Source organism: Hemiscyllium ocellatum, chromosome 1 (genome assembly GCF_020745735.1).
Source record: "Hemiscyllium ocellatum isolate sHemOce1 chromosome 1, sHemOce1.pat.X.cur, whole genome shotgun sequence".
Taxonomy (NCBI): domain Eukaryota; kingdom Metazoa; phylum Chordata; class Chondrichthyes; order Orectolobiformes; family Hemiscylliidae; genus Hemiscyllium; species Hemiscyllium ocellatum.
This window is the reverse complement of record NC_083401.1, coordinates 59,113,097-59,370,635: the sequence shown is the minus strand read 5'-3', so window position 1 is coordinate 59,370,635 and position 257,539 is coordinate 59,113,097. Positions and strand designations below refer to the sequence as shown.

The 257,539-nt window shown below is 41.7% G+C and overlaps 3 protein-coding genes across 10 annotated transcripts in view; 2 read left to right on the top strand and 1 right to left on the bottom strand.

Moving 5' to 3' along the window:
* The window catches only part of ubap2a (ubiquitin associated protein 2a), a 122,274-nt gene extending 115,155 nt beyond the window's left edge, over positions 1-7,119 (top strand). For all 8 annotated transcript variants that reach the window (XM_060855828.1, XM_060855875.1, XM_060855501.1 and 5 more), the window contains 2 exons: positions 1,832-2,020; positions 6,244-7,119. In XM_060855828.1, coding sequence (XP_060711811.1) covers positions 1,832-2,020; positions 6,244-6,339 — 285 coding nt within the window. In that variant the 3' untranslated portion in view covers positions 6,340-7,119. The remainder of the gene's footprint in view (positions 1-1,831; positions 2,021-6,243) is intronic.
* An 8,234-nt stretch (positions 7,120-15,353) lies between these two features.
* Positions 15,354-173,388, bottom strand: ube2r2 (ubiquitin-conjugating enzyme E2R 2). The gene is made up of 5 exons (XM_060829589.1): positions 172,722-173,388; positions 74,504-74,590; positions 61,357-61,454; positions 26,549-26,683; positions 15,354-16,549 (listed from the first exon to the last, which is right to left on the bottom strand). Exons 1-5 carry the CDS (start codon positions 172,896-172,898, stop codon positions 16,330-16,332), a joined length of 717 nt encoding a protein of 238 aa, XP_060685572.1. The 5' UTR covers positions 172,899-173,388; the 3' UTR covers positions 15,354-16,329.
* A 76,923-nt stretch (positions 173,389-250,311) lies between these two features.
* Positions 250,312-257,539, top strand: part of nol6 (nucleolar protein 6 (RNA-associated)) — a 124,750-nt gene continuing 117,522 nt past the window's right edge. The window contains exons 1-2 of the mRNA XM_060855379.1: positions 250,312-250,408; positions 257,467-257,539. The exon at positions 257,467-257,539 is cut by the window's right edge and continues 167 nt beyond it. Coding sequence (XP_060711362.1) covers positions 250,376-250,408; positions 257,467-257,539 — 106 coding nt within the window. The 5' untranslated portion in view covers positions 250,312-250,375. The remainder of the gene's footprint in view (positions 250,409-257,466) is intronic.

Genomic DNA, 257,539 nt, shown 5'->3' with positions numbered 1-257,539 from the left:
CACTGCCCCCCCTCACTCCCCTCTCTCTCTCTCACTCCCCTCTCTCTCTCTCTCTCTCACTCCCCTCTCTCTCTCTCTCTCTCTCTCTCTCTCTCTCTCTCTCTCTCTCTCTCTCTCCCCTCTGACTGCCCCCTCTCACCCCCCCCCCTCACTGCCCCCCCTCACTCCCCTCCCTCACTCCCCTCTCTCTCTCTCACTCCCCTCTCTCTCTCTCTCACTCACCACCTTCCCTTGCCACTGCAGGAAGTGCAAAACCTTCATTCACAGCGCCCGCCCCCCCCCCCCCCCCCCCCCCCCCAAGACGCCAAAGGATCTTTCCACATCTGACTGAAATTTACCTGTTCCTCCATTAATGTCCATTAGTATCCATTGCACCAGATGTGGCCCCCTCTACATTTTGGGAGACAGGGCGCCAACTTGCAGTTTGTTTCAGAGGACATCTCTGGGACCTGCACCAACCACTGACCCCGTGCATTGCCAACCCCTAACCACCTGACACCTGAAGGAATAACACCTTATCTTCCACCTTGGGACCCTCTAACCACACTGGATTAATGCGGATTTCACCATTACCTCATTTTGTCTCCCCCCCCCCGACTTCCAAAAACTCTAGTCCCAAGCCTCCAACTTGGTGCTGCCCTCTTGACCTGTCCATTGTATTACCCATCTGTCCACTCCACCGTCTTGTCCGACTTTTGCCTTTCCACCAACCTTCATCTACCAATTGCATTCTAAGCTCTCTTTCCCCCCAAGTCTCCCCCTCCCCTTACACTTATCTCCCAGCTCCCCCACCCCAGCCAAAAAGACTCATTGCTGATGAAGGGCTTATGTGTGAAATGTCGATTCTCCTGCTCCTTGGATGCTGCCTGACCTGTGCTTTTCCAGCACCACACTCCTGACAGCTATCACAACTAGCAACATTACAAATCAACAGACTTGTAAGCAAGACCATTTTGTTCTCTGGTGAGCAATTGCCACCCCATTTTAATTCAAGCTTTAAATGAATTGGGTCGGAGAGTGAAGTGTGAGGAGGATGCAGTGAAGCTTTGCTATGATTTGGACAAGTGAGTGAGGAAATGAATGGCAGAATAAGCATAATATGAAATTATTCCTTATCCACTTGCGAGCAAAACAGGATGTCCTACTGGTCACTGCATGTGAGGATGCATGTGCACTAGGTGATAAAGAAGGCAAAAAACGGTATGTTGGTCTTCATAATGAGCAGATTATAAAGTGAGATATCTCGTGCAATTGTACAGCACCTTGGTAAGGCCTTGCCTTAAATTGTGTGCAGTTTTGATCTCATTTTGAGGAATGATGTTCTAGCTATGGAGGGAATGCAATAAAGGTTTACCAAACTGATTCCTGTTGATCAGGACTATATTCACAAAAGTTAGAATGGGTGGGGTGGGGCTTGAAATGGCCCAGTGACTATTTTATATTATTCTAAGCATGTGCTGTATTGGAACCAAGATGTCTAGGAGTTCATGACTAGCATTTGCTTTCAATTTCTCACTCAACTTCAACTTCAACTGAAACACTGAGCAATCAGAAACTTGAGTCAGAATTTCTAGATGGTTTTTAACTGCATGAAAACTTCAAGAAGTGAGGCTTAAGGAGCCATGTAGCAAGCGTTTGGATATTGAGAAGGAGCCCTGCATGCATCAGCAAGATTTTTTTCTTCTTTTGCCTGTGGCTGATCAGTTGTGTGCAATGTATATTTGCATTTTGCAACATTATTATTTCATGTAATTAACCCTTCAAAGTTGCTGATATTCTGAACTGCCAAAAACCATAGTTTTAGTTTGACAGTTTCTTTCATTTTCTGTAGTCTTTTGACAAACAGGGATTTCATGCTGGTACGCCACCTCCATTCAATCTGCCATCAGCACTTGGAGCAACAGGTACCTTAAACCCTGGTGCAGCTGCAGGGTATGCTCCACCGTTTTTGCACATTGTGTCAGCTCACCAGCAGCCTCACTCTCAAATGCTACATCATCACCTGCAACAGGATAATCAGGTAAAAATGCAAAACATTCTGACAAAAATGTACACTATTTCAAAATGAGATAGATAAGAGCTCAGTCTCTCAACCTGGTATTTCCCTTCAACTACATCAAACCTTTCTCAATGAAGAGTGCAGGAGGACAACTTGGGTACAGCTTAAAATGTCATATCATTGCAATTACATTACTGAATTGCTTGCATAGCAGCCACAAGCAAGCTGTCAATGAAGCTGAGTGATCCTACAAATAACAGCAGTCCAGTCAAAACTCTGCAGTCTTGCCATATGCACTTTTGAATGGTGAATGATAAACATGTGACAGGAGAAGGAGACTTGACAAATGTCCTCATTGGTTGAGGAGCCTGCACGTCGGCACAAACTATCAGGCCAAAAGCTTTCCAGCTATCTTCAGCCAGAAGTGTGAAGTGAATTATCCATTTTGGTGTCCTTCTGCAGTTGCAAGCGTTGCAAATGCCATTCTTTAGTAAATAGGGTTCATCGCAATTGAGATGAAAAATATCCTCACGACTCATTTCCTGGAAGCAGTTTCAGTATGGAGTTTTGCTTTTGCATGTGACAGCATTGGAATTCTGCATGCTCAACTATAAGCATATCTGTACAGTTGTGAGGCGCGGTGTCTACTGCTGGCAGTTGGCAGAGTGAAGAGACCTATCACGTGGCACTTGCTACTCATTGCCCAGTTTAAGTTCCAAGGTTACTTGGTTTCTGTGCTTGTTATAGCCTTGTTCCAAATGTGGATGAAAGAGCTGAGCTCAGGTTGGGGTTTGTGAGACTGCCATTGATGTTAAAGTATCACCAAATCTAAGCAATCCAGTCAGTCCCATTCTCTTGCTCTATCCCTCTTGCATTACACCCCTCTCAATGTCCATCCAATCTTTGAAACTATTGTTAATATCCACTTGCAATACCTTTGCAGGCGAAGACTTTCAGGTCATTACGACCTGCATTGTTTATGAAAGCATTCTTCCTTGCTCCCTTCTGTTTTAAGTGCAAATTCTTAATCCTTTCACAAGCTTTTCCATGTCCAAACTTGTTAATCTAGTACATCTGTTTGAGTGCATCTGTTTCAGATTCCACCTCCTTTACCCCTAGGTAAACATCTCCAATTATTCCAACCTAATCAATAGCTCAAGTTTTTCATTGTTAGAACCATTGCGTTAAATCTCCTCTATGCATTTGAGGGCTTTCCATCTTTCATAAATTGTGGAGACCAGAGCTGGCTACAAATTGGCTAATTGGTTTTACAAATGTTTGGCATTGTTTCCCTACTTTTATACTCATTTTTTCCTATGAAAGCCAAGATCCCATGTGATTTGCTGACTATATGTCCTGTTAGCTTTAAAGTGCTGTACACATTAACTCACTGACCTTGCTGTCTTTAAATTTCTGCCATTTTGTATGTCTTTTTCTGCCAGAATGTACTCTTCTAAACCTGCTTTGGTCAACCCATTCTTCTGTGCTCTAGTGCAGTTAGTCAGAGTCATACATGTGGAAAACAAATCCTTTAGTCCAAGTAATCCATGCCAAACTAAACCAATCCCAACTGCCTGCATTTGGCTCGTATCAATCTAAACCTTTCCTATTTGTGGACTTATCCAAATGTCTTTTAAATGTTGAAACACTTCCCTCCACTTCCTCTGGTGGTTCATTCCACATACAAACCACTCTCTTTTAAGAAAACAAAGTTGCCCTTCATGTCCTCCTCAAAACTTTGTCACCTTTTAGAATCCTAGTTTTGAATTCCATTCAGTGCATCTGTCATATCTAAGTTTGGCATTGTTGACACTTAAATTTTGCTGTCAATATCCAAGTTTTTGCTTTTTTAACAAAAGATCCTAATAATCCTTAAGGGTTCCTGTTTTCTACCTTCCTGCGGTCTTTAAAACAAATTATCACAGCTTATCACTTTAACTTAAAAATATTTTATATCTAACTTGACATGGACATGACCTTTTCATGCGCCTCAATTTTTTTAAGCTTTGACAAACCACTCTGAAAATGCAAATAGGCAGTGTCCACTGGGACCAGATGTTATTGCATGGTATGGTCTAGTTTAGTTCTAAATAGCCTATTTGTGTTTGACTCTTTTTAGTTGATGCCTTTTAAAATTATTCTCGATTGTCTGAACTGCTTGTCATATAATTTCATATAAAAGATTGGGTGTAGCTGTACTTTCTTTGAACATTTCAATGCATTGCAGAGGCCTGCTTTCAAGACTTGACATTGTTTCCCTACATCCATTCATCAAGATACAGATGTATGAAATTAGGAGCAGGTGTAAACCATTTAGTCCCCTAGTCTGCTCTGCCATTCAGTAAGATCTGATTATAACCTCCAATCCATGTTCTGTTATTTCATTGGTAGAAACTGTGGATTGATCATCCTGCAAAATGAAATAACTTTGGGTGAGGGAAAATTGTGACAATTAAGATAATTTTACTTGGATGATTAAAGTGACTCAAATTATGACTGAACATATTAAGGGCAGTGTGGCAGTTCAGTGGTAGCACTGCTGCCTCACAGTGCCAGGGACCCAGGTTTGATTCCAGACTTGGGCAACTGTCTGTCTGCACAATCTTCATGCATCTGGGTGCTCTGGTTTTCTCCCACAATCCAAAGATGTGCAGATGAAGTGAATTGACCATAGTGTTGTGGGATGTGTAGGCTAGGTCCACTAATTAGGGGAAATGTAGAGTAATAGGGTAGGGGAATGGGTCGGGGTGAGATATTCTTCAGAGGATCAGTGTGGGTTAGTTGGGCCAAATGGAGTCATAGAGGCTTACAGCATGGAAACAGAACCTTCGGTCCAACTTGTCCATACTGATCAAATATCCCAACCTAATCTAGTCTCATTGGCCAGCAGTTCGCCCATATCCCTCTAAACCCTTTCTATTCATAGACCCATCCAGATACCTTTTTGAAATGTTACAATTGTACTAGCTCCAACACTTCCTCTGGCAGCTCATTCCATACACGTACCACCCTCTGTGAAAAGGTTGCCCCTTACGTCTCTTTCATATCTTCCCTCTCGCCCTAAACCTGTGCCCTCTAGTTCTGGACTCTGATCCTTTGTAATTTGGGGGAACCTTCATTGTCCATTACAATTCCAATTTTGGTGTCATCTGCACACTTACTTACTATACCTCCTATGTTCATATCCAAATCATGTATATAAATGATGAAATGTAGTGTACCCAGTACCGATACTTGATACTCCACTGGTCACAGGCCTCCAGTCTGAGGAAAAAAACCCTCCTCCATCCTCTATCTACTACCTGTTGAGCCAGTTCTGTATCCAAATGGCTAGTTCTCCCTGTGTTCCATGAGATCTAACCTTGCTAACCAGTCTCTCATGGGGAAGCCTTACTGAAGTCCATATAGATCCTGTCCACTGCTGTGCCCTCATCAATCCTTTGTTACTTTTTCAAAAAACTCAATCAAGTTTGTGAGACACTATTCCCCACGCACAAAGCCACGTTGACTATCCCTAATTGTCCTTGCCTTTCCACATGTAAATCCTGTCCCTCAGGATTTCCTCCAGCAACTTACCCACCACTGATGTCAGGCTCACCAGTCTATAGTTCCCGCTTGTTCTTAGCACCGTCTTTAAATAATTGTAACCATGTTAGTCAACCTCTAGTCTTCCTGCACCTCACCTGTGACTATCGATGATGCAAATACCTCAGCATAGGGCCCAGCAATTACTTCCCGAGCTTCTCAGAGTTCTAAGGTACACCTGATGAGTTCTGGGGATACATCTATCTAATATGTTTCAAGACATCCAGCACTTTCTCCTCCATAATATGGACATTTTTCTTTCAAGGTGTCACCATCTATTTCCCCACATTCTGTATCTTCCATAACCTGTTTCCACGCTGTAGAGGCTCTGCACTGTGCCCTTCCCAACTAAACAAACACGAGTAAGTCATTCAGCCCGTTCTACCACTTAATGAGATTGTGATCTGTTGCCAAACTTGATGTTCCTGTCTTTGGCCCATATCCCTTAAATGCTTTGCTTAAATTACAACTGAAATAACACCCACTCCAAACACCTGAACAGTCTGCACTTCATTTTTTTAAAAAGACTGTCCCCCCAGTTCTAGAATTCCTAATCAGTATAAATAGTTTATTTTGCTTCCCTATCTTTTCCTGTTAATATCTTGAAGACTTTGACCAGATCACTCCTTAAACTTTTTAAATTCTATTTTGACTTGCAGGGTGGATCTGGACAACGCAATCAGCAGAACAGCATACCACAGAAGTCTCAGGTTAACAAACCCAACTATGGCAACTCCCCGTACTGGGGTAACTAAACTGCAAGTTATTGCCCCCTTCTAAAAAGAGGGAAGAAAACTAGTTGGCCAAATGTCTGTGTTGTGGGGGGAGCTGAAATCTTAACGTACCTTAAATGTGACAGTTGCCTGCTTTTGATTTGCTGTTGTATGTAATATATTTATGTATGTATTTGTATATGTAATAGAGCCTAGATGTGGTTTCTGCACTTGAAGCCTTTCTTCATGGGGGAAGATTAATAAACATTCAATAACAATGTATATTTGTTTGAGCTCTGTGGGCTTTCTAAATGGACAGTGTTTTCCAGTATTGAAAATGGGTTTTCCTTGTTTTAATTAAGTTTATGAAGAATTCCATGAAGGGGTGGGGGAATAGCAGTTTAGAAATCCAGATTCTGTGCATAATGTTTTTTAGACCTATCCTTTAAATTTGTATTGATCAAACTTGGACTACCTTAATTTTAAGTTTGCCACCAGATTCTGTGGATGATTTTCAAACATCTGTTTGGAAACAGTTGTTTTTTTAAAAGAAATCATTGTCCTTCTAAGAACTGTATTTATCTTTGGTATTTATTTAATATTTCAATGCACAGGCTCCAATATGTCAAATTATGTACATTTATTTGGTATGTTTCCCTTCTTACCTACGTTAAGAGCTAGTAGTTTTGAAAATCTTTGCTTCCACTATAAATGTCCCATCCAGCAATTCTCCTCTTAATATCAGGAGCCAAAGTGGTAAATATTTCAGTTGAATTTCCTTTAAACCCAAAGAAAATCTAATAAAAGCTCTGAGCAATTAAACCATGTCTGAATATTTTTTGTTGTTTTTTACTTGAGATTCTAGGAATTCTTTTGCAATTAACCATTGGTCAATGGAGCTAAATACAAAATATATGCAAGCAAAATCAGCATCAAATGGAACTAGTAAACTTAAAAATAAAACCCACTGGATTTAGATAATGCTGTGATCACTCAAATGGCTATTGTACAAAGAATAAAAGAGGGGATTCTAAGAGAACTTGATGCTGAAGGATGTAAGACTGCTTAGATTAAGGGTGGAATATTTTATGAATAGGGAGTGGAATATGAAAGTAAAGATTTTGCTATGCTTGTACAGGGCATCAGTGAGACCACATCTGTGTGCAGTTTTGATTTTCATTTCAGAAAGGATATTTTTCTTTCTGGGAAAGTCTAAAACAAGGGGAGGAAAATTTAAAAAAAAAATGCGTCTTCCATTTTAGGGAAATTATATTTGACAGTCATGTGAGCCTAGATTATTGAAAATTGAGGTGGTGGTAATGAAATTCTTAATTAGGAATGTAAGTTGGGGGGGTGGTGTCGGCAAGCAGGTGAGGCTGCAGTCCATCATTTTATAGGGGAGGGGGGAAGCAGGGGGAGAGAAGGTGGCTTGAGGGCTCAAATTAGCTAATCTGAATAATTTCCATGTTCATAATTATGGAGGGTGAAGATGTGGAAATCTTGGTATGCCATACTTTGTTTTGAGAGATGTTACAGGCATACTAAATAGAGTCATAGAGATGTACAGTATGGAAACAGACCCTTCGGTCCAACCCATCCATGCTGACCAGATATCCCAACCCAATCTAGTTCCACCTGCCAGCACTTGACCCATATCCCTCCAAACCCTTCCTATTCATATACACATCCAAATGCCTCTTCAATGTTGCAATTGTACCAGCCTCCACCACTTTCTCTGGCAGCTTATTCCCCACACGGAGCACCCTCTATCTAGAAAAAGTTGCCCCTTGGATCTCTTTTATATCTTTCCCCTCTCACCCTAAACTTATGCCCTCTAGTTCTGGACTTCCCAACCCCAGGGAAAAGACTTTGCCTATTTACCCTATCCATGCCACTCAATTTTGTAAACCCCAAAGGTCACCCCTCAGCCTCAGCCTGTTCAGCCTCTCCCTATAGCTCTGGCAACATCCTTCTAAATCTTTTCTGAACCCTTTCAAGTTTCACAACATCTTTCCGATAGGAAGGAGACCAGAATTGCATACAATATTCCAACAGTGGACTAACCACTTCATAAGGGAATTATGTAAATGATGAAACCTACCACTAAGCCAGCAGTGCTTGCTTCGCAACTTAGACTCTTGCTGTCTCTGTTCATATCCCTCGATTGTCAATTTATCCTATGTTTCAACTTGTTCATCACTCTGGTGTCTATTTTTGCAATTTGTCATCTTTTAACTATAATTGATATCTGGAAGCATAGCAGGATTAATGGCATTGACATTCCAAATCACCTTACTCTACTGGTCATAGCAGACATAATTTATTGTAGGTGAAGAGGTAATTGTGTTTAGTAACTGTAATACCTATGCTTCAGATTTGCTTAGATCCAATCTGTCAGGTTCTACTATGGTGACTTTAGGAACTAATGTATAATTGTTTCAAGATTCATTTTAATACTCTGACCAGATCATATTTACCTATTCTAATTGATTAGTAGATGCATTCTAGGCTTGTCTTGTTCTATGCATAGTATAGAACAAAGTTGAGTGGTTGCCTATCTTCAGCTGCTTCAGTGACCAGGTCAGAGGCTATGAATACTGTGACTACCCACTGACCACCAGACATGAGTCAGGAGTGTGATGGAATACTCCCTATTCCCCTCGATCAGTGCTTGATACCATCCAGGACAGTGCATTGGCACTCCATCCATTCATTCCACCTTGATGTTTAGAAGCAGTGTGTATTATCTGCAAGATACACTGGAAATTTACCAAAGATCCTCAAACAGCACCTGCCAAGTGCACAACCACTTCCATCTAGAAGGGCAGCAGATAGATGGGAACACTACCACTTGCAAGTTTTCCGTTCAAGCCACTCACCATCCTGACTTGGAAATATAGCACCATTCCTTCACTGTCACTGGGTCAAAATGCTGAAATCCCATCCCATGTGACACTGTAGGTTAACCCACAGCAGGTGGACTGCAGTGGCTCAAGACAGTTCACCACTGCCTTTTGAAGGATAGCTTGCAACACCCTACAAAATCATCTCCTGTTGTGGGAATTGATACAAGAGGTCTTGAATGTTACCTCAGTTTCTGAGTCCCTCAACTGGAGACAATGCAGCCATGTCAGTGCCTTCCTCTTCCTTTCAAATACTGAAGCAGTCCATATCCAAATGCAGAAAGTCCTGGACAAAATCCAGGTCTGAGATGGCACATAGTGTTCATGCCACAGCTGTTCTCAGCATTGACTATCAACAACAGGAGGCAGTGAGAATATACCCATTAATCCATGACCTTCAATGGCCTTACCATTGTGCTTTTGACATCCTTGGTGTTATTACCTAACAACTGAACTGGACAAATTCTATAAACACTGTTTACAAAAGCATTTCAGAGGTTAGGAAATAGCTTCCTAATTCCAAGCCTGACTACAATGTACAGGGCAGGAGTTTGAAGGAACATTCCCATCGTGCCTGTACAAGTGCAGCCCTGACACTCTATGCTTGACACCATTCAACTTAGATCAACCCACTTGGTTGGCAGATAATCTTCAAACTCCACCATCAACACTCAATCAACAGTGTGTACATCTACAAGATACAATGCAAAAGCCCTCAAGACTCTTTTCACAGCACCGCACCAAACCAAATCTATTGCAGATAAGGGAAGCAGATATAAGCACTACCTGCACATTTGCCTCCAAGCCACTCAACATTTTGGTCTTGGAAATATGTTGCCATTCTTTCGTTGTCATTGGATTAAAATACTGAAACACTTCTTTCTCTTTGGCAAAGTAGGGATATCTACAGAACATCAACTGCAGCAATTCAAGAAAGCAGCGTTGACATTGTGAAGACCAACTAAGAACGGATCAATACAACCATGGTCACGTTCCTTAAAATGGATAATTAGCTGCTTCTACCAGGTTTCTGACAACACCAAATTTAAGCCCTGATTCAAAGTTTGTATGGCCATATCAAAGGTCAACCATCCTTACTTGATCGGTGAAGTAAATCTTCCAATGTGCATCTTGCAGCATTCCAACAATACTGAATGATCAGACAGTCAAATCAAATCAGCCTCACTATTGTATTTGCAAAACAGGAAACTTGCAACATTCATTAACCCTCAAAATGCCCCAATCTGTAACAAGCAGATATAATACATTTAAGTTTTCAAAAGGTGTTTGATAAGAACATGTTAGGCTAGTTACACTAGCTCATTGTTGGAGGTTGTATGTAAAGAGGATTGGCTATCTAAAACTAAAAAAAACAGCAGGCAATGGCCTAGAGTTATTATTGCCAGACTTAATTCAGAGACCTGGGTTCGAATCCAGCCATAGCAGATGGTGTAATTTGAATTCAATAAAAATCTTGAGTGGAGTCTCATAATGACTACGAATCCAGTGTTGTTTGTTGGAAAAATCCAGCTGGTTCACTAATGCCCTTTAGGGAAAGAAACTGCTATCCTTACCCAATCTAGCCTACACGTGACCGTAGGCCTAAAGCAACACGGTTGATTGACTCAATTACCCATTGGACAGTAAACGCTGGCTTGGCTAGTGACATCCTTGTCCTGTGAATGAATTTCAAAAATTAATAATTGATGTAAGACACCAGGTTTATAGCTTAATCAAAGAAGTAGCTTTAGCTGAATAAAAGTTAAGCATCAAGGTAATCCAATTGATGTCTATGGCTTTAAAATCAATTTTTTTGTCTATGTATGGTTGGAAGCTACAATCAAAGGAATAAATTAAATGAATAAGAGGAGGAATGTAACTGGCCAGCACACTTAGGCTGGTTTCAGAATCTAATATCCCAGGCACCAGAGAATTATATTTTGCTTGGTGTCTAATGATACTGGTCAATGTAAATAGCTTCTAGTAGGCTCCAAAGAATATTCATTTAATTGTGAAAATTGAAATTCTATTCTCCAAAGTTCCAACAATTTGATAATGGAGAACAAGACAGAAATCAGAGCTCCTTCCAGTGTGGTAAAAGCTCTGGCAATCAGAATACTTTGAGGAAAAAAAATTGTTCAAAACCAGTGAAAACTTTGGTTTCTCTTTTTTTCCCCCTCCAACATTCTCTTGACACTGACCTGAGAGGTCCTTGTTTACGTTCAAACAACTGCCTCTTTGGAGTCAAAACATCCATGAGTACTTTGAACAAGATAATCAGAGTCCATATATTCCTGTTGGGGTGAATGGAAAGGCTGGTAAGTGTAGGGAATGCTGGACGACTAAAGAAATTGAGGATTTGGTTAAGAAATAGATGGTCACAGGTGAGGTGCTAGAAGACTGGAGGTTAGCTAACATGATGCCACTGTTTAAAGGGTGGTAAGGACAAGCCAGGGAACTATAGACTAATGAGCCAGAGGTCAGTGGTGGGCAAGTTGTTGGAGGCAATCCTGAGGGACAGGATGTACATGTATTTGGAAAGGCAAGGACTGATTAGGGATAGTCAACATGGCTTTGTGCGTGGGAAATCATGTCTCACAAACTTGATGGAAGTTTTTGAAAAAGTAACAGAGGATTGATGAGGGCAGAGCAGTGGACGTGATTGATATGGACTTCAATAAGGTGTTTGCAGCTGCAAATGTGTTGCTGGTCAAAGCACAGCAGGCCAGGCAGCATCTCAGGAATGGAGAATTCGACGTTTCGAGCATAAGCCCTTCATCAGGAATCTGATGAAGGGCTTATGCTCGAAACGTCGAATTCTCCATTCCTGAGATGCTGCCTGGCCTGCTGTGCTTTGACCAGCAACACATTTGCAGCTGTGATCTCCAGCATCTGCAGACCTCATTTTTTACTCAATAAGGTGTTTGACAAGGTTCCCCATGAGAGACTGGTTAGCAAGGTTGGATTTCATGGAGCTCATTCCTGAAGGGCTTATGCCCGAAACATTGATTCCCCTGCTCCTCAGATGCTGCCTGGCCTGCTGTGTTTTTCCAGCACCACACTTTTCAACTCTAGATCTCATGGTATACAGGGAAAACTAGCCATTTGGATACAGAGGGTGGTGGTGGAGGGTTGTTTTTCAGACAGGAGGCCTGCGACAGTGGAGTGCCACAAGGATTAGTGCTGGGTCCGCTACTTTTCGTCATTTATATAAATGATTTGGATGTGAGCATAAGAGGTATAGTTAGTAAGTTTGCAGATGACACCAAAATTGGAGGTGTAGTGGACAGAGAAGAAGGTTACATCAGATTACAATGGGATCTTGATCAGATGGGCCAATGGGCTGAGAAGTGGCAGATGGAGTTTAGATAAATGTGAGGTGCTGCATTTTGGGAAAGCAAATCTTAGCAGGACTTACACACTTAATGGTGAGGTCCTAGGGAGTATTGCTGAACAAAGAGACCTTGGAGCGCATGTTCATAGTTCCTTGAAAGTAGAGTCGCAGATAGATGGGATAGTAAAGGAGGGGTTTGGTATGCTTTCCTTTATTGGTCAGAGTATTGAGTACAGGAGTTGGGAGGTCATGTTGTGGCTGTACATTGGTTAGGCCACTTTTGGAATATTGCGTGCAATTCTGGTCTTCCTATCACAAGGTTGTTGTGAAACTTGAATGGGTTCAGAAAAGATTTAAAAAGATGTTGCCAGGGTTGAAGGATTTGAGCTATTGGCAGAGGTTGAATAGTTTGGGACTGTTTTCCTTGGAGCATCGGAGGTTGAGGTGTGACCTTATAGAAGTTTATGAAATCATGAGGGGCGTGGATAGGATAAATAGACAAAGACAAAGACCCTGGAGTGGGGGAGTAGGTTTGGCATGTGAGGGGAAAATATAAGAGACCCAAGGGACAACATTTTCACGCAGAGGGTGGTACATGTATGGAATGAGCTGCCAGAGGACATGGTGGAGACTAGTACAATTGCAACATTTAAACAGGATCTGGATGGTTATATGAATAGGAAGAGTTTGGCAGGATATGGGCTGGGTGTTGTCAAGGGATAAGATTGGGTTGGGATATCTGGTTGGCATGGATGAGTTGGGCCGACGGGTCTGTTTCCATGCTGTACATCTCTATGACTCTAAGAATCAGCTAGTAATTAGCCTCCAGGCCTAGCCTTAAAAAAAAAACTGATAATTTTAAAACAAGCTGCTGCTCTTGGTTCAAAGATCACTTTCAGCTCTCGGTTCACATGTCCAAAACATATGTAATATAACCTAGAATATTAAAAGATGGTGGATGCACAGGTAGAAATCTTGTAACAATCTTTATATCATGGAAAAATGCCAATGTTACATCGTTATTTTTTTTAAAAAAGCAAGTTTCATGAAGGGGAAATAATGCCTGACACTTAATTCTTGTGAGGCAGTGATAAGTAGTTTTCAAAATGTGTTTGATTAAATACCACATGTTAGGCTAGTTATGATAGCCTAGGATCAGTGTTACAGCCATGATTATTTATATTTCATGACAATGGATGAGAAATGTTAATGCACCATAACTGCTTGTGAATCACTGAGGACCTGAATATTATTTAAGATGAAGACTGCAAAAACACTAGCACAACACTAAATCAAGCAGCAAGTACCAGGGAAGGCAACTGCAAGGTTAGCCTTTATTTCAAAGGCAATGGAGTAAAGAATTAGACAAGTCTTGCTAAAATACATAAGTTCAAGGGTCATCCCTTGAGTTCCCCCAAGGGTTGAGAGAAAAGGCAGGAAAGTGAAGTTGAGGATGATCAGACACCATCTCATCAACAAAGTGAACCTGATAGGCTGAATGGGCAACGTCAAAAAAATTGTTGGTGTTTTAAAAAATAAAAATTCAGCACCTCAGATGCAATCATATCAGATATAGAATTTACTTTATAATAGGCAGTATTGCTCTATTTTAAAACATTTAGGTTATAGTAATAGAAAGCATTTAGTTACAGAATACCAGGAAGTAGACATGAATTTGTGGAAAATGGCACTCCCAGTTTCTATAGTTCTAAATGCATTGACAATCATACAGTAATGGAAGCAGATTTCTTAAACAGCTAAAACCAACAGAAGAAATGTGTTTATTGAAGAAAAAGAATTAAGTCTGAGTGTCTCCCCCCCACCCCAGTTAGAATTACAAACATTTATAGCATTCTTCAAGGGATAGATACAAGCCTGCGGTCTAGAGCTGAACACAGCTACATGTTGGATGTCGCTCACCTATGTGTTGGATTTAGGAAAGTTAGGGATGAGAAGCTAATTATACAACATTTATTGTAGCTTTTAACTGTACCAAAACACAGGAAAGCTGTGAATATTGCAAAGCCAACTTCATAAAATACAAGGGCTGCTCTAGTAATAGACCAATTACCTTCACAGTGGATAAACGTTAGAAATAAGTAATAGAAATAATCCCCTACTTTTCAGTTCTATCCATCTACAAATAAAACCTAATTGCGTTTTTTAATGGCTTTGCCAACTTGAGGCACCAGCTTCAGTGGTGGTCGATTTGTACACCTAGATCCTTTTACTTCTATATAGCTGTTGAACTTGCATCATCAAAATAAAGGACTTCCTGTTCTTCCAACCTTTGTTATTTACCTACGTTGAACATTAGTTTTCAACATTTTCTCATTCTGCAAGTTTATTAATATATATTGCTGAAAAGAGACAGATATTGTAATGTTTCCTCTTGCACTCATCAGGCTAAACACAAGAACATCAACCTCAAATAATCACAACCATTTATATTACTGGAGAAAAGAGAGCTGATTAGTCCAAGACAGAGCTTCTGTATCCCTTTTTGCAAATGTTATTTTCTACCAAGCAGTTATTTTTAAAAAAATTGATTTACTGCTGTGTCTATGTTCAGAAATGTGCATTTTCCCTGCCCTATCCCACAAACAGTAATCCGTTCCACCATTCACTTAGATAATAGAGAATTTGACTTAATTTGCCTGCCTTCATTTTGTGGCCCTTAATATCATCCATGTCTAACGAAAATCTATCAATTTTAGTTGTCAAGTTCTTATATTTTTAACATTTCTGAATGGGAGACTATAATGTTACATTAAATGGCTAACTTAAGATATCTTGAAAAGTAATGAAAACCCTGCATATTTCATAACAAAACAAAATTTTATTCACATTTTATTAGTAGATGCAAAGACAAAGTAATTTATAGATCAGGAGACAACACAAAATACTTTTGATTCCTACAAGAAAAGAAAAATCGCAGAAAAAAGAAAAATCCAAGGAGCTGCTGCTGTAAATACAGCTATTGTCTTACTTAGTGCACTGTATTGTTTTCCAATTCTCTATTTAATATCGTTCTCAGATCTATTACTGTTGCTTTATATATCATGTAAACTTGGTTGTTAGGTGAAAAATCCAGCGACTGCAAAGAAAATAAATAAGCTAAGATCTAGCAAACATCAGCTATTAGGTGTGAACAATTTAAAATCAAATTAAGGGACTGCTTGACCAGAATTTATAAAATAAAAAGAGAAATCTCGATTGAGCTCAGCTACTTCTACAATAAAAAAACTCAAATGGGAATTGCTGGAGAATGCAGTGTACTCGTGGGTTGTAAAAACTGCCAAAGGTAATTCTAGATAATAACATATTTACGAATCAAAAAGCAGTAGGCTACACACTCCCCAATATCCCCATCCCCCAAAAAGAATATTTCACCACATAGTTAAGAAAAAATATCAAGAGGTGCACACTATGTGACAGGAGCAGCTTAACCTTGGCAGTCCATTTTACTACTGAGTGCTACAGGTCTCCATATTTCCCCACTGAACACCCCCACCTCCCCCAACAAATTCAGGTGACTGGGCTTACACAGGCCTTCCATGGCAGGAAGAGTAAGAATCGGGTGTGAACGATTTTTTTTTGAAGAGAATGAGCAGATCCAGTTACATTATATAGTGGGGTTATAGTCTAGTATAGAGGTTTCATAGACAGTCTGTGGAGTTAAGAGGTCCATTAAAAAGGAGCATTTCAAGACCTAAACAACAGGTTTCAGCAAGCGGCAAGTTCTGGGCTGGGCTGTTGCTAGGTTAGTGCTGCTCCCTTTCTGGCCTGTGTACGTCACGACTCCTCATTTCCAGAGTCCTCATCATCGTAGCAGTCAGCGTCTTCTCCTTCCTCCTCCTCTTCGTCTATATCGTCATCATATAAATCATCATAAAGCAAGTCTGAACTGTTGTCACTGGAAGGCACTTTGGTCTTAATACAATATTCAGCCAGTGTGGTCGGTACCTTCACACCATCCTTTTCAGCTTCAGCCTTGGTTGAAAGCACTTGTTTCCTAATGAGAAAAAAAGTAGTGGTAACAATAAATAATTGACCAATACAACTGCCCTGTGCACAAATTTCCATTTTGATCTGGAGAACAGAAATGACCTCACCAATTAGGAATCACAATTCATGATCACCATACGTCCAATTCACATCCAATTCATTTCTTAACAGTTGCTTAAAACTAACAGTATCCCACCGTGGCATATTACTAAGACAATATAAAGAAGCATAAAATGAAAGCAAAGTATTGTCGATGATGGAGATCAAGCTTAAAAGTTCTCCCAAATTAACATAAAATTGGGAGTTTTACCAGAAAGAAATAGCTGCTTGAGAAGTGGAAACATTGAAAATGACTCCAGAGATATGGGCCATTCCTTACCAACTCATACTGACAAAAGGTTAAAAAAATTCTCCAATGCTAACAATCTCACATCAGTAGGTACTTCTCACTATCTCAGTATGCATGACCATCAAATCAAATCAAATTTCAGGTTTGAGATGGAAAGTGGCAAGTAACATTGACACCACACAAATGCCAGGGAATGACCTTCTCCAGTAAGAGTCTAACCACTGCTCCTTTACATTCACTGAGGTTACTGTCACTGAATCCCCACTATCAACATCCTGGGGTTACCACTGATCAGAAATGGAACTGGATTAACAATATACATAATGCAACAAGAACAGGTTAGAATTTTTTTTCTTTATTCATTCACAGGATGAGGGCTCACTGGCTAGGCAGCATTTTTTAACCTATCCCTAATTGCCCAGAGGGTAGTTAAGAATCAACCACATTGCTGTGTGTCTGGAATCGCATGTAAACCAGACAGGGTAAAGACAGGAGTTTTCTTCCGTAAAGGACATGACTGAACGTCATGAGTTAACATTAGCTGGCTCTCTGGATCAACAGTCCAGCGATAATACCTGTAGGCTATCGCCTCCCCACTTGCATAAATACTTCACCTCCTGACTCCCAAAGCCTGTCCATCATCTACAAGACATAAGTCAGGAGTGTGATAGAATACTCCCACTTGCCTGGATGAGTTCAGTTCTAACAACCCTCAAGAACCACCATCCAGGAGAAACCAGCCTGCTTGACTAGCACCACATCCATTATCCCACCATCAATGGGGAAGCAATGGCCTGGCGGTATCACTGGACTGTTAATACAGGCACCTTTGCAATGTTCTGGGGACCAAAGTTTGAATGCCAATATGGCAGTTGGTGGAATTTGAATTCAATAGAAAAATCTGGAATTAATAGTTTAATGACCATGAATCCATTGCCAATTGTTGAAAAAACTCATCTGGTTCACTAATATTCTTTATGAAGGAGTGTGACTCCAGACCCATAGCAATGTGGTTGACTCTTAACTGCATCTGAGCAGTTAGGGATGGGCAATAAGTGCTGGTCTTGCCAGCGATGTCCTTGTCCCAGGAATGTATTTAAAAAATGTGCATTAACAGTAGTGGGATCTGATGCAGAGGTTTTCCTTAGATAGAATTTTCCAAGGTCATAACTACACTATTTAAAAAGATGATGGCAGCAGATGAATGCAACCTACAGATTCTCTCCAAGGTACACACCATTTTGAATTGCAAATATATTACCGTTTCTTCTTGAAAGCTCTCACTAGTTGTAGCTTTGCAGGCACACCTAAACTAAATAAAGTGTAGCAGTTCAATATCACTTTCTCTGACGGAATTTATAAAGAACATACACTGCCCACAATACTTGTTGCCTTCATTGGTGAGACCAAACTGGATGGTTGCTTTGTCTAACACTTGTCCTTTAAAAGCTCCAACATTTCAGTTCTTGCCATTTCAATATTGCAGTTTGCTCTCACATCAATATTTCTGTCCTAGACATATGGCAGTACTGCAGTGAAATCAACACAAGTTGGAGGAACAATATCTAATTCCCAACTTAGACACTTCATAGTTTGAACTCAAAATTAAAGGCTGTGAACTCTGCCCTCTATTTAGACAGCATCTTGTTTCCATGAATTCGCAGTAAACCTGACCTATTTTCTGTTATCAATATTTACCATTAAAAATTATCGACATCTCTTTAGTACCAAGAGTATCCCCTTTACCCTTTACTCTATAGTGTCTTAATCACCTCTTCCATTTGCTACTTCTCTCCCTTTTCTCGACAGCATAAAACACACTTTTCCACGCCCCTTTAGAACTGAAGAGGAGTCATTTTGGACTCAAACATTAATGCAGTTTCTCTTTCCACAGATGATGCTACACCTACTGAAATTCTCCAGCAATTTGTTTTTATTTCAGATCTCCAACATACATAGCATTTTGCTTTTACTTTAGGAAGGATATCAGGTCTGTCATGAAAAGGCTGGAGAAAGATTATTTTAATGCAACAAGACACATTGGAAGTGATAGCATCTTGTTCATGCTGGTCCTGTACAAAATGGGCCAAGCCATCTCCATTTATAGATAAGTGAGTAATCCAATCAAAAAACATACTTTTCCAACTGACTGCACTTTCTGAAAGTTCATAGAATCCCTACTCTGCAAGCAGGCCTGAGTCCATACCAACCCAGACCTACCTCTACCCCTGCAACCCTGCTTTTCCCATGGTTAATCCACCTAGCCTGCACATCCTTAGATACTACGGCACAATTTAGCACGGCTAATCCACCTAACCTGCACATCTCTAGACTGTGGGAGGAAACCGGAGCACCGGGGAGGCGGGGGGGGGGACACCCACACAGACAGGGAGAATGTGCAAACTCCCCATAGACAGTTGCTTGAGGCTGGAATTGAACGTGGGTCCTTGCAGCTGTCAGGCAGCGCTGAGCCACCATGCTTGCACAATTTGTTCTTGAAATTCAGAAATAACCATCAATTTGTTTCTTGTTTACTGGTATTTAGGGTTTTCAATTTTTGCCAGCTTTAAACTGGGAATTGCAGAACAGTGACACTGAATTACACTTGTACCATGGGGTAATGTGTAGCTCTGGTTTATGATGCCTACTTGACATTTTCAGCTCGTTTAAGCAAAAAGCTGTCTCTACCTTTTGGTCACTAAATTGATCCTGGAGGAGCAGCAGCACCGTTGGTAGGAAGTGTCATAAATTTTTAATAACATTTAATCTGCAAATCTTTAAAAAGTACCCTAATAGTTAACAGAACACTGTACAGGCTTACAAGATCATCTTTATTTTTCAAGTAATGCCCGTACTTATACAGCAAGGCTAACAGAAAAGTCTAAAACCTAACACAGTCAGAAGCTATGCCAAGGTGGGTAAAGCAGGCAGCACAGTGACACACATACCCTTTCAGCAACTTTTGCAGAGGCTTCTCTCCTCTACTGGGACATGACTTCTTGTCTCCTATTCCCACCTCCTCCAAAAAGTGTGTCATAATCTCGTGTACTTTATTGTTGCATTGTCACTAAGATTGAAACAATCCAAACTAGCTGCCTCTGTTGCCTCCCTGCCTGAATCACCCAATCACGATTCCCTAGGCTCTCTTGCTGCCTGAGCCTAAACGCACATCTTTCGCTGATTTATCCTTTATCTCTGCTTAAAATTCTTATCCTTGCATTCAAATCTTTCCAGGGCCTTGCCTCTCTGATTTGCTATCACCGCTGCCAGCAGAAAATATATTTTCACACGTCTAATTCAATCCTTCATTATCCCAATCTGGCCAGACAGTAATATTCATGGCCCAGAAGTGAATAAAAATTTTTGAAATTTTTCTGCAGTTACATCCATCCTGCAGGGAGGAGAGGTCCTTGCAGAATGGAGGTGAGTTTTGAAGCCAGGCATCATCTGGAGACTTGGGCCAGTGCAGTATAGAGGCTAGGTGCTGGCACAGACTTTGAATTCTTATGCTGAACTTTATTATTTACTATTTTTTCAATTTTGTACCAAATACTTAAGTACCAGTACAGAGTTATCTTGAACCTAAGATGGCACCAGAAGCAGCAACTTTTCACTGCACTCATTCGAGTGCCCATGACAATAAAGGGAATTCTAATTTGCTGCATTTTTATTCTTCTTGCCAAAATGGACAGTTTGACATTTTCCCACATTATGTATTTGTCACATCTTTGTCTACTCGCTTAATCAATATCTTTATGAAACTGTCACAACTTACTTTGCTCCCTGTATTTGTGGTTGCCAGCAAATTTAGCTACCATACCATGTCCTTTCATCTAAATCATTTATATAAACTGTAAATACCTGAGCTCCTAGCACCACCTGGCACACCAATCAATACATCTTGCCAACTGAAAACGACGACTCTTCCCTACTCTCTGCATCCCATTAACCAGTTAATCCTCTATCCGTGTCAATATACTACTGAACATGGTGAGCTTTTATTTTCAATAACCTTTGATGTGGCACCTTATCATGTGTCTTACTGAAACCAACCCACCTTAGAAACAGCATGTGTTATGTCCGCAAGGAACTCAAATAGATTGGTCAAATATGATTTTCCTTTCACAAATCACACTGACTTGGTTGACAAGCCATATTGGCTGTCACCTCTGCCTGATTTCCTTAGACTTATTCAGTGTCCTGCTATGACTTTTTTAATAATTGTTTCTTACATTTTCCCTATGACAGATGCTAAGCCAACTAGTCTGTATTTCCTTGCCTTCTCTCTTTGAAGAAATTTTAATAATTTGAAAACCAACAATGAAGTCCATCAGAACCTGGTCACTTGTCAGCCCACAGCTCAACAATTTACTCAGTAAAGTTACTCTCTAATGATTGTGATCGTTCAGAGTACCTTGGAGTTCCATTTCCTGCCTTATCATTGCTACTGAGAGGTTACTTGTATCCTCTACAGTGAAGATTGAAGCAAGATACATGTTCAATGTAGAGTGTATAAGTAACATGCATGTCTAATATAACCTGCTGCATGGTCAGATACAGAGCATGCTACGCTAAGAAGCTAAACTGAGCTTTTATAAACACAAAATTACCTTAGCCCATCTAATTTTACCTGCTGATCTGCAGAGTAAAATCTCCCATAATTATTTGTGCGCCTTTCTGATAAAGTCTCTAGTTCTTCCTTTGTGTCCCACTCTATGAGTTGCCATTAGGAAGTCAGTACACCATTCCCACAAGTGACTTCTACCCTTTATCATTTCTACCTAAACTGGCTTTCTGATTCCAGGTCACTCATCACTAGTACCATCATTAATTGATAAAGCCTGGTTTATTCCCCTGTTTCCACTTATTCCAAAATGTTCTGTATCCTTCAAGATTCATATTATTCTGCAGTCAAGTTTCTGCAATGACTACCAGATCAAAATAATTCAAGTTCACATGCATATTCTGTTCACTTCTGTTTTTAATGCTATGTGTATTCAGATACAGAGCCTTTACTTTGATCCTTTCACTTTTGGTAGATCCTAGTCTTATCTGCTAGTTGATTCTTCGATTCATACTCACTTTCTTTCTTGGACATATTGATTTATCATTTCCTCCGTCAATAACTTTGACCTTTGACTATATTTATTTATCTCATTGCCCAGTTATTATGGACCAGCCCAAACCCCCTCAAAATATATTAAGATGAGCTAGATCCCAACTTTTTGTTATTTTTAGTGGCAAGTGTAAGGCATTACTTTTCAGATGCAATTCTTTTGGTCAAATTATCAGGCTTGAAACAAAACACCCTTTATTCTTACCCTATAGTTAAATACAAATAAAAGAATGATTTGGAATAACCTAACTAGATTGGAAAACTTAACAGAATAATAGATTATTTCACTATTAAACAGTGACTGTTCCAACATGGTAACATCCCACAAAAACATCCTTTGCAAAAGGAAATTCAGTAAAATAGATTGTCGCACATGCAACGTTAGTACAAGGAGGGAAAGAACAAGCAAAAACTGAGAGAAAGAGAGAGATCAAGCGTTTGCTGTCGCAGGGAGAGATGTACAGCAGCTTCCAAACCTCAATAGCTACTGAAAGTTAAACTAAAATCCTAGTTCCGTGGGACCTTGACTCCAATCCTTCATGCTGCTGCTATTTTAGAATTAAGGTTATTGTCACATGTACTCATAAGTAAAGTGAAAAGTTCACAAGTTACCACTTACGGTACCATCTTAGGTACAAAGGTACCTCGGTACAGAAACTACTATCGCTCCAACTTTTAAAAACTAGCTACATTAATGGGCTCAGAGCAGACAACCCTTCTCCAAGTTTATAACACTTGTGTTGAAAAAGAGACATGGCAGAACATATCCTTCTTAACAGCACATCTCGTAACACAATATTTAATCCCTTGTCCCTCTATTCAGTTGAAATCCTCTCTATTTCCCTAGTTATATCATTGGCTAGAACTACACCCAACAATGCTCAAGTGGAGCCTGGGCCATCAGTACAAATCCTACTTAGTTCAGGACTGGTACCAGTGTCCCAGAAACTAATTAAATCAAAGCAATATACTGCTGATGTTGGAGGTCTGAAGAGTCATACCTGTCCCGAATCTTAACTCGGTTTCTCTCTCTCCACAGATGCTGCCAGGCCTGCTGAGTTTCTCTTGTACTCTGTTTTTACTTTATGAACTAATTCCTTTCTTATCTATATAGTCGGAGCTTGCTGGATATCCCCGAATGGCAAGAAGTTTTCCCCATCACGTGTGCTGAGAAACAAAGGCACTGTTTCCGCACCCAACATGCTGCATTCCCCAGTCACCAGTTCCACCCCTCCCCATGGCAACCACCTGAGGCTGAACCAGTGTGTTCGTAACCTTGCTAAATTATTTGACCAGAGATGAGCTTATGATTTCAAATCTGCATCACCGTAACATCACTGGCTCTGTTCTTGGCTCAGTTAATTTGCTGCTAAAACACACTCCACCATCTCTGGATTTGGCAATTCTTATGCACTCAGTTGGCCACCCCAACAATTTACTCTTCACTTTGATTTGACGTTCAATGGAGTGGAACACTCATTTGCAGGGGATATTCTTATAATGATAAGAGACATATCAGGAAATGAGACTTGTGGCTGATGTTTATGTTAGCAGCATGACAGGCTAATGTAGTGTGAGAGAAATGATCTACCCTGCATTTAATATCCTGCAAGGCTTCTACTAGAGTGATCGTATGGGTATACAAATTGAATATATTTCTATCATTAAACTTACAAAGTACTACCATAAAATTGGCATAATTTAAAGAAAAGATTTAACGTAAAATGTAAAAAAAATCCCCCCCAAAATAAAGCAAAGAAAGCACATGTGCTCATTGACTCGCACTGGTCCTGGCTAAACAATGCCTTCTTATACCTTGTCATCCCCTATTTGACCTCTAGTAGTTAGAGCTAACCACATTACTATGAGCCTGGACAAAACAAGGTATGGAGGGCAAGTCTCTTTTCTTAAAGGGCACTAGCGACCAGATGCGATTCTACGATAATGAAAACATTATGGTCTCATTAGTGAGACTTGTTTTTAATTCCATATTTTTTAAAAAACATTTCAGGTCCAACGGCTACCATGATGGGAAAACACCAGAGCACAAAGTTTGCATTACTGATACAGTAACATAACCATTATGTCCCCATCACTCTCAATCTTTAAACTCCCATTTTATATTGCTCTCCAGAAAGCTTTTGATAAAGTCCCACATTGGAGGTTAGTGAGCAAAATTAGGGCGCATGGTACTGGGGGCAAAGTACTAACTTGGATTGAAAGTTGGTTAGCTGATAGGAAGCAAAGTAGTGATAAACGGCTCCATTTCGGATTGGCAGGCAGTGACCAGTGGGGTACCGCAGGGATCAGTGCTGGAACCGCAGCATTTCACAATATATGTTAATGATATAGAAGATGGTATTAGTAATAACATTAGCAAATTTGCTGATGATACTAAGCTGGGTGGCAGGGTGAAATGTGATGAGGATGTTAGGAGACTACAGGGTGACTTGGACAGATAGGTGAGTGGTCAGATGCAGTTTAATGTGGATAACTGGATGGTTATCCACTTTGGTGGCAAGAACAGGAAGGCAGATTACTACCTAAATGGAATCAATTTAGATAAAGGGGCAGTAATGAGAGATCTGGGTGTTCTTGTACACCAGCCAATGAAGGTAAGCATTCAGGTACAGCAAGTAGTGAAGAAGGCTAATAGCATGCTGACCTTCATAACAAGAGGCATTGAGTATAGAAGCAAAGAGGTTCTCCTGCAGCTGTACAGGGCCCTGGTGAGACCACACCTGGAGTACTGTGTGCAGTTCTGGTCTCCAAATTTGAGGAAAGACATTCTGGCTATTGAGGGAGTGCAGCGTAGGTTCACGAGGTCAATTCCTGGAATGGCGGGATTACCTTATGCTGAAAGACTGGAGCGACTGGGCTTGTATACCCTGGAGTTTAGAAGACTGAGGGGGGATATGATTGAGACATGAAATTATTAAAGGATTGGACACTCTGGAGGCAGGAAACATGTTTCCGCTGATGGGTGAGTGCCGAACCAGAGGACACAGCTTAAAAATACGAGCTAGACCATTTAGGACAGACTTGAGGAGAAACTTCTTCACCCAGAGAGTGGTGGCTGTGTGGAATGCTCTGCCCCAGAGAGCAGTGGAGGCCCAGTCTCTGGATTCATTTAAGAAAGAGTTGGATAGAGCACTCAAGGATTGTGGAATTAAGGGTTATGGAGATAAGGCAGGAACAGGATACTGATTAAGGATGATCAGCCATGATCATATTGAATGGTGGTGCAGGCTCGAAGGGCAGAATGGCCTACTCCTGCACCTACTGTCTATTATCCATATGAGTGCTTCTTCAATTCTGGCTATTTCAGTACCCCTGATTTTAATCATTCATCATTCGGAGCAGTCATGCCATTGGCTACCAAGGCCTTAAGGTCAGAACTTCTCTATTTAAACTTTCTGCCACTTTACGTTCCCTTTAAGATTGTCCTCAAAATCTACCAAATGCTGGATATTAGCTCCTTACATGATTCAGTGTCACACTGTGTTTGATAATGCCCCCGTGAAGCTCTTTAGTATATTTTACCATGTTCAAGGCAGTATGAAATTACAGATTATTGCTGCTGCTATTAAGGGACAGCCAGAGAGACAGGGTCAGGTACTATCAAAAAACAGAGCAGTTGGTATTTTCTGTGGTCAAATACAATTGGAATAGGTATTTTCCAAACCACAAAAAAAAAGCAATATCTGAACACATTCATAAAGGCGGCTTCTTTAATTGCACTCCCCTGGACAATGTTTAAAATGCAAATCTTGTTTTACAAAAAAGTGAAATCAATGTTACTGAATATAGTGTTACAGGTCAGCTGGGAAGGAGAGCGGTGTATAGAATTCCTCCCAAAGTGGTATGAATCAGAAAAGTAATATGAACAATACTCTGCAACTACATCCATAAATGGAGTGGATGCAGAGCAAAAAGGATCCAGTTAATTTAAAGCTATATGGATGCAATTCTGCTTTGTATTTTACATTTGTTTACAACCATGTTTTAGAGGGACCAATATTGATTGATTTGTACAAGATGCAATACATGATATTAATAATAATTAAGCAAATGTGAATTTTTCCAGAGAATACATTTAGCAGGGAAGCTTTTAGTACAATGTGGTGATCTGACTGAAATATTAAGCACGCATTTTATTTCCAAGCTGTTTCGAAGCAGGCCCATATAAAAGCTATGGGACAATATTAAGTGTGGAGAAAGTAAGGACTGCAGTTGCTGGAGATCAGAGTTTGATCAAGCAATAAAAGTTTCGTACTGATAGACTCAAAAATAACCATACAACTAGATTCCTACTTATGCCCAATTTTAGGGGGCTGAATATTCAATTCTGAACAGCAAAACTTTCCAAAAACTGCTTTATGAATAAATGGTCATTAGGATGATAGATGATTCAATTATGCATTGACCAGCCATTTGTGTGTGTTGGAGAAGAGTTCCAGTTCACAAGGTGATGGTGGTGCAAGGAGGGAGGCAGCGGAGAGAACCACTTTAAATTCACTTTTAAAATCTAAGTTACTTACCTGATGATTTCAGCATATTCTTTATCTTTCCCTTTGCTATCTCTCCATTTTCTGAACATGACTGAGGCATCCACATTGGCTGGTGAAAATGTGTTTGGTTCATTCAGTAAGGAGATGACACTTAAAAGTATAGTCCTGGATGAATGAGGTTAGAACAAAACAATTTTAATTACTTCCTTAGTAAATGTTGCAGTTCAAAAATATTTTAAGAGTTAAAGGACTACACTTTAATTTTTAATTCAAGCAATTATAGAATATTATCTCAATTTTAAGACCTTGAAATTGGACATCTGAAAGTAGCAGAAGTAGTTACATTTCAGCATTGAGTGTAGATGTTTTCAAATGCAGCACAGAGCATGAGCTATAAATTAATTCATTTTCAACCTGTTTTCATTTTAAATAGAATCACAGATGTACAGCATGGAAACAGACCTTTCAGTCCAACCTGTCCATGCCGACCATATATCCCAACTCAATCTAGTTCCACCTACTAGCACCCGGCCCATATCCCTCCAAACCCTTCCTATTCATATAACCATCCAAATGCCACTTAAATGTTGCATTGTACCAGCCTCCACCACATCCTCTGGCAGCTCATTCCATACACGTACCACCCTCTGCGTGAAAAGGTTGCCCTGTAGGTTTCTTTTATATCTTTACCTCTCACCCTAAACCTATGCCCTCTAGTTCCGGACTCCCACACTCCAGGGAAAAGACTTTGCCTATTTACCCAATCCATGCAAACCTCTATAAGGTCACCCCTCAGCCTCTGACGGTCCAGGGAAAACAGCCCCAGCCTGTTCAGCCTCTCCCTATAGCTCAGATCTTCCAACCCTGGCAACATCCTTGTAAATCTTTTCTGAACCCTTTCAAGTTTCACAACATCTTTCCGATAGGAAGGAGACCAGAATTGCATGCAATATTCCAACAGTGGCCTAACCAATGTCCTGTACAGCCGCAACATGACCTCCCAACTCCTGTACTCGATACTCTGACCAACAAAAGAAAACATACCGAACACCTCCTTCACTATCCTATCTACCTGTGACTCCACTTCAAGGAGCTATGAACCTGCACTCCAAGGTCTCTTTGTTCAGCAACATTCTCTGGGACCTCACCATTACGTGTATAAGTCCTGCTAAGATTTGCTTTCCCAAAATGCAGCACCTCGCATTTATCAGAATTAAACTCCATCTGCCACTTCTCAGCCCACTGGTCCATCTGGCCAAGATCCTGTTGTGATTTGAAGTAACCTTCTTTGCTGTCCACTACACCTGCAATTTTGGTGTCATCTGCAAACTTACTAACTGTACCTCTTATCCTCACATCCAAATCATTTATGTAAATGACAAAAAGTAGAGGACCCGGCACCGATCCTTGTGGCATTCCACTGGTCACAGGCCTCCAGTTTGAAAAACAACCCTCCATACCACCCTCTGTCTTCTACCTTTGAGACAGTTCTGTATCCAAAATGGCTAGTTCTCCCTGTATTCTGCGGGAGCTAACCTTGTTAAACATGGGGAACCTTGTCGAAAGCCTTATTGAAGTCCATATAGATCACATCTACCGCGCTGCCCTCAATCTTACTTCTTCAAAAATCTCAATCAAGTTTGTTGAGATATAATTTCCAACACACAAAACCATGTCGACTATCCCTAATCAGTCCTTGCCTTTCCAAATACATGTACATCCAGTCCCTCAGGATTCCCTCCAATAACTTGCCCATCACCAACGTGAGGCTCACTGGTCTATAGTTCCCTGGCTTGTCCTCAGAACCCTTCTTAAACAGTGGCACCACGTTAGCAAACCTCCAGTCTTCCAGCACCTCATCTGTGACTATTGATGATACAAATATCTCAGTAAGAAGTCCAGAGTTCTTGGGTACACCTGATCAGGTCCTCGGGATTTATCCACCTTTATGCATTTCAAGACATCCATCACTTCCTCTTCTGTAATATGGACATTTTGCAAGGTTTCACCATCTATTTCCCTACTTTCTATAACTTCCATATCCTTTTCCACAGCAAATACTGATGCAAAGTACTCATTTAGTATCTCTCCCGTTTTCTGTGGCTCCACACAAAGGCCGCCTTGCTGATCTTTGAGGGGCCTCTATTCTCTCCCTTGTTATCCTTAATGTATTTGTAACAACCCTTTGGATTCTCCTTAACTCTGTTTGCCAAAGCTATTTCATGTTCCCTTTTGCCTCCTGATTTCCCTCTGAAGTATATTCCTACTTCCTTTGTACTCTTCTAAGGATTCACTCGATCTATCCTGTCTATACCTGACATATGCTTCCTTCTTTTTCTTAACCAAACCCTCAATTTCTTTAGTCATCTAACATTCCCTATAGTTACCAGCCTTCCCTTTCACCCTGACAGGAATATACTTTCTCTGGATTCTTGTTATCTCATTTCTGAAGGTTTTGCATTTTCCAGCTGTCCCTTTATCTATGAACATCTGCCCCCAATCAGCTTTTGAAAGGCCTAATACCATCAAAATTGGTCTTTCTCCAAATTAGAACTTCAATTTTTAGATCTGGTCTATCCTTTTCCATCACTATTTTAAATCTAATAGAATTATGGTCACTGGCCCCAAAGTGCTCCCCCACTGACACCTCAGTCACCTGCCCTGCCTTATTTCACAAGAGTAGGTCAAGTTTTGCACCTTCTCTCGTAGGTACATCCACATACTGAATCAGAAAATTTTCTTGCACACACTTAACCTCCTCTCCATCTAAATCTTTAACACTATGGCAGTCCCAGTCTATGTTTGGAAAGTTAACATCCCCTACCATAACCACCCTATTATTCTTACAGATAACTGAGATCTCCTTAAAAGTTTGTTTCTCAATTTCCCTCTGACTACTAGGGGGTCTATAATACAATCCCAATAAGGTGATCACCCCTTTCTTATTTCTCAGTTCCACCCAAATAACTTCCCTGGATGTATTTCCAGGAATATCCTCCCTCAGCACAGCTGTAATGCTATCCCTTATCAAAAATGCCTCTCCCCTTCCTCTCTTGCCTCCCTTTCTACCCTTCCTGTAGCATTTGTATCCTGGAACATTCAGCTGCCAGTCCTGTCCATCAGATTGAACTCTTTCCTCACTATATCCCTGGGTCCCACCCCCAACCTTACTAGTTTAAATGTTCCCGAGCAGCTCTAGCATCTCCCTGCCAGTATATTAATCCCCTTCCAATTTAGGTGCAATCCGTACTTCTTGTACAGGTCACTTCTACCCCAAAAGAGATTCCAATGGTGCAAATATGTGAATCCTTCTCCCATACACCAGCTCCTCAGCCATGCATTCATCTGCTCTATCCTCCTATTCCTGCCCTCACTAGCTCGTAGCACCAGAGTAATCCGGATATTACTATTCGAGGACCTCCTTTTTAAATTCCTGCCTAACACTCAGTAATCTCCCTTCAGAATTTAACCTTTTCCCTTCCTATGTCATTGATTCCAATGTGTACAATGACCTCTTGCTGGCCCCTCTCCCCTGTGAGAACATTCTGCACCCTTTCAGACATCCTTGATCCTGGCACCAGGGAAGCAACACACCATTTTGATTTTTAGCTGCTGGCTACAGAAAAGTCTGTCTGTACCTCGGACTAGGGAGTCACCTAACATAATTGATCTCTTGGAACCCAACGTACCCCTCGTTGCATTAGAGCCAGTATCAATACCAGAAACGTGGCTGCTCGTGCTATGTTCCCCTGAGAATCCATCACCCCCAACATTTTCCAAAACTGCATACTTTTTTGAAATGAGTAGAGCCACAGAAGGCTCCTGCACTAGCTGCCTACCTCTCACCTTTCCTGGCGTTAACCCATCTATGTGACTGTATCTGAGACTTTCCCCGCTTCCTATAACTACCATCCATCACATACTGTTGCTGTTGTAAATTCCTCATCGCTTCTAATTGTCTTTCCAAACGATTCGCAACCAACAGCATTTATGGCAGATATAATCCACAGTAACCCGTAAACTCTCCTTAAACTCCCACATCTGACAATTAGCGCATATCACTCTACTAAAAGCTATTTTTGCTCCTTCACAATCCAGAGACCCAGAAAATAACACTGTCTTATTCCTCTACGAAACACTGCTCCAGGTTAAATTAATACTTATGGCTTATATTTTAAGTTTAATCAAGACATATCTCAAAAAACATAATCAAGAACGAACCCACTCTACTCACTACTGTAGACTCTCTGTAAGCCACACTTAAAACTATTCACTTATCTGTTTCTGTACTGTGACCTCCTCCAAGATCAGTTGTGAATTTCACTTTGTTCATTTTCCCAGATGCACTCCAATGTCCAGCGATATATGAATTCAAACAGCAAAGGCAGTAACTGTGCAGGTTCACTGTGGTGTCAGTTTCTTTCTCTCTCCTGCACAGACCTCACCATGTGCTTCCTTTGTCTGTACCTCTTCCTTTTAAAACTTCTGTTGTTTTGACTTTTTTTCCCTCCCAAGTTCCAAAATAATGCAATTGGAATTCAAGGAAGTCATGTCCAACATCTAAAATACTCCAAAGGAGCAGCTGTTATAGCCAGAAATTTTTCTTGTCCTCCATCTTGAATTACCCAGTGAAGAATGTAAGACACAAAACTTATTAGCAAAAGTTTATAGTGTAATGTAACTGAAATTATATACTGAAAAAGACCTGGATTGTTTGTTAAGTCTCATCTTTTAGAATGACCATGTTGGTTTCAGTTTGTCCATATCCCAGAACTTTGTTTTTTTTTAAATAAGTTATGTTCTCAAGTGAACTGTAACAATTGGTGCCACTTAGGTCCAGATAATGCACTGAAGGTGGGAGGTGCCCTGTGTGAGGCTGTCTGTGCCCCAATGTTCAGACTGATTCTAATCCAAAAAAGGATTTACAGAATCTTCCATGGATTCATGCAGTTTTTGAGCAAAATAAAATGTAATTCTTCAAGTACAAATTCACCCCAGAAATTTATATATGGGTGATTGTGTACAGGGATATGAGTCTGAGTGTGTGCGTATATGTGAGGGTGTGTTTGTGTCTGAGTGTATGCATGTTTGTAGGGTGCAGTGGTCACCTGTAGTGTGACATGAACCCAAGGTTCTGCTTAAGGCCATCTCCATGGGTATTGAACTTGGCTATCAGCCTCTGCTCGGCCACTTTGCGTTGTTGGAGAAAGTGAGGTCTGCAGATGCTGGAGATCAGAGCTGAAAATGTGTTGCTGGAAAAGCGCAGCAGGTCAGGCAGCATCAAAGGAGCAGGAGAGTCAACGTTTCGGGCATTTCCTGAAGAAGGGCTCATGCCCGAAATGTCGACTTTCCTGCTCCTTAGATGCTGCCTGACCTGCTGCGCTTTTCCAGCAACACATTTCCACTTTGCATTGTAGCCTGTTCCAAAGTCCACCTAGGAGGATGGTCACCTGAGGTCAGAGGTTGATTGTCCCGGATCACTGAAGTGTTCTCCGACTGGAAGGGAACATTCCTGTCAGTTTACTGTTGTGTAGTGTCCATTCATTTGTTGCTGTAGTCTTTGCTTGGTCTCGCCAATGTACCATGCCTCAGGGCATCCTTGCCTGCAGCAAATGACAATGTTGGCAGAGTCACATGAGTACCTGCCACGTACATAGTGGAAGTTGTCCCCACATGTAATGGTGGTATCTTTGTCGACACTGACACACCTTGCAGCATCTACTGTGACAAGGTTGTATGGTATTGTCCTGGAAGCCGGGCAGTTTGCTATGAACAATGATCTGTTTGAGGTTTGGTGGTGGTTAAAGGAGAGAGGTGGAGGCTAAAGGAGAGAGGTGGAGGCATGGGGAAGGTCATGGTGAGGTGCTCATCCTCATTGATAATGTGTTGAAGGCCGCAAAGAACATAGCATAGTTTTTCAGCTCCTGGAAAGTTCTGGGATAACTAAGGGTACCGTCAATTGCAGCTTGTGTGTCTGTCTCCTGAGGAGGTCATTACAGTTTCTCACTGTGCCATGTCGGAACTAGCGGTCAATGAGTTGAGCATAAGAAAGAATTGAAACCAACACGCCCATTCTAAAAGATGAGACTTAAACAATCCAGGTTTTTTTCAATATATAACCTCAGTTACATGGCACTGTAAACTTCTGTTATAAATTCTGTGTCCTACAATCTTATACTCCACAACCACGTGAAGGAGCTGCACTCCGAAAGCTCATGCTTTCAAATAAACCTGTTGGACTATAACCTGGTATGTGATTTTTAACTTTGTACACCCCAGTCCAACACCGGCATCTCCAAATCAGTACATACTAAAATTAACTAAGTACTTTGAAGGGCAGACACTGTTGCAAGATAGGGAATGTGGCAATTCATATACATACAGCAAAGTCACACAAATAGCAACATGACAGTGACCAAATCATCTTGATTTTAGGTTTTGGCTCGGGATAAATATGTCATAGCCCTGCTTGCTTTTAATAATTCTTTCAGATCCTGTACATCTAACCAAACAGGCAGACTAGATTTTGGTTGAGCATCCTATCCAAGTGATAGCACTTCCTCGGGACAACACTGGCCAAATTGTAATGTTAAAAGATTAAATTGTACTATCTGTCTGGGGAGCCAGGAAATTATTTGCATCACAGTTCCCCAAGATTAGGGCATTTACATCATCTCCGAGGATGACCTCATCCTACCATTGTAGCTGTGCTAGCTTGGGTATTTGGTGAGGGTGAGAGCGTAAAGGGCATTACTAACTGAGCTGTATAAATACCATGTGTTTCCTTTGTTCGTGGCCTCTGACTCGACTGCGCATGTCTACGAAGAGTGTCAAAGGGGTCACATAGCATGTACAGGCTTTAATGAATTTTAACTGGTTGCAGAATTAGTGTCAGCAAACTGCCTCGTGTGTCAAACCTCAGGAGAAGAACCTAACAAAATAACCATGGTTGTGCATTCAGGTCACCAGGTCAGAGGTTGAGAGTTCAAATCCAACTTCAAAGGCAAGAGTTAGCACCAGCAGGCTTGGGACACCAAATTGCATTGTAATAGATTTGATGATTAATATCACAGATGGATGTTAATACGTTTGGTAAGACAAATTAAACTGAGTCAACTTCCACCGCATCTATTAACTCTTAACCGTCAGCAAAATGAGAGAGATATTACTGGTGGTGCTATTAAGAAGATTGGTTACTGACGCTCTTGACCTCATTAAAAGTTTTGGTCTAAAAGCAGACAAAAGGACAGAATTTTAAGAATGGGGTAAAAACAATGACTGCAGATGCTGGAAACCAGATTCTGGATCAGTGGTGCTGGAAGAGCACAGCAGTTCAGGCAGCATCCAATGAGCAGCGAAATCGACATTTCGGGCAAAAGCCTTCATCAGGAATAAAGGCAGCGAGCCAGAAGCATGGAGAGAGTAGCATAGAGTACAATGGGTGAGTGGGGGAGGAGATGAAGGTGATAGGTCAGGGAGGAGAGGGTGGAGTGGATAGGTGGAAAAGGAGATAGGCAGGTCGGACAAGTCCGGACAGGTCATGGGGACAGTGCTGAGCTGGAAGTTTGAGACTAGGATGAGGTGGGGGAAGGGGAAATGAGGAAACTGTTGAAGTCCACATTGATGCCCTGGGGTTGAAGTGTTCCGAGGCGGAAGCTGAGGCGTTCTTCCTCCAGGCGTCTGGTGGTGAGGGAGCGGCGGTGAAGGAGGCCCAGGACTCCCATGTCCTCGGCAGAGTGGGAGGGGGAGTTGAAATGTTGGGCCATGGGGCGGTGTGGTTGATTGTTGCGGGTGTCCCGGAGATGTTCCCTAAAGCGCTCTGCTAGGAGGCGCCCAGTCTCCCCAATGTAGAGGAGACCGCATCAGGAGCAATGGATACAGTAAATGATATGAGTGGATGTGCAGATAAAACTTTGATGGATGTGGAAGGCTCCTTTAGGGCCTTGGACAGTGGTGACGGAGGTGGTGTGGGCACAGGTTTTACAGTTCCTGCGGGGGCAGGGGAAAGTGCTCACACCGGCACCACTCCCCACCTCTTCCTCCGCTACATTGATGACTGCATTGGCGCCACCTCGTGCTCCCGCGAGGAGGTTGAGCAATTCATCAACTTCACCAACACATTCCACCCTGACCTTAAATTTACCTGGATCATCTCTGACAGCTCCCTCCCCTTCCTGGACCTCTCCATCTCCATGAATGACGACCGACTTGACACTGATATTTTTTACAAACCCACCAACTCCCACAGCTACCTGGATTACACCTCTTCCCACCCTATCTCTTGCAAAAATGCCATCCCGTAATTTCCCTTCCCACGTGGTTAAAGATGCCCTGCAACGCGTCTCGTCCACATTCCGCACCTCTGCCCTCAGGCCACACCCCTCCATCCGTAACAAGGACAGAACACCCCTGGTGCTCACCTTCCACTCTACAAACCTTCGCGTAAACCAAATAATCCGCTGACATTTCCGCCACCTCCAAAAAGACCCCACCACCAGGGATATATTTCCCTCCCCATCCTTTTCCACCTTCTGCAAAGACCGTTCCCTCCGTGACTACCTGGTCAGGTCCACGCCCTCCTACGACCCACCTTCCCATCTTGGCACTTTCCCCTGCCACCGCAGGAACTATAAAACCTGCACCCACACCTCCTCCCTCACCTCTATCCAAGGCTCTAAAGGAGCCTTCCACATCCAAAGTTTTACCTGCACATCCACTAATATCATTTTATTGTATCCGTTGCTCTCGATGCGGTCTCCTCTACATTGGGGAGACTGGGCGCCTCCTAGCTGAGCGCTTTAGGGAACATCTCCGAGACAACCACACCAATCAACCACACCGCCCCGTGGCCCAACATTTCAACTCCCCCTCCCATTCTGCCGAGGACATGGAGGTCCTGGGCCTCCTTCACCGCCGCCCCCTCACCACCAGATGCCTGGAGGAAGAACGCCTCATCTTCCGCCTCGGAACACTTCAACCCCAAGGCATCAATGTGGACTTCAACAGCTTCCTCATTTCCCCTTCCCCCACCTCATCCTAGTTTCAAACTTCCAGCTCAGCACTGTCCCTGACTTGTCCGACCTGCCTATCTCCTTTTCCACCTATCCACTCCACCCTCTCCTCCCTGACCTATCACCCTCATCTCCTCCCCCACTCACCCATTGTACTCTATGCTACTCTCTCCCCACCCCCCACCCTCCTCTAGCTTATCTCTCCATGCTTCCGGCTCACTGACTTTATTCCTGATGAAGGGCTTTTGCCCGAAACGTCACTTTCGCTGCTCATTGGATGCTGCCTGAACTGCTGTGCTCTTCCAGCACCACTGATCCAGAATTTCAAGAATGACTACCCTTGACATTAAACAGTATGGCATCAAGGAACTGCAGCAAACCTGAAATAATTAGCAATCTGGGAAAACTCCCACAGTCCAGGTTTATATTTGGTAAAAGGAAGATGGATGTGGTTGCCAGAGATCAACCATTTCAGCACTTTGATTTTACTACAGAACTCCTCAGGTTAATGTCCTAGGTCAACCGTTTTCAGTTACTTCATCAGTGGTGGCCTCCAAGAATGTCTTCTCAGCCCTCTACTGTACTCTCTGTACATCCATGACTGCACAGCCAAATTCCATATGAATGCCATCTACGATTCTGCTGACATCACCACCATTGTAGGCTGGATACCATATAATGATGAGGCAGAATATAGGAAGGAGGTAGAGCGCTTGGTATCATAGAACATGGTGTAACGATAACAATCTCCCTCTTAATGTCAGCAAAACAAAACAATTGATCATTCACTTCAGGGAGAGGAGGAGGACATGCCCCTATCTTCATCAATGGAGCTGAGGTGGAGAGGTTCGAGAGCATCAAGTTCCTAGCAATGACAATAACCAACAATCTGTCCTGGGCACAACAATGCTTCTCCTTCCTCAGAAGGTTTAGGAAATTCTGCATGTCCACAAAGACCGTGACCAACATGTACTGATGCACCAAAGAAAGCATTCTATCAGGGTGCAAAACTGCTTGGCACAGCAACTACTCTGTTGAAAATGTGTTGCTGGTTAAAGCACAGCAGGTCAGGCAGCATCCAAGGAATAGGAAATTCAACGTTTCGGGCATAAGCCCTTCATCAGGAGGACTTATGCCCGAAACCTCGAATTTCCTATTCCTTGGATGCTGCCTGACCTGCTGTGCTTTAACCAGCAACACATTTTCAACTGTGATCTCCAGCATCTGCAGACCTCATTTTTTACAGCAACTACTCTGCCCAGGACTGTAAGAAACTACAGAAAGTTGTGAGCACAGCCCCGACCATCACGGAAGCCAATCTTGCATCCGTGGATTCCATTTATACTTCTCGTTGCTGCGGAAAGTCTCCGCATTCCTCCCACCCATGACACACAGTCTTCTAATCTCTTATGTCAGGTAGAAGTTACACAAGCTTGAACACATGCACCAACAGCTTCCTCCCTGCTGTTCAACTGCTGAATGAACCTCTCTAATTTCAAACTAGCGTTGATTTTGCTTTGTGCACCTTCTGTATAGCCACTGGCTTGTATGCCTCGCTCCAAGCATCCTATGATCTGTCTGCCCTTGCTGGGATCTGTCTATACTACTTACAAAACAAATACTTTTCATTGTACTTAGGTATATGTGACAATAATGAATCAAATCAAATCAATTACTTTCTCCCCTTCATAAGGGGAGAGAACAAGATAGGACACCTTTAAAACTGACCCCAATGGTTCCTAAGCAGTCTTTTTGAATAAGCAATCCCAGACTCTGCAAATAATTAATCCTCACCACTGGCTTGTAGTTTAAACAAAAGGCTCAGCAATTTATTCACACTAAAATAACTTAAGTACAGCAAAACTAAACAAGTTATCTAATTGGTTTAAGTTTTAAATCCAAAAACCTTTGTTTGCAGCTCCATTCACGCAGGAGACCAGACAGTCAACAAACACAGTTAAGGGATAAATAAAATAACAAAACTGGTCAGATTGCTTAATAGTTTTCATGATGTATTGTTCTACAGACATAGATGATTTTCTGAAGATCCTGGTCAGGGTCACCTTTTCAGTTCTTAGATAAAGGCAATAACACTTATAACTTAGTTTTCTATTCTCTGAACTCTGAGATAAGGGTGGTGAGAGAGGGAGTCCATAAATCTTCTTGCTGCAGGATCAACAGCTGGAATCCTTATCACAGAAAACAGTCCAAAACCCAATTGAAACTCTGACCACTCTGGCAGGCGGACCATCTCCTCCATGAGCTCCCACCTACATTAAATATCAGCCATCTGCTTGAACATCAGATCTTTTCCAACAGGCCAGCACCAAATTCCAGGTACTGACTTCATTAATAAAGAACTTTTGCTATGTGTTTAAGCATTATGCTCTTCCTCTGTAATGAACCATCTGCATTACTTTTTGATCAGGAACCAACCTACAAGTAACTTCCAGACCTGGCATCACCAAGAAACATAAGCTTCTTTGGTCCGTTTTCTTTTTAACACAAGCTGTTACACAATACAGGAGTTATCTTCAGCTCACAACTTTCAGTTCATAGATCTAAACCAAAATTGATAAAAGAACAAAAAAAAATAAGGACACTAACAGTATCCAATTCACTGAAGGCTATTGTGTAGGTGCAGCTAGCTGTCAGGAGAAAGTGAGGACCGCAGATGCTGGAGATCAGAGCTGAAAATGTGTTGCTGGAAAAACTCAGGTCAGGTAGCATCCAAGGAGCAGGAGAATCGATGTTTCGGGCATAAGCCATTCCTGAAGAAGGGCTTATGCCCGAAATGTCGATTCTCCTGTTCCTTGGATGCTACCTGACCTGCTGCGCTTTTCCAGCAACACATTTTCAGCAGCTAGCTGTCAGTAAAGTTTATGGAATGTTCGCCTCAACTGTAAGAGGATTTGAGCCAAGGAGTAGTGAACGTTTGCTTCAGTTGTATAGGAGCTTGGTTTGACCACACCTGGTGTATTTTTTGCAGTTTTGGTCTCTATCCTAAGAAAGGTATTACTGTAGTAGATGGAGTGGAATGAAGGTTCACCAGACTGTTACCTGGAATGGTGGGACCATACTATTGAGAGATTGCACCACTGGGCCTGCATTCTCTAGAATTTCTAAGAGAAAGAAGAATTCTCATTGAAACTTATCAAGTACACGAAGGATAGACACGGTAGATTGCACACAAGATGTTTTCCCTGTTAGGGAGTCCATAACCATGGGGAACAATTTAAATATAAGGGGGATGCAAATGTAACTTACTAATCAAGAACCTACCTATCTCTTAAATATACTCAATGACTTCTGCAGCCTTCTGTGGCAATGAGTTCCACAGGTTCACCATCCTCTGGCTGAAGAAATTTCTCCTCATTCCAGTTCCTAAAGGATGGTCCCTTCACTCTGAGGCTGTGCCCTTGGCTTCCATTCTCTCCTTGGAGTGGACACATCTTCTCCACTTGCATTCTATCTAGGCCTCTCAGTATTCTGTCAATTTCTGAAAAAAAAAACTAGCTTGATTGAATTTTCTATGAGGTGATGAAGGTGATTGATAACGGTACAGTAGTGGACGTCGTGTACATGGATTTTAGTAAGGTTTTCGAAAAGATCCGTCACGGTAGGCTCAACAGAAAATCAAGATGCATGGAATACACTGTGACTTGGCTGCTTGGATTCAGAATTGGCTTGCCCATAAAAGACAGAGGGTATTGGTGGAAGGGTGTTTTTTTCTGGCTGGAGGTGTGACTAGAGGTTTCGCAGGGATCTATACTGGGACCTCTGCTAAATGACTTGGATGAAAATGTAGATGGGTGGGTTAGTAAGTTTGCAGATAATATAAAGAGTAGTGGACTTGTGGATAGTGTAAAAGGTCATCAAAGGATGCAGTGGGATATAGATCAGTTGCAGATGTGGGCAGAGAAATGGCAGATCGAGTTTAATCCAATTAAATGTAGGGTGCTACACTTTGGAAGATCAAATGTTAAGGAAAGTATACAGTTAATGTCAGGACCCTGAACAGCATTAATCTAGAGGTTTTGGAGAGGGTGCAGAAGAGATTTATCAGGATTAGAGGGTATGAGCTATAAAGAGAGGTGAGAAAGAGCAAAGTCCCCCTCATCCTATTTCACGTACATGAACTTTAGTGTCAACCTATTCCCTAACACTACCACTTTAAAAGCCCCCATAGCCTGACCAGACTCCAAGATTGCTCTCTCATTAAAGACTGATCACGATCACCACATCTTAGGCAAGGGGAAAGGTTGAGGAGAAGAGTCCTTCATGATAACCTTAGCTGGTTGGCATCATTCTGCATTGCAAATCAGCCATCCAGCCAAGCTAAATGACTCCAACTATTCAAAATACAGAGAAACTATCCTTTAGCATTAAATCTTTTAAGCGGCCAGGTCGATGGACCCAATATACCGGCCACTGCAGCGGACAGCTAGAACTGACAACCGGAAGCGGCAGATGGAAACCACTATACATGCTGGAGGAAAAATCACAGAAGCGCTTCACAGGAGGCTCCCAAGCACTGAGGATGTCACCTAGACAGGGGACGAAACGTCTGCAACACAAATTCCCAGCTCAGCAAATAGAATCACAACAACGAGCACCCGAGCTACAAATCTTCTCACAAACTTTGAATACACTCCTGGTCTAGCAGCTGCAGAAACTAAAATTTTCCTGAGGTAACTCTTTCCCTCAAATGTTCTATACTTTTTAAGGAGAGAATCTATATTTGCTTCTAACTCCAGTCAGATCTCTTCTAAACTGCCCAAAGACTTTGCTCTGCTAAAATCAATCCTCGATTATCCCCAAAAGCTTTCAAAGCTATACTTCTGTCATAAATCAGCACAGTACAAATAATCTTTCATTAACGCTCCAGAGGGTTCTGTTCTGACACAGACTGGTTGAGGTATTTGTTCCAGACATATTGTCTTACCTGGTTATATTTCAAACCTTTCAGTAAACCAGCTAACCCTAACTGGCACTGTGCAAAAATCCTAAGTTGCAAAATGATATTAATTTGTACATAAAAACAAATAAATCAGATGCATACTGTGTACTGATAAATCACTAACTTAATATACAGGTTTTAGCAATTAGGTTTACTAATTGCTATACAGGTTTTGGAAGGCAATTAGAATATTTGCTGTTTAGTGCAAGCAAAACAGAACATAAGAGTTGGGATATTTTGTTACAATTGTAAAATGCAATGGTGAACCCACATCTGGAGTACTGTGTATAGATAGTCTCCTTATTTAAGAAAGGATTAAAAGATGTTATGAGGAATTCAGAGATGGTTGACTCAACTGATGTTATGGGGTGGAGGGGGGGCATACAGTTTAAAAATAAGGGACATAAGATCGATAGGGGGGAAAAATATTCTTCAGAAGGTTGAGTGTTAGGAACTCTTGTCCCCAGAAAGCAGTGCAGACTGGCTCATGGAAAACTTTTAAGGCAGATTTGGACAGATTCTTGACTAACCATGAATCGCAGGACACTAGTCAATTATGACCACACCAGCTCCCCAGTGAGCAATTTGACTTTGTGACTCTTACGACTGATACTGTCATACAGCACAGAAACAGGCTCTTTGACCCAATCCATCCAAGCCAACCAGTTTCCTAAATTGAAGTGGTCCCATTTGGCTAAGTTTGGTCCATATCCCTCCAAACCTTTCCTTTCCATGGACTTGTCCAACTGGTTTTTTTTTAAGTGTTGCAACTGTACTCACCTCTACCACTTCCTGAGGCAGTACCATCCTGGGTGAAAAAGTTGCCTCTCAGGCCCCTTTTAAATCTTTTCCCTCTTACCTTAAACTTATCCCCTTGAGTTTTGGACTCCCTACCCTGGAGTAAAGACCTTGACAATTCAACCTGTCAATGCTAGTCATGATTTCATCAATCTTTATAAAGTTTCCCCCATTCCAGGGTATGAAGTCCCAGCCTATTCAGCCTCTCCTTATAACTCAAACCTTCCAGTCAGTAACATTCTTGTAAATCTTTGCTGCTCCCTTTCCAGTTTAATAACATCTTTCCTATAACATGGCGACCACAGTTGTTTGCGGTATTTCAAATGTGGCCTTACCACTGTCTTGTAAAGACGCAACAGGTCATCTCAACTCTGGTCCTCAACATTTTGATCAATTAACGAAACTGTGCCAAATGCCTTTATCAAACATGTCGGGTAGTGATCGCCACTTCCAAGGCACTATGCATGTGCATCCCTAGGTCACTGTTTAACAACACTCCCCAGGTCTTTGTCATTAACTCTGTCATCATCTGCCTTACCAAAATGCAACACCTCACATTTATCTAAATTGGTGGCACAGTGGTTAGCACTGCTGCCTCACAGCACCAGAGACCTGGGTTCGATTCCCGCCCCAGGCAACTGACTGTGTGGAGTTTGCACGTTCTCCCCGCGTCTGCGTGGGTTTCCTCCGGGTGCTCCGGTTTCTTCCCACATTCCAAAGATGTGCGGGTCAGGTGAATTGGCCATGCTAAACTTCTCCGTAATGTTAGGTAGGGGGTAAATGTAGGGGTATGGGTGGTTGCGCTTCGGCGGGTTGGTGTGGGCTTGTTGGGCCGAAGGGCCTGTTTCCACACTAAGTAATCTAATCTAAATTAAATATCTGAATTCAACTCCATCTGCCATTTCTCAGCCCACTGGCCTAGTTGATCAAGATCCTGTGTACATTGTGATAACCTTCTTCACTGTTCATTCTATCATCAATTTTGGTGCAATCTGCAAACTTACTACCCATGTCTCATCTACTCTCATCCATGGGATATCTGGTCAGCATGGATGAGTTTGACTGATGGGTCTGTTTCTGTGCTGCATGACTCTATATAAAGAAAATCGTTGACATAAAAAAAAAAGTGGACACAGCACTGATCCTTGCAGCACACCACTGGTCACAAGCCTCCAGTCTGAACAGCCCACCTTTTGTTCACCACCATCAAGTCAACTTTATATCCAATTCGCGAGCTCTCCCTGGATCTCATGTGATCTAACCCTACTAACCAGTCTGCCATGTGGAACCTTGTTGAAGGTATTGCCGAAGTCCATGTAGACAATGTCTACTGCTCTGCCTTCATCAGTCTTCTTTGTCATCTCTTGAAAAAGCTAAATCAAATTTGAGAGACAACTTCTCAAGCAAAAAGCCAGGCTAATTATCCTTAATCAGTCTTTGCCTTTCCAATGCATGTAGATCCTGACCCTTCGAATCCCCTCCAACAACCTACCCATGAATTAAGTGAGGCTCACCAGTCTGTTGGTCTCTGACTTTCCCTTGAAGCCTTCCTTAAATAATGGCACAATATTTGCCACCTTCCAGTCTTCCTGCATCTCACCATGGCTGTCGATAAAGATCTCTGCTAGAAGCCCCACAATTTCTTTCCAAGCTTCGCACAAAGACTTGGATACACTTGATGAGGTCCAGGGAATTTACCCATCTTTGTGTGTTTTAAGACCTGGATATTGAATTAGATTACTTAGATTACTTACAGTGTGGAAACAGGCCCTTCGGCCCAACAAGTCCACACCGACCCGCCGAAGCGAAACCCACCCATTCCCCTACATTAACCCCTTACCTAACACTACAGGCAATTTAGCATGGCCAATTCACCTGACCCGCACATCTTTGGACTGTGGGAGGAAACCGGAGCACCCGGAGGAAACCCACGCAGACACGGGGAGAATGTGCAAACTCCACACAGTCGCCTGAGTCAGGAATTGAACCCGGGTCTTCTATAATGTGGATTCTTTTCAAGATATCACTATTTATTTTCCCCTAACTTTCATATCTTTCTCTACGGTAAATAGTGATGTGAAATATTCATTTAGGATCTCACCGCTCTCCTGTGGTCCCACATGTAAATGGCCTTGTTGATCTTTAAGGGGCCTTATTCTCTCTCTCTCTCGCTATTTTTTTGCCCTTATTATACTCCTTGGATTCTCCATAGCTCTGGCAAATAAGGTTCTCATGTCCCATTTAATGCCCTAATTTCCCTCTTACCTGTACTCCTATATTCCCTCAGCTGAAGAGATTCATTTGATCCCAACTGTCAACACCTGCTACATGTCTTCTTTTTCTTAAGCAGAGCCTCAATACCTTAAATCTTTCAGTGTTTCCTACTGCAGCCAGCTTTGCCCTTCACACTAGGAGGAACATGCCATCCCAGAACTCGTTATCTTGCTTTGAAAGCCTCCTACATCCCAGATGTTCCTTTACCTGCAAATAGCCTCCCCCAATTGACTTTTGAAAGTTCCCGTCTAATACCAACAAAATTGCCCTTGCCCCAATTAATTTGTGGACCAGGCCTATCCTTTTCCATAGCTATGTTAAAACTAATAGAATTATGGACACTGGACCCAAAAGTGCTCTTAGTAACATCTCAGTCACTTCCCCTGTCTTATTTCCCAATAGAAGGTCAAGTTTTGCCTCTTCTCTAGTAGGGCTATCTATATGTGGATTGAGAAAGTTTTCTTGAACACATTTCACAGATTTTTTTCTACAACCAAGCCCTTAATACTATAGCAGTAAAAAAATGAGATCTGCAGATGCTGGAGATCACAGCTGAAAATGTGTTGCTGGTTAAAGCACAGCAGGTTAGGCAGCATCTCAGGAATAGGGAATTCGACGTTTTGAGCATAAGCCCTTCATCAGGAATGAGAGAGAGTAGCCAAGCAGGCTAAGATAAAAGGTGACTTGGGGGAGGGGGCGATGGAGGTGGGATAGGTGGAAGGAGGTCAAGGTGAGGGTGATAGGCCGGAGTGGGGTGGGGGCGGAGAGGTCAGTAGGGAGATTGCAGGTTAGGAGGGCAGTGCTGAGTTGAGGGAACCGACTGAGACAAGGTGGGGGGAGGGGAAATGAGGAAACTGGAGAAATCTGAATTCATACCTTGTGGTTGGAGGGTTCCCAGGCGGAAGATGAGGCGCTCCTCCTCCAGCCGTCGTGTTGTTATGTTCTGCCGGTGGAGGAGTCCAAGGACCTGCATGTCCTCGGTGGAGTGGGAGGGAGAGTTAAAGTGTTGAGCCACGGGGTGGTTGGGTTGGTTGGTCCGGGCGGCCCAGAGGTGTTCTCTGAAGCGTTCTGCAAGTAAGCGGCCTGTCTCCCCAATATAGAGGAGGCCACATCGGGTGCAGCGGATGCAATAGATGATGTGTGTGGAGGTACAGGTACCGCAGGAAATGTAAAACTTGCGCCCACACCTCCACACTCACTTCCCTCCAAGGCCCCAAGGGATCCTTCCAAATCCGCCACAAGTTCACCTGTACCTCCACACACACCATCTATTGCATCCGCTGCACCCGATGTGGCCTCCTCTATATTGGGGAGACAGGCCGCTTACTTGCAGAACGCTTCAGAGAACACCTCTGGGCCGCCCGGACCAACCAACCCAACCACCCCGTGGCTCAACACTTTAACTCTCCCTCCCACTCCACCGAGGACATGCAGGTCCTTGGACTCCTCCACCGGCAGAACATAACAACACGACGGCTGGAGGAGGAGCGCCTCATCTTCCGCCTGGGAACCCTCCAACCACAAGGTATGAATTCAGATTTCTCCAGTTTCCTCATTTCCCCTCCCCCCACCTTGTCTCAGTCGGTTCCCTCAACTCAGCACTGCCCTCCTAACCTGCAATCTCCCTACTGACCTCTCCGCCCCCACCCCACTCCGGCCTATCACCCTCACCTTGACCTCCTTCCACCTATCCCACCTCCATCGCCCCCTCCCCCAAGTCACCTTTTATCTTAGCCTGCCTGGCTACTCTCTCTCATTCCTGATGAAGGGCTTATGCTCAAAACGTCGAATTCCCTATTCCTGAGATGCTGCCTAACCTGCTGTGCTTTAACCAGCAACACATTTTCAGCTTAATACTATAGCAGTCCCAGTCTGTTTGGTCTATATTCACCTGACTTTTCCCTACACTTTTGCACATTGTTTCAATGTTTATAATAAGCCAATATCCTCTTAAATATCTCAATTGACTCTGCTTCCGCCACCATTCCACTCAGTACATTCAAGACCCCGAGTGTTTCTTCTCCTATCGTACTTGTTACATTTGCAAATCTCTAATTCTGTACACTCTCAATCACGAGTCTTTTACAATTAAGAGCAGCTTCTCTCTATCTATCTCGTGTTTTGACAACTTCGAGCAAATCGTCATGTAGCGTCCTTCTCTCTGAGGAGTCCCACGCTATCCATCTTCACAAATGAAGTTCCACATCCCTGAACCACTCTTGTAAACCTAATCGCAATCTTTCCAACGTGTTCACATCCTTCCTAAAATGAGGCACCTAAAACCATACGCGATACCATAGTGCAACCAGGGGTTGAGTGGGACTAAATAAAACTATAAGAGTGAAGGATGCTGTGAATCAAATGAAAACAAATTTCTGGAAAAGCTCAGCAAGTCTGGCAGCATCTGTGGAGATAAATCAGAGTTAATATTTCTCGTTGAATGACCCTTCCTCAGAACAGTTCCCTGAATTGCTCTCAACTGCAGAAATGAGAGCTCTGAATTTCAAAGCTTAAGCAGTACCTGGTGTTAGTGCGGAACAATTGAGAGGCTGTGAATTACATGGAAAGCATGTTTCAAGAGGTGGTAACACTGCAGCTCAAGGAACCAGAGGAACAGAACAGAATGGATGACCACCAGCCAGTCAAGGATCAGGGTTCCCACTCTCAAATCGGTTTTGCATTTTGGAAGCTAAGGAGAGTGCAGATACATTCAGCAAGTGCAGACAGTCCCAAGCTTTTGTCATTACAAGCAGCCGTCCTGTACAGGAGGGGGAAGAAGAAAAGAGGACTGATAGTGAGGACATTGAATGATTGGAGTAGTTTGCTTGCAGGCAAAGGGACATCTGGCAAGATGGCGAGAGTTCAAGGTCTATATGTTCCTGTGAGGTGAAGGAAAAGGCTGGCAGGAATAGGGAACCCTGGATGACAACAGATATTGAGGCTTTGAGCAGAACAGGAGGCGGTGGCATGGTTCAGGTACAGGCAGCTGGGATCAAGGGAGTACCTGGGAGATAACCAGGGAATACATGAGTTTACTGAAAGAGGAAATCAGGAGGGTGAAAAGGGGGCACTAAATAGCCTTGGCTGAGGGATTAGGGTGAATCCAAAGAGGCACTTTAAGTATATTAAAGGAAAATGAATAACGAGCGAGAATAGGACCTCTCAAAAGACCATTCTCCACTGTACTTCTCCTTTGTGTTAGTGGAGAAAGACATGAAGACTTTGGAACTTGGCAAAGTTAGTGGTGCTGTCTTGGGAACAGTCCATATCACAGTAAAGGTGGTGTTGCATATATTAGAATGTATGAAGGTGGATAATCTCCTGGCCCTGACAAGATATGTACAAGAACACTGCAAGAAGCTAGTGAAGAAATTGCTGAGGCCCTGGCTGATACTTTTGCATCATCATTAGCCACAGGTGAGGTCCTGGAAGACTGGAGGGCAGCAAATATTGTGCCATAATTCAAGAGGACCGTTAAGAAAAGTCTGTGAACTATTGACCAGTAAGCCAAACATCTGTGGTGGGTAAATTAGATAAAAGATTCTGAGATAAAGATATAAATGCATTTGGAAAGACAGGTGTGAGTAGGAGTAGTCAGCATGGCTTTGTTAGTGGGAGATCATGCCTGAAAAATTTGTTATAGTTCTCTGAAGAAGTGACCAGGAAGGTTGACAAGGGCAGGGTGGTAGACATAGTCAAGATGGATGTCAGTAAGGTCCCACATAGGAGGTTGCTCTGGAAGGTTAGATGGCATGGAATCCAAAGTGAGCTGGCAAATTGGATATAAAATTGGCTTGACAGTAGGAAGCAGAGGGAAGGACTAGAGGATTGTGACTAGTGGAGTGCATCAAAAGGTCTATGCTGGGCCCATTACTGTTTGTTTTCTATATCAATGACTTGGATGAGAATGTACAAGGCATGATTAGTACGTTTGCTGATGACACTAAAATAGATGGTATCGTGGACAGTGAGCAAGATTATCAGAAATTGTAGGGGGACTTTGATCAGCTGAATAAGTGGGCAGAGAAATGGCAAATGGAGTTTAATACAGCTAAGTGCGAGGTCTTGCATTTTGGAAAGTCAAATCAAGGTAGGAGTTTCATGTAGCGTGAAATGGCCTTAAGGAGTGAAGAAGAAGAGAGGGACCTTGGAGTTCAGGTTCATAGTTTTCTGAAAGTGGAGTCACAGGTGGACAGGGCAGTGAAGAAGGCTTTTGACACACTGGCCTTCATCAGTCAGGGCACTGAGCTAAGAAGTTGGGAAGTTATGCTGCAGTTATACATGACGTTGGTGAGGCCGCACTTGGAGTTTTGGTCACCTTGTTATAGGAAGAATGTTATTAAACTGGAAAGTGTGCAGGAGGAATTTGCAAGGATGCTGCCTGGACTGAATGGTCTCAATTATAGGGAGGGGTTGGACAAATTAGGACTTTTTTTCCCTTAGAGTATAGGAAACTGAACGGGGGATCTTATAGAGGTATAGAAAATCATGAGTGACATGGATAGGGTGAATGCACTCTTTTTTTTCCCCAGGGTTGGGGAATGGAGGACTAGAGGGGATCAGTTTAAGGTTAGAGGGGAAAACATAAAAAGGGCAACTTTTTTTTTTACAGAGGGTGGTACACATATGGAATGAGCTGCCAGAAGTGGTTGAGGTGGGTACATTAACAATATTTACAAGGCATTTGGACAAATACATGGATAACAAAGGATTAGAAGGACATGGGCCAAGTGCAGGGAAATGGGGTTAAAGTGGACGGACATTTTGGTTGGCACAGATGAGTTCGGGCCAAAGGGCCTGTCTCTGTACTGTAGGATTCTGTGACTCTTTGACCTGTAAGAGGAACAGAGAGAGGTTTCTGTAGCCACTAAGAGTCTGTTCCCTGCCAGGGTCAGAAATGCCACTGATCAGCTGCAGTCCATCTGAAGGGGGGAAACTAAGAGTGCGTGGCGCGAGACAGCATGGTCATGATACACATTGGCACCAACAATAGAATTTGAACATGGGAGAAGGTAATGCAGCAAGAATTTAGGAAGCTAGGAATGAGACTAAAGAACAGGACCCCAAAGGCTGTAATCTCTGGATTACTCCAGGTGCCACATGTTCATGAGTACAGAAATAAGAAAATAGGGGAGATGAATGCGTGGCTCAAGACTTGGTGCAGGAAGGAGGGATTTAGATTCATGCATCACTGTCAAAATTTTCTCGGGAAAATTTTGACAGTCTACATCTAAACCAGAATGAGATCTACATCCTTGCTGGTCATACACATAGCATGGAAACAGACCTGGTCCAACTAGTCTATGCCAACCATGTTCCCAAACTAAACTAGTCCCACTTGCCTGGGGTTGGTCCATAACACTCCAAAAATTTCCTATTCATGAACTTATCCAAAGGTCTTTTAAAAGTTATACCTGTATGTGCATCCACCACTTTCTCTGACAATTTATCCTACACATGAACCACCATGTTAAAAGAAAAGTTGCCCCTCATGTCCTTTTTCAAACTTTTTCCTCTCACCTTAAAAATACGCCCTCTAGTTTTGAACATCCTCACCCCAGGGAAAAAACCTCTTTCATTCACCTTATCTATGTCCCTCACGATTTTATAAACCACACTAAGATCACCTCACAACCTCGCGTCAGTATTTACTGTGGTGGAGATGCAAGCTACAGAACTTGGAGAAATAAATAGTGATATTTTGAGAAGTGTCCATGTTACAGAGGTGCTGGTGCTAGACAACTTAAAATGCATAAAAGGTGATTAAGCCCAAGGGACCTCATCAGGCATATCCCAGAACATTGTGGGAATTTAGAGAAGTGATTTATGGGTCCCTTGTTGAGATTCTTGTATCATCAGTAGCTACTGGTGCCAAAAGATTGGAGGGTGGCTAACATGGCGCCCTTATTTAAGGAAAAGCCAGGGAACAACTAAGCCTGATATCAGCGGTGGCTAAGTTATTGGAGGGGATTCTGAGGGAAAGGATTTACATGTATTTTTGGAAAGATAAAGACTGATTAGGGATGGCTGTGTTAATCATGAATTTGATTACGTTTTTTTGAAGTGACAAAGATGACCAAAGGTAGCAGAGGGGTGGAAAGTTGTCTACATGGACTTCAGTAAGGCATTCAACAAGATTCCACATGGTAGACTGGTTAAAAAAGGTTCACACGGCATCCAGGGAGAGCTAGCCAATTGGATACAAAAGTGACTTGAAGGTGGGAGACTGAGGGTAATGGTGAATGGTTGTTTTCAGACTGGAGGCCTGTGGCCAGCGGTGTGCCACAAGAATCGGCGCTGGGTCCACTGTTTTTTGTCATTTGTATAAATAACTTCAATGTGAACATCGAAGAAATGGTTAATAACTTTGCAGAGGATACCTAAATTGGTGGCATAGTGGACAGTGAAGATGGTTACCTCAGAATACAACGGTACCTTGATTAGATAGGCCAAAAAGTGGCAGATGGTGCTTAATTTAGATAAATGCGGGGTGTTGCATTTTGGTAAGGCAAATCAGGGCAGGACATTTACAATTAACGAAAAGGTCATAGAGAGTGTTGCCGAACAAAGACGTTAGGGTGCAGGTTTGTGGTTCCTAGAAGGTGGAGTCACAGGTATTCAGAGTAGTGAAGAGTTCATTAGGCACACTGGCCTTTGTTGGCCAGTGCTTTGGGTATAGGAGTTGGGATGTAATGTTGTGGCTGCACAGGACACTGATTTGGCTATAGGGAGAGACTGAATAGGCAGGGGCTATTTTCCCTGCAGCTTTGGAGGCTGAGAGGTGACCTTATAGAGGTTTATAAAATCATGACAGACATGAATAGCCAAGGTCTTTTCCTCAGGGTAAGGGAGTCCAAGACTAATAGGCATAGGTTTAAGGTGAAAAGAAAGAAATAAAAAGGACCTGAGGGGCAACTTTTTCACACAGAGGCTGGTGCAGGTATGGAATGAGCTGCCAGAGGAAGTGGTGGAGATTGGTACAATAGCAGCATTTAAAAGGCATCTGCATGGGCATATGAATAAGAAGGGTTTAGAATGATATGGGTCAAATGCTAGCAAATGCAACCAGATTAATTTAGGATATCTGGTCAGCATGGACAACTGGACCGAAGTGTCAGTTTCTGCACTGTACGTCTCTATGACTCTTAGTCGAGAACTCGGTTAGAACAGTAGTTCAGTGTTTGGTGCAGCTGCCTCAGTGTAAGGGATCTAGTTCAACTCCAGCACTGTGTGGGGTTTTCACATTCTCTGTCTGGGTGAGTTTCTGCCAAGTGCTTCCATTTCCTCCCACAGTCCAAAGATGTGCAGGATAGTTGCATTGACCATGCTAAATTACCCCATAGTGTCTAGGATTGTGCAAATTGGGTGGATTAGCCATGGTAAAGGCAGGGTTACAGGGATTTGGGGTGGGCAAGGTGCTATTTAGACAGTTGGTGCAGATTCAATGGGCCAAATGGTCTCTCTCCATACTGTGAAATTCTATGATTTTATTAAAAAAACGGGACAGTCATACTGCTGGCGATGTACCATAGACTCTCAAACAGTCAGCAAGCAACAGGACAGATATATAGACAATTCATGGAGATGTGGAAAAACAATAACTGGGTAAATTATATTAGGGGGATTTCAACTTTCCCAACATTATCTGCGATAGTTAGTGCAAATGGTTTGGAAAGCGAATATTTCTTGAAATAGATTCATAGAACACCACAGTGCTGTACAGGCCCTTCAGCCCTCGATGTTACGCTGACCTGTGGAACCACCCTGAAGCCCATCTAACCCGCACAATTCCATTCTTGTCCATATGCCTATCCAATAATCATTTAAATACCCTTAAATTTGGCAAGTCTACTACTGCTGCAGGCAGAGCGTTCCACGCCGCTTCTACTCTGAGTAAAGAAACTATCTCTGACATCTGTCCTATATCTATCACACGTCAATTTCAACTTATGCCCTCGTGCTAGCCATCGCCATCGCCATCCAAGGAAAAAGGCTCTCACTGTCCAACCTATCCATCCCTCTGATTATTTTATATGTCTCAATTAAGTCACCTATCAACCTTCTTCTCTCTAACAAAAACAGCCTCAAGTCCCTCAGCCTTTCCTTGTAAGACCTTCCCTCCATACCAGGCAACATTATAGTTAATTGCGCGCCAAAAGTCGTTAATTTCAAAAACCACTAATCGTGAATGGACCCGGACCATAGAACAGGCTATCACTATAGGACAGAACAGGACAACACTCCGCAAAAAAACAGCACTAAGAGAAAAAATGGACAAACTAACACACAAAAAGGAGGACACTACAACACACAACTGGGTTAAAAACCTCTCCCACAGACAGCTCACAGACATGGAAAGAACAATACTGGCCAAGGGACTCAAATACAACCACAGGGATGCCAACACAGCAGACTTCCTAGCAGCACTAGAAAGCACACTCAGGAACAATGGACTGACAGAAGAGACACAACAAACAGTGAGACAAACGGTAGTACCCATGATGATAAGAAAACGACAAACACATGACCTCAACACCAAGGAGAGGGAAGCACTGAAAGCACTGAAAAATGACAAAAACATAATCATACTACCGGCAGATAAAGGCAGAATGACGGTCATCCTAGATAAATCTGACTACATCAGTAAAGCACAACTACTCGCAGACACCAACACCTACCAAATGAAGGATTCCGACCCCACACCACAACTCACCAATAGAATAATCAACACACTAAGGAATCTACAAAAAAACGGACAGATAACCAAAGCGGGCCAGCAAAGAATGAAACCTGAAAGCAACAACACCCCCAGATTCTATGGACTACCCAAAGTACACAAACCAGACATCCCACTCAGACCCATAGTATCACTACCAGGGACACCAGCATACAAACTGGCCAAAGAACTACAACAAAAACTGAAACACCTAGTCAGCGGATCCAAACACTCCATACAATCAACACAGGAATTCTTGGACGTCATCAGGAAGACACACATAGACAAAGAAGAAACCATGGTATCATTCGACGTGACGGCACTGTTCACTTCAATTGACAAAACCCTAGCCAAAGAAACAATAGCCAACCTACTGGACATACATAACAGAACACAGGAGGCCGAACCTATCAACAAGGACGGCATACTTAAACTACTGGACCTGTGCCTCACCACACACTTTACATTCAACAGTCAGATATACGAACAAATCAACGGAACACCCATGGGATCACCAATCTCGGGACTCATAGCAGAGGCAGTTATGCAAAGATTAGAACATACAGCCATACCACAAATCCAACCCAAACTCTGGATCAGATATGTTGATGACACCTTTGTAATCATCAAAAACACAGATATAGAAAAAACACACAGAATCACCAACGCCACACTCACAGGAATCCGATTCACACGAGAAGAAGAAAAGGATAGCCAACTCCCATTCCTAGACGTGTTAGTAGAGAACACCCAACGGAGAATTCACCACAAGGATACACAGGAAACCAACACACACAGACCAAGTCTTAAACTATGAAAGTAACCACCCCAACACACACAAACGAAGCTGCATCAGGACACTATTCAAAAGGGCCACAACACACTGCAGTACACCAGAACTGCGAAAAGAGGAAGAGGAACATCTATACAAGGTATTCGCCAAAAACGGATACCCACGCAACTTTATCACCAGATGCCTAAGAGATAGACCACGGAACGAGGACATGCCACAACCAAAAGGATTAGCCACTCTACCATACGTCAGGAGTGTCTCAGAACTGACAGCCAGACTACTGCGACCCTTAGGACTCATAACAGCACACAAGCCAACATCCACGCTCAGACAACAACTCACTAGAACAAAGGACCCAATACCCAGCATGAGCCAAACTAACGTAGTTTACAAAATACCATGCAAGGACTGCACAAAACACTATATAGGACAAACAGGAAGACAGCTAACAATCCGCATCCACGAACATCAGCTAGCCACAAAACGACACGACCAGCTATCTCTAGTAGCCATACACTCAGACAACCAGCAACATGAATTTGACTGGGAAAACACCACTATCATAGGACAAGCCAGACAGAGAACAGCCAGAGAATTCCTAGAAGCATGGCATTCATCCCCAAACTCCATCAATAGACACATTGACCTGGACACCATATACAAACCACTACAGCTGAAACTGACACCCGGAAACGGCAAGAACATCCATCAACAGACACATCGACCTGGACCCCAGATACAAATCACTGCAGCTGAAACTGACACCCGGAAGCGGCAAGAACAAACCAATATAAATACCGGAAGAAACATCAAAGCAGCGCTTCACACGAGGCTCCCACCGCACTGATGATGTTCCCTAGCCAGGGAACGAAACGTTTGCAGCAAAAACTTCCAGCTCGGCGAGCAGAACCACAACAATTATAGTGAATCTCCTCTGAACCCTTTCCTAAGCTTCCACATCCTTTCTATAATGCGGTGACTAGAACTGTACGCAATACTCCAAATGGGCCACATCAGAGTTTTGTACAGCTGCAACATGATGTCATGGTTCCGAGACTCAATCCCTATGCCAATAAAAGCTAACACACCGTATGTCTTAACAACCTGGGTAGCAACTTTCAAGGATGTACCTGGACACCAAGATCTCTCTGTTCATCTACACTACCAAGAATCTTACCAATTGCCCAGTACTCTCCACTTGTTACTCCTTCCAAAGTGAATCACCTCACACTTTTCCACATTAAACTCCATTTGCCACTTCTCAGCCAGGCTTATCAGCTTATGTATGTCTCTCTGTAACCTACAACATCCTTCATCATATCCACAACTCCACCAAACTTTAGTGTCATCCACAAATTTACTAACCCATCTTTCTATGCCCTCATCCAGGTCATTTATATAAATGACAAACAACAGTGGACCCAAAACAGGTCCTTGCAGTATCCCACTAGTAACTGAACTCCAGAATGAATATTTCTCATCAACCATCACCTAGCCAATTTCTTTCAGCTAGCCGATTTCTGATCCAAGAGAACTTTTCACGTCAATATGAAGAAGGTCCAATAAAAGGGCAGTGCATTGCTGGACCTAATTCTGAACAATGACGCCAGAGATATGTGTTCAAGAGAATCCCTAGTGTGGAAACAGGCCATTCGGCCCACACCAACCCTCCGAAGGGTAACTCAGCCAGCCCCATTGCCCTATCCTATTACTCTACATTTACTCCTGACTAATGCACCTAACACACACATCCCTGAGCACTATGAACAATTTAGCATGGCCAATTCACCTAACCTGCACATCTTTGGACTGTGGGATGAAACGAGAGCACCCGGAGGAAACCCACGCAGACACGGGCAGAATGTGCAAACTCCACACAGATAGTCACCTGAGGTTGGAATCAAACCCAGGTCCCTGGCGCTGTGAGGCAGCAGTGCTAACCACTGAGCCACTGTGCCATCCAAGGTGATAGATGAGCAGCACTTTAGTGACAGTCAGGACGAGACTATATGTAACATTTATGCAATCAGCATACATTTACAATTAGAATCTGCTGATGGAAGATCGATCAATGAAACAGCTGAGATGTTTGGGCCAAGAACACTGCCTGGAGAAATTCCTACAGAGATATCTTCAGCCAAGATGACCGACTTGCAACAAGCATCTTCTTTTGCACTAGGTGTGACCCCAAGAGGGGTGAGTTATTGCCCCTCCTAATTTGAACATGTCTGGGAACTCAAAACTATGCATCTATGAGGCCATCAGCAGCAGAACTGTATTCCAACACTAACTGCTACTTCACTGCTTAGCATATCTGCTATTCTACCATTACTAACAAGCTAGGGTTTCAATCCTGGTTCAGTGAAGATTGCAGGATCTCATGATCACCAGTTATTCCTAAAAAGAGGTGTTGACCTGGTGAAGTACAAAACAGCACTATTTGCAATACAAACAGCATAAGTAGCAAATGATAGACAGGGCTAAGCAATCCCACAACCAACCCAATCAGATTTAAGCTCTGCAATCCTTCCATATCCAGTTTTGACTAAGGGTAGACAGTTAAACAATTTGATGGAGGCAGCAAGTTCCACATGGCACGGACATAGGAATTTGAACAGGAGTAGACAATTCAGCCTTTTGAGCCCACTCTGCCATTTAACACGATCACGACTGATCTTCAGATCTCAACTTCACCTTCCTGCCAGTCTCCATTGCCCTTTATCCCATTTTTCATGAGAAATTTATCTATTTCTTTCTTAAGACTCCATGATGTTGGGAACAGTTTAAAAAGTCTACATAGAGGATTGACTAAGTAACAGAAGACAATTAGGATAAAGGGGGCACTTGCAGGATGACAATCTGCAAGCAGTCGATTGCCACAAGGATCAGTGCTGTGGCTGTAATTCTTTACATGTTAACGATCTGGATGAGGCAAATGAATGTACTCTCTCCAACTTTGTAGATGATACAAAAATAGATGGGAAGGGAAGTAGTGAGGAATGACAAGAGTCTATAAAAACGTTGAGAGCTGGAAAACTTGAGAGATAGGATATAATGTTCAAAAATTACATTACAGTTTTACAGAAAGAGGTGAATATTAAATAGGAAAGACAGCAGAATGCTGCAGCAAGGAGGGATTTGGGGGAAGCTAGCATCCAGGTTCAGGTAGCAGGGAAACAAATGGACTGTTGGGCTTCATTTCTCAAAGAACAAGTATTAAAACTACACAAAGCACTAGTCAGACCACACCTTGAATCCTGTGAACAGATTTAGTCCCCTTAAGGGGAGAGATACCGGCATTGGAAATAGTCTTGCGAATGTTTAATAGGTTGATTCAGATATGAAGGGACTGTCGTGAGGAGACATTTAATAGGTTGGGCCAGCAGTCATTGGAGTCTAGGAGAATGAAAGACCTTACTGACACATGAAGGATTCTTAATTGGCTTGACAGGATAGACATACAATCGTAGAATCCCTACATTGTGGAAGCAGGCCATTCAGCCCATCGAGTCCATGCCCACCCTACTAAGAACATCTCACTTAGAATCATCACTTCCTTGTAACCCTGCACTTTGCATGGGTAATCCTTCTAACACTCTTCTCTAAATCAGAATTGATACTGTGGCACAACCCTGAACACTACGGACAACTTAGCACGGCCAATCCACCAAACCTGCACATCTCTGGACCTTGGGAGGAACCTGCAGCATCCTGGAGGAAACAGAAATAGAAAAAGGGGAGAATGTGCAATACGGAGAGGTTGTTTCCGCTTGTGGGAGAGTCTAGTCCAAGAGGTTGCCCATATTAGACAGATAAGGAGACTTTGTTTTTTGAGGGTAGTCAATACTGCGAATTCTTGACCTCAGAAGGCAGTTGAGGCTGGGTTGATCAGTACGTTTAAGACAGAGATTTTTGATCAGTCAGGATATCCAGGGGTATAGGGGATAAAGCAGGCAAGTAGAGCTGTGGATTGTCAGATGAACAACAATCTCACTGAATGATGAAACAGACTCGAATGGGCCTAATTCTGCTTCTACATCGTCTCCATATGGTCAGAGCAGTTGAATTTTAATGGTGTAAAAGGTCATAATTGCAATTGAATGAACACTGCTGCCCTGAAAAAGTGATTTTCAAAGTGTTAGACTTCAGTATCTCAGAAGGGGGAGGTGATGGTCTACTGCTATTACTACTCGACTATTGACCCAGAAACTCAACTAATGTTCTGGGGACCTGGGTTCAAGTCCCACCACAGCAGATAATTAAATTTGAATTTAATTTTAAAAAATCTGGAGTGAATAATCTACATAATGTCCATGAAATCATTCTCAATTTTCAGAAAAAAAAAAATCACCTGGCTCGATAATTACCTTCAGGGAAGGAAATTTGCCATCCACACCAGACCCACAGCAATATGATTGACTCTCAACTGTGTTCAAATGGGGGTTAGCAAGACACTCAGTTGTATCAACAGACGATCACCTAGTATCAACTGAGGCACCAAAAAAGGCAATAGCAGAAACAATCCTGTTGACCCTGCAAAGTTCTCCTTAAGACCATTTGGAGGTTAGTGTCAAAATTGGAAGAGCTGATGCACAGTCAGGAAGGAGTTGCTCTGAGTCCTCAGCATCTATTCTGGACTTCATGAAGTCTCACAGCCTCAGGTTAAACACAAATAAGGAAATCTCCTGCTCAGATTGAGTGGCTTAGCAGCAACACTGATTGAGCTGTAGGGTCCTAAAAGACAAAGCTGTTAGACTGGGTTTGCAGCAGATGGCGACGGAATCAACAAGGGAAAAAAAAAACACACACCTTGATTTAATCTTTACTGATCTGCCAGCTGTAGATGTTTCTGTCCATGACCGTATCATTAAGAGTGAGCACTACACAGTCTTGTGGAGGCAAAGTCCCACTTTCACACTGAGAATACCCTCCAATGTGCTGTGTAGCACTATCACCATGATAAATGGAGCACAATTTGAACAGGTCGAACAACTGGAGACTGGTCATCCATGAGATGCTGTGAGCCATCTACAGCAGAACTGCACTCCAGCCAAATCTGCAATCTCATGGCCTAGCATATTCCCCACTCAACCAATACCACCAAACCAGGGGATTAACTCTGGTTCAATGGAGAGTGCTGGAGGGCATGCCAGGGCCAGCAGCAGGCATACCTGAAAATGAGGTGTCAACCTGGTGGAGCTACTAAACAAGACTACTTGCATGCCAAAGAGCATAAGAACTGATCCCACACACAACAAATCATATCTAAGTTCTGGAATCCTGTCACATCCAGTCATGAATGTGATGGACAATTAAACAACTCACTGGAAGAGAAGGCTTCACGAATATCCCCATCTTCAATAATGGAAGAGACCGATATAATTAGATTAGATTAGACTTACAGTGTGGAAACAGGCCCTTTGGCCCAACAAGCCCACACCGACCCGCCGAAGCGCAACCCACCCATACTCCTACATTTACCCCTTACCTAACACTACGGGCAAATCAGCTTGACCAATTCACCTGACCCGCACATCTTTGTGACTGTGGGAGGAAACCGGAGCACCCGGAGGAAACCCACGCAGACACGGGGAGAACGTGCAAACTCCACACAGTCAGTCGCCTGAGTCGGGAATTGAACCCGGGTCTACAGGCGCTGTGAGGCAGCAGTGCTAACCACTGTGCCACCGTGCTGCCCATAATTGCAAAATATAAAGCTGGAGCATTTGTAGCAACCGTTAACTAGAACTAACACATGGATAGTCCATCTTGCCTCCTTCAGTGGATCCCAGCATTACATATACTAGTCTTCAGCCAATTAGATTTATTCCACATGACATCAAAAGACCGTTGGAAGCACTGGATAAGACAAAGGCTCTGGCCCCTGACAACATTCCGGCAATCAGACTGAAATTTGTGCTCCAGAACTTGCCGCTCCCCGAGCCAAACTGTTCCACTACAGGTCGTTCTGCTATAATGCGACAGTTGTGCTCTTCTGTAACCTCACGCCTTAGAAAATTGTGTCATGGAAAACCGCTAAACACTGTAGAAGACCGCAAATGGAAAATTGCTCTACCCATTCAGCAAAAAGTTCACGTTATCCAAACAATGTCCACAATTCATCAATCATGTTATAGCCAATTTGTGCATTATAGCAGAATGACCTGTAAAGTTACAACACTGGCATCTACCTGATGAATTGGGAAGCTATCCAGGTATATTCTGTATACAAGGAGAACAAATCCAACCTGGCCAATTACCATCCATTAGCATGCTCTCAATCAGTAAAGTGACATAAGGTAACATTAACACTGCTATCAAGCAGCACCTGCTCAGCAATAACCTGTACAGTGATGCCCAGTTTGGGTTCTGCCGGGGCTGTTCAGCTCCTGACCTCATTACAGCCTTGGTTTAAACATGGATAAATAAATACAAAAAAAAAGAGAGTTGAATACCAGAAGTTAGGTGAGAGTAACAGCCATTGACTTCAAGGCTGCATTAAGGAGCCCAAAAAGTTCTGGAATCAATGGGCATCAAGAGGCAAACCCTCTGCTAGTTGGGGTCATACCTGGTACATTGGAAGATGGTTGCAGTTGTTGGAGGTCAGTCACTTATTTCTTCCAGAACGTCTCTATGAGAGTTCCTCAAAGTACTCTCCTATTCCCAACCATCTTCAGCTGCTTCATAAGGTAAGAAGTGGGGGTGTTTACCGATGACTCCACAGTGTTCAGCACCATTTGCAACGACTCATACAGTTGCAGCCTTTGTTCAAATGCATCAAGATCAGGACAATATTGCTGACAAGTAATATGTGTGCGACACAAATGTCAGGCAACAACCATCTCCAATAAGATAATCTAATCACTACCCCTCAACATTCAAATGGTGTTACAATCACTGAATTCCCTACCATCATAATCCTCGGTATTACCATTGACCAGAAACTCAACTGAACTCAAAATGGCTATAAGAGGTCAGAGGGTAGGAGTGCTGTGGTGACTGGGAATACCAACTACCAAAGCCTGTCCATCATCAAGGCGGATCAGCAGTATGATGTAATACTTCCCACTTACATGGATGTGTTCACCTCCAACAAATCTATCACCATTCCTTCATTGTCACTGAGTCAATATCCTGAAATTGCCTCCCTTACAGCATTGTGGGTCATTCTACAGCATGTGAACTGCAGCAGTTTAAAAAGGCAGCTCACCACCATCTTCTTAAGACTAGCTAGGGACTGGCAATACAAATTGGCCAGCCAGCTTTGCCCACATTCCATTAGTAAATATAAAGAAAATGCTAGTTTTCTTCAATTCTTTCAGCTCATTTCCCTTATTCTCTTCCATAATGCCATACATACAATCCTGTTTTTTAATCCAATACACTTAATTGTAATTTTAATTTATCATTGCAATCTCAATGACAATTCCTAATTGTGAATGTGCTCCTACTGCTTCACCCTCTCATAGATGCCAGCAAAATCATATAGAGTGGGCTACAATGAATCAAAGTTTAGAGTGGTGCTGGAAGGGCACAGCAGGTCAGGCAGCATCCGAGGAGCAGGAATGATGAAGGGCTTTTGCCCGAAACGTTGACTTTCCTGCATCTCGGATGCTGCCTGACCTGCCGTGCTTTTTCATCACCACTCTAATCTAAACTCTGGTTTCCAGCATTTGCAGTCCTCACTTTTGCCTACAATGAATAAAATGTAATTACAGGTTGCTTTGCTATAATGCACATTGCGCCAGAGCAAATTGGCTATAACGCGTTGCTTGGATAACACAACATTCTGCTGAATGGGTATAACCAATTTCTATTAATGATCTTCTCCAGTGGTTTTCCATAATGTGATTTCTATAGTGCGAGATTGCAGAGAAACATAACTGTTGCATTGTAGCAGAATGACCTATATTTAAAATTTGTGAATAAGTCTTTAAAAAGTCTCGAGGTAACTATATGCAAGGTGATGAGTGAAAGCTGTTTTTTTTTGCTGCTCACAGGAAAATCCAGACTACACAAATTATGTAACAATGTACTTTAGCTTCAACGGAAAATTTAAGCTTCCTATTTCTGCAGCTCTTCAGTCAAAATAGGATCCCGCAAATTATAATATCTGAGTTGCAAGGCTTGCTTCAGAAATATATCGCAATCACCACCAAACCAGAAAATGCATTTAGAGAATTTAACTTATTATGTTAAAGGAAAACCTTGTAAACTGGCCATACAAATTACAGAAGAACAAATCCTAATAAATTGTTTTTTTAAAATCAATAGCGAATACCCTACCTGACGTTTTGAGTTGGATTCCACCTTTCAGAAGGTAGTTCACCACTCTGAGGATCATCTACTGGAGGATGAAGGATCGAAATGCAAACATCTCCATTCTAAAAGCAAAATATTCCAAGTCGGTCAAATAAATCCTTCGAGTAATGTCATAGACTGATTACTTTATAAGTTATTATGATTGTCAGTTAACATTACTATTAGCAGTGGCTCACCATTGCACTTCAGGTGAACACCTGCTTTGTCACTTACCATGACAAGGCTATATCTCAATAACTTTCCCTAATTTTGACGCCCACATCTTAGTATTTATCGTGTTATTTTACGACACTCAGTTCGGATATGATGCGACACTTTCGTTCTCGTGTGTTTCTGTATGATAAGAAAATTGCATAATAGCAGCACCATTTAAACTAATGGGACCGGGATCACATTGTAGCCAATATAGGTAAGGAAGGTTCATGTTCTACAAGTAATAGTTGAAATTCTTCAATTGGGTTATAGCCAGTTCACTTGGAAGAATTGCTTGTTATAACAGAACATACTGTATTTAAATTTAACAGGAAATGTTTAATTCACTGTTTCTACTACATGGAAAATGGCACTTTTTTGAATTCATTTTGATTTCCTCCCCCGCTCCCACATTATGCATTTTGGGAAGTGGCGTCACAAAACAAAAACAGAAGAACTGTCGATGCTGAAAATCAGAAACAAAAACTGATGGAAAAACTCAGCAGGTAGGCAGCACTTGTGGAAAGAAAGCAGAATGAATCTTTTGGGTCCAATGACCCTTTTTTAGAACTGATTGTAACTAGGAAAAAGTTGGTATGTATGCTTAGGAAGGGGTGGGGGCAGGGAGTGGTTGAAGAGGGAGTAAGGAGAAATAGTAAACAGTAGGTGGAGAAGGAGATGCTAATTTGAGCCTTATATGGTCACTATATGCACACATGCATGCTTTCCCTCTCACGCACATACAAGTCTGGGATGAATCTGCATTTGCAGATACATTCTATTTTGTTCAGAAAGCACACAATCAGTAAGTAGTCAGTTAAAGTGAAATTTTATAAATTCCTACTTTGGAAACAGAACCAAGCTGACTCAAGGTTGGGATACACACAGACTAACTTCACACCTTTAATGTATTGTCTGAGCTGAGATGTCACTTTTTCTTTATGCACTGATAACACCTTTATCTCAGGGCTGTGACTTAAAAGTAGTTCTGGGATTTACATGTTAATAGATTGAAACCAGCATCCAAGGGTGGTAAGGACAAGCCAGGGAACTATAGACCAGTGAGCCCGACTTCGGTGGTGGGCAAGTTGTTGGAGGAAATCCTGAGGGACAGGATGTACATGTATTTGGAAAGGCAAGGACTGATTTGGGATAGTTAACATGGCTTTGTGTGAGGTTTTTGAGGAAGTAACAAAACGAATTGATGAGGGCAGAGCGGTAGATGTGATCTATATGGACTTCAGTAAGGTGTTCAGTAAGATTCTCCATGGGAGACTGATTAGCAAGGTTAGGTCTCATGGAATACAGGGAGAACTAGCCATTTAGATACAGAACTGGTTCAAAGGTACAAGATGATAGTGGTGGAGGGTTGTTTTTCAGACTGGAAGCCTGTGACCAATGGACTGCCTCAAGGATCAGTGCTGGGTCCTCTACTTTTTGTCATTTACATAAGAGGCACAGTTGGTAAGTTTGCAGATGACATCAAAATTGGAGGTGTAGTGGACAGCAAAGAGGGGTACCTCAGATTACAACAGGATCTTGATCAGATGGGCCAGTGGGCTGAGGAGTGGCAGATAGAGTTTAATTCAGATAAATGGGAGGTGCATGTTGGGAAAGCAAATCTTAGCAGGACTTATACACTTCATGGTAAGGTCCTCAGGAAGTGTTGCTGAACAAAGAGACCTTGGAGTGCAGATTCACAGCTCCTTGAAAGTGGAGTTGCAGGTAGATAGGATAGTGAAGGTGGCGTTTGGTATGCTTTCCTTATTGGTCAGGGCATTGAATACAGGAGTTGGGAGATCATGTTGCGGCTGTATTGGACATTGGTTAGGCCACTGTTGGAATAGTGTGTGCAGTTCAGGTCTCCTTCCTATCAGAAAGATGTTGTGAAACTTGAAAGGGCTCAGAAAAGATTTACAAAGATCTTGCCAGGGTTGGAGGATTTGAGCTACAGGGAGAGGCTGAACAGGCTGGGGCTGTTTTCCCTGGAGCTTCGGAGGCTGAGGAGTGAACTTATAGAGATTTACAAAATTATGAGGGGTACAGGTAGGATAAATAGGCAAAGTCTTTTCCCTGGGATCGGGGAGTCCAGAGCTAGAGGGCATAGGTTGAGGGTGAGGGGGAAAAGATATAAAAGAAACCTACAGGGCAACCCAAAGGACTAGCCACACTACCATACATCAAGAGCATTTCTGAACTGACAGCCAGACTACTGTGACCACTAGGACTCATAACAGCACACAAACCAACAGCCACACTCAGACAACAACTCACCAGGACGAAGGACCGGATACCCAGCATGAGCAAAACCAACGTAGTGTACAAAATTCCATGCAAGGACTGCACAAAACACTATATAGGACAAACAGGAAGACAGCTAATGATCTGCATCCATGAACACCAACTAGCCACGAAACGACACGACCAGCTATCCTTAGTAGCCACACAGTCAGATGACACGCAACATGAGTTCGACTGGGACAACACTACTATTATAGACAAGCCAAACTGAGAACAGCCAGGGAATTCCTACAGGCATGGCATTCATCCACAGATTCAATCAATAAGCACATCGACCTGGACCCAATTTACCAACCACTACAGCGGACAGCTGGAACTGACAACCACAGAAGCGGCAGATACAAATCACTATAAATGCCAGAGGAAACATCACAAAAGCGCTTCACAGGAGGCTCCCAAGCACTGAGGATTCACCTAGACAGGGGACCAAACGTCTGCAACACAAATTCCCAGCTCGGCAAACAGAACCACAACAACGAGCACCCGAGCCACAAATTTTCTCACAAACTTTGAAAACCTACAGGGCAACTTTTTCCACACAGAGGGTGGTACGTATATGGAATGTGCTGCCAGAGGAAGTGGTGAAGACTGGTACAATTGCAACATTTAAGAGTCATTTGGACGGGTATATGAATAGGAAGGGTTTGGAGGGATATGGGCTGCGTGCTGGCAGGTGGGACTAGATCGAGTTGAGATATCTGGTCGGCATAGACGGGTTGGACTGAAGGGTCTGTTTCCATCTTGTACATCTCTATGACTAAGTGATTAAAGGCTCAACAGCAATCTAGGTTTGTTCAATACATCGCATTAGTTGTTTGACACTTTGACTATAAATTCTGTGTCCTATGATCCTGTCCCACTAGCTACTTGACAAATGAGAAGCACTCCGAAAGTTCATACTTTCGAATAAGGCTTGTTGGACTATCACTTGCTGTTGTGAGATTTTTAACTTAATTAAGTTGAAGTAATTGTTTCAGTATTTGATCGTCAGTGCAGTTTCTTAAGTAGTTGATTTAAAGGTAGCTTGTGGTAATTTACACACAATACACATTTTAGAATAAAATATTTAGGCATGTCCATAGTTTTTTGGGGGTTCCAATCTATTGTTGTCAGTTGTATGTCGTGAAGAAACTATAAAATGATGACGGACATGAATAGTGAGGTTGTGACAGAAAATCTGGCATAAGGAGTATAAGGTGGAAAAAATGAACTGGAGTCACATGTTGGCCAGAACAGGTAAGGACAGCAGTTTCCTTCCCGAAAAGGCATTAGTGAACCAGATGGGTTTTTTTCCTGACAATCGACAGATTTCATTGTCTTCGTTGACTTCCAGATTTTTTAAAAAAATTCAAATTCCACCATATGCCATCACGGGATTCAAACCCATGTTCCCAGAACATTTGGGTCTCCAGGTGAACAACTTAGTGATAACATTAGGCCATCACCTCCCCATAATAAATTATTATTTATTCTATGGAGAATTGAATACAAAAGAAAGGAGGTTTTGTTTCAGGTGCAGGACACTGGTTAGACCACATCTGGATTACTATGGACAGTATTGTCATTCTTCCTTAAATAAGGCCAATGTGTTGGAAACAGTTCAGGGAAGTTTTACCAAACTGGTAGTTGGAATTGGTGGGGTGCCTTCTAAACAAAGATTAGAGAGGCTAGCCTCGTACCTGCTCAAGTTAAAAAGAGTAAGAGGTAACTTGATTGAAACTTAAGAACCTGAAGGGTCTTGACAAGGTAATAATGGAAAGGATTCTTCCTCTTTATGGGAGAATGAAGAACTAAGAATCACTGTTTTAAAAAGGGCCTCCCCATTTAAGACAGAGGTACTGAGATGTTTTCTCTGAGATTTTGGAACCGTTCTTCAAAAGATGGTGGAACTAAGCTTTTGTTTAAAGCAAAGTAATAGTTTCCTAATCAGCAAAGGGTAAAAGGCTCATCAGGAATAGTTGAAAATATGGAATAATCAGGTAAGCTGTGTGCTTACTGAGTAGCAGAGCAGGTTACAGGAGCCAAGTTGTCTATTCCTGCTACTAATACAAAAATGGGTATTAGCATATGTATTTCTATGTAACCAAAGACACAAGTAAAATCAGAATTGGTATTCTGCTGACAGCACTCAAACATGTAGTCAAGCTGGGTGAATATACCTCAATCACCTCTGGAAAAATTCAGAACACAAAAAAAAAATCAAAAAGTGACCCCATTAGCTTGAATTTGAGGAATGGCTTTTCCGAGTAGAGTTTCAGGCTTCTCCAGGTCATCTAATCTCTCTCTTACTACCCCCTCAAGAAACAGAATCTGTGATTGCAGGAGCAGCAGGGTACAAACCTGCAACTGGATAATTTAGCGGAGTTGTACTTGCTAGTTCCAGACTCACCATGCATCAGAGAAACTGTAGGTTTGAGTCGTAACTTTTTGGAGAGGTCAGTGTTGAATATCCAATGGGCCAAAGCATTAGATGGATAGGGAGTAAAGTACCAAGGAAGCAAACAGTGGGTGAAAGCCCAAAGATGTCCACGGGAGATAAAAACTATTTTCATGTGGTCATGCACTCAGCTCCTGTCTAAGGATGTATATTGGTGTTATTCTTTGCCTGCCCTCAAGGATCAAATAATTACATTTGAAATGTTGCACTGGAATGAATGATGTATTGCCAAGATATCTTGTTACATTTTTCATTTTAAAATAGTTAATGTGGTGTCTGTCACAGGAGGAAATGGCCCAATGACTCGCTGAAGAGAAGAGGGATGATTTAAAATTGGTGCTGCATTGTTCTTTATAAAGGATCCATAAAGTACCCTAAAAAAAATAGGAGAACCACAAAAATGCCTCTGATATTTATCTTCATGTAAAGAATCAAGCCTTCCAGGCCTCACGTTTAAGAATGCTTGGGTGAAATGTAATTTTGACAGACAACTTCAAATGCACTCCAGAAGGTGGCTTTATGGCAAGAGACGGAGCTATTGATGGTCATGCTGTAAATTTACAACACACTGATACTGCACAGGGACACAAACTTGAATCTATCAAATGCTTCAAAAGTACTAATTATGGAACTATCAAGGGAACTGGCTGAACAAAGCCTCAATAACGTCAAGCTGCTGAAGAAAAATATTGCCGATCCCAAACGAAGCAATGCTCCAAGAGGTCAACTGATCGCCATGGAACGAAGAGTAGAAATTGTGTGGGAGGGCAAGAAGGGCTGCTGGAAGGCATGATTCCAATACTTGTCATAAGTTAATGAGAACATTTCATTTAGATTAAAGTTAAATGATTTAATATCATATCTGTATACAATTTGTGTTATTTGTGCTATTTTGTTTTAAGAAAACCCCAAAACTCCGCACAACAATCTATAGACAGGAGTGTTCCCCCTCCCCGTTGGAGAGCACTTCAGCAGTCCAGGGCATTCGACCGTGGACCTTCGGGTGACCGTCCTCCAAGGTGGACTTCGGGACAGGCAGCAATGAAAAGTGGCCCAGCAGAGGCTGATAGTTAAGTTCCATACCCATAGGGAGGGCCTCAACCGGGACCTTGGGTTCATGTCACATTACAGGTGATCACCTGTACACTATACACACACAGGCACTCCTACACACACATCCTCTCAGACTTAGGTCCCTTTATATACGTACACACACAGACACACACACTCTCTCGCTCTCTCTCTCTCTCTCTCTCTCTCACACACACACACACACACACAGACACTCAATCCCCCACCCCACACAGGCACTCCTATACACACACACTTACACACAGTCCTATACAGAGACACTCAAACCAAACACTCCTACAGAGAGACACACTCCCACACTCACCCTCTCACAGAATTAGACCCCTTCTTACACACACACACACACACAGATATAAACTCTCTCAGACACTCAAAACCCCCCCATCCCAGACACACAAACCCACATGCACATATACGTTTTGGGGTGAATTTGTATTTGCAGAATTACATTTGTTCAAAAACTGCACAGATCCATGCAAGACTCTGTTAATTCACTTTTTAGATTAAAATCAGTCTCAACATTATGGCACAGACAACAGCACACAGGGGGCTAACACCTTCAACATATTATCTGGGCTGGACTGTTAAAGTTAACCTGAGAATGCAACTTTTAAAGAAAATTGTGATTTACATATGAAAGAAGTGAAACTAAAATGGTCATTCTAACAGATGAGAGACTTAACAAACAATCAAGGTATTTTTCAAAGTATAATTTCAGTTACATCACACTGTAAACTTTTGCTATAACTCCTGTGTCTTACAATTGTGTACTCCACAACCACCTGATGAATAAGCAGCATTCCGAAGGCTAGTACTTCCAATTAAACCTGTTGGACTATAACCTGGTGTTGTGTGATTTTTAAACTCTGTACACCCCGGTCCAACACCGGCATCTCCAAATTAGGACTCTCAGTCTTCTTAACTGCCGTGAGTAGAGTCCTAATCAGTTTAACCTTTGCTCATAAGAGAATCCCTCCTTATATGGATCATCCTAGTGAACCTTCTCTGAATTGCTTCCAACAAAACATCTTTCCAAAACTACTGACCATATTCCAGCTGTGGTTTCACCAGCACCTTCTACAGTTGCATTAAGACTTCCCTATTTTTATACCTCAACCTCCTTGAAATAACGGAGTGCTTTGAACAGGTAACACAAGACTGATGATGTGCTGCATATGATCATCCAAAAGGAATTTAATACAATGCTGCTCAACAGACTTGACCAAAGTTACATGCACAGGCTTAAAAGGACAGGAGCTTCGTTGAAGGTACAGTTTGCTGACTTAAATGAAACAGTAATGTTAAAATAGCCATTAAGGATTGTAGGAAAGTTTGAAGTGGAGTTTCCCGGAAGTCAATAGGGGGATCCTTGTTTTTTCCTGTCATGACCACGAATGACCAAGTCCTTAGTACACAGGGAACAGTCAGTAAGTTTGCAAATAATACCAAAAATGTGGAAGCATTATAAACAGTGAGGAGGTCAGTGTAGAACTTAAAAAGGATATTAACAAATTGATGGAGTGGGTGAATAGAGGGTAGATGAATTTCAATATGGAGAAGTGAGTAGTAGATGGAGCAGATAGATTTGGGCATACATGTGTACGAGTCATTAAAAATAAGAGGAGGGGTGCAGGGAGCAGTTAATAAAGCATAATCTCCTAGGCCTGATGAATAAGGCATGGAATACAAGAGCAAGGAGATTATTTCTGAACTTGTAAAAGAGTAGTTAAACCTTTTAGGCTATGAAGACATTGGAGAGTGTAGAAGACATGAAAAAGAATGGCGCCAGAGCTAAAACACTTCAGTTATCAGGGTAGATTGGAGAAGGTGGGAATGTTTTCCTTTGAGCAAATAAGGCTGAGAAGAGATTTGATGGTTTTCAAACTCATGAGGGATATGAACAGAACTGACAGGGGGAAACTGTTCCCACTCAAAGGATTGAAAACTAGGATCACAGATTTCAAATAATTTGCACAAAAAGTGAATGCAATGTCAGAAGAAGCTTGTTTAATATCTAGAGTACATTGCCTGAAAATATGGTGGAGGCAGGTTTAATTGAAGCATTCAAGAGGGCATGAGTTAACATTTGAATTGAAACAATATGCAAGGTTATGGGGAAATGCAAGAACATGGCCCAAAGTCTACGTCTTTTGGAGAGCTGGTACAGATGTGATGGACTAAATAGCCTCTTTCTCCATCATAATTCTATAATTTTGTGAACTTTGGATTTGGCGCCTTTTCAAGATTTCCAAAAAGGCATTTGGCAAGTTACTTCCTCAAAAGAACTAAGTTTGTCAAATATATTTTCACTCTAACAAGACAAGTTGATGCTATCTGATTGCATTCAGATTTTTTTTGTTAAGTGTTTTATTTTCTTCTCAAGAATAGCTCCTAGCATTTCACTCGTGTAGATTGTAAGCAAACTTCCCTTTCTCTTTTCTGAAGTGTATTCAGAAATGAACATTTATTGCCCACCCCTAATTACTCAGTTGAAAGTGGTGATGAGCTGTGACCTTGAACTATTGCAGTCCTCGATTTGCACACTGTGCCACACAGTGTACCAGGATTCCGACTCAGTGGCAATGAAAGACTTGGAGGGGAGGTCATGTCCAGTAGTATTGCTTTACATCTGCTACCCTCGTCTTTCAAAGTGGTGGAGGTCACAGATTGGAAGGTGCTATCAAAGGAGCATCACTGAGTTACTGCAGTACATCGTATAGATGCTAACACTGTTGCAATTATCTATGAGTGATGTAGGGACTGAAACAAAAAGAAATTTCTGTTGAAGCTCCGGTCTGGCAGCATTTGTGCAAAGTAAGAGATAACATTGAATCTGACGCCTCTTGATCAGAACTAACAGCAGCTCCAGACAAAATGTGGGAGGGAAAAGAGGGGGGAGAGGGAGAGAGCCAACCTCTTCCACCTAGTTAAGCTCATCCTTTCCGTGAACAACAATTTTGTTCAGTCTTCTCCATTTCTTCTGCTCAAAGGGATCCAATGGGGCCCGAGTTATGCTTATTTCTTTGTGGGGTACATGAAACATTTCTTCTTCCAATCTTACTCGGGCCCTACACAAAAACTTCCTCCGGTACATCAATGACATACCTGGTGTTACTTCCTACTCTCATTCCACATTGAAAAATATGTAACAATTTCACTTCCAATTTCCACGCTGCCCTTACCTTCACCTGGTCCATCTTAGACACTTCCCTTTCTTTTTCAACATCTGCTTCTATTTCTGGGGAAAGGGTGGTAGCCGATATCCACTGTAAACCCAACTCCCACAGTTATGTTGATTTGACATTTCATACCCTATTTTCTGTACTAACTTCATCCCATTCTCCTAATTTCTTTCTCACCATTGCATCTGTTCTGATGATGCTGTCTTCCACAGGAATCCTCAGAAATAGCCACCTTTCTCCTCAACCGAGCATTCCCCACTGCTGTGATCAACAAGGCCTTATAGCCTTGTCCGGCCCACTTCCTGCACTTCTGCCCTCATACCTTTTCCTCTTTCCCATAATAATGATAGGGTCCCCTGATCCTGCCTCACCATCCCACCAGCTGCTGCATCCAAAGGATTAAAAGTCATCGTTTTCATCATTTCACAACCAGACTCGCATACCCGTCGCCTCCCTTGCTAGCATTCCACAGGGATTGCTGCCTCTGGGACATCCTCATCCACTCCTCTTCCATTTCTAACATTTGCCCACACCCGCATGACGCGTGCCCTAGCAATCACAGATGTGGTAATTCCTGTTGGTCTACCTCCTCCTTTCTCAACTTCCATGGCCTCTGAAAAAAGCTTTCAGATGTAGCAGTGATTTATCTGTACTTCATTCACTCTAGTCGACAATATTCGCTGATCAGTGTGGTTTCATCTACACTGGGAAGAGGAAACACAGACTGGGTGACAGTTTTGAAGAACACTTGCATTCTGAGCCAGAGCTTCCAGTTGCCTGCCACTTCAACATAACAGTGTTCCCACGCCAGCGTTTCTGTTTCAGGCCTGTTGCAACGTTCCAGCAAGCCTCAGTGCAAGTTCAAACGAACTGCATCTCAATTTCCACTTAGGGACCCAGCAGACTTCAAGACTCAATAACTTTAGAGACTCATTCCGTCCTTCCATGTTTTTTATCCAGTCCTGTTGTGACATGGGTTGCTTTTACAACAGCCAAAACATTTTGACCTACTCGGACAAGTATTGCATTACATGGTTTGCTTTCAGCATAGACCTTAATCTCTGGTACCCTCAGCTCGCATTACAGTTAGTCAGCTTCTCTTCTGTCCTGGCCTGCCATCCATAATTACTTTGTTTAGCGACCCCTTTCTCATCTCTCTCTGGGTTCCATGACCACTGACCTGCTCACCTTCCCCACCCATTCAACCTTGTCTTCAGCATAAAGACCAGTTTTTCCCAGCTGCCATCAATTTTGATCAAGAGTCACTGAATTCAAAACATGAATTCTGCTTTCATCCTGGATGCTTCCAGACCTGCTCAGTTTTGTGAGCATTTTTGGTTTTGGTTTCAAATATCCACCACTTGTATTTTGGAAAGACAAGGACTGATTCAGGATAGTCAACATGGCTTTGTGCATGAGAAATCATGTGTCACAAACTTGATTGAGTTTTTTGGAGAAGTAACAAAGAAGATTGATGAGGGCAGAGCGGTAGATGTGACCTATATGGACTTCAGTAAGGCTTTTGATAAAGTTCCCCATGGGAGACTGATTAGCAAGGTTAGATCTCATGGAATACAGGGAGAACTAACCATTTGGATACAGAATTGGCTCAAAGGTAGAAGACAGAGGGTGGTGGTGGAGGGTTGTTTTTCAGACTGGAGGCCTGTGACCATTGGACTGTCATAAGGATCGGTGCTAGGTCTGCTACTTTGTCATTTACATAAATGATTTGGATGCGTGCATAAGAGGTACAGTTAGTAAGTTTGCAGATGACACCAAAATTGGAGGTGTAGTGGACAGCAAAGAGGGTTACCTCAGATTACAACAGGATCTGGGCCAATGGGCTGAGAAGTGGTAGGTAGTGTTTAATTCAGGTAAATGCGAGGTGCTGCATTTTGGGAAAGCGAATCTTAGCAGGACTTATACACTTAATGGTTAGGGAATAGGGAGTGTTGCTGAACAAAGAGACCTTGGAGTGCAGGTTCGTAACTCCTTGAAAGTGAAGTCGCAGGTAGATAGGATAGTGAAGGTGGTGTTTGGTATGCTTTCCTTTATTCATCAGAGTATGGAGTACAGGAGTTGGGAGGTCATGTTGCGGCTGTACAGGACATTGTTGGAATATTGCATGCAATTCTGGTCTCCTTCCTATCGGAAAGATATTGTGAAACTTGAAAGGGTTCAGAAACGATTTACAAGGATGTTGCCAGGGTTGGAGGATCTGAGCTAGAAGGAGAGGCTAAACAGGCTGGGGAGGTTTTCCCCGGAGCATCGGAGGCGGAGGGTTGACCTTAGAGAGGTTTACAAAATTATGAGGTGCATGGATAGGGTAAATAGACAAAGTCTTTTCCCTGGGGTCGGAGAGTCCAGAACTAGAGGTCATAGGTTTAGGGTGAGGGGGAAAGATATAAGAGAGACCTAAGGGGCAACTTTATCACGCAGAGGGTGGTACATGTATGGAATGAGCTGCCAGAGAATGTGGTGGAGGCTGGTACAATTGCAACATTTAAGAGGCATTTGGATGGGTATATGAATAGGAAGGGTTTGGAGGGATATGGGCCAGGAGCTGGCAGGTGGGACTAGATTGGGTTGGGATGTCTGGTCGGCATGGACGGGTTGGACCGAAGGGTCTGTTTCCATGTTGTATATCTCTATGACTCTATGATGACATGCAATTCTTCATTTTATTTTGTTGAAAGGAGTGAATATTGAAAGTTATGTTAGATGTATCATTCAAGTGGCGTGCCCAAGATGGTGTCAAGCTTGTGTCATTGGAACTGTATTCATCCAGAGAATTCCCATCTTATGACTTGTAGATAATACACTAATTGGGCAGACTGGAGAAGAATACTGTAGATTTGCGAGCTTTTCTCCTTTTTTTCCGATTTTTGTAGCCACAGTGTTCATGTGGATCATCCAATTTAGTAACTGGTCAATGGCAACCACCAGATGTTGATAGATGGGATTCAGCGATAATGATTCCATTGAATGTCAAGAGGCAATGGTTAGATTTCTGCCTAGAGATATATGGTGCAAATGGATAGCGACTGTTTAAGTATCTGAGGAGTGGTGGATTGTGTGCAATCACCAATAGAACTGTGAACATCCCCACTTCTGACTACATGATGAATGGAAGCAGTTGAAGATGCGTGGGCACAGGACATTATATTGAGGAACTTCGATGATTTATTCTTCCCAATTCCCTTTGACTGCAGCTGTTGGGGCTCCTTGTAAAGTCACCATAGTTCTAGGGGACCACAGGGCTGCTCTCCAATTAGAGAGGGGTGACTGGCAGTTCAAACTAGGGGGTCACCACACCTCACGCAAGGGAAGAGGTTGAGGGCAAGGGATCTTCATGGTAACCTCAGCAACATGGTCTCATACATTTAACAATTTCAACCATTGTATCACACTGGTCAATGTGTTGCACTCCCTTCTAGGGCTGATCTATTCTACCAGAGGTACAGTGCCCAGAATTTCAGATGGGATCTAAACAGAGTTCTGCACAGCAGTTAACAAACTTCCAGTGTTTTGGATTCCAGCCATCAGCCCTTTTAATTATTTCTATCCTTTAATACTTTTTGTAATTTCTGTAATTAAACCTCTAGATCTCTGCCTATGAATAGCAGGTTCTCAAGTTAATGATCTGAAACATTAATTCTGTTTCTCTTTGCACAGATACTGCCAGACTCGAAGTATTTCGATCAAGTTCTTTCTTTTTATTCAAGTTTAAGCATAGGCAGCATTTTGCTGAGAGAAACAGCAGCCCTGGAGATAATTGGACGAAACAATGAGATACATTTTCTTTTAAAAATGGCAAATTTTAAACAAAGCCATCAGGCTTCTGGTCATTTCAAATACTACTTTAAAAATTCAAGAAACATCAATTTATAACTTTATAAAAACTTACCTCATAAATATTTGGGTGCCACATTTTTGTCAGAAATCTGAAGGTAGGTGGAGAATATGGATAATCTATTGGGAATTTCAGATGAGCCTAAGAAAAAAGAAAAGACAAGGTCAAAATATGCTCCTTTTAAACTAGCTAGAGTACATTAACTCAGCAGAGAACCAAGGTTTGAGATAAAATTAAATCACAACTTGATAGACACAAGCAATATGATAAAAATAAAGAAAATTATGTCACTGAAGAGTGACAAATCTCTAAGTATCAGATGGTTTCCATTTCAAGGAAGGAGGTGAGAAAACTGCCAATGGTCTAACAATACTCCTCTGAAGCTCTCAAATCAGGAACCATTTCTTTTGATGTTACTCGGCCTTTTAAGTAGATGAGATAGGGGTAAACAGAGAATTAGAACTCTGGAGGGAGTGCAGCATAATTAATACCTGATTAATACCTGAGCTCCAAACATTAAATTACAAGGAGATATTGCACAAAATGATTTGCATTCTCAGGCACTTGGTAATAAAGGAGTGGTTTGATTAAAATTTTCAACGTATCAGGGGAAACATAGTAGGTAAACAGAAACTATTCCCATATGTTTCTTACTTAAAATTTAGGTACTTGATCTTGAGAGCCCAGTTTCATTAGTGATTTAGTTTGCAAACCGGTCAAAATGGTCAGGAAAATTGGAAACGGTCATAAAATAACAAATTGTGTGTGTACAGTTAGACGAAACTATCGCAAAGCCTTGTGGTAATTGCGCTGATATTTAATTACATTTGAACTTAAACAGTATTCTATTTTTCTTTTAAACGATTTGATAGTTATAGGGGATGACATGTAATCTCAGCCAATTAGTCCTTCTTTTGATTTCATTGACCAGACGACATATCTGGTCTCTTGGACTTCAAATAGATAGAAGAAACATTTCAGATAGAAGAAATAGATACATATTGCTAACTGATGGGTTTACAAAATGGTCTACATTTTACCATTGTAGCTTCTAGCAAAGGTTTCCAAACAGTGAAAACCATTACTGGGTTTGCAGTTCAAATATTTCAGGGCCCCCAAGATCGAGGACAGTGAGGTAATGGTCAAGTGGAAACTCTGGTCAGGATGCAAATTACTTCCCCTGAACAGTTTAAACACAGGACTGATAGTCAGTACTCTAAATTGGCCAATCACCTCAACATTATGATTAGCTAAATGGGGAAGTCATGCTTGGAATGAAGCAGCAACTATTAACACATTGTTGGAGGTATTCTGAATATCTACTGTGATGATAGCAGGTTATGGGATCAGCATCAAAATGTAATTACACACAGTTGCGATTCTCAGCACTGAGACCTCACAGTCTTCAAAACACATTGAGAAAGTGTGAAGAGAAACTAGATGAAGATTGTTGGAGTTTGTGATTTTTTTTGCCAAAAAGCGTGATTAAGGCAGTGAACATTCGATTTTTGTTCAAAGGCAAATTGTCATATTTGAAGTTGTGAGAAAGTATCCAGGATTAGCAATTAGAAGTTGAGCTTTGCTAACTTATTTGAGTACCATTAATTCTGAACTCAAGGATATTCACATACAGCAATTCCAGCATGAAGTCAAACCTGAAAACTTACAGGTCTGCGAGACATTTTACATAAGCCTACAGAAGGGCATAAAAGATACAATATTAAATGGTCAAGCTTTTTAAACAGCATCTTAAGTGAGCAAAGAAAAGTAGAGAAGCGGAGAGGAAATGCCAAAGCTTAAAACCAACAACACACTCAATAATGATGGGCCAATTAAATCAATGATGCTCAAAAGGCCAGAATTAGGGTAGCACAGATGTCCAGAGGCTTATGTAAATGGAGAAAATTACAGAACTTTGGAGGAACTTAAAACAAGACAAAAAATTTAAAGTCGAAACATTGTTTATTTAGGAGCAAATGTACGTGGCAGAGCACAGTTGAATAGGTCACGGGGAGGTAAGTATATGGATGATTCTGGAGTAGTGATGCTGGAAGAGTACAGCAGTTCAGGCAGCATCCGAGGATCAATAAAATCGACGTTTCGGGCAAAAGTCCTTCATCAGGAATAAAGCTGACCCTAAGTTGATAGAGAATGGACAATGAGAAACTCGTCCAGGGTACAATGGAATAGCCAGGTCGAGAGGTAACATCGGCATAAAGGTTACACTGAACGAACTGAGAAAAGGGCAGAATTAGGTGGTGTTATGGAAATGAAAGTAGGTGGTTGCAATAATTGTCAAAAATCCATTCCAAAGTCAAAAAAGATACAGAGTGCGACCAGTCTGTTTCAGCACAAGTCAGTTGTCCCAAATATGGAATCTGTGGTTGGAGAAAACAGAGGAACACAGAGAGGGGAGCCGGAAGGTAAGCGGAGACCAGTTTAAATTAATATTTTTCTTTTCGCAGTCTGTTTTTTTTCCAACTAGGAGCAGGAACCTGGAAGTCATCAACAGAGGCTTCTGGGAAGGTAAGAGGTTTGAGTGGAGAAGGAAGCCGAGACACTACACGTGTAGTGTCTCCCACCCTCCCTCCTCCTCTAATCTAAAACAAAGGACTCAGTCGGCTGAACAGGTAAGCTACTTCGTGTTCTTGTTTTGGAGACTAAGTGTAGAGTTATGGCAGCGCAGGCAGTTGAATGTTCCTCCTGCAGGATGTTTGAGGTGGGGGTGACCACCGATACTCCTGCTGACTTCACCTGCAGGAAGTGCAGCCAGCTCCAGCTCCTCACAGACCATGTTAGGGAACTGGAGCTGGAGTTGGATGAACTGAGGATTATTCGAGAGGCTGACAGATAGAAGCTACAGGGACATAGTTGCGCCAGAGAACAGAGGTAGCTGGGTAACAGTTAGAGGTGGGAAGGGGAGAAAGCAGGCAGTGTAGGGATCCCCTGTGGTCGTTTCCCTCAACAATAAGTATACCGCTTTGGATACTGTTGGGGAGGACATCCCAGCAGGGGTAAGCTGCAGTGACTGGGTCTCTGATACGAGGTCCGGCTCTGAGGCCCAGAAGGGAAAGGGGGAGAGGAGGAGCGCGCTAATTATAGGAGACCCTATAGTTAGAGGGACAGGCAGGCGGTTCTGTGGACATGGGCGAGACTCTCGGATGGTTTTTTGCCTCCCTGGTGCCAGGGTCCGAGATGTCTCGGACCGTGTCTTCAGAATCCTTAAGGGGGAGGGGGTGCAGCCAGAAGTCGTGGTGCACATTGGCACCAACGACATACGTAGTAAGAGGGGTGGGGAGGTCATTCAGGAGCTCAGGGAGTTAGGCTGGAAGCTAAAAGCTAGGATGGACAGAGTCATCATCTCTGGGTTGTTGCTGGTGCCACGTGACAGTGAGGCAAGGAGTAGGGAGAGAGTGCAGTTGTACATGTGGCTGCAAGGATGGTGTTGGAGGGAGGGCTTCAGGTATTTGGACAATTGGACTGCATTCTGGGGAAGGTGGGACCTGTACAAGCAGGACGGGTTGCACCTGAACCAGAAGGGCACCAATATCCTGGGAGGTAGGTTTGCTAACACTCTTCGGCGGGGGTGGGGGTGGGGTTTAAAACTGATTTGGCAGGGGGATGGGATCCGGACTTGTAGTCCAGCAAGTAGGTTAGCTGTTTTTCAGGATATCCAAGAATGTAGGGAGGCTGTGGAGAAGGTAGCAATGACAGGGAAAAAAAAGGAGGGGGCAGGGGGAGGAGGTGGCGTTGCTAATTCGAAATTTTTAACGTCTGCAGAAGGGCAGTTTGAGGGGGATCTGCCTTTGGAGAGAGTTTGGGCTGAAGTCAGAAATAGGAAAGGAGCAGTCACCTTGTTGGGTGTTTACTATAGGTCCCCCAATCACAGCAGAGATGTGGAGAAACAGATTGGGAAACAGATTTTGGAAAGGTGCAGAAGCCACAGAGTAGTAGTCATGGGCGATTTCAACTTCCCAAATATTGATTGGAAGCTACTTTAGATCAAATAGATTGGACGGGGCGGTGTTTGTGCAGTGTGTCCAGGAAGCTTTTCTAACTCAGTATGTAGATTGTCCAACCAGCGGAGAGGGGAGGCCATATTGGATTTGGTACTTGGTAACGAACCAGGACAAGTGATGGGCTTGTTAGTGGGTTAGCATTTTGGTAATGGTGACCACAATTCTGTGACTTTCACCTTGGTTATGGAGAGAGATAGGTGCGTGCAACAGGGCAGGTTTTACAATTGGGGGAAGGGTAAATACGATGCTGCAAGACAGCATCTGAGGAGCATAAATTGGGAGCATAGGCTGTCAGGGAAGGATGTCGTTGAAATGTGGAACTTTTTCAAGATACAGATACGACGTGTCCTTGATATGTATGTACCTGTCAGGCAGGAAAGAGATGGTCGTGTGAGGGAACCTTGGTTGATGAGGGATGTTGAATGTCTTGTAAGGAGGAAGGAGACGGCTTACATAAGGTTGACGAAACAAGGTTCAGAAAGAGCGTTGGAGGGATACAGGATAGCCAGGAGGGAGCTGAAGAAAGGGATTAGGAGAGCTAAGAGAGGGCATGAAAAATCTTTGGCAGGTAGGATCAAGGATAACCCCTTGTATGCGAGAAACAGGAGAATGACGAGAACGAGGGTAGGTCTGATTAAGGACAGTAGTGGGAGACTGTGTATTGAGTCGGAAGGGATAGGAGAGGTCTTGACTGAGTACTTTTCTTCAGTATTTACAAATGAGGGGGACTGTATTGTTGAAGAGGAGAATATGAAATGGACTGGTAAGCTAGAGGAGATACTTGTTAGGAAGGAAGATGTGTTGAGCATTTTGAAAAACTTGAGGATAGACAAGTCCTCCAGGCCTGACGGGATATATCCTAGGATTAGGTGGGAAGCAAGAGAGGAAATTGCAGAACCGTTGGCAATGATCTTTTCGTCTTCACTGTCAACGGGGGTGGTCCCAGAGGACTGGAGAGTGGCGAATGTTGTGCCCCTGTTCAATAAAAGGGAATAGGGATAACCCCGGGAATTACAGGCCAGTTAGTCTTACTTCGGTGGTAGGCAAAGTAATGGAAAGGGTACTGAGGGATAGGATTTATGAGTATCTGTATAGACACTGCTTGATTAGGGACAGCCAGCACGGATTTGTGAGGGGTAGGTCTTGCCTTACAAGTCTTATTGAATTATTTGCAGAGGTGACCAAGCATGTGGATGAGGGTAGAGCAGTGGATGTAGTGTACGTGGATATTAGTAAGGCATTTAATAAGGTTCCCCATGATAGGCTTATGCGGAAAGTCAGGAGGCATGGGCTAGTGGGAAATTTGGCCAGTTGGATAGAGAACTGGCTGACTGGTCGAAGTCAGAGAGTGGTGTTAGATGGTAAATATTCCGCCTGGAGCCCAGTTAGAAGTGGAGTTCTGCAGGGATCAGTTCTGGGTCCTCTGCTGTTTGTAATTTTTATTAATGACTTGGAAGAGGGAGTCGAAGGGTGGGTCAGTAAATTTGCAGACGATATGAAGATTGGTGGAGTTGTGGATAGTGAGGAGGGCTGTTGTCAGCTGCAAAGGGACTTAGATATGATGCAGAGCTGGGCTGAGGAGTGGCAGATGGAGTTCAACCCTGTCAAGTGTCAGGTTGTCCATTTTGGAAGGACAAATAAGAATGCGGAATATAGGGTTAACGGTAGGGTTCTTAGTAAGGTGGAGGAGCAGAGGGATCTTGCGGTCTATGTTCATAGATTTTTGAAAGTTGCCACTCAGGTGGATAGAGCTTGGAAGAAGGCCTATGGTGTATTCGCGTTCATTAGCAGAGGGATTGAATTCAAGAGTCGTGAGGTGATGTTGCAGCTGTATATGACCTTGGTAAGACCACATTTGGAGTACTGTGTGCAGTTCTGGTCACCTCATTTTCGGAAAGATGTGGAAGCTTTGGAGAGGGTGCAGAGGAGATTTACCAGGATGTTGCCTGGAATAGAGAATAGGTCGTATGAGGATAGGTTGAGTGTACTAGATCTTTTCTCATTGGAACGGCGAAGGATGAGGGGTGACTTGATAGAGGTTTATAAGATGATCAGGGGAATAGATAGGGTAGACAGTCAGAGACTTTTTCCCCGGGGACAACAGAGTGTTACAAGGGGACATAAATTTAAGGTGAAGGGTGGAAGGTATAGGGGGGATGTCAGGGGCATGTTCTTTACCCAGAGAGTGGTGGGGGCATAGAATGCGCTGCCTGTGGGAGTGGCAAAGTCAGAATCATTGGTGACCTTTAAGCGGCAATTGGATAGGTACATGGATAGGTGCTTAAGCTAGGACTAATGTTCGGCACAACATCGTGGGCCAAAGGGCCTGTTCTGTGCTGTGTTGTTCTCTGTTCTAAAACAGTTTGTAATGTGAATCAATGACCGTGGATTTTCTGGACACAATTGATTGGACAGATAAAATCAGGCGAGTACAAATCATCCACTTATAGAATTCCCTTTCTCAAAACTTTACAATTCTGACTAGATTCGATAAACAATTCAAGAACTTGTAGAAAGAAGTTTTGAATAAAGATATTGCATCAAATCAATTCTTAAACTTCTGTGGTCATTAAAGGATAAATTATAGTTGGAAAAATCTTCTACAATTCCTGTGCCTTCACAAGTTTATTTACAACACAAGGCGTTCTTACAGTACAGAGATGTTGCACAGAAAGACTTAAATGGTCCTACAGCACTGGAAAATACTTCTATGCTGATAGATTAGTTTCAGCAAGTGCCACTGCCTGACAGAGATAGCTTGTCCACATGAAGATCAGACTTTTCCAGTACAGCTGAGAGAAACGTCAGCTGACCTATTCTAAATGGGCACACTAACAAATTGGCCTTTTCACAGCTTCAGCTCAGTCTGTCACAAGAGTACTCAAAATGTGCCACTGAATTATGTCCTTGTGTACTTTACTGATTTTATATTGCAAGTATTTAGAAATATATTCTATTAGTTTTATCCTCAAATGCCTCCCCTCAGTCGAGAGTGATGACTCATACTCAGGTATGCTTCCTTAAGTGCTCGTGTTGCTCTTGTATGTCAGCCACCAGCCAAATACTTCCATGGATGAATGTGGGTCCAACAATACTCAAGCAGCTCAAAAAGCAACCAAGACAAAAGGAGCCCAATCAACTAGCGTCCCATCCACTGTCTCTCAGTTGCTGAAGAATGCTCCACATCGAAGATAAACTGCAGCAACTTCCCTCAGGCACACTCTACTGTAACTTTCACACTGGCTACCTCTTAGCACCTTGTAGAACAGCAGAATCATAGCAATGTGACCTGTAAAGTTCCATTCCAAATCTCTCATTACCTTGACTTGGAACAATACTGCCATTCACCTACTGTCACTGAGAACTCCCTCCCTGACAGTGCTGCGTGTGTTTTGAGGTAGCGTCTTACTAAAAAGCTCTCGAAGACAACTTGGGACAAGCAATAAATGCTGGTGTTGCTTATTCACATCCACAGAAGAACAAAAACATGCTCCTTTAAGGATATCAGAAACCAAAGTAATATTTGTTCACAGCAGCTATCATGACTGCCAGGGGCAGGGGATGGAAACTCATTCAGCTCCCATCACATATATGAGGATTACTCGTTTCATTTTCAACATATGGGTCATGCTAATACGGCTTCACTTACTACCATCTGAGCTGTGATGTTGGGACTAAGTGTCGAAATTGCTTTGAACAAACTCAAAGGTTTCATGAGCCATTCCAGAAAGCATCAAGGGTGCATATAATGTTACACTGTCGGCCACATCATGTGAAAGTATAATATTAAAGTGTTAATTTGCTCTGCTGACTGCAGGAAATTGGATGTCCTGATGATAGGGCAAGAAGCCTCTGTTCTACAGGTAGAATACAAGTGAACTTACATTCCCATCCTTTGCCATTCAGAGCCATCTCCTATTATTCAGAGATAATTTTAATTGCATCAACATCCTATTCAAAATCAATAAGAACATTACAGTTCGAATTTTGACTAGTCCCTGTAGTTAAAAAATGATTTGCAACAGATTTGACCATTGAGGAATGACTTACATTATATTGTTTCTGGAGATGATTAGGTCACTGCATTGTCTTGAGTGGCATGTGACTGTGAGGGAGTCACTGGGGGTTGTCGTGGAAGCATTACTGACAGTGATGTAAAAATTTTGAGTAAAGGAAGAGCTGTTTCCTTTGTTCAGAGAAACCCTTTGACGCGCTTCTCAAGCATGGCGAAGAATGTTAAGACTTTCTCCACAACTTGTACTTGCTTAATAAAATTTTGGTTGTTCACATAAGTCAGCATCTTCAGTTGAATCAAGTGTGTAACATGCTCAAGAAAAAGAACCTAACAAAAGTGGCAGACCCAAATTTGCTGAGTCTGGCAGATTTTACAATCATTTTCTGCTGGCTAATAGCTCACATTACTATAAATATTAAAATCAATATGACAGCAAGGTTAAAGTGAGTTTTTAAAAAAACACTGTTCTACCAAGAGCTCAGTAAACAGCGATTTAGAAAAATTCTTTACTAATCTCCTTACCTTAAAAAATAAAAAATATGACAACTGTCCAAAGATCATTGTGCAAGTTAGGTGAATTGGCCATGGTAAAATTGCCCCATATTGCCCAGAGATGTGCAGGCTAGGTAGCTTAGTTATGAGCTACAGAGTACAGATCAGATTTCTAACCATTTTGGTCCTTTTGACTCAGTCACATCATGCAGTGCACTCAAAAGGGAATAATGATCTTCATTGTAATTTCTACATTCTGAATATTGTGGGATATTACACAATATACCTGAAAAAGCAATTTAATAAATAATTTGTTGAAGAAAACCTATTCAATTCTGAAAAGATGGCTAGAAAGCAAACTTATTACTAAAGAATAACAAAGAGGGATCAATTTTTATATTGGACATAGAACATAGAAGGATACAGCGCAGTACAGGCCCTTCGGCCCTCGATGTTGCGCCGACCGAATCCTACCTAACCTATACTAGCCCAATAACTTCCAAATGCCTATCCAATGCCCGCTTAAATGACCATAAAGAAGGAGAGTTCACCACTGATACGGGCAGGGCATTCCATGAACTCTCAACCCGCTGTGTGAAGAATCTACCCCTAACATCTGTCCTATACCTACCACCCCTTAATTTAAAGCTATGTCCCCTAGTAACACCTGACTCCATTAGCGGTAAAAGGTTCTTAGTATCTACCCTATCTAAACCCCTAATCATCTTATACACTTCTATCAGATCTCCCCTAAACCTTCTCTTCTCCAATGAGAACAGCCCCAAGTGCCTCAGCCTTTCCTCATAAGATTTTCCTACCATTCCAGGCAACATCCTGGTAAACCTCCTCTGCACTCGTTCTAAAGCTTCCACATCCTTCCTATAGTATGGCGACCAAAACTGCACACAATACTCCAGATGAGGCCGCACCAGAGTCTTATACAACTGCAACATGACCTCAGGACTCCGGAACTCAATTCCTCTGCCAATAAAGCCCAGTACACCATATGCCTTCCTCACAGCACTATTTACCTGGGTGGCAACTTTCAGAGATCTGTGTACATGGACACCATGATCCCTCTGCTCATCCACACTACCAAGTAGCCTACCATTAGCCCAGTAATCCATCATCTTGTTATTCCTACCAAAGTGAACGACTTCGCACTTAGCTACATTGAATTCCATTTGCCACATTTCCGCCCAGCTCTGCAACTTATCTATATCCCGCTGTAACTTACCACTTCCTTCCTCACTATCCACAACTCCACCGACTTTTGTGTCATCCGCAAACTTGCTTACCCAGCTTTCAAGTCCTTCCTCTAGATCATTTATAAAGATAACAAAAAGCAATGGTCCCAAAACAGATCCTTGTGGTACACCGCTAGTAACTGCGCTCCAAGATGAACATAATCCATCAACTACTACCCTCTGTCTCCTTCCAGCCAGCCAATTCCTAATCCAAACCTCTAATGTATCCTCAATGCCATACCTCCGAAGTTTTAGCATTAGCCTACCATGGGGAACCTTATCGAACGCCTTACTAAAATCCATATACACAACATCTACTGCTTTACCCTCATCCACTTCCTTGGTCACCTTCTCAAAGAACTCAATAAGGTTTGTGAGGCACGACCTGCCCTTCACAAAACCATGCTGGCTATCCCTGATCACGTTATTCCTACCCAGATGTTCATAAATCTTATCCCTTACCATTCTCTCTAAGACTTTGCCCACCACTGAAGTCAGACTCACTGGCCTATAGTTGCTAGGGCTATCCCTACTCCCTTTCTTGAACAATGGGACCACATTCGCTATCCTCCAGTCCTCTGGTACTATTCCTGTTGACAACGACGACATAAAAATCCAGGCCAATGGCTCTGCTATCTCCTCCCTAGCTTCCCATAGGATCCTGGGGTAAATGCCATCAGGCCCAGGAGACTTATCTATATTCATCCTTTCCAATATTCCCAAAACCTCTTCCCTGCATATTTCCAGGGCATCCATTCTAATTATTTGTGATTCCATATTCACATCAGCAACAGTGTCCTGTTCCTGAGTGAATACTGATGAAAAGTACTGATTTAATGTCTCTCCAATCTCCTCCGCCTCCACACACAACTTCCCACTACTATCCTTGACTGGACCGATACCTACCCTAGTCATCCTTTTATTCTTGACATACCTATAGAAAGCCTTTGGGTTTTCCCTAATCCTACCAGCTAAAGACTTTTCATGTCCCCTTCTCGCTTCTCTTAGCTCCCTCTTTAGCTCCTTCCTGGCTACCTTATAACTCTCAATCGCCCCTACTGAACCTTCACGCCTCATCTTTACATATGCCGCCTTCTTCCCTTTCACAAGGGACTCCAATTCCTTACTAAACCACGGCTGCCTCACAAGGCCCTTTACACCATGCCTGACTGGTACATACCTATCGAGGACACACAGTAGCTGCTCCTTGAACACTCCCCACATCTCATTAGTGTTCTTCTCTTGAAGCCTGTTTTTCCAATCCACACATCCTAAGTCATGCCTCACTGCATCATAATTTCCCTGCCCCCAGCTATAGCTCTTGCCCTGCGGCACACGATTATCCCTCTCCATCACTAAAGTAAAAGTCACCGAGTTGTGGTCACTGTCCCCGAAGTGCTCACCTACCTCCAAGTCTAACACCTGGCCTGGTTCATTACCTAGAACCAAATCCAATATAGCCTCCCCTCTTGTTGGCCTGTCGACATATTGTGTCAGGAAACCCTCCTGCACACATTGTACAAACACCGACCCATCTAATGAACTCGAGCTATAGCTCTCCCAGTCAATATCTGGGAAGTTAAAGTCCCCCATAACAACCACCCTGCTACCTTCACTCTTTTCCTGAATCATCCTCGCAATATTATCCTCTACTTCTCTAGGACTATTAGGAGGCCTGTAGAAAACACCTAACAGGGTGACCTCACCTTTCCTATTTCTAACCTCAGCCCAAACTACCTCAGATGGCAAGTCCTCTTCCATCGTCCATTCCACTGCTGTGATACTGTCTTTGACAAGTAATGCCACGCCTCCCCCTTTTTTACCCCCATGTCTGATCCTACTAAAACATTTGAACCCTGGAATGTGCAACAGCCATTCTTGTCCCTGTTCTACCCACGTCTCTGTAATGGCCACAACATCGAAGTCCCAGGTACCAACCTACGCTGCAAGTTCACCTACCTTATTCCTTATACTTCTGGCATTGAAGTATACACACTTCAATCCACCTTTCTGGTTACAGGCACCCTCCTTAGAGATCACTGCATTATTCCTAACCTCCCTACATTCAAGGTCCTGTACCCTAAAGCTACAGTCCTGGTTCCCATGCCCCCGCGGAGTTAGTTTAAACCCTCCCAAAGAGCACTAGCAAACCTCCCCCCAAGGATACTGGTGCCCCTCAGGTTCATCCAGTTCTCTGTCAAAGTGATATGAACATACCAATTATGCTCAAAAGATCCTGTTTATCCCATTTAGTGCTATCCAATTAAAACAACTTTCCAATAAAACTTGTAAAATTTATTATTTCAACCACTTGGGGACTCACCACCTTTATTGTGAGCCATCTCTACTCGAGGGCAACTTTCACCAATCAAGGACAGTGCTAAATATGACCTGACAACTAATTGTTAGTACTGCCTAGCAACAGAAACTGCATTTTCATACAGCAAAGCAAGCTGGCAGGCTATTAAAATCACAGCCAGCATTAAGACAAACTGCACAAGGACAACCTTGGATCCTGGATAAATGCTGACGTGAACAGCTGGGTGAAGGTTTGTTGATAAACTTGAGGCAGATTGGTCATGAATTCACACGCAAGGCAGCCATTAGTTCCTTTTTTTTCCCTGACCTTCATACTTACATACTAAAACAAAACTGAGTAACAGTCGGACACAAGAGCGAATTCTGATAGCGAACATGAGAGCATTGCCAGCTAACACGATGCTGTCCACATGCACCTCCCCAATTGTGATTAGCAAACAGGAAGGGCAATCTGATAGATAGTCAATTTTCTAACCCAGAGCCAAAAAGCCACAACCTAAAATACACTGCTTGTCCAGTGGTGATCAGCTACCTAAAGAAATTGGAAGTGAAACTTTAAGCTTTCATGCTTGCATGGCTCATCTACTGAGTCAGTAAGCAAGTCTACAATCATTCATATTTCATCCTCTTCCAAGTTATAATGGAAGCATTAAACTTTTGTTTGAGCAAAATTGTAAAAGTAAAACTTTTGAAATACACTCACTGACCAACAACAGCCATTGAATGACCTTCTGCAACAGAGGATCTAACCATTACCCCTAGACATTCAATTACTTTACCATCAACAAAATCCCGATCATGATCATTCTGGGGTTTACTATTGACCAGTAACTAAACTTGACTAGCGATAAAAATATCACAGTTATAAGATAGGACAGTGGCTTGGAACACTGCATGGAGTAACTCATCATGTGACTCTTGAAAACCTGCCCAGCATCTAAAAGGCACATGTGCTGGAAAAGCACTACAGGTCAGGCAGCATCTGAGGAACAGGAAAATCGATGTTTCGTGCATAAGCCCTTCATCAGGAATGATGAAGGGCTTATGCCTGAAACTTTGATTCTCCTGCTCTTCAGATGCTGCCTGACCGGCTGTGCTTTTCCAGCACCACACTCTTGACTCTGATCTCCAGCATTTGATTTTCAAACTAAAATTTTGGAACCATAAACAGCTACTCTGACAGTAAGAGGTTCACATCATATTCAGAAAAAAAAATGGAAAAGTACAGTCAGGTGATTCAAGCTCGGGTTTGTCTATTTTTGTCCACGGAAAAGGAAACGTACAGAGAAAAAGACAAAAGTGAGAGAATGAAAAAGAGAATTAAAGACCTCGGGGCGGGGGGGGGGGTGGAATCAACGTTTCAGGCCTGAGCCCTTCATCAGGTGTATGATGAATCCCTGAATATAGTCCTAACCAATCTCGACTGGTAAACATTCGTCATGCTCCTTCTGTAGGCAGAACATCTGTCCTCAGTTGAGGAGACAAACTGCATTCAATATTCCAGCTGTTTTCACCAAGGCTCGAGACAATGCAGCAAGACATCCCAACCCCTGTACTCAAAACCTATGATCAAGGGCAACATAGCATTTGCCGCCTTCTCTGCCTGCTGCACCCTTGTAGCGATTGGTGTACAAGGATACCCAGGCATCATTGCACCTCCCCCTTTCCCATTCAATCACCATTCCTTTTTTTGCCACAAGTGAAAAACCTCACATTCATCCACATGACACTTCAGTTGCCATGCATTTGTTCACTGACTTATCCAAATTGAAGAATCTCTACATCCTCCCCACAGTTCACATCTCAATCAGCTTTCTCACATCTGCATTCTTGGAGATACTACATTTAGCTCCCCATTCTAATTTACAAATATAAAATTATGAACTGCTGTGGTCCAAACACTGAACCCTCTAGTACACCACTGATTGCTGGATACCACTCAAAATGACCCATTTATTCCTACTGTTTCCTGTCTGCCAGCAGTTCTCTACCCACACTACCTACTCAATACACTATCCCTTAATACCCATGCACTTCAAATTTTACATGTTAATTTCACATGTTGGTCCTCATCAAAAACCTTCTGAAAATCAAAATAAAGCACACTCAAGTTCCCTTTTCTATGACTTATATCCCTCAAAATTTCAACAGATTTGTTGAGCAAAGTCAGACAACCCGGACCTACACAGAAAATATGACCTCTGCAAAGCCATCAGGGATACCAAGAAGCAGTACCAGACCAAGTCAGTGGCCCAAACCAACCATACAGACTCCCAATGCCTGTGGCAATACCTGAACAACATTATGGGATATAAACTAAAGCAAAGCAAGACAGCAGACAAAGACCCATCCCTCCCTACTGCTTTCCATGCTTTGTTCAAAGAGAATGTCAGCAGCAAGTCATCACCTGCCTCAACAGCCCCACTGCAGATGTCAGATTGGTCTTCCTAGGAGTCAGGAAAGCGATGGGCCCAGACAGAATCCTCAGCCGAGCACTTAGATCCTGTGCGGACCAACTGGCAGAGGTGTTCACCGACATCTTCATCTTCTCTCTCCTATAAGCCAAAGTCTTCACCTGCTTCGAGAAGACCATCATCATCCCAATACCAAAGAAAGCTCATGTAACATGCTTTAATGACTACCGTCCAGTGGTTCTGACCTCCATAATCATGAAGAGCTTAGACAGGCTGGTCATGGTCCACACCAACTCTAATCTCCAGGCCTGCCTCAATCCCCTGCAATTTGCATACTTTTGTAACAGGTCCACAGCTGATACAATATCCCTAGCCCTGCACTAATCCCTGGAACATCTGGACAACAAAGACACCTTTGTCAAACTCCTAATCATTGAGATCAGTCTGGACGGGGTAACGGTGTTGATGGCAGAGCTGTAGTCAAACTTCCGTGACGTAGGTCTCAGCTCTATCCTCTACTAATGGATCCTCAGCATTCTGACCAACAGACGACAATCAGTGAAGACAGGGAACAGCAATTCTTCCACAATAACAAAAGACTGGAGGACCCACAGGGATGCTTTCTCAGCCCATTACTGTACTCCCTGTACACCCAATTCCGAATGAACGCCATCTGCAAGTTTGCTGACAACACTATCGTGGCAGATGGATATCAAATAACGATGAGTCAGAATACGGAAGGAGATAGAGAGCTTTGTGATGTGGCGCAATGAGGCCAACCTCTCTCTCAATGTTGGTAAAATTTAAGAACTGATCATTGACTTCAGAAGGAAGAGGATAATATGCCGTTGTCATCCTGTTTCCCCATCTAAATCGAAGCAAAACGCTCAGAGACACAGTATAGTTTTACCTCCATCTTTATTCTGGGCCCTGGAGGGAGAGAGAACGATCGCCCATGTGCACAGAGACATGAGTTCACGGTCTTCTCTGAAATAGCAGTTTCTCAATCAACTATATAGTCGATTTTACAGGGACGAGCTTCCAGATAAGGCAACATACTTATTAACTGGGTGACTGTTACAATCAGCGAGCTTCAACAGTAAAGATTAAGCCATCTGCTGTTACACAAATGAATGTTCTTAGCCTTGCTAACTGGCTTCACATGATGAATACTTTTGACATTACATAATGGATGCTACCTCATCTTATTAAATGGCTCTACATACTGAATACGCTTCCACCTTGTTAACCCATTACCCTTGCCTCCAGGACCCCATTGTTAACTCTAAGTTCTTCTCTGATCTTAGTCATGCTCAGCTGAACCTCTTGTTTCACAAAACTCAGAACTTAACTCTTTCCCGACCTGCTTATATCCCATACACACTCATTCCCTTTTTTTGATCATTTCATGATAACCATTAAGATGGCACTACCAGCTTTCACAAGACAAGACTGACAGTCAGTGTTTAAACAAGTTACTGACACACAGCATTCAATGATTATAACAACAAAAATTACTCGCCCATTTCGGTAATTAGAATCTGAAGAATCCTCCCAAGTGGAAAAAAGATTCACCAGTAAATGTTTTAAATCCACAGTCCTTAGTGACCACTCCCTCCAAGTCCTGTGGGAACGAACCAGTTTTCAAAAACCAAACTTCAGTCTGTCCTTCTGCATCACTCCACTGAGAAATCGGATTTCTTAGATAAGGGCAGTCAAACACTTCACAAAACCGACAAGACTTCCATCCTTCTGGAAATGCTTTGGATGGAGGATATCAGCGCATCCAACTGCAGCTGGATAGGTGAATGCAGCATTCTTTGCTGCATCTGCTCCTGCTCTGCTGTTAAATATAACAAAGCCAACTGGCTGCAGTGATGTTGGCTTGATCAGTGAACTTTCACATCCCTTAAATGATTTAAAGGCAAGGTAAAGCTTACGTAGTTTAAGGTCCATAGGAAGGCCACTGACAAAAAGCGTATTGACCTCCTCTGCACTTTTCATGCTTATGACTGGGGAGCTGATTGGATCAGTTGTTGAACGGTGGGCGGTAGCCCAAAGGCATGCTTTACCTGTGAATGGAGAAACTCTGGAGAAGATGTTAACTGCTTAAAGTTTCTTTGCATTTCCTCTCTCATCTCTTCCTTGCCCAAGCACTTATCAGTATGAAGACAGTCACACATTTAACTACCTTAAACTGTGTCTGCCTATTTCAGTATTCTCAGTTGCCTTGAAGTCTGTTATTCTGTTCATTATTTACGACATCAAGTTTTAAACAATCCATAAATTCTAAATTGCACTGCCTAAACAATTCAGTCATTTATAAACAAGAATGAATGGTCCTAAAATCAAACCCTGGGGTGCCTCCATTCAGGTTATTCAAAAATTATTTTCATTTAACAAATTGATAATTGGTTAATGTGAAAGACGTCAGGAAAAGTACTTCAAAAGTCTGGAACAACAAGAAAACACCTAAACGTTTCATGTGCTTTAACAATTAGTTTCAGTTCAGATTTAAATCTCCAACATACTTGGGAAACAAATGCTGAATATTTTAAAATGTTCTCCAAATGAAACTTCTCAAATCAAACAGATGGAATTACAGTAGCAACTTTGGTAGAGATCAACATTGCTTGAGTTTGCAATATGAAGGGGGCCGATGAAGTCTTAATAATTAACAGAATTCAAGCAGCTCAGTCTCAAGTTCTAGTATTCTCTAGAAAATCTTAAAACATCAAACTAAAAACGCACTCTTCTTTTTATGAACATTCTGCATTAAAAACACAGCAAAGACATTGTAATACAAAATTCTCATCTGGCTAAAGCAGAACCACTGACCCAACTGTTGTTTTTTCAATAGGGGGTATTGTTGAATTTCAAACAAATCAGGGCTAAGGCACTCAGTTTGCTTTAAGGTAACAAGTTTGGTAATTTTAAAAAGGACATAATGTACAATTTCCATGAAAAACAAAATCTGCCCTCCAACACAGTCCATAAAACACATTGAATTGATATGCTGATTCAAACAAGGCAAAACAGTTATTAAAGGATTTTCTGAACCTTATTTTAACAAACCAAAATTTTTAAACATCAAACTCTCAGCATGGCACAATTTACATTGAAACTTTCCTTTTTCAAACTAAGTATTAATACAACTTTAATTTCAGTGCTTTTTCTTTTTTGCATCTTCTCACTGAAATTACACTTAAGAAAAGAGAAAGACCTCACAGCAGACCACATGGCTCCACAATCTAAGCCACTCTCTTCTCCCAGTACAAAGACTCGCAGAGCCTCAAATTTCGCCACTAGGGGATTTAAACACCTTTCTCACTTTACTCCTCACAGGGGCTTGAATCCCACAAACACACAAAGCTTGAACCCTAATTAAACACACAAAGCTCGAACCTCGCTGAAACACACAGAGCTCAGCACAGTGCGGAGGACTTGAACCTCAAATCAACCCACCCAGAACCACAGTACTGTACAGATGAATCCCCCACCCCCAATGCAGCGCTGAGGACTTGAACCTCTGCCTGCCCACACTCTCGTGAAACTGTGTCTCTCAAGTGACCTAATTAACGTTCAAGGAATCTGTGGAATAGACAGCAATCAAGCAAGGGACCATCTCCAGCACACAGGAATATCAAGAGGGACCAAAGTTCAAACTCTTGTGAGCCCATCTGTCTCGAGATCCTGGGCTGTTGCTGACACCGTCTGATCGTAACTATCCATTTGGATCCTGTAGACTGTGCCAATATTGTTGTCCCATTCCGCACCCCCCCCCACCCCCCAGACGAAGCAAAATGCTCAGAGATACAGTATACTTTTACTTTCTTCAACTTTACTGTGCGCACTGGAGGGAGACAGAACAATCACCAATTTGCACACTGACAGGAGTTCACGGTCTTCTCTGGAACAGCAGCTTCTCAATGAACTATATAGTCATTTTACAGGAGGGGTATCCAGATAAGGCAACATATATATTGATTTGGTGACCGTTACAATCAGCTAGTGTCAACAGTAAAAGATTAAGCCATCTGCTGTTACACAATTAATGTTCTTAACCTTGCTAACTGGCTTCATACAATGAATACTTTTCACCTTGTTAATGGACGTTACATACTGAATGCTACCTCATCCTCTTAAATGGCTCTATATAATGACTACTTTTCCACCTTGTTAACCCATTACCCTTGCTTCCAGCACCCCATTGTTAACTGTACATTCTTATCTGATCTGAGTCATGCTCAGCTGAATCTTGTTTCACAAAACTCAGAACTTAACTTAGGGGCGGCATGGTGGCACAGTGGTTAGCACTGCTGCCTCACAGCGCCAGGGACCTGGGTTCAATTCCCGCCTCAGGTGACTGACTGTGTGGAGTTTGCACATTCTCCCCGTGTCTGCGTGGGTTTCCTCCGGGTGCTCCGGTTTCCTCCCACAGTCCAAAGATGTGCGGGTCAGGTGAATTGGCCGTGCTAAATTGCCCGTAGTGTTAGGTAAGGGGTATATGTAGGGGTATGGTGGGTTGCGCTTCGGCGGGTCGGTGTGGACTTGTTGGGCCGAAGGGCCTGTTTCCACACTGTAAGTAATCTAATCTTAACTCTTCCCCTGCCTGTTTATACCCTATACACATTCTCACTGCCATCTACATCAATGGTGCGGAGATTGAGATGGTGGACAGTGACAAGTTCCTAGGAGTGATGATAACCTACAACCTGTCCTGGATGTCCCACGTAGATGTGATGGTCAAGGCAGCACAACAATGCCTCTTCTTCTTCAGGCAACTTAGGAAACTTGGCATGTCCATAAGGACCCTCACAAACTTTTACAGATGCACCACTGAAAGCAGACTGTCTAGGTGCATAACAGCTTGGAATGGCAATTATTCTGCCCAGAACCATAAGAAACTACAGAAGGTTGAGAACACAGCCCAGACCATCACAGAAGCCAACCTTCCATCCATGGTCTCCATTTATACAGCCCATTACCATGGAAAGGCTGCCAACAACAAAGATCCATCACACCCCAACAATATTTTCCTATGTTATGAAGATGTGGGTGTATTGTACCTATGAGGGAGTTAAAAGCAAGCAGAACTACCTGACACAGCACCAAGTGTTCTGAACAAGATATAATGTAATTTTTGGCTGAACAACTCTATTAGCTGGTTGCCTGGAGACAACAAAACAAATTTGCATTAGATGAATCAGTTTAAATTATACCCTGAAAAATACCAAACTCCAATCAAGTTTGAATTTAGTACATTGACAATATTAAAAGCCAATGACATAATTCGATGCTTTGGGAGGATAAGACCAGGGAAAATTGAACAGTTGGGAGAACTGCCAAGTCACCAGTGTCTGCAGATTGCTCAGAGAATAGCTCTCTTAAAGGTACCTTTATCGATCAGTAACCTGTGTAACAGAAATCCCTAAGAAGACTAAGACAGATGAGATGTAAGAGAAAATTCGACATCTGGCTGGTTTTGAAAATTTGAACTTTTGGTATATCTTAATCAGGGGTTTTATTGGACTAGTATTATAAAACAGGTAAGTAAAAGATCAGTTAGAGGAAGGAGTTATAAACAGTTGTTAGTTAATTATTCTCTGTTATACTATAAGAAATGAAGTTGTTCATTTTTACTTTAAATGCTTCTTGGCCTCTTGAATTTTCAGAGCATCCTGTACTCGATAAATCTTTTGTGTTGCTGATTTAAATTAAGCAGGAGTGTTTACCCAGTGTTGTAACACCTACAACCTCTTCTGTCATGCAGAAGATACAGAAGCTTCAACACACATATCAACAGGGTCAGGAAGAGCTTCTTCCCAGCCATTATTAGACTGATGAATGGATTCTCTACCTTTAAAATAATGTTGATCTTGCCTAGTGCACACCCTGTACGATGTAACTTGTATGCATCTGCCTCGTTTTTTCACCCTATGGTCTGTATGTTCTCGCTTACTATGATCTGCCTGTACTGTTTTTAAACATAGCATTTCACTGTAATTGGGTACATGTGACAGAAAATAAGATCAAATAAATTAATCAAACCAAATCCATGCTGACACTGTCCAATCCTGTCACTGTTTTCCAAGTGGTCTGCTATTAAATCTTTGAGAATTGCGTCTTCATTTTCCACACTATCTTTGTTAGGATAACCTGTCTATAATTCCCTGCTTTCTTTCTAACTTTTTTAAATAGTGTGGTTACATTAGCTGCCCTCCAATCCACAAGAACTGTTTCAGAGTCTGTAGAAGTTTGAAAGATGATCACCAATGCACCGACTATTGCTAGGAATACTTCCTTTAGTACTCTGGTGTGATATTAAAAAGAGTTAGCTTGCTCAGCTGATCGGCAGGAAATTGGATATCCTGAAGCTAGGATGGGATGCTTCTGATTTACAGATAAATTGTAAGAAATTACATGATCATCTCCTATTGTTCAGAAGCATTTACATGGCCATTTTCTTGCAATTAAAAAGCCTACTTACATTTTCATCCCCTACTCAGAAATCAATTGGAGCATTATACTTGGAATTCTGACGACTCCCTGTAGTTTAAAAATATACAATTCACACCAGATCTGAACATTAAGGGATGATTTGCACTATATTGTTTCTGGAGGTGAGATGGTCACTGCATTGTGTTTTGAGGTGACTGTGAGGGAGTGGCTGGGGGTTGTCTTGTGAGCATTATTGACTGTGATTTAAAAGATTTTGTATAAAGAAAGGACTGTTCCCTTTATACAAAAGGATATGCTTCACAACCACAGTGCACAGTGTTTGGGGTTTCTCCACAGCTTGTATTATAACGTGCTTAATAACATTTGGTTGTTGTTGACATAAGTTGGCAAATTGCAGTTACATCAAGTATGAGAGAATGTCAGGAAAAAGAACTTAATACTGGGATGTAAATTCTCAAGCCTTGGGGATCTATAGGATTGAAGGCCAATCAATTTCCCCAATAAAAGTTTCTGATTAATATTGGTTCCCTTCAGTTCCTCTCTCTCACTTGACCATACAGTTGGTGTATGGGAGTAGGATTCACATTTTTGCATCACTGGACTCTCTTCTGGGCTAGAAGTAACCTGTACAAGAAGGACAGGTTGCACCTGAACTTGAAGGAGACTAATATACTGGCAGGGAGATTTGCTAGAGCTGCTCAGGAGGATTTAAACTAGTAAGGTGAGACAGTGATAGATCAATCTGAGACTGGTATAGTTGAGAAAAGTTAGTCAGTCAGTCAGGGCAGACATGAACAAAGAACAAGGTAGGACTGATGTATTAAACTGCACTTAATTCAATACAAGAGGCCTAACAAGGCAGGCAGATGGACTCAGGACATGGTTAGGAACATGGGATTGGGATATCATAGCAATTACAGAAACATTAGCTCAGGGATGGACAGGACTGGCAGCTTAATGTTCCAGGATACAAATGCAACAGGAAGAACAGAAAGGAAGGCGAGAGAGAGGGGGGGGGAGGCGTTTTGATAAGATATAGCATTATAGCTATACTCAGGGAGGATATTCCTAGAAATACATTCAGGGAAGTTATTTGGGTGGAACTGAGAAATAAGGGATGATCACCTTATTGTATTATATAGACCCCCCTAACAATCAGTGGGAAATTGAGAAACAGATTTGTAAGGAGATTTCATTTATCTCTAAGAATAATATCGTAGGGGATTTTAACTCCAAACATAGACTGGGACTGCCTTAGTGTTAAGGGTTTAGACGGTGAGGAATTTGTTAAGTGCGTACAAGAAAATTTTCTGATTCAGTATGTGGATGCACCTGCGAGAAGGTGCAAAATCTGACCTACTCTTAGGAAATAAGGCAGGGCAGGTGACTGAGGTGTCAGTGGGGGAGCACTTTGGGGCCAGCGACCATAATTCTATTAGATTTAAGATAATGATGGAAAAGGATAGACCAGATCTAAAAGATGAAGTTCTAAGTTGGAGAAAGGCCAATTTTGATGGTATTTGATGGCAAGAACTTTCAAAAGCTGATTGGGGACAGATGTTCACAGGTAAAGGGACAGTTGGAAAATGGAAAGCCTTCAGAAATGAGGTAACGAGTCCAAAGACAGTATATTCCTGTCAGGGTGAAAGTGAACGCTGGTAGGTGTAGGGAATGCTGGATGACTAAAGAAATTGCATTCTCCCCGTGTCTGTGTGGGTTTCCTCTGGGTGCTCCGGTTTCCTCCCACAGTCCAAAGATGTGCAGGTCAGGTGAATTGGCCAAGTTAAATTGCCCGTAGTGTTTTCTACCATAGTGGTATGGGTGGGTTGTGCTTCGGCGGATCGGCGTGGACTCGTTGGGCTGAAGGGCCTGTTTCCACACTGTAAGTAATCTAATCTAAAAAAAATTGAGGGTTAGGTTAGGAAAAAGGAGAACACATGCCAGGTATAGACAGGAGAGATTGAATGAATCCTAAGAGGAGATTAAAGGCAGTAGGAGTATACTTAAGAGGGAAATTTGGAGGGCAAATAGAATTAAGGAGAATCCAAAGGGTTTTTACAAATGCATTAAGGACAAAAGGGTAACTAGGAAAGAATAGGGCCCCTCACAGATCAGCAAGGTGGACTTTGGCGCTGCAGGAGATGGGGACATACTAAACAAGTATTTTGCATTGGTGTTTAATACAAGTGTTTATTGTGGAGGAGGACATGGAAGGTGTAGAATGTAGGGAAATAGATGGTGACATCTTGAAAAATGTCCACATTACAGAAGAGGAAGTGCTGGATGTCTCAAAATGCATAAATATGGATAAGTCCCCAGGACTTGATCAGGTATACCTAGAACTAGGTGGGAGGCTAGGGAAGTGATTGTTAAGCCCCTCGCTAAGATGTTTGTATTATCGATAGTCACAGGTGAGGTGCTGGAAGACTCAAGTTTGGCTAACATGGTACCACTATGTTTTGAAGTACCAAAGAGGACTGATGAGGGCAGAGCGGTGAATGCGACCTACATGGGCTTCAGAAGGGCGTTTGACAAGGTTCCCCATGGGAGACTGGTTAGCAAGGTTAGATCTCATGGAACATAGGAAAAATAGATATTTCGATACAGAACTGGCTCAAAAGGTAGAAGACGGGGATGGTGGTGGTGGTGAAGGGTTGTTTGTCAGACTTTTCATCATTTAGATAAATGATTTGGGTGTGAACATAGGAAGTATAGTTAGTAAGTTTGCAAAAGGTATCAAAATTGGAGGAGTAGTGGACAGCAAAGGTTTCCTCAGATGACAACATTGGTCAGATGGGCCAATGAGCTGAGGAGTGGCAGATGGATAAATATAAGGTGTTGCATTTTGGGAAAGCAAATCTTAGCAGGACTGACACACTTAATTGTAAGGTCTTAGTGAGTGCTGCTGAACAAAGAGACCTTGGAGTGCAGGTTCATTGCTCCTTGAAAGTAGATAGGATAGTGAAGAAGGCGTTTGGTATGCTTTCCTTTATTAGTCAGAGTATTGAGTACAGGAGTTGGGAGGTCATGCTGCGGCTGTACAGGACATTGGTTCGGCCACTGTTTGGAATATTGCGTGCAATTCTGGTCTCTCTCCTATTGGGAGGATGTTGTAAAACTTGAAAGGGTTCAGCAAAGATTTACAAGGATGTTGCCAGGGTTGGAGGATTTGAGCTATAGGGAGAGGTTGAATAAGCTGAGGCTGTTTTCCCTGGAGCATTGGAGACTGAGGGGTGACCTTATAAAAGTTTATAAAAACATGAAGGGCATGGATCGGATAAATAGACAAAGTCTTTTCCCTGGGGTCGGGGAGTTCAGAACTAGAGGGCATAGGTTTAGGGTGAGAGGGGAAAAGATATAAAAGAGATCTAAGAGACAAGGTTTTCACACAGAGGGTGGTACATGTATGGAATGAGCTGCTAGAGGAAGTGTTGGAGACTGGCACAATTGCAACAATTAAGAGGCATCTGGATGGGTATATGAATAGGAAGGGTTTGGAGGGATACAGGTCGGGTGCTGGCAAGTGGGACTAGATTAGGTTGGGATATTTGGTTGGCATGGACGGGTTGGACCGAAGGGTCTGTTTCCATGCTGTACATCTCTATGACTATGACATGCTCAGGCGACTTTTACTTTTTGCATCATGCCAGACAGAAACAAACAATGGTTGCAGTTGCCCCATGCACTCTTTAAACATTTGCCATTGCCTATTCACTGTCATCTCTAAGTAATGCTCCCCAATTTCTCATATCATTGTTGTTTCATCTATTCAGATTCAGCACTCCAGTCTCAGACCCAACTGTCACTCTCTACCTTAATGAAGAATCCCATCACATTATAGAAATCTGGAACAACTGCACCATCTTACTCAAAACGCTCGACAGTGCAAAGCTTCCAAACTACATTAATACATACTTCTATGCAGGAAAACATAAGAGAAATAGGTCATTCTACCCCTCAAGCCTGTTCCACCTTTCCAATCGATTGTTACAAATCTATATTCCTAATATGAGTTCAGGGTCTCTTAGATTCTTATTTTTGGGCTCTTGATGAAAGTATGTCATCCTGTGGCCAATGACCTCACTGGTTATTTATATATTTGCATTACTTTGTTCAAAATAGTACAAGGTAGCTCACTCCCAAACCAGAAAAGCACATTAAGTTTGAGATAAAAACATTGAATTTTAACTTGATTCTGGAGGATTTAAGTTTCACATTTGAAGAATATGACGTATCGCAATTCTGCATTAATGTTTTATGACAGCAGCATGAGCTAGTTCTGTGTTCGAGAATAGTATGCAATTCATAACAGCAAACATCCCAATCTTTGTTTTCACATTGTCATAATAATAGAAACATTTTGAATGACAACTGAGTAGGACGTTCTACATAACCCTATGTCATTTCTCGCATGTGAAAAATGGCTACATGTGGGCAACGAAACTGGATTCAGCAGGAATTGGCAGAAGGTATGCCATAGTGGAGTTACGACCAGGCTAACTGCACCACAGAGATTTGGGAAGTCACAGTACAGTAAACACTCTTTGCCAGGAGAGTGTTAATGTCTTCAGGGAGGGTGGAGGCATAAGAACAACTAAAATGCTCTTGAGCAGGATTATTCATATACAGGAATTCCATTATTTATTCATTTCCAAGATGTGGTCGCCGCTGGCTGGGCCAATATTTATTGCTCATCCCCAGTCACCCTTAAGAAAGTAGTGGTGACTGGCTTTCTTAAACCACTGCAGCCATCTTGCATATGCATAAATACAGAAAATGGAGAAACTCAAGAGGACTACTAGATTGGGTTGGGATATCTGGTCGACATGGACGGGTTGGACCGAAGGGTCTGTTTCCATGCTGTACATCTCTATGACTCTATGACTGGCAACATATGTAGAGAGAGAAAAACAAGAGTTGACAGTTTGTTTCTGGTATGACGCTCGTACACCTACAGTGCTATTTGGAAGGAAGTTCCAGGATTCTGACCATTTAGGACAGAGATGAGGAGAAACTTCTTCACCCGGAGAGTGGTGGCAGTGGAGGCCCAGTCTCTGGATTCATTTAAGAAAGAGTTGGATAGAGCTCTCATGGATAGTGGAATCAAGGGTTATGGAGATAAGGCAGGAAGAGGATACTAATTAGGAATGATCAGCCATGATCATATTGAATGTCGGTGCAGGCTCGAAGGCTGAATGGCCTAATCCTGCACCTATTGTATATTGTCTATTGATTTGGACCCTGTGACACTAAAGAAATGATGATATAATTCCAAGTCAGGATGGTTCGTAGGTTGGATGGGAACTTGCAGGTTATGGTATTCCCATGTGTCTGCCGCACTTATCCTTCTGGATGATAGTGCGTAGTTTTCAAAAGCTGCTGCCCTGTGCTGAGATGGCTGACCTCCAACTAATACAACCATCGTCCTTTGTAATAATTAGGTTTCCATTCAGTGGATAGTTTTTCCCCAATTGCTATCGACTCCCAGTTCCACAAGAGGCCTTGAAGCCATATTGTCAAATGCAGCTTTGACATCAAGGGCAGTCACTCTCATCCCCTCAGGAATTCAGCTCTTTTGTGCCAAGGTTCTAGTGAGATTAGGAGTTGAATGGCAGAAACTAGGAGATAGTGAGGAACGCAGATGCTGGAGAAGTCAGATTCAATAAAGTGTGGTGCTGGTAAAAGCACAGGAGGTCAAACAGCATTGGAACACCAAGAAAGTCGATGTTTCGAGTTTAAGCAGGGGGTTAAGCCCAAAACATCGATTCTCTTGCTGCTCAGATGAGATCTTGCAGATCTCAGGGCTCAATATCAAGTTCAATAATTTTAGAGACTTAACACGTTCTTCCATGCTTTTCACACATGCCACACCCTCTGTCCTGTCACAACATGGGTTGCTTTCAGCACAGCCAATCTATTTTCACCCACTCAAAGTCTCAATTATCACTGACGATCAAGATTCTATTCGTTACAGTAACTAGCCGGGTTGGATGTGCCCCTATGTACAAGAAATAGCTGGGTAATTTTCCACATTGCCGATCTGATGTCAGTGTTATACCTGTACTGCAAACAGGAGACAGTGAGGTCAGCAGATGCTGGAGATCAGAGTGGAGAGTGCGTTGCGGGAAAAGCACAGCAGGTCAGGCAGCATCCGAGGATCAGGAAAATTGATGTTTTGGGCCGGAGCCCTTCATCAGGAATCATCATATTCCTGAAAAAGGGCTCTGGCCCAAAACATCGAGTTTCCTGCTCCGTGGATGCTGCCTGAGCTGCTGCGTTTTTCCACGAACACACTCTCAACTCTGTACTGTAAACAGTATGGCTAGAGATGCGGCTCATTCTGGAGTACAAGTGTTCAGTAATATTGCTAGAATGTAGTCAGGGTCCATAATATTTGCATTATCCTGTCTCAAACTATTTCTTGATATTACTTGGAGTGAATCTAGTTGGCTGAAGACTGGCATCGTTGGTGCTATCTGGAGGAGGCAGAGATGGAGCATCCACTTAGCACTTCTGGCTCAAAGTTGTTGCAAATCTTTGAAGCTCAACATCAAGTTCAATAATTTTAGAGTCTGAACATCTCCGATGTTTTTTACACATCACCACACCCTAGGTCCTATCATGATATGGGTTGCTGTCAGCACACCCAACCCATTTTACCCATTTCAAGTCCCAATTATCACATATCTAGCTTCTCTTCGTCGTTGATTTATTATTAACAATCCCTAGTCTTCCTAACTTTCTATCGCCCTTTTTCTCTCTCTGTGCTTTTATCTCCAACTATCTGCTCACTCCTCCACCTGCTACCCCCACCCCACCAACTCCCCTTCATTCGAAGAAAATACTTTTCCAAGACACTGTCAGTTCTGAAGAAGAGTTTCCCCGACTTGAAATGTTAACCATTTCTCTCCACAGATGCCATCAGTCTTGAGATTTTCCAAAAATGTGTTTCTGTTTCAGATCAGATCATTGACTGTGGTATTGCTTAGGTCTGTGTATCACTTGCTGCTTATGTTGTTTGCTATCCTGTTTTGCAGTTTGACCAGATTGACACATTCCTTGGATGCTGCCTAACCTGCTGTGCTTTAACCAGCAACACATTTTCAGCTGTGATCTCCAGCATCTGCAGACCTCATTGTTTACCTGAACATTTTTAGGTACACCTGGTGCTGCTCCTGGCACGATACCGTCATTGAACCATAGTTAATCTTGGCACAGTTAATGGCTTGACAGTAATGGCAGTGTAGAGAATATCCCAAGCCATGTGGTTGCAAATTGTGGAGAACGATTCTGCTGCTCATGGCCCACAGCACTTCTGTTTTATCTGTTTGAAGTTTAACCCATTTAAATGATAGCGCCACACAACAGTGAAGGCAGTACTACACTGCCATAAGGACTGAGATGATCAGGATACTGTCACAGTCAGATGTATCTTCTGAGGGCAGGTTGGTGAGGTGGAGGTCAAGTCCTGCACTTGATTTTTTAGAACTTTATCTTTTTTGTATTACTCTTCTCATTCTTCCTAAAGTGAACTCCTTGTCTATCTGCATTGAATTTCATTGACCACTCTTCTGCCCATTCCAAACCATGTTGACAAATTTTTAAAGTGGGCTCTAGTCAACACAATAAAAATAGATGTCTTATCACTGATCCCCAAAGCTGCTTACAAGGTACGTTCCTCCAGTCAAAAAAACTCATCACAACTTTGACTTCTGTCAGTCAATTTGATATTCATGCTGTTACTGTCTGATTCAATGGGTTGTCACTCAGTTGTTAAGCCTGTAACATTCCATTTTTAACCAATGCATTTTGGAAATCCATTTGCATTACATCAACCACATTATCCATACCCATCCTGTTACTTCATCAATAAATTCAAGCAAGTTAGTTCAAAACAATTATTTTTTAAAAATCTGTGCTAGATTGCATTAATTAACACACATTTGAATAAGTGACTGCTAATTTTATCCTGACTTATTTCCAAAAGCTTCTTTACCAAAGTTAAACTAACATGTTGGTTCTCACCAGCCAATTCTTGTACTTGTTTGTGGAAAACAAGCAACATGTGCAAACAATTGTTTTAATTTAGTAAAAACAATTCAAAAAGGGAAACCTCAGCACACCAATTAGTAGTTGATGTGGGGAGATTGTGACATAGTGAAAATGTCACTGGATGTGTAATACAAAGACCCAGACTAATCTTTTAGAAGTATAAGCTCAAATTCCACCATGGCAACTGTTTGAATTTAAATGTAATCAATTAAAAAAACTGGAATCCAAAACTGTACTCAGTAAGATTACCATGAATCTCTTATCAAGACCTATGTGGCTTACTAAGATCTTTACCGAGAAAGAAATATGTCCTGACCTGGTCTAGGCCACATTTCATTCCAGGTCATCTCTGCAATTTTCAAGGCAATGAGGCATTGAGCAAGAATAGGGTGAGTGGGAAAAAGTTAAACGTGACCTAAGGGCCAACTTTTGCACACAGAAGGTACTGCGTGTATAGAACAAGCTGCCAGAGGAAAGTGGTGAAGGCTGGTACAAATAAACATTTAGAAAGGCATCTGGGTGGGTAGATGAATAGGAAGGGGTTTGAGGGATAGGAGCCAAATACTGGCAAACGGAACTAGATTAATTTAGGATATCTGGTCGGCATGGTTGAGTTGGACTGAAGGGTCTGTTTCAGTGCTGTACATCTATGACTCGAAATGCTAGCCTTGTAAGGACACCCATATCTCATGAAAGAAAGAAAAAATAAAGTCCTGACAACCAATCACTGCATGCATGAAATCTGATGTCTGAGTAACTTGTTACTAAAGTGAAGTAAAAATGCAATTGTGTACATTCACTATCACCCAGTTTTGCTGCCAGAGTATCTGCAACTTTAAAGAAATGCAAAAGTGGATGAATCTGTTGTTGATTACTTGAATAATATGTGTTTCTTGGAGTATTAAATCTAATTATCATTATTTGATCAGTTAGAACAATTTGTTGGGCTAAGGCGTCATCACTGACTGCCTTTTCAGCTATCTAAATATAGAATTGCATGTCAACACTTATTCCACATGATGCAAGCACTCAAAAAAACATTTCCCTGCATCGGAGTACATGCATGAACCTTTTGCCAATAGGTCAAATAAAAACATTCTCTGTAACAGGCAAAACATTGACTGAATGTCAGGAATAGCTAACTTGACATTTAAGCAAAGTAAAAAATTAAACTACAAGTAAAGATTGGCTTCAAAAAATGTAAATGGCCTTTATTGGAGTTTTGGAGGCTGAAAGGTGATCTTATAGAGGTTTATAAAATTATAAGGGGTATGGATAGGGTGAGTAGTTAAGCATTTTTTCTTAGGGTAGTGGAGTCATCGGTTTAAGCTGAGAGGGGAAGGATTTCAAAAGGGGCCTGAAGGGCAATTTTTTCATGCAGAGGGTTGTGTATTATGGAATAAGCTGCCAGAGGAAGTGGTGGATGCTGGTATAATGACAACATTTAAAAGGCATCTGGAAGGGCGTATTAACAGGAAAGGTTGAGAGAGAGATATGGGCTAAATGCTGTTAAATAGGACGAGGTCAGATCGGGATGTCTGGTTGGCATGGATGAGTTTGACTGAAGGATCTATTTTTGTGCTGTATGACTACGACTCTGACTCTAATTACTATCCTGGTCATATTAAAACTATATTCACATCACAGCAAAAACGATTGGTCATAGACAGTAAGAGTTTGGCAACCTCACATCAAGGAGATCATAGAATCATCAAAACCCTACAATGTGGAAGCAGGCCATTTGGCCCAACAAGTCCATACCAACCCTCTCAAAAGTAGCTCAGAACCATTCTATTACTCTACATTTACCCCTAACTAATGCACCTAATCTACACATCCCTGAGTACTATGTGCAATTTAGCATGGCCAGTTCACCCAACCTACACATTTTGAATTGTGGGAGGGAACCTAAGCACCTGGAGGGAACCCACGCAGACACAGGGAGAATATGCAAACTTCACACAGACAGTCGGCCGAGGCAGGAATTGCATACCTGATGCTGTGAGGCAGCAGTGCAAACCACTGAGCCACTGTGCCATCCACTTGGATTAAGAATTTATTTGATTACAATGTTAGGTCAATGCTAATAAGCAGCAGAGTTAATTGGTTTGCTCCTTCTCCAAAGTCAGCATGTACATTAAGTAGTACCTTTACATTTCTGCTAGAAATCAGACAGAGGACTTTTTCAGAATTTTTATGATTAATTTCAGATAAACTCCAGAGGAATTCTGAATTTAAATAAGCATTACTCAACTTAAAATGAACATTTTAAATATACAGGTAGATCTCCTGTTCAACTGCTCCTTATGCCAGAATTTTGTATGTCAAGGATAGTTTGACAACTAATATTACCGCAGGTATATCTACTTATAAGCACTGGATGCATTCCTGTGATTTAAAACCATTGGGAAGGAGGTTCCAGGACTATTTTAGAACATTTAGGTAGCTCTTGAAATCATTGGATGGCTGAGTATGGTACGCCCCTTCTAAATGAAGTGGTCAACTCAGGAACTGAGGGAGTCCTGGAATAATCAAGCACTAGCAGGATAAGCCACGGATCTATGCAGCCTTGGAGCAGAAGCTTGGAGTGGTGATATTTCAGGCTGCAGCTGGCTAGAATGAGGATTCCGGAGCAATTATTGGGGAGCAAATTCAATTTTACTCATTGTGGTCAGAGATGTTGACATAGATTTACCTTTCAGCACACTATTAGTGTGTATGACCATGAATAGTGCTTGTCACCATTAACAAATTTCCATTAAAAAGGAAGTACCTCAAAAGGCGGAAAACATTTGCAGTTTATATATTTCCAAGTTTACAAAATAAAACAACCAGGAACTATTTTTTTTTTTAAAAATGTAACATTCCACCAAAAGGGACAGGTAATTTACAAGATATCTGTTGATAAATGGCCTTATTTAATTCCTTAATCAACAAAAGAACCGATAAGTCAAAAGATGTACAGGTTAGATGGGTTAGCCATGCTAAATTGCCCATCATGTCCACACGTTTGTAGGTCATAGCATTAGCCACGGGAAATGCAGGGTTACAGGAATAATGTGGGGTGGTGGGTCCGAGTAGAATGCTCTTCAGAAGGTTGGCATGGACTCAGTGGGCTGTATGGTCCACTAATCCACACTGTAAGGATTCTATGATTCTATAATCAAAGGTGCTGCTGTGAAGCATAACCATTAACATAATCTACCAACAGATTTTCTGTACATCAAAACTTTTGATTGAAATATCAATATTCAAACTGCTGATATGAACATTTTGAACACATGTATGAAGTATGGGAGAAATTAACAAGGAAATAATAGGAAAAAGTAAAGACTACAGATGCTCAAGATTAGAATCACAAGTGTGGCGCTGAAAAACCACATCCTGAAGAAGAGCTAACGCTCAAAACTTAAACTCTCCCGTTCCTTGGATGCTGGCTGACTGACTGTGCGTTTCCAGCGCCACACATTTTGAAGGAAATAATAGACCAAGTGATCGGTCATGTATTGTGGGAAAGTTAAAAGACGATGTTATTGCAAGGTTTGTGAAGATTTGTAGCTCAGGTTGAGGTTTAGGGTGTAGGCTTGCTCACTGAGCTGTAGGTTTGATATCCAGACGTTTCATTACCTGGCTAGGTAACATCATCAGTGGCGACCTCCGAGTGAAGAAGCTGTTGTCTCCTGCTTTCTATTTACATGTTGGTCCTGGATGGGGTTCCTGGGGTTTGTGGTGATGTCATTTCCTGTTCGTTTTCTGAGGGGTTGATAGATGGGATCTAGATCTGTGTGTTTGTTTATGGCGTTGTGGTTGGAGTGCCAGACCTCTAGGAATTCTCTGGCATGTCTTTGCTTAGCCTGTCCCAGGATAGATGTGTTGTCCCAGTCGAAATGGTGGCTTTTTTTCATCCGTGAGTAGGGCTACGAGGGAGAGAGGGTCGTGTCTTTTTGAGGCTAGCTGGTGTTCGTGTATCCTGGTGGCTAATTTTCTTCCTGTTTGTCCTACGTAGTGTTTGTGGCAGTCTTTGCATGGAATTTTGGAGATGACATTGGTTTTGTCCATGGGTTTTACTGGGTCTTTTAGGTTGGTTAGTTTTTGTTTGAGTGTTGGTGGGTTTGTGTGCTACTAGGATTCCGAGGGGTCTTAGTAGTCCGGCTGTCATTTCTGAAACTACGTTAATGTAAAGTGGTTAGGGTTTCTGGCTGTGTTTGGTCTGCTTGTCATGGTTTGTTCTTGAGGAATCTGCGGACTGTATTTTTTGAGTATCCGTTCTTCTTGAATACGATATTACTCGTAACAAAATGACAGAGCGCTTTGACAAATCTGAATGGTTTACAGAAAGATAGTTATTCCAGCTGGGTTCCTTTTTAAGACCCCAAAGGTGGTAGATAAGTTTCCACACATTACTTTAATACATTTCCACAAAGGAATTCAACAAGGCTTCATCAGAGACTATTAGGAAAATGGAGGAACATGGCATTGGAAGCAACCTTAAGGTAGGGAAACTATTTTGGAGTTTGTGTACAAGATTTGAGTAATAGGTCTATATATCAATTGTTGAGATATGACTAATATCCCACACACATCTCCATTATTCTTTCTCCACTCTTCTCAACTGCACCCCCTAAACTCTAACCTGCAGTACCCAGCAACCAGATACCAAATTGCAATATTTCACCACCTCAGCAACGATTTTCAGTTAGAATGCAAATCAACCATCATCAACAAAGCAGGGTCAAGAGACTTAATGACTACGCAAAAGTGAAGACTACAGATATTGGAATCCAGAGTTTCGATGATAGTGGTGCTGAAAAAGGACAGCAGGTCAGGCAGCATCTGAGCAGCAGGAAAATTGACATTTCGGGCAAAAGTCCTTCATCAGAGACTTAATGACTACATCTATTTCGATGTTCTTGCAATAGAAATTCTGTATTAATGTAGTTATGAGTTCTGAGATTAAGTGAGGCTTTAATTTGGATTTCCGTTCAACACAGGAGCAGAAGTAGGCCTTTCCGTCCTTTGACCCTGTTTCACCATTCAATTAAATCATGGCTCATCAACTCTACTCTCTGACCTTTTCTCCACAACCCTGGATTTCCTTGCTGATTCAAAATCCACCTCCCAGATTTGCATATACTTTGCAACCCAGCCTCTACAGCAGAGAATCCCACAGCTTCACTACCCTTGGAAAAGGAATTCTTTATTGGTCTTAAATGGATGACTTTTTATTCTGAGATTGTGCCCTCTAGTCCTAGGCTTTTCCACAAGGTGAAACAATCTCTCCACATCTAACCTGTCAAACCCTCAAAATATTGGACACTATAAGGTCACTTGTATACAAGACTATTTCTCATTCTTCTAAACTGCAGTGAGTACAGGATCAAGCTACTCAATCACTCCTCATATTAAAATCCCTCTTTACCTGGGATACCTCAGGAACCTTCTCTGAACTGCCTCTTATGCCAACATATCTTTCCCCAGATAGGAGGACCAAAATATTAATTGTAATCCAGGTGCGGTCTTCTTTCCTTTGAAATAAAGGTCTACTTTCTAATTCCTTTCCCTGCTAAACCTGAAGACCACTGAATCCCATTGTGCTGTAGTTTACTGCATTTTTTCCATTTAAATAACATTCATCTCCTCCATCCTTCCTACGAAAGTGCATAACTTCATATTTCCCATATTATATTTCGTATGTTAAGTTTTTACCTACTTGATTAACTTGTCAACATCGTGATGCTGCTGCTGCTGCTCCTTTAACAATGTAAGGTTGCCCTTGGTTTTTTTCCAGAGAGGGTCTTAAATGCATTGATTCTGATGTGCCTGGTTTGAATGGGTTTTAGGGCCAATTTGATTATAGCTAACAGATACCGCGTCAGGCAAAATACATTCAAAATATGCTCCAAGCTCAACTTTGGTTTGTTTTGGTTTCAGTAAGTAGTCAATGTTTTGAGGCTGCTGGTCGAAGAAACAGCTATATAGGTGTTCCAAGCTGAATCTCCCTGGCATCTCTCTCTCTCCTGTAAGACCCTGTGTTTGATTTTACATTTTTTGCCAAGGGATGTTTATAGAGATGTTGCAAGTATTTGGAACAGAATCATTCGGTTGTAGTAGAGTCGACTGGGTTTTTAAATAGTTGTTATTCTGAATTCGGTTTTCCTTTGTTCATGGAAAAATAAATACTGTTTTGTTTGAAACTGAGTGGTCAAGCTAGCTGCATCACTTCGAGAATATCCAGTTCACACCTGCTTAAAACAATTAGAAAGGTTAGGGTCAGGGCTACCTTCCTGAGATCTTTTGAGGGAGTCTGACCTGGTCCATAATAGACCGGGGACTCATTGAGGGGTTTCATTCCGTGGTTCCAATTTGGAATTAGTGTTGATGGACTCAAAGGCATCAAATCGTAGATGTTTGCTTTTTGATCTGGGTGTCAAATTCGGTTGATTTAAATAGTGATTTATATGGCTCTTTTAGTCACGAAGAGTTTCTGGAGGATGGAAGAAGTGACTTTGTGGGCTTTACAAAAGGTGAACAAGGAAAAGCTGTTGGAATTGGCAGTCAAGCTGGAGTTGAAGTTACCTTCGTCCGTAAGAAAAGGAGAGATAATTACAGCAATAGCTCAGCATTTAAAGCTTGCTGAAAACGCCATCAGAACCTATAGAAATGGATAAAATTCAGTTGAAAATGAAGCAGCTTGAGTTAGAGATAAAGTAAAGGAAAGGGAAAAAGAATCTGTTTTAATCACAATTAAGAGCAGAAGAAAGCAAAAAAGGATAAATCACTTTAATAGAGCAAAATGAAAAGGAGAGAGAGAAAAGGGAGAAAGAAAGTGTTTGAATTTCAGAAATCGACATTTAGACAGGAAAGTCAGCTTTAAAAGGATGAAGATGAAAACTGAAGGTAAGCTTCATGAGGAAGAGAGTGAAAATTAGCAAACCTATGGTAGCCAAATGCCTGGGGAGAATCTCTTTAAAAATATTTAAGCATTGCCCAAATTTGAGAAGGACGTGGAAGCCTTTTTCATCTCGTTTAAGAACGTAGCTAAACAAATGCAGTGGCCAGTCGCTATGTGGGTTTTGCTTTTCCAAGCACAACTTGTTGGTAGAGCTAGTGAGGTACTTGCATCACTGTCGCAGGAGGTATCTGGGGCATATGAGATGGTGAAGAAAGCCATTTAAGTGCATACGGTTTATGCTAGAAGCCTACAGACAACGTTTCAGGAATCTAAGGAGGGACCGTGGTCAAATCTACACTGCGTTTGTAAGGATCAAAGTATTTTTGATACGTGAATAAGGGCATTAAAAACAGAACAAACCTATGACGCTCTCAGAGAGACCATTATTTTAGAAGAGTTCAAAAATTCACTTTGAGGTAATGAGAACTCATGTGGAAGAGCAAAGAGATAAAAACAGCAAGATAAGCGGTTGATGATTGAGTTAGTTCATAAATCAAAGATTGGCTTTCAACATCAGTTTCAATCCATATGGAATAGAAACTGAGGAAAAATAAATTCTCACATGGTAAGGAAAAGGATAACTTACCCAGGGTAAAAAGGAAACCCTTGATGTTTGAAAGATGAGGAGATACCTACCTCTGAAGGACTATAGCCAAACAAAGTGCTCGCAAGAGGAATTCACAGTGAGATAAGTAGTACTCAATTATGTAGACTAAGGTTAGAGTGTCCTGTGAAGATTGGAGAAATCATGATAGCAGTACTGGATAAACTCAGCTCCAAGAATACAATTTGTCCTTGCTAACGATATAGATGGTTCACAGGTAGGCATACTGCTTACTCTGGTCGAAAAGCCAGTGTAAACTCAGGCAACGGAACTATTTTTCCTGACTGGGTAGTTACGAGGTCACAAAGTCACCAGTTGATACAGGAGAGATCAAAGAGTAAAAATATGAAAGTGAAGTGGAATGAGCAGAGACCCTTTTTGATCAAATGGTTGAGAGAAATCAGATGCAAACAAATGACAAAATAGACTTCTTCCGTTCAGAGAAACTAACTGAGTTACAGCAGAAAGATGAGAAACAAAACAAATTGTATCAAAAAGCATTCACGGAAGAAGAATCAAGATGTATCTCTGAATGCTACTATCTTATGAATGATGTCTTAATCATATATTCAGACAGATATGAAAATGGGCAAAAGTTCATCTAGTCACTCTGCAGGTGACTTATAGAAAGGTGGCATTGCGGGTAGCACATGAACTACCAGTAGGGGGTCATTTAGGGGTAAGAAAAACCCAAGTTAAAATACAAAAACATTTTTTCTGGCCTGGACCACAAGGATGTAGTTGAATTTTGCCAGACATGTCATACATCTCAGGTAATTGGAAAACAACAGGCAGTAATAAAACCCACGCCTTCAATATATATTCCTGCATATCAGGAACCGTTTACAAGAGCCTTAATTGATTGCATAGGTCTTGTACCTAAAACAAAAGAAGTGGGAATTGGTATTTGTTAACAATAATGGATATATCCACTAGATTTCCAGAGGCCATTCCATTATGCAATATCACAGCTAAAGCTAAAAAGATTGTAGAGAAGTTACTCAAATTTTTCATTAGATATGGACTACCCACAGAGATCAAGGGTCAAAGTTCACATCAAAAGTATACTAAGTAGTTATTAGATTACTTGCAGTGTGGAAACAGGCCCTTTGGCCCAACAAGTCCACACCGGCCCGCCGAAGCGCAACCCACCCATACCCCTACATATACCCCTTACCTAACACTACGGGCAATTTAGCATGGCCAATTCACCTGACCCGCACATCTTTGTGACTGTGGGAGGAAACCGGAGCACCCGGAGGAAACCCACACAGACACGGGGAGAATGTGCAAACTCCACACAGTCGCCTGAGGCGGGAATTGAACCCAGGTCCCTGGTGCTGTGAGGCAGCAGTGCTAACCACTGTGCCACCGTACTGCCCCCTTATGGACAGCTTAGGAATAAAACAATTCAAATCTACTGCATACCATCCAGAATCATAGGGAGCACTAGAAAGATGGCATCAGGCATTAAAGACTATGCTGTGGGCTTATGGTCAAGACTATCCAAATGATTGGGATAAAGGAATTTAGTTTACACTTTTTTGCCATCAGAGATGCACCAATTGAATCCACTGAATTCAGTCCATTTGAATTAGTTTTTGGGCATGAAGTGAGAGGACTGCTGGAATTAAGGAGAAATTGCTCAGTCATAATTCAAAGACCACATATTTGAATTGTGTCAGATTTTAGGGAATGATTCAATAGAACGTGGATGTTGGCTAGACAGCATTTAAAAGTATCACAACATACAATGAAACATAAAGCAGACAAGAAATCAAAAACTTGCAATTTTGCTATAGGAGCTAAGGTGGTAATGTTACTTGCAGTGATGTGAACCTTTAAAAGCAAGGTTTTGTGGACCTTATCAAGTCGAAAGAAAATTGTGTGAGATGAATTATTTGATAAGGACTCCAGACACAAAGAAACCTCTCAGAATGTGTTTCATGAATATGCTCAAAAGGTATTTCGGCATGCAAGGAAAGCAAGAAGATAATGTGTTAATGGTTACAACATAGAGGGAAGAATCATGTTCAGAGGATTCCGAATTCAACATTCGAGTTGAATTGGACAATGAGGAAATTGTCAAAAATTGAGATAAATGATTTTCCTCTCTAAGGTAACTCAAAAGTGTTATTGTTAACACTTGATGAGATATGTGGAAATAAGTTGAAAAGTACTAACCTAATTATGCATGATGTAAGTATTGGAGAAATTGTTCCGATTAAGCAACATCCTTATAAGCATTATCCTGTAAAGTTGGCACAGGTTCAAAGGGAAATTGAATGCATGCTCCAAGACGACATAATCAAAGTGAGTTACAGTGAGTGCAGCTCACCCATAGTAAGGACGCCAAAACCAGATGGTACCCAATGGTTGTGTGTGGACCATCGCAAAGTTACTGCAGTTATAAATGATGCAAATCCAATTCCACATTTGGAAATGGTGTTGAAAAAGTGGGACAAGCAACTTGTATATCCAAGTTGGAATTGCTCAGAGGAACCTGGCAGTTAACTTTGTCTGAAATAGCGATGATAATTTCAGTTTTCATAATGCTGAATGGATTATATCAATTTAAAGTCATGCCATTTGGTATGAAAAATGCACCAGTCACATTTCAAAGACTAGCCAATAAATTAATTTCCAGATTACGTAATTGTGTTGCTATTATATAGATGACCTGATGATTTTTAGTCACATATGGAAGGAACATTTATCAGAATTGTTCGACTGATTTCGGAAAGCAGGCTTCGTCATAAACCTGGCTATAAGTGAATTTGCCAAAGCCCAAGTCACCTTCCTGGGCCATGTTACTGGACATAGACAAATGGCCCCATGGAATTCAAAAACAAAGGTAACCGGGGAGTTTCCCATACCATTGGCAAAAAGAGCAATACTATGATTCCTGGGATTGAGTGGACTTTATTGAAATTCGCACCAATTTTTAGCTATGTGACTGCTCCACTCACTGAATTGCTAAAGTAAGGCAAGAAGTTTCAGTGGACAGCAGACTGTCAGAAGGCATTTGACAGATTGAAAGTTGTGTTAACCACTGCCCCAGTGTCAGCCACACCTAATTATGCAAAGTCATTCAAGGTGGCTACCAATGCAAGTGATGTGGGGTCAGTGCTATGCTCATATAGGAAGTCAACGAGAAAATAGAAAGATCGGCTGGGTATTTTTCCAAAAAAATTGAACAGTCATCAGCAGGATTTGACAGTTGAGAAAGAGACTTTCAGCTTGGTGCTGCGTTACAACATTTTAATGTTTATGTTACCAGTAACAGAAACAAATCCACAAACTTCAGTGGATTACAAAGGACAAAAATTCCAGATTGCTTAGTTGGAACTTGTTACAGCCATTCAATTTGAAAATTGTGCACATGGCAAGATGAGAAAACATGATTGCCGATGCATTGTCAAGACTTGGATGAGAAACGGAGGCGTTTGGTGGCGGAAATAAAACACAAATAGAATGTAGTAGTACTTGTTTACAGTCAATGTAACGTACACGGATGTTGTCGTGTACTAATAGTGTGAGATTCAGGAGTTGTAAAATGAAGTCATCTTTGAATATGGATGGCTAATTTTTTTTTTTAAGTGGAGAGGTGTGATGATACTGCTCCTTTAACAAGGTGAGGTTGTCCTTGTTTTTTTCAGAGGGGCCGTAAACACAGATTCCAATGTATCTGATTTTAATGGGTTTTAGGGTCAATTTGATTATAGCTAACAGATACTACCTCAGGCAAAAACTTCCAAGTTTGAAAAAACTTGTACAATGAAAGGGGAGTGGCCAGTTCTCCCAGCCCAGCTTTTCCCTGGTTTGTTCAGGTTTTAGCTGCTGGTCAAACAAACAGCTGCATAGAAGGTGCCCATGCTGAATCTCTCTCCTTTAAGACGGTGTGTTTGAATTTACTTTTTTTTTGCCAAGTATTTGTAACAGCATGATTAAGCTGCAATAGATTTGATCGGGTATTTAAATAGTTAATTTAGTTTCCTTTTGTTCGTGTGAAAATAAGGTCTGTTTTGTTTAAAAACTGAAGTGGTTGAGCCTGACATCACCACTCCTGGAATATCCCACTTTATACCTGCTGAAAACAGCTAGAAAAGTAAGGTCAGGGCTACCTTTTTGAGATATTTGGTGGGGGGGGGGGGGGGGGGGGGGGGGGGGGGGTCTAGTCCATAACAACATCTCTTTGCAGATTTTTAATGTCATTTTCACCACTTGACTTCCCACCTACTTGTGTCATGGAATCAAACAGCATGGAAACACACCCTTCGGTCCATCCAGCCTATGCTGACTATAATCCCAAACTAAACTAATCCCACCTGCCTGCGCTTGGCCCATATCTCTCCAAACATTTCTTATTCATGTACTTATCCAAATGTCTCTTAAACATTGTAACTATACCCGCATCCACCACTTCCTCTGGAAATTCATTTCACACATGAACAATCATCTTTAAAAAAAATTGCCTTATGCCTTTTTTAAAATGTCTCCTCTCACCTTAAAAATATGCCTCCTCCTGTTGAAATCCCCACCCGTAGGAAAAGACAGTCATTCACCTCATCTATGCTTCTCATTATTTTATAAACCTTTATAACGTCACCACTCAACCTGCTACACGCCACTGAAAGACATCCCAGCCTCTCTATAATTCAAACCCTTCATTTTCAGCATCATCCTGGTAAATCTCTTTGGAACTGAAAATGTGTTGCTGGAAAAGCGCAGTAGGTCAGGCAGCATCCAAAGAGCAGGAGATTCGACGTTTCGGGCATAAGCCCTTCAAGGGCTTATGCCCGAAACGTCGATCTCCTGCTCCTTGGATGCTGCCTGACCCGCTGCACTTTTCCAGCAACACATTTTCAGCTCTGATCTCCAGCATCTGCAGACCTCACTTTCTCCTCGAAAATCTCTTTTGAACCCTGTCTTCCTATATCAGGGCGACCAGAACTGGACACAGTCCTCCAAAAGATGTCTCACCAAACATCTCAACTCCTCAACATAATGTCCCAACTCTTATATTCAAAAGGTCTGAGCAATGAAGGCAAGAATGCTAAATATGCCTTCCTAACTGCTTTACGTACATGTGATGCAAACTTCAAAGAATTATGTACCTGATTTCCTAGGTCTCTCAGAGTGTGTCATCTGCAAGCTAGTTGCACTCACTTTCTTCATCCAAGTCTTAATATATATTATAAATAACTGTGGCCCCAGCATTGATTCAGGTGGCAATCCAAAAGTTACAGGCTACCATCCTAAAAACGTCTTCATTATCCCAATGCTCTATTTTCTATTAGTTGCACAATGGTCTATCCATGTTCATACACTATACCCAAAAACATGGGCTGTGATCTTATTGGGTACCCTTACGTGCATTATCTTATTCAACAGTTTGGAACTCCAAACACATGACATCCACTGTTTTTCCTTTATCTATCCTGCATCTTAATCTTTCCTTGAACAGTCGGGTCTTGTGGCACAATGGTACTTGGTGTTCCAACCTCTGTGTTGAAAATTATTTGAGGAAATATTTTTCGTCCAGGTGTTGGAAATCTGGAATACATTGCCTGGAAGAGGAGTGGAGGCAGGAAATCTCACAACCTTTAAAAAGATTTTTAAGGATGAGTACTTGAACTATCATAAACATTTAAGCTATGGGCCTAGTACAAGAAGTGGATCTAGAGTAGTTTTTGTGGGTGTTGACTAGGTTGGTTGAAGGGCATCTTTTATACTACATAATTCTATGACTCCATATTGCCTCCTTAGAAAATTCAAGTTGGGCATGAAACCATTCTGATTCTCCTTGATTCTATAATGCACTTCTAAATACTGCCATTACATCCTTTACAGCAGACTCTAACATTTTCCAGCTGACAGATATTAAGTTAACTGTCTCAGAGTTATGAGTATTCTGTCTTTCCTTTTGGATTTGGATTTGGAATGGGAGTGGAGGGATTCAATTGTCACTCACTTTAGTAGCAATGACATTGTTAGGACCAAAAAGGAGGTTCTGATAATGGCATTTGAGCAATCAACAGCTAAATTAAAAATCCAAGACAAGAATTTTGAAATTACTATCAGAGCAATAGACAAACTTGCATCAGATGACACGCAGGCATTTTGAATTTCTCAAATCCTGCAGGACTTTTCCAGATTCTGTGGATTCTTGGAGATTAATACCAGTGCATTCACTCTGCCTGTACGTCCTTTAATATCCTAGGATGAAACCCTCCCTAGTGGCATTAGTATGGTCTACCAACAGCAAATGGACTGCAGCAGGCGGATGCGTACGACCACCTTAAGGACAACTGGAGTGGCACAGTAAGATATTGGCCCAGCTGCAATGCCCACATCATGAATAAATAAAAATCTGGTTCACTACTGTCCTTTGGCGAAGGCAATCCGACCTGACCTACATGTGATTCTAGACCCATCGCAATGCAATGGACTCTTAACTGTCCCTCTAGACAACGAGGGATGGGCAATAAAACTAGCTTAGCCAGTGACACCCACATCTCTTGAATTAATGGGGGAAAAAGAAGGTTTGGAAGTGGCTATCAGAGCAGCTTACTTTCATTGATCACTGAGCAATTTTCTACTTTGATTGTGTTTGCCTATGTTTTGGTGGCACTGGAATAACTTTATTGATTGCAGGGCAGGTTCTGGAATACAATCTACAAGAATACGAAGTCAGGGAGCTGAAGATCACATGGTGAATTGGGCCTGCTCTGTCATTCGATGCAATCATGGCTGAGCTTTCGCTTCAACTCCACTTGATTGTACCATGTGCCTCAATTTCCTGATAAACAAAAGATCTGCCTGTCCCAGCCTTAAATATAGTTAATAATGGAGCATCCACATCTTCTGGGCAAAGAACCCTGCAAGTGAAGAAATTCCTTATTGCAACCCAAAATTATCAACCTCTTATCCTGTGATTTTACCCAGATGTTGTGGACTTCCTTACCTTCAGAAACAGCCCCTCAGTGACAACCCTGTCAAGCCTGGAGAGTCTTGTCTGTATCAATGCAAGCACATTTCATTCTTCTAAATGCCACAAAACACAAGCCCAATTCACTCAGCTTTCCATCATAGGACAACCCTCTCATCTCAGGGTTCTGCCTCAAATGCAACTACATCCTTCCTCAAGGTGTCTCTACCTCTGGGCTAGAAGTCCCACTTGCTCCAGGGATGTTATAACATGTCTGAACAGGTTAATTTAAAAATCTACATTCTTCCCCCATTATGGAGATAATGCAGTACTGCATGCAAAGTTAACATTTCAGGTCCAGTAACCCTTTTTCAGAACTGGAAAGTGCTCTCAGGACATGGATTCAAATTCTACTTGGGCAAACAGTGAAATGAAAATTTCATAAAAACCTTAAAGATTTGGTGACCAAAGCCTTTTACAAGTATACAAAGTGTTACTTGTAAGACAACCAATACACCATTTCAGTTCCCAATTGCTTTGCAGTACATATATGCCAACGTTAAGTTTCTTATTCAAACAATTTTTTGAAATTGAACATTTGCAAATTACAGCCCTTCTAAGAAATACTTTCTAATCATATGATCCAAGTATTTAAACTCTCACTTCCCCACATGACACTTTGTCTTCTTGTTGCTTATTAAATTAATTAGGTGGAGAAAGAGGCATTTTCAGTGTTATTCCCACCATAAGGGCTCAAATTCCACTGTAACTTGTGGAATTTGAATTAACCTCACCATCAGTGATCATGAATGTATCAATTTCTGTTAAAATCTTCATCTGACTCACTAATATCTTTTTAAGGAAGGAAATCTGCCATCCTTATTGGTGTAGGTCTAAATTGAGACTTGAGACCCACAGCAACGTGACTGACACTTAATTGTCCTCTAAATTAGCCTAAAAAGCCATTTCAAGGCCAATTAGAGATGTGCAACAAAGGCTGGCCTTGCAAAGGACACCCACAACTTATGAAGAGGGGGGGGGAAAATCTACTGGTTTCTGTTATCATCCTGCCTGTGTTGCATCCTCAAAGACTGAATAAACTCACGGTCTACTCCTTCTTTTCATGTTTTTGCATTTAAATTAGGAAAGTGGCGGTGGCGGCATTATATAATGTCACAGGATTAGTAATCTAGAAACAGACTTATGTTCTGAGAACAAAAACAGAAATTGCTGGAGAAACTCAGCAGGTCTGGCAACACTTGAGAAGAGAGAGCAGAGTTAATGTTTCAGGTCCAATAACCCTTTATCAGAACTGGAAAGTGCTCTTGGGACATGGATTCAAATTCTAATATGGCAAACAGTGAAATGAAAATTTCATAAAAATCTTGAATAAAAGATTTGGTGACCATGCAACTGCTTCAATAATGTCTAATGGAAAACTACCAACCGCACCTTGTCTTACGCACAGGCTAGGTGAGCAATTGGGTCAGTTCTGGATTTCCCTAGGGGCATATAGGATAGAAAATAAATACTGGCTTAGCCAAGCATGTCCACATTCCATGAACAAACTTTTAATAAAATTTTTCAAAAATAATCAACACTGCCTGATTGCATTATACTTTTTAAGTGCCCAACTATTAATTGGGCATGCTCCTGTCAAAATGAATGATAGGACTGGCAGGATTGGGGAACCCTGGATTACAGGGGAAATTGTCAGTTTAGTTCAAAAAATGAGGCATACCAAGGTAAAAACAACAATAAACAAAAGTCCTTAGAAAACAGAGAAAGTAGGAAGGAACTCAAACAGGGAGTTAGAAGGGCTCATAAAAGGATTATGAAATATCTTTAGTCAGTAGGGTTAAGGAGATTCCCAGAGACTTTTGTACATATATTAGGAGCAAGTGGGTAGCTAGGGAAAGAGTAGTCCATTCAACGATAAGAGGGAGGGTTGTGCATCGAGCCAGAGGAAAATGGTTGAGATCGTTAATGAGTACTTTACATCAGTATTTACGAAAGAGAGGGATGTGAGAAATTTTGAGGTTAAGGGAAGATGGCGAATACTCTCAGGAAGGTTCATATAATGAAAGAGGAAATGTTGGGTGTCTTGAGATACATTAGAGGTAGACAAGTCCCCAGGGTCAGAAAGGATCCCAGGATACTATGGGAAGCAAGGGAGGAAATAGCTGGGGCCTTAACAGATATCTTTGCATCCTTTTTGGCCTCAGGCAAGGCTCCAAAGCACTGGAGAATACTAATGTTGTCCCTTTAAGGGAAACAGATAATCCAGGTCATCTAAATAATACAGGAGGAGAAAGTGAGGACTGCAGATGCTGGAGATCAAAGCTGAAAATGTGTTGCTGGAAAAGTGCAGCAGGTCAGGCAGCATCCAAAAAGCAGGAGAATCGATGTTTTGGGCATGAGCCCTTCTTCAGCCTACATCTAAATAATACAGGCTGGTGACCCTGACGTGGGTGGTGGGGAAGCTGTTGGAGAAGATACTGAGAGACAGGATTTATTCATACTTGGAAGCAAATGGACTTATTAGTGATAGGCAACCTGAGTTTTGTGCAGGAAAGGTCATGTCTCACGAAGAGACAACAAGAACGACTGATGAGGTAAGGGCAGTGGATGTTGTCGACATGGACTTTAGTAAGGCATTTGATAAGGTATCTCATCGAAGGCTGGTACAGTAGGTAGAATCTCACTGGAGTTGATGAGATGGTTACAAAACTGGCTTGGTCAGAGAAGACAGTAATGGTGGAAGGGTGCTTTTTAGAATGAAGATAGTAATCAGTGGTGTCCAACAGGGCTCAGTATTGGGACTTCTGTTGTTTGTAATATATGCAAATGATCTGGGAAAAATGTAGGTGGTCTGATTATTAAATCTGTGGATGACACCAAAACTGACAGTGAGGAGGATTGTCAAAGGATACAGTGGAATATAGATTGATTGCAGATTTGGGCACAGAAATGGGCAAATGCAAGGGGACACATTTTAGAAGATCAAATTCAGATGCAAATTATACAATTAATGGGGAGAACTCATAGGAGCATTGACGTAAGGGATCTAGTGTTTAGGTCCACAGAACCCCGAATGTGGTAACACATGTGGATAAGGTAATCAAGAGGCATACTGTACCCTTCCCTTCATCTGCCAGGGCATCAAATAAAAATGTTACAACTGTACAAAACTTTACTTCACATGTGGATGCTTTGGAAATGGGTTTACCAGGATGTTGCCAGGTCTGGAGGGTTTTAATTATGAGGACAGGTTGGATAAACTTAGATTATTTTCACTGGAAAGACAGAGGCTGAGGGGTGACCTGATAGTGGTCTACCAAATTTTGATAGGCATAGATAGAGTGGAAAGTCAGAGCTTCACCCCGAGGTGGAAATGTCAACCACCAGTGGGGAAAGTTTAGCCTGGAATGTACTGCCAGATGAGGTGAAAGGAGGCATGCCAGCCATGTTTAGGATATATCTTGATAGACACATGAATGGGAGGCAAACAGAGGAATAGAAACCATGCATGGTCAAAAAGTAGTAGGTCTAAAGGGTAACCAAGACTGAGAACTTAATATTCAAAAGCATTTGACTTTTACAAATAACCTTAGTGGCCATCTTCAAAATTTTATGGATTCTCCAAGTCAGATGGCAACAAATGTAGCACAATGTAGTAAAGGTGGGAAGAGAAAAAGTTGAACTACAAGTGTGTTTACTTGACATGTATTTGGGAAAATGCTGAACTTTATATCTGGATACTTAGAAATTAATGGTAGGATTAGGCAGAGTAAAAATGAATTTATAAAAGGGAAATTTTGTTTGACAAACCTATTAGGAGTTATTTAAGGACGCAATTAGAATTGATGCAAGGCAACGAGTGCAATGTATTTGAGCTTTCAGAAGACTTTTGCTAAGATCCCACACTAACATAGTAATAAACAAAATTACATCACACGGTATGGGAATGGATCAAAATCTAGTTAAAACAAAAAGCAGAATTAGGATGAACAATTTGTGCATACTTATTGCATGGATCAGTGTTTAAGATAGAGTAACAAAGCGGTGTGATGAGGACACAGCAGTGAATGTGATCTATATGGACTTCAGTAAGACTTTCAACAAGGTGGACTGGTTAGCAAGGTTACATTACACTGAATACAAGGAGAACTAATTATTTGGATGCAGAACTGGCTCGAAGGTAGAAGACAGAGGGTGTTGGTGGAAGGTTATTTTTCAAACAGAAAGCCTGTGACCAGTGGTGTGCCACAAGGATCTGTGCTTGGTCCGCTGCTTTTCATCATTTATGTAAATGATTTGGATATGAACATAGGAGGTATGGGGCAAGTAAGCTTGCAGATGATGCCAAAATTGGAGGTGTCGTGGACAGCGAAGGAGGTTATCTCAGAGGACAACGGGATCTTAATCAGATGGGCCAACGGGCCAAGGAGTGGCAGATAAGGTTAACTTAGATAAATGGGAGGTGCTGCATTTTGGAAAGACAAATCAGAGCAGGACTTATACATTTAATGGTAAGTTCCTGGGGAGTGTTCCTGAACAAAGAGACCTTGGAGTGCAGATTCATAGTTCCTCAAAAGTAGAGTCCCAGATAGATAGAATAGTGAAGACGGCATTTGGTAAGCTTGCCCTTATTGGTCAGTGCATTAAGTATAGGAGTTGGGAGGTCATGTTGCAGCTGTACAGGACACTGGCTCAGCCACTTTTGGAATACTGTGTTCAATTCTGGTCTTCTTCCTATCAGAAGGATGCTGTGAAATTTCAAAGGGTTCAGATAAAATTTACAAGGATGTTGCCAGGGTTAGAGGATTTGAGCTATAAGGAGGGGCTGAAAAGGTGAGGGCTATTTTCCCTGGAGTGTCAGAGGGTGACCTTATAGAGGTTTATAAAGTCACGACAGGCATGGATAGGGTAAACAGGCAAAGTTTTTCCCCGTGATGGGAGAGTCCAAAACTAGAAGGCGTAGGTTTAGGATGAGAAGGGAAAGATTTACAACAGACCTAATGGGCAACTTTTTCACTCAGAGGATGGTATGTTATGGAATGAGCTGCCAGAGGAATTGGTGAAGACTGGCACAATAACATTTAAAAGGCATCTGGATGGGTGTATATATAGCAAGGTTTAAAGGAATGTGGGCCACGTGCTGGCAAATTTATGTAGGATATCTGGTCAGCATTGACAAGTTGGACCAAAGGTTCTGTTTCCATGCTGTAAATCTCTGACTCTAAACTTAGATGCAAGAACCAAATGTAATATTTCCAAAGTTTGCAGACGTCTCAGTTGTGTATCTGAATTGTGAGGAGAATGCAGAGTGGCTTTAATAGAATGAAGATAGTTCGAGTGGGAAAAAACATGGCAGATAGAATATACGTTGGAAAATTGTGAAGAGTCCATTTTGGTAGAAAAATAGAAATGCAGAGTATATTTTGCAGAGGTAAGAGATTAGGAAGTTTTGATTTCCAAAGGAACATGGATCCCCATATTCATGAATCAGTGGAAGCTAAAATGCAGGCACAGCAAGTAATTAGGAAGACCATAAGAAATCAGAACATGTGTAGACTATTCAGTCCCTCAAGCCTGCTCTACAATTTAATTAGATCGTGCCTGGTCTGACATCCCTCACACCCACTTTTCTGTTGTTTCTCTGTAACCCTTGAATCTCCTACTACTGATCAAGAATCTATACACAAGGAATCTGCTCCCACAACTCTGTGACAAGGGGTTCCAAAGTCTCAAAACCCTCAAAGCTCTTCCTAATTTCAGTTGTAAACTTAAAAGTGACTCTTTTACTGAGCATATTACGTCTGGTCCTAAAATCTCCCATGATGGAAAATATCCTCCTAGAATTTGCAGTCAAGCCGCTTAAAAATGTTATATGTTTCAATGAGATCATCTTCCTTACATCTAAATTTCAGTGAGCAGAGTCCCAATCTGTTCAGCCTTTGCTGACAAGACAATCCTTTCATCTTGGGGATCATCGCATGAAGCTTCTCTGAATTGCCTGCAATGAAATGATCATCTTTCCTTAAAGGAGCACAAAACTGCTCATTGTACTCCAGATGCAGTCTCACCAGCACTTTGTACAATCGCCCTAAGACTCTTATACTCCAATCCCCTTGAATTAAGGGTCAACATCCCATTAGCCTTCCTAATTAACTACTGTACTTGTGTGCTAGCTTTCTGCACTATGTGCACAACTACTTAAGTTGCAGTTTTCTGCAGTTTCTCTGCATTAAATATTCTATTCTTTGGTTCTCACTTCCGAAATGGATAATTTCACATTTTCCTAAATTATACTCCATTTGCCAACTTCTTCCCGACTTACTTATCGAATCATTGGTTGTCTGAACTGTTTGAATCCTTCTCATAGCCTGTGCTTCCATCTATTTTAGTATCATCTGCAAATCTGGCTATAGAACATTCACTTCCTTCCTCCAATTAATGAACATATATTGTAAACAATCGCAGTCCCAGTACTAATTCCCTGTGGAGCCCCGTTGGTCATGAATCAATATTAAGAACCCCCCCCTCGTCCCCACTTGCTCTTTCCTGCCCATTAGCCTATTCTCTATTCATGCCAAGATACTACCTTCAACACTGTGGGTTCTTATTTTCTGACAACCTTTTGTTAAGTACCTTGTTGATTGCCTTCTCAAAGTCCAAATTCAACCCATCTACTGGTTCCCTCCCATCCATGCTATTTGAGAGTTCCTCAAAAAATTCTAACACATTCGTCAGACATGATTTTTCTTCCATGAAGGCATGCTGGCTCTGTTTGATTATGATCTTCCAAATGTCCTGTTACTTCTTTAACAACTGATGCCAATACTTTTGCAACATTAGATGTGAGGCTGATTGGTTAATAGGTACCTGCTTTTTGCTTCCCTCCCTTTCTGAATAGGGGTGTCACATTAGAAGTTTTCTAAACCTCTTGTCCTTTTCCAGAATCCACTGATTTTTGGAAAATTACAACCAATGCATCCACTATCTCTGTAGCTACCTCTTTTAGAATCATTTAGTCACATTAGTTTGTCTAATACCACTTCATTAGTGATGGTACTGAATTCCTCCCAAGAATTCTTTAGTATTAATGGAATGTTTGAAGGATCTTTTCCCGTAAACACTGATGCAAAATGTGTTGACCTCCTCTGTTATTTCCAAGTTCCCTAAAACCATCTCCTCAGGTTCATTTTCTAAGAGGCCAATGTTCACTGAGTTCTCTCCTCCCCCAAATTAAAGAATCTTTTATTGTCAGTTTTCATATTCCTCTCTAGTTTGTACTGAAACTTTATTTTCTCCATTCTATTTTTAGTCCTCCTTTATTGGATTCTGAATTCTTCCCAGTCTTCAGGACTGTGTAAACGTTGTACGCTATGCACAAACCTTTTTTTGTTTAATTATACATACCTCACGATATTCAGGTACAAGCGTTGATTTAGGGTGGACAAAGTCAGAAGTCACACAAGAGGTTTTGTCCAAAAGGTTTATTTAAAAATCACAAGCTTTCAAAACACTGCTTCTTCAACAGCTAAAATGGAGGGAAGCGCACAGGCACAGATTATAACGACGGCCTATATATTCTCTGCCTGTGAAATTCCTTCCACTTCATCTGACGAAAGAGCAGCTCTCCAAGCGGTTGGGATTCCAAATAAATATCTCCGATTAAATTATCAATAGTAGCAGAATAAATCTATTTCTCCAATGAGTACTTACAAGGTTCTCTTCTTAGCTTATCCTCAACACTTTAGTCATTTAATCTGCCCGATCAAAATCAGTTCTTTGTCCATTCTCCTTTACATGACCTTGAAGTAACTTTTATTTACATTTCTAACTTTTGATGAAAGGCCTCAAACTTGAAATATTAACTGCATTTCTCTCTCTCCACAGATGCTAACAGACAGACGTGCTTCAAAAGTTCTGTTTGCATTCGATATTGTCAACATGCTCACTAGTATCTTGCTTTTCAGACATGAAAGTGGTTTATATTTTTCTTCTGATTTAGCTGTGCATTTGATTGTGCATTCTTGCAGATTTGAATACAAAAGGATGTTTAATTGGAAAGGAAATCAATTTTTTTTAAAAAAAACAATTGGTCAAAACAGCTCATCACAATATGCACTATACCAAGTGAAATGCCTTTTGAAACTGGCCCACTGTGAACCTATTCCAAACATATTTTAAACACATGCTTTTAATTGTGCAAGCTGAATGCTGGTTGCACTGGACAAGTTGTACATTTTGCAATTCATCATCTCTATTAAAGAATGTATCCTACTTCTTTAAACTCAATCATAAACAGAGCAAATTGAGGGCTCTTAAAGTGCAGTGGGAGTGTCCCTACCTCTGAGCCAGGAGACCAAGATTCAAGTGCCATCTGCTCCAAAGCAGCGTAGTAACATCTCTGAACAGTGATTAACAAATTGAAGGACTCTTGTGGACCATTATATTGCCCCTCAGCCAGAAGACCTGAGTTCAAGTCTCACCTGCTCTGGAGGTGTTTCATAATATCTCTCAACAGGTTAGTTAGAAAATATCTACTGGAAGATCAAATTGTATTGCAATGATAACATTTCCATTTAACTCCTGCCATTCTTGCAGTCTTCTTTAGTGAGCTTCTATGTATATATAGTGCTTTTTGAACTTGTATCCCTAACAAATTGATTGGAAAATTAATTAGCTTCAGTTAGAAGCTTAGCAGTGTTTGCCAATTTAATTGATTTGGCCTTGTTTACAAAGGGACTCCAGGTCAGACATGATTTTGGCATAAAATGCATTTCCAGTTAGCAACTAGCACTTGCACAGAAATAGCACAAAACTTAATGCACTACAACTGAAATAAAATAATGCCAGAAGAGTCATTTAAATAATCTTTAAAAAAAAATCACAAGATTGAAATTTGTTCAAATGAGATTCACAGAACTTGCCAATTTGTAAAAACAAATTTGCAGAATAGAGGTAGCATGTCAACTTGGTTTCAAGTAGTTTTAGAGTTAGAGGAGCATAAGTTTTAGTATGTGACTCAACAAATATGACAATATACATGCAAGTATTAAAAGTAAAAACAGCCAAGAAAAACATGCTGCGCATTTGGAGATTGAACTGAAATAAATTTTCTTGTCAATTTTAATTACTCTGACTTTTTTAATGTTTCTAATTTAGGTACACGATAACCTTCAGTATACAATCCCACTAATGCCAGTTCAACATTAGTCATATTTTGGATTCGAACTGATCAGACTTGTTGCCCAAACACTAATTGTTACCACTTTATAAACAAATAAAGGAAATACCCTGGAATTTGTTGTCCAACATTTGTCATTAGTTTACACTTCCTTGTCTACATTAGAGTTGGTAAATTCAATATCAAATCAGATACAGAAAGAAAAATAAAGAGGAAATATTGAACTCAAAGAAAAGTTGAAAGGAAAAGTGAAAGTTTTGAATTTCAGATGACATTTTTTCAAAAAATCTAACGACTCTCAAAGAAATTAAATTCTATACTTATTCAGTGGCAAAAAGATTGCCTAGCTGTAGTTAACAATAATCATTGTTAAATGGTTACACATGCTTGAAATGACACTTTCTGCATCATGTTCAGTCCACACCTACCTGGAAATTCAGCAATTACACATCATTCAATTAATGATAGGTAGGTAACAAGTTGCTGATATACCAATCTAATTGCAAAACTACCCAACATTAACATCAACTTTTGGCTACTCTATTATTATTAATCTGCCCTCACCTGAAATTGCACTACCACTTGCATTTCATAATGGAATCTGGTCTCATTGTCTGGTGGTGTAGTAAACTGATACATTTTCAGTACATGAATTGGGTCAAGCAAGAAGTGAATGTAATTGCTGCGGTACTGATTTCAACTCACTCCCACTTGACCCACTGTCAATTAATATCTAGTTCAAACCAGGATTGAAGCTCAAACAATTTATATATTTTGATCTTTTGTAATAATAAACTAGAAAATAGCAAATCGGTTATTTAATTTTAGCTCTCCTGGCTTGTATTTACAAGAGAGATAAAGTAGGCTAGAAAAAAAAACAGAAGTTAGCATATTATTTTAACATTCCTACAGGCCAAACAAGATGTGCCTTGAGACTGTCAAATGTACTAATTGAATACAATTTATCTTGTTCCATTCTGCTTCCTTAACTTCCTATTCCCTTTAAACTTGAAACTTTTGCTTTTACACCTTCTCATCCTTCCTTCCGAACAAACCTTTAAATTTTCCAACAAATTTTAATGTTCAATACATAAATTCATATATTCTTGTCGTTAAATGCACAGTTTACTTTTAACTCCCTGTTGTCTCAAATTGATATTATGCTTCCAGTTCCATATTCAAATCAGATTTTATTTTTCAAATTATATTTCAAACACATTTGAAACAAAACACAATAGTCCAAATTGGAGCATCTGGACATGCACTGTTTTGCTTTTAGCCCACAAGATGCTGATTTTGACTGCTTCTATCCTTCACCTATTTCAAATTTGCGTGGTCATGTCATTTTCAATATTATAGGTCTTTATTTCCCAGTAAGGCTCCCATGAAACATTGTATAAAAATCCTTTGAAAATTCATACCAACTTTATCTGCATTGTCTATACATTTAGTCATATCCTTAAACATATTAAAGTTTCCAGATATAACATGTAAAAACTGTCCTTGATTAGCTCTTTTCAATGCTAGCAGGTTGCACAAAATTACACAGATACTCAACTAACACTTCCATCCATGAAGAAAAGTTCTATCTTTTTATTTTTCTGTGTTTGAATGTGAAACAAATTGGGAAAAGTACTGTTTGGAAGGGGGCATACACTTTAAAAATTAGCTCACAGCACTTATTGTAATTGTGTTTACCCTATTGTTTGTTCAACCAAGAAGTTTTGTTTTGTTACAGACAAACTGACACCAAGGAGTGCGAACAGAAATAAATTGCCTGGCAACAAGTAGCTGATTGACAACTGGTCATTACTCTGCAGACCAAAAGCCTTCTGCCTGCTAACAAATATATTTGGCTCCCAAGTAGCTAAACAACTTGTGGGTGTGCATGATATGGCTAAAAACTTTCTGACTTCTGGAAAGGAAGCAGCAGTTAAAAAAAACAGCCTCAAGTCAGAAGAAAGCCAATCTATTTTTCCTTACCAATTGCTCTAAAAGTTGTTGCCTTTAACCAATAAGTCAGAGACCCTTTAGGTTGTGAATCACTGCTTCCTGCAAGCTCAGTGAAAATACCCGAAGAGAAAGATTGCCAAACAGCAAATCCTGGCAAGCAAAAAGATCAGTTCACTGAACTGCCAGTTTTTACCTCTGCCCATAACATCTTTTTTGTTTGTATATATCAGCATGTACATAAGGACAGTTTTATAAGGGGTTAGAGTTTTAGCCATATTTTGTGTCGCCCTGGATTGAAAAGGCAGGTAAACGGAGTAATTTTACTACTTTTATAAAATCCTTAATATTTATGAAAACTCTGGAAATAATTGTGCTTAATTTCCAGCATTACCCAGCGATGTGTGACAACTGGTGTAGTCATTTATTTAAAGAGAAGATTTAGAACAACCCTAGATGCAACTCTGATTTCCACAGATGTTTGGCAAACTATTGAAAGCTTCTGCAATAATTTTGAAAAATTATTTCATGGGTTTTAAAAGCAAAGCCAACAGTTTCATTCTCAAAAGGTGATGGTGCACCTGTAAATTAACATTCTCATGTGCCAGAACACACAAATCGCTCAATTTAAATTCTACCTTATGGAACAAAATTGAGCAGGTTTATCCATTGAAACATAGAAAAATGAGAGGTTATTTTATTGAAACATAATATTTTGAGAGAACTTGAAGGGTGGATACCAGGGATGTTTTTTCCCCCTGCGGTAGAGGCAAAAACTCAGGGAATAGCTGAAGTATAGGTACTCTGCCTTTTAAGAGATATTAAGAGGAGGATTTTTTTCTAAGGTTTTTTAAGAATTATTTTCCCAGATGGCAGAAGGGCTGGGTCTTGCAATTTATTAAAGATTAAGTTAGGTAGATATTTGATATTTCAGGGGAGTCCAAGGTTAACGGAACAGGCAGAAAAATGGAGCTGAGATGACAGCTATGAGGTCAGCCATAATTTTACTGAATGGTGGAGAAAGCTCAAGGGAACTATATTTCTCCACTTTGTTTCAAATATTTACACTGGTGTTCATGCACGTGCTACACTTTAGCACTGAAAGAGTGTTCACAGCACCATGTGATGTAATGCTGGCATATCACGTTTTATGCATAACATGCTGATTTTAGTGCCCGTGGCTGAATTGCAGAACCAAAATTAAACTACATCAGCACGGAATTTTGCATCTCCTTTTTTGAAATTCACAAGTAAAAACTTCTGACTCTAAACGAGAATATTATCGTGATTCAATTCATTAGTGACTTTGATCAAACTTCAAATTACATAAAACAAAGAGCTGAAGATATTGGGAATCGGAGTCAAAAACAGAAATTACTGGAGAAACTCAACAGGTGCAGCAACAAAAGGGTACCTGGATTCTATCTTAAACTCTACTTACTCTCCCCAGAAGCTGCTAGATTTGCCTAGGTTTTGCAGTAATTTCTGCTTTTGTGTCAAATTTCATTACAGCATGGCAGTATTGATGCTTTAAAAAAAAGCCAAGCAACATCAGTTCAATGCTACTGCATATTTAACTTTCCCCCTTGTAACATGACCACATATCCACGATTTGTTTTGAAAGGAAATAAAATCTTTTCAAAACTGGCCAGTGACTTTTACTAATAACTTCATTTCTTCCAAGTCAGCTAAAGTTTTAATATCCTTTTGAAAGTACACAACATTAAAGGTAGCTTGGTTGGAGTACTGCAAACAAAAATAATTCTGAAGTAACTAAGAAACTGTTGTTCATAAAGCAACTCTACTGTCACAAGGTGAATTCAAACAGCATTTCAAGAATTGTACATCATGAGGCAAGAAATAGATTAGAAATAGCCAATGAAGAAAGATCTTGCAAGCAGTAAACTATTGTTTATTGGTTTCACACTTAAATCAATGTTCAGCTTCAATTACAGACTGTGCTGATACATTTCACAGGTAATGAAACCTGATTGATGCTGAGTCAAAGCAAAAGTGGGTTCTAAGCAGGGCAGTTATCAGCAAGCTGACCAAGTCTTTCAACTTAGGAAATGTAGTTGTTTTGCATATTGTTGTCAGACAAAATCTGCATTGCTTCCTAGAGATGCCAAAACATTTGCAATTATAGTATAATAGATTACTCCTGTTGTTTCACTTGGTTTCATTGAACCCAATGGCTGTTTCATTCTGCATTTTTCATTGTGAGTTGAGCAATTTATAATGGAATTTGACCAATAGAAGAGGGGTACGTATGAAGTTGGTTGCTCAATGATGCAAAAGTACTTCTGCTACATATTCAAATTAACATCTTCAATTGTCAAGATCCTGTTCTCAAAATATCAACCTTTCACTAAACATTATGCTCTCCCACAGTACTGTATTCATAGGGTAGGAATAGGGAACTGTACACACACCTAGAACTATAAACTTATCCAACATGTAAATAGAAACGCACATAGTAAAACATGCATGCCCCTCACTTTGGCTGTTATTCTACAAAACTGAGAATGGTTGCTCTCTTTTCCCAATGATGATTGAGCAGTGAGTAATGCGTTTGCAGTATAGAGCAGTAAACAGAGAAACCTGAATGTGAATAATTATGGCTTGGTAATATTCATCTTATGATATAATTTTTTTTAAATGTCAACCTGTTCAGAAATGTTATGATACATCTCCAAGGCAATGGCATACTTCAGTACAGAACCCAGTGCTTCTGGTCCAGAGGCAGGGACATTGTCAATGCATCACTACACTTATATTGAAGACTCTAAAGTAATTTTGGCACCAATTGACAAGCAGTTTCAAAATTGGACTCTTACAGCAGTTCAAAATACATTGTGTTATTCCAAGCCACCATTACACTATTTATTCAATAGGTCTCTGGTTTACCACTTATCCTAAAGATACACTCTCTACTCTGCAGAAATTCAGTGAGAATAAGGAAAGAAAAAGCTTAAAAAATAATTTTGAAAAATAATTTAGGGTTGATTTGACATGCATTTTGAACCAGAGTATCTGAAGCAAAACAACTTGCATGCTTTTAGCATTTGAGTAAAACATCATTGAGCTCTAGATTCATTTCAGCCCAAAGAAAAATGGTCATAAAGGGTTCAGAAAATTAAGATGCTAATGTCATAGTAATTTTTGAGAAGATTTGTACATCAGGTCGATGAATAAGTATGTAAGTTAGCTCGCTGAATTGGAAGGTTTGTTTTCAGACATTTCATCACCATGACTAGGTAACATCATCAGTGAGAGTCTTCTAACTGACTAATGCTACTGTCATGTGCTTGACACACTTGAGATGGCTCAGTTTTACACTGAGACTGCATCAACACATCTGAATGTGAATACTCAAATTCTACTTACAACTGTTAAGACAGACTAACTTTATTACTTGAAGCCACTATGATGGTTTGATTATGCAACAAGAAACAAGTGACAGATTTAATTGCTACCACCATAAAACAAAGTTCTCATTAACAACCACTTCACTCAGACAATATATAAGACAGTGTATTTCATTTTGTGCCAAGACCTTGATATCAACATGAAACATGTAGCCCAATTTCTTATCGTCCAGGACAAAGTCACCCAGAGTGATTTTGCCTAAGTTGGCAATGGCCAGAAGGTGTGTTCGCTTACCAATTAATGCCAAGTGGAGTCCTGAGGTCAGAGGGTTAATAGGAGACTCTCCAGCATGAAAAGAGGTACAGTCTTTTGAACTAGATTAATGAGACAGAGGGGTCACCTACATCTTAAGCTGTGCTCTCTGAAATGTTTACAAATTTTAATAACAAACAGCCAGTTGCAGGAGCACCATTTTGGAGGAGAAACCCATTGAGGGAGTGGCCTATGCTCACAGCTGTAATCAGCTAAGGGAGGTAGCCTCAAAACATCTTTCAACTTTTGGTCCTGAGCTCACCAATCAGTAGTTGTCATACTCAGCAAGTGAGGAGAGGCCTTTGCTGATTGTTTAATTTAGCCTTTATCCTCAGCTACCTGCACTTGTGAGAGGATATCTGCAAACCAGCTGGCAGCCCAAAATGACATGCTCACCCGCTTCCGTTCTCACCTTGCGTCTTGGCAAAACTCCTGCTGGAACAGTCAAAAACCAATGCTGCATTAGTATTCAAATTCATGCCCAATTTTGATCAGGTATATATACTATATACAATAAAGTGGATTAAGAAATGTGCAAAGAAAGCAGGAAACAATCGGCTTGCCCTCATGTTCTCATCGATAAGTGATCTTGTGAAAAGGTGACCAGCATTAATTAAATATTCAGAACAAACTTTCTTTTAATACTAATTTATAAACTGAGTTTTAAGATATTTGGTTGGATGGTATACCAATGGCCAGTTACAGTATGTACAGTACAAAATCGCACCTGGACTCAACACCAGCTCCATAGCCAAGAAAGCCCAGTAGCATCTCTATTTTCTGCGCAGGTTAAGGACTTCCCCTATCCTCACCCCCATTACAGACATTTACACTACATGCTGCATCCAAAAGGCTAAGAACATTGTGGAAGACTCCACACACCCCTCACTCAAACTCTTCTCCCTCCTGCCAGCTGTCCAAAAATACCGGAGCATTCAGTATCTCACGGCCAGACTGTGCAACAGATTCTTCCCCCAAGTTATCAGACTCCTTAACACTGCATGATCGGACTCTTTTCCATCTGATATTCTTTGCACAACTTTGAATTGCTGCTCGAAAAATGTTGATTAATTATCATTTTTTTATTACACTGTAATTTCCGTGTTTTGCATTTCTTATGCACTTTATGCTGCTCTGTCTATGATAGTGTAGTTTGTGCTGAGAATGTACCACCCTTGCTCGCGGAAGAATTCTGTTGCGTTTTTACTGTATCAGTTGCAAATGGTATAAATGACAAATAAAAGCTACTGTTTTCAGAAGGATGTAAATCTTTATTTTTTCTTAATTCCCTTCTTCAAAACACAGCAGATGCAGAATATGTAAATACTTTAAGATAGATGGATTCTCAATTACCAAAGGGATAAGCAAAAATGTAGAACTGAGGTAAAAATCAGATCAGCAATGATCTTATTGAATGGCAGATCGGCTTGAAGGGCTGGGTAGTCTGCTCTTGTTCCTTGTTCGAATGACCTGGTGCTGAGGCCTTGGCGCTCACTGCATTCCCTTGAGAAACCATGTCACAAAATGGTGTCCAAGCGGAAAATCTAGTCAAGGGGGAGATGGTCTCAGGAACTCTTAAATTATCTGTCTGATGATTACCCTTTCTGCCTGTGGATTCTTTACCTGCCGTGTAATCATCTCACTATGTTTATTGCATTCCTGATGACTTAAACACAAGTAATCTCAGAATCATAGAGATGTACAGCATGGAAACAGACCCATCGGTCCAACCTGTCCATGCCAACCAGATATCCCAACCCAGTCTAGTCCCACCAGCCAGCACCTGGCCCACATCCCTCCAAACCCTTCCTATTCATATACCCATCCAAATGCCTCTTAAATGTTGCAATTGTACCAACCTCCACCACTTCCTCTGGCTGCTCATTCCATACATGTACCACCCTCTGCGTGAAAAAGTTGCCCCTTAGGTCTCTTTTATATCTTTCCCCTCTCACCCTAAACCTATGCCCTCTAGTTCTGGACTCCCCCCACCCCAGAGAAAAGACTTTGCCTATTTACCCTATCCATGCCCCTCATAATTTTGTAAACCTCTATAAGGTCACCCCTCAGCCTCCGATGCTCCAGGGAAAACAGCCCCAGCCTGTTCAGCCTCTCCCTATAGCTCAAATCCTCCAACCCTGGCAACATCCTTCTAAATCTTTTCTGAATTCTTTCAAGTTTCACAACATCTTTCCGAAAGGAAGGAGACCCAAACTGCACGCTATATTCAAACAGTGGCCTAACCAAATGTCCTGTACAGCCGCAACATGAGCTCCAAACTCCTGTACTCAATACTCTGACCAATAAAGGAAAGCATACCAAATGCCTTCTTCACTATCCTATCTACCTGCGACTCCACTTTCAAGGAGCTATGAACCTGCACTCCAAAGTCTCTTTGATCAGCAACACTCCAGAGAACCTCATCATTAAGTGTATAAGTTCTGCTAAGATTTGCTTTCCCAAAATGCAGCACCTCGCATTTATCAGAGTTAAAATCCATCTGCCACTTCTCAGCCCACTGGCCCATCTGATCAAGATTCTGTTGTAATCTGAGGTAACCTGCTTCACTGTTCATTACACCTCAAATTTTGGTGTCATCTACAAACTTAATAACTGTACCTCTTATGCTCACATCCAAATCATTTATATAAATGACAAAAAGTTGTAGATCCAGCACCGATCCTTGTGGCACTCCACTGGTCACAGACCTCCAGTCTGAAAAACAACTCTCCACCACCACCCTCTGTCTTCTACTTTGAGTCAGTTCTGTATCCAATGGCTCATTCTCCCTGTATTCCATGAGATCTAACCTTGCTAACCAGCCTCCCATGGGGAACCTTGTCTAACGCCTTACTGAAATCCATATAGATCACATCTACCGCTCTGCCCTCATCAATTCTCTTAATTACTTCTTCAAAAAACTCAATCAAGTTTGTGAGACATGATTTCCCATGCACAAAGCCATGTTGACTATCCCTAATCAGTCCTTGCCTTTCCAAATACATGTACATCCTGTCCCTCAGGATTCCCTCCAAAAACTTGCCTACCACCAACATCAAGTCATTGGTCTATAGTTCCCTAGCTTGTCCTTACCACCCTTCTTAGACAGTGGCACCACGTTAGCCAATCTCCAGTCTTCGGGCATCTCACCTGTGACTATTGATGATACAAATATCTCAGCAAGAGGCCCAGCAATCACTTATCTAGCTTCCCACAGTTTTAGGGTACACCTAATCAGGTTCTGGGGATTTATCCACTTTTAAGCATTTCAAGACATCCAGCACTTCCTCCTCTGTAATCTGGACATTTTGCAAGATGTCAGCATCTATTTCCCTACAGTCTATATCTTCAATATCCTTTTCCATAGTAAATACTGATGCAAAATATTCATTTAGTATCTCCTCCATGTTTTGTGGCTCCACAAAAAGGCCGCCTTGCTGATCTTTGAGGGGCTCTATTCTCTCCCTAGCTACCCCTTTGTCGTTAATGTATTTGTAAAAACTCTTTGGATTTTCCTTAATTCTATTTGCCAAATCTATCTCATGTCCCCTTTTTGCCTGCCCAATTTCACACTTAAGCATACTCGTACTTCCTTTATACTCTAAGGTAATCTAAACCAGTGGTTTTCAGCCAATGTGCTGTGGCACACTGTTGTGCCCTGAGAGCTGCTGAAGTGTGCCATGAAAATTTCTACAAAAGGTAAGGAAATTCTATGTTTCATCTTAAACAATTTATGCCAAAATTAAAACAAAACTCATGAAAATTATTGAAATTATAAGTGAAGTATCAGTCTCTTGATTTCTTAGTACACATTTCACTGTATTCCTATACTTGAGTACGTGACAATAAAATCAAATTCTAATTCTAAAACGTGCAAATATTCTAAACACAGAGGACCACAGACAAAAGAGAGATTTCTGATAGTTTAAACTAGTGACTGATGTTAATGGAACAAGATTGCACTCTTGCCCTGATATAAATGTTCCCAACCTTGTGCTGGTTCTTATTATAAAATTCATTGCCTCGTTATCTTTGTTATATTTTATTAACTTTACCATCAATTTGTATACTCTAAGGTATACAGAAGACCTTAAGCACTCACCAGAAACTCAATAAACATCTAACTAGATTCTCTGGAATAAAGGAAGAAACTTCTCAACAGTTTGCATGAATCTAGCTCTGTGTCTGCATGTCTGCCTCTGAGTCCTCATCCCAACCATTCCTCTTCTTTACAATCACTGGAAAATTAAATTTCTCTTTTGAAAGTTATTATCTCGACGGGGATTATAACAAAGTTTAGCTTATACACAAGGATGGAACTGACAATCATAATTTGATCACATAAGAAATACTGACAAAAAGAGTTGAGTCAGGTTATTTATGCAATATTTCATTGAGTAAATCTATCATATGGAAAGACTGGGTATCAGGAATATGATGTTACTGTATTGTGGCAATGAAAAATCAATCAAGGGTCCAGACCTCTCTGCAACACAGCCTTGTTTGAAACTGCACCTGCATAGATATCAAATGAGGACTGGGCTCAGCCATGTTACTAGGAGAAAGTGAGGAGTGCAGATGCTGGAGATCAGAGTTGAGAGTGTGTTGCTGGAAAAGCTCAGCAGGTCAGGCAGCATCCGAGGAGGAGAATTGACGTTTTGGTCATAAGCACTTCAACAGAAAATTCCTGATGATGGCCTATGCCCAAAACGTCAATTCTCCTGCTCCTTGCTTTTCCAGCAACACACTCTCGATTCCATCATATTACCTCAATGGTTTAATATCATGGTGATGTTCATTATTGGATGATGGAATTTACACATTACAGTCACTGAAGACAGGTACTCTAAAACTTCAAGGTTCCAACAAACCACACATCGTCAATCTCTGCCAGCAAAAGAAAACCTGGGAGAAAAACTGACAAGATTCTGTTAGGGCACTTGGTGTAATAATTATTCAGTTATTATATCAGTAATCAATACAATTATTTGTAAATGATGAATATTTCATACTAGTGTATTGAAACATTATTCTGTAAAGCCAATATCAACTTTTGCCGTTGTAAAGAAAAGTCGGTGGGTGAGTGCACATTTCCCATTCACTTATCTGTTAACATTTATTGTAACTTTCTGCTTCCAATTACACAAACAATTCTATTTTTATGTTACCAGGAAATGATATATGGTTTCGCATCCTATCTTCTAAAGTTATTCATAAATAGTCAATAGTTGAAGTCCCAGCTTAAATCCTTGCAAGTCAAGTCATATTCTGCCAATTGGACAACTGTTGAAAAATGTGTTGTTGGAAAAGCGCAGGTCAGGCAGCATCCAAGGAGCAGGAGGACCGACATTTTGGGCATAAGCCCTTCTTCCTGAAGAAGGGCTTATGCCCGAAGCGTCAATTCTCCTGCTCCTTGGATGCTGCCTGACCTGCTGCGCTTTTCCAGCAACACATTTTTCAGCTCTGATCCCCAGCATCTGCAGTCCTCACTTTCTCCCAATTAGAAAACTGTCACCTACCAAAATAGCCAATTTTGTAACCAAATTAATCTGTCAATTTCAATTAACAATCACTTATAGGGGACTCTCTTAAATGCCCTCTGGAAGCTCTCATAAAACATACAGACATTGCCCGTCAATGTACTTTTGGCGCTTCAGTTGTCAAACTGTTAGCATGGCATGGGTTATAGATATTATTCGCCATGAATTCCCATACAGAAGATTTTAATTTAGTTCCTTGGCAGAAAATTCTACTTCAAGTGTTAATTCCAACTTCCCTTGAACATTAATGAAGGGTCCAAAAGCCAACATGAAATCAAATTGGGTTATAAGTAATATCAAGGAAGTAAATGTTCAAACATCATGCAAAGTTAAAAATCATACAACATCAAGTTATGGTGCAACTAGTTTATTTGGAAGCACAAGCTTTCAGAGCGCTGCTCCATCATCAGGTGCTTGTGGTGTTTAAGATCGTAAGACACAGAATTTATAGCAAAGATTTACAGTGTGATGCAACTGAAATTATATATTGAAAAGGACCTGGATTGTTTGTTAAATCTCTCATCTTTTAGAATGACCATGTTGGTTTCAGTTCTTTCATATGTAAATTGCACATTTTTTTTTAAGTTACATCCTCAAGTGAACTTTAACAATAGAACATAGAACATAGAAAAATACAGCGCAGTACAGGCCCTTCGGCCCTCAATGTTGCGCTGATCCAAGCCCACCTAACCTACACTAGCCCACTTTCCTCCATATGCCTATCCAATGCCCGTTTAAATGCCCATAAAGAGGGAGAGTCCATCACTGTTACTGGCAGGGCATTCCATGAACTCACGACTCGCTGAGTAAAGAATCTACCCCTAACATCTGTCCTATACCTACCTTCCCTTAATTTAAAGCTATGCCCCCTTGTAATAGCTGACTCCATACGTGGAAAAAGATTCTCATGGTCAACCCTATCTAAACCCCTAATCATCTTGTAAACCTTTTCTCCAATGAAAACAGCCCCAAGTGCCTCAGCCTTTCCTCATATGATCTTCCTACCATACCAGGCAACATCCTGGTAAACCTCCTCTGCATCCGTTCCAGTGCCTCCACATCCTTCCTATAATATGGCGACCAAAACTGCACACAATACTCCAGATGCGGCCGCACCAGAGTCTTATACAACTGCGACATGACCTCAGGACTCCGGAACTCAATTCCTCTCCCAATAAAAGCCAGTACACCGTATGCCTTATTCACAGCACTATTTACCTGGGTGACAACTTTCAGAGATCTGTGTACATGGACACCAAGATCTCTCAGCTCATCCACACTACCAAGTGTCCGACCATTAGCCCAGTACTCCATCTTCTTGTTACTCTATCGTCTCAGATTATGCATTGAAGGAGTGAGGTGCCCTGTGTGAAGTTGTCTGTGCCCCAATATTCAGACTGATTCTATTTCCAAAAAAAATTTATAACATCTTACATGGATTCATGCAGTTTTTGAGTAAATTAAATTACAATTTTTCAAGTACAAACACACCCCACAAACTTATGTGGATGTGTGCATGGGGGGGTATGAGTTTCTGAGAGAGAGAGAGTGTGTGTGTGTATAAAGGGGTATAAGTCTGTGAGAAGGTGCATGAGAGAGATTGTGGGTGTGCATGTGTGAGCATATATGAGGGTCTGAGTGAGTGTGCGAGGGAGACAGAGGGAGAAGTGCAGTGGGGTCACCTGTAGTGTGACATGAAACCAAGTTCCCAGTTGAAGTCATCCCCATAGTACCGAACTTGGCTATCAGCCTCGACCAAGACCTTGCCAAGACCTTCCCCATGCCTCTCTCAAACAGATCATTGTTCGCAGCAAACTGCCCAGCTTTCAGGACAACACCATACAACCCTGTCATGGCAGACACTACAAAATGTGTGTCAGTGTCGACACAGATACCACCATTACACGGGAGGAGGGGGGGAATATCTCCCACCGTGTACTCATGACTCGGCCAACATGGTCTCTCTCATACGCTGCAGGCAAGGATGCCCTGAAGCATTGTACATTGGAGAGACAGCAGAGGCTACGGCAATGTATGAATGGACACCGCACAACAATTAACAGTCAGGTCTATTCCCTCCTAGTTGGAGAACACTTCAGCGGTCTGGGCCATTCAACCGTGGAACTTCGGGTGACCGTCCTCCAAGGCTGACATTGAGACAGGCAACATTGCAAAGTAGCTGAGCAGAGACTGATAGCCAAGTTCGGTACCCAACTGGATGGCCTCAACCAGGAACCTGGGTTCATGTCACACGACAGGTGACCTCACTGCACTACATAGATTCTCTCTCACATGCATGCGTGCAAGAGAGATATATAATTTCAGTTGCATCACACTAAACTTTTGCTATAAATTCTGTGTCTTACGATCTTATACTCCACAACCACCTGAAGGAGCAGCACTCCAAAAGCTCGTGCTTCCAAATAAACCAGTTGGACTAAAACCTGGTTTTGAGATTTTTAACTTTGTACAGCCCAGTCCAACAGCGGCACCTCCAAATCAAAAAAGTCATGCAAGTTGCTATCTTCTGATACTACACCTGGAAAGCAAGAATATTTATGCCTATTTCATAAACAACCTTTCTTATGGTGAAGCAATTAAGCTATGCTGCAGGATTCAACATTGTAAAATGGACTTTGACCAAGTCATTGGAAGCAAATCAAAAATTCAGCGTTGCTCTTTATTCAGGATGAGCACTCACATCACAATGAACGAGATGAATTTCCTTCAGTTCCTCTCTCTCAAAAGAATGCGCAGACAAATGTTTGCCTTTGCCTATCCCTTTAAACAACGTTCCCCAATTTATCACAACCAGCTTCTGCCTCACACCATTGTAATTTCCTTCATTAGATTTGGGATCCAAGTCTCAGACTCAAATACATCACCCTCCTCCTTATTGAAAGATTCTATCATATTATGGTCACTCTGCTGAATGGAGCCTCACAGAGCGAGACTACCCATTATTCCTTTCTCATTACACAATATCCAGTCTCAAATGGCTTCTTCTCTTGTTGGTTCCTCAACATATTGATCCAGAGGACTATCTCATTCACACTGCAAGAATTTCTCCAGAACTGTGTGTTGCTACTGATCTCTTTTGCCTCTCATAACTACAACTATACCTTCATTTTGTCAATCTCCAATTTCCTGTTTATGGCCTTTCCCAACGTTACATTATAGTTTAGGAGTCTACAAAACCCCAATAGAGTCAGTTCTGCTATAACACATGCTTCTTTGACTTGAATTGGGCTTAACGTGATCAAAGAATTTAGACTTATTTGCAGAATGTGAACTTTCCTTACATGTATTAGCTTTAATGCGATTTGGGCCCCATTAATTTAAATAGCATGACTAATGCGCAATTTTTTTTTAAAGAGAATGTGAAATTGCACGAGAACCAAACTTGAGCATTATATCAGAACCAACTGTATTCCTTTTTGCCCCTTTGGTGTTTCTAAGCTTCATGCATACATATGGCAACAATTCAGTCTTATAATGTATTCAAAATCCGAGGCAGTCAGCATTTGAACTTAATGCTTGACATAATGGTAACTTAATCATTCTACCTATTTCAACCATTTAATTTATAATATAGCTAACATGTTGGTTCGTGAACATAGCACACATTTCAATCATACAAATATATTTACAGACAAATTGTTACATATCCTAATTTACGTTTAATTGGGAGGGATTAATTGTTCGAGAAACACATAATTCACAATAAAAGAGGACAACTTAAGTGATAGACACAAAGTTTATCTCTTAAATTAGTTAGTGTCTCATTCCAGTCTGATAGCAGGTTACTGCTCACATATGCTTGCATGAAATTAGCCAGCAAATACCTTGCAAAATTACAGCTCACTGCTGTAAAACTGTTCCTCTACTTCAATTAAATGTGAAAGCTGGCACACTGCCATATATTTAAAATTTCACATCAGCCATTAAAGCAGACTGTTCATGAAAAAAAATCAAGTGTTACCACAAAAATACATTCAAGTAAGACTTTAGCTGTGGAGAAGACAAGTAGTCCTATCAACCATGTATGTTAATAATGTCAAGACATCCAGGATTGAAGGGCCATATTTGGAGACATTAAATATTACGGGTTGCATGCTTACTGGACATTTTTGCCAGAAAATGAAATATTTACACTTTCTGCTCAGTTAGCTAAACTCAGCTGTGCCAGTAAGCCAGAGCGATTTAACTATAAGATCTGAGGAAGAGTCTGACTGTATTGAGAGACTGGTGAAACACTTTTCGTACCCTATGTTTCTCAAACCAAGTTAATCAAAATGCATCAACTTTTAAAAATAGATCACAAAAGCAATAATTGGCTTTAGCTGAAAATTACCTAGAATCAACTGGAGGTTTGTTCACAATTATCTTGCTAAAACTCAAAACAGTGCAGCACCATGAAACCTTGGGAGGTAAGAGAGCTGTTTCGAAGCTAAGCTACAGGTTATGAAAGTCAAGCTTACTATTGTTACAGTTGAGGGGGTGAGAAAAGTATGTTTTAGGTTTTTTTTAAGGTTATTTAATGATTTTAGTTTTAATTTGGATGGATAATAGTGTAATTTGACCTATGTTGGAGTCTGCCTTGTAATAACCCAGAGTGGTTTCACAGTTCAAGATCTGAAGATGACTAACAAGATCTAATTGTATTGTTGTGGGGCTGGTGAAAAGTTTTTCAAGTTTGGACACAAATGTCAGTGGCAAGTGAGTATACAGGTAGTTCTTCTATAACTCGATGGCTGCGTTCTTGTGCAACCTCATGTTATAAAAAAATCACACTTTAAAAAAAGTGTCCCCAGTTCATCAATAGTATTCCAGTGAATTCGCATAAATAAAACACGCATTATAGCAGAATGACCTGTACCATACATAGATCCAAAGTCCTAGAACAATGTTATATTAACGTGTAACATCACTTCTGTGAACTATGCCAAAACCAGCCAGTCCTGCATCTTAGACAGAGAAATTTATGACTTTTCATAAATTCACAACACAGCATAAGGATGGCAGCTTTCACTCAGACTGAAGATTAAGCTCATGAAGAGTTAAAGGGAATTGGAAGACTGCATGAGGTTGAAGCTAGAGTTAAATCTATAGTAGAACTATGACAAAAGTTCTAGGATTCAGTTATTTGGCTAGGGGAAAAAAAGGGAAGCAACTCAAATGGAAAGCTGTGAACTGACTGCTGACAGAAATCCATTTCTGTGGAGGGTCAACCATTTATTTCTAGAGTTTAAAATTATAAATTACTGACAAGTGTAAATTGATGCTAGTCAAATGTTTTAATTATTTGATACAGTCAAGATTTAAAACATGAAATTTTTCAGTGAACAGGTGTAAATTTCAATGTCTCTATGAAAAGTTATTGTTCTCTACAAATATGGGAACACTATTTGACCAATAATTATGGCATGTATTAACTCCTTGCCCTAAAAAAATTGCTGGAAAAAAATTATTGAAGCTTTTCATCTTGCACTCTTCAGAACAATGCACAAAAGTGCATAGACTATAAAGCAGGAGGTCATGTCAGAACTGCACAGAGCTTTAGTTAGGCCACAGTTGGAGTACTGCTTGTAATTCTAGTCATCACATTATTGGAAGGATGTAATTGCACTAGAGGGGCTGCAGAGGAGATTTATCAGAATGCTCCCTGTGCTGGTGTGTTTTACTTCTGAACAGAAACTAGATAAGCTTGGGTTGTTTTCTTTACAGCAGAGAAGGTTCAGGGGTGGACCTGATTGAAGTATGCGAGATGATAAGGGGATGCATATGGTGTTCCTCGTAGTCAAAAGGGTCATGTACAAGGAACAGGGGGGACACTTAAAATAAAAAGGCACGAGGTTTAGAGGGGATCAGAGGAAAAACGTTTTCATCAAGGGAGTAATGAGTGTCTGAAATGTTATTCTAAGAGGGAGTTACACATTGTTCTTAAGGCAAAAGGGATTTAATAGCTTGGGGAGAAATGAAAAGCAGCAGAATGGTGGAGCAGGCCCAAAAACATGCATGACCTCCTGCACTTATTTGCTGTTTGTATGTTTTCTATGTTTCTACAAAACTCAATTATACGATCAAGTGTGGCACTGGAAAAAGCACTGCAAGTAGCAGCATCTGAGGAGCAAGACAGTCAATTTTTCAGGCATAACCTTCATCAGGGTCGGGGAGAGGAAGGGGGGCTGAAAAATAAATAGGGGGAAGAAGGGTGGGGCTAAGGAAAAGGTAGGTTATTGCGATTGGTGGGCAAAGGTAGGAGATGATTGTGATAGGTCAGTAGAAAGTGCGGAGTGGACATGTCAGGAGGAAGATGGATAGATGGCCAACAGGGCAGAGCCAAGTCAGAGGGGTGGATCTGGGATGGGGTGGGGGAGTAGTGGCCCAGAATGTACATGTCAGCCAGGAGGCGGGGGGTTGGATTGGAGAAGACGACTTGAAATGGATGGTCACAGGAACATGAAGTTGGTTGATGCCCATGGACCAAAAACGTTCCGTGGGTTTACGTTTGGTATCTCATCTGCAGGGGAGACCACATCAAGAGCAACAGATGCAGCAAATGACTCTGCTCTGCCCTACATTTCCACCTTCCCTCCCACTGACCTATTGACATCCCACCTACATTTCCCTAGCCCCACCTGCCCAATTTATTTCGCAGGTCCATTCCACTCCCAAGTCCTGGTGAAGGCTAATACCCGAAACGTTGACTCTCCTGCTCAGATGCTGCCTGATCTGCTGCTTTTTCCAGTTCCACACATAACTGACTGACTTCTCCAGCACCTGCAGTCCTCACTATCTCCCAGTTAGAGCCATACCTACCATCTGTCAATTGCACTAACCCACATGGATCACTAGTTACAATATCCAAAGTTGTGTTATCACAAAACAAATGATTAATGAGTAGGGGGAGCCATTTAGCCCCTGGAGCCTGCTCCATTATTTAATAAGGTCATTGCTGATCAGATTATAAATTCCATTCTACAAATACAAAAATCAAATGATATAGTTCAAATCACTTCCAAACTTTTTCTGGTTTCAGCAATACTTATTCATCCAAACTGTCACCCAAAATGTAACTGAAGCTAAAATAAAGGTCTTAACATTGAGATTGAGAGGTTGTTATGACATAAGGGTATTAAGAATTTCAAGTTCCTTAGGAACATGGATGGAACGGTGATACAGATGAATTATAAATGGGAGATTAAGTTCATGGGCTGATTGGAATATCAGAACAGCAGCAGGCCAAAGTTTCCCATTTGCCCAATGTTCAACAAAGTAACTACATTCCCTTTTTCCTATATCTCGCTTTGGAGAAACCAGCTGTGTAGATATATAATTATCAATATATTAATTCTGTATATTAAGTTAATACTATAAAATTGACATACACTACTAGATTTCCTTAAATAAAAGAAATCAGCCACTTCTGTAAAAGAGTCAACATAAAATTTCAAACACTCACCTTGCCTTGAACAACCTGTATTAGCTAATCCTGACACAGATTTCTTACGAAGTAATTTAAGCCATCCATAGGACCTGTAATTTTTTGAAACGAACTATGATCTAATTGTTATGTGATTGTATATCCTGGGGTACCTGGCACTGCACTAATTTAGTTGGCTGGATGGCTGATCGGTGATGCCAACAGCGTCAGTTTATTTCCCACATTGAGGTTACCATGAACCTTCTCAACCTTTCCTCTCACTTGAGGTTAATTCACTAGTTATTGCTCCCTCTCGAATGACAGCGCAGCCCTACAGTCCAGTAGGACTGTAGCAACTGTACATTTATACTCATGTATCGAGTAACAATGCATCAGTTTAGTAGCCACATGGAGAACACTAAGAAATAAACGATGGAAGCTCAAGTATTTTGAAATATCCAAGCACAGAAAATTGGAGCCAGCCATTCAGCCCACCAAGCCTGCTCTGCCATTCAATATGCTCACTATTGATGTCCTATCTTAACGCACACTCCCATTCTCTTCCCATACCCATGAAGCCCAAAGAAACCTATTTCTTCTCACATTATATTTAGTTACTGGCCTCTACAGCCTTACGTGGAAAATGCCACAGGTTCACCAGTTTTAGTGAAGAAATGTGCCATCTTCTTCCAAAATGGCATTACAATATCCTGAGATCATGAGCCTTTGGTCTGGACAAGCCTGCCGAGTGGAAACATTATCCCGGTGTCCACTTCATCCAGCTCTTTCAAAATTTTACATATTTCAATTATGTTGTAACTCCTTTTTCTACCGTTATTGTTGTTTTTATTCGTACAGGCCAAGTTGACACAATACCTCCTCACAATAATCCTGCCATCCCAAGAATCAGGCCAGTGAACTTTTGCTACACGCCCTCAGTGGCAAGAATATACTTTCATAGCTAAGGAGGAAAAAAAACGCACAAATACTACCAATGTGGTCTGACCAAAGTCCTGTACAGTTGCACTAAGACTTCATTGTTCGTCTTGATTGAAAGAGGAGAAGCTGCAAGTCTAATGAGAACTTACAGGGAACATAACCTAACTACACATTACTTAGTTTAATCATCCTTTTGAAAAGGATGGTACATCCAACACTCTCTGATCTCATGGCACAATTTGAAGGTGTGTGTCATTCAAACTCTCACCTATTCTTTTTTATTAATTTTAACACCAAATTTTAAATGCTCCAATGATTTATATTGCTATATTACTAGCTCAAATCAATACATGCAATGGATTTTTATTTCTTTTCTGTGAATGAATTTTTTATGCCTGTTTCATAACTGGACTGTGTACATGCAAGAGGTCATCAACTTTGCAATATCTTCAAACATTTTAGGGATGTATGAATCCTAATTTTATACTACAAACAGACATTATTTTTAATATACCTATGTAAAAATATTATTAGATCAGGCTAACTGATGTGATCATCTTCAATCAATGTAACTGAGCAGCTTGTTATGACTACTAAAATGTTTTCACCTTATTGTTTGCATAAGAAGTGCTGAGCTTCTCCAAATGTAGTAATTGACCAGTGCTTTTCGTTTTTTCCCTTTCAAGTGAATAGTTTCAACAAGCTGTTTGGGAACTACTGAGACAAAAACAAAACAGCTGCTCGAAAAGCTCACTGGACCTGAAGCATTAATTGATTCCTCTTCGCAGATGCTGCCAGACCTTGTCCAGCAATCTCTGTTTTTGTTTCCGATTTACAGCATCTGCAGTTCTTTTGATTCTTAAGTGGAGTTCTATTTGTTGAAAATAAATTACTTCAAACAGTGACAATACACGAGTAATCAACTTGTACTACATAAATATGAACCAGAAAATAAATCAGTAATTTCAGAAAAATTTAAATTCTCTAAATAAAACCAACTTAAAAAACTTAAAGCTCAAATTTGCAACAAATATCTAATTTTTCTTGAGATCTTTATGTCTGTACCTAGTCCAACTCTACTTTCGTCTCATCTTGATCTCCTCTCCAACTCTGTAGTCACTCTCTTCTCCGTAGTCTGAAGCAAGGTCTAGAGTTCATAAATTGGGAGTGTGGGGCAAACTCATTGTAGACATATTGTTTTGCAGTAGTCATGCACACACAAAATCACATGGAGCCAACCTGGTCAGATAGAAAAAGCACAGAATGTACTCTGCCTTTCTAATAAAGCACTGCTGCAAAAAAGGAAAATTTCAACACATTAATGAAGTGAGTTAAGGGATGATTTTACCTCAATCCCTCAATATAAAAAGCAAATAAAGAATTTATGACTCTAAATGCTCAGTCAAACTGTTATGAAACACTGACTCATTGAAGGAAATATCTATAAATGGTCATACTAATTCATAACACTTCTTTAAAAATAGAAAAAGGTGGCTTGATTTATAAAAGCAAACCACAACACCTTAGCTTTGCTATACTATGTTCAACAAAGTCAAAAGCTTAGAGGTTCAATCCAGTGAATTGCACATGACTGAGGAAGCATTACATCATCCAAGGCACATTCTTTTCTGAGGGTTAAACCATTGCTATGTCTACCCTTTCGAGTGGATGGAAAAGATCTCTATAATATCCAAAAGCAGAAGTCAAATCTCCCTAGTCTACTAACCAATATTTCTTCATCAGTCATCAAAGATAAAAGTATATTTTATTTCACTATTGTTTGAGGAATGTTTCTGTGCATAAATGGGCTGCCATGATCATAATTAAACAAGTGTTGCACTTTAGAAATCATTTGGAACTTCTGGCCACACAGATACAATGTTATTTCTTTATATCAATACAATACTATTGCTCTTTATCCCAAGATGGTGTGTATCTTCTATTGTGATTTAAATTTTTTAAAAACGTGAAAAGAAAAACACTCAAAGCAAATTCAGGTCCTACTTTTAGCCTACTAGCAGCTAGCTAGACTAGCACATGCCACCATTTAGGACCATCCAAGAAAAAAAACATTCCCAGTTCAACATCTTGTACCAAATCAAACTTGCCAGAATTGTCTAAAACCATCAGAACTGATATCCACAATAATTTATTAGATTCCCCACAGTGTGGAAACCGGCTCTTCGGCCCAACCAGTCCACAGTGACCCTCCAAAGAGTAACCCACCTAGACGCATTTCCCTCTAACGAATGCACCTAACACTAGGCAATTTAGCATGGCCAATTCACCTGACCTACACACCTTTGGACTGTGGGAGGAAACCGAAGGCCCGGAGGAAACCCACGCAGACACGGGGAGAATGTGCAAACTCCATACACAGTTGCCAGAGGCTGGAATTAAACCTGGGACCCTGGTGTTGTGAGGCAGCAGTGCTAACCACTGAGCCACCATGCCACCCCAAATAATGAATCTGCAAAATTAAGAAATAGTACCCATGTGTAGAAAGAGAAAATTAGTACTATGGAAAAAAAAAGTGGAAAGGAGCAAACTGGAAAAAATGTTGGTCAAATCATGGAACATGGACTGATTGACCTACTTCTGTGTACAGTGTGATTCTATCCAAAGCAAGCTAGATATAAAGAAAGACATCGGTATAGGATAGAGAAATTTACATACCATGGTTAGAATTAAGGATTGTTAATGCCTTTTGTCTTTTCTTTCAGTCTCTCAAAGCTTTTCCATTATTCTTTTATGTTAGTATTACTGGCTAAATCATTACCACAGGAAGTAGTTGATGTTAAAACATGGAATGTATTCAAAAGGCGGCTCGATATAGTACTTGGGGCAAATGGGCTCAAAGATTATGGGGAAAAAGCAGCATTAGGCTATTGAGTTGATGATCAGCCATGATTGTGATTAATAGCAGAGCGGGGGAGGCAATGGTGTTATAGAAGAGTATTAATTCACAAACTCAACTAAAATTGAGGACGTGGGATAGAATCTCATTTCAGCAGATGGCGCAATTCTGCAGATTTAAGAAAACAAATCTGGAATTAACAATCTACTTATGACTGTGAAACCATTACCAATTGTCAGGAAAAATCCATCTGGCTCACTGATGTGCTCACCTGGTCTGGCCTCCAGTTGATTCCAGATCCACTGCAATGTGGTTGACTCTCAACTGCCCTCTGAAGTGGCCGAGCAAGCCAATCAGTTCAAGGGCAGCTCGGTTCAGGCAAAAAACACTGGCCAGTTAGTGATGCCCACATTCCACAAGTGAATTAAAACGAGGGTTACAGGATTGAGAAACATATCAGCCACAAACCAAAGGCAGAGCAGCCTTGATGGGCCAATTGTCCTAATTTTGCTGCAATGTAGTATGGTCTTTTGACTTCCAAATTCCTCAGGATTGTGTCTATTTCAAGAAGATTAACTCTCATTTTTCTAATGAATCCATCTCCAATTAATACAGACTATATCTGCCCAACCTTTCCTCATAAGACAGCCCCCTCATCCTAAGAATCAGTTGACTAAACCCTCACCAAACTGCCTTAAAGCTACAGCTACTTCCTCCAACAGAAGAAAATAAATTTTAATGCCAAGGATCTTACATATAAAAAATCTCTTAAAGTAGTATGAAAGCTTTTTGAAATAAAAGTAATTTTTTTCATGTTCAATTCTCACAAGGTTGTCAATACTTCAGGGTCAGAGTCCCACAACTGAGAAAAGGCCCTTTGGCCCAAGAAGTGCTTGTCAGCACTAATCTCTATTCCACGAACCCCACTTTCCAGCACTTGATCCATAGTCCTGATTGTTTTGACATTGCAAGTGCTGATCCACGTAATTTTTAAAATTTGAGAGGTTTCCCTCCTCTGCTACCCTTCCAGGCAGTGCAATCGAGATTCCTACAATCAGAGGGTTGAGAAAAATTTCACTGTGGGTGAAAAAATGTTTCATCAAATCTCTCTAAATCTCCTGCCCTTTACCTCAAGGGTATACATACCCTCATCACTGATCCTTTAAACATGGAAAAAGCTGATTCCTATCTACCCTGTCCATGCCACTCCATGAGGTCTCCCCATAACCTTCGCTGCTCGAAATAAAACCTCAGCCTATTCAGCCTCTCTTCATAACTCAATCTTCCACATTTTTTAGATTAGATTTCCTACAGTATGGAAGCAGGCCATTTGGCCCGCCAAGTCCACGCCAACCCTCTGAAGAGTAACCCACCCAGACCCATTTCCCTACTCTATATTTACCCGACTAATGCACCTAACACTACGGGCAATTAAGCATGGTCAATTCACCTTAACCTGCAAACCTTTGGATTGTCGGAGGAAACCGGAGCAGACACTGGGAGAATGTGCAAACTCCACACAGACAGTCATCCGAAGCAGTAAGTGAGCCCAGGGCCCTGATGTTGAGAGGCAGCACTGCTAACCATTGAGCCATAATTTGTCCCTACTGGATTAATTAAACTGAAAATAGAGTCATCGGAAGTAGATGACCCGCAGCATATGCTCTGTCCACATCAAGGAAGTTTATTGCTTTGTTGCATTAAAGGAGTATTGTTTCCTTTGCTGCATCCATCCAACACAGCTATTTTGTGTGGTAAGAAAAGGATGGATGCAGATTAACATTATTCTTAGTATGTGGACACCAACCCACATGCTATCTTTGCTGGTTTGACCTGTGAATCAAAACAATTACTGGAAATTGACTGTTGCAGTGTGCATGTGGAACTACAGGTAAGAGCTGAGAGAATGTCAAGTGCTATGTGTAGTTATCCATTTAGTGAAGAAGAAGAGAGGCAATTCTTCAGTCGAAGGTACTACTTCTGACACACCCATACTGGTGGTATATAGAGTTCTTATACAAAATCAGAATTCAACAAGGTGCAGTAACTTGGATGAAAACAGACAACTTTTGATGGACCTTTGTGGGAACCCTTGGTTTTGTGCTATCATATGCCACGGGAGATACAATGCTTTCTCAAACCTGGTCAGAAGTCTCACCCACAACTCCCTATTTTAATTTATCATTCTACAGGATTAAAATGGCCCTAAATTAAGGAATAATATAATTTATGATAAAGGTCAGTGAAGTCAGTCAAGAATGCATTAAAAAAACCCAAGGAATTGGACAAACAATTGATCTGATGATTTAAAAATAAAGCCAGACTTAAGAAGTGCCAAACTGTTCAAAATTAATTCAAGTTATCAGAATTAACCACACAGGTGGACTAATTGCTATAGGTATTAAAGTAGAATGTAGAAAGAGCAATGAAAGTTGATAGAGGTGCAAAGGAAGACAGTGCTTTAAAAATTAAATGACTCAACTGTAATTAATGCTGACATCTTGGAGCTACAGGCAGCACTGAAATGCAAATTAAAACTTCAAAAATGAAGCTGCTGCTCATGAGAGAAGAATTGAGCAAATTTTAATGCCGAGTGGGAAAAGAATTTGCAAACCCGCAAGAAGAGTACAAGAAGAGCAAACCCTCTTCTTGGGTATCACATTCTACATGTTCTTAGCGATATCAGTTGAAGTACACAAATTTTCTAGTAGCTTATCAAGTCATTTTTACATTTGTCTAACTTACCTGATTTCTCTTTCAAGGAGACTGGGGCAGGATCTTCTGCATTGGTAACGACAGATACAAATGTTCACTCCATATTTTAACCACAGACAAGCTCTCACTGTTTAAATTTTAAACTTGCCAGCTTTAAGCAAAATCTCAAGATGATCTCCAGTGGAAGAGCACGGTGGCACAGTGGTTAGCACTGCTGCCTCACAGCACCAGAGACCCGGGTTCAATTCCCGACTCAGGCGACTGACTGTGTGGAGTTTGCACTTTCTCCCGTGTCTGCGTGGGTTTCCTCCGGGTGCTCCGGTTTCCTCCCACAGTCACAAAGATGTGCGGGTCAGGTGAATTGGCCATGCTAAATTGCCCGTAGTGTTAGGTAAGGGGTAAATGTAAGGGTATGGGTGGATTGCGCTTCGGCGGGTCGGGTGGACTTGTTGGGCCGAAGGGCCTGTTTCCACACTGTAAGTCTAAGTCTAAGTCTAAGTCTAAGCAGCTGGATTTAACTAACGAAAACAGCAACTGAAACTGGTACCTCTAAAGAATCAGCTAGACTGTGTGTTAGAAACAAAACTAGCTGACTTCATGTGACTTAGCATCTTAGTGCAACTTACAAGAGAATGATGCAAAGTGGATGATTAAGGGGTTAGAAGGAAGGGAACAAGGTGCTCATTTGCTTTTTGATATGACTTTTCTAACTTCTTCAGCATCACTGAAATGCCTCTTAATCTTCCAGATGTGTACTTGCTAAGTAACAGCTTTACTCTGTACTATTTTGGACCTTAGGAATAACAGCTGCATGTATGGTTAACAAAATATCCAAAAACATTTATTGTAATTAAAAGTTTAAATAGTAACTTTGAACACATTAAAGATGGAACGACAGGTCATGTATCAGAGTTGCAACATTTGATAGCTCCTCGATGCCAGTGAGATCCAGGGCTAACACATCTCTGTTGTGTTTGAAATTTGAGCAGTTTCAACTCAAGGCTTATGAACTAAAGGACTGAACAACAGCAATGCATCAAGGAGGGACAATTTTATCATGATTTCTTTTACCAGGAGGTAGTCACCTCAGCTTCATACCTGGGTGAGACAGATAAAGGGACCCACAGGGCAGGAGCTTAGGCTTTGTAACTATCCACCAGATGTGCAGTTCTTCTAGCTTTTCAGAGTGTGAATGGAAACTGCAGGAAAGATGAGACAATAGACCATTATACCATGCTAAAGGAAGCCATTCTTAAGGATGGGGTAGCAAAAATGAACAATGGTGGTAGTTGAGATCAATATGATTTGGAGATGCCGGTGTTGGACTGGGGTGTACAAAGTTAAAAGTCACACAACACCAGGTTATAGTCCAACAGGTTTAATTGGAAGTACTAGCTTTTGGAGCGTCACTCCTTCATCAGGTGGTTGTCAGTTTTCTACTGCATAAGAGCCTGAGTCAAGCTGGCAGTATTACCTACCTGGTACCAAGGTTCATAACACCTTTCGAATTGTACTCCAACACAATTTACAACTTCATAATTCGCCATATTCTCCACTCAAACATTCCAGTAAGCCAGGACATCAAATTTGATTCAATGGAGTGCATGAGGGCATGCCAGGAACAAGCCAGTCTTACCTAAAAATGAGGTGGTGACGCTAAAACAGGACCACTTGCATGCCAACAGCATAAGCGTCAAACGATAAATGATCCCAAAACTATTGGCTCAGATCTAAACTGTGTAGTCCTACCAAATTCAGCTTGAATGGCAGTGAACAATCAATTCACTGGAGGCAGTGGCTACACAAACGTCCCCATTCTCCATGAAAGAGGAACCCTACTCACCAATGCAACAAGATGAGGCCAAAGCATTCACAGCAATCTTCAGCGAGAAGTGCCAAGTGGATGATTTATCTTTGCCTCCACCAGTGGTTCCTGCACCACAGATGCTAGTTTTCAACCAATTTGATTCACTCCAGTGATGTCAAGAAATGGTTGGAGTCACTGGACACTGCAAAGGCTATGGGCCCTGACAACATTTCAGCAAGAGTACTCAAGACTTGTACTAGAGAACTTGCCCCAATACAGTTACAACACTGGCACCTACCTGACAGTGTGGAAAATTGCCCAGATATGACCTATACAAGAACAGCAAGACAAATCCAACTCAGCCAGTTACCAACCCATCAACCTACTCTCAATCAAGTGATGGAAGAGGTCATCAAGCAGGTATCAAACTGTACGTGCTCAGAAATAACCTGTTCAGTGACACATAGTTTGGGGATTCCATAAGGGCACTCAATTCCTGACTACATCACAGACTTGGTTCAAACATGGTCACATGAATTCCAGAGGAAAGGTGAAATGACAGCCTTGGCGTCAAGAATGTATTCAACAGACTGTGGCATCAAGAACCCTTAGCAAAACTGAAATAAACAGGAATCAGGCAGCAAACTCTGTTGGTTGCAGTCATACCTGGCACATCGGAAGGTGATCATTTTCGTTGTCAAAGGTCAGTCGTCTTAGCTCCAGGACATCTATGCAGAAGGTGCTCAGGATAGTGTCCTGGGCCCAACCATCTTCAGCTGCATCATCATCCCTCCATCATAAGATCAGAAGTGGGCACATTCACCAATGATTGCACAATGTTGAGCAGCATTCGTGACTCCTCAGATATTGAAGCAGTCCATGTTCAAATGCAACAAGATCGGGACAATATCCAGGTCTGGACTGAAATCTCAACTCAACACACCATATAAATAGAGTGGCCACGAGAGCAGGTCACAGGCTCAGAATACTTCAGCGAGTAACTTACTTCCTGACCACAATCTACAAGGCACAAGTTGGGTGCGTGACAATACTCCCCGGTTGCCTGGATTGGGGTAGCTTCAACAACATGAGAAGTTGATACCATCCAAGACAAAGCAGCCCACCTGATTAACAGCACATCTACAAGTACCCGCTCCCTCCATCACTAACATTTGGTTATTGCAGTGTGAGAGATCTACATGGTGCATTGCAGAAATTCATCAAATATCCTTTGACACACCTATAAAACCCATTGCAAGGTCAAATGCAGCAGATACATGGGAACACTCCAAGTTCCCCTCCAAGCCACTCACCTGTTTCATTGTCACTGGGTCAAAATCCTGGAATTCTCTTTACCCAGGGGTATCTGCGTCAACATACAACACACGGACTGCAACAGTTCAAAGCAGCAGCTCACCACTACCTTTGAACAGCAACTAGGGATGGACAATAAATGCTGACCAGCCAGCAATGTTCACATTCCACGGCTGATAAAAAAAATCTAATCAGGGTTAATAAGATATTTGGTGGGGAGGGCGGATCCAATTTCACGATCCATATAGGTACCAATAACACAGGCAAGACAAAGGAGGTAGTTCTGCATAGTCAGTATAAGGAGCCTGATACCAAATTAAGCCATACACTAAAGATCATAATCTCTATCATCTCTGGCTTATGAGGAAATGAAAGGAAGGAATGCGCTCAGGAATATAACAAATCAGGAGAGAAATGATACTGAGTAATTTGTTGGAGAAGTGACATGACAAGCGCACAGGTCATCATGAACTTCACCCTTGGGTCTAAAAAGAAGTGGTTCCTAAAATAGTTGATTCGTTTGTCATTTCAACAGGTTCCCTTCATCAGGTTGTAAGTTTGCTTACTGAGCTGGTAGATTTGTTTTGACATGTTTTGACATCGTGCTAGGTAACATCACTAAGCCTCCGATGAAGCGTTGGTGTTGTGTCTCACTTGCTATGTGTGCGCCGTGGTCTGTTGTGGTAGGTGATATCACTTCTGACATCACCCACAACAGACAAAGACACAGAAATACCAAGTGGGACAGAGCACCAATATTTATTTGGAAGCTCACTGACAATGTTATCTAGCATGGTGGCAAAACATCTTAAGCTTATTGAACTGAAACAGAATATGCAGCTGCAGTCGTTTATGCACAAGACATAGTTACAACAGTTAATTAGTGAATCTCTCGAATTATTTAATCAATCAGTTTCAATACTAATAGCAGGTTTTAGTTAAGGTTCTTCAGATAATCATTGATATAGATTCTTAAGTAATTATAGATCCACCTATATGGAAAACAAAAACATTAGGAGGAAGATGCAAACCAGTGCCAGTGAAAGCAGACCCCATGTCATTACAAGGAGAGGAGTGCTTTTGAGAAACATCATGAAGGACTGGGGTTGGTCACAAGCTGGTCCATCTCTTTTTTCAGTGATACAATTAGCTTAATTGGAAATACATTGAAATCGCTGAATGCGGGAGTATTTCCCTTGGGTTAAAGACTAACACCAGTTAAACTGTGTACATGACAGCAAGTGATTGAGGCAAGCTTGAACTGTATAAGATGCTATACCAGGACAAAAGGATAACTCAACATCACTGACCTATAGACACGGGGTGGGGTGTTGCGGGCTTTACTTATAAGTTAAGATCTTTCAAAGCTTTTTGTGATCCTTTTTGCTCTGAAGATCTGAAGCTGTAAACCGCAATTAAAAGATCACCTGAATCTACCACTGGACTCAGACCCTCACTGAAAACTGATTTAACAACATTTCATGAAATGTCACAAAGATTATTGTGGAAAATAAAAGTATAGGGCGAAAATATAGTAAATGGGGTATGCTTCCTGATCAACCCTTCCTGGTATTTGCAAGGTACCGATCCTGGCAAGCCATTGCTCCCCAGATTTACTGGCACTTTCAGTAAAATGTTACCGCAACGATCTACCATGATCTCTGCCATCCTGACTAGTCTACATACCATCCCAAGCAGATGCGAAGAATGCCCGAAAAGTGATTTACACTGCCACAGGCACTCAAGACAAAATTCCTGAGGGTCCTATTCATTGTGACTGACAACTTCAATCAAGTCAACCTCAATGTGGTACTGCCAAAGTACAACCAACACATCTCCTGCCCCACCGGAGGACCGAACATTCTGGACCACTGCTACACAACCAAAGACGCCAACCGATCCATCCCTCGCCCACACTTGGGAAAATCGAATCACAGTGCTGTGTTCCTCCTCCCAGCTTATAAGCAGAAGCTAAAATGCGAGGACCCTTCACAAAAGGAAGCACAATGCCAGGCTGAACCAGCAGAAAACTATCTTCAGAACTGCTTGGAATTGGTGGACTGGACCATGGTTCAAGTACTCAGCAGAAAACCTAGCCAAGTATGCCACCACCACAGACTTAATTAGCAAATGTGTGGAGGACTGCATACCAAAAAAAGTCAATAAGTGTCCCCCAAACGTAAACCTTGGATGAACGAGGAAATCCACTCCCTAGTGAAGGCCAGATGTGCAGCATTCAAATTCAGGTGACTCGGACTAATACACAAAGTCCAGATATAACCTCTACAAAGCCAGAGATGCCAAGAAGTATTACGCAAACCCAAACAAGTTAGAGCCTAAACCTACCAAACTGACACCCGCTGCTTATGGCAAGAAATAAATAACATTGTGGGATATAAAATGAAGTAGAGCAAGATAGCAAACAAAGACATAACCCTCCCTGACACACTAAATGCTTTTGATGCTCCGTTTGAGCAGAATGCCAGTGGCAGGGTGACACCTGTCCCAACAGCTCCAGACACACCTGTTCCCTCATGACGGGCCTGTGAGAACCAACTGGCAATGGCATTTACTGATATCTTCAACCTTTCCTTCCTACAAGCCACCTGCTTCAAGATGACCACAATTATCCCATACCTAAAGAAAACACATGCAATGTCCCTTAATGACTACTGCCCAGTGGCTCTAACATCAATAATCATTAAGCACTTTGAGACGCTTGTCATGGTGTACCAACTACTGTCTCCCAGCCAGCCTTGATCCCCTGCAATTTACCTACCAACGTAACAGCAGATACCATATCCCTGGCCTTGCACTCATCCCTGGAACATCTGCTAAGTGAAGACACCTCTTCAGACTCCTACTTATCCCCTCCAGACTGATCTCAAACTCCGAGACCTCTGCCTTGGCAACTGGATCCTTAGCTTTCTGATCCACAGGCTCAATCAATGAAGATAGGTAACTGCACCACCTCTGTGATAATACTCAACACTGGACACCCCCAAGGATGCCTCCTCAGCCCCCTACCGAACCACCTGTGTTGCCAAAATCCAAACAAACGCTATCAACAAGTTCACTATCAGCACTACCACAGTGGGACAGATATCTAACAATGACGAGTCAAAATACAAAGGGAGATAGAGGGCTTGGTGACGTGGTGCAATGGTAACAACCTCTCTGCCAATGTTAACAAAGCTAAAGAACTGACCATTGACTTCAGAAAGAAAAGGAGGAGAATACACCCCCATCTACATCAACAAAACTGATGTTGAGGGTGGAGAGCGTCAAGTTCCTCAGAGTGATGATACCTGAACCTATCCTGGACTTCCCAGGTCGATGCGATGGTCAAGGCAGCACCATAATGCCTGTTGTTGTGGTTCTGTTCGCCGAGCTGGAAGTTTTTGTTGCAAACGTTTCGTCCCCTGGCTAGGCAACATCATCAGTGCTCTGGAGCCTCCTGTGAAGCGCTTCTTTGATGTTTCTTCCGGTATTTATAGTGGTCTGTCCTTGCCGCTTCCGGGTGTCAGTTTCAGCTGTACGCTGTAGTGGTTGGTATATTGGGTCCAGGTCGATGTGTTTGTTGATGGAGTTTGTGGATGAATGCCATGCCTCTAGGAATTCCCTGGCTGTTCTCTGTCTGGCTTGCCCTATGATAGTAGTGTTTTCCCAGTCGAATTCATGTTGCTTGTTGTCTGCGTGTGGCGCTACTAGGGATAGCTGGTCGTGTCGTTTCGTGGCCAGTTGATGTTCATGTATGCGGATTGTTAGCTGTCTTCCTGTTTGTCCTATATAGTGTTTTGTGCAGTCCTTGCATGGTATTTTGTAAACTACATTAGTTTTGCTCATGTTGGGTATCGGATCCTTTGTTCTAGTGAGTTGTTGTCGGAGCGTGGCTGTTGGTTTGTGTGCCGTTATGAGTCCTAAGGGTCGCAGTAGTCTGGCTGTCAGTTCGGAAACGCTCCTGATGTATGGTAGTGTGGCTAGTCCTTTTGGTTGTGGCATGTCCTCGTTCCGTGGTCTGTCTCTTAGGCATCTGTTGATAAAGTTGCACGGGTATCCGTTTTTGGCGAATACCTTGTATAGGTGTTCCTCTTCCTCTTTTTGCAGTTCTGGTGTACTGCAGTGTGTTGTGGCTCTTTTGAATAGTGTCCTGATACAGCTTCGTTTGTGTGTGTTGGGGTGGTTACTTTCATAGTTTAGGACTTGGTCTGTGTGTGTTGTTTTCCTGTGTACCCTGACAAACAGGAAGACAGCTAACAATCCGCATACATGAACATCAACTAGCCACAAAATGACACGACCAGCTATCCCTAGTAGCCACACACGCAGACAACAAGCAACATGAATTCGACTGGGAAAACACTACTATCATAGGGCAAGCCAGACAGAGAACAGCCAGGGAATTCCTAGGGGCATGGCATTCATCCACAAACTCCATCAACAAACACATCGACCTGGACCCAATATACCAACCACTACAGCGGACAGCTGAAACTGACACCCGGAAGCGGCAAGGACAGACCACTATAAATACCGGAAGAAACATCAAAGAAGCGCTTCACAGGAGGCTCCAGAGCACTGATGATGTTGCCTAGCCAGGGGACGAAACGTTTGCAACAAAAACTTCCAGCTCGGCGAACAGAACCACAACAACGAGCACCCAAGCTACAAATCTTCGCACAAACCATAATGCCTCTCCTTCCTCAGGCAACTCAGGAAATTTGACATCCCCAACCTCTACAGATGCACCATTGAAAGCATACTGTCTGGGTGCATAACAGTCTGGTATGGCAACTACTCTGCCCCAGAACCCTAAGAAACTACAGAACTTGATGCGCACAGCCCAGGCCATCACAAAAACAAACCTTCCATCTATGGACTCCATTTACACAACTCGCTGCCACAGAAAGGCTGCCAACATCAAAGACCCAGGGCACTCGGTAATGATTTCCTACAACCTCTTCCATCAGGTAGAAGATATAGAAGCCTGAACATATGCAGCAATAGCTTCTTCCCAGCCGTTATCAGACTGATGAATGTACTCCCTAGCCTCAAATAAAACTCATGTTGCTAACGCTGATCTTGCCTAGCACACGCCTATGCAATGTAACGGTATGCCTCTAAGTTTTTTTGATCTGTAAATCCTTGCTTACTATGATCTGTTTGCACTGCCTGTAAACAAAGCTTTTCACCCACCTCAGTAAATGTGCCAATACAGTCAGTCAGTCAGTCATTCAATATATATGGATAGAAGATTGACTAGCTATCAGGAAGCAGAAAGTAGTCAAAAGAATTCTTCTTTCTTAGGTTGCTCGGAGATAGAATTAGAATTGGAGCTCTGAAGAAGAGTTACCTTGACTCAAAACACTTGCTTGGTCTCTCCACAGATGTTGCCTGACCAGTTGTGATTTCTAGCATTTTTTGTTTTCAGCAAATTCCAACATCTACAGTAATTTGCTCCTAACTTCCTCCTACTCCTTGTTCATATGATTTTATTTATTGTAGGAAGAGACAGTACCAAGACTTGCATTGTTTACCCTATGGTGCCACAAATTATGTCCACATATCCACTTCATTCTTCCACAAGTTACATGGTCGAGAATCTAAGAACATCAGCAGATAATCATACACTAACAATTTTCACTTACTTTCTTCAACTTTAAAGTTTAAACTACTGAAATTGGTGTAAATTCAACGTAAACAAATTGGTAAGTTAATACATTAAAAAAAGTCAGAATCAAACAAAACTAAGACAGCATTAGAAATTTAAACAATGCAACACCTAACCGAAAATTAAACAATACTTCTTCAAAAAAGGTTTACCAAAGTTGGACAAGAATGGTTGCCCCCTTAAAAAAACATGTATACTACTTTCTATTAATGTTTTTCAATTAAATATTCTTTGAATAAGTATTCCAGTACATTTCATAACATCAAGATTAAGTCAATTAATTCAGACCTTTGGACTTGTTCTGCTTCCCTTTTTAAATATAGGAATCATATTAAGTGTTGACCAGGTCTCTGGCACTATTCCATTTTTCCACTGAGCTATTATTTATGTTCTATGTTGTACATGATGTTGTCTCAGCAATCTTTTCTCCAAAGGTTTTCAGTATGTAAAGATATAATCCATTCTCACCAAGGTTCTAATAAATGGTCATTGATCTGACATGTTAATTACATCTCTGGTGAGTAACTCCAGTAATGTTTCATTTTCTTCAAATTTCTAACACCTGAGTTTTTAAAAAAAAACAATTTTTTTATGTTTCATTAGTTTATCAATTACCTTGCCATTTTCCATGTAGCTTTGGTCACACTCACCATCATCATCTTGAACATAGTGTGGCCAAGGAATTCTGATATCTTAACATGATGAGCAAATTACTTCATGGCCTCATCCTGCTGCTTCTCATTAATACATCAGCAGTTTTGCCACAGGACGATTTCAGACATCAATTGTAGCTGCATGATCTAGAATTTCTCATTAGCTTACGATGAAGGAGCAAAATGCACAAGTTTCTCTTGCCACTATGCAGTCTCTATCACCATGATCGCCTGGGTGCCTCCTCATAATGGCACACAGTAGCCAAGCAAACTTTTACTCTCGGTGAAAATGTGTACAGAGTATGAGCAGGCAGGGAAAGAGTTGAGTTTTAAGTTTTGTGAAACAAAAGGTTCAGCTGAGCATGATGCAGATCAGATAAAAACTTGCCATTAACAACGGGGTGCTGGAGGCAAGGGTAATGAATTAACAAGGTGATTAGCAAGAGCCAAAATATTAGAAGCATTCAGCATGTAAAGTCAGTTAACAAGGCGAAAAGTATTCATTATGTGAAGCCAGTTATTCATTATGTAACAGCAGATAGCTTAATCTTTGCGATTGACGCTCGCTGATTGTAATGGTCACCCAATTAATGGGTATGTTGCCTAATTTGGATGCTCCTCCCTGTGAAACATTAAGAAACTGCTGTTTGAGAGAGAAGACCAAGAACTAATATCTCTGTGCACATGGACAATCGTTTTCTCGCGTTCCAGGGCCCAGAATAAAGGTGAATGAGGTAAATCTATACTGTGTCTGAGCGTTTTGCTTCGACTGGGAGGAGGGAAAATGGGACGACAGAGGCACCAGAGGATCTTGGAGGAACCCTGGCCTGCAAAGTTGCATTATACAGGGCCAGTCTGTGGATACAACCAAGTCCTTATGGGTCAGATTAAACTCATTTGTATTCAAGGTCTGGCTTTAAAGAGTCAAAGGCACTGAAGTGAAGTCTTTGTGATCCCTTTAAACAATTATTAACTGGCAACTCCTGCAACCAAATGGATTCCAGACATAGAAGCACCTGCTCTTCCTCTGGATTCAGTTAATAAGGTTGAGGAGAGACAAATGCAGGGTACATCTGTTTTTCCCAAAGCTCGTCCATTTTACACAACCAAAAAAACTGACACTACTTCCCCCATTTAAAAAAATGGAAATAGAGAAGATACTTGATCTTTGCTTTTACCCATGAACAGACCAACACAAGGGGTTGCAGTTTACAGGTTCTGAAGTGTCAGGAAAGAGCCAAATAGATTTATTGCAATATTGGGATGATTATTTCATTCTATGGTCAGTCATAACATCCCACCACCTCTCACCAAGTCAACCAGGTATTGACCTACCAATATTTGGAAGCATGCAGTAGATGGTACTAAACAGTGAAAGATGATTCTCAGGCTTAATAGCTGAACATCAGGACTAAGTACCCTGGCATGGACAATGACTTATTGTCAACAGACAATACACAAATAGCATTGATTGACTATGAACTACACAAGTTCAACATTAATACTACTGCTCTCCAACAGACGAGACTGACTGACATAACAGATACTCAAGGTACCTTGTACTGGCATGGCAGATGGCAAAATTAAAGATGACCACTGTGAACATGGAATGGGCTTTGCTACCAACTACATATTAATACAGATAACAGATGTGGTCAACTTCTGAAAGCTTCTCATCTACCATCAGATGGAGATTTCAATGTCTTCATCAGTGCCTATGCACCTGCTCTTTATGTCAATGCAAAAGATAACATCGCATGGTCATAAAAATATTAGAACTCTTCTCTCTTATTTGAAATTCACAAAATCATTTCACACCATGAGTAGGACAGGCCACAATTGGTTAAAAAATAAAATTGGATATCCTCCCAAACTTGGCAGTCTCATTTGATTCTTCCATGCTAAGGCGCATGGCATAATTCAGTTCAGGTCAGCTCAGGGATCAATGATAGGGTGAAACAAGGCTACAAACTACTGTCGAGAATCTTTTCCAATGACCCATGGTTCCCCAGCCATGTGGAAAGAGTACACCTTCAAACACTACCAGACAAGAAAGTTCTCAACATTTCAAGACTGAGAGCCAAAACAATGTGCAGGAAGCTCTGATCAAAGACCTTTTAAATGCTGTCATATTCTTCCTCACCAGTGAAGAAAAATGTAATTGGGGCACAAGAAGTTGCATCTCTACCTACGACCAGATTCAAAACCACAATTCTGGAAGCAGTTCGTAAATTATGCTAGCCTGGATTTACAGGTTCTGTCACGGCAAAGAATTGAGCTCATGCATTAGCAAAGCTGTGATGAACTTTGGCCCACTAATAAACTAGCATGTATGACAAACTAGCTGAGCTTTATCCTCAGCACATTGCTAGAGAGCAGAAAAGTCTGGACAACCTCCTCTTGCCAAGAAAACCAACTCAATTACCATCTCTGGTGTCTATGCATGTACTTGGCATCACATGATAATAAATGTAGCAGTCTTTTCTAGGGCAAAGATGTTAAATTGGTGTTAATCAAGCAAAGAGGGTCTCACAGGCTTGTTCATATGACAGGATTGAAGTTGGCCAGCACTCCAAGGATACATTAGATGTTGAGGTAGTCCAAGAGATCAGCAGAGTGCCCAAAGATTTGCTTCAAGAATATTATCAAGAGAAATCAAAAGCCTCAACAATCATAAGTTGGAAATTCTAGCCTGATGAGTGATGAAAATAGGAACACTAGCTGTAGGCTGGACTTGCTACTTTGTCAACATGTGGTTTCAGAACTTCTAAAAGAAGGTGCCATCCCTGTAAACGAAGTGTCAGTTTGGTCTTTCCAGTAACAGTTTGTTCAACCATAAAAGGTACGACAGCAGGCAATTCTGTCTGACCTCAACAATTCTGAGATTGAGGATTGCCATCTCAATGAATTGGGTGCCAACACATGACTGAAGAACACTTCATTTCTTCCTTTAATACTGTACTTCAATAACAAATTATTTTTGTTTATTTTTAGAATTCTTCACTATTTTTCATACTTCCTTTTGTCATCCGCTTCTTTGTTATGTGTTCACTACATGACGATACCGGGAAAGTGACATTTTGTCATAGCCTAACATCTCGTACTTGTCAAGACACTGAGTTGCTAATTTTGAAAGTGCAGGCTGAAAAGGTATGGTTGGTACCTTGTTCGCTACATTCTGCCAGCCCTTGGGACTTATAGTCTACTGAAATTCACATACCACACAAGTCATTTGGGAAATAGGCAGAACATCTTTTTGGCTTGATGATAAAATTCCATTTGTGGTGAACACATGTGTTGCTGCTACAATAGTAGCAACATGATAATAAACTGGCAGCACAATGTCCAACATTAGATTGTGCAAAAAGGATTACGCAGATAGGGTTATCAGCCAATCTTGCGGTGTGACCAGTTTGCATGCACTGGAAGCTACATACTTATTCACAGACATCAGTTTATTCCAGACAGAAAGAACATGTGCATACATGGTTCCAGTTTTAAAATTAAATCACAAAATAGGTGAAAACTGGTTCACTTCTCAGGACAGTAGGCCTGACAAACCAGAGTCAGAGTCAATCTGCAGGTTTTTTTTTACAAGTTAGATAAAATGTAACAATTAACTACGAGTCACTGACTGGTGCATTCTTCATGGCAATGCTCTGTCAGAAACCATTTGCCAACTAATAAGCCCCTTCCTCTTATGCAGTAAAACTATTGTTTTTCCCCGTAAGTTGGCATTCTTGCAAATTATCCTGATAAGCAAAAGCACATGTCTTATAGCCGCACAAGGTCTGTGCTACCAAATGACCATCTACAAGTCATTTTCTTCAGTTTAACTCCTACCTTATTCATTCATCTATGGAATATGCATAATTAGAGTTATAGAGTCCTACAGCATGGAGTCAGGCGCTTTGGCCCAAACTGGTCCATGATGACCAAAAATGTGCATCCACACCAAACCCATTTCCCTGCACTTGGCCCATATCCTCCTAATCACTTCCTATCCATGTATTTGTTCAAATACTTTGTAAAGGTTGATAACGTACCCAACTCAACCACTTCTGCTGGCATCTCATTCCATATGCATACCACCCTCTTTGTAAAGAAAGTTATCCCTTAGGTTCCCTTTTATTCTTTCCCCTCTAACCTTAAACTGATACCCCTTAGTCCTCGATTCCCCAACCCTGGAAGAAAAAAAAAGAGTGCATTCACCCTATCCATGCCTCTCATGATCTTACACACCTCTATAAAAGGTCCCCACTCAGTCTCCTCTGCTCCAAGAAAAAAAAAGTGTCTCAGCTTGTCGAATCTCTCCCTATAACTCAGACTATTCAGCCACAGTCAACAATCTTGCATATTTCTTCTGCATCCTACCTATTAGGTGAGCAAAACTGAACACAATACTCCAAGCGTGGCCTCATCAACATCCTGTATAACTGCAACATAACTTTCCAACTTCTTTACTCAATGCCCTGACTGATGAAAGCCAATGTGCCAAAGCCTTCTTCACTGCCTTGCCTATCTGTTACTCCACTTTCAGAGAACCATGAACCTGAACTCCAAGGTCCCGATGATCTGTACACTCCTTAAGGCCCTACTAAATTACCATGAAACGCCTACCTTGATTTGACTTTGCAAAATACAAGATCTCACACTTACCTATATTAAACTCTATTTGTCATTTCTCAGCCCACTTCCCCAGTAGGTTCTGCTGCAATTTCTGACAACCTTCCTCACTGTTGACGATACCACCTATTTTAGTGTCATCAGCAAACTTACTAAACATGCCTCGTACGTTTGCACCCAAATCATTGATATAGATAACAAACAGTAATGGGCCCAGCACAGACCAGAGGCATTCCACAAGTCACAGGCCTTCAGTCCAACAAGCATCCTTCCACTAATACTCTCTGCTTCCTACCAACAAACAAATTTTGTATTTAATTTGCCAGCTCACCCTGGATTCCATGTGATCTAACCTTCCAGAGCAGCCTACCATGTGGAATCAAAGGCCTTATGAAATCCATATAGACTACATCTATTGCCCTGCCCTCAACCACCTTCCTGGTCACTTCAAAGAACTAACAAATTTGTCAGGTATGATCTCCCACTCACAAAGTCATGCTGATTACTCCTAATCAAACCCTGTCTTTCCAAATGCATGTGTCTCTTATCTCTCAGAATGCGCAAGTAACTTGCCCACCATAGATGTTAGGCTTACTGGTCTGTAGTTCTCAAGCCTTTCTTGAATATTGGCTGTCTGCTGTTTTATGGGATTACATTTTAGTGGGAGACATTTTTTCTGGACTCTGCTGTTTTAAATTTTTTCCATTGCCATTGAAATTCCTGTCAATTTGTTTATTTCCCCCAGAGTTTTGTTCTTGTTGGTTAAAAATCAGCTTAATTTAAAACATATTTCTTCTTTACTTCAGTGCAAAAGATTACAGATACTAATTTGCACCAGAATGAACTTTGCACTTGGCACTAATTGATCCTTTGCGATGATGTGGCCAATTTTGAACACACTGGAACACACTGCACTAGAAAAGGCAGCACAACCTAAAGGAAATTCAGCTGTAATGAAGAGTCACCTAGATTCGAAATGTCAGCTTGCTCTCTCCCCATGGAAGATGCCTGACCCACTGACCGCCAGCATTTTTGGTTTTCAGTAAAGATTCCAGCATCCACAGAAATTAGGGCGGCACGGTGGCTCTGGTGAGCACCAGGTTCAATTCCAACCTTGGGTGACTGTGTGTGGAGTTTGCACGTTTCTCTGTATCTGCATGGGTCTCCTCCAGGTGCTCCGGTTTCCTCCCATAGTCCAAAGATGTGGGGGTTAGGTGAATTGGCCATGCTCAGTTGTCTATAGTGTTAGGTGCATTAGTCAGAGGGAAATGGGTCTGGGTGGATTACTCTTCGGAGGGTCGATGTGGACTTGTTGGGCCGAAGGGCCTATTTCCACACTGTAGGGCATCTAATCTAATCTGCACCTACTAGTGGAAATTCTCCCCAATCATGTTCAATTATGATCTGTACAACTCAGTGAAGCAAAAACTACCTTTAAAACCCAATGCACTGAACCTAAATGGGGATTAGCTATTTTGTCTATTCTACCTCATTCACTACACTCTTTATATTTCAAGTTTTAATTGCTAAGTACGTACATTACTTATGTTCTGTCAATAGCAGTGAAATTACATAATAACCCACTCAGGAAAACAGGACAAGGCCCTTTTTTCAAATTATCAGAACTTTTCTAACATTCTAGAACCAGGAATCAAAGTAACATATTCTACAAACATAGATAATTAGGAGCAAAATTAGGCCCTCAAGCCTGCTCAAATTCCATAGATCTATTTAAACCTGATAATGTTTGATTCTGTTGCCTAACAGGGAGCTATCTCTACCTTAAAAATATTGCATGATCTTGCTTCCTCCACGTATTCATGTGTAGGTGACAGTGTTGAACTGGGGTAGACAAAGCCAGAAGTCACTCAACATCAAGTTATAGTCCAACAAGCGTTTTTGAAATTACAAGCTTTTGGAGTGCTACACCTTCACCAGGTGAAGTGGAGGAAAGCACACAGGCACAGAATTTATAGGCAGAGAGATAACTGAAAAGATAACTCCAGGTAATTAAGTGTGAAGCTCATGCCTTACATAATATTTAAGGCCTTAACTCAGAAGATCACTTGTTAATGTACAATTGGCTTCCCCCACACCCCAGTAATCATCTTGAGGCTACAGTTCTTTATATTAAAAAAATTCTTCACAACATGTTGGATAAGACACGACATGCCTCATTACCCATAATTTCCCTTGAGATGGGGCTGTAATTCACCTTTGAAATCACTGCAGGACTGTAAGCATGCAAAATTGATTCCTGGAGTGGTGATGCAGAAATAAACCTTATTGGGCATCAAGAACGAACTGGAAAAATTCATCAAGAATCAGGATTCAAGATTATTATAGATACATCCATGGCAAGCTGTGGACTGGTGAGGCTTGATGGATCAATAATATTCTCTTGCCTCTGTTACAATTTGTGTTAGTTAGACTTTCACAGTTTAATCAATCACATCCCAGTGAACAAGCTAAAATAGCTTTCTGCCAACGCTATTGCATGGTTTGAGTGGTTATATTAAATTACATATTACATTAGTGCAGTACAAACAGAAACAGTGCAGTGAATATAACCAATGGAAGAAAACTTCAAGTGCTATAACAACAGCATCAGAATAACAGGTTTTATGTTTTAAATTGCAAGCAACAAAATATGAAAGTTAATGAAAGTTACAAGTGTCCTGTTTATAGGACAGCTTTAGCATATTATGTTACAATGTGTTGTTGTTTTGAGGCAAAATATTAAGTACAAATGTTTGCTGCAGTTCAAAATATATTTCAATATCCTGCACAAATCAGGAATCAACCGTGGTTCACTGGAAGCGCTCGTTCAAGTCCGGTGATTGCAAATTCAACTCACACTGCAAAGACCATAGTACTAAACCAAGGTCTTTTCTCTGTCTTCTCAGGTAGATGTTGTAAATTTAGTGCTATTACAGTTACTCAATCCACTGGATTGATGATGGCTTTGTCGAGCAACCCAATTCGTCACCCAAAACATGTTTTTTTTCTTAAATATCCACTCAATTTCCTTTTGAAATCAACCACCATCCACACTTCAACCCTAGCCAGTTCTAGTTCATTACCACTCACTGTATAAAACTTTTCACTCTGAGCTGAGAATGGCTCTCCTTATCAGAATCCATCAAATCATGTACACACCTCGATGAAATCTCCTTGGCACCAACGCAAAGAACCGATTTAACCTGGTAGCTAAAATCTCATCTCTGGAACCAATCTGGTAAATTTCTGCTATGCCCTCCAAAGTACCTTCACATGCTGGCTAAAGTGCTGTGACCAGAACTGAATGCAATACTCCAGTTGTGATCTAACCAGAGTTTTAAAATGGTTCAGCATTGCACTTATGCTTTTACACTTGATAGCTCGATATATGAAACCCAAGATCCCACATTAGACTCTCAATCTGTCATGCCAACTTCAAAGTGCATAGACCGCCAAGTCCCTCTGTCTCTTTCAAATTCTTTATGCCATTAAGTTAATATTGCTTTTCCACATCCCTTATATTAAGATGAATCATCTCACACTTCTATGTCATGTATCTACCCACTCTGCTAGCCTATAATCATATTGTAGTCAATTGGTATCGGCTTCAATATTTGTCATCCCTCCAAGCTTTAAACCATTCAGCACAATGTAATTTATAGGATTGGTACCAAGTCTACAAACATTATCCCTCCACCACTGGCACATAGTAGCAATACACACACACAAAATCTAAAACATGCACTGTAACAACTTACAAAGGTTCCTCGTACAGCACTTTCTAACTTCTCTCAGTATCATTGTGGAGGACAAGGGCAGAGATACAGGAGAACTTTACTTGTAAGCTCCCCTCCGTTCCATTCATTTGGTTTTTTTAAATTTATCTCTCTCTCTCTCATTGCTATTTGGTCAAAACTATAAAACTCCCTACCTGAAAGCATTGTGGGTATACCCACAACACATGGACTACAGTGGTTCAAGATGACAGAAGACCATCACCTTTTCCAGAACAATTAGAGATGGGCAATAAATGCTGACCCAGCCAGCGACAGCCACATCCCATGAATGAGTTAAAGTAGTCTGGTGTCATGGGTAAATTTTGAAATTACCTTTGTATTTCAATTCCCAAATCATTTATTTAAAATTACAATGTAAGATGTTAAAGAAATATGTCCAAATCACTTTTTATCTCAATCAACATAATCAAATTAGATTATGTACTGTTTGAAATCCTACTGTATTCTAATTTGCTGGTGCAAATTATTTGACTGCACCAGCTGTAAAGTGGTTTGAAATGCCCTAAAGTTGTGAAAAATATTTTTTCTTAATTTCTGCAGATTGTTATGCTGTAAGCTTGCAATGCAGTTTGGACAGGAAAGCTATGCAAATAGTTTTCACATTCATAATCAACTGTTATAAACAATAAATGATAAAAATTATATGTTGCATTGGGTAAACTTTCACTCACTTGTACTATGTAAACGACAAAAAAAAAATTTGACTGTACAGAATTGCTTCACCTCCCCTTTGGACAAATGGATGCCCTTATGCATTAGAGTACAATTCCACAGACAATAGTCCTTTAGTACATCATTCAAATAGTCACTTTGCTAAATAAAGAACTAAGCAGCAAGTGTTAGTACAAGTATCATAAACAAAGCTGAACCAGTATGCTCTCAATCAGAAATGCATTTTCGAGCCGAGACCATTGGGTTTCTGGAGTTTGATAACATGAGTATTAGAATTGAATTTTGAAACATTGCATCTTACGATCTACTTCCTATGATAATAGTAGCCAAAATAATAAACATTGGTTTAATGCTTTGTACATGTTGCATAAAACAGATTGGTTGTACCAGCTAGCTAGATTAAATGTTTGTTTACTTCTTAAACAAAAGGTGGTGACAAAGGTAATTATTACCCAAGTCCCTGTTTACTAAGTTACATTCTGTACTCATTTGGTAACATGGCAGTCTGCTCCTTCTCAAACTATCTTGACTTCATGCATTTTCGTGACCCACACACAATTTTACCAAAAAGTTAGCTAAAGTTGATAAACATCCATATAAATACAGGATAGGAAGCACAAGAGATGTCACTCCTCTTTTGCCACAGCTTTGTTCCTTCAGAGTTGATACCAAAAATGCACACATTTAGAAGAGGAGACTTAGCAAGACTAAACATATTAAGTACATGATATCGTAAAGAAATCTTCTTCCAATTTTATTCATAGCTATAATAACAAAATTTTTTCAGGTAGAAAAATATTTCAATGGCCTTCTTTTCCCAGGATACTACAGTAGTTGAACGTGACCATGAATATTATAATGCTTATGGCATTGCGTTTTCGTAGTACCCCATTTCTGAAGTACATGGGGTATTAAGAAGATGAATGAGCATCTATCCCTATTAATAAGAGGTAGTGAAAGACGAGGGAATCTGCTGCATTAAGGGACACTGGGAAACTAATGCAGTTTATTATTGCGCAGATGAGTGATTCAATGCAGTCGGCGGCTTTCTTATACAAATCAAAACTATCCACAGTAAGTGTACAATTATACTATTCCTATAAGCCACACAATAAATACAAATTTATGAATTACAGATCTGAGAGCCACTGAAATTAAATCTCTAACCAAACAGAAGGAAGGATGAAAGGCAAACACGTGTAGATACATTACCGTTTAAATTGAATTTCCATTGATAAAATTGTTACCACCTCAAAAGTACAAACCAGCAAAAATCAGGCGCTTTATATGTTTTCTTTCACTAAGGCCGTTCTTCACTTTTCGCAACCAAAACGTGGAGGTTCAAAGATTTTCATTGTTAAAATGCTGCTGGATTTATCCAGACAGTATTTCGAGAAGAATTACAAAAACATTCACCTCAAATGTACAGAAGTGTCCAAAAAAACTCCACTAGTTTCAAATTATTACACATGACCCCTAACACCACATACGACTAGAGCGGTTAACAATGAAAAGACACCGTATCTTTTTAACGCGTACGAACGCCATAGTAAATAATTATCTTTAGAGATCTCAAAATCTTTGCGATCTGAAAAGAAAATGTAGTACGGAGGTTTGCAGTTGAAGTCGAGCTTAAACACAGCCGCAGTATTTAAATGCATTAAAAATAGCATTTGATGATGTAGGATTTACACTGAGACAAAACCAACAGTGAAAGGAGGTGGTGTGCTTGTTTACCCACAATAAGAAAATCGTTAGCTTCTGCTTTGCGCTCTATTTTGATCGTCCTTTTAAACTAACAGGTAGAAAATTTTCCAAACCATTATCACCCTCAAATGGCACCGATTACTTTATCAGTGGCAGGGATTGTTAAAAGGTTTGAAGGAGCGACGATGTAAACAGGGCCTCTCTCATTTACCTTGAAGTAGCCTCCCTCATAGAGCGTGTTGGGCGGCCCGAAAATCGCCACTTCCCAATTGTACAGATCAGACTCGTCCACCAGCGTGATCCTGAAACCTTCCACCGGCTCCTCCTGCAAACTCTTCAGCTCCAACATTAAGGCCTTCTGAGAGCTCGTCATCTGCTGCTGAGCCATGGTGGTGGGCGAGGAATGAGAAAACAGAGAAAACAAGAACAGGGAAGGAAGGAAGGGAGGGAGAAGAGATAAAAATAAATCAAGGGGGGAAAAAAAATAAAAACAAAAATAAAACAGCTGTAGGTGAGTACCAGTCGAAAGACGCCCTGAACTGTTCAGTAAGTTGTGAGAAGGGAATGGGGAGGGGGTGGGATAGAGAGAGAGAGAAAGTCCTTCTTCCTCCTTCACAGAGCCAGTCTCTTCAGAGAAAAAATTAAACCAATTCTCCACGCATTAGGGGAAAATAAGCCGAGCACGACAGTTCATGGAGATGAGTATTTTTATGTTCAAAAAAAAAGTTTAGTTCGTTGCTTATTATCCTGATTTGTCTCTATGATTATTTTCCCTCTCTCTTATGGTTATCAGGGTGGTGCTCTCCTTCTACTGACAGCAATAAAATGGCCCACCACTACCACTCACTGCCACTTCCCCTGCGCCGGCCGCCGGCAACCCCGTCCTGACGTCACCGCCGCCTTTTGTGACGCACTCTTCCCCGCCCACTGCCATGTGTTGGCCCTGAGAACTGAGGATGCGCAGAATCACCTCTGCCCTCAGGCAAACACAAAACTCAATGGTCAGGCCTGACATGCTTTGAAACAAGGTTCTGATTTGTGAGCACCATGCCTCGCACAATCATGTCTTAAAAAGGAAATGATTTAGGAGCGCGAGTGTACATGCCGTAAAAAATTATTTCCAATCATTTGAACTCTTAATATAAAGAAGTAATACAGCATTGTGAATTGTATGGATTAGCAGTAACATTTTAAAACAATATGACTGACTCACTACCAATGTCATTGGTGATTCACTAATTCACACAAAATATGACTGTGATCATTTCCTTTTTGTCATACGTCCAATATGCAAACTCCTTTGCAGAAGAATGACAAAACATGGTATGGGTGCATTTAGGGAGTAGCACGATAAATAAATGAAGAATAAATAAATAGACAACTCACATGATAGAACCTAGACGACTAAAGGTTGACAAAGGTTTTTCTGAGAAGCACAAATAAGCGCAAATCGAACCAGTTGGGCTTAAAAGCACACTTGTGTTGTGTGTTCTATATTAGACAGTTTACAGATAGGTTTAGTGAAATTGGACACTACCTACAGTAGTTTATTGGAGGTAATTGCTGGTAAAGACGTGATTATTGAGGATGAACTGGGTGGGAGATAAGCATCATTTGTATCACATAGTGATTTATGAATGGAAATGTACTGCCTTAAAGGGCGAGTGAAGCAAGTTCAAGAGTAACTTTCAACATTGAGAAGTGTTCTTGAAAACTTCTAGAGCTAGAGGAATGAGTAGGGTGATGGGACTTCATTGTTTTAGACTTGGGATAGTCAGTTGGCTGTATTTGGTATAGAAATGCAATAATCTATGAATGTGCCTTTCTGTCATCATAAGAACTCTACCATGAGTCACTTGCTGGAGGCAACCAGAGAGTCATAGAGTCATAGAGATGTACAGCATGGAAACAGATCCTTCGGTCCAACCTGGCCATGCCAACCAGATATCCCAACCCAATCTAGTCCCACCTGCCAGCACCTGGCCCATATCCCTCCAAAGCCTTCCCATTCATACACCCATCCAAATGCCTCTTAAATGTTGCAATTGTAACAGCCTCCACCACTTCCTCTGGCAGCTCATTCCATACACATACCACCCTTTGTGTGAAAAAGTTGCCCCTTAGGTCTCTTTTATATCTTTCTCCTCTCACCCTAAACTGATGCCCACTAGTTGTGGAGTCCCCGACCCCAGGGAAAAGACTTTGCCTATTTACCCCATCCATACCTCTCATAATTTTGTAAACCTCTATAAAGTCACCCCTCAGCCTCCGATGGTCCAGGGAAAACTGCCCCTGTTCAGCCTCTCCCTATAGCTCAAATTCTCAACATAACAGATGAGGTTTTACATATTGCCGAGAGATATTCCAGGCCCAAAGGTTAGAAAGTCTATGGACAAAGGGCAGGATGTAAATACTGCAAAGATGTCATACAATGGGAATGAAGACAGAGGAAAAGTAATGTTCTGACTGTAGGAAGCTGAATTATTTGCATGCAAAAAGAAGCACAACACACATATAAATATAGCAAGATGGCAGAACTGACAGATTAGGTAGTGATTGGGCTCCTGGCCCATTCGCTCCCTTTTGGCTGACCAGCCACATCCTTCTCATTTTTAAATTATTTCTTTTTATTACTATTATTTCTGAATTTCACTTTTTGTATCAAGTTTATCTTTTCTTCTTTCTTGGCAGGTTCAGTTGGACAGCCCCAGGTCCTCAACGGTTTTAGTAGATGCCTGTCCTCAACTGGGCATGTTTTTGGCAGACTCCAGGTCCTCAGCAGTTTCAACAGGCCCCTGTCCTTGGTAGTTTCAATGGACATCCAGTCCACGGCAGTTTTGGCAGGCCCACGGTCTTCGGCAGTTTTGATAGACCTCAGTCCTCTGTGATTTTGACAGGCCCCCAGTGTTTGGCAGTTTCAAGAGGTCCAATCCTCAGCAGTTGGATAGGATCTGGTCAATGGAAGTTGGAGAAGGCCTCTGTCCTTGAAGTTGAGCAGGCCCCGGTCTTTGGCAATGGCTGTTCGTAAAACCAAGAGGCCATTGAATGAACAAAAAATTATATTTGTCTTAACTTTGTCCTATTTTTACATATAAATTGTGTAATTAAATGGTGCTGTTTTTATGATGACTTATACACATTTTACTGTATTCCCACAAATATAAGTAACAATAAATTTCTATCGCTATCAGATGGTCTCTGGAAAGATATCAGTTGAAGATTCTCACATTGAATCTACAACACGCAACAGTGGTTCAGTAAGATAAAAAGGTAAGTAATAATAAGGCAAGGTGATAAATGATTCATGACTGTTGCGATGTTAACTGTAGAGTGAGCAAATCAAGTCAACATCAGGTATTAGATAAACATCAGTGCATGATGCAACATCATGATCTTCACAGACCTGTGTGAATTCTGGATTATAGACATCATGCAAAAGCCACTCATCTCAGCAAGTCTGGTAATCTTCAAAATGCATTGTGTTATGTAGTTATAAAAATGTACAATGTGGAAATATTGGACCAGATATCCTAAATAAATTTAGTCCCATTTGCCAGCATTTGGCCTGTATCCCTCTAAACCCTTCCTATTCATATACCCATCCAGATGCCTTTAAATGTGGTAATTGAATCAGCCTCCACCACTTCTGCTGACAGCTCATTCCATACACACATCACCCTTTGTGGGAAAAAGTTGCCCCTTAGATCCCTTTTAAATCTTTCCTCTCTAACCTTAAAACATGCCATATAGTTTTTGACTCCTGCATCTGTTGTCTATTTACCCTCTCCATGCCTCTCATGATTTTATAAACCTCTATACAAACACTCCTCGGCTCCAAGGAAAACAACCCCAGCCTGTCCAGCCTCTCCCTATTGCTCAAATCCTCCAACCCTGACAACACCCTTGTAAATCTTTTCTGAACCCATTCAAGTTTAACAAAGCCCTTCCTTTAGCAGGGAGATCAGAATTGCATGTAATATTCCAAAAGTTGCCTAACCAATGTCCTGTACAGCTGCAACATGACCTCTGATCTCCTACACTCAATGCACTTGTCCAATAAAAGGAAGCACACCAAATGTATTCTTCGCTATCCTATCTTTCCGTGACTGCACTTTTGGAACTATGAAACTGCACCCTAAGGTCTCTTTGTTCAGCAATGCTCCCCAGGACCTTACCCTTAAGTGTCTAAGTCCTGCCCTGATTTGCTTTTTCAAAATGCAACTCCTCACACTTATCGAAATCAAATTCCATTAGCCACTCCTCGGCCCATTGGTCCATCTAATCTAGATCCTGTTACACTCTGTAACTTTCTTTGCTATCCACTACATCACCAATTTTGGTGTCATCTGCAAACTTATTAACCTTGCCTCCTATATTCACGTTCAAATCATTTACTTTTAATGACAAAAGGCAGTGGACGCAGCACTGATCCAAATGACACGCTGCTGGTCACAGGTCCCCATCCTCCAACCCCACCCCTGTCTTCTACCTTCTAGCAAGTTCTGTATCCAAATGACTAGTTCTCTCTGTATTCCATACAGAAGCCTTAGTAAAGTCCACAGAGATCATGTCCACCGCTATGCCCTCATCAATTCTCCTCATTACTTCTTCAAAAACCTCAATTAAGTTAGTGAAACACAATTTCCCGCACACAAAGCCATGTTGACAATCCCTAATCAGTCCTTGCCTTTCCAAATACATGGACATCTTGTTCATCAGGATTCTCTCCAACAACTTGCCTGCCACCGATGACATGCTCACCAGTCTATAGCTCCTTGGCTTTTCTTTACCACCTTTGTAAATAATACCACCAGATTAGCCAACCTGCAGTCTTCTGGCACCTCACCTGTGGCTGTCGTGAAATACAAATATACCAGCAAGGGGCCCACCAATTACATTCCTAGCTTCCCACAGAGTTCTAGGTACATTTGATCAGGTTATGGGGATTTTTCCACCTTTGTGCATTTTAAGCCGTCCAGCACCTCCTCCTCTGTAGTCTGGACATTTTTCAAGACATTGTTCTTTCGTTTGCCACGTTGAGTGTTGCAGCACACTAAACCATTGGCTTCTTAACTCATGCTGAAAATGTGTTGCTGGTCAAAGCACAGCAGGCCAGGCAGCATCTCAGGAATAGGGAATTCGACGTTTCGAGCATAAGCCCTTCATCAGGAATGAGAGAGAGTAGCCAAGCAGGCTAAGATAAAAGGTAGGGAGGAGGGACTTGGGGGAGGGGCGATGGAGGTGGGATAGGTGGAAGGAGGTCAAGGTGAGGGTGATAGGCCGGAGTGGAGTGGGGGCGGAGAGGTCTTCTCAGGAATAGGGAATTCGACGCTTCTTAACTCATGCCCAAGGAGTGCAATGACATATTTATTGGTTTAGGATGTATTTTTGGTGAATTTCATCCCAAAGTAGATGAGTATAAGGATCAGCCAAGGAAAGTTCCAACTGCGCTCCAATGCCAGCATAATAGACAATTGAAAAGAGCTGGAAATGAAGAGAGTAAACAATTAAGTGACAACAGTTACACAGTGGATTAGCAACATGTAAGCAGTGAAATAACCTGGAAATCTGAGTACATGCATTGATCCAAAGTTCTAAGTAAAACAAAAGATCTAAATAAATGAAACGATCCACAACAGCTGACAACAATTGAAGGAACTTTGCAGCAATTTGCAAAAGCAAAAATCTTCATTATTCTAGTGATGAAGGATGGCTGGTAACAAGTGAAGATGAATGAAAGCAGCAGCTTTTGAATTGCACTCTGGCCATTGTTCAGGAAGCACAGATGATTGCACATGCCGATTGGAATTGCCATGGTTCCAGAGTAGTATCAATGCAAACAGCATGAGATAATCAGTGATCTTTCCAGCTTGGAAACTATAGAGGATGATCTGCTACTTTATGGATCTTTCATATGATCTGGGCGTTGTTGGCATTTGTTGCCCATCCCTAACTGTTTTTGAACTGAGTGGCTTGTAAGCCCATTTCAGAGGGCAGTTAAGAGTCAACCACATTGCTGTAGGTCTGGATTTATTAACTTCTTCGCAAAATTCTTTTCCAAATTGTGGTTAGACTATGAATCCATGCGCCAACACATTGCTAAGGACATGCAGTGTATTGGGGTGCAGATAGTATTCACGGAGCAATATTCAGAAAAATCAAAGAACTCGTGCTTTAGCATAAATGCAGAATTCACCCTGAAATGTGGTACCAGGGAAACAGAACTTAGAGCAACCCAACACTAAGGGAAGGTATTCCTGTGAATTTGTTCAGAGATGTTGTTTGGGTGGAACGGAGAAATAAGAAAGGGATGATCACTTCACTGGGATTTTACCATAGCCCCTCCTCCAATAGTCAGTGGGAAATTGAGAAACAAATTTCAGATATCTATATGAGTAATAGGGTTGTAATGGTAGGGGATTTTAACTTTCAAAACATAGACTGGGACTGCCACAGTGTTAAGGGCTTGGATGGAGAGGAATTTGTTCAGTGTGTACGAGGAACTTTCTTATTCAGTATGTGAATGTACCTATGAGAGAAAGAATAAAACTTGACCTTGGGGAAAAAAGTAAGGGCAAGTGACTAAGATAAAAGTGAGGGAGCTCTTTGGGGCTAATAATTCTATTAGTTTTAAAATAGTTATGGTAAAGGATAGACCTGATCGAAAAGTTAAAGTTCTAAGTTGGAGTAAGGCCAAGTTTGATGGCATCAGGCAAAGACTTTCAAAAGTTGATTGGGAAAGGCTATTTGCAGGTTAAGGGCAGTTGGAAAGTAGGAGGCCTTCAAAAATGAGATTACATGGGTCCAGGGGCAGTACATTCCTGTTAGTGCGAAGGGCAAAGCTGAAAGGTCTAGGGAATGCTGGATGACTAGAGAAATTGAGTCTCTGGCAAAAACAAAGGAAGCATATGTCAAGTACAGACAGCAGGGATCGAGTGAATCCCGAGAAGAGTATCAGGGTAGGAGGAGAATACTCAAAAGGGAACTCACGAGGGCAAAAAAGGGACATGGTTAAGGAGAATCCAAAGAGATTCTACAAATATATTAAGGTCAAAAAAGTAATTATGAAGAGAATAGGGAGCCTTAAAGATTAACAAGGCTGTTTATGTGTAGATTAGCAGGAGATAAGTGATATGCTAAACAAGAGTTTTCCTTTACTGCTGTAGAGAAGAATGTAGAAGTTACAGAATTTGTAGAAATAAATAGTGATATCTTGAAAAGTATCCATATTATAGGGGAGGAGGTGCTGGACATCTTAAAATGCATAGAGGTGGATAAATCTCTGGTCCTAATCAGGTGTATCCCAGGCCTTTGTGGAAAGCTAGGAAAGTGATTGCTTGGCCCCTTGATGAGATATTAGTATCATTGATAGGCATAGCTGGGGTGCCAGAAGACTGGAGGGTGGATAATGTGGTGCCAATATTTAAGAAAGATGGTAAGGAAAAGCTAGGGGACTATAGACTGGTGAGCCTGACATCAGTGGTGGATATGTTGTTGGATGGGATTCTGATGGACAGAATCTATATGTATTTGGGAAGGCCAGGACTGATTAGGAATAGTCAGCATAGCTTCGTGCATGAAAAATCAACTTGGTTGAGTTTTTGTAAAGAGGTGACAAAGAAGATTAATGAAGGCAGAGAGTAGAGGCTGTCTGTGTGGATTTCAGTAAGGTGTTCGACAAGGTTCTGCATGGTAGACTGGTTAGCAAGGTTAGATCACATGCAGTACAGGGAGAGCTAGCCATTTGGTACAAAATCAGCCTGAAGGTAGGAGGCTGAGGGTGACGGTGGTTGTTTTTTGGACTGAAGGCCTGTGACTGGCAGTGTGCTGCAAGGATCAGTGCTGGGTCTACTGCTTTTTGTCATTTATATAATTTGGTTGTGAATATAGGAGGTATGGTTAGTAAGTTTATAGGTGACAGTGTAGTGGTCAGTGAAGAAGATTATCTCAGTATAGAACGGGATCTTGATCGGATGGGCCAATAGGCCGAGAAGTGGCAGAAGTGTGAGGTGTTGCATTTTGGAAAGGCAAATCAGGGAAGGACTTATACACTGAATGGTAGACTCCTGGAGTGTTGCTGAACAAAGAACCTTGGAGTGCAGGTCTATAGTTCCTTGAAAGTGGAGTCACAGGTAGATAGGATAGTGAAGAGGTCATTTGGCATACTTGCATTTATTGGTCATTGCATTGAGTGTATGAGTTGGGAGGTCATGTTGCGGCTGTACAGGACATTGGTTTGGCCATGTTTGGAATACTGAGTTCAGTTTTGGTCTCCTTGTTATAGAAAGGATGTTGTTAAACTTGAAAGGGTTCAGGAAAGATTTACAAGGGTGTTGTCAGGGTTGGAGGGTTTGAGCTATAGGGAGAGGCTGAATGGGCAAGGGCTATTTTCTCTGGAGCGTCAGAGGCTGAGGGGTGACCTTATAGAAGTTTATAAAATCATGAAAGGCATGCATTGGGTAAATAGCCAAGGTCACGTTTCCTGGGTAGGGGAGGGCAAGACTAGAGGGCATATTTTAAAGGTGAGAGGGGATCTATGGAGCAATGTTTCCAAGCAGAGGGTGGGTCCGTGTATGGAATGAGCTGCCAGAGGAAATGGTGGAGACTTGTCCAATTACACCATTTAAAAGGCATCTGGATGGGTAGATGAATAGGAAGTGTTTAGAGCGGTACAGGCCAAATGCTGGCAAATAGGACTAGACTTATTTAGAGTATCCGGTCGGTGTATATGAGTTGGACTGAAGTGTCTGTTTCCATGCTGTACAACACTATGACTCTAAGCAAGAACAACAAGTTACATCTGTATTCTGCGCATGCACACAAATATAACAATGCTATTCTCAGATTGATAGAGACACAGAAAATAGGAACAGGAGTAGGCCATTTGCCCCTTAGAGCATGCTCTATCATTCAATGTGAGCTTTACTGATCTTCGTACTCAGAACCCTGTTCCTGTATTTGCCCTATACTTTTTGATCTCTTTAGTGCTAAGAACTATATCTAGTCCCTTTCTGAAAATATTCAATGGTTTGACCTCAAACACTTTCTGTGGCAGAGAATTCCATAGGTTCACTATTCTCTGGGTGAAGAAATTTGTCTTAATCTCATTCCTAATTGACTTCCCTCTATTAATAGGCCTCTGGCCTGGAGTCATCTTTCATTCAGATCATTCTTTCTGTGTTTATCCTGTCTAGTGTTGTTAGAATTGTATAGGTTTCGATGAGGTCCCTCCTTCATTCTTCTAAACTGAGTTTTTTTTATTCATTCATGGGACATGGGCATCACTGGCTGGCCAGCTTTATTGCTCATCCCTAGACAGCAATAAATGCTGGCAAACCAGCAATGCACATATCCCACAAGTGAATTTTTAAAAAAAATTAAAATACTCTTTGGAGTTTGGAAGAATGATGGGAGATCTCATTGAAAACCATAAATTCTAACACGACTAGATGGTATCGTCTTAACCAATGCAGTTTCTCCTTATATTTCAGTTCTGCCATAGAGTCATGGAGAAGTACAGCACGGAAACAGACCCTTTGGACCAATCCATCTATGCCGGCCATATATCCCAACCCAATCTAGTCGCACCTGCCAGCACCCGGCCCATATCCCTCCAACCCCTTCTTATTCACATACCCAATCAAATGCCTTTTAAATGTTACAATTGTACCAGCCTCCACCACTTTCTCTGGCAGCTCATTCCATACACATATCACCCTCTGTGGGAAAACGTTGCCCCTTAGGTCTCTTTTTATCTTTCCCCTCTCACCCTAAATCTATGCCCTTTAGTTCTGGATTTCCCCACCCCAAGGAAAAGACTTTATCTATTTATCCGATCCATGCTCCACATAATTTTGTAAACCTCCATAGCCAAAACATCTTTTGTCAGATAAGGAGACCAAAATTGCTCACAATAGTCCAGGTATGGTCTTACCATAGCCCTGTACAATTCCCTCCCTCTCGCATACTTTCAGCAACTGCTGTACAAAGACAACCTGATCCTGCTCTACCTCCTCCTTTCTCTATCATCATTCAGATAATAAGTCATCTTCCTGTCTTAGCTACCAAATTGGATAACCTCTCATTCATCCACAGTATACTTTAATTGTCATGTATTTGCCCACTCACTGAACTTGTCTTAAGCGCACTGAAGCATTTCTGTATCCTCCTCACAGTTCACCCTGCCAACCAGCAATGTGTCATCTACAAACTTGGAAATAATATTTAGTTCCTGCATCTAAAATCATCAATAAAAACATAAGAACCAGAAGCAGGAGTAAGCCATCTGGTCCTTTGAGCCCACTCCACCATTCAATAAGATCAGGGCTGTTCTTTTCATGATCTTAGCTTACTTACTTGCCCTCTCACAATGACCCTTAATTCCTTTACTGTTCAAAATATCCATCTTAACTTTAAAAACATTTATTGAGGGAGCCTCAACTCCGGTAGCTCAGTTGTTAGCACTGCTGCCTCATAGCACCAGGGACCCAGGTTTGATTCCAGCCTTGGGCGACTGTCTGTGTGGAGTCTGCACATTCTCCCAGTGACTGCGTGGGTTTCCTCTGGGTGCTCCGGTTTCCTCCCACAATCCAAAGATATGCAGGTCAGGTGAATTGGCCATGCTAAATTGCCCACAGTATTAGGTGCATTCGTCAGAGGGAAATGGGTCTGGGTGGGTTACTCTTCAGAGGGTCAGAGTGGACTTGTTGGGCTGAAGGGCCTGTTTCCACGTTTAGACAATCTAATCTACTTCACTGTGCAGGGAATTCTGCAGATTTACAACCCTTTGGGTAAAGAAGTTCTTTCTCGTTTCAGTCCTAAATTCGCTCCCCCTAATTTTGAGGCTATGCCTCCTTGTTCTAGCTTCACCTGCCAGTGAAAACAACCTCCCTGCTTCTGTCTTATCTATTCCCTTCATAATTTTATGTGGTTCTATAAGATTCCCCCTCACTCTTATAAATTTCAATGAATGTAATCCCAGTCTACTCAGTCTCTGCTCATAAACCAGAATCAACCTAGTGAATCTCCTCTGCACCCCTTCTCGTGCCAGTACCTCCTTTCTCAAGTAAGGAGACTAAAACTGCATGCAGTAGTCCAGGTGTGGCTTCATCAGCACCCTATACAGCTGCAACATAAACTCCCTGCTATTAACCTCAATCCCTGTAGCAATGAAGGACAAAATTCCATTTGCCTTCTAAATTACATGTTGTATCTGCAAACCAACTTTCTGAGATTCATGCACAAGGACACCCACGTCTCACTGCACAACAGCATGCTGCAATATTTTATCGTTCAAATAATAGTCCTTTTTACTTTTATCCCTACCAAAATGGATGACTTCACATTTGCCAACATTGTATTCGCTTTGCCAGACCTTTGCCCACTCACTTAAATGATCTATATCCTTCTGCAAGCTTTCAGAGTTCTCTGCACATTTTGCTCTATCACTCATCTTAGTTCATCTGCAAATTTTGACACATGATATGTCCCCAATTCCAAATCATCTATGTAAATTGTAAACAATTGTAGTCCCAACTTTGATCTCTGAGGCATGCCACTAGTTACTGATCGCCAGCCAGAAAAGCACTAATTTATCCCCACACTTTGCTTCCTGTCAGTTAACCTCCCCTCTATCCATGCTAGTACATTGCCCATACCAATGTGCACCTTTATCTTGTGCAGCAGCCTTTTGTATGGCACTTTGTCGAATGCCTTTTGGAAATCCAGATACACCACATCTCCTGGATCCCTGTTGTCCACCGTGCTCGTAATGCTTTCATAGAATTCCTGTAGTTTAACTGAGCATGACATGCCTTTCATAAACTTTTGCTGCATCTGCCCAATGGGACCATTTCTATCTCAATGTTTTACTATTTCTTCCTTAATGATAGATTCAAGCATTTTCCCCACTACAGAAATTAAGCTAACAAGCCTATAATTCCCCATCTTTTGTCTACTTCCTTTTTAAATAAAGAATGCATGTCCACTGTCTTTGCTTGTGAACATTTTCATCAATCCTTGTAATGGAAGCATGAAAATGAAAGTCAATTCTGACCACAAGCCTCTTCAAAGCATTTTCTTTGAGCTAGTATTATTCTATCAAAAGCACCTATGAAAGATATTACCTCAGTTACAGACATATCATCTTGATGTGACTTAAACAAATGTACATCACTGATATGCTATTGAGAGTATATGTGAAAGAACTAAAACCAACATTCTAAAAGTTGACAAACAATCCAAATCTTTTTCAAGATATAATTTCAGTTGCATCACACTGTAAACTTTTGCTAAAAATTCTGTGTCTTACGATCTTATGCTCCACAACCACCTGCTGAAGGAGCAGTGCTTTTGGACTATAACCTGGTGTTGTGTGATTTTTAAATTTGTACAACACCAGCACCTCCAAGTCGTGCCTCACAAAAACTGACCATATTGTCACTGTAAGGTGCTGTTCTCTGGGAGGTAGACTGACTGAATTCAATGCCTGTTGGTGAGATTGGAGAATGCTTGAAAGCAGACTTCGGCTATTACACCATTCCATACACTGTGTATGAGTGACAATGGACTCTAATTCAGTGATTTCATAAAGGTTTGGGAAATTCAACATCACAGATCATCTCTGCACTGTACCCAGTGGAATGGAAAGGCTGAGCTGGCAGTGAAAATTGCCAAAGGAATACTAAAGAAATCAATCAATTCCAGCACAATACAGATGATCATTGAGTGCAGAAACACATCTACTGAAGGCATGGAATGTAGCCTCATACAAAGATTAATGTTATGTTATACACAAACTACTTTTCCAATAGTAAAAAAAGCTAATAAAGCTTAAAATAGTAACAAGAGTTAGTGACAAAATTGAAGTGAAGCATCAAAAAGCTAAATACATCAGCCCACATTGCAACGTGGGACCTTTCCAGAGCAGCTGTCACCTCATTTGTGTGCAGCAAAGTGGTTCAGATCAAAACATTATGTATTTTCAAGAAGGAGGTAGAAATTCCTCTTGTAGCTAAAAGGATCAAGGGATGTAGTGGAAGGGCAGGATTAGGAGATTGAACTCAATGATCAGATATGATCATGTTGAATGGAGGGACAGGCTTGAGGGGACAAGTAGCCTACTCCTGCTCTTCTCATCTATATTTTTATGAATGTCTATAACAGCAAACACATATGCAGAATGGGAGAAGATGTAAACACAACTCCAGAATGTTGCTGTGGAAGTTCCTCAGGGTAGTGTCCAAAGCCCAACTGTCTTAGCAGCTTCAATAATGACCTTCTCTTCATCAGAAGGTCAGAAGTGGGGATATTTGCTGATGGTTGTACAATGTGCAACACCATTCATGACCCCTCAGATACTAAAGCAGTCTATGTCAAAAAGTCACAAGATCGGGTTGGCGCTGGGTCTACTACTTTTTGACATTTTGACTTTTGATTTGAATGTGAGCATAAGAGGTACAGTTAGTAAGATGGCAGATGTCACCAAAATTGGAGGTGTAGTGGACAGCGAAGAAGGTTACCTCAGATTACAACAGGATCGTGACCAGATGGGCCAATGGGCTGAGAAGTGGCAGATGGAGTTTAATTCAGATAAATGTGAGGTGCTGCATTTTGGGAAAGCAAATCTTAGCAGGGCTTACACACTTAATGGTAGGGTCCTAGGGAGTGTTGCTGAATGAAGAGACCTTAGAGTGCAGGTTCATAGCTCCTTGAAAGTGGAGTCACAGGTAAATAGGATAGTGAAGAAGGCATTTGATATACTTTCCTTTATTGGTTAGAGTATTGAGTACAGGAGTCGGGAGGTAATGTTGCAGCTGAATAGGACATTGGTTAGGCTACTGTTGGAATATTGTGTGCAATTTTGGTCTCTGTTCTATCGGAAAGATGTCGTGAAACTTGAAAAGGTTCAGAAAAGTTTTACAAGGATGTTGCCAGGGTTGGAGGATTTGAGCTATAGGGAGAGGCTGAACAGGCGGGGGCTGTTTTCCCTGGAGCGTCGGAGGCTGAGGGGTGACCTTATAGTGGTTACAAAATTATGAGGGGCATGGATAGGATAAATAGACAAAGTATTTTACCTGGGGCCGGGGAGTCTAGAACTAGAGGGCATAGGTTTAAGGTGAGAGGGGAAAGATATAAATGAGACTTAAGGGGCAACCTTAGGTGAGCACTTCGGGGACAGTGACCACAACCCGGTGACTTTTACTTTAGTGATGGAGAGGGATAATCGTGCGCCGCAGGGCAAGAGCTATAGCTGGGGGCAGGGAAATTATGATGCAGTGAGGCATGACTTAGGATGTGTGGATTGGAAAAACAGGCTTCAAGAGAAGAACACTAATGAGATGTGGGGATTGTTCAAGGAGCAGCTACTGCGTGTCCTCGATAGGTATGTACCAGTCAGGCATGGTGTAAAGGGCCTTGTGAGGCAGCCGTGGTTTAGTAAGGAATTGGAGTCCCTTGTGAAAGGGAAGAAGGCGGCATATGTAAAGATGAGGCGTGAAGGTTCAGTAGGGGCGATTGAGAGTTATAAGGTAGCCAGGAAGGAGCTAAAGAGGGAGCTAAGAGAAGCGAGAAGGGGACATGAAAAGTCTTTAGCTGGTAGGATTAGGGAAAACCCAAAGGCTTTCTATAGGTATGTCAAGAATAAAAGGATGACTAGGGTAGGTATCGGTCCAGTCAAGGATAGTAGTGGGAAGTTGTGTGTGGAGGCGGAGGAGATTGGAGAGACATTAAATCAGTACTTTTCATCAGTATTCACTCAGGAACAGGACACTGTTGCTGATGTGAATATGGAATCACAAATAATTAGAATGGATGCCCTGGAAATATGCAGGGAAGAGGTTTTGGGAATATTGGAAAGGATGAATATAGATAAGTCTCCTGGGCCTGATGGCATTTACCCTAGGATCCTATGGGAAGCTAGGGAGGAGATAGCAGAGCCATTGGCCTGGATTTTTATGTCGTCGTTGTCAACGGGAATAGTACCAGAGGACTGGAGGATAGCGAATGTGGTCCCATTGTTCAAGAAAGGGAGTAGGGATAGCCCTAGTAACTATAGGCCAGTGAGTCTGACTTCAGTGGTGGGCAAAGTCTTAGAGAGAATGGTAAGGGATAAGATTTATGAACATCTGGGTAGGAATAACGTGATCAGGGATAGCCAGCATGGTTTTGTGAAGGGCAGGTCGTGCCTCACAAACCTTATTGAGTTCTTTGAGAAGGTGACTAAGGAAGTGGATGAGGGTAAAGCAGTAGATGTTGTGTATATGGATTTTAGTAAGGCGTTCGATAAGGTTCCCCATGGTAGGCTAATGCTAAAACTTCGGAGGTATGGCATTGAGGATACATTAGAGGTTTGGATTAGGAATTGGCTGGCTGGAAGGAGACAGAGGGTAGTAGTTGATGGATTATGTTCATCTTGGAGCGCAGTTACTAGCGGTGTACCACAAGGATCTGTTTTGGGACCATTGCTTTTTGTTATCTTTATAAATGATCTAGAGGAAGGACTTGAAAGCTGGGTAAGCAAGTTTGCGGATTTCACAAAAGTCGGTGGAGTTGTGGATAGTGAGGAAGGAAGTGGTAGGTTACAGCGGGATATAGATAAGTTGCAGAGCTGGGTGGAAATGTGGCAAATGGAATTCAATGTAGCTAAGTGCGAAGTCGTTCACTTTGGTAGGAATAACAAGATGATGGATTACTGGGCTAATGGTAGGCTACTTGGTAGTGTGGATGAGCAGAGGGATCTTGGTGTCCATGTACACAGATCTCTGAAAGTTGCCACCCAGGTAAATAGTGCTGTGAGGAAGGCATATGGTGTACTGGGCTTTATTGGCAGAGGAATTGAGTTCCGGAGTCCTGAGGTCATGTTGCAGTTGTATAAGACTCTGGTGCGGCCTCATCTGGAGTATTGTGTGCAGTTTTGGTCGCCATACTATAGGAAGGATGTGGAAGCTTTAGAACGAGTGCAGAGGAGGTTTACCAGGATGTTGCCTGGAATGGTAGGAAAATCTTATGAGGAAAGGCTGAGGCACTTGGGGCTGTTCTCATTGGAGAAGAGAAGGTTTAGGGGAGATCTGATAGAAGTGTATAAGATGATTAGGGGTTTAGATAGGGTAGATACTAAGAACCTTTTACCGCTAATGGAGTCAGGTGTTACTAGGGGACATAGCTTTAAATTAAGGGGTGGTAGGTATAGGACAGATGTTAGGGGTAGATTCTTCACACAGCGGGTTGTGAGTTCATGGAATGCCCTGCCCGTATCAGTGGTGAACTCTCCTTCTTTATGGTCATTTAAGCGGGCATTGGATAGGCATTTGGAAGTTATTGGGCTAGTATAGGTTAGGTAGGATTCGGTCGGCGCAACATCGAGGGCCGAAGGGCCTGTACTGCGCTGTATCCTTCTATGTTCTATGTTCTATGTAACCTTTTCCCCATTAGGGTGGTACATGTATGGAATGAACTGCCAGAGGAAGTGGTGGAGGCTGGTACAATTGCTACATTTAAGAGGCATTTAGATGGGTATATGAATAGGAAGGGTTTGGAGGGATATGGGCGGGTGCTGGTAGGTGGGACTAGATTGGGTTGGGATATTTAGTCGGCATGGATGGGTTGGACTGAAGGATCTGTTTCCATGTACATCTCTATGACTCTATGACTCTATCTGGACAACAGCCGAGTTTGGGCTGGCAAATGACAAGAACGCAAATGCCAGGCAATGAACAACTCCAATGAGAGGGAATTGAACTATCACCTCTTAACATTTAATATTACCATCAATGAATCCTCTATTGAAATAAATCCTCTCTTTGAAAATATTGGAGGATAGCATTGGCCAGAAACTGATCTGGAATTGAATTGAATTGAATTAGTTTTATTGCCACATGTACTCAAATGAGTTCAGCGAAAGTTTACAAGTCACCACTCACAGCATCATCTTAGGCACAAAGGTACCTAGGTACAGCTTTATCAGTTACAAGATTAGTTACAGTGTAACAATATCACCAATACCCAGTGCCATCTTAGGTACAGACTACCTCGGTACAATCCTTAGTTACAGAATTTCTAAATGAAGTTAAAAAAAACAGTATAACTATAGGTCAGAAAAATAAAAAGCAAAGTTAAAATACAAACATCTCAGTCTGTTTCCAAGGGTTGTCAGTAGCAGATCAGTGCAGGGGGCCTCCACGTGGTCTGACCTTGGCCTCCCATTACGCTCCACACTGGGCCGTTCCCCTCGCTCCTATAAATGCTGTAGCTGCAAGAACAGGTTCGAGGCTAGGAATTCCGCAGCAAGTAACTCATGTGACCCTCCAAAGTCTGTCCCCCCTCACTTTCCAATAACACTTAAAAAACCTGACACCACTCCTGTAAGAGCAACCTGTTTGATTGACATGACATCCATAAATATTCACTCCATCCACTACTGATTCTCAGTCACAGCAGTGTGCATGATATTTAAGATGCAGTGTAGCAATTCAAAAAAGTGCCTTCGACAGCACCTTCCAAGCCCATGAACACTAGCATCTATAAATGTAAAGGCAACACACATGTTAACACCATGACCTGCAGCTCCCCTCCAAGCCACTCACCATCCTGACGTGGAAGTATATTGAAGTTCCTTCTGTGTCACTTTGTTAAAACCCTGGGACTCCCACCTTAATTGCATTGTGGATCTACATACAGCAAATGGACTGCAGCAGTTCAAGAAGACAGCTCACCAAGCCTTCTTAATGACAACTGGTGTTTTTTTATTCATTCATGGCATGAGGGTGTTAAGGGCTAAACCAGCATGTACCCATCCCTCACTGCCTAGAGGGCAGATATGAGTCAACCCGGGTCTGGAGTCATACATAGGCCAAACCAGGTCTAAAAGACAGGCATTGGTTCCTTCCCTAAAGGGTATCAATCGACAAAGGATTCATTTTTTTTCCTTTTTCTTGTAAGACACAGTGAAAGACACAAGGTGCACAAATCTTTTTTCAGTTTCCACCACCAGGAAGAAAAGAAACACCCAAGTGGCCAGTGACAAGCAGTGCCCTTCACATCAAAGAGCAATGCTGTGTGATCAAACAGTGAAGGGGAGGGCAGGGATTAAACCAAAATAGAATTGAAGGAGGGAATTATGCAATCCAATCCCTGCGGTGCCCACCTCTCCTTGAACACCTTCAAGGGTGTTGGTGGACACCACATGCTCCTTCTCCAGAGACACCCAGGCTCTAACGTAACCGTGGAAGATGGGCAGGCAGTCGGCCCTAACAACTCCCTCCACAGCCCACTGCCTGGACCTGTTTGTGGGCAGTTTGGCCAGTCCCAGGAGCAGACCCACAAGGACCTGCCCTCTCCCCTCCGTACCGGGTGCCCGAAGATCAGAAGTGTGGGACTGAAGTGCAACCAAAAACAGAGAAGGAGGTTTTTAAGAAAATCAAAAAGGGAGTGCAAGCACCCACACCCAATATTTACATAGTCCACGGGCTCCACAGCACCACAGAACAAGCAGTTGGGTTGGGAGTCCATGAACCACCGCAATCTGCGGTTGCAGGGGAAACAAAGGATTCATAGTCATCATTAGACTCTTAATGCTAGATTTTTATTGAATTCAAATTCTACCATCTGTCATGATAGGATTAAAACCCAGGTACCCAGAACATTACCAGAATCTCTGGATTAACAGTCCAGCGATAATACCACCAGGCCATCATCTCCTCCTATAATAACAGGCAATAAAAACTGGCCCAACTAGCAAAGCCCACAAGCTATGAATGATAAAAGTCAGTGCATGATCAGAAAGAGTCTCTGCGTAGATGACTGATCAACAATCCGTCTCAGAGGCCCACAGGGTCCTAACAATGGTAATTAAACAATACAGCATGACAACAACAAGTGAACACACATATATACTATTAAGATGCCGGCTTAATTTCAAGATGGTGTGCAACACAAAGACTGATAAAAATGACAATGCATGTGGATAATGAGTATCTTGGTTAGCTCACAAAGTAAATATAACACATAATTTTTTAAATGTAAACTGGGATGTTTGTGATAGAAATGTGGTATTGTATTATTGTGCTTCTTGGTTTGCTGTAGTCATATAATCTCTACCAAGAGGTATTTACTGGAAACATCCATTGTAGCCAATTCATTAGAGGCACAATTAATCCTGATATAAAACAAAACAAAGAACTGTAAATGCTGATGATCTGAACCAGAAACAGAACTTTCAGGAGAAACCCAGTTGTTGTGGCAATATCTGGAGAGAAAGCAAAGTTAATCTTTCAAATCCAGTCACTTTTCTTCAGAACTTTCTTCTGAACGTCCCAAATTGTTGTTCTGCAAGCTCCTAACAGTCCGAATATTCCATTCACAAATGTGGGATATTTTAAATTCCTTTTACATGATGATAAAGAAGTGAACTGATTTGTAGGATGTGCAGAAGATTTTCAATTCTATGCTGTGGGTAGAGAGGGCTACAGATCAGCTGGGCCAGGTATAATGGGATTTAATGCAACATAGCATAGGGAAAGCAGAGTTTTGGACAATTTGGGAGTCATGGATGTTGTAAGATAGAAGTTCTTGAGTCTGCTAGAGTCATTCAATCATAGAGTCATAGAGATGTACAGCACAGAAACAGATCCTTCGGTTGAACTTGCCCATGCCGACTAGATATCCAAACCCAATCTAGTCCCACCTGCCAGCACCCGGCCCATATCCCTCCAAACCCTTCCTATTCATATACCCATCCAGATGCCTCTTAAATGTTGCAATTGTACCAGCCTCCACCACTTCCCCTGGTAGCTCATTCCATACACGTACCACCCTCTGTGAAAAAGTTACCCCTTAGGCCTCTTATATATCTTTCTCCTCTCACCCTAAATCTATGCCTCGAGTTATGGATTCCCCCACTCCAGGGAAAAGACTTTGTCTATTTATCCTATCCATGCCCCTCATGACTTTATAAACCTCTATAAGGTCACGCCTCAGCCTCTGATGCTCCAGGGAAAACAGCCCTAGCCTGTTCAGCCTCGCCCTATAGCTCAAATCCTCCAACCCTGGCAATATCTTTGTAAATCTTTTCTGAACCCTTTCAAGTTTCACAACATCTTTCCAATAGGAAGGAGACCAAAATTGCATGCAATACTCTAAAAGTGGTCTAACCAATGTCATGATCAGCTGCAACATGACCTCCCAACTCCTGTACTCAATACCCTGACCAATAAAGAAAAGCATACCAAACCCAACTACCTGCGTCTCCATTTTCAAGGAGCTATGAACCTGCACTGCAAGGTTTCTTTGTTCAACAACAGGCTTAATGGTTGTAGCATCTCTGTTAAGAATAGAGAAATTCATTGTTATGGAGATGGAAGGAAGTGGTCTTGGTAATGGAAAAGATGTGGGCCCAGATTGAATTGGAAGAAGCGGGGAGAGAATCTGGGTGAGATCAACTATTAGAGAGGAGTCTATGAAAGCTGCAGATGCCTAGTGATCTTGACAACCTCATCTACATCATATAGGACTGCCTACTGTGTCGCATTGGCCAAATTTGGATATGCCAACACTGACTGAAGCTACTCAGGGAGATTTTTTCAAAGATGATGTCATTGATTCTACTGCCAATGCAACTTATTTATAATAACAAGCTATCGTTTTCTTGCTTGTGGGCAAGTAAGGAGTGTCTTAAATCATTTTACATTCATCATTGTTTATGTTTTATGTAAAATAGAAGGAACAATATATTAAAAGGGAAGAACGCCTGATTTCATTCCCAAGGTATCTGTGATATTTCTAATGACAAAATAGCAAAACCATCCAAATGTACAAAGCAGTGGCGAGCTGTACTTGTCCTGCTATTACTGTTTCATCCTCAGTATACCATACATTTCATAGCTTCTACAGGAAGTACAAACATTCGGAATTCAGGGTCAGAGCAATTCATTTTGATTGATTGATTTATTGTCACATGTACCCAAGTACAGTGAAAAGTTTTTTTAACAAGCAGTACAGGCAGATCATAGTAAGCAAGGATGCACAGGTCAAAAAGACTTGGAGGCATACAAGTTACATTGCACACAGTGTGCGTTGGGCGAGATCAACATTAGCAAGATCAGCATTATTTGAGACTAGAGAGTCCATTCATCAGTCTAATGACAGCTGGGAAGAAGATGTTCCTGAATCTGCTCGTGTGTGTTCAGGCTTCTGTATCTTCTGCCTGTTGGAAGAGGTTGTAGAAGATTATTTCCTGGGTGCAATGGGTCTTTGATGATGTTAGCAGCCTTTCTGCAGCAGCAAACTGTATAAATGGAGTCCATGGATGGAAGGTTGGCTTCCATGATGTCTGGGCTGTAAGCACCATCTTCTGTACTTTCTTATGGTCCTGGGCAGAGCAGTTGCCATTCCAGCTGTTGTGCACCCAGACAGACTGCTTTCTATGGCACATCTGTAGAAGTTGGCAAGAGTCCTTGTGGACATGCCAAATTTCCTGAGCTGCCCGAGGAAGAAGAAACATTGTGCATGGTTGACACTTGCATCTTCGTGGAAAGTCCAGAACAGGTTGTTAGTCATCATCACTCCAAGGAACTTGACCCTCTCCACCCTCTGAACCTCAGCTTCATTGATGTAGATGGGGGCGTATTCTCCCCCTTTCTTTATGAAGTCAGTGATCAGTTTCTTTAGTTTTGCCGACATTGAGAGAAAAGTTGTTCTCATGCACCATGTCACCAAGCCCTCTATTTCTCTTCTGTATTTTGACTCACCTTTGTTAGATAGCCATCCTACTATGGTGGTATTCACCTTGAATAAGAAAACACAAGCTCTCCTGAAGATCACAGAGCTGAAACAGTTTGCTAAATGATTAGAAATTCGTGAAACAAATTTCTGCACTGCTTCCAGTGTAAGTAATCAGGTTAGCTTAATATGGTGTCAGATCACTGATGTCTCAAGCGAATTTTCCAAATTGCTCATGGTCCTGGCTCTGACGAAGCGTATTGGTATCTGGCTGAATTAAGGGATGTTCAACCTCAAATGGTTTAATTTCCAGTGAATAACTTGCAAACCTTGGATTGATTTACTTTCGCACCAACCAATGAGATACCTGAATTGTTGCAGTAGAAATCCTGGCTCTCAACCCAGATGCCTGGATATTCTAGTGCATTACTAGGTTTACTTTTGTTGTTTTCCAATTTTTAAGTACCTCACCTTTTCTGCGTGCTTATGGTGGTTTGAGACCATTTGTTCCATTACTTAAGAGTAACCCCATTAACCTGAGCTCCAGTTATCAATGTGATTGTTATATTTCAAACCAAGATCAAATCTTCACATATTCACCCATGTTTTTGAGTATTGAGGACAGGTCCAATTTGTTCAGCAATTCCTTGCAGAGAACTCTTTTTCAAAAAGCTTAAGAACTCTTGTAAGACTCTTGAGGGTATATTTGATGTTTTAAAAGTTCTGAAGAGGATATGGGTGTCACTGGCAAGGCCAGTATATGTTGCTAATTACTAATTGGCTCTCTGGGCAACTTCAGAGTCAACCACAGCGTTGTGAGTCTAGGGTCACATGTAGGCCAAACAAGGATGGCAAATTTCCTTCTCTAAAGGATATCAGATAAACCTTTAAGGCAGTGGTTACATGGTTGTCATTCAATTGACTTTTTTAATTCCAGATTTTATCGATTTAAAATTTTACCCTCTGCCATGATGGGATTTGAATGCATGAACATAGCTTATTGCGTTGGATTATCAGTCCAGTGACATTACCATTATACCACTGCCTCACCTCCTACTCTGCTTTCACAACATTTCTCTCAATCATTTTTCTCTCATTGCCAGACAGTTATGCCATTAAATCGTCAACTCCCTCTCTCAGTAGGCATTGGATACATAGAAAATAAGAGCAATAGGCCATTCTACCCTTTGGGCTGACTCCGCCATTCAATACGTTCATGGCTGATCATCCAACTCAGTATCCTATTCCTACTTTCTCTCCATTCTCAGAAATGGCCTCCTGCTCCTAATTTTCTTTTGTTCTTCATTGAATACTTTGCACACAGTCTTGACAGACTCTTCTCTTCCTGACACAATGAATATATTCAATGCTGGCCAGCTTTGAGTATTCATTCAAACAGCAGGCAGAAGGGACAGCCGTCTTGTTGGTATATGCAATAATGCATCTTTATGTTCCATTTCAACAAATTCAAGACATGATTCAAGAGATTCTGTCTTCTTATCCGAGGAATAAAACACACTGTACAATTTCAGGACAAGTATTCTGACATAAAAGTTGCAGTCATCCCATTTTTAAGGCATTTGTGGATGACATGATATTTGCATATGACCTGTATCTCTTGATAAGTAAGCTGCCTGAGTTTCTGATATACTGCCCTATATTTCCCAAAATTCACAGAGGCATTGTCAATCACCTAGGAAAACACATTGTTGGTCCCAAGAACAGTCCCCTAAGAATTTTGCAGATCCATGTAGAAATTAGCTCACTTGTCATTGTTGTGAAATCAAACAAACATTTCTTATTTCTATTTGCAGTCAAAATTTAATGTAGGGTTACAGGGAAGAATTCCTTCGTATATTTGGAAGCATCAGAGCTGACTGAAAAAGAAAGTGCAGCATCTATTTAATCTAAAAACTTTGTGGTTTAAATGCAAAAAACAATTTCTATGATTCTGGTAACTTTCATGTACTTATGACTTCAGGATGAGGTAAAGTTCTTGAAAATATTCTGTTTGAACAGTCTTGGGTTGCATACCTGGTCCTAAGTACTTCCGTATCCTCACCCCACTTCAACAGCAATCATCAGATTTTCTTGGCATGAGTCTCTTTTTAAGAATGTAGCAACATCAGAGGTGGAGTAGGACATTCAGCCCCTTAAGTCCAGTTCGATCATCATTGATCATCCCACTCAATTCCATTTTCCCACACACTGCTCATAAACCTTGGTGTAATTAGTTTCCATAAACCTATTGATTTCTGTCTGGAAAAACGCAAGGACAGAGCCTCCACAGCCCTCTAGTTAAAGAATTTTAATGATTTCAACTTGTGCATTAATAAATTCCTCTTCATGTCAGTTTTAACTAGCATATTCTTCATTCCAAAACTATATCTCTAGTTCTAAACTCACCAGCCAGAGGAAACATCTAACTCCAGCAACCCTGTTATACCCTTTAAGAATTTTGAAAGTTTCAATGAGATCACATGTCATTCTTCAAACGTTAGAGAATGCAGACTCAGTTTCATCAATCTCTCCTCAAAAACAATATTGCTGTCCTTGGAATTAGTCTGGTGAACCTCTGTTATACTCCCTCTCTGACAAACATACCTTTCCAGGTGTGATCTCATCAAGATTCAACAAAATTGCAGCAAGGTGTCTTTCCTCCTTTGCAATGAAGGCCAACATGCCATTTACCTTCCTAACTGCTTTCTTGCTTTTAGTGATTCACAATCCTGTGGGATCAATGGTAAAGTAGCACATTGGATCTAAAATTGGCTGAAAGGCAGGAAGCAGAGAGTGATGATAGAGGGATGCTTGTGTGACTGGAAATCTATGTTCATTGGGATTCCACTGGGCTCGTGTTGCTGTTTATGGTGTACATTAATGATTTGCACTGAAACACTGTGTGAATGACACAAGCTGTTCATGAATTACATGTACATTGGTAGGTGGTAAATAGTGAGGAGGATAGCTATAAACTGTAGGAAACTTCACTGGCCTGCTCAACTGGTCAGAGCAGGAACAAATGGTGTTCAACCTGGAAAAATGTGAGGTAATACACTTGCTGAGGTCTAACGAGGCAAGGGATTATTCTGTGAATGGTTGGATCTCAAAAACCACTGAATTTCAGAAGGGCCTTGGTGAGCATAACCTCAGATCTCTGAAGGGAGCAGAGCAGGTAAGTAAAATGGATCAGAAGGCATATGACATTCTTGCCACCATTAACCGAGGCATAGGATACATGAGCAAGGAGGTTCTGCTAGAACTCTGGTTAGGCTATTGCTGGAGTATATTTTTAATTCACTCATAAGATGTGTGCATCGTTGGCTGTCCAGCATTTTACCTAGTTGCCCTTGAGAATGTGATGGTGAGCTGCCTTCTTGAACCACTGCAGTCCATGTGCTGTAGGTTTACCCACAATGCTGTTAGGGAGGGAAGTACCAGGATTTTGATCCAGTAACAGTGAAGGAAAGGTGATATATTTCCAAGTTAGGATGGTGAGTGACTTCGAGGGGAACTTGTAAGTGATGGGTGTTCCCATGTATTTGCTGCCCATGTCCTTATTGGTAAAGTGTTTGTGAGTTTAGAGATGCTGTATAAGGATCTTTGCTGAATTTCTGCAATGCAACTTGTACCACTGCTGCTTCTGAACTTTGGAGGGAGACGGTGGATGCTTTTGGATGTAATGCCAATCAAGCGGACTACTTTGTCCTGGATGGTGTCCAATTCTTGAATATTGTTGGAGCTGGCAAGTGGGGAGTATTCCATGACACTCCTGATTTGTGCCTTGTAGATGGTGGACAGGGAGGTGTCAGGAGGTGAGTTACTTGCCAGAGTATTCCGAACTTCTGACCTCCTCTCGTACCCAATGTGATTATGTGGTTATTCCAGTTGAGTTTCTGGTCAAGGATAACCCCCCTTCATGTTGATAGTGGGGGATTCAGTGATGGCAGCACCATTGAATGTCAAGGGGCAGTGGTTAAATTGTCTCTTCTTGGAGATGGTCATTGCCTGACATTTGTGTGGCATGAATGTTACTTGCAACTTGTCAGCCCAAACAAGATCTTGCTGTATTTGAACATGGACTGCTTCAGTGTCTGCAGAGCTGTGAATGGTGCTGAACATTGCGCAATCACTGACAAACATCCTCACTCCTGACCTTATTATGGAGGGTAGGTCATTGATGAAGCAACTGGAGATGGTTGGACATAAGACATTACCCTGAACAACTACTGCAGAGATGCCTTGGACTTGAAGTGACTGACCTCAAACAATCATAACCATCTTCTTTGCTGGCTATGACTTCATCCACTGGAGAGTTTACCCCCTGATTCCCAATGATTCAGTTTTGCTTGGGCATGTTAATGCCACATTCAGTTAAATGTTGTTTCTCTCACCTCACCTCTGGAAATTTTCTGTTTTGTCCATGTTTGAACCAAGGCTGTAATGAGGTCAGAAGCTGAGTGGCCCTGGTGGAACCCAAGCTGGGTGTCACTGAACAGATTATTGTTGAGCAGGTGCTGCTTGATTGCACTATTGATGACACCTTCCATCACTTTACTATGGTTGAGAGTCAACTGATGGGATGGTAACTCCAGGTTGTATTTGTCCTACTTTTTCTGTACAGACCATACCTAGTTTTTCACATTGTCGTCTCGCTGCCAGTGTTGTAACTGCACTGGAAGATCTTGGTTAGGGGAGCGGTAAGTTCTGGAACATAAGTCTTCAGTACTATTACTGGAATGTTGTAGTATTTGCAGTATCCTGTGTCTCCAACCATTTCTTGATATCACATGGAGTGTCTGAAGACTGGTATCTTTAATGCTGGTAAAAAATGAGGACTGCAGGTGCTGGAGATCAGAAGTGAAAAATGTGTTGCTGGAAAAGCGCAGCAGGTCAGGCAGCATCCAAGGAGCAGGAGAATCGACATTTTGGGCATAAGCCCTTCTTCAGGAAACGTCGATTCTCCTGATCCTTGGATGCCTGTCTGACCTGCTGCGCTTTTCCAGCAACACATTTTTCAGCTCTATAATGCTGGTGTCCACTGAAGGAGGCTGAGATGGATCATCCTTTTGGCACATCTGGCTGAAGATTGCTGCAAATGCTTCAGCCTCATCGTTTGCACTGATGCGCTGAGCTTTTCCATCATTGAGGATGGTGATATTTGTGGAGCCTCTTCCTCCAGTGAGTTGCTTAATTTCCCGCCACCATTCATGACTGGATGTAGCAGGACAGCAGAGTTTAAATTTTGCTCCTTTAGTTATGGGATTGCTCAGTTCTATCCATCATTTGCTGTTTATGTTGTTTGGCAGCCATGTAGTCCTATTTGGTGGTTTTACCAGGTTGACATCTAATTTTCAGGTATGCCTAGTGCTACTCCTGGCATGTCCTCCTGACTGTCTGTGGAACCAGAATTGGTCCCCAGGCTTGTTGGTAATAGTTAACTCTGAGAAGTGCTGGGCCATGAGGTTGCAGATTGTGCTGGAATGCAATTCTACTGCTATAGGTCCTTCAGAGAACCTCATGGTTGTCCAGTCTTGAGGTGTTAGATCTGTTTGAAGACTGATCCATTTAGTATGGTGTTGACGTCACACAACACAATAGAGGTTATTCTCAATGTGAAAGCAGGACTTCATCTCCACAAAGACTGTGCAGTGGTCAACTCTTACAAGTACTGTCATGGACAGGTACATCTGCAGATTGGTAAGGATGAGGTTTTCAATTCTTAGTGGTTCCCTCACCTCCTGTTGCACACCTAGTCTAGCAGCTAGCTATGTCTTTAGGACCTGACCAACTTGTTCAGTAGAGCTGCTGCTGAGCCACTCTTGATGGTGGACATTGAAATTCTCCACTCAGAGTACATTTTGTGCCCTTGCCATTCTCAATGCTTCCTCCAAGTGTTGTTCAACATGAAGGAAGTTCTGATTCTTCAACCAAGGGAGGAAAGTATATGGTAATCAGTGCAAGGTTTTCTTGTCCCTGTTTAATCTGTAGCCATGAGACCTCATGGGGTCCAGAGACAATGTTGAGGACTCCCTGGGCAACTCCTTCCAACTGTATACCACTGTGCTGCCACTTCTGCTAGGTCTGTCCTGCCAGTGGGACAGGACATATCCAGTGCTGGTGATGGTGGCGTCTGGTACATTGTCTGTAAGGTATGATTCTGTGATTATGACAATGTCCAATTTTGGCACTAGCTTCCAGATGTTTGCAAGGAGGACGTTACAGGTTTGGCAGGGTTGTTTCTGTCGTTGTTGTTTCCGGTGCCGAGGTTGATACAGGCTGGTCTGTGTGTTTCATTTTTTTGTTGAGTCTTTTTAGTGATTGATATAACTGAGTGGCTTGCTAGGCCATCTCAGAGGGTGATTAAGAGTCAATCACATTGCTGCGGGTCTAGTGTCACATGTAGGGCAGATGAGGTGAGGATAGCAGATTTCCTCCCCTGTGTGCAGTTCTGGTCACCACATTGTAAGGAATGATGTGATTGCATGAGAGAGTGTGCAGAGAGGATTTACCAGGATACTGCCTGTGCTGGATTGTCTGAGTTATGAAGAAAGATTAGATAAACTGGGATTGATTTCCATTAGACAACGAAGTTTGAACAGGGACCTGCCAGAGGTGTATAATGTTATGAGGAGCAGAGATGGGATGGTGAGGAAGAAGCTTTCTCAACAAGTAAGCTGGTCACTAACCAGGGACTGGAGATTTAAGGTGCAATATAGAAGGCTAAGAGAGGAGAATTGATCATTCTTTTCACTCAGGGGATGGTGTGAGTTTGGAACTCACTGCGAAGAGGATGGTTAAGTCAGAAAGTTTAAGAACATTTAAGCAATATTCAATTGTCTTGCCATGACTATGGTGCCAGAGCTGGGATTACTGTGGTCAGATTTTTATTGGCAGTGTGGACCCAGTGGAGTGACTGCTGGCTGTGAGATATACAGGTTCCTCAGCACTTTATCACCACTCTTTATTTAAGAACCCATATTGTATTTCTGTACTTTTCCCACAAACTTAACACTTACTCACATTTTATTCCATTGTCAAGCTCTTGTCTATCACATAGATTAGAGTGGTGCTGGAAAAGCACAGCAGGTCAGGCAGCATTCGAGCATTGATGTTTCAGGCAAAAGCCTGATGAAGGGCTTTTGTCCAAAATGTCGATTTTCCTGATCCTCGGATGATGCCTGACCTGCTGTGCTTTTCCAGCACCACTCTAATCGAGACTCTGATCTCCAGCATCTGCAGTCCTCTATCACATAGCCTATCAAATCTGGTTCTGTCATTTCTCTGATTCCTTGTGTTTTGTGCTCTCTGCATGGCTGATGTTTCCTTGTATTTCACTAAAAGCCCTTGATGGTGTCAAATGTATTTTGCTGTAACCTTGTTAATTTTGAAAAGCCATTTTTCAAATGCATATTCCTTGTACGAATCTTTGTTAAAACAACAAAAATATATTTTCTTTTTTATTCTGCTAGTGCTACTACTCCAAAGGCTGTCACTACTATAACTCATCACTTTTTTGTGCTATTTTTGAATCATGCTACTTATTACTCATGTAACTTTTCAAGCCGCTTCCTTTACCTCAAGTTTCAATGGAAAAAAAACCCTGAGCTGTATTTTTTACAAGAGTGACATTAGGCATTATACCTCCTGGGCTGGTCAGTGGGAAGAAACAGGTGATGTTATTCATAAACGCAGCACCTGTTTATATTGAATGTTGAGATTCTGTATGAATGATATGTTTTTAACAACTTATTTCCTTAAAATATCATGTTAAAATCTCCATGCTTGCTCTCAATAGATCAATGAGTCAAGATTAGTGTGGTGCTGGAAAAGCACAGCAGGTTAGGCAGCATTTGAGGAGCAGGAAAATTGACATTTCGGGGAAAAGCCGAAATCTGATGAGGGGCTTTTGCCTGAAACTTCGATTTTCCTGCTCCTCTGATGCTGCCTGACCTGCGATGCTTTTCCAGCACCACTCTAATCTTGACTCTCATCTCCAGCATGTGCAGTACCCACTTCTGCCTTCAATAGATCAATGCCAATTCTGACAGACTCCTGGCCATTCAGGAAGGCTGTCAATTCAAATGATGACTGGGTAGAACAAAAGTAACAGGAAGTTGCACCTGGGATCTCTGATGAAGGGCTTATGCCCGAAACATTGATTCTCCTGCTCCTCAGATGCTGCCTGACCTACTGTGTTTATCCACTGCCACACTTTTCGACGCCAATCTCCAGCATCTGCAATCCTCACCTATTCCTAACCTTTGGAGACTGCTGAACAAAGTCTATGATCAGGATGTTTGTGAGTAGATCTGTGTTTGGGTGGCCTAGGGATCAGACTTGTGATTTAAGGGATGGGTGAGGGCTGTGAACAGGAGGATTGCTGAGAACTCTGAGGAAGTTAAAAAAAATGTGGAGACATTTTTAAAAATTTATTCATTCACAGGATGAGGGCATAGTTGGCTCGGCTAATATTTATTGTTTAGAGGACAGTTAAGAGTCAATCACATTACTGTGGGTCTGGAGTCACATGTAGACCAGATGAGGTACACATGGCAATTTGCTTCCCAAAGGACATTAGTGTACCAAATGGAATTTTCCCCCCCAACAATTGGCAATGGATTCATGGTCATCATAAGACTCTTAATTCCAAATTTTTGTTGAAATCAAATTCTATCATCTGCCATGTTAGGATTTGAACAAGGGTCCCCAGAATGTACCTTAATCTCTGTATTAACAGTCCAGTAATAATGCTGCTAGGCTGTCACCTCCCTTGCTCCCATACATATGGAGAACATTGTTGTCATTATTATACAGAATTCAGTTGAATATTTGGACATATTGAAACAGCCATCAATTGCTTATGATTGCCAAAAGTAGCCTCAGTTGTGAATTTGTGTTGTTGAAATGAATAAACGTTTTGTTTCATTTCCCCTCTGCCAACATTAGCTACATTATATAATTACTCATAAATGCAAGAAGTAGTGGAAGCGTGGGACTTGAAATACATTTTAAATTTTGTTTTAATTACCGATTATAACAAAATCTTAACTTAAAAATTGAAAGAAAGAAATTCATCATAAAAATTAGCTTGGCACACTTTTGTCCTTTCAGTTAAATCCTGTATCCTGAGGGGCTCTGTGCGGCATGTGATGACGTTGTAAAGATTAGTTCCTCTTTGAATGTACTGGTTTTTTTAAAGATATTTTTATTAGAAATTTAACATTTTTACAAGTTTACAAAAATAAACAAAACTCTCAAATACAAACATTGATGTACAATTAAATCAAATTTACAATAGTCAAAATTTAACAAAGGAAAAATAAATTACCAAAATAAAAAAAACAAAACTCAACTTTCTACTAATCTAACCTATAACTAACCAGAGTGCATACTTAAGTCTCTTACATGATCGGAATGTAGTAACATCAAATGTAATAAAACCCGTATTCGTGCGGGATTCCTCTCCTAAGGGGCCCCGGAGCAGCCAGGTTTGTAATCTTCATTAAATAAAAGCCCTTGTTAGGATGGCCGAAATATCTGCATTTATGTAATTTAAAAAGGGCTGCCATATTTTATAAAATAATTCAGTCTTTCGGTGCACCATATTTGTAAGGAAGTCAAGGGGAATACATTCCATAATTAATCTGTGCCAATTTGAAAGTCCAGGGGGGCCCTCAGCCACCCAGTTCACCAAAATATTTTTCCTTGCACAGAAAGAGAGAATAGAAAATAGTCTCTTCCCGTGCGTATCCAGGGAGGAAAAGTTCGAAAAGCCCAAAAGGAGAGATACAGGGTCCACTCTAATTTCCGTTCCTAAAATTTCTGTCAGGGTACTTGCTACTTTAATCCAATATCTACGGATCTTATGACAAGTCCATAGGCAATGTACAAGAGTGCCCACCTCTATTTTGCATTTGGGACACATTGGAGATGCTCCTGCCTTAAATTTTGCCAATCGAGCCGGTGCTATATGGGCCCTATGAAGTATCTTCAGCTGGATAGCCTGGGTTCTGTTACAGATAGTAATTCTTCTAGCATTTTCCCAAATATCATTCCACATTTCTATAGAGATTTCCAGTCCCAAATCCTGATCCCATGTTTTAAACAGATTGTCCATATCTCCCGATACTTCATCACGTAGTAAATGGTAAATAGTGCTGACGGAGGATATCCCCACTGGTCGTAGGACATTACATTCTCTATCTGATTTATAAAGACTATCTATTAACGTAGTCTTCTTCTGTATATAATCTCGAATTTGGAAGTATCGAAAGAGGTCTCCTTTGGGTAATTCGAATTTCTGACGCAGCTGTTCAAAAGACATCAGGACCCCATCTTTAAATAGGTCCCCTAAACATGAGATACCCCTGGATCTCCAGAGTTTAAAAGTGGCATCTGTAAACCCTGGTTGGAATCCCCATGCCCCTACTATCGGTGCATAGGGGGATGTTTTATGTAAATTACCCTCATTTTGCTGCATTATATTCCAGGCCTTAATTGTGTTTAGTATTATGGGGTTTTTACAGTGATCTGTAATGATTTTCCTCTTGTCTGAAAATAAGAGGTTAATAAGTGGGTATTTTACTTGAGAGGCCTCGATGTCCAGCCAGATTGATTGTGGGTCGGACAAGACCCAATCAGCTACGTAACTTAGTAGGGAACTTAACTGATATTTCCTCAAGTCTGGGAAGTCCAGTCCTCCCCTTGCCTGTGGAAGCTGTAGCTTCTTCAGCTTAATGAGGGGCCGTCTATGATTCCAAATAAAGGAACCCAGCCAGCCATATAATTTACGTAGGGCCATCCTTGGCAGCATCAGCGGGAGCATTCTCATAGGATATAGGAGACGGGGCAGAACATTCATTTTAATTAGTGCTATTCTACCTAGCCAGGAAATTGGAAGGTCTCCCCATCGCTGGAGGTCCTGCCTTATCCTTTCCAGTAATTGCACAAAATTCGCCTTATACAACTGACCAAATACTGGGGTAATAAAAATACCTAAATATAAGAAGCCCTCCAGAGACCAACGAAATGGAAAAAGGGATCCGTCCACTAAGTGGGGTGTCATAACCAGGCCACCCATTGGCATAGCCTCTGATTTTGAAAAATTAATTTTATAGCCTGAGAATGCACTAAATGTATTAACAATTTGAATTAGACGAGGTACGGACATCAGACGATTATTGCGGAATAAAAGAACATCATCTGCATAAAGGGTAATTTTGTGTTTACCTGTACCAATCCTCGGGCCGTTATATTAGGATCAGTCCGTATAGCTTCTGCTAGTGGTTCAATTATTAGCGTAAATAATAATGGCGAGAGAGGACACCCTTGACGGCAGCCCCTACCCACACTGAAGCTATCCGAATCTAATCCATTGGTAACCACAACTGCTTTGGGGTCACTATACAATGTTGAGACCCATTTGGTAAACACCTGTCCAACGCCAAACCTTTCCAATGTGTAAAACAAATATGACCATTCAACCCTGTTGAATGCCTTTTCTGCGTCTAATGAGACTACTACTCCTGGTATCTTTCCCTGATGACAGGCTTGGATCATGTTCAAAACCCTTTTAATATTATTGGATGATCTACGGCCCTTAATAAATCCCGTCTGATCCTCCTTTATAATATATGGCAGTACCCTTTCTAGTCTCAGTGCTAACATTTTAGAGAGGATTTTAAAATCTACATTTAGCAAGGATATTGGTCTATATGATGTACAGTCTTCTGGATCTTTTCCTTTTTTAAGGATAAGAGAGATATTTGCCTCTTTCAGCGAAGGCGGGAGACAGATCTGACTATATGCATAGTTATACATGTCCATAAGTGGATCAGCCAATACTTCTGTAAATTCTTTATAGAATTCAGCTTGAAAACCATCTGGACCCGGTGCCTTTCCGCTCTGAAGTTGCCTAATTGCATGAAGTATTTCTTGGACTGTTAGAGGAGCATTTAGGGCCGATACCTGTTCTGGAGTCAAGCACGGAAAGGTCAAATTTTTAAAAAATGACTGCATCCTCCTAGTCCTATCTTCACAATCCTGCGATTTATATAACTCAGAATAAAATTCTCTAAAGATCACGTTAATCTTTTTATGATCATGAGTCAGAGTACCTGTACTTTCCTTGATAGACGTAATAGTCTGAGGGGCCTTCTTTTTCTTTGCAAGAAATGCTAAGTATCTACCCGGTTTGTCGCCATATTCATATAACCTTTGTTTTGCAAATAATATTTCCCTCTTAGCCATTTGAGTAAGCGTAGTGTTTAGAGCTGTCCTAAGAGCCGTAATCCTCTGCAATTTTATAATAGAAGGTCTATCAGCGTATGCTGTTTCAGCTGCTTTTAAGCGTGCTTCGAGCAGGCGCTGTTGCTCTCCCTTCAGTTTCTTCTGGGTCGCTGAGTAGGAGATGATCAAACCTCGTGCATAAGCTTTGATGGTCTCCCACATCATTGATGGGTTGCTAGCCGTACCTGAATTAATTTCTAAAAAAGTTTTAAATTCTTGGGAGAAGCACTTTACAAATTTACTATCTTTTATCAGTAAGGGGTCCATACGCCAATGCCGAGTGGATGTCCCATTGTTCCTTGCCTTAGTTTCCATATATACAGCGGCGTGGTCAGAAATTGCTATAGTACCTATTTTACAGGATGATATGGAATTTTAAAAAATCGATGGGGCAAAAAACATATCAATTCTTGTATGACATTTATGTGGATTAGAGTAGAAAGAAAAATCTCTACCCTGTGGATGGAGACATCTCCATACATCTACCAATCCTAATTCTTTATTCAGATCCGCCAGTTGTCTAGATCTGGGAGATACTCCAGCAGCACTCTTGGGAATCCTATCTATTTCCGGATCCATAATACAATTAAAGTCTCCGCCTATAATTGTATGACGGGCACCAAAGGCCATCAATTTTGAAAAAGCTTCCGTTATAAATTTAAAGGGGTGTGCCGGGGGGCAGTACAAATTTAGAATCCCATATTCCTCTCCATTTACGAGGGCTTTAATCAAAATATATCGTCCAGATTCGTCTTTTATCTGATTTAGAATTTTGAAAGGGAAATTCTTCCGAACAAGAATAACAACTCCCCTGCTTTTTGAGCTAAAAGAAGAAAAAAGGCCTGATCAAATCCACCCTGCCGTAATTTTAAGTGTTCTTTATCCGACAGGTGTGTCTCCTGTAGGAGAGCTATATCAACTCTTTCTTTCTTAAGATTTGATAATATTTTCTTCCTTTTAACTGGCGAATTACTCTCCCTGACATTCCAGGTGCACCACTTAACCGACTGATCAACCATAATCATCTGGGCAGATCCGAGACCCCTCGGGAGGGGAAACCCTATTTGGAACATCCCGAGCATGGAGCATATAAAATTTACAAAAATAAAGGCTCTCTAATACACTCAAAACAATATAATAAAAAACTATTTCTAAATAAAAAAAATATAAAACGTACCTAAATGGAGATTTTCCCCCTTGTTCCCAGTGAGCGTCACTTCCTCTCCAAAAGTCCATCTTATCCTCTCGCAACCAATGCCCCACCCTTGACCCAGGTGCTCCTCAATATAATGAGGAGAATTCAAATATAATACAAAGCTAGAGTTAACAGTGAGCACCCTACCCCCACCCACACCAACACCTGAATATATTTGGGAATGTTAATACCATATATAAATATATAACTATAAAATTACAATCTCAACAAGTCATAATTAAATATAATAATACAAAATAACAGGGGAAAAACAACCCCGCTCCTAAAGACAGAAGTAAAATAGAATAAGGTAACCACCTCCCCCCACCAACATTAATCAAACGCCTCAACATGTATATACATACATACATACCCACATATATACATAAAGTAATAAAAGAAAACAAATGAATGTACTGGTTAACACGCTGAACAACTGGAGTTACATAGAGCAAAAACATCCCAGGTTCAATCTTGGTTACAATTTCTACATTTTTCAATATTTTTGTGCTGATGATTAAAAACAAGATATGGACTGATCAGGGTTTAGTACAGTGATATGTACTTCTTGTGAGATGTGGGAGTTTAAAGAGAGTTTAAGGGTTACTGTGGATTGTATCTGCCATAAATGCTGTTGGATGCGAACCTTATCAGATCAAATGGATAGGTTGGAGAGACAGTTAGAAGCAATGAGGAATTTGCAGCAGCAACAGTATGTGATGGGTGGCAGTTATATGAAGTGAGGGAAGTCTGAGATACAGTCACATAGATGGGTTAACTCCAGGAAAGGTAAGAGAGGTAGGCACTGAGAGCAGGAGTCTTTTGTGGATATACCCACTTCAAACAGGTATGCTGTTTTGGAAAATGTAGGGGATGATGGATTCTCAGGGGAACGTAGCATGAACAGCCATGTTTCTGGTATTGAGACTGGCTCTAATGCAACGAGGGGTGCTACAAGCTTGTGAGGGCAGGAATAAGAGGATAGAGCAGATGAATGCATGGCTCAGGAGCTGGTGTATGGGAGAAGGATTCACATTTTTGGATCATTGGAATCTCTTTTGGGTTAGAAGTGACCTGTACAAGAAGGATGGATTGCACCTAAATTGGAAGGGGATTAATATACTGGCAGGGAGATTTGCTAGAGCTGCTCGGGAGGATTTAAACTAGTATAGTGGGGGGATGGGACCCAGGGATATAGTGAGGAAAGAGATCAATCTGAGACTGGTACAGTTGAGAACAGAAGCGAGTCAGTCAGGGCAGGCAGGGACAAGGGCAGGGACATAAATTAAACTGCATTTATTTCAATGCAAGGGGCCTATCAGGGAAGGCAGATGAACTCAGGGCAAGTTTAGGAACATGGGACTGGGATTACAGAAACATGGCTCAGGGATGGGCAGGACTGGCAGCTTAATGTTCCAGGATACAAATTTTGCAGGAAAGAATAGAAAGGGAGGCAAGAGAGGAGGGGGAGTGGCATTTTTGATAAGGGATAGCATTACAGCTGTGCTGAGGGAGGATATTCCTGGAAATACATCCAGGGAAGTTATTTAGGTGGAACTGAGAAATAAGAAAGGGATGATCACCTTATTGAGATTGTATTATAGACCCCCTAATAGTCAGAGGGAAATTGAGAAACAAACTTTTAAGGAGATCTCAGCTACTTGTAAGAATAATATGGTGGTTATGGTAGGGGATTTTAAATTTCCAAACATAGACTGGGACTGCCATAGTGTTAAAGGTTTAGATGGAAAGAATTTGTTAAGTGTGTACAAGAAAATTTTCTGATTCAGTATGTGGATGTACCTACGAGAGAAGGTGCAAAACTTGACCTTCTCTTGGGAAATAAGGCAGGGCAGGTGACTGAGGTGTCAGTGGGGGAGCGCTTTGGGGCCAGTGATCATAATTCTATTAGATTTAAAATAGTGATGGAAAAGGATAGACCAGATCTAAAAATTGAAGTTCTAATTTGGAGAAAGACCAATTTTGATGGTATTAGGCCTTTCAAAAGCTGATTGGGGGCGAATGTTCGTAGGTAAAGGGACAGCTGGAAAATGCAAAGCCTTCAGAAATGAGATAACAAGAATCCAGAGAAAGTATATTCCTGTCAGGGTGAAAGGGAAGGCTGGTAACTATAGGGAATGCTGGATGACTAAAGAAATTGAGGGTTTGGTTAAGAAAAAGAAAGAAGCATATGTCAGGTACAGACAGGATAGATCGAGTGAATCTTTAGAAGAGTATAAAGGAAGTAGGAATATACTTAAGAGGGAAATCAGGAGGGCAAAATGGGGACATGAGATAGCTTTGGCAAATAAAATTAGGGAGAATCCAAAGGGTTTTTACAAATATATTAAGAACAAAAGGGTAACTAGGGAAAAAATAGGGACCCTCAAAGATCAGCAAGGCGGCCTTCGTGTGGAGCCACAGAAAATGGGGGAGATACTAAATGAGTATTTTGCAACAGTGGAAAAGAATATGGAAGATATAGACTGTTGGGAAATAGATGGTGATATCTTGCAAAATGTCCATATTACAGAGGAGGAATTGCTGGATGTCTTGAAACAGGTAACTCCCCAGGACCTGATCAGGTGTACCCAAGAACTCTGTGGGAAGCTAGAAAAGTGATTGCTGAGCCTCTTGCTGAGATATTTGTATCATCCATAGTCACAGGTGCGTTGCTGGAAGACTGGAGATTGGCAAACGTGGTGCCGCTGTTTAAGAAGGGTGGTAAGGACAAGTTAGGGAACTATAGACCAGTAAACCTGACCTTGGTGGTGGGCAAGTTGTTGGAGGGAATCCTGAGGGACAGGATGCACATGTATTTGGAAATGCAAGGACTAATTAGGGATAGTCAACATGGCTTTGTGAGTGGGAAATCATGTCTCACAAACTTGATTGAGTTTTTTAAAGAAGTAACAAAGAGGATGGATGAGGGCAGAGCGGTAGATGTGATCTCTATGGACATCAGTAAGGCGTTCAACAAGGTTCCCCATGGGAGACTGATTAGCAAGGTTAGATCTGATGGAATACAGGGAGAACTAGACATTTGGATACAGACCTGATTCAAAGGTAGAAGACAGAGGGTAGTGGTGGAGGGTTGTTTTTCAGACTGGAGGCCTGTGACCAGTGGAGTGCCATAAGGATCGGTGCTGGGTCCTCTACTTTTTGTCATTTACATAAATGATTTGAATTCGAGCATAAGATGAACAGTTAGTAAGTTTGCAGATGACACCAAAATTGGAGGTGTAGTGGACAGCGAAGAGGGTTACTTCAGATTACAACTGGATCTTGACCAGATGTGCCATTGGCTGAGAAGTGGCAGATGGAGTTGAATTCAAATAAATGCTGGGGTGCTGCATTTTTGGAAAGCAAATCTTAGCAGGACTTATACACTTAATGGTAAGGTCCTAGAGAGGTTTGTGAACAAAGAGACCTTGGAGTGCAGGTTCATAGCTCCTTGAAAGTGGAGTCACAGGTAGATAGGATAGTGAAGAAGGCATTTGGTATGCTTTCCTTTATTGGTCAGCGTATTGAGTACAGGAGTTGGGAGGTCATGTTGTGGCTGTATAGGATATTGGTTAGGCCATTGATGGAATATTACATGTAATTCTGGTCTCCTTGCTATTGGAAAGATGTTTTGAAACTTGAAAGGGTTCAGAAAAGATTTCCAAGGATGTTGCCAGGGTTGGAGGATTTGAGCTATAGGGAGAGGGACAGACTGGGGCTGTTTTCCCTGGAGTGTCGGAGGCTGAGGGCTGATCTTATCGAGGTTAACAAAATTATGAGGGGCATGGATCGGGTAAATATGCAAAGTCTTTTCCCTGGGGTCAGGGAGCCCAGTAACAAGAAGGCATAGGTTTAGGGTGAGAGGGGGAAGATATAAAAGAGACCTAAGGGGAAACTTTTTCACACAGAGGATGGTACATGTACGGAATGAGCTGCCAGAGGAAGTGGTGGAGGCTGGTACAATTGCAACATTTAAAATGCATTTGAATGGGTATACGAATAGGAAGGATTTGGCGGGATATGGGCCGAGTGCTGGCAGGTGGGACTAGATTGGGTTGGGATATCTGGTCGGCATGGACAAGTTGGACCAAAGGGTCTGTTTCCATGCTGTACATCTCTATGACTCTATGACTGGTCCAAGAAAACCAAATTTTAAAGGGAATAATAACTTATATTGCATAAAAAACAGAAAGAGCTGATTGATTCTGCTTGCCTCTGGTTGAGATATTGCCCAGAAGAATGCATTAATTACTGTAGTGATTGTAATGCAGTTAGCCAGCTTTTCCAATCTGTTCTAATCAGAGAGCCCTGGCTGACACTTTGGTAGCTGACTCTGAATGAGGCAGTACTAAAATCAAGGATCATTCATGTGTAAATAAAGGGCAACTTGGTGATGGAATACTGGCCTCAGTGGAGTTATTTCAGTTACCCCAAAAGCTTTATTTAAATTCAAAAAAGGCAAGTTGACTTTGGTCAAGGCATACAATGGGGAATCCCCCTTTTGAATCTTTTGTGTCATTGAAAAGGTACAATGCCTGGACAAATTCCTTTGCCTGCAGAGGACTCGGTCCTGCAGACATGTGGCTTCTCGCAAGTGTAGATGAATCAAATTGTGACTCGAACTGATCATTTCAAATTGATTGCCAAGAGTTACACAGGCAAGATATTAAATCAACATAATACTTTAAAATATTTAGAATAAAAGGAACTTTCATTCATAAGAAGGTGCTTTCTCCATAAGTCAGATAACCAGGGACATAGATTTAAAGGTAACAGATACAAAGCAAAAACCGAGAGTTGAGGAGAAACATTTTCATCCAATGGGTATTGGTTGTCTGGAACTCACTGCCTGAAATGGTAGTTGTGTCAGAAACTGCTTTAACATTGATGCAATATTTGGATATTTATTTGCGTTACCATAGCCTCCAGGGCTATGGGCCAAAAGCTGGAAGATGGGATTAGTATTGACAGATTTCTGTTGACTGGTGCAAACACAATTACCCAAATAACCTTTTTCTATGCTGTAAAATCTATGAGTAAGTACTAAGTACTTCTCAGCAATGTTCTCTCAAATTTCCTTTCACCGTGCACTGTCCTTTTTTTTTGCAGTGCATGTTCCCTTCAGGATTGCCTCATGATTGCTCGTGTGCATATTTTAAAGAGACTGTTTTTTCTTGTGTACACTGCTTGTCCCTGGCACTGTAAGATCTGGACAGCTGCATGGTCACATGGCCATGTTGCTTAAAATGTACACTGCTTCTTAGAGTTGTTAATTATCCACACTTAGTGTAAGAATTATTGTAAAGAATTAAGATGAAGTGTAATTTACAGTTTGTGAACATTTTGTAAAATTTCCAGGTACCCCTGATGCCTTGAAAATGTAAAATGTATTCGAACCCATCACATTTATCTTTATTCAGACTAATTTCTACAAACATCAACTTGGCTTAGTTCCATGGATATCTCACAGATAGAACAGGTTTGAAGAGCAAAGGATTGTTGGTACTGACCAATTGTTGCAAGTGAGGGTATGTTGGGTAACCAATAGAGCAAGTGTGAGCAAGTGATGAAAGCTGTCAGAATATGTCAAGACAGAGTTGGCTGCCCCAGTGTTCCACTTCCAACTGGTCTCCCCCATTCACTCTGGAAGTGGCTTTGGTATCTCACTAAATATCTGGAAACTATACAACAGCAAAATTGATATCCAGGTTAAATGAAAAATTTGTTCAGAACAGATGAACCATTTTCTTCTTTGTCAATTTTCTTCTTTTCCCTCCTCATCTACAGCTGTTACTTCCTGACCGGGTTTCAGTTCCATGGGCGACAGTTTGACTCATGTACACCAATTGAGTGGGACCCTGGTCCACATTTTTCCTTCTTTAGAATCACAGAATGACTACAGTGCAGAAAGAGACATTTAGACCATCGTGCCTGCTCTGGTTCTGTCGGAGCATCGTCCAATTCCAAATAGAGGCCACACACAGATCTTGTGACATTGATGAATACTGGTTTATTTCTTCATGGGGAAGACAAGTTGACAGGAATGGTACAGAAAGATACTCTGCACAGTTAAGTCAAGGATTCTCTTTCCCATCTGCAGATACAGATAGTTTTATAGTGTTACAGTAGTGTCACAGTCGTGTAGTGTTAATTACAAGGCAATATGAATGAAATTATATTCAATGGAAAAAAAAATCAGTTGTCCAGTAGTAGTAATCAGATAATAATTGTAACAGGAGGTTCTGTTCCTCTGCTAGAGCAGGTGCTAATGTCCAGTATCCTGGTTTCAATGGGTCTGTAGGGTGGTGTTCATTCTTGTCAGGTATCTGGGTGCCACTCAGACTAGGTAGGCTTTGTGAGGTACCTGAGGAGACTGGGGATGCCGTTGGGGCTGCAGGAGTGGTGATGCTATTGTGAGGTAGGAAGTCTGTTATCAGATGGTCTAAGGAGTGTATTCCTTCAGTCTGGTAGCTATTTTGGTAATGTTTTGTTTTGTCTATTAGTTCCTGAGCTCTTTGTGGTCAAGTTGAGTTATTATGGTATGTTCTGTTTAGCTAAGAACACAAATGATTTCTGTGAACAAGTCATGGGCAAGCAGTATTTTTTTTCCCCAAAGGCTCTATTATCGAGTGCCAATCTCCTGTCTTTTCCCCATATCTCTAGACACCATTACTATCCAAGTAACCATCCAATGCCATTTTGAATCCTCAATTGAACCAGTCTTCACCACATTTCCAGGCAGTGCATTCCATACCCTAAACATTTGCCGCATAAAAATATTTTTTTCTCACATCACCTATGCTTCGTTCACCATCATTTTAAATCCATGCTTTTTTGTTCCTTTTCCTTTTAAGAGTTGAAAGTTTTACTCTACCTACTCTGTCCAACCTGCTCATAATTTTGAAAACCTCATTCAGTTCTCCTCTGATCCTTCTTTTCTCCAGGGAGAACAGTCCCAACTTCTTCAATCTATCCTCATGGCTGAAGTTTCTTAAACCTAGAACCATTCTAGTAAAATACCTATGTGTACTTCCTACTGCATTCGCATCTTTCCTCCAGCTGAGGTTTAACAAGTGTCTTGTGCAAGGTCAATCTCACCTCTTTGTCCTTATTAATAAAGCTAAGAACACTGTATGTTTTATTTACTGCTCTCTCCACCTATTCTTTCCACTTGCAAGAAGTGACGTCAATGTTAATTGTATCCCTCCTACCATCAAGGTGAAAGTGAGGACTGCAGATGCTGAAGGTTAGAGTTGAGAATGTGGTGCTGGAAAAGCACAGCAGGTCAGGCAGCATTCAAGGAGCAGGAAAGTTGACGTTTCAGATAAACACCCTTCATTAGGAATGAGTCTGGGAGCCTCGGGATGGAGAGATAAATAGGAGTGGGGTAGGGCTGGGGGGAAGGTAGCTGAGAGTACAATAGATGGGTGGAGGTGGGGGTAATGGTGATAGGTCGGAGGGCAGGGTGGAGCGGATAGGTAGGCAGGAGGATGGACAGGTGGGACAGGTCATGAGGGCAGTGTTGAGCTGGAAAGTTGGAACTGGGGTAAGGTGTGGGGAAGGGGAAATGAGGAAACTGGTGAAATTCACATTGATGCCATGGAGTTGGAGGGTCCTGAGGTGGAAGATAAGGCATTCTTCCTCCAGGTGTTGGGTGGTAAGAGAGTGGAGATGGAGGAGGCCCAGTACTTGCATGTCCATGGTGGAGTGGAAGGGGGAGTTGAAGTATTCTGCCATGGGGTGGTGGGGTTGGTTGGTATGGGTGTCCCAGAGATGTTCTCTGAAGTGCTTTGCTAGACAGGACGGCTACTCGCAGAACCCTTCAGAGGAAGAATGCCTCATCTTCCGCCTCAGGACCCTTCAACCCCATGGCATCAGTGTGGATTTCACGAGTTTCCTCATTTCCCCTCCCCCCACCTTTTCCCAGTTCCAACCTTCCGGCTGAGAAGTCTATCAAAAAACACATCGATTTAGACCCCATCTACAACCCCCTGAGGAAAAGCACAGGAAATGACATCACTAACCTAAAGAAACCCAAACATGTAAAGAGAAAGCAGGAATCATGTACACTGCTTTGCCTGAGGCCCCCTGAAGATGTTACCAAGTAGGGAGTGACGAAACATCTGGAAATGAACTTCCCAGCTCAGCGAACAAACCTACATCCACCACCCTCATGATCTGTCCCACCTGTTCATCTTCCTTTCCAACTATCTACTCCACCCTGTCCCCAATCTATCACCATTACCCCCACCTCTATCCACCTATTGCACTCTCTGCTACTTTTCCCCCAGCTCCACTCCCTCCCACTTATCTCTCCACCCACGAGGCTCCCAGCCTCATTCCTGATGAAGGGCTTTTGCCTGAAACATTGATTTTCCTGGTCCTCGGATGCTGCCTGACCTGCTGTGCTTTTCCAGCACCACTCTCTCGACTCACTCCTACCATCAGCCTATCTTAGACATCTCAATCATAAAGACTAGAGTTTGCAGCTAGAAGTTTTCCAATGTTACAAATCAGCTACTCATTGGATAAATTCTTTGAACTCTCTGGAGAGCCAGCAGAGTCGAATATAAGTTGATGACAGAAAACCTGTGTATTATCAATCCATCTGTGTTTTTGTTTTTACAGCAGTGCATTGTGTTCAGTGGTGTAATTTATAGCCTCTCGATGCCTTCAGAATTTTCTCCCTCTTTAACTGTATTTTTTCCGATTCAAAGAGAAACTGCTGCTTCTTGAAAAACATGTTTTAATGTGTTTTGTGGACATGCATCAATTTAGTACATCTAGAAGTAATTTTATTTTTAAATAACTGACAAAATTCAGAAAAAAAATGTACAAAAATAGTGAGTTAGCTGCATACATGCTGTAACATGACATCAAATTATGTACACTTTAGAGCAACAAGCCCTGTCTATGTCTGTCTTTATGCTCCATGTCTCCTTTCTTCCAACTGCTTACAGATCTTTCTGTTTCTTTGTTAACCATGTACTTTATCAGCTTCTCTTCAAATGTACCTATGTTATTCATCTCAACTATCCATGTGGTCACAAGTTTCACATAGTAACTACTTCTTTAAAACTGTTTGTCCTGAATTCCTTACTGAATTGATTAATGGCTATCTTAGGCTAGTTTCCCCTCATTAGCGTAATTTTCTCATTGTCAAAATCCATTTATGAAATGTGTGTGTCACTTGCTGGGCCATCATTTATTGCCCATTTCTAATTGCTCAGAGGGCTGCTATGAGTCAACCCAATTAGTGCGGGTCTGGAGTCACATGGAGGCCAGACTAGGTAAGGATGGCAAGTTTTCTTTCCTAAAGGATGAGTGAACCAGATGGATCTTTGCAATAGTTGACGATGGTTACATGCTCACCATTATGCTAGTTATTTCAATCCAAAACTTGTTGGGAGCTGGTCCTCAGTTCTTTCCAGGGGCAGGGGCATTGCTATCTGTCGGGAGTCCCAGTGACTTCAGTCAGGAGCACAGTGTAGGGGCTTGGCTACAGTTAGTCATCAGTTTGGGACAGTTAAAATCAGGGGATCTGTCCAATTACAGTCAGGGGAACCATGCGATGGTTAGTCCTGTAGGATCAGCTTCAGCAGTCAGTCGGGAAGATGCAAACACAGTCGTCAGGGGTCTGGTCAGTCAAGTCGAGGAACTGCTTGTCAAAGCTTGATCAAGTATAATACTGGGATCTGTTTGTTGATCATTGAGGACAGTGCAAGGAAGGCCTCTAGGGGTAGCAGGGAGACCACTGTCAAAAGGTATGGAGGCATCAATGCTGCTGTGGGAAAGCAGAAGAATCGGTCGAGGTAGGGACATGGTTGGTGATCGGCAAATCTCAATTTGTGGGGAGGGCATGTGGAACATCATTGAAAGGCATTGTAGGATCAGGAGGGAACACTTATTGACAGTGAACACCACTATAGGTTCTACAGGGGGAGCTTTAGGAGCTATTATTAAGGTTCAGGGTTCAGGGCACAAGGAGGACAATTGGAGGTTGAGTTAAATGTGACGGGTTTCCTCATGGAAAAAGTGGAAAATGACTAGGAATGGGCTGTTGGGATAGAGTAAGGCAATAGGGGACATGAATACCCAGGGTGGAGGGAGGATGGTTGCCTGGCAACCATGTGAACTCCATAGCTGATGGTGCTGATTGCAAGGTGCTTTCCCTGCCATCACCTGGCATACTCTAGATGCAAAATACAACTGGAAAATGGCTGAGACAACACTGAGGGCGAGCAGAGTCTTTGTCAGTTTGATTAGTGCAAGCGCAGGATTCACATTTACTAAACTGGAAGACATTGAAGGGGCGAATATATGAAGCATTGTATTTGCAACCTCCAACTACATTTCATTTGCAATAATTTCTTCACTCATTTGCAATACATGCAGAGTGGATGTGTATAGAATTTGAATGCCTGTCAGATGCTTTTTGCACCATGCCACTGATACATGCAAATCAAATATTTCCATTTCAATGAAGCAGAAGTTAGAGGCAATTACTCTTATCGTTTGTGAAACTTCCAAAGTTGCCTGTGGAAGGAGCGGAACATCACTGTGTCATGTAATTACGATGACAGACTGTATTGAATGCAATAATATTGGAAGGAGTCAGAGGAATGGGTAGAGATGGGGACAAGGTTGGTGATAGGGCAAATCTCAAGTTGTGGGGAGGGTATGTGGGAACAGCATTGAAAGGCATGGTCGGGTCAGGAGGGAATGCTTATTTACAGTGAACACCACTATAGGAGTCAAAGCAGGCACTCCCTTTCTGATGTAAAGCAGTGGTTACTCAACCAGTGTGGTACAATGCGACCATGGCCATACCGGATCAAGTAATAGAGCTGCTGAAGATATAGGGGATCGTTCTCAATCAATCTGCACACATATGCTGTGTCATCCTGGAATGCTATGCTCTGCAAAATTGATGCAGGCAATTAGGTAGTGTGCTGGATGTCAAGGAGCTGAGGAACAAGTGCAGTCTTCTTGGAAAGACGATGTGGAGGAAGCTTTGTCCGTGACAGACCTTAGCTTCATAGTGTGTTACAAGCCAGAGAGGACTTGACTGACACCCAGTCCCTGTAGATGAGAGCTGGGTATAACATCGAATATAAAGTGATCATTTGTCACGAATATGTGTATTTGGTTTGCATTATGGGGCTAAACGGCAGCCTCTATATATTTTGTTTGTGTTTGCTTTTGTTGGGTGTGACCAAATGCTCATGTTTGGAATTGTCCATTTGCATGTCTTTATGTGATGTTTCTCTAATAGACAATGACAAGCTACAGGTCTTCAGCAGGCATTGCAAGCAGAGTAGCGGTGATTGAGAGAGAGTGTTTAGGATTTAGTAAGCTTCTTCAGAGCATATGTTAGAGGGTGTCAACCATGTCAGCTATGTGCTGTGAATATAGAGTCACAGAGATGTACAGCATAGAACCAGACCCTTTGGTCCAACTCATCCATGTCGACTAGATATCTTAAATTAATCCAGTTCCATTTGTCAGAACTTGGCTTATATCCTTCTAAACCCTTCTTAATCATATACCCATCCAATTGCCTTCTAAATGTTGTAATTGTACCAACCTCCACCACTTCCTCTGGCAGCTCATTCCATACATGCACTACCCTCTGTGTGAAAATGTCGCCCCTTAAATCTCTTTTAAATCTTTCCCCTCTCACCCTATAACTATGCCCTCTAGTTCTGGACTCCTGCAATCCAGGGAAAAGATGTTGTCTACTTACCCTATCCATGCCCCTCATGATTTTATACACCACTGTAAGGTCACCCCTCGCCCTCCAATGCTCCAGGGAAAACAGCCCAGCCTATTCAGCCTCTCCCTATAGTTCAAATCCTCCAACTCTGGCAATTTCCTTGTAAATCTTTTCTGAATCCTTTCAAGTTTCATAACATCCTTCCAAAAGGACGGAGACCAGAATTGCACACAGTACTCCAAAAGTGGCCTAACCAATGTCATGTGCAACCGCAACATGACCTCCCAACTCCTATGCTCAATGTTCTGTCCAATAATGGCAAGCATACCAGCATAGCCTTATGGCTGCTGTGCCATTACATTGTCAGTGAGGGGCAACACCAAATTGCCAACAGTTATCTGGGTGCACAGTAAGATTTTAAATGTGGCATGGGTGCAAGGGATGCCAGTCTTCCAGTGAATATCTGCTAAACAACAAATTGTTCTGGAAATAGTTCGTAGAAAGAATGGAGACAATTGAAAGTGAGGAAGCCAGAGGGCAGTGTAGATAGTTAACAACTTGAGTTTGATAAAATACAGCAAGAAATTAGGCAGGTTTGGTTCAATCAATAGAGAAATTGCAATATCCAATACTGTCTTTTGTAACGGCCTTTCTGGGACATAAACGCAACTTACATGGATTTACTGAATTATATTAATTGCATTGTTGTATCAAACTACTGTTACAAAATGATAGCAAGCCACTGTACTTGGGAAGGACCTGGATAACTATTTAAAAGAGGCTACTCAAATCAGAAGGGTCTCACACAGTCCAGAGACAACATCAGAGTAGATAGTTCCTTGAAAGTGGCATCAGAGGTAGACAGGTCTGTGAAGAAGGAGCTTGACTTGCCTTCATTGATCAGAGCATTGTGTTCAGGAGTTGGGACTCCATGATACTACTGTGCAAGATATTGGTAAGGCCACATTTGGAGTACTGCATACATTCTGCTTGTTCTGCTTTGGAAGGATGTTATTAAACTGGAAAGGGTGTAAATAAGTTTAACGAAGATGATACCGAGACTGGAAGATTTGAGATATAAAGAGAGGCTGGATAGGCTAGGACTTCTTTCCCTGGAGCATAGGAGGCTGAGGGGTGACCTTATAGAGGTTTATAAAATCATGAGGGGTACAGATAAGGTGAATAGCCAAAGTCTTTTCCCGAGGGCAGCGAAGTCAAAAACTAGAGGGCATAGGTTTAAGGTGAGAGGAGACAGACTTAAAAGGGAACTGAGGGGCAACCTTTTTACACATATATTGCAGTGTATATATGGAACAAGCTGCCATAGGAAGTGATAGAAATGAGTACAATTATAACATTTAAAAGATATTTGGACAGGTACATGAATGGGAAGGGTTTAGAGGGATATGAGCCAAATACAGACAAATAGGGCTAGTTCAGTTTAGGAAACTGGAGGCATGGGTGAGTTGGGCCAAAGGGTCTGTTTCCATGCTGTGTGACTCTATGACTCTAAGCACCAAGAAGCAGGAACCTTGGGAGCAGGTAGAACAGCCTCAACTTCAGTTGGACCAGCTTAATCGAGGTAGTATAAATATCTTTATCATCACATGCTTTCAAAACAGATTTTAAACCAATGTGACAGTATAGGCATTTAAGAACGGTAAGGTTACTTGGGAAATTTGAGGGAAAGATGGTTTTCATAGAATCGCTTATGTATACAGAGGAATCTCGGTTATCCGAACGAGATGCGCGGGCACTATTTTGTTCTGATAATTGATTATTTGATTAATTGAGATTCCACCTTTGCCCTGTATAGGACAATGTTAGAGAGATTATCTGGAAAAGGTGGGGTTTAGGGTACACGTTTGTGTAGAATTCCAGGGAAAGTGTGTGGGAAGAGAGAGAGGGCAGTCTGTCATTTGGAGACGGTGCCTGGGCTCCCATCAATCCAGGACTGTTCTCGGCAGCATTTCAGTAAGCCGAGATCACTTTTAATCACTGTAAGCAAATGACGCGATCAATGTGGTTACACAAGTGGGATAAGGTTGGGGAGAAGAAATGAGGAAACCAGTGAAATCCACTGAAATGCCATGGGGTTGGAGGGTCCCAAGACAGAAGATCAGGCATCCTTCCTCCAGGTGTCGGGTGGTGAGGGAGTGGGGATGGAGGAGGCCCAGGATCAGTCTGTCCCTCAGCAGAATGGGAGAGGGAATTGAAGTGTTCAGCCACGGGGCAGTGGGGTTGGTTGGTGCGGCTGTCCCGGAGATGTTCTCTGAAGCACTCTGCAAGTAGGCTTCCTGTCTCCCCAGTGTAGAGGAGACCGCATCGAGCAATGAATGCAGTAAATGACATGTGTGGAAGTGCAGGTAAAACTTTCATAGTTGTGGAAGGCTTCTTTAGGGCCTTGGACGAAGGTGAGGGGGGAGGCGTGGGCACAGGTTTTGGAATTCCTGTGGTAGCAGGGGAAGATGCCGGGAAGGGAGGGTGGTTTGTTGGGGGACCTGATAAGATAGTCACGGCGGGAACGGTCATTACGGAAAGCAGATAGGAGTGGGGAGGGAAATATATCTCTGCTTGTGAGGTCTGTTTGTTGGTGGCTGAAATGGCCAAGTGTGATGTGATGTATATGGAGATTGGTGGGGTGGAAGGTGAGGACCGGGGGGGGGGGGTTCTGTCTTTGGACAGCGGTGAGGGGGGAGGTGTGGGTGCAGGTTTTGCAATTGCTGCGGTGGCAGGGGAAGGTGCCAGGAGGGGAGGATTTACCATGAGACATGGTTTATTATTGTTGAAAAATAAGATACAGAGGAACCTCAATTATCCGAATATCAATTATCTGAATATCAGATTATCCGAAGGAGATTTCGAGGTTCCGATAGAAGCATTACATCAAAGACGTGTTTCCACATTGATTGCGTCATTTGGTTATGTTCATTATCAATCACCAATTAAACACATGACTCTTGGAAACAAACCTCAATTTACACCTGAAGTGTAAATTGAACTCTACTACTGTGAGTAGTTTTGGTCCCCTTATCTAAGAAATTATATTTCATTGGAGGCAGGTCAGATAAGGTTCACTAAGATGGTATGGAGGGATTGCCTTATGAGGAAAGGTTAAAAACTTGGGAATTTAAAAGAATGAGAGTTGATCTCAATTAAAAATACTTTTTAAGTGTTTGTCCAGGTAAATGCTTAGAAGATGCTTTCCCTCATGGGAAGAGTCTAGGACCAGAAGGCAAAGTCTCAGAATTAAGGGTATTAATTTAAGATCAAGATGAGGAGGAATTTCTATCAGAGGGTTGTGAGTCTTTGGAATTCCTTGCCACCGAGAGTTGTGGGGCCAGATTCCTTGTGTATTTTTAAAAGCTGAGATAGATAGAATTTTGATCAGCTGGGAATCAAGGATTATGAGAAGAAAGCAGGATTGTGAGAAGAGAGTGAATGAAAGAGGAATGATCCTTTTCAGATCAGGCATAATTCTATTGAGTGGAAAAATAGACTCAAAGGGCCAAAGATAAACAAGTACGAGGCTGGTAGCACACAGCATCAGGAGGTGGAGAAGTTAACATTTCGGGTGTAATCCTTCTTCAGGAATCAAAGGGCCAAATGGCCTACTTCCAGTTCCTGCTTCATGAGGTCTTGTAGAGTTTGTGATGTGAATGCTCCAGTTGAGCTAAGACTGAAACTTCAAAAACATTGAAGAAATGCTACAGTAGTAGCAAAGGACACATATAATTAAGGAAAAAGGAATAGTGTGATGGTGAGGAGGACAAAATGGAGGACAAGAGATCAGGGAAGAAAAGGAGGAAGGAAGCAGGAAAGATGGCGAACAGAGAAAACAAGAAGAAGCTGTAAAAAGAGATAAACCACCAAATTTTTTTTATACATCAGTAACTACTGAAATAATGGAACAAATTATTTGGAATCAGCTTAGGCATAAGTTTGACAAATTCCATGTTACTATACTATTCCTATTTGTGAAAGTAGCATTTGGTTTATGGGCGGCACAGTGGCTGAGTGGTTAGCACTGCTATCTCACAGCACCAGGGACCTAAGTTTGATTCCACCCTCAGACAGCTATTTGTGCAGAGTTTGCATATTCTTCCCATGCCTGTGTGGGTTTCTCCAGGTGCTTTGGTTTCCACCCACAGTCCAAAGATGTGCAGGTTAGGTGGATTGCTTGTGCTAAATTGCCCAGAGTGTCGAAGGATGTGCAGGTTAGGTGGATTAGCCATGGTAAATGCAGGGCTCAAGGGATAGGATAGGAGGGTTGGGTCTGGGAGCGTTGGTATGGACTCGATGGGCCAAATTGCCTACTTCCACACTGTAGGGATTCTATGATTTTGAATATTGCACCATGCATAAATATAAAACCAAGAGTTAGATGACTATAGAAAACAATTTGTCTAGCTTCCACAAGGTTTCTTGGAGAGAGGCAGTAATGAGAGTTTGAACAACACCCTCAATGCTCCCTCTAGTGTCTCCTAAGGATCTATCCTTAATCCCCTCCTAATGACAGCTAACACACTGACCTTATTACTATTGCGATATTATTGAAAAACACGGCATCACATTTACACTGATGATGCTAAGTTCTACCTCATCTCTTGAATAACACCCCCATTCTGGTCTTTAAATTGCCATTTGAATTGTCTGATATTGAATATCACATGAGTAGAAATGTTTTTGAACTAAGTACTGGGAAGATCAAAGCCTTTGTCTTCACAATCACCATCAACTTTTTTCTCTAAGCATCTCTCTCCTTGGCATTGAGTTGAGGCAAAACCTCAAACCTCGCAATCATGAAGTCATACTTGAACCCAAGATGAGCAATGAGATGAGATGAATGCAGAGCAATCAGAGCAGCCATGATCTAATTAAAGGGTAGAGCAGGCACAATGGGCTGAATGGTCTATGTTCACATGTGAATCTCAATGTCATCAAGATTGCCAATTGCTATCACAATTACATTGCCAAACTCCACCTGTCTTGGCTCATCTGCTGCTGCAGCACTCATTTATGTCTTTGTTGCCTCTAGACTTGGCTACTCTATCACATTGTTTGTTAGGTTTCCATGTATCCTCTTGAAAATTAGAGTTACTCTAAAATGTTGCTGTCTAAGTCCCAATGTGCACCAAATCTTGTTCATCAATTATCGCTGTGCTCACTGACTTACAGTTAAACAACACTTTAATTTTAAAATTCTTATTTGTAAATTCCTTCATGGCTTTCTCCCTAGCTCTCTAATCTCCTTGGCCTCTCCATCCTCCAAGGTATATGTGCTTGAAATAACTGTACAGAGCACGGTATCCCGTCACCAAGTCACCCTTTATTTACTTGTGCACAGTACACTGGCTGTAGCCAGCTAGCTTGGAGTCAGTCGCTTGAACTAAGAGATTCTGTTTCTGTCTTGTCCTTCCTCCCATAAGACGTTATTCAAAACCTACCTCCTGTTTGAGTTTTTGTTCATTTGTCCTGACTTTTCTTTTTATGGTTTAGGATTATCAATCAAAATTTGATACTATGTGAAGCACCTTGTAATGTTTTTACTTTATTACGCGTGAGAACACCTCCCACTTTGTACATGGCAGGTACTCATGTGACTCAGCCAATGTTGTCTACCTTATACGTTGCAGGCAAGTATGCCCGGAGGCATGGTACATTGGGGAAATTGAGCAAAGGCTACGACAACAGATGAATGGGCACCACACAACAATCAACAGACGGGAGGGTTCCCTCTCAGTTGGGGAACACTTCAGTGGTCCAGGACATTCAGCCTCAGACCTTCGGGTGACCATCCTCCAAGGTGGACTTCGGGACAGGCAGCAGAGGAAAGTGGCCGAGCAGAGGCTGATAGCTAAGTTCGGTACCCATAGGGAGGGCCTCAACCGGGACCTTGAGTTCATGTTACATTACAGGTGATCACCATTGCACTACACACACACACAGATATTCCTGCACACACACTCTCACATACACACGGACACAGGTATACACAGACGTGCACACAGACATCCAGACACACCCTTATAGACACACACACTCCCACACTCACACACGCACCCCCTCACAGATTTAAGACACTCTGCACTCGCTACACACACACACACACACACACACACACACTTTCTCACACTCACAACCCCCACCCCAGACAGACAGACAAAGACCCACATGCACACATATATTTTGTGTGGTGAATTTGTACTTGCAGAATTACATTGCTCAAAAACTGCATATATTCATGGAGAACTCTGAGCTCAAAAACTGCATGAATTTATGTAAAACTCTGTTATCTCACTTTTTAGGTTAGAATCAATCTAAACATCAGGTCATAGACAGAGAACACAGGGGGCTAATACCTTCAACATATTGTCTAGCTATCACCATTGTTAACAGCTAATCCGAGAATGCAACTTTAAAAAAAAGGGTTTTGTGATTTACACATGAAAGAAATGAAACTATCACTGTATTCCAACAGATGAAAGGCTTAACAGACAATCAATTTTTCAATGTATAATTTCAGTTACATCACACTGCAAATTTTTGCTATAATTTCTGTGTTACGATTGAGCGCTCCACTATCACCTGATGAAGGAGCGTCACTCCGAAAGCTAGTGTGCTTCCAATTAAACCTGTTAGACTATAACCTGGTGTTGTGTGATTTTTATATTAGAACATAGTGTTGTTACAGTAAATCTGTTTTAAAAAAGAATTGCTCAATGACTGTTTGTGATGAAGTCTGTCTCTGATTAATTATTAATTAATTTGTTATTATTTACAGAAAAGTTACTGCTCAGCTTGAGTTGATTAGTGAACAGAACTGTTACCAGGAGTGATCCAAAAAGAAATTAGGTGCGATGGATACAAATGATAAAAGAATATGACATCTCTCTAGAGGCAGAGTTTAAAATAAAGGGTTGATTCCTCACTTCAAAGGACAGACAGGCATCTACTTTAAGAAGCGTGTCAAGACTTACAAGAGGGAAGTGCTTATTAGGTATCCTCAAATTACACTATATTGGTAGCAATGAGTTGAAAGAGATAACTTTATCACAGAAAGTGAAATGAAAATAGCCCAGTGAAAGGCAGCCAACACAATTGGAGGAGAGAAATTTTCAAACAACCTGTTCAAACCTGCTATAACACATCTTTGGAGCAGGTGGGACTTGAATCTAGGGTTTCCTCAGTCACAGGTGGGAAGAGTACCAGTGTGCCACAAGAGCCAATCCATACACAATGAATGGTGTTGACTTTAATCTGGGAGAGGCTGAAAGAATGCATAGTTAATGTTGAACACCATTAGCAAAGCACACAGAATACTAAGCTAAATTATCTGACCAGTGGATTGGCAATCAACCACACTGCCCCGTGGCCCAACATTTCAACTCCTCCTCCCACTCTGCCAAGGACATGGAGGTCCTGGGCCTCCTTCACCGCCGCTTCTTCACCACCAGACGCCTGGAGGAAGAACGCCTCATCTTCCGCCTCGGAACACTTCAACCCCAGGGCATCAATGTGGACTTCAACAGCTTCCTCATTTCCGCCTCCCCCACCTCATCCTAGTTTCAAACTTCCAGCTCAGCACTGTCCCCATGACTTGTCCGGACTTGTCCGACCTGCCTACCTCCTTTTCCACCTATCCACTCCACCCTCTCCTCCATTACCTATCACCTTCATCCCCTCCCCCACTCACCCATTGTACTCTATGCTACTTTCTCCCCACCCCCACCCTCCTCTAGCTTATCTCTCCATGCTTCAGGATCACTGCCTTTATTCCTGATGAAGGGCTTTTGCCCGAAACGTCGATTTCACTGCTCGTTGGATGCTGCCTGAACTGCTGTGCTCTTCCAGCACCACTGATCCAGAATCCTGGAATTCTGAAGCAGTCATGCATGACTGTAAATGCATGACTGAGCCTTACCACTGCTGAACTCTGGTCATTGAAGTAAAAAGAAACCCATTTAAATAGTGGAAGCAATTCAGTGAATGTTGAAATAACTGGTTCCTGAGGACTGAATTATAGGGAATGGTTAGAAGAGCTCATACTCCTTTTTGTTAAAATTAGAATAATATAAGTCATTAAATTGAATGAAGAAGTTAACTGATGACTCCAGGACACAGACAAAAATTAGTAAATGGCAAGAACAAGATAGTTGTGAGTAAGCACTTCTTTATACAAAATTGATAATTGGTTTCCTAGGTAGGAAAGTGGAGCCCAAAGCTTTGGAATCTTTGAAGAAGAGACAATTAAATATTATAAAGAAACTAAAGGTTTATAAAGGAGGATGAATCATTCTGATTGCAGATCTAAACATGCATTTGGTGCCACATGAGAAGGTCAAATTATACACTTTGATGTTTTGTTATTCATGGGATGTGTGCATTAATAGTCAGGCCAGTATTTATTGCCCATGTCTTGTTGCCCTTGAAAACATGGTGCTAAGCTCCCTCTTGAATCACTGCAGTCCATATGCTGTAGGTAGAGTCACAATGCTCTGAGGGTGGGAATTGCGGGATTTTGACCGGGCAACACAAAAGGAACGGCAATATATATCCAAGTCAGGATTATGAGTGGCTTGGAGGGGATCTTGCAGTGGAGTTATTCCCATGTATGTGCTGCCTTTGCCCTTCTATATGGAAGTGGTCATGGGAGTGAAAGGCACTGTCTAAAAAGATGTGATTTTCTGCAGTTCATTTGTAGATTATACACACGGCCAAGGTGATGGAACGAGTAAATATTTGGGGGTGTAGTGGCAATCAAGCAGGTACTTTGTCCAGAATAGCGTCAAGCTTCTTGAATGTTGTTGCAGCTGCATTCATTAAGGCTAGTGGGGAGTATTCCATCACACTCCTGATTTGTACCTTGAAGATGGTGGGCCACCAGGAAGTGAGTCACAACAGGATTCTGAGCTTCTGATCTGCTCTTGTTGTCGCTGTATTTATATGGCTGATTCAGCTGAGTTTGGTCAATGGTAACCCCAGGATGTTGATAGTGTAGCTGGTGGTCATGCCTTTCAATGTCTTGGATGACATCCTTATGGAAAGGCAACTATTCAAACAATGTATGCAGTTATGTTTTACAGATCAAGTGGCAGATGATTGAGTAAAATGCTTGTAAAAATCTTGCCATCAGCAAGAATAAACAGAATAAACACACCCAGTCTTGCCATGGACAATCAAAAAGATTCGTAAAGGATCTGGTAAGTTCCTGATGACCAGTTCATGATAAGAATTGTCTTCAGGATTAAAGGGCTCCAACTCATGTTAAACAGATAACACTCCAAGATTCTATAAATCTATTTGTCTTAGCGTCTCTCGCCCGTAGGTGTTCAAAGTTTGGGAGAAGATTTGTAGCTCGGGTGCTCATTGTTGTGGTTCTGTTTGCCGAGCTGGGAATTTGTGTTGCAGACGTTTCGTCCCCTGTCTAGGTAACATCCTCAGTGCTCACCTAGACAAGGGACGAAACGTCTGCAACACAAATTCCCAGCTCGGTGAACAGAACCACAATAAATCTATTTATTGGAAATGCTTCAGCAAAGGGCATGAATGTTACTTTTACAAAAAAGAATGTCAGGGCAGTCCATTGGGATCATGGAAGTTGTCATGGCTATGAAAGGTGCTGTCTAAGGACATTTGGTGTGAATGTCTGCAGTGCATCTTGGAGATTGTACACACTGTGACTGAGCATTGGTGATAGAGTGAGTAAATGTTTTTGGATGTAATGGCAATCAAGCAGTCCTGAATAGTGTCAAACTTCTTGAAAGTTGTTGCAGTTGCATTCATTCAGGCAAGTGTTTTGAGATCATAGCAATTACAGAGACTCAGGGATGGACAGGACCGACAGTTTAATGTTCCAGAATACAAATGCTATAGGAAGGGTAGAAAGAGGGCCAACAGAAGAGGGGGAGTGGCACTTTTGATAGGGGACAACATTACAGCTGAACTTAGAGAGAGTATTCCTGGGAATATATCCAGGGAAGTTATTTAGGTGGATGATCACCTTATTGGGATTGTACTATAGATCTCCCAATAGTCAGTGAGAAATTGAGAACCAAATTTGTAAAGAGATCTCAGTTACCTGTGAGAATAAGAGAGTGGTAATGATAGGGAATTTTAATTTTCCAAACATAGACTGGGACTGCCATAATATTAAAGGTTTAGATGGAATTTGTTAAGTGAATATAAGAAAATTTTCTGATTCAGTATGTGGATGTACCTACTCGAAAGGGTGCAAAACTTGACCTACTTTTGGGAAATAAGGCAGGGCGTGACTGAGGTGTCAGTGGGGAAGCACTTATAGCAGCACAGTGGTTCGCACTGCTGCCTCACAGCGCCTGAGACTCGGGTTCAATTTCCAGCCTCCAGTGACTGTTCGGAGTTTGCACATTCGTCCCGTGTCCACATAGGTTTCCTGCAGGTGCTCTGGTTTCCTCCCACAATCCAAAGATGTGCAGGTTAGGTGAATTGGCCATGCTAAATTAGATTAGATTAGATTAGTTACAGTGTGGAAACAGGCCCTTCAACCCAACAAATCCACACCGACCCTCTGAAGAACAACCCACCTAGACCCATTCTCCTACATTTACCCCTTCACCTAAGACTATGAGCAATTTAGCATGGCCAATTCACCTAACCTGAAGAAGGGTTTATGCCCAAAACGTTGATTCTCCTGCTCCTTGGATGCTTCCTGGCCTGCTGTGTTTTTCCAGCACAACATTTTTCAACTCTGGTACTCCAGCATCTGCAGTCCTCGCTTTCTCCCAATTCACCTAACCTGCAAATTTTTGGACTATAGGACGAAATTGGAGCACCCAGAGGAAACCCACACGACACAGGGAGAATGTGCAAACTCCACACTGACAGTTGCCTGGGGCGGGAACTGAACCCGGGTCTTTGGCGCCATGAGGCAGCAGTGCTAACCACTGTACCACTGTGCCCAAAGTATTCAGAAATGTATCAGTTTGGTGCATTAGTCAGGGGTAAATATAGGGTGGGGGAATAGGTCTGGGTGGGTTACTCTTTGGAGGGTCGGTGTGGACTTGTTGGGCCGAAGGGCCTGTTTCCACACTGTAGGGATGTTGCAGCTGTACAGGACATTGGTTAGGCCACTTTTTGAATACTGTGCGCAATTATGGTCTCCCACCTATGGGAAGGATGTTGTGAAACTTGGAATGGTTCAGAAAAAATTTACAAGGATGTTGCCAGAATTGAAGGGCTTGAGCAATAAGGAGAGGCTAAATAGGTTGGAGTTGTTTTCCTTGGAGGGTTGAAGACTGAGAGGTGACCTTACAGAGGTTTATAAAATCATGAGGGGCATGAATAGGGTAAATAGACAAGATCTTTTCCCTTGGTGGGGCATTGGCTTAGGGTGAGAGGGGAAAGATTTAAAAGGGACCTAAAGGGCTACTTTTTCATGCAGAAGCTGGTGCGTGTATGGAATGAGTTGTCAGAGGAACTGAAGGAGGCTGGTACAATTACAACATTTAAAAGGCATCTGAATGGGTAGATGAATAGGAAGGTTTTAAGGACATGGCCCAAATGCTGACAAATGGGATTCGATTAATTTAAGATATCTGGTTGACATGGACGAGTTGGACTGAAGGGTCTGTTTCCGTCCTGTACAACTCTATAACTGTAATACTCTAACACTAGTAACAAGGGAAGTGTGATAAAAAAGTACACAAATGCAAATACACTAAAGATGAGTCGACCAAGCAAAAGCCAAATTTCAGAAGATGACCAAACTTTGCCCATTGCTAACCCCATACACCATGTTGATGGCATAAGGTGATCAAACGTTTCCACAACCACTAATATCTTTCTTACATCTTGAAAAGGCAGGATAACTTACATTAATAGCTAAAATCGACACGGGGCTAGGGTCATAGAGTCATAGAGGTGTACAGCATGGAAACAGGCCCTTCGGTCCAACCTATCCATGCCGACTAGATATCCTAACCCAATCTAGTCCCACTTGCCAGCACCCGGCCCATATCCCTCCAAACCCTTCCTATTCATATACCCATCCAAATGCTTCTTAAATGTTGCAATTGAACCAGTCTCCGTCACTTCCTCTGGCAGCTCATTCCATACACATACCACCCTCTGCATGAAAAAGTTGCCCCTTAGATCTCTTTTATTTCTCTCCCCTCTCTTCCTAAACCTATTGCCCTCTAGTTCTGGATTCCCTGACCCCAGGGAAAAGACTTTGCCTATTTAACCTATCCATGCCCCTCACGATTTTTTAAACCTCTACAAGGTCACCCCTCAGCCTCCGATGCTCCAGGGAAAACAGCTCCAGCCTGTTCAGCCTCTCCCTATAGCTCAAATCTTTCAATCCTGGCAACATCCTTGTAAATCTTTTCTGAACCCTTTCACGTTTAACAACATCTTTCCGATAGGAAGGAGACCAGAATTGCATGCAATATTCCTACAGTGGCCTAACCAATGTCTTGTACAGCCGCAACATCACCTCCCAACTCCTGTACTCAATACTCTGACCAATAAAGGAAAGCATACCAAACGCCTTCTTCATTATCCTATCTACCTGCGACTCCACTTTCAAGGAGTAGTACCAACATATCGCCACTGTGCATCCTGAAAGACATTTCACAGCATATAACAGATCGCCAATTTTGTACATTTGCAGACTCACACTGTAACACCAATATGGAAGCTCATCCTGGCTTCCTGAGATCCTCACCTGGTTAATATTAACAGTCTGGCAATGGCAGGAGTACCAGAATGCATAAATCTTGATCGAGTCAGAATTGATGATATTAAAATTATAACCATTGCCATGAAACAGGACTACATGTGACACAAATAAGTGACAATGATCTCCAAGGATATGTCTTTTACATAACGTACAGGCCAGGTGCTGTCTCAACGCTATAGTTCCATCCCTGTGCGATTCTGCGTTATGAGAAAATCGCGTAATAGCAGCACTATTTAAATCAGTGGGACTGGAATCACATTATAACCAATGCAGGTAAGAAAATTCACGGTTCTACAAATAATGGTCTTAATTCTTCAATCGCATTAAAGTCAGTTCGTATTGAAGAATTCTGTGTTATAGCAGAACCGAGTGTATCAGGATGATTATGTTTGGCAGACTAAGCAAATTACTCAATCTACATAAAGGCCAAGATATTACTCTTGATCTATATGTTGATGCTTCAGACTATGAAGCTGAAAAAATTCTCAAGATTGGGCTGCTCCACTTTGGCCATAGCCACTTTGAACAGTTGCATAGAAACTGCCAAAGATAGGTAACTATAAGATTTAGAAAAGATTACAATCCAAGGATGACCTGACAGTATTGAAGAAACACCTAAGAACAATCATTCATTTTGGCTGTACAAAGACAAACTTAGCATCTCATGACAACTCATTTTCAATGGCAAACAAGCACTATACCAAGATATCAAGTCCATGTTACACCTGAGACACAAAGGTTTTGAATACAGAAGATAGCTAGCACAGACATCTATGCACTGGTCAGGAATGAATTAGAATATTCAAAGACTGTGAATGTTGTGTGGCATCCCAAATATAAAAACCCGGCTGTGGAGGGTGCCTCAGTGATGTCCCATTTACTCCTTGGATGACAGCGGCAATAGACCTAATCCGAGTACACAGGGAAGATTGCATCCTTGTGACAGATTACTTCTCTACAATTCCCATTGTTTGATGATTTAACAATATAACATGTGGGATTATCACTGACATGATGAGTACTCTTTTTATTTTATTTCTTACTCTGGAATGGATAGTATCTGACAACAGACTGCAATTCCCTGGCAAACCATTTTAAGACATGTATAAGTAGGGAGTGATCCATATATTGTCACCCAGTATCAACGTGCAAACAATCCTGCTGGAATGAATGATATGTAATATCAAATTAATGATCATCAAGTGTCATGTAACAAAGCAATATGTTTACATTGTACAGTAGCGCCTCGACTTCCGAACTTAATCCGTTCCGGGACCTGGTTCACAAACTGGATCGGTTTTTCCCATTGTTCGGATAGCGTAAGAATGCTTGGACGTAGCAACGAGAGCTTTTGCGTTCAAAGCGCGCGTAGCAAAGAAGAACAATGAAACCATGTGTTCCCACACAGGCTTTTTGCGTTCGTACCTTTGTCCGTACCTTGAATTTCGTACGTACGTTGAAGCAAAATTTTACGTACAATCCTGCTTGTAAACCGATTTGTTCGTGAATGGGGTCATTCGTATGTCGAGGCGCTACTGTATTTTCATGCAATATCAATTAAGAAGTGATTACCATGCCTAGCACAATTTATACTCAGATGGCAAATGTTCAGCAATCACTCCATTCCAAAAATGGAGGAGAATAAAAAAGACATGCGATGAACAAACAGGTAGAGAATTGCCACAACTGCGCAGTGGGCCAAGAGTGAGTTAGAAATACAATTACAAATACTTGGACAACAGCAAACGTTATGCAACAAACCCGGATCATACTAAGTCATGACTGATCATGGTGATCGTCATAAAGGCACAGAAGCCACCTTAGCCAAAGCACACCATTCATGAAAAGAATGAGAAAGAATATGCCTCAGTGATGATATTGAGTGACGACAACCAGCTGCAGGATAACCAAGTGCAACTCAGAATAAAGCAAAATTTTCTGGATGTATATACAATCACCAGATTATGAGTTGTCGAACTTCCAAGTATTACATTTCGGGTGGAAGTATTAATTTTCTGAACTCAATTTTATCAGTTTGTATAATTATCAAGTTGACAACATGTGTCTGTGTACAACTCTGTATATCCATTTGGATAAGTTTTCATCTTTGGGAAAAGTAATAGTGCATTCTGTCTCATGATCAGTGTACTTTTCTGAGACATTCATATGATGGCAGCATTGTGTCATAACATGAGACCAAACAGTATAAAGATTTCATACTTCATCTGAACTTAGATTACTCAAAGCATGGGAACATACTGCTCTCTGCTGTAATCTCATAGCTTAATGTTATAGATGAAACATTGATGTGCCTGTGAATATAATGAAGAGCTAGTTGTAATAAATGTTTGTTGGATTTTTTTAATACCATGATATCCATGTCCAGTTTCTAATGTTACAAGAGATAACATAACCATTACTACATTAGGTAAAATACTCTGTTAAAGGCAAAACCTGAAACAAGTTTCACAATCCAACTGATGCAGGGAAGAAACCAACCATTCAACTTCCCCAGACAACTCCAAAAGAAGACAGTGATAAGAGATGAAGGTAAAGAAAGTGATTGCCTGAGCTGTGGAGTCCACCAGGAAGATAAATTCCACTGTTGCAAGAAACAAGGTACAAAGTCATATATTGAAATTTTCAAGGCCAATTCTGAAAATACAAAGAACTGTTGGCAGCAAAGGAAAGACAGCCAATTCAGCCAATTCAGGCTGCTAAAGAAGATTTCCAGAAACTTAGAGCACTCCAAGATGTTGACCTGGGAAGGCCGAAGGCTCTCAAAAGCAACTGTGGATCATTCTGAAGGTCATGGTGAGAGCTGGAAAAATATATTCAATGCAAAACTTCTCTATGACTGAGAGTGTGATTATTTCAAACTTATGGGAAACACAAGATATAAGACATCTTTCACATCAACCACTTGATCATTGCCCATGAACGTAACCCAGATCAGTGGAATGCAAAAGAACATTTTAAAAGTCGTTTAAAATCACACCAACAGAGTAATTTGGAAGCACTGGCTTTCGGAGTGCAGCTCCTTCATCAGGTGGTCGTGGAGTATAAGATCACAAGACACAGAATTTATGGCAAAAGTTTACAGTATGATGCAACTGAAATTATATATTGAAAAAGACCTGAATTGTTTGTTAAGTCTCTCATCTTTGAAAATGTGCATGTTGGTTTCAGTTCTTTCATGTGTAAATTGTGTAACTTTTTAAAAGTTACATTCTCAAATGAACTTTAACAATTGGTGTCATTTCAGCCTAGATAATGCATTGAAGGTATGAGGTGCCCAGTGTGAGACTATCTGTGTCACAATGTTCAGACTGATTCTAATCTAAAGTATGGATTTACAGAATCTTACATGGATTCATGCAGTTTTTGAGCAAAATGAAATGTAATTCTGTAAGTACAAATTCACGCCATAAACTTATATACGTGTGTGTGTGTGTTGGGGGGGGGGGGGTTGAATGTTTGTGAGAGTGTGTATGTGTGTGAGTGTAAAGGGGTATAAGCCTGTGTGAGAGGGTGCATGTGTGCGTGTGATTGTGGGAGTCTATGTTTGAGCCTATGAGAGAGAGCTTGCGTATGAGAGAGGGTCTGCATGAGTGTGTGTGTCTGCAGTAATGTGTGTGTGTAGGAATGTCTGTGTGTCTGTCTATGTGTGAGCGCCTGTGCCTGTGTGTGTGTATAGTGTAGTGGGGTCACCTGTCATGTGACATGAACCCAAGGTCCCAGTTGAGGCCATCCCCATGAGTACTGAACTTGGATACCAGTCGCTGCTCGGCCACTTTGCATTGTTGCCTGTCCCAAAGTCCGCCTTGGAGGACAGTCACCCAGATGTACTCAAGGATGCCCTCATATGAACAGGATGCGACGCTCAACTCATCAACAGTCAGTTCCGACATGCCACAGTGAGAAACTGTAATGACCTCCTCAGGAGACCGACACGAACCGCAACCCTTCGTTGGTCCAGTACTTCCCAGGAGCCGAAAAACTACGCCATATTCTTCACAGCCTGCAGCACATTATCCATGAGAGTGAGCACCTTGCCAAGTCCTTCCCCACGCCCCCACTCTCGCCATTAAACAACCACCAAACTTCAAAAAGATCATTGTTCGTGACAAACTGCTCGGCCTTTAGGACAACACCATACAACATTGTTACAGTAGATGCTGCAAGACATGTCAAGGTATTGACACAGATATCCACCATTATACGTGGGGACACCTCCCACTGTGTATGTGGCAAGTACTCATGTGACTCAGCCAACGTCGTCTATCTCATACGCTGCAGGCAAGGATGCCCTGAGGCATGGTACATTGGTGAGACCGAGCAGAGGCTAAGGCAATGGATGAATGGACACCGCACCAAGATCAACAGACAGGAATGTTCCCTCCCAGTTGGGGAACACTTCAGCGGTCCTGGACATTCGACCTTGGACCTTCAGGTGATCATCCTCCAAGGTGGACTTTGGGACAGGCTACAATGCAAAATGGCCGAGCAGAGGCTGATAGCCACGTTTGGTTCCCATGGGGATGGCCTCAACCTGGACCGTGGGTTCATGTCACACTACAGGTGACCCCACTACACTATACACACACACTGACACTCCTACACACGTGCACAGAGACACATACACACATATACACAGACACGCACAAACTCACACACACCCTTACAGACACACACACTCCCACATTCACACATGCATCCTCTCACAGACTTAGAGCACTTTACACTCACATACATATACACTCTCTCTCACAGACACTCACAACACCCCACCCCAGACAGACAGACAGACAGACACACACACACACAAAAGACACACAGACTTAGACACACTACATTCACATACACACACATATACACTCTCTCTCACAATCATAACCCCAACCACAGACAGACAGACACACACAAAAACCCACATGCACACATATACATATACGTTTGTGGGGTGAATTTTACTTGCAGAATTACATTGTACTTTTCTCAAAAACTGAATGAATCCATGTAAGAATGTTAACTCACTTTTTAGATGAGAATCAGTCTAAACAGTATGGCACAGACAGGGAACACAGGGGGCTAACACCTTCAACATATTATCTGGCTGACACCAAGTGTTACAGTTAACCTGAGAATGTCATTTTTGAAAAACGTTTTGTGATTTACATATGAAAGAAGTGAAATTATCATGGTCATTCTAACAGATGAGAGACTCAACAAACAATCAAGGTATTTTTCAATGTATAATTTCAGTTACATCACACTGTAAACTTTTGCTATAAATTCTGTGTCTTACAGTTGTGTACTCCACAACCACCTGATGAAGGAGCGCCACACCGAAAGCTAGTGCTTCCAATTAAATCTGTTGGACTATAACCTGGTGTTGTGTGATTTTTAACCTTAAAAGTACATCTTCTAGTTTTGGATTCTCCTACCCTGGGGAAAAGACGTTGGCTATTCAGCTTATCCATACCCCTCATGATTTAATAACTTCTATAAAAAGGGTGGCATGGTGGCTCAGTGGTTCGCAGGGACCAAGATTCACTTCCAGCCTTGGGTGACTGACTGTGTGAAGTTTGTATAGTCTCCCCTGTCTACTTGGCCTTCCTTCAGATGCTCCAGATTCCTCTCACAGTCTAAAGATGAACATGTTAGGTAGATTGGTCATGCTAAATTGCCCATCGTGTCCAAGAATGTGTAAAATTAGGCGGATTAACCATGGGGAATGTATGGTTTGGGTGGGATGCTCTTTGGAGAGTGGGCCAAATGGCCTGTTTCTGCACTGTAGGTATTCTATTCTACCCTTCAACTTTGATGTTTCAGGTTAAGTAGCCCCGTCTATTTAGCCTCTCCAAATGCCCAAACCCTCCAAGCCTGGCAACAGCCTTGTAAACCTTTTCTGAACCCTTTCAAGCTTCACAACATCCTTCCCACTGTAGGGAGACCAGAAGTGAACACAGTATTCTAAAAGTGGCCTGACCAATCAGGAATGTTGGTGGGGGGGGGCAAGGGGGCTGAGAGATAAATGGGAAAGGGGGTGGGGCTGGTGGGAAACTAGCTGGGAATGTGATAGCTAGATGAACATGTGGAGTGATGGTGATGGGTTAGAGTGGAGGGTGGAGCGGATAGGTGGGAAGGAAGATGGACAGGTAGGATAATTTAAGAGGGCGGTGCTGAGTTGGAGGGCTGGATCTGGAATAAGGTGGGTGAAGGGGGCGGGCAGATCAGGAAACTGGTGAAATCGATATTGATCCTGTGAGGTTGGAGGGTCCCAAGGCAGAAGATGAGGTGTTCTTCCTCCAGGCGTTAGTAATGGCAAGCATACCAAATGCCTTCTTCACTATCCCAACTCCATTTTCAAGGAATTATGAACCTGCACTCCAAGGTACTTTTGTTCAGCAACACTCTTCAGCACTTTAGCATTCAAGTCCTGCCCTGATTCGCCTTTCCAAAATTAGCACCTAACATTTATCTAAATTACAGTCCATCTGCCATTCCTCAGCCCACTGGCCCATTTGATCAAGATCCCATTTTACTCTGACATAACCTTCTTTGCTGTCCACTACACCATTAATTTTGGTATCATCTATAAACTTACTAACAATACCTTCTATATTCACATCCAATCATTTCTATAAATGAAAAAAAAGCAGTGGACCCAGCACCGATCCTTGTGGCACACCAGTGGTCACAGGTCTCCAGTCTGAAAAATAACCCTTCTACCTTTGAGCCATTTCTGTATCCAGATGGCTAGATCTCCCTTTATTCCATGTGATCTAACCTTGCTAACTGGTAAATCATGCTGAACCTTGTCAAACACCTTACTGAAATCCATATAGATCATGTCCACTGCTCTGCCCTCATCAATCCTCCTCATTACTTCTTCAAACAACTCACCAAGTTAGTTAGACATGATTTCCAATGCACAAATCCATGTTGACAACCCATAATCAGTTCTTTCCTTTCCTCATACATGTAAATCCTGTCCCTCAAGATCCCCCTTCAACAACTTGCCCACCACTGATATTAGGGTCACCGGTCTATAGTTCCCCGGTTTTTCCTTTTCCACCTTTCTTAAATAGTGGCACCATGTTAGCCAACCTCCAGTCTTCTGGCACCTCAACGGTGGCTATTGATGATATAAATATCTCAGAAGGGGCCCAGCAATCATTTCCCTAGATTCCCACAAAGTTCAAGGATATACTTGATCAGGTCCTGGGGATTTATCCACTTTTATGAGTTTTGAAACATTCGACACCTCCCCATCTTTTTCAAGATGTCGCTACTTATTTCCCCAAGTCTCCAGTTTCCACATCCTTCTCCACAGAGTTTACATTTTTGCAAAAATACTCATTTATCATCTCCCCCATCTCCAGCAGTTACACACATAGATTACCTTGCTGATCTTTAAGAGGACCTATTCTCTCCCTAGTTACTCTTTGTCCTTAATATGTTTATAGAATCCCTTTGGATTCTCCTTAACCCTATTTGCCAAAGCTATATAATGTCCCCTCTTTACTCTTCTGATTTCCCTCTTAAGTATACTTCCACTGCCTAGTAGTCTTCCAGAGCTTCACTCAATCCCTGCTATCTACACCTGATGTATTCCACCTTCTTTGTCTTGACCAAAACCTCAATTTCTCTAGTCATCCAGCATTCCCTACACCTCTAGTCTTGCCCTTCACCCGAACAAGAGACATCATGACGGCAGCAGAGTAAGACACTCCAACTACAGTTCATCTGCTCCACCCTTTTTCTTTTTTTCTCCTTTCTGCGTTTTTCCTTAAGTTTTGGAATGCTCTGCCCCAGAAGACAATGGAGGCCAAGTCTCTGGATACTTTCAAGGAAGAAATGGATAGAGCTCTTAAAGATAGTGGAATCGAGGGTTATAGGAATAAGGCAGGAACAGGAAACTGATTGTGGATGATCAGCCATGATCATAAGGAATGGTGGTGCTGGATCGAAGGGCCGAATGGCCAACTCCTGCACCTATTGTCTATTGGATGCCACTGCTGGTGAGCACCAGAGACAAATCCTGGAGTGGAAGCTGCTGTGGAGAAGCAGCCCCATAGGGCAGGCCTGCAAGGGGAAGCAGCCCTGCCACAGGGCTGATGAGGGGAATGAATCCCGGAGTGGAGGCTGGTGAGGGGAAGCAGTCCTGGAGCAGGGGGCAATGAGTTCCAGAGCAGAGACTGGCAAGGGGAATCAAGTGCCAGAGAAAATTTACCTGGAGCAGCTGAGAGCAGACTGGAAGCTTGTACCAGTGAGAGATGGTTGTTGGACAGGGGTCTGGTGCACAGAATCAGACCATGTGTGGAAACCCTTGCGCTGAGTTACTGCAATGTAACGTTTATTTGAAATTTGTTTATCTGACTGTAATGTTTATCCTTTTAACTATGTGTTACTTCTAATGTATACTATGAATCACTATAAAGTAATGCAACTATTTTTCTTTTTTATTCCTCTTTTTTGTGTCTAAAATTTGTACCTAGGTATTTTGTACTTAAGATGGTGCCATAACAGACATCACTGTAAACTTTTAATTGTACTCCTGTACTTGAGCATAAATGACAATAAGGATATTCTAATTCTAATAGGAACATACTATTTATGGACTCTGGTTATCTCATTTCTAAAGGTTTCCCACTTTCCGGCCATCCCTTTACCTGCGAAAATCTGCCCCCAAACAAGTTTTGAAAGTTCTTGCCTCATATTGTCAAAATTGGCCTTACTCCAATTTAGAACTTCAACTTTTAGATCTGGATTATCCTTTCCCAGCATTAAACTAACATTAAAACTAATAAAATTGTGATCACCACCCTAAAGTTCTCCCCCACTGACACCTCAGTAACCTGGCCTGTCAACTGTTCCCAAGAGTAGCTCAAGTTTTGCTCCTTCTCTAGTCGGTACCTCCAATACAGAATTGGAACATTTTCTTGTACACACTTAACAAACTCCTCTCTATCCAAGCCCTTAACACAATGGCAGTGCCAGTCTGTTTGGAAAATTAAAGTCCTCTGCCATTACCATACTATTATTCTTACAGAGAACTGAGAGAATCAGCACACAAACCCTCCACTGGCTGGAGTCAGACATTGATGTGAGTGCTGGAGGTCAGTCACTTCAGCTTGAGGACATCTCTGCATGAGTTGCTCAGTGTCATGTCCTAGATCCAACCATCTTTGGCTGCTTTGTCAATAATCTTCCTTCTATTATAAGGTCAGAAGTGGGAATGTTCACCAATGGCTGCACAATGTTCAGCACCATTTGCAAATCCTCAGATACTGAAGCAGTTCATGTCCAAATGCAACAATAGATAGGCTTGGGTTTACAAGTGGTAAGTAACATTTGCAAATGCCAAGCAATGACATCTCTAACCAAGAGGCAATCTAAGCACTGCCCTGTGACATTCAAAGGTATGACAACTGTATCTTTGAAATGATCTAATGCTTTCATACCAGCTCACCATAGCATATAACTGATTCTTTTGTTTTGTACCTTTAACTAAATGTTCCTCTATCTGTCTGCACATTTTGACTGAACTTTTCCAATACCTCCAAGACATCATTGACCTCCTCGTTCATCCTGAGCTTCAGTGAAGTTTTAAATAATTGCACTTTTGGATATACAGTGGAGATTTTCATTGAGCAACAACATACTGTTGCTTTAGTATAGTGGTTAGTGCAACAGTGAAGGCCTTTTGGATATATATCTATATATGCATGACAATATAGTTCATAAATCATTTTGGAAAATACAGAAACACAACAAAGATTGATGAAATTTGAATGTTGTGTAATTATATTCATAATACCCATGTTATTCCATATGTTACACTAGGTATTTTATTTATGTCGAATTAGTCATGGCTTGATTTCCAAAAGCACGTGGCTAAAATCATCACGACTGCAATTTTAGATTCAAATAGAGAAGTGGGTGCATAAAAGTTATCCTTATGAGAATTAGCTGAACAACAAGCTGCTCTGGTTGACTCTTGTTATGCTGAGACAGCTTTCTTATTATTCCCCACAGTATTCAACCTCCATCAGAACATGGTTTACCTGCTTATAGGATTTTGTATATTTACATGTAACCATCAGAGGGAGCCGATGCCTGGGGCTAACGCTGTTGATTATTTGGTAAGATCTTGAATCAGAAGGGTAGAGAGCCATTGTAACCAACAACATGTTTACTGAAAAAATAACGGACATAATGTTTACAAATGTATAAAGCCCATCTCTACATTATATAATAATAATGGGCGGCACGGTGGCACAGTGGTTAGCACTGCTGCCTCACAGCGCCAGGGACCTGGGTTCAATTCCCGCCTCAGGCGACTGACTGTGTGGAGTTTGCACGTTCTCCCCGTGTCTGCGTGGGTTTCCTCCGGGTGCTCCGGTTTCCTCCCACAGTCCAAAGATGTGCGAGTCAGGTGAATTGGCCATGCTAAATTGCCCGTAGTGTTAGGTAAGGGGTATGTGTGGGTGGATTGCGCTTCGGCGGGTCGGTGTGGACTTGTTGGGCCAAAGGGCCTGTTTCCACACTGTAAGTAATCTAATCTAAAAAATATGAGAAAGACAATTTTAAGAAAAATATAATGTTTGCTAAGCTTCCCTAATATTGCTGATAAAAGTGCTGAAGATGCCTTAAAATAAAGACTATTTTTCTATAATTTGCTTAATAAGAGATCTGAATGCTGAAATGACTTTACAAATTATGTAAATCTTGTTGAACTTCTACTTCTAATATATTAGTATCAGAATTTGACTCATTGTTAAAGGACGCAAATAATAGCAAAGCTTTGCATATGCTGCAGATCTGATACAAAAAAAACAGAAAGTACTGAAGAAACTTAGCAAGTATGGCAGCATCAAGTACCACTCCCATCTCAAGTGTGTCATTTAGTGAGTTTGCTCCCAACAGAGCTGACCTATTTTCTGATATTCACAGCTACTATAAACAGGAACAAGTCCAGAGGAACTTGGATGTCAAGAGATGTAAAGGACTGGATTAGGAAACTTAAGGTAGATGCCAAGGGTTCAAGGATTTCAGCAAAAGCCCGAGAGACTGATAGAAAGTGCATGGCAAGATGAAAACCAGGGAAAAAAATAGGATCCATTTGGAACCAAGGTGTGTGTGGAGTCTGAAGATATAGGTGAGTTTTAAAATCATACTTTGAATCTGTAATCACTTTAGACAAGGACAATGTACATATAGAAATCAGGGAGGGAGACTGTGACATACTTGAACAATTGAGAATTGAAAGGGAGGAAGTATTTGCAGTTTTAGCAGTCTTAAAAGTGAATAAATTCCAATGCCCAGATGAAATATTTCCCAGGTATTTGTGGGAGTCATGGGAGGAGATTGCAGGGCTGTGTCATTAATTTTCAAATTTTTTCCGGTCACAACAGAGGTCCAAAGAAGTGGAGGACAGCTAATGTGTTATCCAAAAAGGGTGGTAGAAATAAACTAGAAAACTACAATCAGTTGAACTCAATAGCTATTGTAGGGAAACTATCAGAAAATGTCCTGAGGACAAAATTATCTTCACTTGGACAGGCATGGCTTAATCAAGGAGAGTCAGCATGATTTGTAAGGGAGAAATCATGTCTAACAATTTTGACTGAATAGTTTGAGGAGGTGACTAGGTTTGTAGATGAGGTAGTGCAGTTGATGTAGTTTACATGGATTTCACTAAGGCTTTTAACAATTTGAAACATTGGAGTCAACACTGGCTTAATGGCAACAAGCAGAGGTTGATGGTTAAAGCTGTTTTTTGTTACAGAAGACCTATGCCCAGTGATGTACCACAGAGTTTGGTGCTGGGTCACTTGGTGTTTACTTACATTATTTACATGATGACAGGAAAATGTAGAGGGACAGGTCAGATGGGCAGAACAGTAGCAGATGGAATTTAATCCTGAAAAGTGTGAGGCATTGTATTTTGGGATGACTAATGAGACAAGAGAGTACATGTTGAGTGGTAGTACCATAGAAAGTGCAGAGGATCAGAAACACCTTGATGTATATGTCCACAGAACCTTGAAGACAGCAGGACAGATATATAAGTTGGTCAAGAAGGCACTTACCTTTGTTAGTCAAGTGTTCAATACAAGACTAAAGAGGTCATGATGTAGCTGTATAGGATGAAATTAGATTAGAGTAGAACAGGCCCTTCGTTCCAACAAGTCCACACCAACCCTCCGAAGAGTAACCCACCCCCTATATTTACCCCTGAATAATGCAACTAACATTATGGGCAATTTAGCATGGCCAATTCACCTAACTGCACATCTTTGGATTGTAGGAGGAAACTGGAGCACCTGGAGGAAATCCACCCAGATATGGGGAGAATGTGCAAATTCCACACAGACAGGTGGGTCTTGAACCCAGGTCCCTGGAGCTGTGAGGCAGCAGCGCTAACCACTGTGCCGCTCCACCGGCCACAGCTAGAAGACTGTATACAATTCTGGTCGCCCCCTATAAGCAGGATGTTATTGTACTAGAAATGACGCACAGGAGATTCACCAGGATGTTTCCTTAAAGCAGAGAAGGCTGAGAGGGAACCTGACTGCGTTGCAAAATTATGAAAGGCATAGATCAACAGAAAGAAATCTCTCCCTTCTTTTAGATGGGTCAATACCATGGACATTAGATTAGATTAGATTAGATTACTTACAGTGTGGAAACAGGCCCTTCGGCCCAACAAGTCCACATCGACCCTCCGAAGAACAACCCACCCAGACCCATTCCCCTACATTTACCCCTTCACCTAAGACCATGGGCAATTTAGCATGGCCAATTCACCTAAACTGAAGAAGGGATTATGCCTGAAACGTTGATTCTCCTGCTCCTCAGATGCTGCCTGGCCTGCTGTGTTTTTCCAGCACAACATTTTTCAACTCTGGTACTCCAGCATCTGTAGTCCTCGCTTTCTCCCAATTCACCTAACTTGCACATTCCTGGACTATGGGAGGAAACCGGAGCACCAGGAGGAAACCCATGCAGACACGGGGGGAATGTGCAAACTCCACACAGACAGCCGCCTGAGGTGAGAACTGAACCCGGGTCTTTGGCGCCATGAGGCAGCAGTGCCAACCACCGTAGTACCGTGCCCAAAGTGTTCAGAGATGTGTCGGTTTGGTGCATTAGTCAGGAGTAAATATAGAGTGGGGAATAGGTCTGAGTGGGTTACTCTTTGGAGGGTCGGTGTGGACTTGTTGGGCCGAAGGGCCTGCTTCCACACTGTGGGGATGTTGCAGCTGTACAGGACATTGGCTAGGCCACTCCTGGAATACTGTGTGCAACTCTGGTCTCCCACCTATGGGAAGGATGCCGTGAAACCTGGAAGGGTTCAGAAAAAATTTACAAGGATGTTGCGAGAATTGAATAATGTAAAGTAAGAGACAGAATGTTTAGAGAGGAATTGAAACATTTTTTCATCTAGAGGGTTGTGCATGTCTGGAACTCACAGCCTGAAAGGATGGTAGAAGTAGAAGTAGCTTTATCGTCACATGTACTCACGAGTACAGTGAAAAGTTACACGTCACCACTGGGTATCTAGGTAACATTAGATATCTAACCCATGCAGGGCCTTGAGTCCAGGTCACGCAGGGCTTCACCTCAAGACTCTCGAGACTGGGAGACTGCTCTGGAATCATGTCAAGGCTGGGAGTCCACGCTGGGCCGCAAAAAGACCACCATGCCAAGCTGAGAGATCAACATACTGGGTTCCCACTGAGTCTGAATCCACAGTGGGGCCAGGAGTTCAGGACATCATCGAGAAGAAACAAGGAAAGAAAACACAAAAAAGAAATAGAAGAGAAAAAGAAAGAAAAGAAATGGATGGAGCGAATGAGCTCTGGCTGAGGGGTCCTACTCCACTGCCATCTTGGATCTGAATATTTCTCTTGGCTTTCTTCCCATAGAATGAACTATAAGAAGAGTGGAAGAAAACATACCACCCATCAGTCCAGGACACAAAGTTCTGAATCCAGTAGGAATCATCACAACATTTAAGAAGGATTTGGATGAACACTAAATGTTACAGCATACAAGGCCAAGTATTTATGAATTCCTGTGGCATAATGACAGTATTATTTTTTGTGTCGATGTCTGAAGTCTGTGTGTGATATGGGAGTCAATGTATCAGCACACCAACTGGCATGCACAGAGCCTGGCTGTGCTGCATGGCCCTTAGTAGTAACATTGTGATACACGTCCCTGATAGTCCAGAGGTGTGAACGTGTGTGAACAGGTTGATTATAAACATTTACAAGTTTCTGAGAACAGGAAACTGAGATTGGAGAGGTCCTCAATGACTCTTCCTGTCTGTACTACAATGTGACTCATTCTACATTTCTAACTATTCTCAACATCATGAGTACTCTCTATCATTTGCTCTGGGCACCCTCACCCAATATTCCACTTTTTCTGACTTTGCCTGGCAACAGTATAATTAGCATCATTTTCCAGTCTGAAGAAGAATCTTCCAAGTCAAAACACTAACTTTGTTTTTCTCTCTCCTCAGATGCTGCCACTCCTGCTGAGCTTGTTCTTATTTTCATGAAAACATGGACCACTACTCTGTGTAAAAAAATCAGCAATTTAAATAAAGTGCTGATGGATTCACTTTTCAAGGTGAATGACCTACCAATAAAATTCAGAACTGGGAATAATTACATAAATTCATAGAAAGCAATCTGGTAAAACGCTGGAACACAAAGGGGCAACAGGATGGGCGTCCATGGTGGAGAAAAAGAAATCCATGGTTCAGGTAGCAACTACTGTTGCCCACTCTATCTTTCCAGAAGTTGTCTAATCAACCTGTTCAGAGACGATTTAACACACCTTTGGGGCAAGCAGGACTTAAATCCTGATCCTTTGGCCCAGAGGTAGGGACATGACCACTGCACCATCATTGGCGCTCCTTCGCAGACGAGGAGGAGTCTCTTCCACTCTCAGGGTGAGTCAGTAGGTGGCTCTGCAGACTGATGCAGCTACTGCACTCTCTGTTACACTTGGACCAGAAGGTGGTCATGCAGAGGGGTGGGTAGGTTGGGTTGGTGTGGTAGCATGCTCCTTTCACTGTTTTTGTCTGCAATCCACTTTTTCCCAATGGCAAGTCTCAAGACGCTCGTCGCATTCCCAGCTGCTCCTCCTGAACTTTGGACAGTCTTGGGCTAGTGATTCCCAGGTGTCTGTAGAATGTTGCACTTCAGCAGCGAGGCCTTGAGAGTATCACTGAAGTGCTTCATCTGTCCATCTGGGGCTTGTCTGCTGTTTTGAAATTGGAAGTAGAGCATCTGCTTGGGGAGTCTCATGTTGGTCATGCAGACAACATGCCCGAACCCATCATAGCCGATCAAGGGTGGTCAATGCCTTGATGCAGGGGATACTGGCTTGTTTGAGGACGCTGGTTTAGTGTGTCTTTTTTTCCCAGCGGATTCACATGATCTTGTGTAGGCAGAATTGGTGCTATTGCTCTATTGCTTTGAGTTTTCTGCTGTAGACATTCACATCTCATAGGGCAGGAACCACTACAGCTCTGTAAACTATGACTTTGGTGTTGGTACCTGACATTGTTGTCCTCTAGCACCCTTTTCCTCATGTGGCCGAAGGCTGCTCTAGCACACCGGAGGTGGTGCTGCATCTCTTCATCAATAGCTGCTTTGACTAACAGAATACTCCCAAGGTATTGGAAGTGGTCAATGTTTTCTCAGGCTTTCCCATAGACTTTGATTATTGGAGGTTTTGCACAAGAATGTCGAGCCAGGTTGGTGGAGGATCCTTCGTCTTGCAGATGTTCAGGGTGAGACTCATGCTCTCATATGTCTCCATAAAGGTGCTGACGATGTACATCCTCTGAGATTGTACATATGCAAGCATCATATGTGTGCTGCAGCTCAATGACATTGGTTGGGGTGACTTTGGTTTTGAGCTGAAGGCAGAGGAGGTTGAATAATTTCTCACAGGATCTGTAAATTGACTCCATTCCAGCAAGAACTTCTTGGCCTTGAGATAAAGGATTGTAGCAAGGTAGATGAATGTTGGGGCAATGGCGCAGCCGTGCTTGATACCAGTTCTAATGGGGAATGGGTCGGAGGTGGAGCCACTTGCCCTTATCATGATTTCCATGTCATTGAGGAGTAGGCACAGTATGGTATCAAACTTTATGGAGTAACTAAAGGATGCTCCATAGTGCTTCCTGACTGATCGTGTCAAAGGCTGAAGAATGTCAGATAGTTTCTGTTCTCTACATTTCTCCTGCAGCTGTTATGTAGTAAAAATCATGTCCATTGTGCTCCTCCATGGCTGAATGTCACACAGCAATTCTGAGAGGAATTCCTCAGTCACGTTGAGAAGATGGTTGAGGAGGATATTGGCAAAGACTTTTCCAATGGTCAACAGCAGGGAGATTCCGCTGTAGTTACCACAGTCGGACTTGTTCCCTTTTTTGAAGATGCTCACAACTATGGCATCTCGGGGCTCTTTCAGGATGCTCTCCTCCTTCAGAAATGATGTGAGCTTCTGGCTTAACAGTTCTTGGATCTCCTGATCATTCTCATCAAACCAATCTAGGTGTTTCCTGGTTGAGTGGCGGACCGAGTTTTTGCAGGCATTGATGATGGCAGTCCAGAGGCTGTTGGAATTCTGTGACTCGATGTTCCCGGGTCTTTGACAGCGTCAATGTTGAACTTTTTGCGGCACTGCTCCTGTTGTCTCCGCTGCAGTGGGGCTATATTTATATTGAGGGGGTAAAAACAATGACTGCAGATGCTGGAAACTAGATTCTGGATTAGTGGTGCTGGAAGAGCATAGCAGTTCAGGCAGCATCTGAGGAGCAGTAAAATCGATGTTTCGGGCAAAAGCCCTTCATCAGGAATAAAAAAAAACATGAGTAATACAGATGTTAATTTTTTCTTAGAGTTTGAGCCTGAGTATTGAGTTAGATTGTTATGTTTTTATTCCTGATGAAGGGCTTTTGCCTGAAACGTCGATTTTACTGCTCCTCGGATGCTGCCTGAACAGCTGTGCTCTTCCAGCACCACTAATCCAGAATCTGGTTTCCAGCATTTACAGTCATTGTTTTTACCGTGGGCGGCATGGTGGCACAGTGGTTAACACTGCTGCCTCACAGCGCCTGAGACCCGGGTTCAATTCCTGACTCAGGCGACTAACTGTGTGGAGTTTGCACGTTCTCCCTGTGTCTGCATGGATTTCCTCCGGGTGCTCTGGTTTCCTCCCATAGTCCAAAGATGTGTGGGTCAGGTGAATTGGCTATGCTAAATTGCCCGTAGTGTTAGGTAAGGGGTAAATGTAGGGGTATGCATGGGTTGAGCTTTGGTGGGTCAGTGTGGACTTGTTGGGCTGAAGGGCCTGTTTCCACACTGTAAGTAATCTAATCTAATTTAATCTACTGTTCCTTGGATGCTGCCTGAACTGCTGTGCTCTTCCAGTCCCACTAATCCAAAATATATTTATGTTGATCCTGGCTTGGGTCAAATGATGACCCTTCCAGCAGATGTCAGCTCCCGTCATGGCATGGGTGATTTTAACATCTTTCTCATCCCAATGAGGTGCCAGTGTTTGGAGCGCAGATTGTCTTGTATTTATCCTTTTGTCCCTTATTGGTGGTGAGTAAGTTTTGTTTGTGGCATTTGGTCAAGGGAAGGAAGCTGTTGCAGTTTTGCTTCTCTTTCCCGCTAACATTGTCCCAGAAGTCTGCACAAGTGCCCCACACCATATTTCTCCCATTTGCAGGACTCCACTGGAGTCACTGCTTAAGGATCCAGGACGCTCCCTTGGAGCGTTGGACCATCTATGTTGAAGGGCTTTTGCCCGAAACGTCGAATCTCCTGCACCTCGGCTGCTGCCTGAGCTTTTGTACTTTTCCAGCATCACACCCCCGACTCTGACCTCCAGCATCTGCAGTCCGCACTTTCTGCGACTGACAACATATTGGAGCCTTACGTCACTCGATTGACAAGCCAAATGGGATCCGACAGGATCTGACGACAACAAGTCCGTGGTTGACGTCACGTGATTGACACAAGGGGAACTGCAGAGTATCCGGAAACCGGCGCGTGGCTCACGGTATTGGACCAATCAGATAGTGAGGGGGTGGGTCTCCAGTTCGGAGTGATCGGAAGTTGAGGTAGCGCGTGGAGGCCGGTTGAAGCCGTTAAAAGTTGAGTGAAGCAGGCAGGAGTAATGAAGAGAAAAAGTCATGATACTGAGTATCGGGTATGTGCACTGCTTTTATTAATATGAACCGGTTCTGTGCGGTAAATCAGGTGTGCTGGTCCCGCATGTTTTACCCATCTCACTGCGCAGTAACTGCCCTCGTTGCTGAGGTATAAATGTATTAGTGATGTATGGTCACGTGTATTGAAGCTGAAAAATGTGTTGCTGGAAAAGCGCAGCAGGTCAGGCAGCATCCAAGGAGCAGGAGAATTGACGTTTCGGGCATGAGCCCTTCTTCAGGATGTACATGTGTATTGAAGCAAATCTCAACATACCAGTATTTTCCCTCATTTATCACTGATTAAACACTGAACTTATTAATATCTGTGATATGACTGTCTCCATTGGACGTCTGGACTGAACTGCAGAAGTGAGAGTTAATGGAAGAGAGATGTAGGATTTAGGGTAGATTTGCTCGCTGAGCTGTAGGTTTGATATCCAGACGTTTCATTACCTGGCTAGGTAACATCATCAGTGGCGACCTCCAAGTGAAGCAAAGCTGTTGTCTCCTGCTTTCTATTTATATCTTTCTCCTGGATGGGGTTCCTGGGGTTTGTGGTCATCTCATTTCCTGTTTGTTTTCTGAGGGGTTGATAGATGGGATCTAGATCTATGTGTTTGTTTATAGCGTTGTGGTTGGAGTGCCAGGCCTCTACGAATTCTCTGGCATGTCTTTGCTAAGCCTGTCCCAGGATGGATGTGTTGTCCTAGTCGAAATGGTGGCTTTTTCATCCACGTGTCGGGCTATGAGGGAGAGAGGGTCGTGACTTGTTGTGGCTAGCTGGTGTTCGTGTATCCTGGTGGCTAACTTTCTTCCTGTTTGTCCTACGTAATGTTTGTGGCAGTCCTTGCATGGAATTTTGTAGAATTTTGCATGGAAACTAGGACATGACTGAGCAATGCTTGCAGAGATGTCCTGAAGCTGAAATAACTGATTATTTTATAACCATGAGTATATTCCTCTCTGCAAGGTAAGACAGAGTTTGTCCCCAATACCCATTGATTCCTGTTTTCCTAGGGCTTGATTTCCGGGGCTGTCACACCCAACTCATCTCTGGAATTAAGCTCCTTTTGTCCATTTCTGAGCCAGGGCTGGAATAAGATCATGACACGAGTAGCTCTGACAGAATCCAAACTGAGCATCACTGAGCTGGTTATTACAGGGCAGGTGCTGCTTGATTGCACTGTCGATGACACTTTCCATCACGTCCCTGATGGTCAAAAGATTGATCGGGTGGTAATTGGCCAGGCTGGATTTGTCCAGCTCTGTAGAATTCACCAGGCAAATTTCTACACTGTCAGGTAGATTTCTGCTCAAACAGCTAGCTAGGACTGAGGCAGCTTTTGGAGAAAAGACTTCCTAGGGCTTGATTGCTGGAATTAGGTATTATTGCTGGAATGCTGTCAGGTCCTATAGCCTCTGTAGTATCCAATGCCTTCAACTATCTCTCGATAATCACATGGAGTGAATCGAATTGGCTGAAGACTGGTATCTGTGATGTTGGGGACCACTCAAAAGGACAGACAGAGATGGATTATCCATCTGAAACATCTGGCTAAAGATTGCTGAGAATGCTTCAGCCTTCTTTTTTGCACTACTGCATTGGGCTCTCCCATTGTTGATGATGGAGATATCTGTGGAGCCTCCATCTCCAGTGAGTTGTTTATGTGTCCACCACCATTCACAACTGGATGTGGCAGGACTGCAAAGCTCAGATCTAACCTGTAGGTTGTGGTTCTTAGCTTCTGCTGTTTGGCATGTAAGTCATCCTGTTTGGTACCGTCACCAGGTTGACAACTTATTTTTAGGTACATCTGATTCTGCTCCTGGCGTGCCCCCCTACACTTATCATTGAACCAGGGTGTATCTCCTGGTTCGATGGTGATAGTTGAGTGGGAAATCTGCTGGACCGTGAAGTCATAGACTATGCTGGACTACAATTCTTCTTGAGTTAAGAGCCCATAGCACGTCATGGATGCCCAGTCTCGAACAGATCTGTGAACTCAAAGACTGTTCTATTTAGCGCACACTCTAGTGCCACACAACACCATGAAGGGTATTCTCAGTGTGAAGACAGGCCTTCATCTCCACAAGGACTGTGCAGTGATCGCTCTTACTGATACTGCCACAGACAGGTGCATCTGCACTAGGCAGTTTGGTGAGAGCGAGGTCAAATATATGTATTTTCCTCTTGATGGTTTCCTCACCACGCAGTAGCAAATTAATCCTTTCAGACCTGACCTTAATCAGTCGTGCTGCCGAGCCACTCTTAGTGGTGGACATTGAAAGCTCACAACCAGAGTGTATTTTGCACCCTAAATCTACCATTGCAACGCTTGATTCAGTTTTTATTTTATTGTTTGTAGTTTTCCCTTCAATACATCGACAATATACAATTTAACTATATTCTATGCAATGGAAGTTCACATTCTCACTGCTGCCATATTAAAGTAGTTTTTTTCTCAATATCCTTGCTTTTCTTGGTGACTATCCTTTATTGCACTGATGCCTTCAAGTTATGATCTAGTTAAAACTCTATCTGGTTCACTAGTGTTCTTAAGGGAAGGAAATACACAATTTTTTCCTCATCTGGCCTACTTGTTTTTCCAGACCCACTTCAACGGGTCTGGACTCAACACTGGAGCCCCCCAGGTGCGTGCTCAGCTCCCTATTGTACACTCATGACTGTGTCGCTAAATACCAGACTAATGCCATTTACAAGTTCGCTGATGACACCAGCATTGTCAGTCGAATCTCCAATTGCAACAAAACAGACTTCAGACAAGAGGTGGAAGACCTGGAAAAATGGTGCACGGAGAACAACCTCGCTCTCAATGCCGGCAAAACCAGGAACTTATTATTGACTTTCAGTGAGATGTTACTCATACCCATCTACACATTAACAGCACAGAGGTGAAACAAGTGGAGACTGTCAAGCTCCTGGGAGTGGTCATCAACAGAAGCTTTCTTGGACTCTTCATGTGGTTACAAGGGCCCAAAAACCTCTCCTCTTCCTCAAGCAGCCGAGGAAATTTGGTATGACAGCAAACACCCTTGCCAACTTTTGTAGGTGTGCCAGACAACATTCTGTCTGGAGGTATCGCTACCTGGTATGGCACCTGTACATTCAAGATCAGAAACGGTTACAGAGAGTGATGAACTTGGCTTGGACAATCACAAAGACCAACCTTCCGTCTATAGAATCCATCTACCAGGCCTGCTGCCAAGGAAAGGCAGCCAGCATTCTCAAAAGGTCCATCCCACCCAAGTAATGTTTTTCTACAACCCCTACCAACAGGGAGAATGTACAGAAGCCTGAACACACACCAGCCGGTTTCAAAATAGTTTCTACCCTACTGTTGTTATAATACTGAATGGACTCTCAAACTCTTAACATTTGCCTGTTCCTGTGTTTTTGTTTTTGCTGCTGTTTACCATTATTTATCTATCTCTGCTACTTAATTCTGTGATCTGTCTGTGTTGCTCGCAACACAAAGCTTTTCACTGTGCCTCGATAAACGTGACAATAAATTCAATTCGATGTGGTTGATTCTTAACAGTCTTATGGACAACTCAGGATGGAAAACACATGCTGAGCTGGCTAGCAAGGTCCACATCCCATGAAGGAATTAAAAACAGCTCTTTCTTTCTCCAACCTTTTCACTACGTGTTAATTGTCCTTATCTCTCAGCACCTATTCTGATTTCTTTATCATCAGAAATAATCTTTAGATTATTAACCTCAAACCTTGCTTTTGTTTAATTTAGAGCTTTCCAGTTCCTACTTCTGTTGTTCATTCCAATGTAGCTCATAAGAACAGTAGGTCACTCTGCCCATTAAGCCAGTGCTCTGCTTTTCTAATTTTATGAGCTAAGTGATTAATCTTATCTATCCTGACATTATACAGTACTCCATCTCTCATCATTCTGCCATTCACGTAACCAATCAATATCACACCACAGCATCTTCAGAAAAGTTATATATCTTACTTTCTGATTTTTTTTTAATCTAACCTACTAATAAAATGGAAATCCCAGATCACAGCCTACCAATTTTGTAACTCCCCCAATTTATGACTAGATTAGATTACTTAGTGTGGAAACAGCCCCTTCAAACCAACCAGTCCACTTCAACCTTCCGAACAGCGACCCACCCAGACCCATTCCCCTACATTTACCCCTTCACCGAACACTATGGGCAATTTAGCATGGCCAATTCACCTAACTTGCACATCTTTAGACTAGGGGGGAAACGGGAGCACCAGAGGAAACCCACACAGACACGGGGAGAACGTGCCAACTCCACACAGACAGTTCCCCAAGGCAGCAGTGCTAACCACTGTACCACCCTTATGTCTAAACAATTCTGTTCATACGAACACAACCAACTCTAGGGCAATCAGACAAACACACATGGGACGAGTGCAGGTATCGGCAAGGCAGCAGCAGTGTAGCCAAGAACTGTGATAGACCCAGAACGAGAACTCCAGGCTATAACAAGGGAGTGGTAGCAGCGAAGCCGAGGAGTCCTGATTGTGGTAGGCTCAGAGCTGGGATCTCCTAGTTGACAGCAAGAGAATGGCGGCAGCAGCAGGGCTGGGGCTCCTGGTTGCAGGATAAGTTTGGGTCCAGCACAGGACAGGGCATTGGCAGCCCAGAGAAATGGCACCTGAAGAGTGGCAGTTCCAACACTGGAGGGTCCAGCGTAACTGGCAGCGTGGGGGTCATTGGTTGGCTGACTCAGAGCTTGGGACTCATGGTGGAGGCGATGAAATGAAGATGAACTTTGTTTCAGCTCCATCTTTTTAATCTCAAAATATTTAAATTGTGGCGACACTTGAACCGTTTCGCTGTATTTTACTTTGTTGTTAATTGTAGAGTATAAATGACATAAATCATCAATCAGTCTTGCCTGTTAACCTTTGGCATGGTACTTAACAAAAAAATACTTTTTTTAAGAAATCAAATTACCCTACACAATTCTAGACAATTAAACAAGACCGAACTCCAGAAGATGAAACCCGACGGGACCAACACCCCATGATTCTACAAACCACCAAAAATCCATAAACCAGGAGCCCCCCTCAGACCTATAGTCGCACTACCCGGAACACCAACTTACAGACTGGCCAAAGAACTACACACAAGACTGAAATGCCTAGTAGGTAAAAACAATGACTGCAGATGCTGGAAATCAGATTCTGGATTAGTGGTGCTGGAAGAGCACAGCAGTTCAGGCAGCATCCAAGGAGCAGTAAAATCGACATTTTGGGCAAAAGCCCTTCATCAGGAATATAGGCAGAGAGCCTGAAGCGTGGAGAGATAAGCTAGAGGAGGGTGGGGGTGGGGAGAAAGTAGCATAGAGTACAATAGGTGAGTGGGGGAGGGGATGAAGGTGATGGGGCGAGGGGGCAGGTTGGAGTGGATAGGTGGAAAAGAAGATAGGCAGGTAGGACAAGTCATGGGGCCAGTGCTGAGCTGGAAGTTTGGAACTAGGGTCAGGTGGGGGAAGGGGAAATGAGGAAACTGTTGACTACATTGGTTTTGCTCATGCTGGGTATCGGGTCCTTCGTCCTAGTGAGGGTGGCTGTTGGTTTGTGTGCTATTATGAGTCCTAGTGGTCGCAGTAGTCTGGCTGTCATACATGTAAAACATTTCGGAACTAGCGTACAAAATCCCATGCAAGGATTGCACAAAACACTACATAGGACAAACAGGAAGACAGCTAACAACCCGCATCCATGAACACCAACTAGCCACGAAACGACACGACCAGCTATCCTTAGAAGCCACACACTCAGATGACAAGCAACATGAGTTTGACTGGGAGAACACTACGATTATAGGACAAGCCAAACAGAGAACAGCCAGGGAATTCCTAGAGGCATGGCATTCATCCACAGATTCAATCAATAAGCACATCGAACTGGACCCAATATACCGGCCACTGCAGCGGATAGCTGGAACCGACAACTGGAAGTGGCAGATACAAAACACTATAAATGCCAGTGGAAACATCACAGAAGTGTTTCACAGGAGGCTCCCAAGCATTGAGGATGCCGCCTAGACAGGCGATGAAACGTCTGCAACACAAATTCCCAGCTCGGCGAACAGAAACACAACAAGAAGGAGTTCTAAGTCAGGACTGTGTGTTCCTTGGAAGGGAGCCTGCAACTGATGTTCCAAAAATCTGCTGTCCCTGTCAATGTGATAGTAGAGGTCATAGGTTTGGAAAGTATTGTCAAAGGAGCCTTGGGAAGTGTTGTAAATGTTTCATACTACTGCCACTATGCATCAATGGTGAAGTGAGTGAGTGATGAGGCTTGTGAATGAGCTGCCAATCATGCATGCTCTTGAATGTTGTTAAATTTCTTTGCTGTCAAAGATGCACTCTTCCAGGCAACTGGATTATATTTCATTGCACTCCTGCCTTTTGTTGTGGATTGTCAATAGGCTTTGGGGATAGAGGAAGTGAGTTGCTTGCAGCAGAATTCCTAGCCTCTGACCTTCCCCCAGAATTAATATGACTGTTACAGTTCAGTTTCTGGTTGGCAATTCCCAGGATGTTGATACTGGGGAAGTTCAGTAATCATAACACCGTTAAATGTCAGGGGTCCGTGATTAGATTCTTTGTTTTTGGAGATGGCCATTGCCTGGCACTTGTGTGGCATGAATGTTAGATGCCACTGGTCAGCTCAAGTTACCCAAGTCTTGCTGCATTTGGACACTGGTAAGTGAGGAGTTATCAGTGCTGTTGAACATGTTACTGTTATCGGCGAAGACTGTACTTCTGATTTCATAAAGGTAGGAATGTCTTTGGTAAGGCATCATTTCTGTGCTTATAGTGGTACTTTGCTCCGCTTCCTTTTTTTGCAGTTTTGAAGGGCCAAGCATGAGTGGATACAAAAGTCAAGAGTCAGGCAATTTTCTCGGTTCAGATGTACAACAACAGAGAGCTGCATGGGCCATGTGAAGCAGACGTTTGGTCTTGTTTGTTAATTTAACAGTATGTATTTTGTTACATTGTATTTTTAATTTTCTGTGCCTTAATTTTAAAGGATTTAGAAAAATTCCAAGATGAAGACGACAGCAATATTGATGAGGAGATGGAGGAAAAAGAAATAAACAATC

Excerpts from the sequence above, each read along its gene's own strand:
- ube2r2 (XM_060829589.1), bottom strand. The coding sequence starts at position 172,898 with ATGGCTCAGCAGCAGATGACGAGCTCTCAGAAGGCCTTAATGTTGGAG. Across the intron at positions 74,591-172,721 it reads ATGAGGGAGGCTACTTCAAG|GCTCATCTGAAATTCCCAAT; the intron begins GTAAATGAGAGA and ends CTTTTTTCTTAG. Across the intron at positions 16,550-26,548 it reads GAATATGCTGAAATCATCAG|GAAACAAGTGCTTTCAACCA; the intron begins GTAAGTAACTTA and ends TTTTCTCATTAG.